This window comes from Salmo trutta, chromosome 26, assembly GCF_901001165.1.
Source record: "Salmo trutta chromosome 26, fSalTru1.1, whole genome shotgun sequence".
NCBI lineage: Eukaryota > Metazoa > Chordata > Actinopteri > Salmoniformes > Salmonidae > Salmo > Salmo trutta.
The window spans coordinates 12,975,855-13,260,977 of record NC_042982.1 but is presented as its reverse complement, the minus strand read 5'-3'; the positions used below and the strand labels follow the sequence as shown (position 1 = coordinate 13,260,977).

At 44.7% G+C, this 285,123-nt stretch overlaps 17 protein-coding genes, 2 long non-coding RNA genes and 1 pseudogene across 35 annotated transcripts; 12 read left to right on the top strand and 8 right to left on the bottom strand.

Annotated features, from left to right (window-relative positions):
- Positions 1-6,256: 6,256 nt before the first annotated feature.
- LOC115163159 (proteasome subunit alpha type-6) lies at positions 6,257-9,936 on the bottom strand. Its single transcript, XM_029714823.1, has 7 exons — positions 9,630-9,936; positions 9,118-9,212; positions 8,756-8,837; positions 8,443-8,598; positions 7,147-7,325; positions 6,947-7,041; positions 6,257-6,754 (listed from the first exon to the last, which is right to left on the bottom strand). Exons 1-7 carry the CDS (start codon positions 9,703-9,705, stop codon positions 6,697-6,699), a joined length of 741 nt encoding a protein of 246 aa, XP_029570683.1. The 5' UTR covers positions 9,706-9,936; the 3' UTR covers positions 6,257-6,696.
- A 1,676-nt stretch (positions 9,937-11,612) lies between these two features.
- LOC115162804 (inositol-tetrakisphosphate 1-kinase-like) lies at positions 11,613-14,898 on the top strand (the record flags this gene model as incomplete). The annotated part of the gene is made up of 9 exons (XM_029714227.1): positions 11,613-11,695; positions 11,855-11,879; positions 13,031-13,153; positions 13,240-13,357; positions 13,452-13,550; positions 13,867-13,907; positions 14,124-14,289; positions 14,432-14,499; positions 14,827-14,898. Coding segments are annotated over exons 1-9 (795 nt in total), but the record flags the coding sequence as incomplete, so codon positions are not given.
- On the top strand, positions 14,899-15,437 carry LOC115163960 (uncharacterized). Its single transcript, XR_003869846.1, has 2 exons — positions 14,899-14,989; positions 15,178-15,437. It is a non-coding gene; the product is annotated as an uncharacterized LOC115163960 (long non-coding RNA).
- Positions 15,438-18,386: 2,949 nt separating this feature from the next.
- Positions 18,387-29,016, bottom strand: LOC115163156 (golgin subfamily A member 6-like protein 22). Its single transcript, XM_029714821.1, has 6 exons — positions 28,678-29,016; positions 22,200-22,240; positions 21,921-21,996; positions 21,506-21,565; positions 20,049-21,055; positions 18,387-19,866 (listed from the first exon to the last, which is right to left on the bottom strand). The coding sequence occupies exons 1-6, from the start codon at positions 28,721-28,723 to the stop codon at positions 19,795-19,797; spliced, it is 1,302 nt and encodes a 433-aa protein (XP_029570681.1). The 5' UTR covers positions 28,724-29,016; the 3' UTR covers positions 18,387-19,794.
- Positions 29,017-29,080: 64 nt separating this feature from the next.
- LOC115163158 (serine--tRNA ligase, mitochondrial-like) lies at positions 29,081-34,170 on the bottom strand. Its single transcript, XM_029714822.1, has 10 exons — positions 33,953-34,170; positions 33,219-33,677; positions 32,871-32,916; positions 32,673-32,760; positions 32,444-32,553; positions 32,216-32,299; positions 31,954-32,054; positions 31,766-31,831; positions 31,584-31,634; positions 29,081-29,469 (listed from the first exon to the last, which is right to left on the bottom strand). Exons 3-10 carry the CDS (start codon positions 32,906-32,908, stop codon positions 29,408-29,410), a joined length of 600 nt encoding a protein of 199 aa, XP_029570682.1. The 5' UTR covers positions 32,909-32,916; positions 33,219-33,677; positions 33,953-34,170; the 3' UTR covers positions 29,081-29,407.
- Positions 34,171-34,245: 75 nt separating this feature from the next.
- LOC115163155 (kelch-like protein 12) lies at positions 34,246-38,247 on the top strand. The gene is made up of 5 exons (XM_029714820.1): positions 34,246-34,903; positions 35,241-35,394; positions 35,499-35,577; positions 35,773-36,000; positions 36,179-38,247. Exons 2-5 carry the CDS (start codon positions 35,241-35,243, stop codon positions 37,653-37,655), a joined length of 1,938 nt encoding a protein of 645 aa, XP_029570680.1. The 5' UTR covers positions 34,246-34,903; the 3' UTR covers positions 37,656-38,247.
- Positions 38,248-38,925: 678 nt separating this feature from the next.
- On the top strand, positions 38,926-47,099 carry slc5a2 (solute carrier family 5 member 2). The gene is made up of 15 exons (XM_029714819.1): positions 38,926-39,625; positions 39,840-39,911; positions 40,258-40,362; positions 40,485-40,544; positions 40,640-40,744; positions 41,130-41,235; positions 41,788-41,868; positions 44,183-44,412; positions 44,662-44,797; positions 44,988-45,095; positions 45,220-45,370; positions 45,521-45,689; positions 46,003-46,218; positions 46,423-46,558; positions 46,759-47,099. Exons 1-15 carry the CDS (start codon positions 39,515-39,517, stop codon positions 46,974-46,976), a joined length of 2,004 nt encoding a protein of 667 aa, XP_029570679.1. The 5' UTR covers positions 38,926-39,514; the 3' UTR covers positions 46,977-47,099.
- A 509-nt stretch (positions 47,100-47,608) lies between these two features.
- LOC115163153 (F-box only protein 46) lies at positions 47,609-61,039 on the bottom strand. 3 transcript variants are annotated; one of them, XM_029714816.1, is made up of 2 exons: positions 60,547-61,039; positions 47,609-51,084 (listed from the first exon to the last, which is right to left on the bottom strand). In XM_029714816.1, the coding sequence occupies exon 2, from the start codon at positions 50,966-50,968 to the stop codon at positions 48,911-48,913; it is 2,058 nt and encodes a 685-aa protein (XP_029570676.1). In that variant the 5' UTR covers positions 50,969-51,084; positions 60,547-61,039; the 3' UTR covers positions 47,609-48,910. The 3 variants fall into 3 exon arrangements, with proteins under 3 accessions (XP_029570676.1, XP_029570678.1, XP_029570677.1); XM_029714818.1 differs by lacking the exon at positions 60,547-61,039 and adding an exon at positions 52,710-52,750; XM_029714817.1 differs by lacking the exon at positions 60,547-61,039 and adding an exon at positions 52,686-52,727.
- A 14,213-nt stretch (positions 61,040-75,252) lies between these two features.
- LOC115163152 (atypical kinase COQ8B, mitochondrial) lies at positions 75,253-89,656 on the top strand. 4 transcript variants are annotated; one of them, XM_029714815.1, is made up of 15 exons: positions 75,253-75,287; positions 75,978-76,159; positions 76,374-76,700; positions 80,161-80,227; positions 80,591-80,662; positions 80,926-81,042; positions 82,893-82,978; positions 83,159-83,299; positions 83,763-83,844; positions 84,062-84,155; positions 84,499-84,640; positions 86,178-86,285; positions 86,647-86,712; positions 88,188-88,274; positions 88,543-89,656. In XM_029714815.1, exons 3-15 carry the CDS (start codon positions 76,494-76,496, stop codon positions 88,849-88,851), a joined length of 1,578 nt encoding a protein of 525 aa, XP_029570675.1. In that variant the 5' UTR covers positions 75,253-75,287; positions 75,978-76,159; positions 76,374-76,493; the 3' UTR covers positions 88,852-89,656. The 4 variants fall into 4 exon arrangements, with proteins under 4 accessions (XP_029570675.1, XP_029570671.1, XP_029570672.1 ...); XM_029714811.1 differs by lacking the exon at positions 75,253-75,287 and adding an exon at positions 75,704-75,790; XM_029714814.1 differs by lacking the exon at positions 75,253-75,287 and adding an exon at positions 75,711-75,779.
- A 3,135-nt stretch (positions 89,657-92,791) lies between these two features.
- numbl (NUMB like endocytic adaptor protein) lies at positions 92,792-157,434 on the top strand. Of its 2 annotated transcripts, none has more exons than XM_029714810.1 (9): positions 92,792-93,095; positions 135,880-136,030; positions 141,195-141,269; positions 145,523-145,597; positions 148,432-148,572; positions 148,993-149,200; positions 150,270-150,533; positions 152,444-152,623; positions 154,088-157,434. In XM_029714810.1, exons 2-9 carry the CDS (start codon positions 135,905-135,907, stop codon positions 154,978-154,980), a joined length of 1,962 nt encoding a protein of 653 aa, XP_029570670.1. In that variant the 5' UTR covers positions 92,792-93,095; positions 135,880-135,904; the 3' UTR covers positions 154,981-157,434. The 2 variants fall into 2 exon arrangements, with proteins under 2 accessions (XP_029570670.1, XP_029570669.1); XM_029714809.1 differs by lacking the exon at positions 92,792-93,095 and adding an exon at positions 119,463-119,722.
- Positions 157,435-164,865: 7,431 nt separating this feature from the next.
- Positions 164,866-178,160, bottom strand: LOC115163149 (zinc finger FYVE domain-containing protein 1). The gene is made up of 11 exons (XM_029714808.1): positions 177,950-178,160; positions 172,086-172,590; positions 171,535-171,755; positions 171,211-171,317; positions 170,422-170,530; positions 170,076-170,173; positions 169,731-169,848; positions 169,201-169,371; positions 168,689-168,878; positions 168,103-168,201; positions 164,866-167,830 (listed from the first exon to the last, which is right to left on the bottom strand). The coding sequence occupies exons 1-11, from the start codon at positions 178,136-178,138 to the stop codon at positions 167,598-167,600; spliced, it is 2,040 nt and encodes a 679-aa protein (XP_029570668.1). The 5' UTR covers positions 178,139-178,160; the 3' UTR covers positions 164,866-167,597.
- Positions 178,161-184,440: 6,280 nt separating this feature from the next.
- On the top strand, positions 184,441-228,240 carry dpf1 (double PHD fingers 1). The gene is made up of 12 exons (XM_029714807.1): positions 184,441-184,553; positions 197,724-197,753; positions 199,441-199,601; positions 201,152-201,259; positions 201,615-201,742; positions 206,164-206,259; positions 209,505-209,583; positions 210,235-210,366; positions 222,408-222,527; positions 222,705-222,817; positions 224,093-224,174; positions 224,601-228,240. The coding sequence occupies exons 1-12, from the start codon at positions 184,441-184,443 to the stop codon at positions 224,669-224,671; spliced, it is 1,233 nt and encodes a 410-aa protein (XP_029570667.1). The 3' UTR covers positions 224,672-228,240.
- Positions 228,241-233,519: 5,279 nt separating this feature from the next.
- On the top strand, positions 233,520-235,005 carry LOC115162803 (endonuclease domain-containing 1 protein-like; annotated as a pseudogene).
- Positions 235,006-235,157: 152 nt separating this feature from the next.
- Positions 235,158-243,926, bottom strand: LOC115163147 (TRPM8 channel-associated factor homolog). Of its 4 annotated transcripts, none has more exons than XM_029714803.1 (9): positions 243,844-243,926; positions 240,994-241,107; positions 240,128-240,780; positions 238,855-239,846; positions 238,496-238,590; positions 238,143-238,356; positions 236,944-237,180; positions 236,130-236,467; positions 235,158-235,921 (listed from the first exon to the last, which is right to left on the bottom strand). In XM_029714803.1, exons 3-9 carry the CDS (start codon positions 240,754-240,756, stop codon positions 235,679-235,681), a joined length of 2,748 nt encoding a protein of 915 aa, XP_029570663.1. In that variant the 5' UTR covers positions 240,757-240,780; positions 240,994-241,107; positions 243,844-243,926; the 3' UTR covers positions 235,158-235,678. The 4 variants fall into 4 exon arrangements, with proteins under 4 accessions (XP_029570663.1, XP_029570664.1, XP_029570665.1 ...); XM_029714804.1 differs by having other exon boundaries at positions 243,833-243,917; XM_029714805.1 differs by lacking the exon at positions 240,994-241,107 and having other exon boundaries at positions 243,844-243,916.
- Positions 243,927-248,718: 4,792 nt separating this feature from the next.
- On the top strand, positions 248,719-252,609 carry LOC115162802 (bifunctional polynucleotide phosphatase/kinase-like). Its single transcript, XM_029714226.1, is given in 13 exon segments — positions 248,719-248,903; positions 249,176-249,233; positions 250,033-250,094; positions 250,301-250,340; positions 250,826-250,874; positions 251,046-251,116; positions 251,414-251,506; positions 251,598-251,694; positions 251,765-251,784; positions 251,787-251,822; positions 251,905-252,014; positions 252,137-252,221; positions 252,491-252,609. Coding segments are annotated over 13 exon segments (978 nt in total). The 3' UTR covers positions 252,563-252,609.
- Positions 252,610-253,309: 700 nt separating this feature from the next.
- On the bottom strand, positions 253,310-264,966 carry si:ch1073-280e3.1 (complement C2). Its single transcript, XM_029714791.1, has 18 exons — positions 264,840-264,966; positions 263,560-263,808; positions 263,242-263,427; positions 261,509-261,682; positions 261,243-261,347; positions 260,976-261,109; positions 260,607-260,757; positions 260,307-260,438; positions 260,096-260,200; positions 259,611-259,748; positions 259,328-259,443; positions 259,078-259,207; positions 258,707-258,860; positions 258,394-258,470; positions 256,046-256,152; positions 255,643-255,775; positions 255,460-255,509; positions 253,310-253,651 (listed from the first exon to the last, which is right to left on the bottom strand). Exons 1-18 carry the CDS (start codon positions 264,958-264,960, stop codon positions 253,487-253,489), a joined length of 2,427 nt encoding a protein of 808 aa, XP_029570651.1. The 5' UTR covers positions 264,961-264,966; the 3' UTR covers positions 253,310-253,486.
- On the top strand, positions 264,366-265,368 carry LOC115163146 (uncharacterized). The gene is made up of 2 exons (XR_003869691.1): positions 264,366-264,449; positions 264,797-265,368. It is a non-coding gene; the product is annotated as an uncharacterized LOC115163146 (long non-coding RNA).
- Positions 265,369-265,467: 99 nt separating this feature from the next.
- Positions 265,468-272,585, top strand: LOC115163144 (membrane frizzled-related protein). The gene is made up of 13 exons (XM_029714796.1): positions 265,468-266,089; positions 266,214-266,331; positions 266,598-266,729; positions 267,046-267,210; positions 267,382-267,601; positions 267,959-268,089; positions 268,219-268,344; positions 268,592-268,668; positions 268,824-268,972; positions 269,281-269,411; positions 269,699-269,833; positions 271,410-271,537; positions 271,922-272,585. The coding sequence occupies exons 1-13, from the start codon at positions 266,036-266,038 to the stop codon at positions 272,144-272,146; spliced, it is 1,791 nt and encodes a 596-aa protein (XP_029570656.1). The 5' UTR covers positions 265,468-266,035; the 3' UTR covers positions 272,147-272,585.
- nudt8 (nudix hydrolase 8) lies at positions 272,548-275,813 on the bottom strand. 5 transcript variants are annotated; one of them, XM_029714797.1, is made up of 6 exons: positions 275,606-275,714; positions 274,984-275,196; positions 273,954-274,853; positions 273,633-273,765; positions 273,351-273,428; positions 272,548-273,227 (listed from the first exon to the last, which is right to left on the bottom strand). In XM_029714797.1, exons 2-6 carry the CDS (start codon positions 275,079-275,081, stop codon positions 273,042-273,044), a joined length of 1,395 nt encoding a protein of 464 aa, XP_029570657.1. In that variant the 5' UTR covers positions 275,082-275,196; positions 275,606-275,714; the 3' UTR covers positions 272,548-273,041. The 5 variants fall into 5 exon arrangements, with proteins under 5 accessions (XP_029570657.1, XP_029570662.1, XP_029570658.1 ...); XM_029714802.1 differs by lacking the exons at positions 274,984-275,196; positions 275,606-275,714 and adding an exon at positions 275,721-275,813; XM_029714798.1 differs by lacking the exon at positions 274,984-275,196 and having other exon boundaries at positions 275,606-275,727.
- On the top strand, positions 275,083-284,673 carry ftr86 (finTRIM family, member 86). 4 transcript variants are annotated; one of them, XM_029714793.1, is made up of 11 exons: positions 275,083-275,166; positions 280,761-281,290; positions 281,412-281,522; positions 281,718-281,951; positions 282,060-282,219; positions 282,335-282,433; positions 282,536-282,571; positions 283,080-283,148; positions 283,252-283,317; positions 283,476-283,678; positions 284,092-284,673. In XM_029714793.1, the coding sequence occupies exons 2-11, from the start codon at positions 280,781-280,783 to the stop codon at positions 284,425-284,427; spliced, it is 1,824 nt and encodes a 607-aa protein (XP_029570653.1). In that variant the 5' UTR covers positions 275,083-275,166; positions 280,761-280,780; the 3' UTR covers positions 284,428-284,673. The 4 variants fall into 4 exon arrangements, with proteins under 4 accessions (XP_029570653.1, XP_029570654.1, XP_029570652.1 ...); XM_029714794.1 differs by lacking the exon at positions 275,083-275,166 and having other exon boundaries at positions 280,703-281,290; positions 281,427-281,522; XM_029714792.1 differs by lacking the exon at positions 275,083-275,166 and having other exon boundaries at positions 280,703-281,290.
- The last annotated feature ends 450 nt before the right edge of the window (positions 284,674-285,123 follow it).

Below are 285,123 nucleotides of genomic sequence, written 5' to 3'. Positions count from 1 at the left end.
CCTGTATAGTGAACTACTTTTGACGAGAGCCCTATGGACACTGCTCAAAAGTAGTACACTATATAGGGAATAGGGTGCCGTTTGGACACGACCATGGTTGTTGTGGGGCCAGGTTGTGCTGTTGCTCGTGGCTGAACAAGGTTAATCTCCTGGCCCCCCTCCCCCTCTACCCCCCTCATCTCTTTGTGCACTACGCCGTACTAATCTCTCCATGCCTCCCTGCGCTGCTCTAATCTGCCCCCCTCCCTGCCCCCACAGTCTCTGGCACTGCTCTGATAATCTCGCTGTATCTCCTCCCCTCCTCTCTCTCCCTGGTCCCCCACTCCCCCAACCCGTTCTGCTGCTGGTGGAGGCAGTGCTCTGCTAATCTGGGGTCTGTCCGTCAGCACTTTGAGAGGCAGACAGACGGATGGGGCTGTAATCCCCAGAGTGGCACAGATGGAGCGGCACTATGCAGACCTTGGGGAAGGTGAACACAAACACACACACGCCGCGTCCTGTTTCAGATCCACTAGGTCGACAGAGACCAACACACTACTACCAGACACACACACACTCACACACACACACTCACACACACACACACACACACACACACACACACAGTGTGCACACACCTGCTGCGGATACTGGTGAACTCTGTTTGTCCCAGTGCCATCCAGATGTACAGGAGACATGCTGTTACCAACCTCTCTGGAATATCAAGAAAACATGCTATGGTTACTTACAGGAACTATGACCAGGCCTACATCCTGTAACAAACCTCCACAGGTAGTGGGTGGCAGGTAGCCTAGCGGTTAAGAGCGTTGGGCCAGTAGATGAGCGGTCACTGGTTCGAATCCATGAGCCGACGAGGTGAAAAACCTGCCGAGGTGCCCTAGAGCAAAGCACTGAACACTAATTACTCTGGATAAGATAAATTACTAAAATGTAAAAAGAAAAAAAGATACAGTCCCTAATCCTCCAGCTTGATTTCATAACTAAGTTATTATGAAGTTTGCTTTTCTTCTGTAAGAATAAAGTCGAGCGAATATTACAAGTTTACTGTAATCTGCCCCGTACAAAGTTTCACACAAGTGTTTTAATGAATGGAATACTACATGTACTCTACTTTAGACATAGGCTGTAGTGTGTCGGTGTACTGTTACTGTAGTAAGCTGAGTAAAGGCCTTAGATGTACTGTAGTGTAAATGATCTGGGTTTTGATGTGAGGGTGCTCAAGTGAGTTAGCCATGATGATCTGTGTAGATGTAATCTACTGTACTACAGCTGGCTGCAGTTACTACCTGTCTGTCTGGACATGCCCAGATAAATTCAGTGCAACACATGGCCTAGAGGTTAAGAGTGTTGTAACAGAAGGGTTGCTGGTTCAAATCCCTGAACAGGAAAGGTAGGGAAATGTGCTGTTCTGCCTTTGAGCAAGGCACTGCTCCCCAGGTTGTCGATAAAGACAGCCCCTGCACCTCTCTGATTCAGAGGGGTTGGGTTAAATGCGGAAGCCACATTTTGTTTGAACGCATTCTTTTTCCCAATGAATCCAAAACCTATTTTCACAGAAAAGCCCCATAACCTGTTGCATTTTCCCTTTGGATTACAGTAGCCTAATATAAACAGCGGCACCCTGCAGCCTTAAATGCCAACAAAACGTAATAAAGACCATCCCATGTCCTTTTTAGCACAACAATCCAATACAGTCCAGTCAGTTTGCATGGTACAATTGTTTCAGACTGTACAGGCCTTTACTTTCATTTAAATTCAGTTAATTCAGGAAGTAAACTGAAATTCCAATTCCAATTTTTATGTGCTCTATACAAATTAAGTTTACTTACTGAATTGCCTGAATTTAAATGGAATTGACCCTGGATACTAGGTTGACTGACTCATTGCACTCTTCCCCTTTAGTTTTGACAGTGTGTGTTTTCATAAATTAAATCTGGAGTGCCTGAGGGCGCTATTGAGTGTGCTCTGAGCGTTTGTAAATTCAGAGCTGTTGTCAGATTGTCGTTCGTAAATTCAGAGCGTTTTGCTCTCAGAGCGCTTAGAGCGCACACTGGACGCTCTGGCCTGTGAGTAGGGTTGATCCGAGCGTTCTGACCTAACATCAGCAGTCAAGCACCCAAGCTAACTGGCTAACGTTGGCTAGCTTGCGAGCTACTTCAATTCACAAATGAGAGAGCACCTCACTCTGACCATTTTACTCACCCTAGCAGAGCTGTTTAGGCTGTGGTCATGTTATCCAGAGCTTTGGTGACTGTAACTGTGCTTCTGGCAACAATTTAATGACGCTTTTTTTCCCGACGTTTACTGATACCCGGCCACATTCAACGGGTGTTGACCATATTCAACAGGCGTTGAGCGTTCATAAATTCTGTTATTATCTGTCATTCTGCGCTCTGGTAGACTCAGGCGAGAGTGCTCTGAAACCGGAGTAGATGGCCAGAGTGAATATACGAACGCGCCCAGTGTTGTGTCACGTGTTGTGACAGTGTTGTGGCGGTGAGACCCATTCAAAACAACAGGATTAGAATTGTCTTTGATTCGATGTTTGTTTGTGTCTGTATGTTTCACTGTAATGAATATGGCCGAGGCTGGCTTTATCCCAGGGTTTTACTCATCTACAATGGAGGATGGCAATTGCACTGTCAGAGTGGGGGAGATTGGTGATGACGTTTGGGTCTTTCAGAATATCGCAGTGCTATATTGTACGGAATAATCCTTTTTATCAGACAGGGTCTAAGTCTGAAATGCTACCCATATCTATCTATATGGTGCACTACTTTTGACCAGGTCCTATAGGGCTCTAGTCAAAAGTAGTGCACTACATAGGGAATCATATTCTACCATTAATAAACCTTATTTATAAAGCACACATAAATGTACCATGGCATTATCAACAGGCAAAAAAAACATCAACATGGCTGTATGAAGTACCAACGAGGCACATGTGCATGCCTTGTGCTGAAGTGGCAACAAGGCCGCAAGGGGGAGGATATCACAAGTTAAGCAACATCGCTGTCCACTGGTTATCTGGTGTACGTGAACTGGATTCCTCTTTCACTGATACCTGCTGAAACTCTGATCATTATCTCAATAGTACCATCTACTGGCCCAGTACGGAACTGTAGCCTCCTACAGTGGAATTCAGAGGGATTGCGTGTGGAAAAGGGAAGTGAGGTCATGGTCAGTGGGAGAATTGGAATAGAACGTGTGTGTCACAAATTTGTGCATGGATTATTATTTGATGTCTGGGCCCATATTCACAAAGTGTCCCAGAGTAGGAGTGCTGATCTGGGATCAGATCCCCCCTCTTTTTCATTACGATTTAAAAGGCCAAACCGATCCTAGATCAGGACATGTATCCTCAAAGCGTCTCCAAGTAGAAAATTGGTCGGAAGTGCTGAGAATAGAGACATTTTACACCTACTCTTATGGGTAAAAATAGAAGCTATGCATGAAGCCTCTTTCGTCATAAGAGTCCCTCCTAGTCGACAGATATTTAGGACACCTCATGATACCAGTTAAAAGTTACCAGCAGGTTTCTTGATTATAGAAAAATGCAGTGAGTCAGTGCTTCCGGCGCCACATGCAATTGCTTTGGAGTAGTTAGAATGTTTTGATATTTCTATATAATCAATCTATAAATAATCTAGACCTACGGATAAACGCAACTGTATCGCTTGCACTTTTGACAATGACTTCACATGAGGACTATTTCACATGATATGCCTATTGCCTAAATACTTATAACCACTAGGCTAATCAATAATCAAGTTTTTCTTTTGATTATTTAATTAACCTACATCATGTTATATCAAGTTATCCCCTTGAAGAGCAATATCACATTGTTTGAAAATATGCCTAAATTGGGCATGACTATAAGTTGGGCAACTGAAGCCATCTAGGGCCTACGTTAACTTTGATTGTGTTCGATGAAAATGAAAGACCTTTCAAAAGTTTTATGCAATATTATCGGCAAGTGACTTGATGCCTACTGTGCCAAAGCGATTAGGAGTTGTTAAACAGGAGTGATGAGTGTGTTGATATTGTCACGTCCTGACCAGTAAAGGGGTTATTTTTTATTGTAGTTTGGTCAGGACGTGGCAGGGGGGTGTTTGTTTTATGTGGTTCGGGGTTTGTTGGGATATGTGTTTATGTAGAAGGGTGTTTGTTTAGAGTTTGTTTTTGGTTATGTTCTATGTTTTGTATTTCTATGCTCTGTCTATATTGTGTATTTCTTTGTGTTGGCCTGGTATGGCTCTCAATCAGGAACAGCTGTACATCGTTGTTGCTGATTGGGAGTCATACTTAGGTAGCCCTGTTTTCACCTGTCCTTTGTGGGAAGTTGTTTTTGCACTGCTAGGGTTAGCCTGCAAAACTGTTTAGCTGTCATCCGTTTTCTTGTTTTGTTAAGTGTTCAAGTTTATTTAAATAAAACGTTTAAAATGAGCACTCAACCCGCTGCGCCTTGGTCAACTCCCTTTCACGGCCGTTACAGATATAATGGTAATATTATCAAAATTCCACTTTTTACAACCATCAGAATTTGTAAAAAAAAAAATATATATAAAAGGCTTAAAAGTCATAAACAGCGCAATGCTTGATGCACAGCGACGAGCTGCTGGCAAAACGCACGAAAGTGCTGTTTGAATGAATGCTTACGAGCCTGCTGCTGCCTACCACCACTCAGTCAGACTGCTCCATCAAATCATAGACTTAATTCTAATATAATAAACACACAGAAATACGAGCCTTAGGTCATTAATATGGTCGAATCCGGAAACTATCATCTCAAACAAAACGTTTTTCCTTTCAGTGAAATACGGAACTGTTCCGTATTTTATCTAACGGGTGGCATCCCTAAATCTAAATATTCCTGTTACATTGCACAACCTTCAATGTTATGTCATAATTACGTAAAATTCTGGAAAATTAGTTCGCAACGAGCCAGGCGGCCCAAACTGTTGCATATACCCTGACTGTGTGCAATGAACGCAAGAGAAGTGACACAATTTCACCTGGTTAATATTGCCTGCTAACCTGGATTTCTTTTAGCTAAATATGCAGGTTTAAAAATATATACTTCTGTGTATTGATTTTAGGAAAGGCATTGATGTTTATGGTTAGGTACAGTTGTGCAACGATTGTGCTTTTTTCGCAAATGCGCTTTTAAATCATCCCCCGTTTGGCGAAGTCGGCTGTCTTTGTTAGGAAGAAATAGTCTTCACACAGTTCGCAACAAGCCAGGCGGCCCAAACTGCTGCATATACCCTGACTCTGTTTGCAAGAGAAGTGACACATTTTCCCTAGTTAAAAGAAATTCATGTTAGCAGGCAATATTAACTAAATATGCAGGTTTAAAAATATATACTTGTGTATTGATTTTAAGAAAGGCATTGATGTTTATGGTTAGGTACACGTTGGAGCAACGTGTACCTAAGTGATTATATGCAACGCAGGACAGGCTAGATAAACTAGTTATATCATCAACCATGTGTAGTTAACTAGTGATTATGATTGATTGATTGTTTTTTATAAGATAAGTTTAATGCTAGCTAGCAACTTACCTTGGCTTCTTACTGCATTCGCGTAACAGGCAGGCTCCTTGTGGAGTGCAATGTAAAGCAGGTGGTTAGAGTGTTGGACTAGTTAACCGTAAGGTTGCAAGATTGAATCCCCGAGCTGACAAGGTAAAAATCTGTCGTTCTGCCCCTGAACAAGGCAGTTAACCCACCGTTCCTAGGCCGTCATTGAAAATAAGAATGTGTTCTTAACTGACTTGCCTTGTTAAATAAAGGTGTAAAAAAAAATCGGCCAAATCAGGGTCCAAAAATAACGATTTCCATTTGTTATGAAAACTTGAAATCGGCCCTAATTAATCGGCCATTCCGATTAATCGGTCGACCTCTACCTCAAACTGTTGCGATTACCAGCTGAGATAAACTTTTATGAACGGATTTTACTCCTGGCTCAGAGATTGTCTGAGCAGTGTCTTAATAACATCATCCTAAAACCTACTCTGAGCTGGGAGTTTTTTGTGTTAAAACACGGTTTAACAGCATTCCTAGGACCTTTACTGAGACGCTTTGCGGATACGGCCCCAGCACCCCTACTCTAAGACATGCTGTGAATATGGACCCAGGACTCCAGTTACATGTATCGAATCAAATAAACACAAAAAGTTAAGCACTACTGTGTCTTTTGTGATTCTACAGACAACATCTAAGCATATCAGAATAAAAAAGGGATAATAGTGTTCTTTTGTTTTACTTGATGTGTTTTATTCTGTTAGACAGTGTTTCTGTAGCAGGTGATAGATGACATGAGTAACGCTCTGGACACAGGTAGCTAAAACCCATTTGGTGGTCATAAACAATGAGGTTCAATGAGATACAGAAAATAAATAGGATGGATGAAACGATCCACACGATCAAACCATTCCAACAACAACCGAAGTCTAGTTACGGCCTGGCTGTATGTCCTAGGAGCTTAGATATGCAGACTGAAGGTGAAAATCAACCTGTGCAGATGTAAATAGCTGGAAAGTAGAAAAATATCCTAGTATTGTTTAAGATGGGCCCTTCTGCAACAGCAGTCTGAAGTAGATCTACTGCAGTAGTATTAATGTCCTATTACTGAACCACTAGGTTAGTCTGTTAGCTAGTCAGCCTGATCTACTGTATGTGGATGGCTGCACCTCTACTCCCGCTCAGCAATGGCCACCAGGTGGGTGTCGATCTCTGTCTCAGAGAGTGTCCTGTGAGGGGGAAGACGAGAAGATGAGAGTGGATGTTAGAAACAGGCTTGGGGAGAGAGAAAGAGAGAAGGATAGATGAATTGCATATTGATCACTTGGCTGTTGTTCCCTCGTCTAAAACCTTGATCATTACCATATGAGCATGTAAAAACACAGTGATGACGAAATGCAGTTACTGTGATAGTATAGTACCTGAACTTGGGGCTTTCCTTAGTCACCACACCCACTTCAATTTCACTGGGCTTGAAGTCCATGGACAGAATAGAAGAGAGACAGGAGATGGCCAACTACAGGAGAGTGAAAGCAACAGAGAGAGAGAGACTGAATACTGTACAGACTTTCACTTTTCGCCAGATGTTTCCATGAGTATCCAGGTACATCCATCCCCCTACCTCCACAGTCATCTCATATGACAGCTCCGGCCTCTTCTTCAGTTTCTTCTCCAGGTAGCTGTTAGCCTCTGTCTGCTTGGCCCCTACGCTAGTGGCCCTGAAGCCACAGAAGTAGCCTGCCGGGTCACACTTATACAGCACGGGACCCAGCTGGGGGTCTATGGCCACAAAGATCATACCTGGAGACATGGGGAGGAGATGGTTATGGTGTCCTCTGTGTGGGAGTTACGACTCACCTACTGCACTTACCATTTTTTCAATCACTTTGGTGCCATTTTCACGACTCTAGGCACAAAAATCTAAACAGATCATCAAAATGGCTCATGTTTCAAAACTCTAAGCACATTTTCAGTTAACTGAGTGCAGCAAACAAATTCACATTGTTTTGTTCACTGCACCAAATCAGTCTTTCAATTTGGATACATATTCGATCTACCGAACAAAAATATAAACGCAACAAGTGTTGGTCCCATGTTTCATGAGCTGAAACAAAAGATCCCAGAAATGTTCCAAAAAGCTTTTTTCTCTAAAATGTTGTGCACAAATTTGTTTACATCCCTGTTAGTGAGCATTTCTCCTTTGCCAAGATAATCCAACCACCTGACAGATGTGGCATATCAAGAAGCTGATTAAACAGTATGATCATTACATAGGTGTACCTTGGGCTGGGGACAATAAAAGGCCACTCTAAAATGTGCAGTTTTGTCACACAACACAATGCCACAGATGTCTCAAGTTATGAAGGAGTCTGCAATTGACTTGCTGAAATCCATAGATTAGGGCCTAATGAATTTATTTAAATTGACTGATATTCTTCATATGAACTGTAACTCAGTGAAATAGTACAAATTGTTGCATGTTGTGTTTATATTTTTGTTCAGTATAAGTATCTGCGTTTTAAAATGCAATATTCACTTTACTTTTGATAGGATTTTCTTGTCATTTGTTAATAATACAATTAACTACTACTTAATAAAACTGCTCAAAACAGATAACTACTGAACTAAAATTATGTAGTGCCTAGTTAATGTATATAGTTTGATAACTGCTGAACACTGTAGAATTCTATATTTTTTTAATATAAATGTATCAATTTGACATAAGGTAAAACTCATATCATATATGATGTAGCTGTAAATACTACGTCATCACTCTCCATCAGCCAGTGTGCCTTAATAGAACAACGTAGAAAGAGTCACTCTATGTGCTACCATTTGGAATTCTAGTGTAGTGAATCAATGGAGAAGAAGAGGAAAGAGAGACAGGGTGACAGGAGGACAAAACTACACCACTCACAGCATCCCAGAGGTCTCATCTCAGCGTTCTGTGTGTAGACCTGGGAGATGTCCGCCATTCTCCGACACAACATGTCTGCTGTGATGTCATAGCCAAACTTGTACTTCCACTCGGCGGCCTCCACTCGTGCCCTGTGGACCTGGGATCGACTGTCCGCTGAAGGGGAGACGAAGAGAGGGTAAAAGGATATGTGTGTGTGTGTGTGTGTGTGTGTGTGTGTGTGTGTGTGTGTGTGTGTGTGTGTGTGTGTGTGTGTGTGTGTGTGTGTGTGTGAGTGTGTGATGTGAGATGTCATCTGTGCCATTATACACACCATTGTGCCCTGTCATCACACATCCAATGCGTGGGGTAAGTGGGTACATGTTGGTCAGAGTGGCAGAATCCAGCAGCTTGTCCTGTGTTATAATGACAGGGTCACATATATACATACATATAGTAGATGACACCTCATTGCTGTTAGGAATATTGGGTTGGTTCCACAATATCAGCTTTCCTTGGACAAGCTTAACAAAACCATGTCAGCAGGAACACTCGAGACACCACTCTGTCATGCTTCACTGTTCATGACTGACTCTTTGTCTCAAGACAGATATCGGCGTTCTTTTTCTACTTTGGACGAAGACAAAGACAACTAAGAAAGCTCCTGGTACCATGGAGATGTAACTAATATCTTACCGGCACTTTCTTCTGTGTGACCACCACAGCACAGTCTGTCCCCCGCACGCCCAGTGATGTCAACCCACCCTGGGCGATGGCTTTGAAGGCATACTCTGAGAACATGAGATTATACTTCTTAAATATAGGCTAACTTTTAAAAGCTGCACGGGGTAAACAGGGGATTTGGAATACTATAGGTCTAAAGGTGCTCTTGGGAAAGTCTCAAACATTGGTAGATTGCTTTATTGACGAACATATTATTACCACAGACAAGAAAAGCACATTTAAAACATTCCTTTTTACCCCCGACATATTCTATGTGAAATACACAACCACTATATGTTTATAATCACAACATACTACACGTATGGCCTATGGAGGTGCTCATCGTCGGATACAGCTACAGGGCAACATATTCACAGCGCGAATATCTTACATTTTAGACGCTACAGAACGACAGCTATACAGAGGCTAGACGAGGTCATCCGCTGCATGAAACAAAACTGGACGAATGAAGCAAAATATCTCACCGACTTGATAGAGGCGGCCCTCAGGTGAAAAAATCGTGATGTGTCGGTCAAATCCAGCATTCGAACCACGGGACATTGCTTTGCTTCAAATGATGGTCACCAGAAGTGAACTTTCGGCGAGATACCTGTTACCGTTTCTGCAGTGGCCTAATAACCTTATAGGACTATATTCACCGTTTCTTTTATGTTGCGGTAAAAAAAGATCACTCTACAATAGAGAGCAGACGATGATAAAGATGTTTGTGGAGCTTCCCAGAGTTTTACTTTCTCTTTCTTTTTTCAATGAATCATGAGAAGGTTGGCACATGTGTGTTGTGAACAACATTAGCGTGAGCAACAATAGTGGACTCGGCGGGTTGCCTTCAAAATAAAAGTCCCGAAATGAAACTAAAGCAAACTGATAACAATTGCAGAATCATGCCACAATTGGACTATAATGCTAAACAAGGTTGGAATGTTGCTATACAAATTCAACAAAAGTTAATAATGAGTTATTTTGACAAAAATGTAACATTTGGTTGAAATCGCACTGTGGGTATATTAGACTTCAGAATTGCATTGGGGGCATACTTCCATTCCAATGTACAGCCTAACCTATGGATCTTATGTCCATGAAATGGGGCATCAGCCTACTCAGTGGCACTCACAGAACAGCTATGCTAGTCAATATGATGCAAAACGCAGAATCATAAGATGCACAATGCATCATACCGGCTGTGTTTCTGAATTTTGAAAGTGATATATCTTAAAAACTTGATTGCTGACATGGAAAACAGTTTGGGACTATATCAACAATAGACCAATGAAACAAATACCAAAATATAGGTTTTTGGTGGATTTTCCTTTAAATTCATTCAATAAGAGCTATGATGCTAATATTTGTGTATACTCTACATAGTTGTGTTCTGTGAGTGTCACTGAGTAGGCTGACACCCCATTTCATGGACCCAAGATCCTTAGGTAAGGCTGTACATTGCAATGTATGTATGCCCCCAATGCAATTCTGAAGTCTATTACATCCATATTGCGATTTCAACAGATTTCAACAAATTAACTCATTATTATCTTTTGTTGAATTTCTATAGTAACTTTTCAACTTTGTTTAGCATTATCTAGTCCAGTTGTGGCATGATTCCACAATTTGTACCCGTTTGCATGGTTCATTTGGGAACTTTTATTTTGAAGGCCAACCACCGATTGTACTATTGTTGCTCACGGTAATGTTGTTAACAGCACACTGGTAAGGCTGGTTATAATTTGATCGCAATAAGGAAGTTGTCTGTGGAAGGATATAGGCCTACTGGCAAAATAAATCATGAGAAAATATGTATATTAGGTCCCCCTTCCAGCATTGGGGAACCCCCCCCCCTCCACGTGCGCGCGTGTTCGCCAGGTCTATTGATATGTGCACAAGCACTGTTCATGACACAAACGGTTCACACCCCTCTTGTTGATGGAGAGAATCTTTTGCTTAAAAGTTTAAAGCTTATTTCTTGCCATTCTACATGTTTTGTCATGGGGTGCAGAGAACATTTTGAAGTTTTAAAGCAAATTTTCTTGCAATTCTATATATTTTGCCATGTGTAATGTGTATTCATGTGACTCAAACATTACAGCAAAATATATGGGCTAAAAAACGTTAGCTGACATGGGCTAGTTGATCTGGACATTACTTACAAGTTATAAATAGCTCTAAGGTCTGCGATGACTGACATGACAAGAGGAAAACTGATGATGCACAACCCAATTTAGAAATTGCACCTTGTGGATTCTACTATTACAACTTTCAAGAGTAAATTGAAGGCTGACTGAGTTCCTTAAAAGTTTGGGAACCACTGCCCTACAGTATATGAAAACCTGTGCCTACTCCCATTTCGTAAAGAAGAGGTCTCTCTCTCTCTCTCTCTCTCTCTCACACGCCCCCAAGTCATCAGTATTGCCTACCCTTTGCACAACCAGCAGAGGCATTGCTCCTCTGCCCAAATGTCTAGGCGCAGGGTAGGTTTCTGTCTGAGTGATAAGAAACGGAGACAAATTAATCTGGTTGCTTTTGCTGAGCTTTGTGCGTAAGTTTAAACTTTGAATTTATGATATTGCAAACATAATACTACTGTAGGCTAAAATGGAGCTTCTCCTGCAGCCTTACTCATATGCGTTCTCCTCGGTGTAACTGTCATAAATTGTCACCTAACATTTTCATTCAACATTGAATCCCCGCTGGTCAGGAGCCACAGTGTTGAGGTGGTTGAGGTAAGTCCATTTCCATTACATTGCATTATGTTCTCAGGTTTGTGATGGAAGACATGAGAACAGTGTCATTATAAGGTTGTAAAAATACAATCTGTAGGCATGTGAGTAATACATTAGTAATTGCTTTATAGTGTAGCTGGGTAACAAGTTATGCCAGTTGAACAATTTCTGGTTTTGTTTGTATGTTCATTTGTGTCACATAGACACACACATTCATACATCAAATAAAGTGTATTGGTTTGTCTAAGTCCCTTCTGTCATTCCTTTGTTTGTCTAAGTTCCTTCTGTAATTCCTTTGTTTGTCTAAGTTCCTTCTGTCATTCCTTTGTTTGTCTAAGTCCCTTCTGTCATTCCTTTGTTTGTCTAAGTTCCTTCTGTCATTCCTTTGTTTGTCTAAGTTCCTTCTGTCATTCCTTTGTTTGTCTAAGTTCCTTCTGTCATTCCTTTGTTTGTCTAAGTTCCTTCTGTAATTCCTTTGTTTGTCTAAGTTCCTTCTGTCATTCCTTTGTTTGTCTAAGTTCCTTCTGTCATTCCTTTGTTTGTCTAAGTTCCTTCTGTCATTTCTTGTTTGCACTTTTATTACTCCAACTATATCTCCAATTCCCATCATCATCTCTCTCACCCTCCCCCCCTCTCTCTCCCCCCCCCCCCTCTCTCTCTCTCTCTCTCTCTCTCTCTCTCTCTCTCTCTCTCACCCTACCCCCCTCTCTCGCTCTCTCTCTCACCCTACCCCCCTCTCTCTCTCACCCCCCCTCTCTCAGTCTCACCCCCCTCTATCTCTCTCTCACCCTACCCCTCTCTCTCTCTCACCCCCCCTCTCTCTCTCACCCTACCACCCCTCTCTTTCTCTCTCTCTCTCTCTCTCTCTCTCTCTCTCTCTCTCTCTCTCTCTTTCTAACACACTCACTTACTCCTCCTTCTCTCCCTGTCTGTTTCTGTCTCTGTCTTGTCAGTTTCAGATGTCTGACATGCCAGTCATTTCTGTCACTGCCACCTGCAGTCACCTGCTTGGAGCTCCTCTCAAACAGAGGGGAACTATAGCTTTTGCCTCACAAGTGCATGTCATAGCATTACATTTGAATGTCTACACATCAAGTTGTGCCTGAGGCAGAGGATATTTCATTCACACTTCCTTTTCTCTTCGGATACAGATAGATCTCAGTCAGCCATTGGAGTCTCAAGGACCTTTTGCGGTCATTGTACACAAGCTCTCTGATGTCATTGTCAAGGCCGAGTACGACAGCCAATCGCAACAGCTCCTTGACAACTTCCAGGTATGGTAAAATGGCACATTTAATTAGATACATCAGCGATAACAACATCATATTTTATCATACTAAAGTATATGTTTTTGTTTTAGGGTTATGTGTCCACCCATCCCCATACTGTTCTCCTGGACCCCCTTCCAGCAATGAGCCAGCTACTGGATCGCTTTGCCTCCTATCGGATTATGAGCCAGCTCCAGAACTCCCTGAGAGGTACAGTACAGTGACCTCACTGTCCTTCCTCTAGACATCTATCAAGCCAAGCGCTCTCTCTCCTTATGCTCTTCCTGATCCCGCCCCCCTGTAGACTGGCGAATCAGCAGCCCTCCCTACCTGGAGATCAGCACCAGTGACCTGTCAGTCATCCAGCAGGACGTGGAGAGCAAGGGCCTCAGCTTCCCTCTGAGTCAGTGAGGGACTGTCTACAACCAAACACATAAACATACGCCTAATTAATCTTATTGTATACAGAGGCTTCACACCAGGCAATGGTGATTCAGTTTTTGGCAAACTCCTTTTATCTAATTTATAAGACATTTACGTCCGATTCCCCGGACACAGATTCAGCCTAGTCTTGGAATAAGAAGCATGTTCAATGAAGATTGTCCGTTGAAAGTGACTTTTATTCTAGGACTAGGCTTAACCTGTGACCGTGAAACTGTCCCATAGGATCGCGTGTTGTATTGTGTCTCCTCACACCTCACTATTCCTCTTCCTCTTAGTCTGTAAAACCAGGGTGGCTCATGGATCCTGTTCCCATGACGTAAGAGACTGTCTTTCTATTGTCTTTTTGCATATTTTCCCATACATTCCATATATAAAAAATAAAAAAAATTCTGCCTTTTTGTGTGGATCAGTATGTTGCTGCTTTGTTGACACTGTGATCTCTCTCTATAGATGTCTATTGGTGTGTAGTGGCCCATGGCTCTCCCTCTAGTTCTTCAGACTTTAGTGTCCCTGTTCTCTCTCCATACCATAGATGTCTCTGATCTTCAGTATGGCTGGTCTGTCAGAGGCCCACCCTCCCTGTGTGCTGCAGAGCTTCGTCAACCACGGTGCCGTGCTGCACAAGGTGTTTGTGGTGGGAGAGGACCACTTCACTGTGGAGAGGCCCTCGCTGAAGAACTTCCCCCCTGGACCCTATGGTTAGTGTGAACACACCCTCACCTCTTTCTCCCTCTTCTTCTCCCTCTCTCGATCTTTCTCATTCTCATGCTTATACTGTTTTTAATCATCTGTTGCAATAAAACTTCTTCCTAATGTCTGTGGTGTGTTTTGTGACTCCAGAGAGGAAGACGATCTTCTTCAACAGTCACCAGGTGTCCAAGCCAGAGTCCTGCTCCCACCTCACTGCAGTTAGTACGACCTCCACTCTGACAATCAACTCTGTTCAATTTGATTCACTGGCACTGATTCCTGTACAATTGAATTCAATCTATTTTTCCCTGTTCTACTTGACCCACTGTCTGCAATAGGTCTTGTCCTATCTAGGGCCCGTATTCATGATGTGTCTCAAAGTAGTAGTACTGAGCTAAGATCTTTTATTTTTAAAGATCATAGTGAATAAGATCACATAAACAGGGGGACCTGATCCTAGATCAGCACTCCTACTCTGATACACTTTGTGAAAAGGGACCCTGAACAGATGAACTGATCATCTGTCCTGTGGTGTTGTGTCTCAGCTGGATGAGAAGGTGCCGAGGCTGCCTCCCCCCAGTGGTGAGGCCATGGTGGCCCTAGTAAGAGAGCTGAGGGCAGAGCTGGGCATGGCTCTGTTCGGGGTGGACGTCATCGTCAACATCAACACACACACCCTCACTATCATCGACATTAACATCTTCCCAGGTCACTGGGCCATCCTTCATTTCCATTTGTCATTAGCAGACACTCTTATCCAGAACGACTTACAGTCATCAACGTCACTTTATTCTGCTATATTTGCTTCCATGTTACACTTTCACTCTTACTCAATTTCGTGTTCTCTTTCTAGCTCTCTCTCTCATCAACCATATATTTCCGTCCCTCTCTTCCAGGCTATGAGGGAGTGCCTCAGTTCTTCTCCTCCCTCCTCAGTCACATTGAGTCAGTATTGGACCACCAGGAACTGGAAGTCCCCCAGGCAACATGTCCTCCTGCTCCCTCTGCCCCCGAGACTGACCTCTGAACTCTGACCTGGGTTCACCGTTGACTCTTGACCCTGACCTGGCTCATCTTTTCTGATACATACAGAAAGCCCCTGGAAGTAGGAGACCTAATTGATGACGGTTGCCTTTAAATAAATCTCATAATATGGGTCTGAGTCACCTCTCCTTGCAGACACATACAGTACCAGTCAAAAGTTTGGACACACCTACTCATTCAAGGGTTTTTCTTTCTTTCTTTTTTAGTGAAGACATCAAAACTATGAAATAACACATGGAATCATGTAGGAATCAAAAAAGTGTTAAACAAATCAAAATATATTTTATATTTGAGATTCTTCAAAGTAGCCACCCTTTGCCTTGATGACAGCTTTGCACGCTTTTGGCATTCTCTCAACTAGCTTCATAAGGTAGTTACCTGGAATGCATTTCAATTAACAGGTGTGCCTTGTCAAAAGTACATTTGTGGAATTTCTTTCCTTCTTAATGCGTTTGAGCCAATCAGTTGTGTTGTGACAAGGTACGGGTGGTACACATGTAACCGATGTGAAATGGCTAGTTAGTTAGCGGTGGTGCGCGCTAATAGCGTTTCAATCGGTGACGTCACTCGCTCTGAGACCTGAAGTGGTTGTTCCCCTTGCGTTGCAAGGGCCGCGGCTTTTGTGGCGCGATGGGTAACGATGCTTCGTGGGTGTCAGTTGTTGATGTGTGCAAGGGTCCCTGGTTCGAGCTCAGGTTGGGGCGAAGAGAGGGACGGAACCTACACTGTTACATTGGTGCCGTGACCCGGATCATTAGTTGCTGCGGAAAAGGAGGAGGTCAAAAGGGGGGTGAGTGTAACCGATGTGAAATGGCTAGTTAGTTAGCGGTGGTGCGCGCTAATAGCGTTTCAATCGGTGATGTCACTCGCTCTGAGACCTGAAGTGGTTGTTCCCCTTGCGTGGCAAGGGCCGTGGCTTTTGTGGCGCGATGGGTAACGATGCTTCGTGGGTGTCAGTTGTTGATATGTGCAAGGGTCCCTGGTTCGAGCCCAGGTTGGGGCGAAGAGAGGGACGGAACCTACACTGTTACACACAGAAGATGGCCCTATTTGGTAAAAGACCAAGTCCATATTATGGCAAGAACAGCTCAAATAAGCAAATAGAAAATGACAGTCCATCATTACTTTAAGACATGGCGGTCAGTCAATACGGACATTTTCAAGAACTTTGAAAGTTTCTTCAAGTGAAGTCGCAATAACCATCAAGCACTATGATGAAACTGGCTCTCATGAGGACCGCCACAGAAAAGTAAGATCCAGAGTTACCTCTGCTGCAGAGGATAAGTTCATTAGAGTTACCAGCCTCAGAAATTGCAGCCCAAATAAATTCTTCACAGAGTTCAAGTAAAAGAGACATCTCAACATCAACTGTTCAGAGGAGACTGGTGAATCAGGCCTTCATGGTCGAATTGCTGCAAAGAAACCAATACTAAAGGACACCAATAATAAGAAGAGACTTGCTTGGGCCAAGAAACACGAGCAATGGACATTAGACTAGTGGAAATTTGTCTTTTGGTCTGATGAGTCCAAATTTGAGATTTTTGGTTCTAACCGCTGTGTCTTTGTGAGACGCAGAGTAGGTGAACAGATGATCTCCGCATGTGTGGTTCCCACCGTGAAGCATGGAGGAGGAGGTGTGATGGTGCTTTACTGGTGACACTGTCAGTGATTTATTTAGAATTCAAGGCACACTTAACCAGCATGACTACCACAGCAAATGCTGGTTTACGCTTAGTGGGACTATCATTTCTTTTTCAACAGGACAATGACCCAACACACACCTCCAGGCTATATAAGGTCTATTTGACCAAGAAGGAGAGTGATGGAGTGCTGCATCAGATGACCTGGCCTCCACAATCATTCGACCTTAACCCATTTGAGATGGTTTGGGATGAGTGAAGGAAAAGCAGCCAACAATTGCTCATTAAATGTGGGAACTCCTTCAAGACTGTTGGAAAAGAATTCCAGGTGAAGCTGGTTGAAAGAATGCCAAGAGTGTGCAAAGCTGTCATCAAGGCAAAGGGTGGCTACTTTGAAGAATCTAAAATATAACACTTTTTTGGTTACTACATGATTCCATATGTGTTATTTCATAGTTTTGATGTCTTCAGTATTATTATACAATGTAGAGAATAGTAAGAATAAAGAAAAACGCTTGAATGAGTAGGTGTGTCCAAACATTTTACTGGTACTGTAGGTGTCAGAATTTTGTATGAATAGATAAGAGACTGTGATCAGTCAATGAAGACAACCAACCACTACTCTTATACAAGTAACAATGATTGAAAAATATCATACACTGTGATTTTATTGATTGACATTTAGCATATAAGACACAGCAGGCACAGATGCCGGACTCTGATTGGGCCAGTACAATTACAAATGTTGACCTCCATTAATTTGTCCTTTACATCCCACTTACAATCCACAACCCCTTTCTGATGAAATACATTTGGTAAATATATTTCTAAATGTTGAAATGGTATACATTCTTGAGTAAATCTCACAACATGTAGTGAGTAGCCTGTTTGATTCCTTACATGGTGTTGATGTGTTTTATATTAGTTTTATATGCGTCCCAACAGTTACCAGTGTTATATAATTAAGCAATAAGGCCAGAGGGGGTGTGGTATATGGCCATTATACCACGGCTAAGGGCTGTTCTTATGCACGACGCAACCCAAAGTGCCTGGATACAGCCCTTAGTATATTGGCCATACACCACAAACCCCCAAGGTGCCGTATTGCTATTATAAACTGGCTACCAACGTAATTTGAGCAGTAAAAATAAAAGTTTTGTCATACCCGTGGTATACGGTCTGATATACCACGGCTGTCAGCCAATCAGCATTCAGGGCTCGAACCACATATGACTTACATATAATTGTAAATCAATGTTCGATAGAAAAGGAGTGTTTATATTTAAAAGTCAATTTATGATGCATTTTAATTACATAATAAAGTACATTTACAGAAAATCATCATCATATATTTGGCTTTAATATGTACATTTTTATAACTTTATAGGTTTTAATAAGTTGTCTTAATATTCCTCTTCTTCTTGTATTGCAGTTGTTGTTATTACTCCACGTTATTAACCATGCAGCTTATATTGATTTAACATGCGGGGAACTATTTCCTAATATTTCTTATTCAAACATGGCTGCGTAACAGTGGAGATCACAAACTTATGAAAAAGGATGACGGTGAATATTAAATATCTTACCAACTTAAAAACAACGTTTTAGAACTGTCATTGTTTATTAGGATCACATACTAGAGATGTCTTAGTGATGTCGCTCCCCTCTCTGGTCTTCCTTGGCTGGTTAAGATAGGAGTGCAAAGTTGGGAGAAGAGCTGGGGTGCCACCCTGACCATAGAAATATCATTACTAGAACGGACATTCCCATTCATTCTATTTCTATGACTCTTGACCACCTTGGTGACCCAAACTGCAAAAATAAAAAAAGAAACTTCAGGAACAATCATGCTCATCTTTTTATAGAACATTATGTTGTGTTATGACACACCGTACATCAATACTAAAGAGGTTTCCGTGGTCACACGCCGTCTCTTTCTGAGGGAAGATCTCAATTGCATACTCCTCACGTCCTCATCACCTTCTCAAAACCCATTGGATGAGAAAGACAGACGTCCCGCCCCTCTGACCTTCTCCTCCAATGGGCTTTGAGAAGGAGGTGAGGAGAGAGTATGCGAGGAGTATGCAATGGAGATTGTCCCTGAGTGTCACCCCAGTTCTTAATTAACAGTCTGATATTAACAGTGCATTAGCCAGATAGCACAATCCTCACATTTTGTTGATATACACATGGAAATCAATCACAGAAATCAATATGTCAATATTATAAATAACAGTGATACATTGCTTACATTAACAGTCTCAATGACCATAACAAATCTCACACATAGATTTTAAATTATTGCACAAAATATATACACGAGACATACCGTAAATGAGATGTCTTTCCCACTTAAAGACCTTGTATCATGAGATGTAGACTAACGATAGCATTACATCAGCAAGGTTGTACATCTTGCCTACTAAACAATCTTTGATAATGGCAGCACACAGAAAGACACATCTAATGAGCTTGTAATCTCTGAATGCAGGGATGGGGAGAAGTGTACTTGTATGTTTGTACTAAAATGCAACTACTTACAGAAGTACATCCCATCAAAAGCATTATGATTATACCATGTTCCTAAGTATGTTAGTTGTGTGTGATAGCATGAGAGAGAGTGCTGCAATGTGTCGTTATCTGTCTGTCTGTCTGTCTGTCTGTCTGTCTGTCTGTCTGTCTGTCTGTCTGTCTGTCTGTCTGTCTGTCTGTCTGTCTGTCTGTCTGTCTGTCTGTCTGTCTGTCTTGTGTGTGTGTGTGTGTGTGTGTGTGTGTGTGTGTGTGTGTGTGTGTGTGTGTGTGTGTGTGTGTGTGTGTGTGATTTAGAACTTAATGACCCCTGTGAAGCTCCCGAAGCTCTGCAGCCACTTTTCTCAGCTCTGCCTCAATCTCCAGAAGCTCCTGTAGGCACACAGAACAGGTCGGACAGTGTGTTAGGTCCACACACACACACACACACACACACACACACACACACACACACACACACACACACACACACACACACATAGTCAATTAGCAATTACAGTATCAGCTTTAGCAAGCTCAGCTGTGCTAAATCCTGTTGACTCTCGCCCACTTACTTCTCCTTCATCCTGCTCAACATCCTCCTTTTTGTCCTCATCCTCCTCTTCCTCTTCCCAATCCTCATTGTTTTCAACCTCATCTGCTTCTTCATCATCGTCATCGTCCCTGTTCCTCTCCTTTTCAAACTGACGGGTCGACTCATCACTCGCTTTCTCCATCACTCTCTTCTGCTGAGGATCCTTAACCTCCTTCTCACTCTCTCCCGCTTTCACCTTCTCCAATTCCTTGCGAATCTCTCCCTCCTTCTCGCTCTCGTTGTCCACTTTCGCCTCATCCCCGGCAGTTTGTCTTTTCTCCTCCTCTTCTCTCTCCTCCTCCTCCTCCTCTTGCACACGTTTCATCTTTTTGAGGAGCTCCGCTAGTTCCTCCTGTTTTTCCTCCCTCTCTTTCTCCTTCTCCACGTTCTTCTTGCTGTCCTGTTCCTCCAGCAGCTCCTTGAGCTCCCGCTCCACCTTCTCTTTCTCCACCAGCAGCTCCACCTCGTTGTTGTTCCTCTCCTTGCTGCGTTTCCTCTCTTCAATCTCAAGAATTTCCAGCCGCTCCCTCTCTCCGTTTTTCGGCTCCTCCTCCTCCTTCCTCTCCTCCTCTGCTTCTGACCCTCTCTGGAGCTCTTTCTCCTTCACCGACTCGTACCTTTTCTTCTTCAGCTCCTTGAGCAGCTCCTCAAGCTCCCTGTCCTCTTTTTCCTCCTCTCCTATCTTCCTCAGCTCCTTTGAGAAGAGCTCCTCCAGCTCTTTCGTGTTCTCTTCCTCATCCCCCCTTTTCTCCTCCAGTCTGGGCTCTTCTCTCATCTCCCCAGTCGCTCTGTCCTTCATCTCCACCTTCTCCTCCTCCTCTACCCCTTCTGCCTTCATCTCTTTCTCTCTCAGTTCTTCTTTCTCAGTCTCCTTCTGGTCATCATTCTGCTCCTCCTCCTCCCTCCTCTCTCTGCCCCTCTCGCCCTCAGCCTGGTTCTCCTCATTTCGCTCTTTCTCCCTCCCATACTCTCTCTCTCTTTCCCTTTCTGTAAGAATAAAATAAATTTAGGTGGTTAGTTACTGTACAATTTAAAGCATATTACAGCAAGTTCAACAAAACATGTTTTGGAAGATTTTTATCTTGATTTCCATGTGATTTCCATGTATAATTACCTGACTCTGAAACCAACATAGCATAGCAAATATATTGCAGCAATTAGACTGTTTCTCTCAATAAGTCAGTATGTTTTGATATTCCATATTACTGTGATGATGACACCATTGGCAGGGCTACTTCCAGAGATGGAAGTACCCCAGAAGGGCCGATCCATTTGAAGCCCAATGGGCCTTTCTAATTTGGGGGTTTTGCGCCAAATTATAATTCAAAGAAAAAAATTGACAGGTGTGTTAGAAATACCCAGACTCATTTCTGATCCCAGTCTGTCCCTGGGTACTTCAGTAGTAAAGTATTAGCTAATAACTGTAGTCAGACTTACCCTCCTGGGCTAGCTCCTGCAGCTCCCTCAGGAGACCCTGGTGCCTGTGGACAGCATCATCTGCACAACACAACACTGGTTGCTCAACACTGACCACGTCCATCTTATCAGACTAGACATAATCATACCTATCTGCCTCAGTGACAGGTGTTGCCATGAATATTTGTAATGGAAGATTGATTAAATTGATTAAATAATGAACAGCATTATAGTCAAATGTAGCAAGATGAAATAAAGGGTATTCCTCAGGTACAGTAATCAGTGTCATGATTCCATTGTCATGATAAACAAAATCTCAATTTTTACGCATTACAATACATAGTGAATATAGTTGAATAAGTGCACTGTGTGGTCTAGTGAATTTGTGCAGCTGAAGGAGGTTATGTCAGATAAGAGATGAGATAGGAGTCGTCACCAGTTTTCTGTTTGTCACAGCCAGGATGTGGCACACCGCCATTACTATTCAGGGAGTCCTGAATACAGTCAGCAACCTGAGGGCACACACACACACACACACACACACACACACACACACACACACACACACACACACACACACACACACACACACACACACACACACACTCAAATGAACAATTACCATGTCAATATCAATTACACACAATATGTTAGCAGTGTTATAATACACTCAAAATAAACATCATAGAGATAACACAAATGCTTTGTCTCTGACCTTTCCAACCTGTAGAGAGGAGGATAGAGGCAGGCATCCCACTAGAGAGAGAGAGGGAGAGAGAGAGAGAGAGAGAGAGAGTAGAGGGAGATACAAATGCAGTCTTTCCAAATAATTGTATATTGTGTCTGCTGAATGTTAGTTTTTTTCTCTTGCTTTGTTTGCTCTTTTACATATTATGTGTATCTCTGATAAGCTACCCAGGAAAGGGCTGATATTAGCCCATATTTAGCCTTAGAAATAAGGTTCATGAGGCCTCCCAAGGGGCGCAGCGTTCTAAGGCACTGCATCGCAGTGCTTGAGGTGTCACTACAGATCCAGGTTCAATTCCAGGCTGTGTCACAGCTGGCTGCGACCGGGAAACCCATGAGGCGGCGCACAATTGGACCAGCGCCCACTGACACGGTCGCCAGTTGTACGGTGTTTCCTCTGACACATTGGTGCGGCTGGCTTCCATGTTAAATGAGCAGTGTGTCAAGAAGCAGTGCGGCTTGGCAGGGTTGTGTCTCGGGGGACGCATGGCTCTCGACCTTCGCCTCTCCCGAGTCAATACAGGAGTTGCAGCGAAGGCTATAACTACCAGTTGGGGAGAAAATGGGGTAATACGTTCAAAAAAATGAATCATTAAAAATAAATAAGGTTGGTTGGTTTTGAGTTCAAATCTCATCATCTACAACTTTAGCAATTTAGCTAATTAGCAAATACTCTACTACTTTTTAGCTACTTTGCAACTACTTAGCATTTTAGCTAACCCTTCCCCTAACCCTAACACTAATCTTAACCCTTTTAACTAACCCTTCCCCTAACCCTAACACTAATCTTAACCCTTTTAGCTAACCCTTCCCCGGCCTAACCCTAACACTAATCTTAACTCTTTTAGCTAACCCTTTCCCTAACCTTTCCCCTAACCCTTTAACCTAACTCTTAAACTTAACCCTAACCTGAACCCTAACCTAGCTAACATTAGCCAGCTAGATAACGTTAGCCACCTAGCTAGAATTCATAACATATCATATGTTTTGCAAAGTCGTAACATATTGTAAGTTTTGATAATTCATAACATATTGTACGTTTTGCGAATTCGTAACATATAATACAAATTGTAATTCATAACATATCATACGAAATGGGAGATGGACATACACAAATTAATACATAGCATACGAAATGTAACATATCATACTAAATGGAGTGTCACTGATTTACATACAGAATAATACGAAATGCTCTGAGACCAGGTTGTGCTGCCAGCTCTTAGCAAACTGTTGGAAGAAACTGTGCTTGGCCAAACACAATGCTATTTCTCTGTAAAGAAATTAACAACAGACATGTACTGCACTAACACAAATGACTGATGATTGGTTGAAATAAACTGATAATAACAAGCTTGTGGGAGGCGTAATGTTAGATTTCAGTGAAGCCTTTGAGTATGTGGACACCTGCTCGTCGAACAGCTCATTACAAAATCATGGGCATTAATATGGAGTTGGTACCCCCTTTGTTGCTATAACCGCCTCCACTCTTCTGGGAAGGCTTTCCACTAGATGTTGGAACATTGCTGCGGGGACTTGCTTCCATTCAGCCACAAGAGCATTAGTGAGGCTGGGCACTGATGTTGGGCAATTAGGCCTGGCTAGCAGTCGGTGTTCCAATTCATCCCAAAGTTGTTCGATGGCGTTGAGATCAGGGCTCTGTGCAGGCCAATCAAGTTCTTCCACACCGATCTCGACAAAGCATTTCTGGATGGACCTCGCTTTGTGCACAGGGGGAAAGGGCTTTCCCCAAACTGTTGCCACAAAGTTGGAATCACAGAATCGTCTAGAATGTCATTGTATGCTGTAGTGTTAAGATTTCCCTTCACAGGAACTAAGAGGCCTAGCCTGAACCATGAAATATTCCATTATTTCTCCTCCACCAAACTTTACAGTTGGCACTATGCATTGGGGCAGTTTGGAACTCAGTAGTGAGTGTTGCAATCGAGGACAGACAATTTTTACGGGCTGATCGCTTCAGCACTCGGCGGTCCCATTCTGTGAGCTTGTGGGGCTTACCACTTCGCGCCTGTGCCGTTGTGGCTCCTAGACATTCCCACTTCACAATAACAGCACTTACAGTTGACCGGGGCAGCTCTAGCACGGCATAAATCTGACTAACTGAATTGTTGGAAAGGTGGCATCCTATGACGGTGCCACGTCGAACGTCACTGAGTTCTTCAGTAAGGCCATTCTACTGACAATATTTGTCAATGGATATTGCATGGCTGTGTGTTCGATTTTAAACACCTGTCAGCAACAGGCGTGGCTGAAATAGCTGAATCCACTAATTTGAAGGGGTGTCCACATACTTTTGTATATATAGTGTATTATTGACGATAACCTGTTGTTGAAAAAATGTATGTGTTATGGCTTTTCCACCTCTGTCATACTGTGGATTCAGAGCTATCTATCTAATAGAACTCAAAGGGTTTTCTTTAATGGAAGCTTCTCTAATGTCAAACATGTAATGTATGGTGTACCGCAGGGCAGCACTGTAGGCCCTCACCTCTTTTCTATTTTTACCAATGACCTGCCACTGGCATTAAACAAAGCATGTGTGTCCATGTAGGCTGATGATTCAACCATATACATGTCAGCAACCACAGCTAATGAAGTCACTGAAACCATTAAAGGCTTGAAGTCAGATTTGGAATGGGTGGCCAGCAGGGGTAAAAGTAAGGCGGTGCGGTCCGGCATGGTAGTGGGGGTATGCCTACTGGTAAAACGTGAGCCTATCACAATTAATACAACACGCCCCCCAACAATATAGGCTATTACACCAATATTTAACATTACTGAATGTCAGCCGCATGAGAAAATGTGTGAATTGACTGGAAACCGGGTGGTATTTGCTCCAAATTGGGTTGGGGTTTAAGGAGAACACACATTTTTCAAGGCGGAGATGAGTAGCCGAGACAGAGATGCATGTGGACGACAGTGGATGCATCAGTTCAGGCTACAAGTATAGGCCTAATGACAATCACAGAATTTCATTACACTATATGTAGGTGTTTTGTAACAGTCTCTTTCCATCATCAAATTGCAGGTGCACAGTGCACTGTTGGGGTTTGGATGCTGAATGTGCGCGGGTAGCCTACAGGAGTGCCTTTGTTAAGTGATTGTTCGACAATCAGATGAAAAAATCATGACTGGTTGATTTTATGCCACATTAAAGCGCATAGACGGCGTGTCCATAAGGCTAGGGGAAGCTTTCCCTGAAGTAAATTGAATTAAATAGCCAAAATTATATATCCTAATCAGCAATGCAGAATTAAAAATCCTTTAAAATAGGCTACTACACTAGAAAACATGATTTGGCCACAGAGGATCATTAGCTTCTTAAATGAAAGCTGTGGATTGTTTTAAATTGCATAGCCCACAGTCTGAAGATCCTGCAATTTGGGCAGCGCGCCCAGCAAATATCAAATAGATGATTGTTGAGTTGCGACTGTCAGTGAAAAGCAGAGCGACACAGCCAGGCATATCGCAATATTGAAAAACACAATCGCGGAAAAACTGTTTGGAAAGCAAATGGCTACCGCTGTAAAGAGATGAGAATGAAAAGACTCCAATCTGTGTTTTAGTGCCACTTTTGTTTGTTTTTGGAGAAGAATTTCCTCCTCCAGGTTAGATGGATGTCATATTGTATTTATGTCTCCCCTTTTCGTAGGACGATGATATGGATCAGACAACGTGGTTTTTATTGATCTGTTTGTCAGTATCAGCAGAGTAGGCTGCCCTGTCATTTTTGTAGTATTAAAAAAAATGCATGCGCGCACTTGGGTGTCCCGTACCGTAAGAAATGTAATCTTCTTTGAACCCTGGTGGCCCGTAATAAACTGGTCCTGAACATCTCTAAAACTAAGAGCATTGTATTTGGTACAAGTCATTCCCTAAATTCTAGACCTCAGCTGAATCTGGTAATAAATGATGTGGCTTTTGAACAAGTTGAGGAGACTAAATTACTTGGCATTACCGTAGATTGTAAACTGTCATGGTCAAAACATATAGATTAAATGGTTGTAAAGATGAGGAGAGATCTGTCCGTAATAAAGAAATGTGCTGATTTTTTTGGACACCACACCCACAAAGCAAGTCCTGCAGGCTCTAGTTTGATCTTATCTTTATTATTGTCCAGTCATATGGTCCAGTGCTGCAAATAAAAACCTAGTTAAGCTGCAGCTGGTCCAGAACAGAGCGGCACGTCTTGCTCTTCACTGTAATACGAGGGCTGATATAAATAGTATGCATGACAGTCTCTCTTGGTTAAGAGTTGAGGAGAGACTGACTGCATCGCTTCTTGTTTTTAGAAGAAACATTCATGTGTTGGAAATTCCATATTGTTTGCATAGTCAACTTACACACAGCACTGACACACACGTACCCCACCAGACATGCCACCAGGGGTCTTTTCACTGTACCCAGGTTTCAGAACAAATTCAAGAAAACAGTATTATCTATTATCTATGCATAGTCACTTTACCCCTACCTACATGTACATATTACCTAAATTACCTCGACTAACCTGTACCCCCGCACATTGACTTGGTACCGGTACCCCCCTGTATATAGACTCTTTATAGTTATTTATTGTTGCTCTTTTATTTTTTACTTTAGTTTATTTTGTAAATATTTTTCTTAACTTTGATTTTTCTTAAAACTGCGTTGTTGGTTATGGGCTTGTAAGTAAGCGTTTTACGGTAAGGTTCACCTGTTGTATTCGGCGCATGTGACAAAAAACCTTTGATTTGATTAGATTTTTATTATACAGAGCCATGAGTGCATGGAGCTCCCTTCCATCTCAAAGCGCAAGTGGACAGCAAACCGGGTTTCAACAAACTATTAAAGCAACACCTCCCGGCACAACGCCTCTCCCCCATGTCACCTACTTGTTGTGTGTATGTACTGACATGTATATGGAACTTATAGATGCACACACACACTACATGTTCATGTTTTTAAATGTATGTAAATTGTAAAGTATTGTAATGTCTGTAATGTCTTTTTCGTTATGTGCCGGACCCCAGTAAGATGAACTGTCGCCAATGTTGGCTAATGGGGATCCTAATAAATCAAATTAAAAACACATACATAGTGAGGTGATTGAACTCTGCCAGGAAAGAAAAGGAAAGTAATTGAATTGTTAGGCCTAAAAGTAGCAGGGTCTATTTTTAAGGCCAAGACAGTCACATGCCAAGCAGCTAGCAGGACAGGATCTTATAACCCTCCCTCAACAAGGAAGTGGAAATGTCCATGTTATTAGTTTACAGCCTCACCGGGCATCCAATGAAGTTTACACAAGTGCTAAACGACTTCGAGTCATATCCCCTGACATATCACATTAAGGTTATTGATAATGGAGAATGGTAGGCCTTAATTCAAAGGCACGTGCGAACAACAGGGGCTGTAGGTTGCGTGGGAGAGAGAGTGTGTGTTATGCTTCCTCCTAAACTGGGACACAGGTCCTTTAAAGCTGCAATCCCATGTTGATTGGCTTGGCAGACCTCCCTTCACCCTCTTTATTCACAAGGCAATTGGCAAGGAGACTGGGGTCTGTATGTTCACACACACACACGCACATTGGTGATTGTAACGCCTCTAACCATTTCACTATACACAGACCATTACCCTTAAGCTCAGTTATATTTTTACACAACGCTGTTATATAATACATGTATAGCCTACCCTCCCTTTCTCACAACGGTACATCTTTACTCCCAAAACACTCCCTGAAAGGCCCTGACACCGATACAAAACCGCTCACGTCAAACCATGGTGATGGGGTCAATGTTTTCATATTCAAACAGGACATGGCGGTAACACAACGCGCATTATTAATAGGTTTATCAGTTACAGGAACGTACGTGCCCTGCTTTCATCACGTCTTGCACGACAACATCATTTCCTTTTAGGTTGGGTGATGTAGAAATACCCTTAATTTATGATGTAATTCTTACATAAGGCTATTTCCAATACACATGTATTCAATAACAATCAATATGTAGTCACAATACCAGGGGAAAATGTATAGCTAACGGACCGATTTTGTGACGGACTGGATAAGGTGCGCTCTAAACAAATTATGTAACAAGTCCATCTTTATCCTAAATCTTAAAAGCTAAGATATATTCTACCAATTGACCTTTTTGTACTTTTCTCCTCTTGGTTTAATTGTCGCACAATCCATTATCCCCTCCGTTTAATTTATAGGCTATATTATAAAAAATGGAAACATTCTCTAAATAACATAAACATTCCGCTTAACTGCAATCAATAGCCTGCAATCACACGTTTTGGCTAATGTCCCAAGCAAAGCTATAACTAAAAAGGCTGTTAGAACAGACAGGCTATGGATTCGGCTAACGTAAGGGTTATCTAACACTGGATACGCTCATACATTGATTGATCAGCAGCCTCACAAATGAAACCCTGATTTTCCTTACCTCCACTTAAGGTCCAAAACAACGCCGTGAAAATAAAAACTCCCATAGGATCTGAATATAAAGGCCTTAAAGAGAAGGAAATAACCTTGAAATAATAATACCGCGACCTTATTCTCAAGTCGAGCGAGCAAGGACCCGCTAAAGAGCTGATAGGCGCGTATGCTTGGCTCAAAGGGCCAGGTAATGCAGGAGAACAGGTCGGGAGAATGATGCCCCGTCAACGCGTAACAACTAACGCAGTGATAACGAGAGGATTGCTCGCTCCAAGCTGAGTTGACCACATCTGACCGGAGGTAACGCCAATTCCCTGCTGTTCAATCTCATGTCTCAGCAGCAGGTTTGTATTACAACACATAACCCGCCATGCTGCAGGCATGCATGCTTTATGTAAAGAGGGGGAAGGGAGATTACATTTTTTTTATTTGACAAGTAGTGTACATTTCCATTGTGTTATTATAGTAGTGTCTAGCACAATTAATTACACATTTAGAGTTGATGGCAAGTAATGCCCAGTCTAATGGCACAGCATTTTGTCCACATCTTTGCTCTGTGTTTTCTGGCTATTGGATGGGGCACATTATACATCTGGGCTTCATTACCAACTCTATTCTAATCCATTTCCCAGCATTAAGGATAGGAACGCAGTCATTCCAGCTGTTTGGTGCCTCTTCACCCAGTAATTCCAGTGTGCTAGTACTTCGAGGCAGTGGGGGTGAAGGACCCTGTGATCTCACTCCTGAATGATGAGCCTCTGACAGAGCAATCTGGTCAGCCACAGGCTCAGCACTGCACCTATGTGGGGCATAAACAGGGGCCCAATGAATAAAACCACTACATCTGAAATACTTATTTGCCGTAATATGTTGTTTCTGAGTATATAATAAGTCTAGATTTGTTAGAGCGGAACTGAGTTCTCTGAAGGTAGCCTACTGTGTGGTTGCAGATCTGGAATTCTTTAATGTAATGCAGTTTTAATCTTTTGCAGACCAAAACAGGACAGTTTATGATAGTGTCATCGTGACACACATTCACAAACAGTATGACATTAATATATTTACATGGCAGAGGCAGAGCTACACAGAATAAGTAAACTAGTAGATGCAAAGGCTTCAGTTGTTCTCTTTATGTACAGTTGAAGTCGGAAGTTTACATACACTTAAGTTGGAGTCAATATAACTCGTTTTTCAACCACTCCACAAATGTCTTGTTAGCAAACTATAGTTTTGGCAAGTCAGTTAGGACATCTACTTTGTGCATGACACAAGTAATTTTTCCAACAATTGTTTACAGACAGATTATTTCACTTATAATTTACTGTATCACAATTCCAGTGGGTCAGAAGTTTACATACACTGAGTTGACTGTGCCTTTAAACAGCTTGGAAAATTCCATAAAATGATGTCATGGCTTTAGAAGCTTCTGATAAATGATGTCAATTAGCCTGAGTCAATTGGAGGTGGACCTGTGGATGTATTTCAAGGCCTACCTTCAAACTCAGTGCCTCTTTGCTTGACACCATGGGAAAATCAAAAGATATCAGCCAAGACCTCAGAAAAAAAATTGTAGACCTGCACAAGTCTGGTTCATCCTTGGGAGCAATTTCCAAACGCCTGAAGTTACCACGTTCATCTGTACAAACAATAGTACGCAAGTATAAACACCATGGGACCACGCAGCCGTCATACCGCTCAGGAAGGAGACGTGTTCTGTCTCCTAGAGATGAACGTACTTTGGTGCGAAAAGTGCAAATCAATTCCAAAACAACAGCAAAGAACCTTGTGAAGATGCTGGAGGAAACCGGTACAAAAGTATCTATATCCACAGTAAAACGAGTCCTATATCGACATAACCTGAAAGGCCGCTCAGCAAGGAAGAAGCCACTGCTCCAAAACCGCCCTAAAAAAAGCCAGACTAGAGTTTGCAACTGCACATGGGGACAAAGATCATACTTTTTGGAGAAATGTCCTCTGGTCTGATGAAACGACAATAGAACTCATGGCCATAATGACCATCGTTATGTTTGGAGGAAAAAGGGGGAGGCTTTGCAAGCTGAAGAACACCATCCCAACCGTGAAGCATGGGGGTGGCAGCATCATGTTGTGGGGGTGCAGGAGGGACTGGTGCCCTTCACGAAATAGATGGCATCGTGAGGAAATAAATGTATGTGGATATATTGAAGCAACATCTCAAGACATCAGTCAGGAAGTTAAAGCTTGGTCGCAAATGGGTCTTCCAAATGGACAATGACCCCAAGCATACTTCCAAAGTTGTGGCAAAATGGCTTAAGGACAACAAAGTCAAGGTATTGGAGTGGCCATCACAAAGCCCTGACCTCAATGCTATAGAACATCTGTGGGCAGAACTGAAAAAGCATGTGCGAACAAGGAGGCCTACAAACCTGACTCAGTTACGCCAGCTCTGTCAGGAGGAAATGGGCCAAAATTCACCCAACTTATTGTAGGAAGCTTGTGGAAGGCAATCCGAAAATTTTTACCCAAGTTAAACAATTTAAAGGCAATGCAACCAAATACTAATTAAGCGTATGTAAACTTCTGACCCACTGGGAATGTGATGAAAGAAATAAAAGCTGAAATAAATCATTCTCTCTGCTATTATTCTGACATTTCACATTCTTAAAATAAAGTGGTGATCCTAACTGACCTAAAACAGGGAATCTTTACTAGGATTAAATGTCAGGAATTGTGAAAAACTGAGTTTAAATGTATTTGGCTAAGGTGTATGTAAACTTCCCACTTCAGCTGTAGATGGAAAGGCTTCAGTTGTTCTCTTGATGTAACTGTGTTGGTGCATGATGTCATCTGGGCTTTGGGACAGGGTGGGGAATGCGATTGGGCTGGTTCGGTCCGATGTATTTCAAAAGGAGTGTATTTTGGCTTTTCATTCACCTCCATCCCCAGGTAGGGCTGCGAGGCACAAGGCACACACACTGTCCCTTCCTGAAAATGGACATGTGAGTGAGATATAGAGAGTAACAAAGATACATTCCATGTTATCAGAGACACTTCTTTTCATAATGGGTGAATGTAACCACAAAAGTATTGGGAATACAGTAGGTGTTCTCTCTTACCTTGGTCTGATGAGTCTCCAGTATAGCAATGATAGTACGAGGAATAGCACACGCTGTGGCATTCACCTGGAGTAGGACGCAAATAATGGTGGTTATTATAACCTTCAAACGCTTAGAAAATGGTTCATCTCTTCTTGTGCAATCTATTACAGAAATACTGAATCTCATAACATAAAGAATGTACTGGCCCCTTCCTGGTCTCACTGTATGAGCGTAGTGTAGGCTACCATCCTCCCCCTTATATAGGATATTTAGGCATCTGCTTTGGTAGTCTGTACAGTTAGACCCGCTGGAAATCAAAGGCAAGCCAATGAAGAAACAAAAATGTCAAGACTGGACAACAAAACTGACACGAGTGCTTTGAGAGCAAAAATGGGAAATGATTTTCAAACAAAAACAACATCCATCCAGGATATGATTAACCAATCATAGTAGTACCATCATGCCCACCTCGCCATAGCTGTCCCTCCCTGGCATCCACGCCTCAATGTCGTACTTCCTTGTGTGCTGGGCGACCTAGCTCCAAACGCCAAACTTTTGAACAGTAGTGTATATGTAAATATATGGCTATGGTGTGTACAAATGTCAAAATACACTATACAGTGCAACTCAAAGCATTAGCTATGCATCTATCCAGCAAGATTGAGTGTATGCAGAGAGCCAGAGAGGAGCACTGACCTATAGTGGAGCTCCAGGGAGGAGATCTCCTTCTGCAGGGACAGGAACTCCTCCAGCATCTGAGAGCTCTCCTCCCCAGTCTCATCCGCAGTCACACCAAACATCTCCACCTGGACAGGCACACAAGCAGAGGATGAGAACACAAGGATACTTTAACACCACGCATCAAATATGGCAGACTACTTGGTCCTTGGTTGATTCTAAAAGATTTGGCTTTGTTTCCCATTACCTTGTTGAAGTGATGTACTCTGTAAAGGCCCCAAGTCTCTCTGCCTGTGTCCGTCTCAGCCCTGTAACATGTGCTACTGCACACAGACCTACAATGGAAAAAAAATCGGACCATTCATCTCTAATAAAAACACATATACACTTGTATGTTACACTGGGTTGTCAGCAAATGAAACCTATTACACAGAAAGTGCCTCACCTGACAGGAAGGTCCTTCCAGTTAACAGCATGGTCCATAAAATAACCTAGAAGAGAAAAGGAAACTTTGTTGATACAGCGACAACTGCACACTAGTATATCACTACTAGTCATTCTGGTTTCTCCATGGCCTGTCCATTCCCACCCACACAGGTGACCTTACCCCACAACCTCCCCATCGCAGCCTAACTCATGGCCTACGCCATCTGATCAGAATAAACAGAGAGAGGGGGTATGTTGTGTGTGTGTGTTTGTCTCCCTATAGTTAAAGGTCTATACGCATAGGTCTCTCTCAGAATGATTCTCTAATCATATATATTTCCTCACACGTGTGTGTGTGTATTCTCACCACATCGGGGTGTGTGGTGTTGGGCAGCCTCAGGGCTCAGCCATAGTGCTCTCGGGGGTAAAGCTGGCTCAGCCGGTGGCGGATCTCCTGACCGTCCTTCGTAGCCTCCTTGAACTAAGGAATCTGAAGAAGATTAGGGTTTACTTACCACAAGGGTATTCTTTCTATTCAGCCTTGATGTTAAGTGATAATACCATAAGGTCACAGCAGGCAAGACAGAACATACAGTACATTAGCTAGGGCTTTCTTGTCATTCTGGTCCTGTGAAGAGAAGGAAAATGTTGATCACAATAATCCCACAAAATAATATCTCATCATAACACGGAAACAATGTTTCGAAGCACAGTTATTGGTATCATTGTCAATATATCAACTGACCACAAGAGCCTGAACTCTGTGATTTATCACGTTCTTCTGCTCCTCCAGCTGTGAGATTTCCTCACTCACCACCTCAAGTTGCTGCCAAACACACACGTACATCAGAAACACACCACTGACGTATGCCTATGGAGACCAGGCAATGTGCTTGATACAAATGCAGTAGCCTACACTGCCACATTCAGGGAGGCTGTATTCATATGAATGTACTTCAAGGAAAATGACAGACAGAGCATATGAAAGGACATCAAAGACACTTCAATGACTTGATGGTCAAGAGAGCATGCAAAGCGCATGTAACTAGGCTACATCTACAATATTCAACATAGTGAGATGGGATATACAGAAACGCTTACAATCTCCCTGACATCTGCTCCCCGTAGATCTCCTTCCGAGTCTTCACATTGGCAATTACTTTGTCAGTCTCCTCGCGGACATGTTCGTACAGACTACTTCGCATCTCATGCGTGGAGCGGCTGGGGGTAAATACTTTCGTTCCCTGCCTTGTATTGTGTTCAATGTGCAAAGCCGGGTAACCATGCCAATGCAAGTCGCCATTTTTCAATGCGGAAGTAGGTTGGTAAATAGAGGCGGAACCAAATAAGACAACCAATGAAATGATGGGACCTGAACATTATATGAGCAAAATCTGTAACAAATGTAATGTTTAGAAAGTATAAAACAAAATATCGCTTAAATTTGCTTTAGTTATAAAATAAGGCGCACGAACGAGTCCAAAACAAACGTCACATCCGTGTACGGGTTCAAAGGCTAGCCAATGAGACTAGCGGAACTATTGCATTGCGATAATGCAGTTGGGACAGGGGGAAAAGTGAATCGTGCGGCCGACAATAGTCATGCAGGTCTTGGGGCAATACAACCAGTGTTTCATATTTTTAACAACTGTAATGCGTTTGAGATGTTTGTATTTCTTGTCATGATTTACTGATTCCCCGGATAAGACAGAAAGGGGTGCTTTGGCGGATGTTATTTTAGAGAGCTGCATTCAGCAGTTGCTAACTAACGTTAGCTAGCCGCCGCCGGGCGGTCTGTTGTTATAGCCTGCATGGTGGTTCTGAGAACCATGAGTCGTGCTGCACCCCACACTGGAGGCCGTACTCACTCAGACCAGGACAGGCTGATCGGAGGGTGGGACACACGGATGGCAACTGTCAGCTTCCCTTCTTGACTGACTACAGACAATCGGGCTTAAAGGTGAAACTACTAACTGTCTGGCCCCTGGTGACATCCACACAATCAGAGCCCAGGACAGGACCACCAAGTAGGCTAGTCTCCCTTTGATCAAGGTAAAGTCAACAACATTGTCATTTTGTGTCATTATTTCTGAATGTCCCCTGTTCATTTTCTCAATAAGAGAGAGGACTAGGGAATGCTGCCAGACATTCATTCATTCAGCCTGTAGCTTAGTGTTGGATACGATTCATAAAGGGCTTTGAAGTTGAGCTTGACCATGACCCTCTAATTACTCTTAAATAGATTACTAAGATCTATCTACATCAAATCATAATTATAACTGGCCACCATCGTGTGTATCTGGCTCCTTGAGACAGAAATAATGTTTTTTGTTGTTAAAGGTTCCTGATATTCCTGTGGTATATTATGTCAACGCTTGACTATCTTCAGATGAGTGCAGTCCGTGGAGGAACGATCACCTGGCGGCCACAGCCCTGGCAGGATGGGGATGGTGGGGGCGGGGAGCCCCTCTCGGACAGCGACTCCGAAGAAGAGGACTTTCCCGACGACAGCACCACTCCTTTAGGGGACTACGTCACACATGGTCCGGTGGAATGGGAACATCCAAATGAATGCATCACTCATGTGCTGCCTATATCATATAAGTCTCTTTCTATCTCCTCACTCTTTACTTCTTCTCTCCGTCAGGGTTGAAGCAGCTACTGGATGCTCAGCAGCTGTGTGACGTCACTCTGTTAGTGGAGGGGAAGAGGTTTATGTGTCACAGGTAGGGTCAATGATCTTCTCTCAATTCTAGTGTACTACAGACATCCAGACATTCCTTTGTGTGTAGCAACATGCACTATGTGACACATACTCCGATGCCTACTGCCGTTTCAGTGCTCCAGTGTCCTGCAGTTCATTGTAGTCACACCCTATCTCACCCTTATGTGAATGACGTCGTGCTTCTGCCTCTCTTCAGAGTCCTCTTGGCAGCAGTCAGTCCGTATTTCCGTGCCATGTTCACTAGCCCGTTGGTGGAGTCCCGTCTCACTGAGATCCGATTGGAGGAGGTGACGCCGTCAGTCATGGAGACTGTCATCCAGTTCGTCTACACTGGGGAGGCGGGGCTCTGCTTGGACACGGCCGAGGACCTGTTTGTGGCGGCCAATCGGCTTCAAGTGATGCCCCTGCAGGACCTGTGCTCCAGGTAACTATATAGTCAGTGCTGCCTGACACAGATACGTTGTCTTTTCCCCGGTCCAGAATGCTGCTGATACTCTTAAGCCTGTGCAGTTCAGTAACTGCCACATCGTTTTTATAGCATTTTTAAAAGCCATCTTTTATTGTCTGGGTTTCCATCCTCGAACATCTGTGTGTGTCCATAGGTTCCTGTTTGAACACCTGTCTGTGGACAACTGCCTGGGCATGTACTCTCTGGCCCGCTCCCACCACGACCAGCTGCTCCTGAGGGCCTCTCTGAGGCTGGTGGCACAGCACTTCCCACGCGTGGCCCGCCAGAAGGACTTCCTCCTGCTGGACCCAGGCACCCTGGGCAGCCTGCTGGGCTCCGACCGCCTGGGCGTAGACTCTGAGGCAGAAGTGTACGACGCGGCGCGCCGCTGGGCCGAGCACCAGCCCCTGGACCGTTACAGCCACATGCCGGCCCTGCTCCATCACCTCCGCCCCGGCCTGCTGTCCCTGGAGGAGAGCCGGCGGCTGAGCCAGGAGCTGGGCCCTGCAGCGGCTGGGGAGGGCCTGGGGGGCCCGCTGAGGCCCCGGGAAGGCATGTTCGAGAAGAAGATCGTGTGTGTGGACCTGAAGCCACGGGAGGACGAGTCGCTGAACGAGAGGGACTTCACTGTGGACTGCTTCGACCCGCGTACAGGGAAATGGGAGAAGCTGGCTGCCCTGGGCTCTCTGCTGTGCCCAGGTTGCACGGCCATCGGGGGGCGGCTGTTCGTAGCGGGGGGCATCCTGCGGGGGGGCACGGTGTCCACAGAGGTCCATGAGTATGACTCTGTGTTGGATCGCTGGCAGGAGCGGTCGCCCATGGTGCAGCCCCGGGCCATGCTGGGTCTGCTGGGCTGTGGGGAGTCACTCTACGCCCTGGGGGGCTGCAACAGAGGAGCCATGCTGGACTCCTGTGAGATCCTGGACCTGGCCTCTCTCCAGTGGGGCCCTGGGCCCCGTCTGCCCCTGCCGCTGCGCTCCTTTGCCTGTGCCGCCCTGCGCGGCCGCATTTACCTTCTGGGCGGCACCACGCTGGAGCAGAACCGGGCGGTGGTGCACGCTGGCGTGCTCATTTACCACACCCTGACTGACTCATGGACCCGTGTGGGACTGGACTCTGGCGCCACCTGCCTGGCCGGAGGGGTGGCGGTGCGGGGAGGGGTCTGTGCCATCGGAGGCTACATGAGGGACGCCACAAAGTTTATAGATGGGAACTACACCCACCTGGAACCTCTGGACGCCACGGGGCGAGTGCTGTTCTTCAGGGAGGGCCGGGGCTCAGGGGTGGAGCGGGAGGTGACGGGGGCGGTGGTGGCAGAGAGGAGCGGGGGGAGCGACCGAGCCCCTAGTCCGGTAGTTTTCCCAGGGCTGCCGAGGCGGATTGCTGCCGGGGGCGTGGCCAGGTGGAAACGCAGGATATACGTGCTGGGCGGGGAGAACGGCTCCCGTTTCTATGACAGTGTGTACTGTTGGAAGCCTGGCTGGCGCAGCTGGGTCCAGAGACGGGAGAAACTACCTGGAGACACTGGGGGAGTCAGCCAGTTTGGCTGTACCACCCTCAAGTTCCCCAAGAAACACATCCTGTCCCGACTGAGACTGGCTCGGGAGGACCGCAATCCTGATGATGACTAGCCACAGCAGGACTAATGAGCTGTGGCTAAGACCAGCATTCATGGGGTTTCAGTAATGAAATGTAATGTTATTAACTTTTAACACTTGAGACAGTGGGGGGAAAGGGACTCACATCTGAATGTAACCACCGTATGCCACAAAAACGCTCAAGTCCTTCTCAAACATGATTTGAATGCATTAAAATGGTTTGAAACTTGTCTGCCTGTTGAACACACATCCTCAGCCTTTGCCACTTTATAGGCCTATGCAGCCGTTAAATTCCTATGTTGTGAATGACTGGCTGTGAATGTTTGGCAGGGTTTACATTTTGTTTATTGAAATTTGATGAGGTGTTTTCATTTTTTATTTCCTTTTCTATCCCAAACTTTATGAAATTCACCAAAGGATCCCACTTTTATGTAACTTTAATCTTTCACTATCCAGTGATTCCAGGGCCATTGTTCATTAGGCACCAAACAGAAGAAAATTAACTGAAACAGGGAAGGACCACCTACCTGGACTTGTCCAATAAACTATACATTCATTTTTGGTTTGCGTTGCAACATGTTTTGTAACGTTTTTTTTTTCTCTAATAAACATGACCTAGATTTTAGTCTCTTGTTATTTTCGGTCAGTTTCTCTTCATCGCTATTCACCCTAACACTCCTCCAATCAGATCGTGTTATCATCAGACGGGATAGCGTGGTTTCGTAATCACTAATGCACCCAAGTCTCCACACTCAAACAACTGTAACCCATGCTAGGATTTTAAAGAATAAGGTCTCAAAACAATTCATTTCTGAAAATTCACTTTTATTTTGGTTCAGATTGCAGACCACAGAATTCGATTTAATTTCCAGATGCATGGGTTACTTACCACAAGACCAAGAGCAGGCAGATCCACCAGAATACCTGACATCTTTTTGGTTTTTAGACGGACATGTTTATTTTGGATTTTAGTTGAGCACGCCCCTTTGCACCATAGAGCTGTGTGAAGAGTGCAAATGTGTCTGTGTTGGGGAGTGAACGTTGGATTATGGTATGTAACAACAAGGGATCCCCCCCAATACCTCATACCCCTTAATAAGAGAAACATCACCTCACTGATGTAATCTGATTTGTGTTTTTGAACTGAAAGACAAATTGATAATTTGATGACAGTTATTCTATCAAATGATTAAAGGAAATGTTTAAGATTTTGGGGATTATTCTCCTGTTTTACAATGTTCCTCTCTGGGCTATGACAACAGGTCTATCGGTCCGTTTGTCATTCTGTTATTTTGTGTATGTTACTAAAAGAGAAGAAATCATTAACCGGAGTCACATTTAGAATGGACGGTCTCGTAGTCTCGCTCAACACATTTCCAGCAGGGTCTTTGTAGTGGTGGGGGTGAAGCCTTTGGTCAGAGACTGATATGACAGCGGATGTGGTCTTTGTTCTTGCTTTAGGCACATTTTGGGTCACGGTAAACCAAATGTTGACACCTGGAACAATTGAATTAAGTTACCAATATAACCATTTTCACATGGAAGAGAAAATCAAGTTTGTTTGACATGTTACGATAGAAGGTTGGACTGAACTAATGGATTTTTTTACTAGAACTCAGCCGTGTGTGTAAGTGAAGAGGCTAGGCGTTAATTATTACTGTCATTAATAAACACCTGAGTCAGTCTTTTTCTGGCGACCAAAGGTCTTACAGACCATCCACTCTGACCATTCTCTCCTTCACCTGGCCTTTCTCTTATCGGACGTTAGGAAGGGAGCCCTCTATTTAATAGACACTTGTATTATCATTATCCTTTCCTCCAAGTCCTGGACTGATACCCTTTGGTTTGACATTATTAGGGCCGTTGACGCCGTTCTTCATTTTTGTTGAGAAATGGAGAATCCCACGTCTGAGACCACACCGGCGACGAGGACCATTAATAATCTAGCTGATATCTTGGTCATAATCGGCTACTTCATTCTGGTCATTGGCGTGGGCGTCTGGGTTCGTAGTTACACCTATCTGTATATCTGTCTGTAGCCTACATAGTTTTAAGTTATACATGACTCTCCATGTATAATTGATCATAATGATGTTATGTCAAACTGGGTACTTGTATAGGTCATATTCCACTTATTGACATGTACAATACAGTAGAGTATGTCATGAGGTAAACCACTGTTTAGGGATTACATCCAGTGAATGTCCTGTCTTCCAGTCTATGTTCCGGACCAACCGTGGAACTGTGGGAGGCTACTTTTTGGCAGGACGGACCATGACATGGTGGCCAGTGAGTTCAACTTGACCTTTAACCCCTTTGACAACTCTTGTATTTTAACTAACCCTTTGGGTCTCTGCTTCCACTAGTTTTTGCTTCCAGTCACCTTTCCTGTTTTGCCCAGTCCCGTTGTATACATTACAGCCTGTATGTGTGTTCAAGGACAATTCCACTCAAAAGCTATCTTTTGGTATTTGTTTAATTAGTCCACTGTTGATACAGTCCCAATATGTTTTGCATGTCAACAGTCAAGTTTTCAAGATATAGGATATTCCAGAAGCAAAGCGTCACATGCCACATCATGATGATGTGTTTCTCCTTGAACAGTTCTCCCCCGTGTCTCTCTCTCTCTCTCTAGGTTGGAGCATCACTGTTTGCCAGTAATATTGGTAGTGGTCACTTTGTGGGCCTTGCTGGTACCGGAGCGGCCAGTGGAATTGCTGTGGGGGGGTTTGAGTGGAATGTAAGTATAATTTGCCCCCTTAAAATAAGTTATGACATGTTATTAGAGAGTTTTGTTTTGTAAAATGTGCTGATCAGGAAATTGAGATTCTTCTGACATTGGAGCCCTCTTTCTCTACCCAGGCCTTGTTTATCGTGCTCCTATTGGGCTGGCTGTTTGTCCCCGTCTACCTCACAGCGGGGGTAAGTTACACAAGACCATTATATGCCAGCTAACATGGCATACTGCAGAGAATTGTGCCCATTTGTCTGTAATTTCTGCATTTCCCATTGCTTAGGTAATTACAATGCCTCAGTACCTGAAGAAGAGGTTTGGGGGAACCAGGATCAGTCTGTACCTCTCCGTCATTTCTCTGTTCCTCTACATCTTCACCAAAATCTCTGTGAGTCTAGGACAGGGCTCCCCAACCTTGTTCGTGGAGAGCTACCGTCCTGTAGGTTTTCGCTCCAACCCTAATCTAGCACACCTGATTCTAATGATTAGCTGGTTGATAAACTGAATCAGGCTAGTTATATCTGGGGTTGGAGCGAAAACCCAAAGGAGGGTGGCTCTCCAGGAACAGGGTTGGAGAGCCCTGGTCTATGGACAGCACTATGGGGCACTGTTTGTAACATGCTAGAAACGTCCCCCACAGTCCTTCATCATGACATTTTCTTCAATATTGATTGTATCTGTGGTATTGCTAAGACTCCTGAGTTCTGTACGTTTTATTGCGGTATAAACATACCTGTGGACCAGTCTGTCTGTCTCCTCATCTCTCTCTCCAGGTGGACATGTTCTCTGGGGCTGTGTTCATCCAGCAGGCTCTAGGCTGGAACATCTATGTGGCTGTGATAGCCCTGCTCTCCATCACAGCTCTGTACACAGTCACAGGTCTGTTTGATCAAATTATGCACAAAATGCTTTCATTACTTGTTGAAGAAAAGGCTGTCCGCGATTAAAGAGAGGTCATGATTGGAAAAGATGACCCATAGGGAAAAAACAGAGCCTCGGGCATTTTGTCTGTTAACCTCAGCCCAAAGAGTGTGTAGGGTCATCTAGAGGTGAATAGATAATCATTGTATTGTGTGTGTGTGTATCCTAGAGGAATGTTCCCCAACTCCGAGTTTGGGAAACACTGTCCTAGATGACCTCAGTGGTTTGTTCATTAACTGGGTTATTGTTGCCTAGTCACCTTACCCCAATACATATCTACCTCTATCACTCCAGTATCCCTGCACATGTAAATATGCTATTGGAACTTATGCCTACTTATTTACTTTATTGTGCATTTCTTATTCTACTTTCTTGTGTTTTTTTTTCTAGTAATACATTGTTATTGATTATTGCATTGTTGTGTTTTGAGTTGTCAAGAAAGGCATTTCACTGTACTTGACACTGAAACTTGAAACGTATTCATCTGTGGTGATCTGTTTTGCTCACTAGGGGGCCTAGCTGCTCTGATGTACACAGACACCGTCCAGACATTTGTCATCATCGCTGGCGCCTTCAGCCTCACAGGTTTCGGTAAGTTCAGAGTCCTGTGTCCAGAGTGCCACACATTCCATCTTGTTGACTCCACTTGTTACTCAATGCATGACGGAGTAACAAGAAATGGAGACGTTTCTTAATCGGTGCTTAAATGTCCTTTTTGTTTATGCATTCATGTGTATATACGGTGCATTCGGAAAGTATTCAGACCCCTTGACTTTGTCCACATTTTGTAACTTTACAGTCTTTTTCTAAAATTGATTAAATAAATAGTTTCCCCCCCATTTACATAAGTATTCAGACCCTTTCCTCAGTACTTTGTTGAAGCACCTTTGGCAGCGATTACAGTCTTGAGTCTTCTTGGGTATGACGCTACAAGCTTGGCACACCTGTATTTGGGGAGTTTCTCCCATTCTTCTCTGCAGATCCTCTCAAGCTCTGTCAGGTTAGATGGGGAGCATCACCGCACAGCTATCTTCAGGTCTCTCCAGAGATGTTTGATCGGGTTCAAGTCCGGGCTCTGGCTGGGCCACTCAAGGACATTCAGAGACTTGTCCCGAAGCCACTTCTGCGTTGTCTTGGCTGTGTGCTTAGGGTCATTGTCCTGTTGGAAGGTGAACCTCCGCCCCAGTCTGAGGTCCTGAGAGCTCTGGAACAGGTTTTCATCAAGGATCTCTTTGTACTTTGCTTCGTTCATCTTTCCCTCGATCCTGACTAGTCTCCCAGTCCCTGCTGCTGAAAAACATCCCCACAGCATAATGCTGCTACCACCATGCTTCACCGTAGGGATGGTGCCAGGTTTACTCCAGGCATGATGCTTGACATTCAGGCCAAAGAGTTCAATCTTGGTTTTATCAGACCAGAGAATCTTGCTTCTCATGGTCTGAGAGTCCTTTAGGTGCCTTTTGGCAAACAGCGAGCTGTCATGTGCCTTTTACTGAGGATTGGCTTCCGTCTGGCCACTTTACCATAAAGGCCTGATTGGTGGAGTGCTGCAGAGATGGTTATACTTCTGGAACGTTTTCCCATCTCAGAGGAACTCTGGAGCTCTGTCCGAGTGACCATCGGGTTCTTGGTCACCTCCCTGACCAAGGCCCTTCTCCCACAATTGCTCAGTTTAGCCAGGCGGCCAGCTCTAGGATGAGTCTTGGTGGTTCCAAACTTCTTCCATTTAAGAATGATGGAGGCCACCGTGTTCTTGGGAACCTTCAATGCTGCAGAAATGTTTTAGTATAGTTCCCCAGATCTGTGCCTCAACACAATTCTGTCTCGGAACTCTACGGAAAATTCCTTCGACCTCATGGCTTGGTATTTGCTCTGACATGCACTGTCAACTGTCAACCTTATATAGACAGGTGTGTGCCTTTCCAAATCATGTCCAATCAATTCAATTTACCACAGGGGGACTCCAATGAAGTTGTAGACACATCTCAACGGTGATCAATTGAAACAGGATGCACCTGAGCTCAATTTCAAGTCTCGTAGCAAAGGGTCTGAATACTTATGTAAATGAGGTATTTCTGTTTTTTATTTAATGCATTTGCAAAAATGTCTAAAAACCTGTTTTTGCTTTGTCATTATGGGGAGTGATGAGGAAAATATTTTATTTAATTAATTTTAGAATAAGGCTGTAATGTAACAAAATGTGGAAAAGGGGAAGGTGTCTGAATACTTTCTGAAAGAACTGTATACTAACTGATACCAATGATGTAAAGATGATGTCATGTATTATGGATACTGTACCTCTAAATGAAATACTGTACCATGTTTTGATTATGACTGCATTTAGTGTCTCAAAACACTATTTCAGTGGTCCACAATGTGACTTTTAAAATGTGTATTTTGTATTGTCAACTATTGTATCATTGTGAAGTGACAACTGACTCAACTGGTCATGTTCAATTAGCTGCCGTGTCTAGTGAATCTGTTAGTGCACTCACTCACTCACTCAGTCACTCACTCCTTCATCCAACCTCCCTCTCTCATCCACCACCCACTCCTTCATCCAACCTCCCTCTCTCATCCACCACCCACTCCTTCATCCAACCTCCCTCTCTCATCCACCACCCACTCCTTCATCCAACCTCCCTCTCTCATCCACCACCCACTCCTTCATCCAACCTCCCTCTCTCATCCACCACCCACTCCTTCATCCAACCTCCCTCTCTCATCCACCACCCACTCCTTCATCCAACCTCCCTTTCTCATCCACCACCACCTTTAGTAAACCACTTCCTTGACCTATCCGCACTGTAGACCCACTATAGATCTCCCAGTCCACTCCTCCTGACCTCTGCTCCCTATGTGACATTATGTGTGTGTCCCTCTTCCTTTCTCATCCTGTCCTCAGCCTTCTTTGAGGTGGGGGGCTACAACGCTCTGCTGGAGAAGTACAGGTTAGCACTGCCCTCCAAGTACCAGTCCCTGGAGCCCCAGCGCTACAACATCTCCCCCCAGTGCTTCACCCCCCGCGACGACGCCTTCCAGCTGCTCAGGGACCCCGTGACCGGGGACCTGCCCTGGCCGGGGGTCCTCTTTGGCATCGCCATTGTGGGCGGCTGGTATTGGTGCACCGACCAGGTAAATAAGCTCATAGGAACACAGTGGATGGAATTCATATGTGGGTTTATTTCACAGTGCATTTAGTGTAGATGACCCATTCAAAACTGCACCTTGCTGACTGAATCTAATTTGACATAATGTTGATGTCTGCTCTGCTCATTCTGTTGCTATGGTGAGAGATACTTCAATTTGATGGATGTGAAACAACATGGATCAGATGGGAAGATTCAATCGTTGGTTGAGTTGATCTGGTATCTGTGTGTATAGGTGATCGTGCAGCGCTGCCTGGCGGCCCGCAGTCTGACCCATGTGAAGGCGGGCTGCATCATGTGTGGATACCTGAAACTGCTCCCCATGTTCCTTATGGTGTTCCCCGGAATGATCAGCCGCGTGCTCTTTCCAGGTGAGTTCCCAAAAATATGCCATCATAGGATTGACACAGAGTTGAGTGGAGAGTTTCATGAACAGGGAAACAAGCACGCAGCAAAAGACTCAGTAAAATACCTTTTTTACCCTGAATATGTGTGTGTGGTGTTCCCTCTCTTTTCCTCCTGTCATTATGGTAACAGAGCCTGTCTTCTCTCTGTTGACAGATGAGGTGGGTTGTGTGGTGCCAGAGGTGTGTAAGAAGGTGTGTGGGACGGAGGTGGGCTGCTCCAACATCGCCTACCCCAAACTGGTGGTCTCTGTCATGCCCAATGGTGAGAAGTCTCTTTCCTCTGCTGAACTTGTTGCTCAGATCTGGGTGACACTTTTACCGTGTTATATATATATTTTTTACACACACAATTTCTCTCTCCCCCGTCTCCTCTCCCTCTCCCCCAGGTCTGAGGGGCCTGATGCTGGCGGTCATGCTGGCGGCCCTGATGAGCTCCCTGGCTTCCATCTTCAACAGCAGCAGCACCCTGTTCACCATGGACATCTGGACCCGCTTCAGACCGCAGGCCAGAGAGAGCGAGCTCATGGTCGTTGGCAGGTCTGGGCCTTTTTTTCACTTGGTTTACATACAAAAACTTGGTTTAGGTAGAAAAGTTCAGCTGTCACAGACCATTTGCTGGAGTAGGTCAATATAATGTATGTTCCAATAAAATGTCTGCCTCTCACTGACTCCGTCTCTCCCTCTCAGAGTGTGGGTCCTCGTCATCGTAGCCGTCAGTATCTGCTGGATCCCTGTGGTCCAGGCGGCCCAGAGCGGTCAGCTGTTTGACTACATCCAATCAGTGACCAGCTACCTGGCCCCGCCTATCGCCTCAGTCTTCTTCCTGGCTGTGTTTGTGAAGAGGGTCAATGAGCAGGTGAGGTCAGAGGGTGTGTTGTGTTCTAGTTACATTGTTGTGAGAGGGACGACATAGGAAAAGCATTGGCAATGTAACCTATGAATGTGAGAGAGACATCTGGGCCCTTATTCACAAGGCATCTCAAGGTAGGACTGCCGATCTAGGATCAGGTCCCCCCCGTTCATATAACCTTATTCATTACGATCTAAAATGCCAAAGTTATTCTACATCAGCACTCTTAATTTGAGACTCTTTGTGAATACAGACCCAGACATATACCACTGGATGAACTTTTCCTTCCGTTTACTTTGGTATTACATTTTTATTTCAGGGGGCGTTTTGGGGCCTGATGGGGGGCCTAGCTATGGGGCTGTGCCGTATGGGGCCAGAGTTTTGGTTTGGCTCAGGCAGCTGCCTGTTCCCTTCAAACTGCCCCACTCTGGTGTGTGGGGTCCATTACCTCTACTTCGCTGTGCTGCTCTTCTTCTGCACCTCCATCCTGGTGCTGCTGGTCAGCTACTGTACACCGGCCATAGATGACAAACATGTGAGTGCTCGTAGGCAGAATAGACAGTGTGCCTCAACTGTTTTATCAAATGCCTGCATCCATTAGATATTATTAATGCAAGGGAATCTTACCCATTTTAATGAGAATTTACTATAAACTCAGAGATGAATAAACCGATGGTGGTATGCATCTACCCATGTAATGCTCTGTGAGTGATTTCTGATAGAACTGCTCTTCTCCTAGCTCCACCGTCTTGTGTTCAGCCTCCGCCACTCCAAGGAAGAGAGGGATGACCTTGACTGGAAGCAGGAAGTGAAGGGGAGGATAGCACGCAGGGAGGCAGAGGAGAAAAGCAGAGACAAGTCTGAGGACAGCCCAGGTATGAGAGAACATACTTCCACTTGTGTCAACGCCCCCCACCACTACAGTAGTGCAGATCAAATCCATGATGCGTTGTGGGTAAATTGGGACTGACTGATCTACGATTAGTTTTTTTATTATGCGAAAGGATTTGTAGATTGTCTTGACTCGCCTGCAATGTCTAACAAGCCCATAATCTTGTTTTATTTCCTTTGTTAGTGGATGCTGAAGAACCCAAATCAGGTATCTGTCGTCTCGTTGGCTGGTTCTGTGGCGTCAGCGGCACTCAGGTCCCAGAGCTAACAGAGGAGGAGGTTACTGAGGCATCCAAAGAGCTGCCTGACATCAGTGAGGAGCCCTTCTGGAAGCATATTGTTGATGCTAATGCCCTGGTTATGATGGCCGTGGCAGTCTTCCTGTGGGGTTACTATGCATGAGGGGGCTAGGGACCATTGATAAAGTGCACTTTCGGTCATTCTCACTAGATTTTGAATTAAACCAAAAGTGTATGTCATTCGATGGACACACATCTATTCATAAAAATAAAGTAGTTCTGTGTAGCCCCTTTCTTGAAATATTATCATCGTTATGAAATTGGGTATAACCAATAATCCACACTCCTGTGCTAAACCTGGACATTAGCACACATCTCTCCCCTCGTGGCCATTGCATATATCAAGCGTCACCGTCTTGCGTCAACTACAGTCATGTGGAGGACAAATGGTTTGCAAAGCATTCCTAATCTATAAATAAGCAAAAGTAAATCAATATATGTTCAATAACCCCTAGACCAGGGGTGGGAAATTCCAGTCCTCCGGGGCCTGATTAGTGTCACAGTTTTGCCCCAGCTAACACACCTGACTCCAATAATCACCTAATTATGATCGTCAGTTTAGAATGACATTTGATTAATCAGCTGTGTTTGCTAGGGATGGAGGAAAAGAGTGACAACAATCAGGCCCCGAGGACTGGAGATGCCCACCCCTGGCCTAGCCTGTAGCAACTTCTCTATCAAAATAAACATGTTACCACAGGTCATCATGCAGAAGGAAACATGTCAAGGGTCAAATTCCAGTTTTAATCATTTCTGTTTATTTGAGAAGCACATTCCCATTAGCATCGTACAACTGAAACCTACAGTGGTCTCCCCTACCCAGTCAGAGGGGTCAAGTGAACAAAGTTCTCTATACTGTATTTGTCAAGGTTTTGCAGATTTAGGGATTGTGAGCAGGACCAGTGGGGTTAAGGCTGGAAGCTGGTGTAGAGAGCTCTATGGTCCGTGTTTCTTTTCACCCGCATTGACGCAAACGACGGCTTTGGCAAAGACTGCCCTCTGCCGACTAGCAGGTTGGGTCTGGGGGTTAGTGGGGATCGGCTAAATTTAAAAAAAAAAACAAAAAATTAAAAAAAGAGGTGAAGGGAGAACAGTCAAAAAAAAAATAAAAAAAAATAAAAAACTGGAAATAACAGCAAACATTCGCTCACACCAAAAAACTAAAATAATTGATAACAAGCAGTCAAAACTTGTACAAAGTGACATCAAATTGCCTTCTCTTGCCCCACACTGTTAGTCTCATTCATTAAAAGGCCCAGTGCAGTCAAAAACGTGACTTGCCTGTGTTGTACATACATTTTCACACTATGCGGTTGGAATTATACTGTGCAATTGTGAAGATGCCCTTTTAGTGTAAGAGCCGTTTAAAAACAGTCTGACATTTTGGTGGGATGGATTTTTGGCCTGCCCGGTGACAACGGGTAGTACATTTGATAATAGACCAATAAGAAAGAGTTCCAAACCTCTCTGCCAATAACAGTTTTCCCCTCCCGAGCAGACCAGTCCCATACAGTCCTATCAAAAATTGTTGCTTGAGAATTTGCTCTTTACCAAGATGATATTTTTGTTTCATTTTGACCATTTTAATTGAAACAATTACAGTAAGGTACTTAATTGTTACCTAGAAATTATTTGATATTGAGATAAAAACAGCTGCATTGGACCTTTAAACTTCCACAGACTCCCTCTGTGAGCCAGCCAGTCAGTCCTCAGTGGCTGACCCTATGGTCAGTAAAGTTGGGGTCAGCTCTAGCATTGACAGCACGGCTAGGACGCGACTGTCAGTTGACCAATAGGCAGAAACGTTGAGCATCAGGCCCCATGCAGCACCATACCACCAGCATGGGCCCACTCATCATGAGTCCAGGTTTCACATGTACTAACATCCGAGTAGGGAGCTAGTCGACTGCTAAGAACAAGGTGATAACGATCAGAGAGAGCTGACAACACAGGAGAGAACCCCAACCCTGGTCTTTAGTTTAGCACCAGGGGCAGTGGGGTCTAGAGGGAGTAAGAGGGGTGCTGGGGATGGCCCCTTTACCTCCCGTCCTCCCTCTTAGCGCGGGTCTGCACCAGCTCGCAGGGCTGCAGTACCCAGTTGTTGTCGTGCAGCCCCACGCGGCAGCCCGGTGTGTCCTTGTCTGTGCGCCGGCAGCACATCCAATAGGAGCGTCCATAAGGCAGGTCGTGGTGGTAAGGTTTGGGGTGCCAGCGGCAGAGAGACACGTCGCCCCGTTCGTACTGCCGCTTGCACTGCTTGCAGGGGTCGTCGCGGTACAGCGGGTCCTGGTTCCAGCGCGAGTCGGTGGCGGGCACACCGTACATCTCAATCAGAACCTTGAAGTCGTAGCAGGTGCACTTGAGGGCGGCCAGCGAGCGGGTGGGCAGGTAGCTGAAGATGTTGACCATGATGTGGTCGGGCAGTAGCAGCATGTACTGACGAGGCTCCAGCAGCCGCTGGATCTGGAAGCGGATCTCCAGGAAGTCGTGAGAGACGTGGCGGTAGAGACGGCACAGGGAGGGGTCTGAGCAGTCCTCCACGCCGGCCAGGGGGGAGTCCGGCCGGTCAGCAGCATCCCCAGCAGGATTGTTGTTATTGGTGCAGTCCAAAGAGCACATTCCATTGCTGCTGCCGGTGCCACTGTCCTCGTCAAACCCTCTCTGGGGCTGCAGGAAGAACAGCTGGCCTGGAGGGGGGTCCTCTGAGCTGTCGGCCCCACTGGGCATGGCGAAACACACCGTCTCCTCTTGCACATTCTCTGTGCTGTCCTTGCCATAAAACACACACTGGTCTACAGCACCCGTGACCACCACCTCAACGTGGAAGCCAGTCACCCTCTCCCGGGCCACAGGCTTCTTCTCCCCAGAGCCGAGCTCCTGGCTGGGGTCCGGGCTGCTGGAGGCTGGCCGGTCCGTATGGCCCTCCCCATGGGGGTCAGCTTTTGGAGAGCCGGACAGCAGGAGGCTGGGGTCACGTGACGAGGGGCTGACCAGCTGGTAGAGATCACAGGTGATCTTCTCGTTGGCCCGGGCCCCCGCCTGGCCCCCTCCTCCCCCACAGCTCATGAACATGCAGCGGGGCCGGCCTGCGGGCTCTGACTGCGAGCCAGGATCTAGGCTGGACACCCGGAAGGCAATCCTCACTTCACCTCGGCCGTGGGTGGGCCCAGAGTCCCCGCTCCGCTCCCTCTCCCTGGGGGAGTCCAGGCCCGACACGGGCCTCAGTGTGTTCTCCAGGAGCTGATGTTGGGACTCAAAGTGGGCTATGGCCTTAGCCACACGCCGCGACTCCTGCTGCTGCTCCTCCTCCTCCTCCTCCTCCTCCTCCTCCTCCAGGACACCGTGTGGGGGGTGCGGGGGGTCAGGGCTCTCTGACAGGAACACCATGGGGCTGGGGTCGGAGACTGTGCCCTGCAGAAGCGTGTGTTCGGGGTGTTCTGTGGCGGTCTGTCCCTGGGTCACCATGCCCTGCAGGGCCATGGCTGTACGCTGCTCTACCAGGGCCACCATCTCAGCAACGGACAGCAGGTCAGTCTCGCACACTCCCGGGATGTCCTCTGGGGTGGAGGCTTCTGGGGGCGGGGTGGCGGGGATAATGTTGGTCTGGGCCCGGGCGGGGGGGTCATAGGAGGAGCAGCGCCGCCTGCGCTTGGCCTTAGTGCAGTCCGTGGCCCAGTTCCCTTTCACCTTTATGGCGCTGGGTCGAGGCAGGCCCACCCCACTGAACTGGTGGGCCACGAAGAAGGCAATCTTCTCCTTGGTGTTGCCCGGCTTGATGACATACCAGGTGTCCAGCAGCACCCTCCCATCCTCCATCTGAGTGGCGCCGGAAGGGGTGGAGAGAGCCTGCAGTGCCGAGGCCGGGTCGGCGTCTGGGGGACTGTTCTCAGAGCCGGCATCCTCCTCTTCCTTCTCCTCCTCCTCCTGGCCATCCACGCTTCCCCCGACCTCCAGCGACGTGCGCCCCGCAGTGTCAGCCTTGCAGAGGAACGGGGCTACCCCACTGCCCCCCGTACCGCGGGGCTTGTTCTGGGAGTAGGTGCCAAAGGGGCGTGGGCACCATAGTCGGATGTGGGAGAAGGTGTCTCGGTCCATCACGGGCCAGAGGGAAGCATATCGGCGGCGTCTAGGCTGGGCATCTGCTGTGCACCACACCACTCATTCTCTCTGTGCGAGCCAGCAGGCACCGTCACGGGAAGAGGGCATACAATCTGTAGGGAGAGAGAGGAATTTTATTACAGGAGCACTATTACAATATTCACCATCATAGGTCATCTAGCTGGGGGAGACAAACATGAGTAATGTCATTTCATCAAATTTAATTAATTTCTTCCCATGCATTCTAAGTGTTGCATTAGTATTAAGTCCCTAAAATGACCTCATCTAATTGTGTGACATGCCGATTCAGAAGCAACCACTATGGAAGGTTATCCTAGCCATTCAATACAATACAGCAAGAGCACAGAAAATGATAGGCAAATCAGCTCCTAGCCTCTTGGTGGTTCAGAAACAAAGGTCACAGTGCACAAGTCAGGAAAACTCATGCTTTCAGACAGCCTCAACAGCTAAACTCAATTAGTCATTACATACGCTCACTGTAATATAAATTCTCTCGCCTTGAAGGTTTTCAATCTATTTTAAAGGCTTCCATTTCAGGGACTTGTGTCTGGGGCAGATGAAGGGAGATATAAAGGAGGGGGATGAGGGAAGGAAAATGGATTCCCATCCTGACGCTTCAAAGAGGACCTGCCTAATAGGAGGCAAGGAAGGCATATGCCCAACCTATTTTTAGAAGGGGAGAGTAGTGGAGTTGATGTTGAGAGTCTAAAGGACCTTGGCTGCGGCCTGCAGGAAAACCGTTTACAAAGGGTGCCCGTGCCATTTCATGTTACCAGGCCAAAAATGTGGCACTGGGGGCTTAAGAGGTACAAGTGGCGCAAGACTGTTTCAACAAGACATTTAGACCTCTGATGAAGGTATCTGTTGTTCTTAATATGGTTTTGTAATTTCGTATATTTTATGTGTCTGATGTATGTAGGGCTCATCTGTAAAATACACCCTAGTCTCAGTATGACTTCCCTGTCAAAAAATAAATAAAATAGTATAAAAATGAAAAAAATATATTTGTGAGACATGCTGATTCAGAAGCAACCACTATGGAAGGGTGTGAGACTCTCACTGGATCAAATTTCACCTTCTAGCCGTTCATTACAGCAAGAGCACAGCAAATGATAGGCAAATCAGCGTCTAGGCGATTCAGAAACCAAGTCGCAGTGCACGTGATATATATCTATATCAGCAATGGGTGTGGCTGAAATGGCCAAATCCACTAATGTGAAGAGGCGTCTACACATACACAGGTGTATAAAATCGAGCACAACGCCATGCATTCTCCATAGACAAACATTGGCCTTCATGAAGAGCTCAGTGACTTTCAACATGGCACCGTCATAGGATGCCACCTTTTCAAAGAATATCTGCCTTGCTAGAGCTGCCCCGGTCAACTGTAAGTGCTGTTACTGGGAAGTGGAAACGTCTAGGAGCAACAACAGCTCAGCCGTGAAGTGGTAGGCCACACAAGCTCACAGAATGAGACCACCGAGTGTTGAAGCGCATAAAAATTGACTGGTACTGTTTATATACAGACTACCGGTCAAAAGTTTTATAACACCTACTCACTCAAGATTATTCTTTATTTTTACTATTTTCATCATTGTAGAATAATAGCAAAGACATCAAAACTATGAAATAACACATACGGGACCATGTAGTAACCAAAAGTAGTGTTAAACAAATCAAAAATATTATATACATTTGAGATTCTTCAAATAGCCACCCTTTGCCTTGATGACAGCTTTGCACACTCTTGGCATTCTCTCAACCAGCTCCAACAGGCTTGAAGGAGTTCCCACATATGCTGAGCACTTGGCTGCTTTTCTTCCCTCATCCCAAACCATCTCAATTTAGTTGAGGTCGAGGGGTTGTGGAGGCCAGGTCATCTGATGCTGCACTCCATCACTCTCCTTCATAAAATAGTCCTTACACAGCCTGGAGGTGTTGGGTCATTGTCCTGTTGAAAAACAAATGATAGTGGGACTAAGTGCAAACCAGATGGGATGGCAGAATGCTGTGGTAGCCATGCTGGTTAAGTGTGCCTTGAATTCTAAATAAATCCCCAACAGTTTCACCAGCAAAACACCTCCACACCATCACATACAGAGATCATCCATTCACCCACACCGCATCTCACAAAGACAGCGTTTGGAACAAAAAAACTCCAATTTGGACTCCAGACCAAAAGACACATTTCCATTGCTCGTGTTTCTTGGCCCAAGCAAGACTCTTCTTCTTAAATGGTGTCCTTTAGTAGTGATTTCTTTGCAGCAATTTGACCATGAAGGCCTGATTCACACAGTCTCCTCTGAACATTTGATGTTAAGATGTCTGTTACTTGAACTCTGAAACATTTATTACGGCTGCAATTTGTGAGGCTCGTAACTCTAATGAACGTATCCTCTGCAGCAGAAGTAACTCTGAATCTTCCTTTCTTGTGGTGGTCCTCATGAAAGCCAGTTGTATCATAGCACTTGATGGTTTATGCGACTGTACTTGAAGAAACTTTCAAAGTTCTTGAAATTTTCAGTATTGACTGACATTCATGTCTTAAAGTAATGGACTGTCATTTCTCTTTGCTTATTTTAACTGTTCTTGCCATAATATGGACTTTGTCTTGAAGCAAATAGGGTTATCTTCTACCTTGTCACAACACAACTGATTTGCTCAAATGCATTAAGGAAAGAAATTCCACAAATGAACTTAAGGCACACCTGTTAATTGAAATATATTCCAGGTGACTACCTCATGAAGCTGGTTGAGAGAATGCCAAGAGTGTGCAAAGCTGTCAAGGCAAATGGTGACTATTTGAAGAATCTCAAATATATTTTGATTTGTTTAACACTTATGGTTACCACATGATTCCATGAGTTATTTCCTAGTTTGTCTTCACTATCATTATTTCTACAATGTAGAAAACAGTAAAAAATGTAAATCCTTGAATGAGTAGGTGTCGTAAAACTTTTGACCGGTATTGTATTTATGTACACTACCGTTCAAAAAGGTTGGGGTCACTTAGAAATGTCCATGTTTTTGAAAGAAAATCTATTATTTTAGTCCATTTAAAATTACATCAAATTGATCTGAAATACAGTGTAGACATTGTTAATGTTGTAAATGACTATTGTAGCTGGTAACCGCTGATTTTTTATGGAATATCTACTTAGGCGTACGGAGGCCCATTATCAGCAACCATCATTCCTTTGTTCCAGTGGCACGTTGTGTTTACTAATCCAAGTTGATCATTTTAAAAAAGGCTAATTGAGCATTAGAAAACCCTTTTGCAATTATGTTAGCACAGCTGAAAACTGTTGTCCTGATTAAAGAAGCAATAAAACTGTCCTTTAAACTAGTTGAATATCTGGAGCACCAGCATTTGTGGGTTCAATTACAGACTCAAAATGGCCAGAAACAAAGAACTTTCTTCTGAAACTCAGTCCATTCTTGTTCTGAGAAATTAAGGCTATTCCATGCGAGAAATTGCCAAGAAACTGAAGATCTCGTACAATGCTGTGTACTACTCCCTTCACAGAACAGCGCAAACTGTCTCTAACCAGAATAGAAAGGAGTGGGAGGCCCCGGTGCACAACTGAGCAAGAGGACAAGTACATTAGTGTGTGTAGTTTGAGAAACAGACGCCTCACAAGTCCTCAACTGGCAGCTTCATTAAAGAGCACCTGCAAAACACCAATCTCAACGTCAACAGTGAAGAGGCGACTCCGGGATGCTTGTCCTCTTGCTCACTGCTCTTTTTAATTCTGGTTAGAGCCAGTTTGCGCTGTTCTGTGAAGGGAGTAGTACACAGCATGGTATGAGATCTTCAGTTTCTTGGCAATTTCTCACATGGAATAGGCTTTATTTCTCAGAACAAGAAAAGACTGATAACTTTCTTCTGAAACTCCTTTGTTTCTGGCCATTTTGAGCCTGTAATTGAACCCACAAATGCTGATGCTCCAGATACTCAACTAGTCTAAAGGCCAGTTTTATTGCTTCTATAAATCAGAACAACAGTTTTCAGCTGGGCTAACAAATGCAAAAGGGTTTTCTAATGATCAATTAGCCTTTTTAAAATGATAAACTTGGATTAGTTAACACAATGTGCCATTGGAACACAGGAATGATGGTTGCTGATAATGGGCCTCTGCTGAGTTTGCATAGGCGTACAAAAAAAAGAAACTTTGCTTTTTCAGGACCCTGTCTTTCAAAGATAATTCGTAAATATCCAAATAACTTCACAGATCTTCATTGTAAAGGGTTTAAACACTACTTCCCATGCTTGTTCAATGAGCCGTCATACCGCTCAGGAAGGAGACGCGTTCTGTCTCCTAGAGATGAACATACTTTGGTGCGAAAAGTGCAAATCAATCCCAGAACAAAAGCAAAGGACCTTGTGAAGATGCTGGAGGAAACAGGTACAAAAGTATCTATATCTACAGTAAAACGGGTCCAATATCGACATAACCTGAAAGGACGCTCAGCAATGAAGAAGCCACTGCTCCGAAACCGCCATAAAAAAAGCCAGACTACGGTTTGCAACTGCACATGGGGACAATGATAGTACTTTTTGGAAAAATGTCCTCTGGTCTGATGAAACAAAAATAGAACTGTTTGGCCATAATGACCATCTTTATGTTTTGAGGAAAAAGGGGGAGACTTGCAAGCCGAAGAACACCATCCCAACCGTGAAGCATGAGGGTGGCAGCATCATGTTGTGGGGGTGCGTCGCTGCAGGATGGACTGGTACCCTTCACAAAATAGATGGCATCATCAGGTAGGAAAATGATGTGGATATATTGAAGCAACATCTCAAGACATCAGTCAGGAAGTTAAAGCTTGGTCGCAAACGGGTCTTCCAAATGGACAATGACCCCAAGCATACTTCCAAAGTTGTGGCAAAAGAGCTTAAGGACAACAAAGTCAAGGTATTGGAGTGGCCATCACAAAGCCCTGACCTCAATCCTATAGAACATTTGTGTATTCAGAAATGAAAATGTGTGTATGAGCAAGGAGGCCTACAAACCTGACTCAGTTACACCAGCTCTGTCAGGAGGAATGGGCCAAAATTCACCCAGCTTATTTGATCCAAGTTAAACAATTTAAAGGAAATGCTACCAAACACTAATTGAGTGTATGTAAACTTCTGACCCACTGGGAATGTGATGAAAGAAATAAAAGCTGAAATAAATCTCTACACTATTATTCTGACATTTCATATTCTTAAAATAAAGTGGTGATCCTAACGGACCTAAGACAGGCAATTTTTACTCGGATTAAATGTCAAGAATTGTGAAAAACTGAGTTTAAAATGTATTTGGCTAAGGTGTATGTAAACTTCTGACTTCAACTGTACATACAAAACATAGTAAAAAGACTGAACAAGCCCCACTCTTTCCATCCTGTGATCCCAAACAGGTTGAGACAGACAGCACTATTATAACACTATAGTTTGGCAACTCTTACCAGGCAAACGTAGGTCGATATCTAGCCTATCTATACTTGTCGCCAGTTGAAAGCATGATAATGTGAAATGTGTACCTTCGGCTGAAGAGGAATGTCTGACTAGTCTGCTACCCAGGCTGTTTGTGTGTGTGTGTGCGTCAGAGGCCAGAACTACTCCTGGGCTGGTTAAGGGCTTTATAATCACACAGCTCCAGCTAAGAGCCTGCAGATTACTCTCTGTATGAAGTACATCCCAGGGCCACCACCCCACCGATAAAAAGATTGGATGGCGTAACAGGGACAGTGAGCGTCAGTCCATCTTTGTGACTAAAACAGGCACTTCCTGAAGCAGTGAGAGAGAGGCAGTGAGTGGCAGCCAGTGTGTGATTGAATGGCTCCAGTCAGATTTCCTCTCTATTGACCAGTATCTATTATTCAGAGCCAGCCAGCCAGCCAACAGTGCTTCAGAAGATGGAAAGATGGAAGGGGGGGGGGGGGCAGTCCACTACCAGTCATCCAGAGGCTGGAGTCAGTAGCTTTAATCCATGCTGTAGTCTTCGTTGTCAATTAATAGGCTATACGACCGTTTACCCTGCAATTTAATTAGGAAGTAAGGCGGCCGATGAACAGGTGGTAGTAAAATGCTATGATTGTAATAGATGGCATGCAGTTCTAATGACTGGCCTAGTAGCCTACAGGCTAGCTATTTTACACTTTTCTCCCTACCAGGTGTTAAACAAAGCTGAACTCTGCAGGGAGACACCATCATATACAAGATGTTTAAAGACATCTGTACTGGCTTAATATCAGGTAATGAGTAATAGCCTGAATTTATGAGAAAGTCCACATAAAATATGAGGACGAGACTAGAAGTCCCTTCATTGTATTCGAATGATATCCACGGGCCAAAACATGGCCCAGATGTTGCCGACAATCTGTATTCATGAAGACTTCATTCCCCGACAGATGATAAAACCTCTGCAATGATAATGCAGTTTTCGTTTCTCATTTGAAACAATTCCTGCAAATTAAGGCTGGTTTTAATCTTTTTGCATAATCCACCAAATCCTGTCCATGCCCAGCAGTACAGAAATCGCTGAGTGCTGCGCTAGAGGCTCGTCTCTCACTATCTCCCCAAGTTGTCCGACCTCTGAACTACACACACCAATGCAGGAGGATTCATTCCTCCATCATGACCTCGCTCAAACAATCCAGAGGCTTTCTGTTGGAGGAGATTCAGCAGGCTCAACATCATAACACAATGCTCCAGATTAACCAGGGAATGTATAGAAACAAAACAGTTGTCAATTGGCCACATGACAGCCACAGAATAAAATGTCAATTCTAAAACTTGCGTTTCTATCTGGAGCATTCGGAAACATTGCGCCCACTAAAATACCACTGTTAGAATAGTCTCAGGCATTGAAGGAATGTTCAGCACTACACCATTCCTATTCTATTACAGAGAAAATGTCATATTGAAAAAACTATTTAGGCACAGTAAGCAGGGAAGGACCTTTCAAACAAAAAAACACTTGTTATTTTTTTCTTCTTCTAATTCCAGGCTGTCCTCAGATAATTCAGACAGGCCCCTCATTCACCTCCAGGGCTATCCTCCCTCTCAGAGGCTATGGGAATGGTGGACAATGCAGGGAGGTGATAAATGGTGCTCGCCTTGGCTGCGCCTGCAGGGACAATACAGCAGTAGTCCTGCAGCAGGTGAGGCTGATGATGCTCGTCTACAAGAACAATGGACTCCCCCCATCCCCGATAAAATGAACCCAGGGTGCCTTCGTCATGAGAAGGTCAGGCAGACAAGCTGGCTATAGAAGTGTTTGGTCTGTCAGCTGTGCTTCTCTGGTAGTGAACAGAACTGCATTGAACTGCAATGGATATCTATGGACTCCTTTAAACTATAGCTCTTCATCAGGTTGTTTCTTTCCACCACTTGGCTTCAACTTTAAAAAAAATTTTTTTTTAAAAAGAGTTCATCAACCCCCTTACTCAAATAGTGTTGGTTGTAAGGGCCAGGACAGTGGTCGCCAAAATGGTGAATTGTTGTTTATCTGTAAACATTGAATACAAACCATGCCAGTACAAAACTGATATACAGGCTATTCTGAGAGGATTTTAGGCTGAACCAAGCAGGCGCATCAATGGATGTTCCCTGGAACTTAACTATTGAATATTTTTGGCGCCAAAGGCTTTACGTTTCAATGCCCCATTGCTCCACTATTCCCATACTTCTGATTCTAAAGTACCAAAGATAAAGATGTATAGGCCTAGTTCTCAGTTGAATAACAGATACCAGCTCACCAACAACAGAGGTGCTCACCCTGTAGTTTGATTACTTTTTCATCTTTGAGAAAAGATTAACGCCCACAGATGACTTACTTTCGGTCCAGTCCAGACCGGCCTTGATTTGGCACAAATAGACATCCATGATTGGTCCGGACTATGTTTCACAAGTTTTTCAGAGCACAACACAAAAAGTTGAGTACAGTATACTTCAGTACAGCAGAGTAGAATAGAGTTCAGCTGAGTACACAGTAAAGCACACTAGAGTACACTAATGTACTGTGCTGAACTACTAAAATATTTAAGAGCCTTTGAACGGGCTATGAAGTAGGTGCCAGGCGTACAGGTTTGTGTCAAGAACTGCAACGCTGCTGGGTTTTTCAAGCTCAACAGTTCCCTGTGTGCATCAAGAATGGTCCACCACCCAAAGAACATCAAGCCAACTGTGGGAAACATTGGCCAGCATCCATGTGGAACACTTGACACCTTGTAGAGTCCATGCCTGACAAATTGAGGCTGTTCTGAGGGCAAATGTGGAAACAGACATCAATGACTGGCTCAGATTTGGCCCGGTCCAACCAAATGTGGTCTCATTAAAATAGCCAGGGTTATATTGCATATTTCTACATTTGTGTGCCTATTTAGGATACAACACCTTAATATCCATAATGATGCAAGCATTTATGTGTAGTACAGATCAGGGACCTATGATGAAATTCTGTTATCACAATTCTAAATCCACTTCATACTGTAGTTTAATAACCAAAATACATTTTTAAATAACCAAAATATATCAAGGTGTCATAGCTGACACCCCATTGTTTCTGCAGACATGGTTGAATCTTAATTCAGAGTAGATATTTAACAGTGTTTGGAAAACGTGGGCACCTAGCCAATGCTAAATCAAGAAGCTGAAAACCAAATAGACAGAGAAACGTTACTGCACTGAGGAAGTACAGGTGACATTGACTCTAGCTATAAACAAAGCGCCTTCAGAATGGTAAGGCACATTTCCATTAGGTTGTAACATACAGGTGGTCAGCATGGGTAACCATGATTAGCCAAGGACTAATTATTGACATGCTCATAGGTGTTCATTCAGTTGTCTAACGCTGATCAAATGGTCAGTTGAAATGTGCAAAAATGTCATAATTTTACAAGAATTGCGCAATCTAGCTAGGAATAGGACGAAACAGAAATCCAGCCTGTGTGGTTTAACTATTCTTACAACTACAGTAACGTTAACTAAGTTAACCCCCGAGGTCCGTATTAATAAACCAAGTTGGTTAACTAGCTAACTAATGTGAGCTTACGTTAGGTTAGTTATATGAGAATCACTTTTGCTAACTAGCAACTATATGATGTGCAGGCCAAAGAAGTAACGTTAAACACTCATGTTAGCTAGGTAACGTTAGCTATCAAAGCTAGCTAGGTAACGTTAGCTAACCAACATAATTTCTTTGCTGCTAGTTTAGCTTAACGTTAAGTTAACGTTGGCTGGCTATCTAACTAGGCTAAGTTAGCTAGCGCGTTACAGCCCAAAGGCCAACAACAATCTCGTTGTTACATTGATGTTACAAACACTCGCCAAGGCGCGGCTAACTGATAGGCACCAACTGATCGTCTTTGACGAAAATAAAACGAGTTAGCCAACTACGTTAAGGGGTGTAACGTTGTGTGCCGACTAGGCTAACGTTGGTTAGCCAAACACAATTGCAGTGGAACCCATAGTGTGTTGCTGGCTAACGACGTTGACTAGCTTTTGAATTTAAATACAGCTAAGCTTCGCTAAAGTGAAGTAATTAATGTTTCCGTCATCTTACCTGTAGATCCGCAAGCACTTGACCTGCAACAGTGTTGATGACAGTAACGTTACTAGCAAGCCCCCCCCGGTCGTAATGCCTGTTTTCCTCTCAACAACCGACCGATGAATCAGATTGAGCAAGGATAGGGGTGCAGGTGACTCGGGTTATCTTTTACTTGTCCATTAGCTAGCTATCTGGCTGCAGAGTACTTTCCAATATCAACCCTTTGTTAATATTGAAGCCTACTGTCCGTTTTTCAATTCTACACAACCTATCTATACTGATCCTGTTTCACACTCTTCCTCGTTCATCGGGCTACCTTTTCAGAACTGACACAGGCTGACCTTTACGGTATGTTCTCTGAACAACCAAAATAATCGGAGTCAGAACATCCGTGGAGAGGAAGGCCATCTTGTTGACAGGCAGCTGCATAAGGCCCACAGCCAATAGCAAGGCAGAGTCGATGGTGTGCCCATATATGGCATATATGGCCCCACTCACCCCCCCTTCTTAGGTCTCACTCCTCCGCATCTCTCTCAATTCAATTCAATTCAATTTAAGGGGCTTTATTGGCATGGGAAACATATTGTAATGAAACCGGCAGGGAGCAGGCCTCGAACCCTCGACCTTCTAGCCCGAAGTCCAGCGTGCTATCGACTGTGCCCCAAAAGCATGCTCAAGCGGCAGAATCGATATCTGCGCTTATACATCAAGGGTCGTTACAATATGTTAACATTGCCAAAGCAAGTGAAGTAGATAATATACAAAAGTGAAATAAACAATACAAATGAACAGTAAACATTACACTCACATAAGTTCAAAAAGACAATAAAGACATTACAAATGTCATATTATGTATTTTTACAGTGTTGCAACGATGTGCAAATGGATAAAGTACAAAAGAGAAAATAAATAAGGATAAATATGGGTTTATGGTGTTTGTTCTTCACTGGTTGGCCTTTTCTTGTTGCAGCAGGTCACAAATCTTGCTACTGTGATGGCACATTGTGGTATTTCACCCAATAGATATGGGAGTTTATCAAAATTGGATTTGTTTTGGAATTCTTTGTGGATCTGTGTAATCTGAGGGAAATATGTGTCTCTAGTATGGTCATACATTTGGCAGGAGGTTAGGAAGTGCAGCTCAGTTTCCACCTCATTTTGTGGCCAGTGTGCACATAGCCTGTCTTCCTCTCTCAAATTCAAATTCAAATTCAAGCTGCTTTATTGGCATGAAAAACATTGCATCAATATTGCCAAAGCAACAATGTATACAATATACATTGTAATAAAATAATAAAGAATAACAAATAATGATATAAAATGGTAGTAAATAATCATAATAAGACAAAATAACAACAATAAAATGGTAACGGTCAATACTAGAAATATAATAAATATAAAAGGCTAAACATGGAAAATGAAACTATACCTAACTTATAACTAACTAACTGTCAGCCTCAGCATTACATCAGTACTACAACTCCCATCATCATTACCACTACTACTACCACCACCATCACTAAACTGCTATCACTACCATCACCCATACCACTACTATTTGGAATAAGAATCACAATAATATAATAATAATAGTAATAACAATAATAATAACTAAGTTACTGTTTACTATGCAGGTGTTATTATTCAATTTTTGTTTTTCCTCTGGGTTTAATAAGTTAAAATTTGGAATAAATTTAGTAATTTCTGTAAATAGTGAATCTCTTGGTGAGGATGATTTATCACAGTAAAGGAGAAAGTACATCTCTGTTTCTACCTCCCCTGATGTGAGGTGACCACATACACACTCCTCTTTGGGTAGCCATGTCTTTTTATGTCTGCTGGGTTTCTATTGCCAATTGGTGGTCACTCAGTCTGTACTTGGTAAGGAACTGTCTCTGCTTCGTATTTCTGACAGAGTAGAGATAATCAGACAATTCATATTCTCTGTTTAGGGCCAAATAGCAATTTATACGGCTTTGGGATTTTGTTTTGTTTTTCCAATGTTGTAAATATGAGTCCTTTGATTGGTTCATGATTTTGTTTATTTGAATTCTTTCTTTTTGGAGCAGTACTGGTGTCAGCTTGGTTGGTTAGGTCCAACACCAGCTGACTGAAAGGGCTTGTTTCTGGGCTTAGCTCTTGGGTTTGAAGTGCTTTAAATTGGAGACTTGAATTTGGACTTGAAATTAGATTTAGCCAAAATGTTTATGATCTTTTGTGTGTTTTCATTATCACTAGAAAACGGCCAAATTCTGCCCTGCTGTAAGGTTCTGTGTTTATTCTTAGTCATCCTTGTGTTCTGTTTCGTTGTGTTCTTGAATGTAGCCCTGTTTCATTGTGTTCTTGAACGTAGCCCTGTTTCTGTGTGTTCCTGAACGTAGCCCTGTCTTTCATTTTTGTTTATTGATTTCACCTGTGTTAGTTACTCACCTGGTCTCATCAGCTCCTTATTTAGTTCTGTTCATTCTGTTTGTGCCTTTGTGAGGTATTGTTTGTTTTGACTCTACTAAGCCGTGTCTGTTTGTGAGATCCAGTTATAGCCTTCAGTCCAAGTTTTGATTTACCTGCCTGTTTGCCTACCTGCGTGTGACCGATTCCTGCGAAGACTAAATAATCACCTGCTGCGCGTGAATCTACACATTTTTCTCCCTGAGTATTCATGACACCTACATGCATTGGTTGGTATTTCTTTGGAATTGTAGAATTTTTCTGACAGAATTCTGCATGTAGGGCTTAAATTGGATGTTTGTCCCACATTTTAAAGTCCAGTTTATTGAGTGGTCCCAACCTCACTTCCACAAAGAGCCTATTGGTAGGATTACGCTGTCAAATATTTTGGTCCAAATTCTAATTGGGATGTTGATTCTGAATAATTTCACTTTTATTGTATACAATGCTCTGCAGGGTTTTTCTTTGAGTGCATTCACTGCCATATTAAAGTTTCCTGATGCAGATATGGTCTGACCAAGGTGTGAGTATTTTTTTTGTGCGTGGGTGAATTCATGGGTGAATTCAGGGTGAATTTATATTTGTTTGACTTTTTTTCTTTCTGGAAAATCATCATTTGTTTTAAATTGTATTTACTATGAGGGCCCAATTATGGCAATATTGCTCTAGAATGTTAAGGTTCTGTTGAAGACCTTCTTTGGTTGGTGATAGAACAAAATCCTTAGCATATAGCAGGTATTTTACCTCTGTCAAATAGTATAGTGTGTCCTGGGGCTGGAGGATAGTCCAACATGTCTGCTAATTCACTTATATAAATGTTGAAAAGGTTTGGACTCAAACTGCAGCCTTGTCTCACACCTCGGGGTTGTGAATTTTTTTTCTTCTGTGTGCATACATTTCATTAAGTCATACACTTTACCAGATTTATAAATAAAAAAATTGGGTTGGGCTGGATGTGTTTATTAGTGTGATGATTGGGGGGAAAAAGCCAATTTGACATCTACTTATTATATTTTGTTTCTTGAAGAAATTCTTGAATTCAAAATGCTACAGAACCTTTCCCAAGTTGCTGTTTACCCAAATTGCCCTGTAATTATTGGGGTCTGATTTGTCTCCACTTTTGTAGATAGGGGAGATGAGCCCCTGGTTCCAGACATTAGGAAAGCAGCCAGAAGTTTTTACTATGTTGAACAATTTAAGCACAGCATTTTGCAACTAAGGTGTGCTGTTTTTCAGCATTTCATTTCTGATATCTAGACCACAAGCCTTTGGTTTTATAGCTTTTCATTTAGTTCTTATTGGGTAATCTAGTGGAGTTTGGTTGTTTTTTAATTATTAATTCAAGGATGCTAAATTTAACTTGAATTTCTAATTGGTTAAGTCTTTTTGTGGGATATTTATGTATAGATTATCAAGATAAGTTTTCCAAATTCCTTCATCTTGTATGGCTAATTCTTGTGGCTCTGTCGTGCTTAAATTGTTCTAAATGTCCCAGAACTGATTTTGGTCAATTGTGTTTGTCACGACTCCCGCCGAAGTCGACCCCTCTCCTTGTTCGGGCGGCGTTCGGCGGTCGACGTCACCGGCTTACTAGTTGCCACCGATCGATGTTTCACTGTTCGTTTGGTTTTGTCTTTATTGTGTACACCATTTGATTTTCACTAATTATGTTCATTATTTAAACCTCTGCATTTCCTGTTTGTCTTGTCGGTGATTGTTTGTCTGTTTTGTGTAGTTGGAGGTGTTTCTCCAAACAATGTATTTTTGATGAGAAGATTGATAATTTTAGTAAACACGTTTGTTTACCTTTATCCCTGTGTCCTGCGCCTGACTCCTCCACTTCTCTAAGAAAACCATTACAGAATCACCGACCACGCAATGGAGTCAGCAGGAGCAGCCAGTTCTCCTATTCATATAGAGGAGCGCGTTCAGCAGCAGGCGAATATGATCCAGAATCTTATGACTGCCATGGATTACGTGCTGCTGACCATGGAGAGAGTGGAGAGGAAAGGATGTCCCGTCGACCCAGCCACACCACCGCCCGGCACACCTCTGGATCCTATCCAACCGCCGCCTACATCCGGTGGGATTCGGCTCTCGCTCCCGGGAGCGTATGACGGAGCAGCTGCCGGGTGTCAGGAGTTCCTACTCCAGCTGGAGCTCTACCTGGCGGCTGTCCAGCCGCCGCCCTCGGGACGCGAGAGAGTGAGCGCCCTCATCTCCTGTTTGACTGGTAAAGCCCTAGAGTGGGCCAACGCCATCTGGGAGGTGGAAGACCCGACTCGGGATAACTACGAGGACTTCTCCCGCCGCTTTCGGGCAGTATTTGATCATCCACCAGAAGGAAAAGCGGCGGGAGAGCGCTTGTTCCATTTAAAGCAGGAGATGAGGAGCGCTTGGGAGTTTGCACTGGATTTTAGAACTCTGGCGGCTGGTGCAGGATGGAATGAGCGGGCCCTGATCGATCACTACAGGTGTGGTTTGCGAGAGGACGTTCATAGGGAGCTAGCCTGCAGGGACACCACCCTCCACCTGGACCAGCTGGTGGACTTATCTATCCAGCTGGATAACCTGCTGGCCTCCCGCGGACATCCGGATCGGGGTCCGTTGGTTCCATCCTCAAGTCCCTTAGACCCAACACCGATGGAGTTGGGCGGGGCTGGTACTAGGGAGACCGGAGGGGAAACCGTTCCATGCACCAGAGGTGACCGCAGAGGACACACTGCTGGTCGGTGCTGGGGAGGTTTTCCAGGTAGTCGAGGTGGTAGGCGGAACACTGGTGGTTCATCTCAGGTGAGTAGGCACACGACTCACCCAGACCCCCCTGTTGCTCACATGTGGTTATCTATAAGATTTCTGGGGTTTTCCCCGCATTCCCAGCATAAGGCGCTAGTAGATTCAGGCGCAGCTGGGAACTTTATAGATCTGTCTTTGGCCAATAGATTAGGGATTCCTATTGTTCCCGTGGATGTTCCCTTCCCTATACATGCCCTAGATAGTCGTCCTTTGGGGTCTGGGCTGATTAGGGAGGTCACAGTTCCCATTGCTATGGTGACGCAGGAGAGTCATGAAGAGAGTATTAGTCTCTTTCTGATTGACGCTCCTGTGTTTCCCGTTGTGTTGGGGCTTCCCTGGTTGGCTTCTCATGATCCTATTATTTCGTGGCAACAGAGGGTTCTCAAGGGATGGTCCTGTCAGTGTTCAGGGAGGTGTTTAGGTGTTTCCTTAGGTGCCACTACGGTGGAAAGTCCAAACCAGGTTTCCACCATACACATTCCTCCCGAATATGCCGATTTGGCAATCGCCTTCTGTAAAAGGAAGGCGACTCAATTACCACCCCATCGACCGGGGGATTGTGCGATAAATCTCCTGGAGGGTGCTGCACTTCCCAGGAGTCACGTGTATCCTCTGTCACAGGAGGAGACGGCGGCTATGGAAACATATGTCGCTGAATCTCTGGGACAGGGATACATTCGGCCCTCCATTTCACCTGTCTCCTCGAGCTTCTTTTTTGTGAAGAAGAAGGATGGAGGTTTACGCCCGTGCATTGACTATCGAGGTTTGAACCAGATTACTGTGAAATACAGTTACCCGCTACCTCTGATCGCCAGTATGACAGAGTCATTGCTCGGGGCGCGCTTCTTCACAAAATTGGACCTCAGGAGCGCGTACAACCTGGTGCGTATCAGGGGAGGGGATGAGTGGAAGACGGCATTTAGCACTACATCTGGGCACTATGAGTACCTCGTCATGCCGTATGGGTTAATGAATGCTCCATCCGTCTTCCAATCATTTGTGGATGAGATCTTCAGGGACCTGCACGGGCAGGGTGTAGTGGTGTATATAGATGATATTCTCATATACTCCACCACCCGCGCTGAGCATGTGTCCCTTGTGCGTACGGTACTTGGTCGACTGTTGGAGCATGACCTTTACGTCAAGGCGGAGAAATGTCTGTTCTTTCAACAGTCCGTCTCCTTCCTTGTGTACCGTTTGTCCGCATCAGGGGTGGAGATGGAGACTGACCGCATTTCAGCCGTGTGTAATTGGCCGACTCCAACCACGGTAAAGGAGGTGCAGCGGTTTTTAGGGTTTGCCAACTACTACCGGAGGTTTATCCGGGGATTTGGCCAGGTGGCGGCTCCCATTACCTCCTTACTGAAGGGGGGACCGTTGCGGTGGTCGGCTGAGGCGGACAGAGCTTTTGGTAACCTGAAGGCTCTGTTTACCACGGCTCCAGTGCTGGCGCATCCTGATCCCTCCTTTAGCGTTCATAGTTGAGGTGGATGCATCCGAGGCTGGAATAGGGGCTGGAATAGGGGCTGTGCTATCTCAGCGCTCGGGTAACCCACCAAAACTCCGCCCCTGTGCTTTCTTTTCAAAGAAGCTCAGCCCGGCGGAGCGAAACTATGACGTGGGGGATAGGGAGTTGTTAGCTGTTGTCGGGGCTCTGAAAGCGTGGAGACATTTGCTTGAGGGGGCTAGACACCCTTTCCTCATTTGGACTGACCACTGAAATCTGGAGTATATTCGGGCAGCGAGGAGACTGAACCCTCGCCAGGCTAGGTGGGCTATGTTTTTCACATGCTTTTCTTTCACTCTTTCCTATAAACCAGGTTCCCAGAACGTCAAGGCAGACGCACTGTCCCGGCTGTATGATACAGAGGAGCGGTCCACAGAGCCCACTCCCATAATTCCAGCCTCATGCCTGGTGGCACCGGTGGTATGGGAGGTGGACGCGGACATCGAACGGGCGTCACGTGCAGAACCCACTCCCTCCCAGTGTCCCGTTGGGCGCGTGTACGTGCTGTTTGATGTTCGCGATCGTTTGATCTGTTGGGCCCACACATCACCCTCCTCTGGTCATCCTGGTATAGGTCGGACGGTGCGCTGCCTTACGGGGAAGTACTGGTGGCCCACGTTAGCCAAGGACGTGAGGGTTTATGTCTCCTCCTGTTCGGTATGCGCACAGTGCAAGGCACCTAGACATCTGCCCAGAGGGAAATTACAACCCCTTCCCGTTCCGCAACGACCGTGGTCACACCTATCGGGGGATTTCGTGACGGATCTTCCCCTGTCACGGGGTAACACCACGATCTTGGTCGTTGTGGATCGGTTTTGTAAGTCCTGCCATCTCCTTCCTTTGCCCGGTCTCCCTACGGCCCTACAGACTGCGGAGGCCCTATTCACCCATGTATTCCGGCACTACGGGGTGCCTGAGGATATAGTCTCTGATCGGGGTCCCCAATTTACATCTAGAGTCTGGAGGGCGTTTATGGAATGCCTGGGGGTCTCGGTCAGTCTTACCTCAGGGTTCCACCCCGAGAGTAACGGGCAGGTGGAAAGAGTCAACCAAGAGGTGGGTAGGTTTCTGCGGTCCTATTGCCAGGACCGGCCGGGAGAGTGGGCATCATTTATCCCTTGGGCGGAGATGGCCCAAAATTCCCTACACCACTCTTCCACTAACCTTACCCTAGCACACACTGAAAAGGGGTATCAGCCGGTCCTGGCACCATGGCATCAGAGCCAGATCGAGGCTCCTGCGGTGGATGAATGGTTTCGGCACTCGGAGGAGACATGAAACGCTGCCCATGTATGTCTTCAACGAGCCATCAGGCGGCAAAAGGCGAGTGCCGACAGCCACCGCAGTGAGGCCCCGGTTTATGCACCGGGGGATCGGGTCTGGTTCTCGACCCGAAACCTGCCCCTTCACCTGCCCTGCCGGAAGCTGGGTCCGCGGTTTGTGGGGCCATTTAAAGTCCTGAGGAGATTGAACAAGGTTTGTTATAGGTTACAACTTCCCCCTGATTATCATATTAACCCCTCGTTCCATGTGTCTCTCCTCAGGCCGGTGGTGACTGGTCCGCTCCAGCAGTCGGAGGTACGGGAGGTTCCTCCGCCCCCTCTGGACATCGAGGGTGCCCCGAAATATACCGTACGAGCCATTATGAACTCCAGACGTCGGGCGAGGGGCCTTCAGTACCTCGTGGAGTGGGAGGGGTATGGCCCGGAGGAGCGAAGCTGGGTACCGGCAGAAGACATCCTGGATCCGTCGTTAATCCAGGATTTTCACTGCTTCCGTCCGGATCGCCCTGCTCCCCGTCCTCCGGGTCGTCCCCGAGGCCGGTGTACTGGGGGGGTACTGTCAGGGGGGGTACTGTCACGACTCCCGCCGAAGTCGACCCCTCTCCTTGTTCGGGCGGCGTTCGGCGGTCGACGTCACCGGCTTACTAGTTGCCACCGATCGATGTTTCACTGTTCGTTTGGTTTTGTCTTTATTGTGTACACCTGTTTTGATTTTCCCTAATTATGTTCATTATTTAAACCTCTGCATTTCCTGTTTGTCTTGTCGGTGATTGTTTGTCTGTTTTGTGTAGTTGGAGGTGTTTCTCCAAACAATGTATTTTTGATGAGAAGATTGATTGATCATTTTAGTAAACACGTTTGTTTACCTTTATCCCTGTGTCCTGCGCCTGACTCCTCCACTTCTCTAAGAAAACCATTACAGTGTTTTAAATTTCATCAAGTGTCTGACAATGGTGTCTGTGGTCTGACGGTGAATGCACTAATGGAGAAGGGGTTGACCTCGGTGATGGCATAATCAACTACACTTGTCCCAAGGCAAGTGGGACAGTAAGTAAACCGACCTAAAGAGTCCCATCTGACTCTACCATTAAGCATGTACAGGCCTAAGGCCCGACAGACGCTCTAACTCCTTCAAATTTTTATTCAGTATTTGGTCAGGACTGTTTCTATTATTTATAATAAGGCAACTCTACAAGGAGAGGTGTCCAAATATGCACCTCCTGGAGTCAACTTAAAGCAGCCAAAGCCTAACTGAACTTGGACTATATTTGGGAGATAAAAAAAAATGAAGTTTTATTTACTAAACAGAAATACCATGAGTATAGCAATAGGCCTAGTAGATTTCTTTCTTACCAATTAAAAAAAGAGCAGTCAGAGCGTACAATCATGGCTATCCGAACAGCAGAGGACGAGGTCACATATGACCCAAAAAAGATACATTTAACTTTTCATGATTTTTACTGCAAACTATCTACTTCTGAGAGAACATATGGAGGCAGAACTCCATTCCTTCCTAGAGGGAATCTCACTACCTAAACTATCAGAGACCGACCACAAAGATCTCAACTCCCCCTTCACTCCTGAGGAGGTCCTGGAGGCAATTACCTCCATGCCACCTTATAAGTCCCCAGGCCCAGATAGATTCCCCAGAGAGTTCTACAAAGCTTTTTGGCACTAGCTTAGCCCTACTTTCATGCCAATGCTGGGTGATTTTTGCAAAAACGGAGTTCTCCCAGACTCTATGCACACAGCTCGCATTACAGTGTTGCTCAAAAAAGACAAGGACCCTCTATCCTGCTCGTCCTTCCGGCCCATGTTGGATTTTGACTACAAAATAATTACCAAATTGCTCGCCAAAAGACTAAACACTCTTCTTCCAAAATAATAAAAGCGGACCAAACTGGATTTATTAGAGACCGGTACTCTTCTGATAACATTTGCCATCTTTTTGATATTTTTGATCAAGTAAACGCACAGAAGTCCCCTGTCCTGTTGGCTTCACTGGATGCTGAGAAGGCGTTCAACAGGATGGAGTGGAGCTTTCTGTTCTGTCTTAGAAAAGTTCAATATGGGCCCAAACTTTATTAAATGGATTAAGTCCCTATACTCATTCAAATGCCATGGTGACTACTAACGGACTGAACTCTGACAGATTCCCTTTGGGATGGGGCTGTCCCCCCCGCTCTACTTGTTGGGGGCGGAGCCTCTGGAAGAGTCGATAAGGAGCAATCCAAGTATTATGGGTGTTTCTGCAGGCGGCCTGCAGCACAAGATTTCGCTCTACGCGGAGGATGTCTTGCTCTACATATCCAACCCTGAGAAATCCCTCCCTTACATTTTAGACAACTTGCCATACTGAGCAATTCTTTCAAGATATAAGAAATTTTAACAAATCCACTGTTTGCTCTCTCAATCTTACACTCACCAGCTCTATGAAGACACTATGTCCGTTCCAATGGAAGATACAGGTGTTTCAATACCTTGGGATCTTCGTAACACCAGATCTGAATTGCCTTTTCAAGGAAAATGATCTTCCACTCCTGGATCGAATCAAGAATGATCTCCAAACCTGGATCTCCCTCCCAATTAGCTTAGTCGGAAGGATTAATGTAATCCGTATGAACATCCTCCCTAGATTGAACTATTTATTTCAGATGGTCCCATGCTATCCCCCAGTTTCCTTTTTCAAAACAACTAACCAAAGCATCACCAAATTTATATGGGGCAATAATAAACCTAGGATCAAGTTCTCCACTCTATCGAAACCTGAATCTAAGGGTGGTCTTGCCCTTCCCTCCCTTCAATTGTACTAATGGTCTGCCCAAATCCGCAACATGCTAACATGGATCACAAACAGAAAAGACTCAACGTGGATTCAGAAGCCCAATCCTGTGGTTCATTGCCCCTAAGCTCAATTATATTCATTAATAACTTTAGTGAAGTGGGCAACATAATCAAAGGTTTTGGCTAACAGCACCCTACTAGCGTGGAGGGACTGTAAGAAATACCTGGGCATTTCCTCCCAAATATGTTCTCATTCGCCTATAGTATGCAACCCAGACTTGCCAAAGCCCTGAGTGGTGCCAATTTTAATATTTGGCATACTCTAGGGATCAGGAACTTTTCAGACCTATTTCATCAGAAAACCACTACACTGAAATCCTTTCAAGAGCTCTGCAGTGAATTCAATGTGCCAAGATCCATTTAAAAAAAATATATATCTTCAAATTAGATATGACATTTCCTCATTTACTTCCAAGAGGAGGTTTAGAGCTCAGCTAAATGAAGTTGAAACCCTTCTTGCTACAGCACAATCCATTAAAGGCAAAATCTCCTATATCTATAGACTCCTTTCTGAGGAAATAATCTGGGAAAGGGACCTTGGTCTGACTATCAGTGATGAGTTATGGGCGGAGGTTTGCGACAGGGTATACTGCTCCTCTACTAATGTAAACATTTAAAGAATCTAATTCCAAATTTGTGTACAAATTTTATTACACTCCAATGAGATTCCATAGAATGAAAACAGACATTTCTCATAGCTGTAAAAGATGTACCTCTGAAAGTGGAACCTATATGCATGTATTTTGGAGCTGTAGAGAGATTGCCAAAATCTGGCAATCTATACATACTGCTGCACAGAAAATACTAGATGTACAGTTTGATATGACCCCGTGTATCTATCTATCTTAATGCCCAGCAGGACTTTGTTCTTGATCGTGACAGACAAAATTTGTTTATGACTATCGCATACTTTCCTAAGAAATGTATTCTTCTATTGTGGGCCTCTAATACCTCTCCTACATTTAAAATGTGGATTGACCAGATTGTTGACTTTCTCCCTCTTGAAAAGCTCACTTATGACCACCGCAAGAGACAGCCCAAGTTTGATAGACTCTGGTCTCCACTACTCAACTACACTGCTCAAAAAAATAAAGGGAACACTTAAACAACACAATGTAACTCCAAGTCAATCACACTTCTGTGAAATCAAACTGCCCACTTAGGAAGCAACACTGATTGACAATAAATTTCACATGCTGTTGTGCAAATGGAATAGACAACAGGTGGAAATTATAGGCAATTAGCAAGACGCCCCCAATAAAGGAGTGGTTCTGCAGGTGGTGACCACAGACCACTTCTCAGTTCCTATGCTTCCTGGCTGATGTTTTGGTCACTTTTGAATGCTGGTGGTGCTTTCACTCTAGTGGTAGCATGAGACGGAGTCTACAACCCACACAAGTGGCTCAGGTAGTGCAGCTCATCCAGGATTGCACATCAATGCGAGCTGTGGCAAGAAGGTTTGCTGTGTCTGTCAGCGTAGTGTCCAGAGCATGGAGGCGCTACCAGGAGACAGGCCAGTACATCAGGAGACGTGGAGGAGGCCGTAGGAGGGCAACAACCCAGCAGCAGGACCGCTACCTCCGCCTTTGTGCAAGGAGGAGCAGGAGGAGCACTGCCAGAGCCCTGCAAAATGACCTCCAGCAGGCCACAAATGTGCATGTGTCTGCTCAAACGGTCAGAAACAGACTCCATGAGGGTGGTATGAGGGCCCAACGTCCACAGGTGGGGCTTGTGCTTACAGCCCAACACCGTGCAGGACGTTTGGCATTTGCCAGAGAACACCAAGATTGGCAAATTCGCCACTGCTCTTCACAGATGAAAGCAGGTTCACACTGAGCACATGTGACAGACGTGACAGAGTCTGGAGACGCCGTGGAGAACGTTCTGCTGCCTGCAACATCCTCCAGCCTGACCGGTTTGGCGGTGGGCCAGTCATGGTGTGGGGTGGCATTTCTTTGGGGGGCCACACAGCCCTCCATGTGCTCGCCAAAGGTAGCCTGACTGCTATTAGGTACCGAGATGAGATCCTCAGACCCCTTGTGAGACCATATACTGGTGCGGTTGGCCCTGGGTTCCTCCTAATGCAAGACAATGCTAGACCTCATGTGGCTGGAGTGTGTCAGCAGTACCTGCAAGAGGAAGGCATTGATGCTATGGACTGGCCTGCCCGTTCCCCAGACCTGAATCCAATTGAGCACATCTGGGACATCATGTCTCGCTCCATCCCCCAACGCCACGTTGCACCACAGACTGTCCAGAAGTTGGCGGATGCTTTAGTCCAGGTCTGGGAGGAGATCCCTCAGGAGACCATCCGCCACCTCATCAGGAGCATGCCCAGGCATTGTAGGGAGGTCATACAGGCACGTGGAGGCCACACACACTACTGAGCCTCATTTTGACTTGTTTTAAGGACATTACATCAAAGTTGGATCAGCCTGTAGTGTGGTTTCCCACTTTAATTTTGAGTGTGACTCCAAATCCAGACCTCCATGGGTTGATAAATTGGATTTCCATTGATTATTTTTGTGTGATTTTGTTGTCAGCACATTCTACTATGTAAAGAAAAAAGTATTTAATAAGATTATTTCATTCATTCATATCTAGGATGTGTTATTTTAGTGTTCCCTTTATTTTTTTGAGCAGTGTATATTTCAAATTGGACAGAGTGAATGGGGTGATTAGGGAAATGAGCAGATACATGTTGTGTAAGGTGCTGTAAAAACTAATTATTTGCTCGCCGTCTCCGCTAAGGCTGGAAATAGCTAATAAGAACCTTGATAGTGCTGCTGCAAGTTTATTTTTTATATATTCTTTTATCCATATTTTTTAAAAATATTTCTTTTTAATTATGTTTATTTTTTTATTATTATTGTTAGTTATTATTATTTTTTCAATTTAAGTCTGTCACATCTGTGAATGTGGAATGTGTTTTGTTGGTTGATTGTAAACAAGAGAACTTAAAAAAAACATGCTCCCAGACCTTCCACATGTAGTTACAGTTGCACACAGTACTGTCAAAATATAAATTATTCTCATTAAAGCTGCAATATGTAACTTTTTGGGGTGACCTAAATTCACAGAAATGTGTGTTATAGATCTGTCATTCTCAGAGAAGTAGTACTGCTAGATTTGGGGTTCTACACAGTCAAATGTAACAGATAACTACATTTTTAGTAAAGAACTGTACAAATGATACATTTGTGACATCAATATTTAAAAAATATATAATACAGTAATATGAGATCTGTATGTAAAACATTTACATTTGACATTTTAGTCATTTAGAACATTCCATTCCAGCTAAACATACCATTCCAGTATTTACATCAAATACAGGTATAAAAATATATTTTGTAATTTCGACACAAAAAACATTTACAACTACATGCCTTCACAATAACAATATTCTCAGTAACAGTAACAACAATTGTTTAACTTGCTATGACTGTGATATGTAGTTGTTTATCTACCTTAGTTACGTGCTGCATATCATTTTGCCCCACTGTAGTATCATTGCGCAAAATAGTAAGCAGCATCATCTGGATATGTGTGCAACAAAAGTTCAACACTCACCTTCTGCTACCATTTCTGTCAAGCCGTCTACGCAGACAGTTTGACGCATACGTTCTATAAATCCAACGTATGCACCACACAGAACGCACAGCAAATGCAACGCTGCAAGGCAAACGCAGTGTTTCATTGGAAATTAACACAATTCTGGTGTACTAAAATGAATTTACACTGTCGGTGTGATCGAAGCGTACTCTTTTTGAGCAGACGGCTGGCGCTGGCTGGCTGCTGCAACAGAGCATCAGATATATGGGCTACACATACAGAGACAGAGGGACGCTGTATCGCTCGCTCGTATGCTTTTTCTGGTAAGATACTACATTCAGCCTCTTGCGAATTGAATAACTTATGAAACACAGAGATACGAAAGATACATTATTTTATATTTGTTCTTTTTTTAATTGGGCAAAAATTTCACCCATAAATACACGCCTTTAAGCATCAGCACCATCCTCATGATTTTGTAACTACATTCCAAACACTTGAATTTTGCTCCAACGTGATACGCCCTTTAAAAGTTATTGGCCATTGGGTTGCCGTAGCTTCTCCTGTTACTTCTCTGATTTGTTCAGTGGACATACTTTCATCCGTTAATCATACGTTAAATAATTTAAACGTGCCGTATGATTGGTCTAATTATATTATGCCCGCCTTCTCATATTTCGCGGGGCGCAGTTGGACCACAGGCACGTCTGTCAATTTAGTCAAACCTCTATTTCCGGGTTTGAAAGTTGTTGCGAAACAGCGTCAATCGTTAAACAAATATATATTTGTAAATTTTGCACCACCATCTTCACTCGGTAATCAAACGGTAACGTCTTTGGAAAGGATATAAGTCAATTAGCTAGTTAATGCCTTAGCTCATGAGTGCAGGTCTCAGTCACACGTGTCTGTATTACATGTCATGCTCACTGAATCATCTATAATGATAAGCGAAGCTTAGAATAAATGTATAGGTTGCTAGATTGTTTAAAGTGTGCGTGTGTTTGTCTTTCCAGTGATGCTAGCTGAGGTGTTTCAGGTGCTGCGGGGAGCAGGGAAGGTTGGCCAAGCATTTGCCAACACACAAGGGGAGATGCTGAGGCTAATGGCCTGTAACTCCACGCTGGGCACTGGGGTCAAAGCTGCCCAGGAGGTGGTCGAGGACGTGATGGGCACAGTCATGGGTGGTGCTGCCATGGTATGTTCAAACGGGAGAGAAGGGGGGGCTTTCTGCACACATCAAATAGATATACGGACACATTGGAGACATTATCACAGTTCAATGTCCTTTTCAGCTTTTAGGCTACATAAAGTGTTATAGTACTCTGCCAAATACAATTGAATGCACCATGGTGTATATTGCCTGGAGTGACATTGAATGAGGCACTGAATGTGACTTTTTCCATGTTCAGCAACAGTCCATCAAGGAGGATGTGTTCCCCGATGCTGAGGGATGGGAGGAAATGGATCTGGACGAGGCTGCTAAATGGGCGGTGGACTCCGAATTCCCACCAGGCCTAGAGGCCACATAGATGCCCAGCGGAGCGCCTCTCAGCCCAGCTGGGGGTCCAAGGGGAGCAGGCTGGCCTGGCCAAAGTGCTCGGTTCCTGCACATTGCCTTGACGCAATGGCACAGCAGGTTTTTCAATGACTCAGTAGTGGCCAGACTCACCCCAGAGGACATCAAGAAGGCCAGGGAGTCCAAGCAGGCATTTGCCAGGCCTATTGTTAAGCAGAAGGTCAGTGGCATAGGCTTACCTCCTGATTGTCTTTGTTCTCATGTGTGGGCTGTTCCACTGACTGGGTTTTTGGCTGATGTTGAGGTAGGTGTAAATCATGATGGGGCATTGGGGGTTAAGTTGGTCTGTGCTATATTAGGAAATAATTTCCCCATCTCTAAAGAAGTATGCAATGGCTGTCTTTATACGTAGGCCTACTGTATTGTGCTTCTCATGAATATTGTAAATCTAAAAATCTTTGGGATGAACCAATTTGATATACACACACTGCGTGCACAATTATTAAGCAAATTGTATTCCTCGGGATTCATTTTATTGTTGAACAAACAGTTTCTCTCAATCAATCCAAAATGTTATTGAACCTCAAACCTGAATGTTTAACAAAGGAAAAGTGAGTTTTCTTTCTCAGGGGAATGTAAGTGTGCACAATTATTAGGCAACTAAATTACAAAAAATAATTTTTCCCAACTCACTTGTTTATTCTCACTTTTTAGAGTAAGTGTAACAAATAAGTAACACAATGACAATTAAATAACATCTTTGGCCTTTAAAAAATATTCAGTGACCAGTATAGCCACCCTTCTTTTCAATAACTGCCATGAGCCTTCCATCCATGGAGTCTGTCAGTTTCTTGTTCTGTTCACGATCAACTTTCAATGAAGCAGCAACCACAGCCTCCCAAATGCTGTTCAAAGAGGTGTATTGCCTTCCCTCACTGTAAATCTCACGTTTGAGAAGGGCCCACAAGTTCTCAATAGGATTTAAGTCTGGTGAGGAAGGGGGGTCAGGTCATTATTCGGGCATCTTTGAGGCCCTTGCTGGCTAGCCAAGCAGTGGAGTACTTGGATGCATGTGGTGGAGCATTGTCCTCCATAAATATCCTGGCCTTCTTGAATGCTGAGGACTTCTTCTTCAAGCAGTGGTACAAGAAAGTCTCTTCAAGAAACTGGCAGTAGGTTTGGGAGTTAAGTTTCAGTCCACATCAAAGTTTATTTGTCACGTGCGCTGAATACAACAACTAAATACTTACATGCTCTAACCAATAGTGCACAAAAGGTATTAGGTGAACAATAGGTAAGTAAAGAAATAAAACAACAGTAAAAAGACAGGCTATATACAGTAGCGAGGCTATAAAAGTAGCGAGGCTTCATACAGACACAGGTTAGTCAGGCTGATTGAGGTAGTATGTACATATGGTTAAAGTAACTATGCATATATGATGAACAGAGTAGCAGTAGCGTAAAAGAGGGGTTGGCGGGTGGTGGGTGGCAGGACACAATGCAGATAGCCCGGTTAGCCAATGTGCGGGAGCACTGGTTGGTTGGCCCAATTGAGGTAGTATGTACATGAATGTATAGTTAAAGTGACTATGCATATATGATAAACAGAGAGTAGCAGCATTGTAAAAAGAGGGGTTGGGGGGGGCACACAATGCAAATAGTTCGGGTAACCATTTGGTTACCTGTTCAGGAGTCTTATGGCTTGGGGGTAAAAACTGTTGAGAAGCCTTTTTGTCCTAGACTTGGCACTCCGGTACCGCTTGCCATGCGGTAGCAGAGAGAACAGTCTGCGGCTGGGGTCTTTGACAATTTTTAGGGCCTTCCTCTGACACCGCCTGGTGTACAGGTCCTGGATGGCAGGCAGTTTAGCCCCAGTGATGTACTGGGCCGTACGCATTACCCTCTGTAGTGCCTCGCAGTCAGAGGCAGAGCAATTGCCGTACCAGGCTGTGATGTAACCAGTCAGGATGCTCTCGATGTTGCAGCTGTAGAACCTTTTGAGGATCTCAGGACCCATGCCAAATCTTTTTAGATTCCTGAGGGGGAATAGGCTTTGTCGTGCCCTCTTCACGACTGTCTTGGTGTGTTTGGACCATTCTAGTTTGTTGTTGATGTGGACACCAAGGAACTTGAAGCTCTCAACCTGCTCCACTACAGCCCCGTCGATGAGAATGCGGGCGTGCTCGGTCCTCCTTTTCCTGTAGTCCACAATAATCTCCTTAGTCTTGGTTACGTTGAGGGATAGGTTGTTATTCTGGCACCACCCGGCCAGGTCTGACTTCCTCCCTGTAGGCTGTCTCGTCATTGTCGGTGATCAGGTCTACCACTGTTGTGTCGTCTGCAAACTTAATGATGGTGTTGGAGTCGTGCCTGGCCATGCAATCGAGGGTGAACATGGAGTACAGGAGGGGACACGCACCCCTGGGGAGCTCCAGTGTTGAGGATCAGAGTGGCAGATGTGTTTCTGCCTACCCTCACCACCTGGGGGCGGCCCGTCAGGAAGTCCAGGATCCAGTTGCAGAGGGAGGTGTTTAGTCCCAGAATCCTTAGCTTAGTGATGAGCTTTGAGGGTACTATGGTGTTGAACGCTGAGCTGTAGTCAATGAATAGCATTCTCACGTAAGTGTTCCTTTTGTCCAGGTGGGAAAGGGCAGTGTGGAGTGCAATAGAGATTGCATCATCTGTGGATCTGTTTGGGTGGTATACAAATTGGAGTGGGTCTAGGGTTTCTGGGATAATGGTGTTGATGTGAGCAATGACCAACCTTTCAAAGCACTTCATGGCTACAGACGTGAGTGCTACGGGTCTGTAGTCATCTCCCCGAAAAGGTTCAACTACCTCATCCTTAATGATAGCAGCCTATACCAGTACCCCTCCTCCACCTTGCTGGCGCCTGACTCGAAGTGGTGCACTGTGTCCATTACTGAACCATCCATCTGGTCCATCAAAAGTCACTCTCATTTCATCTGTTCATAAATCCTTTGAAAAATCTGTCTTCAGAAATTTCTTTGCCCAATCTTGACGCCTCAACTTGTGAATCTTATTCAGTGGTAGTCGTGTTTCAGCCTTGTAGACCTTGACCATGTCTCTGAGCACTTGACACCTTGTACTTCTGGACACTCCAGGTAGGTTGCCGTTCTGGAATATGGTAGCACTGGAGGTCAATGGGTTCCTGGTAGCTTGAAGTCTTTTGCAGTTAATTTGCGCCCCAGTTGACTATTCGCAACAAAATGTTTGTCCGGTGGTCACGCCTCAATAGTTTAGCTATTTCAAGAGCGTTGCATCCGTTTGAAAGGCATTTTACAATTTTATTTTTTTAGTGTCAGTTAAATCTCTTTTTTGGCCCATTTTTACCTGAGGCAATGAAGCTGTCTAATAATTATGCACACCTTAATATAAGGTGTTAACTTTTCCCACACCCTCCCTCATTACACATACATATCACCTGAAAAATGATTAAATCCAATAAGCATTCAAGTTTATATGGTTTGGAGTTGAAAATGTGCATAGAAATAATGATAAGATCAGAATACTCACTTGCCTAATTGTGCACGCAGTGTATATATTTTTTAACATGTCTTAATGTGCAGTGTTGTCCTTTGGTATGAGACTTGTTCTTTTGGCAGTAGCTCAAATTAGCAAATTTGATCGTTAAAACAATAACATTCTCATTTTTACAGCTTAGTGATCGTGCAAGAGAGAGGAAGGTCCCTGCCACAAGAATCAGCAGGCTGGTTAACTTCGGGGGTAAGCGTTTCACTGCAATTAATGTAAATCACCCCCAGATATTGAAGTTGTATTAGGTACACCTATAGGATTCTATTGCTAGAATGCCATACAACAGATGTCTAAGGAAACATGACCCAGCCAGCATGCAGCTATATTACAAACAATATTTCTAATATTCTTAAATCAACTATTATAGTCATGACATCATTGCACAGCCCTGTCCCTATGACCTTGAGACAACTATACCTCTGTATAATCACTTACACCAAGCTCTCTGTGACTCATCTTAAATGGTACATGTTACTGTGTATGATCTCAGAAGTGAATGCGTATAATGGTAGGCACACTTACCATAGTTCCTTATGTCTGCCTCCTTGGCAGGTCTGGCTGTCGGGCTGGGACTAGGTGCCATTGCAGAGGTGGCGAAGCAATCTATTGGAGCCAAGCGTGCAGGTAGGTTCCTCCATGCATCTCTGAAACAGACATGAGATGAAGAAGCTGCATGATAGGTGGCACTGGAGGTTGTACGATTGGCTGCCAGGCTGGACTGACTGAAGTTCCTCTCAATATGGCTTGGTTCACCCTTTGTATGTTATGATATACAGTGTTTCTCAAGAGTGTAGTTACTTCGGTCTTGCTCATGAATTCAGACTTTACTTTGTTTCACTCGCTCATTCACTCTGATTCTGTAATAAACTCCACCATGTCTTTCTCAGAGGGTGCCCTGTTGGACTCACCTCTCTTGTCCGAGGCCAATGCTGAGAGGATAGTGAACACCTTGTGCAAAGTCAGAGGGGCAGCCCTCAAAATAGGACAGATGCTCAGTATGCAAGGTATAGTGATCTACCCTCCCCTCTGTCACCCACCACATTAACTTTGATTAAATTACTTGGAATACTTGTTAGATGCAGCATATCAGAGCAAAAACCAAGCCATGATGTTGAAGGAATTGTCCGTAGAGCTCCGAGACAGGATTGTGTCGAGGCACAAATCTGGGGAAGGTTACCCAAAAAATGTCTGCAGCATTGAAGTTCCACAAGAACACAGTGGACTCCATCATTCTTAAATGGAAGAAGTTTGGAACCACCAAGACCGTTCCTAGAGCTGGCCGCCCGGCCAAACTGAGCAATCAGGGGAGAAGGGCCTTGGTCAGGGACCAAGAACCCGATGGTCACGCTGACAGAACTCCTCTGTGGAGATGGGAAAACATTCCAGAAGGACAAACTTCTCTGCAGCAGTCCATCAATCTGGCCTTTATGGTAGAATGGCCAGATGGAAGCCATTTCTCAGTAAAAGGCACATGACAGCCCGCTTGGAGTTTGCCAAAAGGCATCTAAAGGGCTCTCAGACCATGAGAAATAAGATTCTCTGGTCTGATGAACCCAAGATTGAACTCTTTAGCCTGAATGTCAAGCATCACATCTGGAGGAAACCTGGCACCATCCCTACAGTGAATCACTTTCGTGTTTTTGACGTAAAATGTTTTTGTTGTACTGTATGAATGTTTCTAGTTGTGTTTTATGTTGTGTATGTAAGTTGTTTTGTCTGAAACGTTCCCCTGCTGCTGTTGGACCAGGTCTCTCTTGGAAAAGAGATGTTATCTCAATGAGAAAAACCTGTAGAAATAAAGGTTAAAAAATGGTGGTGGCAGCATCATGCTGTGGGGATGTTTTTCAGTGGCAGGGACTGGGAGACTAGTCAGGATTGAGGGAAAAGCTGAACGGAGCAAAGTACAGAGAGATCCTTGATGAAAACATGCTCCAGAGCGCTCAGGACCTAAGACTGGGGAAAAGGTTCATCTTCCAACAGGACAATGACCCTAAGCACACAGCCAAGACAATGCAGGAGTGGCTTTGGGGCAAGTTTCGAAATGTCCTTGAGTGGCCCAGCCAGAACCCAGACTTGAACCCGATCAAACATCTCTGGGAGAGACCTGAAAATAGCTGTGCAGCGACGCTCTCTATTCCAACCTGACAGAGCTTTAGAGGATCTGCAGAGAATGGGAGAAACTCCAAGCTTGCAGCGTCATACCCAAGAAGACTCAAGGCTGTAATCACAGCCAAAGGTTCTTCAACAAAGTACTGAGTAAAGGGTCTGATTACTTATGCAAATGTGATATTTCCATTTTTAATACATTTGCAAAAATGTCTAAACTTGTTTTTACATTGTCATTGTGTGTAGATTCAGGGAGAAAAAAGCCCCAATACATTATAGAATAAGGCAGCAACTTAACAAAATGTGGAAAAAGTCAAGGGGTCTGAATATTTAGATGGATGGTTCTGTCGACTGTGGGACCTTATATAGACAGGTGTGTGTGCCTTTTCAAATCATGTTCAATCAATTGAATTTACCACAGGTGGACTCCAAGTTATAGAAACATCTCAAGGATGATCGAAACAGGATGCACCTGAGCTCAATTTTAAGTCTCATAGCAAAGGGTCTGAATACTTAGGTCATTAAGGCATTTCTGTTTTTTATTTTGAATACATTTGTTAATTTAAAAAAGTTTTCACTTTGTCATTATAGTATTGTGTGTAGATTGATGAGGAACAAATCAATATTTAAGCAATTTCAGGATAAGGCTGTAACGTAACAAAATGTGGAAAAAGTCAAGGGGTCTGAATATTTTCTGAATGCGCTGTATACTAGGTCAATTTAACACTTGTTGTGTTCTTCCCGGTAGATAACTCCTTCATAAACCCCCAGCTACAGAAGATCTTTGAGCGGGTCCGACAGAGCGCGGACTTCATGCCCGCCTGGCAGATGAATGTGCGTCATGCGTACACTGAAATATCTTCTTAAACTTCAGTTATTGTATAGTACAGATAGACATTCCATATATTTGACTTTCCACTACTATGACTGTTTTACTGTGACTGTTTGCAAGTCATTTTGGAATTGAATTGGACTTCTAGACTGATGTCCCCTCTGCTGTGTATGTCACTGCAGAAAGTTCTGGAGGAGGAGCTAGGTGCAGGCTGGAGGAAGCAGCTGTCGTCGTTTGAGGACAAGCCTTTCGCCGCCGCCTCAATTGGCCAGGTGCATCACGGGATGCTGCAAGACGGCAGGGAGGTCGCCATGAAGATTCAGGTGAGGGATGCAATAAATATCCTTTGACATCCAAAGGGAACCAGCCTCCAATGCCGGGTTCAGTAGTATAGTAATGGCAGCAATAGTAATGGTAGCAATAGTATAGTAATGGTAGCAATAGTATAGTAATGGTAGCAATAGTAATGGTATCAGTCACTGACCCATGAATAGAGGAGGTTTAATTTGTCATTGTAAAATCTTTGGATGAAAAGAAAAACAACCTACTTAACATCCCAAACCCTAGTTAGTGGTTGGGTGCGTTTTTCTTTTAACACTAACTTGTAAAAAAAGGTTATTGTTCTGGTGAAGAGATTCTCGCTGTGTTTTGTCATGGGAGCTCTAAGATTAGATTCTTGATATTCTCAGACAGTCTTTGATCTTTACTCATGTAATTCTGTTCTCTCTCTCCTCTCTCGCTCTCGCTCTCGCTCTCGCTCTCGCTCTCGCTCTCGCTCTCTCGCAGTACCCAGGAGTAGCTGAGAGCATCCACAGTGACATCAACAACCTGATGTCTGTGCTGAAGATGAGCCTTGTTCTACCAGAGGGTAAGGGTTCAGAAATCTAAACCTATTGTAATAATGATGATGATAATAATAAGGAGAATGTATTCAACTTATATAGCGCTTTTCATTACAAAAATGATCTCAACGCTTAAATAATAATTGGTCCTCTGTATTGAATGCTTTGTAGTGAGAGTCCCAAGTGCTTGGGAAAATGCCCTGAGGAGGCTGCCTAACTTATATTGACATTATTTTCTCGCAGGCTTGTTTGCAGACAGTAGTCTAGAGGTCCTTCAAAGAGAGCTGGCGTGGGAGTGTGACTACAAGAGAGAGGCGGAGAGTGCCAAGCATTTTAAGTAAGCCCTACACCTCTGAGTCTGTCATAAAGCATGAAGTCTCTTCAGAAGGACTGATCATTAACTTGAATAGCCTGTAGTAGTCCTCTTAGTGTATCCAAATGTTACTATACAGTGACTATAAATTAAATACCACTTAAAATACCACTTTCCACAGTATTGGGGATGCTGGCCCTCATTTTATTTTCTAGATTTATTTAGTTTAGTTCCTATCAAGATGATACTCTCTCTAATGCACTGTGAATCTGATGGTAGTCCACTTTGTGTGCCTGTTGTATAGTGATTCATTGTAATGTACCAGTTTAGTCCTGTTGAGCAGATGATTGATTTCTGTCTGCCTCAGGTCACTTTTGGCAGATGACCCATTTTTCCACGTGCCATTTGTGGTGGACGAGCTCTCAGGAAGGAGGGTTCTGGCCATGGAGCTGGTGTCAGGGGTACCGCTGGACAGCTGTGTGGATCTGGATCAGGAGACAAGGAACCAGGTAAGAGCTGACCTCTGATCTCCAGCCAGGAGAATAAACATTGGGTGAATGGTCTTTTTCCTGGTAGCGCTGTGGGATGATGTTGTGGCCACATTAGTACCTACCCTTAGTCTAACTCGGTGACTGGTTGACTGACCGGAGACCTTTTTGTAGCTATGACTGCCCTTAACCTAGCTTTCCCAAGGCGTGCACGTTTTGGTTTTTGCCCTAACACTACACAGCTGATTCATATTATCCAATGTTGATGATTATTTGAATTAGCTGGGTAGTGCTAGGGCAAAAACCAAAACGGGCACGCTTTGGGGTCCTGAAGACTGGGTTTGTGAAACTCTGCCTTAATAGATAGGTTGCTATACTATGACTCTGCAGATCAGCTGTGTACTATGACTGCAGACCAGCTGTATAATGTGCTCTTCTCAGTTGTCATTGATTTGAAGAAATTAGGCATTTCCCCCAAAACCCTTTTGAAGCAATGAATCACATATGCCATTGTCTCTACAGTAGAGGAATCATGTATATTAGATGGCTCTAGTGATTTGTTGAATCTGGTTTAAAATGGCTCCAGGTTCTTACTTTGTAAACAGACCATGATTCAGCACCTGTGGCATTGGGATGAAATGGAAACCACAGAAAACTGAGAGGATTATTAAGGATCGGACCCTTTTTTTTTCAATTTTCCCCTAAAATGACTTACCCAAATCTAACTGCCTGTAGTTCAGGACCTGAAGCAAGGTTATGTATATTCTTGATACCATTTGAAAGGAAACATTTTGAAGTTTGTGGAAATGTGGAAATTAATGTAGGAGAATATAGCACATTAGATCTGGTAAAAGATAATACAAAGACAAAAAACATGCGGTTTTAATTTTTTCATATTTGAAATGCAAGGGAAAGGCCACAATGTATTATTCCAGCTTAGGCACAATTTTGATTTTGGCCCCTAGATGGCAGCAGTGTATGTGCAAAGTTTTAGACTGATCCAATGAACCATTGCGTTTCTGTTCAAAATGTTGTATCAAGTCTGCCCAAATGTGCCTGATAGGTTTATTAATACATTTTCTAGTTCATAACTGTGCACTCTCCTCAAACAATAGCATGGTATTCTTTCACTGTAATAGCTACTGTAAATTGGACAGTGCAGTTTGATTAAAAATAATTAAATCTTTCTTCCCATATCAGAGATGTCTATGTCCTGGGAAATGTTCTTGTTACTTACAACCTCATGCTAATCACATTAGCGCATGTTAGCTCAAATGTCCCGTGGGGGGGGGGGGGGGGGGGACACTGATCCTGTAGAGGTTAAAAGGATGCTCTAAAACCACATTTCTGATGCAACACTATGCACATGACCCATTTGACCAGCAGAGGGCCGTAACCCGAGTTGAGTGGTGACACTGATATCGCTCACTATGTAGGGTTGTGTCCAAAATGTCACCCTATTCCCTATTTGGTGGAATAGCTTGCCATTTGGGATGCAGACTAGGAGAGGTAAACTGACCCCTGTGGTCTCAAATTTCTTCTCCCCCCCCCCCCCCAGATCTGCTTCAACATCCTACAGCTGTGTCTGAGAGAGCTCTTTGAGTTCCGCTTCATGCAGACGGACCCCAACTGGGCCAACTTCTTTTACAACGTTGAACAGAACAAGGTGAGAGGATGAGTGAGCCTGTGACAAGATGCTGGGGACGTCCCATATGGCACCCTATTCTCTATATAGTGTGCTACTTTTGACCAGAGCCCACAGGGTGCACAGATTATGTAGGGAATAGGGTGCCATTTGGGATTCAGAGCTTTGTCGTTCATCAATACCATGACTCTGACCTTCAACCTAGTTTTTGTATGAATTAGCTTTATAACGAATTTATAACAGCATACATGTACAAAAAAAGTAACATTCATTTTCATGAGAACATACCACTTTATTCCCCGCATTTATGAACATGTACGGTGGCGATTGTTGTTTTGGTGGGGATGTGACGTAGTTTAACCTCTGCCCACTGTGTCTCCAGATTATTCTGTTGGATTTCGGTGCGTGCCGGGATTACCCTGAGGCCTTCACAGATGATTACGTACAGGTAAATGAACCTCAGTCGTGTGCATTAACACCAAACGGAGGAAAATGGCCTGAAACGGACAGACTACCTGGACACCTTTTTGCTACGGTGTGCCCTGACAATTACAGTGCATTCAGAAAGTATTTAGACCCCTTGACCTTTTCCAAATGTTGTTACGTTACAGGCTTATTCTAAAATAGATTAAAATAAAAATACTCATCAGTCTACACACAATACCCCATAATGACAAAGCAAAAACGGGGTTTTAGAAATGTTTTTCTAATGTATTAAAAATAAAAACTGGAAATATCCCATTTACAAAGACCCTTTACTCGGTACTTTGTTGAAGCAGTGATTACAGCCTCGAGTCTTCGTGGGTATGACGCTACAGTCTTTGCACACCTGTATTTGGGGAGTTTCTCCCATTCTTCTCTGCAGATCCTCTCAAGCTCTGTCAGGTTGGATGGGGAGCGTCGCTGCACGGCTATTTTCAGGTCTCTCCAGAGATGTTCGATCAGGTTCAAGTCCGGGCTCTGGCTGGGTAACTCATGGACATTCCAAGACGTGTCCCGAAGCCACTTTTGCTTTGTCTTGGCTGTGTGCTTAGGGTTGTTGTCCTGTTGGAAGGTGAACGTTTGCCCCAGTCTGAGGTCTTGAGCTCCCTGGAGCAGGTTTTCATCAAGGATCTCTCTCTACTTTGCTCTGTTCATCTTTGCCTCTGCTGACTAGTCTCTCAGTCCCTGCTGCTGAAAAACATTCCCACGGCATGATGCTGCCAACACCATGCTTCACCGTAGGGATGGTGTCAGGTTTCCTCCAGAAGTGACGCTTGGCATTCAGCCCAAAGAGTTCAATTTTGGTTTAATCAGACCAGAGAATCTTGTTTTTCATGGTCTGAGAGTCCTTTAGATGCCTTTTGGGCTCAATGCCAAGCGTCCAAGTGGGCTGTCATGTGCCTTTTACTGAGGAGTGACTTCCGTCTGGCCACTCTACCATGAAGGCCTGCAGAGATGGTTGTCCTTCTGGAAGGTTCTCTCATCTTCACAGAGGCCCTCTGGAGCTCTGTAAGAGTGACCATCGGGTTCTTGGTCACCTCCCTGACCAAGGTCCTTCTCCCCCGATTGCTCAGTTTGGCCGGGCGGCCAGCTCTAGGAAGAGTCTCTTGGTGGTTCCAAACTTCTTCCATTTAAGAATGATGGAGTCCACTGTGTTCTTGGGAACCTTCAATGCTGCATACATTCTTTTGGTACCCTTCCCCAGATCTGTGCCTCGACACAATCCTGTCTCGGAGCTCTATTGACAATTACTTCAACCTCATGGCTTGGTTTTTACTCTGACATGCACTGTCAACTGTGGGACCTTTATATAGACAGGTGTGTGTGCCTTTCCAAATCGTATACAATCAATTGAATTTACCACAGGTAGAATCTAATCATGGCTTTGAGTTTGTTCTCTGTAACCTTTTTGATATCGTAAGTTGGTCTGTCTGTGTCCAGGTGGTGCACGCAGCCTCCATCGGCGATAGGGAGACTGTACTGGAGAAATCCAAGGACCTTAAGTTCCTCACAGGGTTTGAGGCCAAGGTAAGAGGGTATTTTTGTGCAGTAGTAACTATGGTATCATGAAGCGCATACATTTTTGATGTGTGGTTTATTACATTTTCTCTCCCCCCCCCGGGTTGGGGTATATACATAGCCTTGTATTGTTCTATACTTTTGAGTTAGTAAACAAAGGAACATAAAGTAATATTATAAGCCATAAAGGTGCATGCATGGTTATAACACGTAATAAAGCGTTATACATGCTGAGTGTTACAGAGTTGTTGTGTTGAAATGCCCTCTCTCTCCCCAGGCGTTCCAGGACGCCCACGTGGAGGCGGTGATGATTCTGGGCGAGGCCTTCGCCAACTCTGACCCCTTTGACTTTGGCACCCAGAGCACCACGCAGCGGATCCAGAGTCTGATCCCCGTCATGCTGCGTCACCGCCTCACCCCGCCCCCGGAGGAGACCTACTCCCTGCACCGCAAGATGGCCGGCTCCTTCCTCATCTGCTCCAAGCTTGGCGCCAAAATCGCCTGCAAGGACATGTTCCTGGACATCTACAACTCCTACCAACAGCGGCGGCTGGAGAAGGAGAAGGCTGCCCAAATTCAGGGCTAGATAGGGTCAAAGGTCATTACTAGTGGTCACCCTCTCAGACTGCACCCTAGTGGGCAGAACTGACTGTCCAACTCCCATGGCTTTGTACTATGTTTATTTAAGATATAGTAACTGCACTACTTGGATGATCCACAGACTCCCAGCACTTTGACTCTGTCAGTGACTTGATGCCACTCCAAAACTTAGTGGGGTGGTCTGGCAGTAAGGAGTGGGAGGCAGAGCGTCTGCTTGTATATAAGAACACAGAAAGAAACTCTAGCATTTGTGTGATTTGAATCACTTGAGATTAGTGTTAATAATAATTGTGTAAAGGTATGGTCCAACTTGATGTACATATAATTGATTTGAGCTGTGTCTCTGTTAAGGGAAAAGGTAATATGTTTTGAGTGTTGGATTGTGTTTTTGATGTGCCCTGGTCCAATGGTTTCCATCGAACTGTCATTTTTAATGTAAATGCCACAAACATCGTATTTGTTTCTGAAAATGGCAGTGTTTGTCCTCAAAGCCATTTTTACACTGAAAGTGAAGTGGATGTTATTATATACAGTACAAAGATTGCTCTTTGCAATAATATTTGAATCTTCAACAGGTATATTTTTGGCTAAAAAACACAATGTGGGGAATATTTAATGGCGGAAAAAAACTTCTATACAAGGCTTATTTCACTGCCTTTGGTTGCAGTATTGAGCTGCCTTGTGCATGTATTTCCACGGCATGTTGATGAGCATTGTTCTATGTATTTTAAAGGACTGTTTGATGGAAACCCTAATGTCCTTAAACAGTATGATAAAATAGTCCAGCTAGATGACGTCGTCTGTAAAAAGCATCCGCATAAATGTGTGCGTTGATGTTCTGTTCCATGCACTTTGGGACTGTACTCCACCTCCGTAAGACATAATCAATGATTATTCTGTGGCTTTCCATCCTTGCAATTAACAGTTGACTAAAAGGGAGACCTATTGCCACGTGATAGCTGTTTAAATTGGGTTAAATTCAGAACAAAACGGGCTGAAATGTGAAGGATAACCTCCATTTCTCCAATAAGAAACGCTAATTCTTTTGCAAAATGTTTTGCTATGGTATGCACTAATGAATATACGCCTGTATTAGCAGGCGCCTGCTAGTAATGAGGTCATTTACCTGCTCAGATAACACAAAAACATACCTTAGACATGTTTACTCTGATGTTTAAGAGATGGGGCAGGGAATGGAACATCGACTAAATGGCCCGTCTTTACTGTATATTCTGCTAAACTCTCTGATGTACACAAGGTGAAGCACTGTAAGGTGCATACGGAGAAGATGGTTTACTGGTGTGAGCCCTAGCTGTTGGATTTCCTTCTTCACTCCCCGTGAGTCATTTACTGTTTATGTCTCTGGACTGAAATAGAGGAGACCTTCCAGGGCCCACATACAGAACATCATGATAATAGCTCTTTCCATTCTAATGCTATTTCCTCCACAATAATCTAATGGACAGTTAGCCATTATATTCCATCACCTCTGGCCCGTCTACCTTGTCCTTGTACCAGACATACAGTGGCAAGAAAAAGTATGTGAACCTTTTGGAATGATCTGGATTTCTGCTTAAATTGGTCATACAATTTTGATCTGATCTTCATCTAAGTCTCAACAATAGACAGTCTGCTTAAACTAATAACACACAAACAATTCTACATTTTCATGTCTTTATTGAACACACCATGTAAACATTCACAGTGCAGGGTGGGAAAAGTATGTGAACCCTTGGACGTAATAACTGGTTGACCCTCCTTTGGACGTAATAACCTCAACCAAACATGTTCTGTAGTTGCGGATCAGACCTGCACAACGGTCAGGAGGAATTTTGGACCGTTCCTCATTACAAAACTGTTTTCAGTTCTGCAATATTCTTGTGATGTCTGGTGTGAACTGCTCTCTTGAGGTCATGCCACTGCATCTCAATCGGGTTGAGGTTAGGACTCTGACTGGGCCACTCCAGAAGGTGTATTTTCTTCTGTTGAAGCCATTCTGTTGTTGATTTACTTCTGTTTTGGGTCGTTGTCCATTTATAGACAGTTTGTCTTACCGCGGACTGATGAACATCAAGGCTTTTAGAGATACTTTTGTAACCCTTTCCAGCTTTATGCAAGTCAACAATTCTTAATCTTAGGTCTTCTCAGATCTCTTTTGTTTAAGGCATGGTTCACATCAGACAATGCTTCTTGTGAATAGCAAACTCAAATTTTGTGTTTTGTATCGGGCAGGGCAACTCTAACCAACAACCCCAATCTCGTCTCATTGATTGGACTCAAGGTTAGTTGACTCCTAACTCCAATTAGCTTTTGGAGAAGTCATTAGCCTATGGGTTCACATACTTTTTCTAACCTACACTGTGAATGTTTAAATTATGTATTCAATATAGACAAGAAAAACACAATACTTTGCGTGTTATTAGTTTTAAGCACACTATGTTTGTCTATTGTTGTGACTTAGATGAAGATCAAATTTTATGACCAATTTATGCATCAATCCAGATAATTCCAAAGGGTTCACATACTTTTTCTTGCCACTGTACCTCTGATTGTCAAGGTAGAATATTGACTAAGTAGGCTATTACTGTCAAACCTAGAAGCTATCAATAATGAAAACCTTAACTATTATCTTTATGAGAAGAGGAGTGCTGCGCTGCAGTCCTGTAGTCACAAGCTTTAAGTTACACAATTATGCATGTAGGGCCAAACGAGTATGAATGTTAGTATTAATTGCCACTTCTAAGCAGTGGTGTAAAGTACTTAAGTAGTACTTTAAAGTATTTTTACTTATGTTGTTTTTGGGGGTGTCTGTACTTTACTATTTATATTTTTTACTACTTTTACTTCACTACATTCCTAAAGAAAATTATGTACTTTTTACTCCATACAGTTACAATTTGAATGCTTAGCAGTACAGGGAAAAAGGTCAAATTCACACACTTATCAAGAGAACGTCCCTGGTCATCCCTACTGCCTCTGATCTGATGGACTCACTAAACATAAATGCTTCCTTTGTAAATTGTGTCTGAGGGTTGGATTGTGCCCCTGGCTGTCAGAAAAGTAATAAAAAAGGAAATTGTCCAGTCTGGTTTGCTAAATATGAGGAATGTACTTAAGTACATTTAAAATTAGATACTTTTAGACTTTTACTCAAGTAGTATTTTACTGGGTTGCTTTCACTTTTACGTGAGTCATTTTATATTAAGATATCTTTACTTTTACTCAAGTATGACAATGTAGTACATTTTCCACCTCTGCTTCTAAGGACATTTATAAAATAAGATGTAATGACTGGCACATACACTGGGAAAGGAAAGGCTCAGTGATGTTGTAGTTTTGTGTAATGGAAAGTTGGATTGCAATGGTGCTAATAATGACCAGCTGGTTTTCGTTTATATCGGCATGAAAATTGACATTTTGGCCCTAAATCACACATTTTATTAGGCACCATTTTTCATTGTGTCTTGCTAAATGCTGCTGATGTCTACTGAAACCACAAAGTAATTTGTGGAAAAATGAAACATTTCTTATAGAAGCTAAATCTGGAGACTTTTAAGGATCTTCATTCAGAATGAATATCAGAAGGTTTTTAGAACACAGCCATTCAGTAGATTCTCATCCACGATCTTGAAGGCAGGACATCATGGCATCTTCTGCCTGACAAGAACACATTTGTCCGTTTAAAGTCAATTTATTGTAGTCTTCAACATCAATTTAGGTTTAATATAATCCAACTTGAAAGAAAGGTTCTGTCACCAGTGGCAATAGCGCAGTTACTTATTTTGAATTATACAATCACACGGTGGCGCTGTAGAGTGAAACATGGGTCCGTGGTGTTTTTGTAAAACATCAATGGGTAGAGTAAATTTGCATGTCCGGGCGTCTGTGCCAATAGGCTCGCTCAGAAGGCAGGGCCAACGATTGGAGTTGGGAGAGGAACCCAGTCTGTGCGACAGTAAGTGCACAGTGAACTAAAGCATAAAGATTACAAACAATTTATTGAAATCGTTCTTTAATGCTCGTCTTGTTTTTTTTGTTTTATTTTATTATAAGCGGATTGATTGACTTGTACAAGTATTTGCATCAATAAGACCACTTGGCCGCATCGTATCATCGCTCCATCCAATGTTCATGAAGACATTCTGAAATTACATGTTCTTCTATATTTCTTTGGGATTGGATTACACAAAAGGCGGCACGGACTCACACAATTATTCACTCTTCTCATTGGTGAGTTCACTCTATATTCCCTATACCGTTATTTATGGGGACTTGATGTTTTGTTGATTGTTAATGGTTAATAATGAATTAATCTCCGCGCGTGCATGTCTCAGAAGTCTTCTTCGTTTTCAAATCCAAGAAATGGGATCAATTAGTATGGACAAGATACGAAACAATTCAGATCTATTGAAAAATAACTGCAGCCAATATTTTGAAATAGGCTATTTATATGCATGTAATATATGAAATGAATTGCAGTGCCTGCAGTAACCTATGTTTCAATCAGGACCACCCTTACAAACCCCTCTGCATTGCTGAATCATTACGTTCTGAGTCAGATGTATACCATTGTATTCTGCTTGTGGTGTGGGAAATGATCTGGGTTTTATTTAAAGGTAAACTATGAAATATCTGTGTTCGGTGTAATAGAGCCGTATGCCCACCTTCTATCGTGTTCTGTGCGGCAGTAGTTTTTGCCTATTCATCTCTACAGTAATACATTTCAAAAACGCGCCCTGCATTTTTATACGACGCCTGCCTGCAATGAACCACCTTGTACTGTCATGTAGGCTAGCTGTCAGCATCCTTTGATATGGCAAAGTGAACAGTCAACTGGAATAGTATAGGTGCGGCTGAAAGGAAGTGTAGTTTGCCTACTGTATCCTATTGTAATGGATTGATATAAAGCACATCAGTTCTGTGGACCTTCCTTCTGGCCATATGGGAATGGGTCAAGAAAGACCTCAGGCCAGGGCTGGTATGGAGGGATCGACACTAACATTATGCAGAATATATGACTGGTTTGTAAGCCTAATACTATGGTAATACTATGGTAATACTATGACACAATGACTTGCGGGTTCTGATACTCTGGTAGGATGGCTGAGATATGTGTCCAGACCAGCGTCCAGATATTGATGTCCGCCACACTATACACTTATCCTCTTGTTAGAAACCAATGATTGTTGAGGCTGGGGATGATGATGAGGATGCATCCAGTTCCTTGTTATCCCATCATGGCCATACTTATGCGCCCTGACATCGGGGCCGTGTTGTCACCGTTAGGCAAAATATGTGACTCAGCAGCCCGTCTGAAAAGGAATCGATGAATGTAATACATTGACAGGTGGTGCGTATCTGCTGTATTGATCTGTTTCTCCGCCCTGAGATGAAGAACAGGGGTAGATCTCAATTGTGTTGTCCTCACGTCCTCTCTAATCTCTCCTCGTCTCCTTCTCAAACCTCATTGGATGAGAAACCCAGATGTCCCCCCCCTCCTTGAGGCCAAAGTGTTGACAACTCTAGACAAGTTTTACATCGAAGCCACCCACCCGTGAAATACTCCAACCATCAAATCACACCCGTCATCCCACCCGTGAAATACTCCAACCATCAAATCACACCCGTCATCACACCCGTGAAATACTCCAACCATCAAATGTGCAAAGCAACGCTAGGAATGATCTCTTGAGTACCCTATCTATTTGTAATTTAAAATAAAAAAAGCTGTTTAAATGCTTGAGTTGACATATAGGTATGCGTATCATGTATCGATAAACAACAGTGCGTGAACATTCTTTACGCGTGTCTTGATTGCATACCTTACATTCTTGAGCACAGCGAGTCATGTTATTTCAGGGGTCTGTTAGTGTGTTGGCCTCTGAGTGCTATAGTTTCCCCTCCTTGGTGTCACATTCCGAGTATTAACATGGGGACAGTGTGGCTTAGCCCAGGATCCAGGACCACCTGCCTGGATAGCTAGACAGCTGCATGGGCAGGAATCTCCAGGGCTGGGCTGGGTCTGACCTGGGTGCAGCACTGTGGTACAATGACTTTAAACTTAGGTCTATTGTCTTGGCTGGTATCAGACCATTTTAATGCAGTCAGTAAGAAATGGTTGAGGATTTGGGTGAGGAGCATGTACAGTTGAATAAGCAACTGATTGTCTGGCAACCTCTCATCTCCCCAAACTGTTTCCCCTTCCTTTTAGTTAGATTGCAGCATTTAAAGTTGGCACCCTTTTGTTAGCCAGACGGACACACGGAGGGACAGACCAGCTGGGCTCACAAAGGGAGGGGGTCAAAGGTAATCCAATCAGTGGCGAGCTGAGCGGCAGCCAGCAGTGGAGGGCGTTGCTCCCTTTGTGATAATCAGGGTGTGACTGCTGAACAACGGGCTGAACTTCCACCCCGCTCTGACCGGCAGTGTTTGAATATACTGTTTAGGGTTTTGGCCTTGTAACTTCCAGTCGAGAACATGGGAGGGGTCTTTTTTGTCTCTGACACCAGCCTAGTGATATATAGGTTACTAAAGGAAGTGACTTTGGTATGTGCTATTTTTGTCAGCCTCTTGACAATTCTCATGTTTGTACTCTGAGTGTGTGTGAAAGGGACTACGCTCTACTAGTAACCTAGCATTAATTATAGCAGTCTATTTTGGGTGGCTGAATTAATCACAGAAGAAAGAGGGGGAGAGAAAGAGAGAGATGGGAATTAGCCAACGGGGGAAAAAAAGCTATTTGTCTCCTGTTTTTCTCTATGCCCGACAGAAAAATCCTCAGGTCATTGGAAATGATTACATCAACGTGTGCATAGCTTTGAGCCAGAAGATTCTCTTGTCTTCCTCAATTTGTATTTCTGTCAGCTGCTGTGGCCCACAATTTTGTACACAGACATTCGTTCATCAGGACTTTCTGATCTTTTCTGTGCCTATATGCTAAGTTGAGTGATTGGTTTTCTTGCTAGGTAATTGCATTCAGCCTATTGTGTCATTTTCATTAGAGCACTCAATGGCTATGTACAGTGCATTCGGAAAATATTCAGACCCCTTGACTTTTTCCACATTTTGTTACGTGACAATCTTATTCTAAAATGGATTATATTGTTTTTTCCCTTCATCAATCTTTCATCAAGCATCTCTCTGTACTTTACTCTGTTCATCTTTCCCTCGATCCTGACTAGCCTCCCAGTGCCTGCCGCTGAAAAACATCCCACAGCATGATGCTGCCACCACCATGCTTCACCATAGGGATGGTGCCAGGTTTCTTCCAGAAGTGACGCTTGGCATTCAGGCCAAAGAGTTCAATCTTGGTTTCATCAGACCAGAGAATTTTGTTTCTTTTGGCAAACCCAAGCAGGCTGTCATATCATGCCTTTTATTGAGGAGTGGCTTCCGTCTGGCCGCTCTACCATGAAGTCTGATTGGTGGAGTGCTGCAGAGATGGTTGTCCTTCTTGAAGGTTCTCCCATCTCCTCAGAGGAACTCTGGAGCTCTGTCCAAGTGACCATCGGGTTCTTGGTCACCTCCCTGAGCAAGGCCCTTCTCCCCCGATTTCTCAGTTTGGTCAGGAGGCCAGCTCTAGGAAGAGACTTAGTGGTTCCAAACTTCTTCCATTTAAGAATGATGGAGGCCACTGTGTTCTTGGGGACCTTCAATGCTGCAGACATTTTTGGTACACTTCCCCAGATCTGTGCCTCGACACAAACCTGTCTCGGAGCACTACGGACAATTCCTTCGACCTCACGGCTTTGTTTTTGCTCTGACATGCACTGTCAACTGTGAGACCTTATATAGACAGGTGTGTGCCTTTCCAAATCATGTCCAATCAATTTAATTTACCACAGGGGGACTCCAATCAAGTTGTAGAATCATCTCAAGGATGATCAATGGAACAGGACGCACCTGAGCTCAATTTCGAGGCTCATATCAAAGGGTCTGAATACTTAACATTTTTAATAAATTAGCAAAAATGTCGAAACCTGTTTTCGCTTTGTCATGGGCTATTGTGTGTAGATTGATGAGGGAAAAAATTATTGTATACATTTTAGAATAAGGCTGTAACATAACAAAATGTGGAAAAAGTCAAGAGGTCTGAATACTTTCCGAATGAACTCTGTCCAACAGGCATATAAGAAATTTCTGAGTATGTGTTTGGGTATGTGTATGAGCGAAGTGATTGGTGCGTGAGAGCAATCATACAATTTTGTTTGCGTCTGCCGATTTCCCCTGGTAATCAGTGATTCTACTGCACTGTTGGTTAAGGGCTTGTAAGTAAGCATTTCACGGTAAAGTCTACACTTGTTGTATTCGGCGCATGTGACAAATAAAGTTTGATTTGATTCTTCCGCTTCAGTGACATTTTGGCTGCAGATAACAAGTGAATTGCTGTTTCTTAGCAAGGCCAAGTTGGATGTGGTCGGTGTGTGTATGAATGCTATGCCATCGGTGAAATAAAAAAATCGGTGTGACAAACAAGTGCAATCCCCAAAAGATGATTGGGGTCGTGATCTTGTGTGATACACAGGTTCACGGTTGAACAGGTCTGACTCTGTGCTGCATGGTGGGCTTAGTTTGAGGTAGAGCTCTCGGTCTTCTGACAGGAGAGAAGTGGAGCTTACCGGGACTTTCTGAACCACAATCTGCCAAGCACAGAGCACGCTATTCATCTTGCTCCGTCAAGAGTGGAGAGAAGGGAGACAGCAGGGGGGTGGGTAGGGCTGGTGAGGCTGGGTGCTTTTTCGATGGGGTGGGGGTTGAATTGGATGGCTTCATAGGCTGAATTATCCCAACACATCCAGGCAAGAAACTCTGAACAGAGAGGAAGGGATGGTAGCAGCCAGCAGGGAAGGACTTTTCTGGGGTTAACAGAAGCAGTAGGTCGCTGCTAGGTTGTGTGTGTATGTGTGTGTGTGTGTGTGTGTGTGTGTGTGTGTGTGTGTGTGTGTGTGTGTGTGTGTGTGTGTGTGTGTCTCAGAGCACGTCTCTGCTCTGTCAAGCGTCTAATTTAGGAACACGGTTGGTGGTTAACAAAATGTCCGATGAAATTCTCCATCTGAGATGGAAGTGAAGACCCCTGCTCCGTCATGTCCATCCCTCACCTGGGAGGAGCAGAGGACATTATCACAGTTCCTCGTTTGGTATTCCAGAGAAAACGACTCGAGCTATAACCCTAGCCATCAAGCTCAAGACGTGAGTAGTCACTGAGGTCTCAATCTTTCTTCATTTGGAACAATACAGTTCAGGCCACAGATGAGGCAGTTTTCCAAAATCACGACACCAGCACCGACTCAAAAGTTGTTTGGATGACACCAGTCAAACTTCCTTGCCTCATCTGAAGATACTTGACTGAAGATACTTGACTGAAGATACTTGTCTGAAAGGAACTCTCTATTGTTTAGTATATGCCTTTGTCTTTGTGTATTATGCCTTTGAAACAGTGCTTTAGAAGCAATGTTTTCTACCTTTCAAGGCAGACAGAGAGCAGAAATTGAAGAGACTGCTTTAGAAGAGACAGCTAATTGAGATCAAAAGCAGATGTGAGTGATCCCTCCAGCTGTGTAGAAAGTCAGAGACAATGACTCATGCCCTGAGAAAAGGTTACAACATCAAAGTTACGTCTGAGATGCACTCTGGCTGCACATCATCTCTTATCCGGTTTCCATCCGGTTTCCATCCATTTTAGGCTTGCTTAAATATTTTTGTTGGGAGAGTCTGCTGGCTTTGGATGACTTCTGGTTGTAAATTTGCAAACAAGGCATGCTCCTTTCTCTTTTTATGGCCATTACTTACCGGAGCCATGGCTGATGGTATCACAGCCAATTTGGCGCATCTGGTTCGACACGAGATCTTCGGCATGCTCTTGCTCCCACTTCACCTCGTACTCTCCGCCCCTCTCTGCCCTCCCCTGCCCCCCTCAGCCCTGCCTCCTGGTGTGCCTGTCTGAAAACCCCCAGCTTCTCCCCAGATGTGGCCGAGTCACCCAGCTGTTACGCAGAGTTCCACTGTGAAGGAGAAAGAAGGGGGTTGGGAGAGAAGGATGGGAGGAGGGATAGATTGGGAGGGAAAGATACATCTCTCTTATTTCACAATCGACACCAATCCTTCAGCTGCAGAAGAGGCCAGATCCTAGTTGTTTGCTCCTAGCGGGTCTAGAATGTGTTACTCTTGACCCCAAACCGCTGGGTTGTTTCCTTGTTAAGATGTCCGACCATGTTGTCCTCTACAGAGGGTGTGGGAACTGCATGGGAACCAAGTTGAAGTGGAAGGTTATTGCTGTGTGATGAAGAATCAGAAAGAAACCTGGTCACATTGCCTGGGAACTGCATACAATCGCTGTATGAAGATGTACAGTAGGCCTACAGGCATACATGGTCAGGTCCCATTATTGGTGTCTTATAGGAACAATCATGGTTGCTCATTGAAGATAGCCTACTACTTAGTCAAAAATTTGTCATAGAAACACATTATTCTGCCGATTCTGCAGATCGTTGCACTTTAAACTGAGGACCTGCTGTATCCCTAAGAAACCTCAGGGATTTGAATGGAGAAGTTGGCCTTTTCAGGACATTGACTACAGCTAACAAGCCTGCCTGCCTGCCTCCTAATGCCCCCCTCTGGCCGACCCTGCCCTGTGACTGTCTGTCACTCACATAGACCTAATGCCTCGGCATCTAGCATTATCGAACGGGTGGAAGTGGTCGTTCCAAGACAGGGAGTCTGCCCCTACAGACAAACAGACATGCCATTGTTTGTCGTGCTTGCATGATGAGCACTGGGGCCATCCAGGGTTTCAGTCAGTAGGCCAGTCCACAGAGAGAGGGAGAGAGAGAGGGAGAGAGCCAGAGAGCTCTGGCCAGACAGGGCTCCAGGGCTGCATTGCATCCATCACTGGGGATCAATTAACAGTAGCAGCAGCAGCAGAGAAGTGTCCTCTGCTCACACACCAGACCAGTGCACTCTCTCTGCCCATAGGCTGAGGAAGCACTGATACAGAAGGCTGAGATGGAGGGGGCATGGTGAGGGAATTGAAGAGGAAGAGAGGAGAGGGGATAGAAGGCTGGGGGAGCATTAGATTGTGTCTGCTGATATCTTCAGCATCCATCCTGAGTAATGAAAGCTTACAGGGACAAAGGAAAGGAGCACGAGTTGAGCTATGCTGGAAACGACATGGTAGATTTTGTAGAGAGGTGGGATGGTGGGAAGGAAGAGACAGACAGACAGACAGACAGACAGACAGACAGACAGACAGACAGACAGACAGACAGGCAGGCAGGCAGGCAGGCAGGCAGGCAGGCAGGCAGGCAGGCAGACAGACAGACAGACAGACAGACAGACAGACAGACAGGCAGGCAGGCAGGCAGGCAGGCAGGCAGGCAGGCAGGCAGGCAGGCAGGCAGGCAGGCAGGCAGGCAGACAGACAGACAGACAGACAGACAGACAGACAGACAGACAGACAGACAGACAGACAGACAGACAGACAGACAGACAGACAGCTAATACATAGTGCATATGGGCCATGGGAGATTTTCCCATTCTTCCCATTCCTCCTCTACATACTACATGTCTACCCATCATTCTAGTAGGTTATTCTAGTAGGAGTCTCACTCATAAAGCCAGCCCCCGTTGCTCTCTCTCCCTATAAATATGATCTCCTTCCACCTGCTTGTAGCCTATAGTAGTAATACACAATCTCACAATGCCTTCCACCAGCTAAGCCAAGTGAATAGCAGTCTCGTGTTACTGTACTCCCAGTCCCAAGTCTCATGCAGGAAGCCTGGAATCGAGGCTAAGTAGCTAAGTGAATATGAATAGCATACTGTATGTCGGTCAGTTCATGTTTCCAGTTCCTGTGCTGTTGTTGACATGGAGGGGCCTGTGTGTTACAGTTCCGGCTGCTCAACATGGGGAATTTGTTATTGCTCCAGCTTCGCGGCTTGGCATTCCAAGAAACCCAGAGGAAAATCATAACCCCAAACGGCACCCTCCCTCCTCCCGCTCCTCCCCCCGACTGCATGTCTTTGAACCCTCAATCCCCGCCACAACCACACTGGTCCTTTCATAATGGGTTCTGTTGACATCCTCACAACAGCCTCGCACAATGCTTCTCTCCACAGTCACAGAGGAAGCTGTTCAGGTCTGCCCGGTCCATGTCTCTGGTCCATGTCTGTGGTCCATGTCTGTGGTCCATGTCTCTGGTCCATGTCTCTGGTCCATGTCTCTGGTCCATGTCTGTGGTCCATGTCTCTGGTCCATGTCTCTGGTCCATGTCTGTGGTCCATGTCTCTGGTCCATGTCTCTGATCCATGTCTCTGGTCCATGTATCTGGTCCATGTATCTGATCCATGTCTCTGGTCCATGTCTCTGGTCCATGTCTCTGGTCCATGTCTCAGGTCCATGTCTCTGGTCCATGTCTCTGGTCCATGTCTCTGGTCCATGTCTCTGGTCCATGTCTCAGGTCCATGTCTCTGGTCCATGTCTCAGGTCCATGTCTCTGGTCCATGTCTCAGGTCCATGTCTCAGGTCCATGTCTCTGGTCCATGTCTCAGGTCCATGTCTCTGTGTGGCTGTGCTGCTGTCGTTGGACTGGACATTTGTCTTGGTGTGGTTAGCTGGCTAGCTGTTCTGTCTCGCTCTATGACTCTGTATGAGATCTGGTGGGTGGAGGAGATGCTTGACATGCTGCACTCTTTCCATCCACTGCCTGTGTCCATTTCCATAGAAACAGGGTTTGACAGACAGACAGCGCAGCACAGTTCCAATCCCGCAGCAGCAGAAGCCGCACAAACACCACACATGCTGTCGGTGGCATGAATGTAGCTGGCAGTTGGGAGATATGCCTATCGTGTCTCCTTGTCGTTTTTTTAGCCCACTACTACACTGTGTATATGTGTGTGTGTGTGTGTGTGTGTGTGTGTGTGTGTGTGTGTGTGTGTGTGTGTGTGTGTGTGTGTGTGTGTGTGTGTGTGTGTGCGTGTGTTACTGAACTCCTCTGTGGTTAGTATTGGCAGGAGATTGTTGCTGTTACAGTTCAGCTGATAAATCCGACTGATTCTGAGGAAAATCCCTGCTTGTGATTCATGGCAGCAGAGTGTTCTCCTCCCTCAGACAGATCTTGTGTGCTCCTCCCGTCTGGCTTCCCATTTACAATGCAGCTACATGAATAACAAGGTGTTTAAGTCACAATGTGATCTTCATGGTATATAGCTACACACATTTCATCGGGCAGAGAGGAATCTCACAGAACAGCTCAGATCCCAAGGCTGTAGCTAGTAGGCTAGACACCCTGTGCCCATATTCATAGAGCGCTACGGAGTAGGAGTGCTGATCTAGGATCAGTTTGGAATATGATTAGGCTATATGGACAGGGGGCACCTGATCCTAGATCAACAGATGTACTCGGAGCTTTATGCTTTATGAATACGGTCACTGATCTTTTTTGTTTTCGTTTTTTTCCATTTACTACGAGCTGCTGCTTTTTGGGAATCCCAATCCAACGGAGGGGAGTCTCATATTTCCAAACATATCCAAATATATAAGTAGTAAAGTGGTGCCCGAGGCACCTCCTTAAACTGGTGAATTAAAGTAATACATTATGAGTCTCTGGCTCTGTAGGAGACCTCATTTCCATCGCTAAGTGATTTATTTTGCTGTGTGCGCTTGATAATATTATTCACTAATAGAATAACACCATCGCTGCCATACCATGAGGCACTTAAGAGCCACTCTCTTCCATTCCGTCATGTGGAAATGGAACGTGGAGTGTATGCAATGTCGGTTGTCTTCCCATTCCTCAATACGATCTCTCTCAGAAGCATTGTGCATTTTTTTTAAAGTACAGGAATGTGTGATCTGATCAACGTACTGTTTGTCGCCATCTCTGTCTCTTTCTCTGGGCAGTCTCAATTTAACAAGCAGCTAGGAGTCGGACCAGACACGCCTGTTGTGTCTGTACTGTGTAGGTGTGTCTGTGGTTGTGTTCCAGCATCCTCCATTCCTCACTCTCCATGGTGGTGTGTGATCTTCCCTGAGTCATGCTACTCTGCCTGGCCCTGCTTCTATCTGGGTCCCGGGCCCTGATCTAATGCAATCTGTCTATCTAATATTCAGCCATGCTGCCCCCAGGGAGAGGAGATGGCCAGGATCGGATCGATGTGAGGGAGGGAGGCCCCTCACATCGATCCGATCCAAGAGGAGAGTGAAGGGGAGAGTGCATGCCTGGCAGTAAACTACAGACTCTCCGGGCCGTTGCATGGAAAGCCGACCAAGCTTAGATTAACAGGAGTAGGAGGCATACAGGGCTGCTCGTATAAACATATTTAGCTATGATGGTATTTAAGAGTTACTTTATTATAGAAAGCTCTATTAATTTCAGAGGAAGTAGATGGATAGAGAGGGGGGTAGTGTTGGCATACACCACCGGTCAAACGTTTTAGAACACCTACTCATTCAAGGGTTTTTGTTTATTTTTACTATTTTCTACATTGTAGAACAATCGTGAAGACATCAAAACTATGAAATAACACATATGGAATGATGTAGTAACCAAAAAAGCATTAAACAAATGAAAATATAGTTTATATTTTAGATTCTTCAAATAGCCACCCTTTGCCTTGGTGACAGCTTGGCATTCTTTCAACCAGCTTCACCTGGAATGCTTTTCCAACAGTCTTGTAGGACTTCCCACATATGCTGAGCACTTGTTGGCTGCTTATCCTTCACTCTGCGGTCCAACTCATCCCAAGCCATCTCAATTTGGTTGAGGTCAGGGGATTGTGGAGGCCAGGTCATCTGATGCAGCACTCCATCAATCTCCTTCTTGGTAAAATAGCCCTTACACAGCCTGGAGGTGTGTTGGGTCATTGTCCTGTTGAAAAACAAATGACAGTCCCACTAAGCCCAAACAGATGGGATGGTGTATCGCTGCAGAATGCTGTGGTAGTCATGCTGGTTAAGTGTACCTTGAATTCTAAATAAATCATAGACAGTGTCACCAGCAAAACACCCCCACACCATAACACCTCCTCCATTCTTTACGGTGGGAAATACACATGCAGAGATCATTCGTTCACCCACACCGCGTCTCACAAAGACACGGCGGTTGGAACAAAAAATCTCCAATTTGGACTTATCAGACCAAAGGACAGATTTCCACCGGTCTAATGTCCATTGCTCGTGTTTCTTGGCCCAAGCAAGTATCTTCTTCTTATTGGTGTCCTTTAGTAGTGGTTTCTTTGCAGCAATTCGACCATGAAGACCTGATTCACACAGTCTCCTCTGAACATTTGATGTTGAGATGTGTCTGTTACTTGAACTCTGGGAAGCATTTATTTGGGCTGCAATTTCTGAGGCTGGTGACTCTGCTGCAGAGGATAAGTTCATTAGAGGTAACTCTGGGTCTTCCATTCCTGTGTGAAATTTTCCGTATTGACCGAACTTCATGTCTTAAAGTAATGATGGATTGTCGTTTCTCCTTGCTTATTTGAGCTGTTCTTGCCATAATATGGACTTGGCCTTTTTCAAATAGGGCTATCTTCTGTATACCACCCCTACCTTGTCACAACACAACTGATTGGCCCAAATGCATTAAGAAGGAAAGAAATTCCATAAATTAACTTTTAAGAAGGCGTACCTGTTAATTGAAATGCATTCCAGGTGACTACCTCATGAAGCTGGTTGAGAGAATGCCAAGAGTGTGCAAAGCTGTCATCAAGGCAAAGTGTGGCTATTTGAAGAATCTCAAATATAAAATATATTTTGATTTGTTTAACACTTTATGGTTGCTACATGATTCCATATGTGTTATTTCATAGTTTTGATGTCTTCACTATTATTCTACAATGTAGAAAATAGTAAAAAATAGAGAAAAACCCTTGAATGAGTAGGTGTTCTAAAACTTTTGACCGGTAGTGTACATCGTGGTGGTTGGTTGGGGATTGGCCAGGTGGGAGTCTGTCTGATGTAGGTTGGGGTTTAAGGTGCTTTTGGAAAGAATATAGCCAGAAACTATAGGCCTAGCATGGATTAAGACTTCGAGTATGTTCAGGTAGCATTACACTATGCCCAAACATGGGCCTAAATGCCCGACTGCCCAACACTAAATCAGACTTCTACCACCCCCAGAATGTTACACATTATCAAGATATTTAATTATATTTCTATTCTAGTGTTATAAGGATGTTGTAATACTGCTGCAGCGGTCTAAGGCACTGCATCTCAGTGGTTTGAATCCAGGCTGTATCACGTCCGGCCGTAATTGGGAGTCCCATAGGGCGGCGCACAATTGGCCCAGCGTCGTCCGGGTTTGGCCGGGGTAGGTCGTCATTGTAAATAAGAATTTGTTCTTAACTGACTTGCTTAGTTAAATAAAGGTTAAATGAAAAATACAAATAAAATACTGATCCAAAGCCATGCTAATGCTACTTGCTAACACTGACTTCACTGACCCCGCCCTACTTGCATTCCCTTAACACTTACAGTAAGTTGCTCCTTTCTATCCCTCTGCAGACAGTGCAGTCTCTCTAACCACCCATTCACCATTGTACTCGTCTTCTGAGAGACTGGGCCAAGGCCTTGCGTAACAACTCCCCCATCCATACCCCGTCCCTGTTTATTCTCTGGCAGAGAAATTAGGTCTTTGGCCCACTTGTCTCCTCCTTCCTCCCTCTCTCGCTCGCCTCCCTCCCTTCTGCTTGCTCTCTCTCTTTCGCGCTCTCTCTCTCTCTCTCGCGCTCTCTGCCTTTCTGTGTTTCTGCTCCCTGTTACGAGTATCGTGTGAGAATAGTCAGATAGCCACTCGTTTTTCTTCCATAACTACACTTTTTCAAGCTGAAGTGGATGTGGACTGAGAGACAGGTATGATTATGACTAGTACAGAGTATGACTATGAAACAGATTCTCTGCTGTGTTGTTGTCTGTTTCTGCTGTCCGTGGTGTTTCTGGAGCCTGTAGGGCCACATAGGGACCTCTGGGCCTCACTAGGAGGAGGATGTGCTGGTGTCCAGGTGCTTTCCAGTTAGTCCATTCTAGAAGAGATTTCTGGGGGAAACTCTGGCTGTGGCTGGTTCAGTTGATCGTCTAATGGGACGTGGTGGAAGTTGCTGCAAAAATGTTGTCAGTGTTAGTATAGGAGGAAATCACATGACATGACAGACACGCTCTCCGACAGATGGTTGGTTGGCTTTTCTGCTTCCGGTGGCCTGTCATCCTCATCCTCGTCTTCATCCTCATCATCATTCTCCAGCGCTCCCTCTAAGCCATGTGCTAGTCCTGGAGTAAGCCAGGTGGGTTGTCAAGGGAGACTGCATGAGGCTCAGTGTTAACAACCGGGGATAGGTGACCACATGCCGTGGGTTTGAGGAAAACTCCTCTCCTCAAATCCCTGTTCGCCCCTCTCCCCAGCCTACAGCTGGCTGTGTTTATTTGGGGAGCAGTGGAGGGGAGGGTCAATGAAAACACAGCTGGTCTGACCCCCTCCAAAACCAGCTGCTGTCACAAAAGACCCCTGTCAAGCGTTTGGAGAGGTGGCCTAGCTGCCTGCCTGCATCTGCATCTCTTTCCCTCCCCTCTTCACTTCCTCCCCCTTTCTCTCTCTTCATTGTGTCCCCCCAGACCCCACCCAGCTGTTCCAGGGTTTTTACTTTCCTCTCCCCCGACTGAACAAACCTGACTACACACACACACACTTACGCACACACACACACACTTACACACACACACACACACTTACGCACACACACACACACTTACGCACACACACACACACTTACACACATACTTATGCATGCACACACACTTATGCATGCACACACACTTCCACACATACTCATTATCCCTGAGTGACAGATAAAAAAAAACAACTATGGAACAACAATGGGGACTGTGAAGCAACACAAACATAGGCACAGACACGTGCATACACACACACACACACACACACACACACACACACACACACACACACACACACACACACACACACACACACACACACACACACACACACACACACACACACACACACACACACACACACACACACACACACACACAGACAGACAGACAATAACATACGCACTATACACACGTACACATGGATTTAGTACTGTAGATATGTGGTAGTGGTGGAGCAGGGGTCTGAGGGCACACAAAGTGTTGTGAAATCTGTAAATGTATTGTAATGTTTTTAAAATTGTATAAACTGCCTTAATTTTGCTGGACCCCAGGAAGAGTAGCTGCAGCCTTGGCAGCAGCTAATGGGGATCCATAATAAATACAAATACACACCTATGCAATCCCCCTTGAGACAAATGCTTGATCAGTCACACCAAAGGCTGTGGCTTAGTATTGGCTGTGTGCCTCTGAGGCCTCCAGGACTGGTAGAAGCCTGGAGCTGTAGTTACAATCCAGTGGCTGGCTGTGAGGCCTCGAGGGTGGGCTGCTGCGTGCTGGACTGACGCCACACCCTCCCTCCCCTCCCCTATCCCATTGTTCCAATCCCTGACAAGTTGCAAGTGCCTCTCTATTCACGCTGACGGTGGGGGGTGGGCGGGCCTTGTGTGGCAGCCATTGCGTCGGACACACGCTCTCATTTGATAGACGCGTGCTGACAAAAGAGAAAAGGGGGACACTTGGGTTAATTATTTGCGGCGCTACTGTGAAAAGGGGAGAAGCGGCGGCCATCTGTGATTCGTGCTTCTAATCTGTGCTTTGCCCACACTGTGGACCCACACTCCTCCCATGATCCCCCCCTCCCTCTCTGTCCCAAAATCCCTGCTTTTGTCCTGGCACGCTTGTTTAGGGAGTATTGTCATTATTTTGGTTAGCCTGTCTTCTCACTGGGTTTTGGGAGTGGACAGATATGGTGTTGTAAGTATCCTGGGCTCTGAGTTATTCCTCTCTGCCGTGGCCATTCTGTAAGGCAGAGAAGGTCAACGTTCTCTCCTCTCACTTCCTCTCCTCCTCTCTCATCTCCTCTCCTCTCTTCTACTCTCTGCCTGAAGAGCTGAAAGTGTCTTTTGTTGATCCTGGGCCACTCTCCACTCTGACGCTTTGTTTCATAGCAACGAGACTAAACAACTGGTCTGATCTCTCTCTCTCTTTCTCTCTCACTGGATAAGTGCTTTGACTGGCACATGCTCCTCCTCTCTGCCCTGTTACAAGTGTACATTGACACATGGCAGTCCTGTTGTAGCCCACTAAATGCTTGAATCTCTGTTTATCTGCACCAATCAGGCCATTCGTTTGGGATCAATACTGTTTTTGTAGCCCGTCAAGGTCATTCAGGGAACAAGGCTCGAGTCTAAAACACCACCGACCAAACTGCAATCGATGTTGTTGAAGACAATTACCCCTCCTCTTATAGGGTGCAGTGAAAGTTCTGAACGAAAACACTTGGACTGGGCTTTTTTTAAGTCGGCCTGTCTTTGCGTGGCACCAGATGTTTGTTGACGAGTCTGGCCCCGCTTGGCACAGACGTCAATTCAATGTCTTTTCCACGTTGGTTCAATGTAATTTAATAGAAATGACTTGGAAACAACGTTGATTCAACCAGTGTTTGCCCAGTGGTACCTTTCTGCACGAACACTCTCCGTTAAATGTAGGATTGGCTAGGGGATGTGACTGGCTGCCTGTTTTTAGGCTGCTGCTGCCGGGATCCCCGCTGTTCTCATTGCCCTAGAAAATTCTGCAAGCTTTTCTCTCGGCTTCCAGTGAGAGCGCCCGCCTGTAGACAGACAGTGGAGGGAGACAGAGTCACAGAGACATGCCGACTTAAAAGCTTATCGATCTCTCAGAGCTAGCCTGACTCCACTCTCTCCAACTCCGCTGTCTGATCTCCCAGTGGGTCACTACAACAGACTGCCCACCCGTCTAGGGTGAAAGCATTCCTGGCTGCCTCGCATCGCATGTGTGGGTTCACTTGGGGCCAAAGGTCACAGGCGAAGAGGGACCTGGCTTTATGGTATTTTTTTGGCACGTGGGGGTGATTGTATGGGGCTCACTCAGCCTCCTTTGTGTGTCCCTCCTGTCTGGTCCCATACCCCACCTCCGCCCCCCACCACCCGGCAGCTGTCCCCCCTCCATTAACATGACAAAGTGGCGCGGTTCTGTTCCCCACCAGGGATGCTGCTAGCTTTCATGGTGGGGCCATTTGGGCCAGCCCAGCCCTGCTGTGGGCCATCTGTGTTTGGCCTCTACTCTTACTCTCCTCTCCTACTGTGAGTCACTCAGAGCAGGGCAGGGTGTGACAGACAGTCAGACCACTGGGGCCTCCTAGAATACCATGAGGTAATTCACATTATACCCAATCAGAGCGAGACAAAGTTAAACATGACATTGTCACTCCAACTACGGTCTTAGAGGGACGATGTAAGAATGTGAGTGTCGTTTTTAAACCAGAGCCGCATGAGGTAATGGTATGGCCCAGACAGACACAGAAATACCCAGTCACCACTGCCTCTCCATCTTTCCACATTGAAGAGGGGCGTGTGGATGAGAGAGGGGATGAGAGGGAGAGGGAGAGGGAGGGACAGGAAGTCAATCAAGTGATGTCATGCGTGAAACCTGTTGAGGAAGAAAGTGGAGGCTGTAGGGACTTGTCTTTTGGTAGCACTTTGTTTTCTTCTCACAAGTCTCTTGCGGTCGGTTAACTGCTTTAGGGGATGTTGTGAAATATATGTTCTGGATGTTTCCATACTGATGCATAGGAAATATCCTGGGGCTTGAAAGCCACACACCTTCCTCTCTGCTGAAATAGAATTTTGTCATATATTTCTACACTGTTATTGTTATGCACTCTTATTTCCCAGCACCATGTAGCAGGAAGTTCATCTGGTGACTAACTCGTATGCATCCCTAGTGATCTCACTATGTGCCTCTAGGATGGTTCAGCCTATCATATCCCAGGATTAGATTCACACACCCTCAGTAATACACACCTCAGGGCTTGACCCTGCGATGTTATTTCTCTGTGCTCAGTCCTGGATGTAAATGTGGTGCTCGGCCGGCAGTGGAAGCTTTAATTAAAAGTGAACGGTGTTCTCTGAGGAGACCCTAATCATGGAAAAAGGAATTCTAGGATTACTTCACTGATATTTTCCCTGACCCGGTCTGTAATACCAACTTGCCCCGTAGCACTCACATATATAGCCATTAAATGCTTTGAAAGGCTGGTCATGGCTCACATCAACACCATCATCCCAGACAGCCTGGACACACTCCAATTCGCTACCACCCCAACAGATGACACAATTGCCCTCACCCACCTGGACAAAAGGAATACCTATGTAAGAATGGTGTTCATTGACTACAGCTCAGCATTCAACACCATAGTCCCCTCAAAGCTCATCACCAATTTCAGGACCCTGGAACTGAACACCTCCCTCTGCAACTGGATCCTGGACTTCCTGACGGACCGCCTTCTGGCGGTGATTGTAGGCAACAACATATCCGCAACACTGACCCTCTACACGGGGGCCCCTCAGAGGTGTGTGCTTAGTCCCCTTCTGTACTCCCTGTTCACCCACGAATGCGTGGTCGCGCAAGACTCCAACACCATCATCAAGTTTGATGACGACACGAAAGTGGTGGGACTGATCACTGATGACGGTGAGACAGCCTATAGGTAGGAGGTCAGAGACCTGACAGTGTGGTGCCAGGACAACAACCTCTCCTTCAACGTCAGCAAGACAAATAAGCTGATCGTGGATTACCGGAAACGGAGGGACGAGCACATACCCATCCACATCAATGGGGCTGCAGTGGAACGGGTTGAGAGCTTCAAGTTCCTCTGTGTCCACATCACGAAGGAATTAACATGGTCCACACACACAGTTGTGAAGAGGGCACAACAGCGCTTCTTCCTCCTCAGGAGGCTGAAAAGCTTTGGCATGGGCACTCAGATCCTCAACATTCTACACCATTGCTGCACCATTGAGAGCATCTTAACTTTCTGGTAAGGCAACTGCAAGGCCCTCGACTCTACAATGGGTGGTGAGTACAGCCCTGTACATCACTGGGGCTGAGCTCGCTGCTATCCAGGACCTCTATACCAGGCGGTGTCAGAGGAAGGCCCCAAAAATGGTCAGACTCCAGTCTCCAAATCTATAGACTGTTCTCTCTGCTACCGCATGGCAAATAGTACCAGTGCACCAAGTCTGGAACCAACAGGACCCTGAACAGCTTCTATCCCCAAGCCACAAGACTGCTAAACAAGACTACTAAATAGCTGATAAAATGGCTACCCGGACGACCTGCATTGACCTTTTTTGCGCTAACTCTCTTGCACTGACTCTATGCACACACACTGGACTCTTACCGACACACTCACACATACTTACACTGACACCCCAACACACACATATATACACACACATATACACTATGGTTCTCAGAGTTGTGGCTGCACAAGGACATGGATAATATACATCTAGCTGTTTTTTCCATGCATCGTCAAGACCTTACGGCAGCGCCCTGTAAGGGTGTGTCTTTGTTAACATCAGCTGGTGCGCAATCTGTAATATTAAGGAAGTCTCAAGGTTCTGCAAGCCTGAGTTAAGCTGTAAACCATACCATTTACCAAATAGTTTTCATCTATATTTTGAAGGCTATCTGCATTGACCCTTTTTGCGCTAACTTGTTGTTTACAAAGCATGTGACGAATAACATTTTGATTTCACACACACACACACACACACCTACACACACCTACACACACACACACACACACACACACACACACACACACACACACACCCACACACACACACACACACACACACACACACACACACACACACACACACACACACACACACACACACACACACATACAGTCCCGTACCCCTTCATACATTCAACCTCCAGCTGTGTACTCCCTATAGCACCAGGGTCAGCGCACTCTCAAATGTTGCTTTTTGCCATCAATGTAAGTCTGCCACACACACACACACTATACGATACATTTATTAAACATAAGAATGAGTGTGAGTTTTTGTCACAACCTGGTTTGTGGGAAGTGATAAAGAGCTCTTATAGGACCAGGGCACAAATAATAATATAATAATAATCAACAATTTTGCTCTTTATTTAACCATCTTACGTATAAGACGTTATTTGTTCATCAAACATTGTGAATAACTCACCACAGGTTAATGAGAAGGGTGTGCTTGAAAGGATGCACATAACTCTGCACTGTTGGGTTGTATTGGAGAGAGTCTCAGTCTTAAATCATTTTCCACACACAGTCTGTGCCTGTACTTAGTTTTCATGCTAGTGAGGGCCGAGAATCCACTCTCACAAAGGTATGTGTTTGCAAAGGGCATCAGTGTCTTAACCGCGCAATTTGCCAAGGCAGGATACTCTGAGCGCAGCCCAATCCAGAAATCTGGCAGTGAATTCTGATTCAATTCAATTTTCACAGAACCACTTTTTGCAATTTCGATGAGGCTCTCTTGTTCAGATATCGGTAAGTGGACTGGAGGCAGGGAATGAAAGGGATAATGTATCCAGTTGTTTGTGTCGTCTGTTTCGGGAAAGTACCTGCGTAATTGCGCACCCAGCTCACTCAGGTACTTCGCTATATCACATTTGACATTGTCCGTAAGCTTGAGTTCATTTGCACACAAAAAATCATACAATGATGGAAAGACCTGTGTGTTGTCTTTGTTAATGCAGACAGAGAAGAGCTCCAACTTCTTAATCAGAGCCTCAATTTTGTCCCGCACATTGAATATAGTTGCAGAGAGTCCCTGTAATCCTAGATTCAGATCATTCAGGCGAGAAATAACATCACCCAGATAGGCCAGTCGTGTGAGAAACTCATCATCATGCAAGCGGTCAGACAAGTGAAAATTATGGTCAGCAAAGAAAACTTTAAGCTCGTCTCTCAATTCAAAAAAAAATGTGTCAATACTTTGCCCCTTGATAACCAGCACACTTCTGTATGTTATAAAAGAGTTACATGGTCGCTGCCCATATCATTGCATAGTGCAGAAAATGCATGAGAGTTCAGGGGCCTTGCTTTAACAAAGTTAACCATTTTCACTGTAGTGTTCAAAGCCTCTTTTAAGCTGTCAGGCATTCCCTTGGCAGGAAGAGCCTCTCGGTGGATGCTGCAGTGTTACCCAAGTGGCGTCGGGAGCAACTGCTTGCACACGTGTTACCACTCCACTATGTCTCCCTGTCATGGCTTTTGCGCCATCAGTACAGATACCAACACATATTGACCACCAAAGTCACAAAGCTGTCCAGTACTTTAAAAATATCCTCTCCTGTTGTCCTGGTTTGCAGTGGTTTGCAGAAGAGGATGTCTTCCTTATTTGACCCCCCATAAACGTAACGGACATATACCAGGAGATGTGCCAGGCCCGCCACATCTGTTGACTCATCCAGCTGTAATGCATATAATTCACTGTCTTGTAATGGAAAGCAGGTATTGTTTCAAAACATCTCCTGCCATGTCACTGATGCGTCGCGAAACAGTGTTGTTTGATGAAGTCATTGTCTGTATAGTTTTTTGGTCCTTTTCCCCCAGCATTGTCCCAGCCATATCCACGGCAGCAGGAAGAATTAAGTCCTCCACAATAGTATGGGGCTTGCCTATCCTAGCCACTCGGTAGCTCACCATATAAGAAGCTTCTAGCCCCTTCTTATTAATGGTGTCTGTTGCTTTTACTCGAAAGTCGTCTTTATTCTCGCTCAGAAAACTCCTGTGGCTTATTTCTCAAATTGTCACGTTTCGTTTCTAAATGTCTGCGCAAGAGTGAAGGTTTCCCACGAGAGAGTAACGGTTAATGTGATTGGATGTTAATTATTTGACTAGGCTACCTGTATTTGCCGTTGTGTTGTTATTTCTCTGAACACTAGATGGTTTAATTGTATTTTTGGCAGTGAAACGAGGCGTACCCCCAACGGCGTTGCCCCAGTTTGGGAATACCTGCTACACACAATATCCCATGATGACAAAGAAAAACGCAGATTTTTTGCAGATTGGTGACAATGTGTCTTTGTAGTGGGGAACAGAACAGGCTTTTGGTTGTAAAGGGAGAGAGAGAGTGAGAGAGGGGGAGAGAGAGGGAGAGAGGGAGAGAGAGAGAGAGAGAGAGAGAGAGAGAGAGAGAGGGAGAGGAGAGAGAGAGAGAGGGAGAGAGAGAGGGAGAGAGGGAGAGAGAGAGAGAGAGAGAGAGAGGGACAGAGAGGGAGAGAGAGGGAGAGAGGGGGAGAAGGGAGAGAGAGAGGGAGAGAGAGAGAGAGAGAGAGAGAGAGAGAGGGAGAGAGAGAGGGAGAGAGGGAGAGAGAGAGAGAGAGAGAGAGAGAGGAGAGAGAGAGAAGGGAGAGAGATGAGAGAGAGAGAGAGAGAGAGAGAGAGAGGGGAGAGAGAGGGAGAGAGAGAGGGAGAGAGGAGAGAGAGAGAGAGAGAGAGAGAGAGAGGGAGAGACATTGAACAAAGCCACACATCGATCCCAGTGTTTTTTAGATGAGTGTCTGGACTTGGCTCTGGCCAGCACTGGACCGGACAGTGGGGCTGTGTCCCGAAGCTCAGAAGATGATTGGACAGGAGGAGAGTCACGAGTTATTTACTTCTGTGGGCTTCGCTGATTGGTATCTGATTTGCGACAATCGTTTGGAAAGTTGAGCTGTATCTAATACAGTGTGGCTAACAGGAATTTCGGATCACACCATTCCCAGACAATTGATACACACACTTGACATGAGCCTGGCTGAAAGCACACGTACACTGGAGCTCATCCATGCACATAATGTTTGACTCATAGTAGCACAGCAACACAAGTCAACTGCATACATAGTTACTTTCAAACTGGCCCAGGGTATCTTTAGTGTACTCTGTTCGTATACTCCTAACAGTAGAGTGCATTTGAGTATGGATGTACTTTGTGTGCACACACACTTGCTGTTGAGGCTTGGGAAATGCCTGCGGCTTGTGGTATGTTTCAGGAAATGACATCATCCAGCAACAGTTGATGCAGGTTTCTAATTTCCATCCCAGACCCATGGAAATAGTCTGTCTGTTTGGGCTTGCCATAATATTGGAAGAATTGTGTGCAATAAAGATGAATACAAAAATAAAACACAGGGCTATATTGTTGTCATAGACTGTGTATAGAAAAAGAACCAAAGTTTGTCTAAAAGTTGGAACGAGAGTAGGAAAAAGAGGATGATACAAGGAGGGGGAGAGTTGTGAGAAGAGATGAGGAATCGCTGACATGGATAGAAAAAGGGAAAGAGAGGAAAAGAGATGCCTATAGGATTGAGAAAATGACAACTATGTACATACAATGAAAATAACTGACACTGAGTTTGAGAATGGAGAGATGAGATGAGCACTTTTGGAAAACCTTGTACTCAGATAATGTCTGATAATGTGAGTCTGACTTGAATTTGTACAAGTGTCACCGTCTACCTTGAGAATATGTAAGTTATTGAATTTGCAGTGAAGTTTCTGTCTAGCCTATATTGTGCCAGTGGGGGGGGTCGGGGGGGCACAACCAAATTCCAATAGAAAAACAATGTGACATTTTTGGTTTAGTTGTCATCTAATTGTGTTATAACTTTGCTTTCAACCGTTTAAAAGCACAGCAAAGTACACATGGGAATACAATGTTAGACATTTTGTATTTATGCAACGACAATGTGTTATCACTGTGCTTGATCTAATAGCACAACCAAATGACCTGGATTGCAGTTGAGATGACATAAAAAGTGCCACAGTGATCAACGCTGTTCAAGATTCTGTGCAGATTATTATAGACATATTGTGAAGACTTCCACTGACCTGCGACCTTTACATGATATTTTGAACCTACACACGTTCTAGGATTACAGATGAAGACATTTATAGTTACATAACCTTAAAATGTGGCCATGGATGTGTTTCTCATTTGAAGGTTGAGTAAATACTGTTCCATTAGTTTGTAATGATAGACAGGCTACTTAATGTATTGTAAAAGTGATATTGATTGTGTTTGGTTGTCAACGCAACGAAATATCAACATTTGAAGGAGATGTCTGTTTTGTGCCACGGAGTCTGGCTTTAATTCCATGTCTACAAATTAAAAATGGATATGTTGGATTCATGTCTCCATCTCAACCAAAAATCGAATGGCATTTAAAGTTTGATTTGATTTAGTCCTATTCTTTAACTTAGATTTTTGGTTGAGATGGAGACATGAATCCAGCATATTAATTAACAATTGAAGATTACATTTGAAATCAATCAAAGCTTGAAACCCTAGGCCTGTATTGTCTATTTTTAGTTGAACCCTGGGTTAAATTGAAACAATAGCTGTTGATGTTGGATTTGCTGATGCATGACGTAGAAAAGATGGTTCCATTTCATTTGCTCTGTTAAATCTACCTTTTAGATTCACTGTTGCCTTTGATAGCAACAGTGAATCTAGTTATAGTAAGAAATCTTTTGCTAATCATTCTCACGATAGCACATTGCTATTAGTCAGTGACAAATATGGAAGTCAAGTAGGACTGGACTTGGTTAAAACCCTGGATGGGAGATCAAACGGATAGCTGTACATAAATCAATTCTCCAGTAGGAGGTACTGCCCAGCTTATTTTTTTTATTTTTTTTATAATGTTGGAGATCTGACATTGTTTCAAAGGTACAAATTCAACAAATTTTATAAAATGTTTGTCTATGTTAAAAATTGGTTACCATGATAACATAATCCTGTGGTTAAAATTACACCCTCAAAACAACAGTTGATGATTTTTTTTCAAATCCAATGCATTTTCCATGCATTTTGACAAATTATGTTAAAACAACGTTGATTCAACATGTTTGTGCAGAGTGGGATGTGTATTGTGGGTTTGCATGGTAGTGCATGTGAGTCTGTAATATTTTTTTAACAAGCACAAATTATTTAGTATCGAGCGTTTGTACAGCACAGGGGGTTGGTGGTACCTTAATTGGGAAGGACGGGATCATGATAATGGATGGAGCGGACCGCGTGGAATTGTATCAAATCATCAAACAGACATTATTATGAGCCGTCCTCCCGACAGCAGCCTCCTGTGTTGTACAGGCAGGCTATTTGATCGTAATTGTTTCGACTGTTCGTGAGTGCGTGTTCGCGTGGGAGCGCTTGCGCGTGTGTGTTGGTTCATGGACATGAAAGAATATGTCTACCACCGCAGGTCCTGGCTTACTCTAGCATAGTTAAACATCAGTAAAACGTTAGAGTTTACACGTTGAGCCACCACACATAAACACGTAGCACTGAAGCCACTCAAAAGTGGAACATCAGAGTACACACACACAGCTTTGTTTTTGTGAATTTTTGGGGAGTAAAAATGTGTTTCCATTCAAAATCCAATTTTCCATAACCCTTAACCGAACCTTAACCCTAATCTAACCTCTAACGCTAAACCTAACTCCTAAACCTAACCCAAACCCTAAACCTTTCAAATTTGTATTGTTTTCCTACCTTGTCAGGATGTTCTGGTGGCTTGTCAGGACATTGTGGTCTTGATAATGTAGGAAAACATGTACACACACACACACACACACACACACACACACACACACACACACACACACACACACACACACACACACACACACACACACACACACACACACCAAGCCAGCTCTACTGGTGGGCCCTCATTTGGGTCATGAGAAATTCAATTAACAACACTGAGCAATCAATGTTCACAGTGCCTAGGGCTCAGCACAGCACAGCACACCACCCCACACCACCCCCACACACACCACCCCACACCACACCACACCACCCCACACCACCCCACACCACACCACACCACCCCACACCACCCCACACCACACCACACCACCCCACACCACACCACCCCACACCACCCCACACCACACCACCCCACACCACACCACACCACCCCACACCACACCACCCCACACCACACCACACCACCCCACACCACCCCACACCACCCCACACCACACCACCCCACACCACCCAACACCACACCACCCCACACCACACCACCCACACCACCCCACACCACACCACCCCACCCCACACCACACCACCCCACACCACCCCACAACACACCACACCACCCCACACCACACCACCCCACACCACCCCACACCACACCACCCCACACCACCCCACAACACAACACACCACCCCACACCACACCACCCCACACCACACCACACCACACCACCCCACACCACACCAGGCTGCATGGCTATTTCTGTTGGGGTAAAACCTCTACTCCAGCGGTAGACAACTAGATTCAGCCGCAAGACGATTTTTGTCGATGTGGATGGTCGGGGGGTCGGAACATAATTATAATATTTTTTATACTGCAAATTGACCACAACTAAGCCCAAAAATAGATTTATTTGAAAATAAGAATCATTATATACCTTGATTACATTGAGACACGATCACATATGTCTCTTTTTTATTTTTTATAATATAATATTTTTTTTAAATGATCACTCACAGGCCGGTTTTGGCACGCGGGCCGCCGGTTGCCTGCTTTTGTCTTCTCCATGATCCAATGGGAAAACCGAACAACAACACAGTTGGGAAACCATAAAGATCCTGTAATCTAAATCCTAATTTAAATGCAATCCACAGGGGAAGATTACTCATAGTTTCGTTTAGGTGTGCACTCTAGTTAGCTCCATAGAAAAATAATGACTATATTCTAATTCTATGTGTAATCAACAGCAAGAACAGGGCTCTGGTGAGTGGTGAACAGCAGAGCTAGCGTTACCATGGGAATGATTAGGGTGTGATGGTGATGGTAAAACACTGGTTGATTGAATTCTTTGGAAGCCATTTTTGTTACGTAAGGAGGAATCTGAGCAGTATGTGTTCCCATCCAGCCCGTGAGGTCATCGTGTTCAATAACTATACCATTAATAGGCTTATGGGAGAGCTCAGCCCACCGCTGTACGCTTTGCCCACAGTGAATTATCAAGCTAATCTCTCTATATTACACAACACAGATGGACACACTTTCTTTCTGGCTGTCTCCCATTTTGTGAAGCTATCTCTCTTTCTTTGTCCTCCTCTCACGCACTGTCTATTTTTATAGGTCTAGCTATCTCTCGCTCCCTCTTTCTCTCCCTTTATCTCTCTCTTCTCCAGCTGAGAGAGCGAGAGAGAGAGAGAGAGAGAGAGAGAGAGAGAGAGAGAGTTGCTTCCTTGTCTTTGGGGCTCCCAGGCAGAGGTGAACGTGTGGCCAGGCAGGCTGCAGGCACAGAAAACCCCCCATCCCAGATGGACGGATGAAACTGTATCACCGCTAGCCTAATCACCTCTCCGCTCCTCCCCCCTCTCACTCTTTCCTCTCTCATCCTCTCTCATTCTCATCCTCTCTGTGTCTCTCTGTCTGTCCTCTTCATCCTCCCATCCTCTCGGACAGGTTTTGGAGAGGCTGAAAATGAACCGTCCCTCTCACAGGCAATTCAGACAGGAGTGTGTGTGTGTGTGTTAGAGACACACGTACACTTTACACACACACAGCGACAGGGGTGTGTGTGAATGTGTCGGTTGCCTTCTCTCCAAGTTAATCTCTTAAGAAGAGGTGTGGTTCTCTCTCTCTCTCTCCCTCTCTCTCTCTCTCTCTCTCTCCCTCTCTCTCTCTCTCTCTCTCTCTCTGATCCCAAAGCAGATTTTCATCGCATGTTCTGTTAGTATAATTCTCCTCCGCTGCTGCTGCTGCCGCTGCGAGTCTCAGGGCGTTCTCTTTTTCGCATTTTTGAACACCCATCATCATCATCTTCATCATCTCTCCACTTCTTCTTCTACTGCTCTCTGCCTCTTCTTCTGCTTTCACTGGTCTGAGATGAGTTTGAGCGCTGAGATGGGGGAGGCCATCGAGCTAAGGTGAGTGTTTGTGGCTGGGGGGATTGGGGGCGGGGGGGGGGGTTAGAGTAGGATAGGCTGATGTGTTGCAGTAGCTGTGAACACAGGTCAATAGCCTAGCTCTAGCGTGTCTGTAGTTAGCGATAGCATTAGCCTCGGTTATTATTGGCCATAGCCATTTCAGCAGCTGTCAAAACTGATGGGGCGTCTACTGGCTTATTCCAAGAGCTCATAGTCTTAGCAGCTCTATTAGCCCCCGCGCCCATATGGAGCAGATTAGAGTCTCAGTTGATATGCCAAAAGACCTAACGTTTGTTTATGTGCCGCGTGTGCGACATTAAATGTTTAGGGATGTTTTCATAGCAGAAAAGGAGGAATCTTAGTCATCTTACCACCACAGAAGTAGAAGAAGAAGTAGCAGCAAAAGCCAAGTTAAGCAGACACAGGAGAAAAGTGGGACTGTTTTTGTCTTTTTGTTTGAGTGATTGGCAATGCAACACTTCTCTTATGTTGAGAAAAGGGAAATGTTTTTCACACGTTATTTCCTGCAGTGTGTGTTTGAGAAGGGCTGTCTGCACACTTGCTCTTGTCTGAATGACTCCTTGTGAATTAGAGAGCCTGTGGCTGACATCTAGCCTGGGCAGATAAGAGCATGTGAGAGGTCTTCACATGGCTGCTGTGTTTTTACAATAGTCCTGCTGTTTAGGGAGCCCCTACAAACACACTGGACCAGCTGGACCGCCCACGGCAGCCATGCCCACTCTCTCTCTTTGCCCACCTCCAAGGGCACAGGGGGATTTAGGTGTTTTGTTGTTAATCTCCATGTCTTGGAGCACACACACAGGCATGTGTATCTCATCTTCACTCAGAGGCCCTTGGCTGAGAGCTTAGCCTGTGAAGAAAGGGAGGGACAGAGGAGTGTGACTAAGCTGAGGGCACAGCTGTGTGTTTGGGAGGGACATTACATTTATCTTTATTTAACAAGTCAAGTCAGTTAAGAACAAATTCTTATTTACAATGTTGGCCAAGGAACAGTGGGTTAACTGCCTTGTTCAGGGGCAGCTCGGGGATTAGATCTAGCAACCTTTTGGTTACTGTCCCAACGCTCTAACCACTAGGCTACCTGCCGCCCCTAACATTTGGTAGGATTTATTCCACCACACAGATGATAAGTCAAAGTGTTCTGATTTTGTAGCAGGTCTATGAGATGAGAAAAGGTGACATGGCACATAGGCTCTACTTGCACCATATGTCTCTGTGTCCCTGGCATAGAACGTCTTACCTTCACATCACAAACATATACCGTATTACCGTTACCCTTTAGCTTGTTATTCCCAAACCTCAGTGCTCCTAACAGGTCTCACTGTGGGTGTATCCCAAATCAGCACCCTATTCCCTATGTCAGTGGTTCTCAATTTGGTCCCGGGGACCCAAAGGGGTACACATTTTTGTTTTTGCCCTAGCACTACACAGCTTGATTTGAATCAGTCAAAAGTAGTGCACTACACAGGGAATAGGGTGGCATTTGGGACATGTCCACGTGTCTCTCTCAGTGATCATATCCGAAAGGCAGATACAATACTGGATCATTGTTGGTCTCAAGTTTCTCCTGTCCTGTTTGATATTGATGTCCTTGATGAGTCATCATTTTCAGATCACTTGGCAGAGATGCAGGTTGGGAAAGCAGGTTGATTTGTTGCCAGAAAATGAAATTACACTACTTAGACACTGCTGCTGTATCTTTACTGTAAACACATGACACTCCTTAGACACTGCTGCTGTAGCTTTACTGTAAATACATGACACTCCTTAGACACTGTTGCTGTATCTTTACTGATAAAACATGACACTCCTCAGACACTGCTGCTGTATCTTTACTGTAAACACATGACACTCCTTAGACACTGCTGCTGTATCTTTACTGTAAATACATGACACTCCTTAGACAATGCTGCTGTAGCATTACTGTAAATACATGACACTCCTTAGACACTGCTGCTGTATCTTTACTGTAAATACATGACACTCCTTAGACACTATTGCTGTATCTTTACTGTAAACACATGACACTCCTTAGACACTGCTGCTGTAGCTTTACTGTAAATACATGACACTCCTTAGACACTGCTGCTGTACCTTTACTGATAACACATGACACTCTTCAGACACTGCTGCTGTATCTTTACTGTAAACACATGACACTCCTTAGACACTGCTGCTGTATCTTTACTGTAAATACATGACACTCCTTAGACAATGCCGCTGTAGCATTACTGTAAATACATGACACTCCTTAGACACTGCTGCTGTATCTTTACTGTAAACACATGACACTCCTTAGACAATGCTGCTGTAGCTTTACTGTAAACACATGACACTCCTTAGACAATGCTGCTGTAGCTTTACTGTAAATACATGACACTCCTTAGACACTGCTGCTGTATCTTTACTGTAAACACATGACACTCCTTAGACACTGCTGCTGTATCTTTACTGTAAACACATGACACTCCTTAGACAATGCTGCTGTATCTTTACTGTAAATACATGACACTCCTTAGACACTGCTGCTGTATCTTTACTGTAAATACATGACACTCCTTAGACAATGCTGCTGTATATTTACTGCAAATGCATTCTGATAGATGCTTTGATAAATTTGGTTGTCACTAAATAGTAATGACTGTAATAGGAAGTCAATGTGTTCTCTCCTCGTTAGCAGTATGTATGCTTGGTAGTACTGGTCTGGGTGAATGTATGTTTGAGAACTGGAAAGTCACTGCTATGGAATCACTATGGAAATTCCAACTCGGCCTTGGCAGTTGGCACACTCACTCAACCCCTTCTTCGATGATGTGTATATATAATGGAAACAGAGAGCAGAAGATCCCACGCACGCATGCACACATGTCCACACACACACACACACACACACACACACACACACACACACACACACTGAAGCTCGACCCCATCCACATACACATGCAGACGGTTATTTTGACCTGTAGCCTTACATGCTGACCAGACTGCACACGTTGATTTTGTCCACCCACACCAGATGCGATGATGACACGCAGGTTGAAATATCAAAACAAACTCTGAACCAATTATATTAATTTGGGGACAGGTCATGAAACATTTATGGAAATTAAGCTAGCTAGCTTGCTCTTGCTAGTTCATTTGTTGTTGGATATAAACATTGTTATTTTACCTGAAATGCACAAGGTCCTCTACTCCGACAATTAATCCACAGATAAAATGGTAAACCGAATATGTGTCTAGTCATCTCTCCTCCTTCCTTCAGGCTTCTTCTTCTTATTATTATTTTGGACTTTATATGGCGGTTGGTTAACAACTTTAGGTGCATTACCGCAACCGACTGGAGTGTGGACCTAAGTTAATCTTTCAATCCCCCGTGGGTATATGCTCCTAAAATCCAATGAGGAGATGGGAGAGGCAGGACTTGCAGCACGTCGAGCATCACAAATAGAACCAAGTTCTATTTTAGCGCCTGGCCACGCAGACACGTGCGAGCAGTGTGGGTGCAATGATAGAAATAACATGTACGTGTACATTTCTTTTTGCAACGTTCGCGCAGAATAGCAAGACATTGTTTACTGTGCCATACATTACAATAGGATTCAGGAAGAGTTCTGAGCTGTAAATGTTACTAATCTTCTGGAGAGAAAAATGCTGCCTCTGCAGAAACAAGACAAATACTGATAAGGCACATTTAATGCCTTTCAGCGTTATGACTTAATGCATTTAACATTTGTTTGTTTTTTTGCGCCCTCCCTTACGCTAGCTGTTTGCGCTTGAAATGTGTCTCCACGGCCATAAATAATAAATAACGTGACAACTTTAAAGGTATTCCCATGACTGCGTTGTTGTGTTCAGTACTATTAGTGGGTTTGTGGACCTACTTCCAGAGAGTCCCACCACCTCACCTGTTGTCATGGTGATGCATCTTATTCATGTACTTTATATGCTGAGGAATCCCAGAGACCAACAGAGCAGAGCAGTGTGAGTGACAGGCAGTCAGAGACCAAGGCAGGGCATCACTCTCATTATACTAACTGACTTACTCTCTGACCAGCCTGTGGTTCAGTCTAATTGAGTTTGGGCCTTGGACCTTCTCAGCAGTGGTCTTCCCAGAAGCCCCTCGGCCTGTGGCTTCTTCTTCCTAATTGCATTAGGGCCACAGGAGGGACTGATGGTGGGTTGTGTCGCAGCCTGTTTAAAGCTAATTATGTCTGTTGCCATGCCGAGGTACATCAACTATCTGACCACAATAACAGATGCCCTGTGTGTTCTGACCCACACACCCATCCGGGTCATCAGAGGTGTAAAGTAGTTAAGTAAAACATATTTTAAAGTACTACTTAAGTAGTTTTTCGTGGTACTTGACTTTACTACTTGACTTTTTTATATTTTTGACAACTTTTACTTTTACTTCACTACTTTCCTAAAGAAAATAATGTACTTTTTACTCCATACATTTTCCCTGACACCCAAAAGTACTCGTTACATTTTGCATGGCTAGCAGGACAGGAAAGTGGTCCAATTCAGGCACTTATCAAGAGAACATCCCTGGTCATCCCTACTGCCTCTGATATTGCGGACTCACTAAACACAAATGCTTCATTCGTAAATTATGTCTGAGTGTTGGAGTGTGCCCCTGGCTATCCGTACATTTAAAAAACAAGAAAATGGTGCCATCTTGATTGCTTAATATAGGGAATTTGAAATGATTTATACTTATATACATTTTAGCAATTACATTTACATTCAATACTTAAGTATATTTAAAACCAAATACTTTTAGACTTTTACTCAAGTAGTATTTTACTGGGTGACTTTTACTTGAGTCGTTTTCTATTAAGGTATCTTTACTTTTACCCAAGTATGACAATTGGGTACTTTTTCCACCACTGCGGGTCATCCGGGTCACCGCTGTTTGGAAGTGTGGGTGGGGGGTGGGGGGTAAGATTGTGTGTGTGTGTGTGTGTGTGTGTGTGTGTGTGTAGAGGGCAGATGTGTGTGTGTGTGTGTGTGTGTGTGTGTGTGTGTGTGTGTGTGTGTGTGTGTGTGTGTGTGTGTGTGTGTGTGTGTGTGTGCGCGTGTGATGTGTTTGTGTTGTATCAGAGGTTATGTATCAGTAAAATCTACCGTGCATCAGAGTCCACAGTCCTGGCTGTCGCCCACACTGCCATCACAGCCGACACAAAGCATGCATGCTCCACGTTACTGTGTTGGAGGGTGATTGAATTACGGCATGGCCTAAGTGACATGAATGTAGATGTGGAATGACAGAAACTGTCTGCTGAATGAACTATGAGAGGGAATGGGGAGAGAGACAGGGATGGAGAGAGAGACAGGGATGGAGAGAGAGACAGGGATGAGAGAGAGACAGGGATGGAGAGAGAGACAGGGATGGAGAGAGAGACAGGGAAAGAGAGAGACAGGGAAAGAGAGAGAGACAGGGAAAGAGAGAGAGACAGGGAAAGAGAGAGACCAGGAAAGAGAGAGACAGGGAAAGAGAGAGACAGGGAAAGAGAGAGGGCTGGAAAGGTCCTGTAGATAAGTGTGACGGTGGAATGATATATGGTCGGGATTGAGGAGAAACAATGTTTAGTTGCACAATGATGGGTGAGAGAGTGGTGCTATGTGATGGATGGTGGTGCTACAGGCAGTAGTTAGCATTAGAGGTCGACCGATTAATCGGAATGGCCGATTAATTATGGCCGATTTCAAGTTTTCATAACAATCGGAAATCGGTATTTTTGGACGCCGATTTGGCCGATTTTATTATTATTATTATTTATTTTTTATTTAACTCGGCAAGTCAGTTAAGAACACATTCTTATTTTCAATGACGGCCCAGGAACGGTGGGTTAACTGCCTTGTTCAGGGGCAGAATGACAGCTTTTTATCTTGTCAGCTCGGGGATTCAATATTGCAACCTTACGGTTAACTAGTCCAACTGTCACAGTTGTCGTAGTGATGAGACCAAAACGCAGCAGGGAAATGTATACTCATCTTCTTTATTATAAGGAAAGAAGGCAACCCCAAAATAAACACGTATACAAAAAGAAACACACCGACAATAAACAGTCCTGTAAGGCTTGACGCTATACACTGAACAATCTCCCACAAATGACAAACACACCGTAATATATAGGACTCTCAATCAAAGGCAAAGAGAAAACACCTGCCTTCAATTGAGAGTCCCAACCCCAATTAACCAACCATAGAAACACACTCACTAGACTACACATAGAAATACATAAACATAGACCATAAACCAAAAACCCGGAAATACTAAATCAAACGCCCTTCTACCAAAACACCACCCCGAACCACATAAAACAAATACCCACTGCCACATCCTGACCAAACTACAATAACAATTAACCCTTATACTGGCCAGGACGTGACACCAACGCTCTAACCACCTGCTTTACATTGCACTCCACGAGGAGCCTGCCTGTTACGCGAATGCAGTAACAAGCCAAGGTAAGTTGCTAGCTAGCATTAAACTTATCTTATAAAAAACAATCAATCAATCATAATCACTAGTTAACTACACATGACTGATGATATTACTAGTTTATCTAGCCTGTCCTGCGTTGCATATAATCGCTTAGGTACACGTTGCTCCAACCATAAACATCAATGCCTTTCTTAAAATCAATACACAAGTATATATTTTTAAACCTGCATATTTAGTTAATATTGCCTGCTAACATGTATTTCTTTTAACTAGGGAAAATGTGTCACTTCTCTTGCAAACAGAGTCAGGGTATATGCAGCAGTTTGGGCCGCCTGGCTCGTTGCGAACTGTGAAGACTATTTCTTCCTAACAAAGACAGCCGACTTCGCCAAACGGGGGATGATTTAACAAAAGCGCATTTGCGAAAAAAGCACAATCATTGCACGACTGTACCTAACCATAAACATCAATGCCTTTCTTAAAATCAATACACAGAAGTATATATTTTTAAACCTGCATATTTAGCTAAAAGAAATCCAGGTTAGCAGGCAATATTAACCAGGTGAAATTGTGTAATTTTGCGTTCATTGCACGCAGTCAGGGTATATGAATCAGTTTGGGCCGCCTGGCTCGTTGCGAACTAATTTGCCAGAATTTTACGTAATTATGACATAACATTGAAGGTTGTTCAATGTGACAGGAATATTTAGACTTAGGGATGCCACCAGTTAGATAAAATACGGAACGGTTCCGTATTGCACTGACAGGAAAAACGTTTTGTTTTCGAGATGATAGTTTCCGGATTCGACCTAAGGCTCGTATTTCTGTGTGTTATTATGTTATAATTAAGTCTATGATTTGATAGAGCAGTCTGACTGAGTGGTGGTAGGCACCAGCAGGCTCGTAAGCGTTCATTCAAACAGCACTTTTGTGCGTTTGCCAGCAGCCCTTCGCAATGCATTGCACTGTTTATGACTTCAAGCCTATCAACTCCCAAGATTAAGCTGGTGTAACCGATGTGAAATGGCTAGCTCGTTAGCCGGGTGCGCGCTAATAGCGTTTCAAACGTCACTCGCTCTGAGACTTGGAGTAGTTGTTTCCCTTGCTCTACATGGGTAACGCTGCTTCGAGGGTGGCTGTTGTCGATGTGTTCCTGGTTCGAGCCCAGGTAGGAGCGAGGAGAGGGACGGAAGCTATACTGTTACACTGGCAATACTAAAGTGCCTATAAGAACATCCAATAGTCAAAGGTATATGAAATACAAATCGTATAGAGAGAAAAAGTCCTATAATTCCTATAATAACTACAACCTAAAACTTCTTACCTGGGAATATTGAAGACTCATGTTAAAAGGAACCACCAGCTTTCATATGTTCTCATGTTCTGAGCAAGGAACTTAAACGTTAGCTTTTTTTACATGGCACATATTGCACTTTTACTTTCTTCTCCAACACTTTGTTTTTGCATTATTTAAACCAAATTGAACATGTTTCATTATTTATTTGAGGCTAAATTGATTTTATTGATGTATTATATTAAGTTAAAATAAGTGTATATTCACTATTGTTGTAATTGTCATTATTACAAATAAAAAAATGAACAAATCGGCTGGTTAATCGGCGTCGGGGTTTTTGGGCCTCCAATAATCGACATCGGTATCGGCGTTGAAAAATCATAATCGGTCAACATCTAGTTAGCATTGTGACAATGGTGGAGAGAGCTGGGTTATATTCATAACGACACACCCGCAAGCAATTATTTTTACGCAAAATGACAATTTGCATTTCATATTGGACAAGTTCAGGTATTCCCTCCCTGTTTCATCCTGTTTTCTTCCCTTTGGTGCCTAATGAATAAGACCCAGTGCTGGTGAACTGAGGATAAACAGGGTTGGTGGGGGGTAGAGAGGAGACCGTCCCAGGCAGACAGGAAGTCTGTGCTGGTTAGAGAGAGTGTCAGTCCGTCAGGCTGAAGACTGCCTTTACACATGACAGCCTCTGTTCCAGCTGTCTCTCCACATCAGCTTTCACACACACACACCCACCCACGCACCAGCACACAGCCCACACTCATTATAATATGCATAACCATCCCGTTCCAGTACACAGTATAGGCCTTCATACTGTACTGTAACCACCAGAGCGTCAATGTTGTATTTGTTCAGTGTTTCCAGTACAGACTACAGATGGTGATGTATTAGCAGTGTTCTGATACAGTTCTGGCCTGTCCTCTCCTCAGGGGTTTCTCTGTATCAAATGAACTATGGCTAATGTGACATCGACAGGAAGGACCGCTGACCCCAGAGTTGCGTATCCCTGGAATGAAGTGGGGCCGACCTCTTCTCCCAGGGTCAGAAAGCAGTCAAAACACTGCTGCCCCTGTTTATGTGGGCTTGGTTCCGCTCCCTCTTTCCACAACCACACACACACAGAGAGAGAAGGGGTGGAGGGAGGGGGGGGGTTGGATATGTGGAATGGAGAGAGGGGGGAGCGGAAACAGACGGTTGTCGTGGGGACAAGTCGACTCTTTTCTTGCTCTGGGTCGCTCAGTATTTACATTTAGTGTCCGAGAGGCCCCGGAAATTGGATCATCCTGAGGCAGCACAGTGTGTATGTGATCTATTAAAAAATTAAATAAATAAACACACAAAAAAAATAGAATGCAGGTAACATCATAAAGAAGGTTCCTGTTTTTACAGAATAGACGTTTTGTCCCTCACCAGTCCCTCAGTAAATCATTTTTGCCATGGCCGGGGGAACGTTCCTGCAACACTCCCTGATCTCCAGTAGAATCTAAGCATTAGCTGTCTCTCACAGTGTGGCGGCTGCTTACCCCTGACCACGGCTAGTTGGTCTATTTCTCATTTGCTTTGATAAACGTTTTCCCTGCTCCCTGCCCTGCCGTCAGGCTTTTCTAACTGTGGGAGACCATGATACTTTACTGAGATAATAACTATATTACCTCAGTAACGGTAATAAACTCAGTCAACTCTGTTGTTCGTCTACAGACTTACCATTACTGAATGAACTAGACTGATGTTCTACTAACCTAGTGTGCATGTGGAGTGTTTTTTTAAATGTTGTTTTATTTTTACCCCAATTTTGTGATTACAATCTTGTCACATCGCTGCAACTCCCCAACGGGCTTTGGAGAGGCGAAGGTTGAGTCATCGAAACCGCCCGAACCTTCTTAACACCTGCACCATTGTGTTGGGGGAAACACCATTCAGCTGACAACCGAAGTCAGCCTGCAGGCGCCCGGCTCGCCAGGAGGAGTTGCTAGAGAGCGATGAGCCAAGTAAAGCCTCCCCGGCCAAACCCTCCCCTAACCCGGACAATGCTGGGACAATTACGTGCCGCCCTATGGGACTCCCGTTCACGGCCGTTAATGACACAGCCTGGGATCGAACCCCAAGTTGTATTGACGTGACAACACTGCGGCGCAGTGCCTTAGACTGCTGCGTCACTCGAGAAGCCCTATGTGGAGTGCCCTATATGGAGTGGTTTTGTTTCAAACACTGTTTCCAAAGTCTTGAACAGGAATACGTATTTTCCATAGTCAAATTGAAATTCTGTCCCTCTCAAATTAATTTAGGATGGTTTATCTCTAAATTCACTATCTTTGTGTGTGTACTCTGATGTTCCACTGTGAATGGCCTCAATGCTGTGTGTTTATGTGTGGTGGCACAACTCTAATGTTTTACTGATGATTTACTATGCTAGAGTCCATCCTAGTTTTATTAGGCTGTTTCACCACTATCTGTCTCCCGTTTTTCCTGTTGCCTATCCTCCCACTCCTCCTCTCTCTCACAATTCAGTTTCAATTCAATTTCAATTTAAGGAGCTTTATTGGCATGGGAACATATGTTTACATTGCCAAAGCAAGTGAAATAGATAATAAACAATACAAATTGTCTTTCTCTCTTTCTCCATATGTTTGCCATCGTTTACCTCCAACCACTAATGCACACACAGACACACACACACACACACACACACGCAGACACACACACACACACACACACCTCTTTCTCATCTTTGTTTTGTCATTCTCCCGTTTGGTTTCTCTCATAACTGCATACTGGTCTTGTTTTTCTATCTTTTTACTTCACTTTCTCTGACACACACACACACACACACACACACACACACACACACACACACACACACACACACACACACACACACACACACACACACACACACACACACACACACAGACACACACTCCCTCCTGCCTGCTCTACTTCTCTGATTCCTGTTGTTAATATCGCAGAGGTTTATGTGCACCGTGACTGAGAGAGAAAAGAAAGCCCATGTAGCTGTAATCTAGTGCTCTGATTCCAGGCTTGTGTATCTGTGGCTGGAGCAAGGTGAACGAGGAGGAGGAGGAGGTGCTGGAGAGATGCAAAGGAGGGATATAGGTCAGACTGACAGAGATGGAAATAGGAAGAAGGTTGATTAAGTCACAGAGGAGAGAAAATCTTAGAAAAGGGTGTAAGAACAGAGGTATTCGACATGTCACAGTTTGTATAACAGATGCACAGAGAGATACAGGGAGAGAAAGGGAGACATTCAGATAGAGGGAGAGAGAGTGAGAGATGTAGAGAGAGAGAGAGAGACAGGTTGCTTATGCACACTGTCACACAATAATACCCAACCCCTAAGCCAGCCCAATCCCATGTTGCATGTGGAGACACTGCCATACGGGGTGGTATGTTTCCCCACTAGCTGTGTGTCTGGATGGCTTACGGTAATGCTGGCCAGGGACGCACAGTGGGAGAGGACTGTCGCTTTCCCAGCTCACGGCTGCAGCTTGTCTCTATCTCTCTCTCTCTCTCTCTCTCTCTCTCTCTCTCTCTCTCGTTCTCTCTCTCTCTCTCTCTCTCTCTCTCTCTCTCTCTCTCTCTCTCTCTCTCGTTCTCTCTCTGTCTCTCTCGCTCGTCGTTCTCCCTCCCACCCATGGAGCAGGTCCAACTCTCAGAGAGACACTCTTAAAGGGACAGGCCACTGCTGCAACTCCCTCCTGCAGCCTCAGACACAGACACACGAGAGAGGAGGAGGAGATCGATTGAGAGAGGAGAGAGAGAGATAGAGAAGATACCACTAATACACACACACACCTTTTAGATAGAGAGAGCGAGAGAGATGGGTATCTGAGGGGGAGAGAGGATAGAGTCCTTGCGGCTAGTCTACAGACATTTATAGTTGCTGTTTTGTGTTGATAAGGATAATGAATAAAGCTAATACTATTTATTGGATTTGAATGTATATCTGAAGCCCACAGTGCCTCACACTGTACAAGACAATACACCTTAAGATGCAGGGATGGTTGGACTTGGCATTGGATGCTGACAGATGCAGCTTTCTCCTCAGTACAGGTTTCTTGGCGCTTTACAATGCGTTTTCTAGCGCCGCTGTGTTTGTGTCTGCCAGCCAAACAGTGGGAGTGGGTTTTAGGGAGGAGTGTGTATGAAGGAGGAGTCTGTGAGTGAGGACTGGTATATGTGTTATTGGCCAGCTCTGAGGCGGCTCCTCCTGGTTGTTTTGATTGGCTGTGATTGGTGCCCTGACAGTTTGCCCTCAAGCTCGAGCTGTATGCTGTTCTAATGGTGCTGCTCTGGCTGAAGGGCGTACTCATCACATACACACACACACACACACACACACACACACACACACACACACTCCTGCCGCCAACATCAACATTGGGCTAACAAACATGACTCCCAAGCTATAACTCCTATATTGTCATTGTTTCATTCGAAGGTCTCCGTTGCCAAACATGGAGTGCTGTGCAGAATGTTTACATTAGTCTCTTAAACTGTGCTGTGCAATATTTTAGTAGTGTTTAAACAACGTGTTTCCTGCCTGATTAGTTGTGAATGTGAATCTCAGAGAGGCATAGAGAGAGAGAGGCAAAGAGAGAGAGAGACAGAGGCAAAGAGAGGCAGAAAGAGAGACATGAAGTAAGAAACGGGGTGAGGGAGGGAGCAAACCGGGAGGATGACTTCAGTCTACGGTAAACAAAAGAAAGACAAAAAGCCATAAGTTATTCCCCGACCAAACACACTTTCCCAGTACAATGTACTCCAGATGTCTCCAGATGTCTTCAAATGAAAATATTGGGCGAGGTGCAACTATTTGTTCGTAGTTGAAACTTGGCATAGACCTATACTGTGTGTGTGTGTGTGTGTGTGTGTGTGTGTTTTTTGGGTGGGTGTTTTTTTGGTGTTTTTCTATCCTCACAAGAAATATATTCGGGGGACATTTCGGCGGGCCCCACAATGAAAAAGGCTATTTTAGACTTAGGGGCTAGGGTTAGAAGTTAGGGTTAGGTTAGGGGTTTGGGGTTTGGGGTTTGGGGTTAAGTTTAGGGTTAGGTTAATGGTTAGGTTAAAGTTTATGGGTTAGGGAAAATAGGATTTTGAATGGGAATCAATTGTTTGGTCCCCACTAAGATAGTAAAACAAATATGTGTGTGTATGTATTTTTGTGCAATTAATATGCATGTGTGTCTTATTTATGTGAGTGATTTGTAGACTGGGATACTCACGCTCTCTTTTCTCCCTCTTCTTTACTTTTTGTTGTTGTGCTAAACTGTGAACTCCAGCTGGTTCTCATTGCAGGAAGGAGTTGTATGAGACTTGGGCCTGAGTGCATATCTGTGTCTGTGTCTGTGTCTGTGTGTCGGTCTGTCTGTACTCAGCCGTGGAGATGCATGTTTTGTAAAGCTACAGTGGTCTAGGATTATGAGAAGTTAGACGGTAAATGTGAGAGGTTGGGGTGTGAAAGTGGATGAAGTGTTGTCAAAGTTTCCTTCACTGCACTCTGGCTGTAGTTTGGTCTGGCATTGCAAGTGTGCCGCCCTCTGAATGCTGGGTCTGTACTGACTGGGGTGAGTGGCAGGGCGCTGGGTGCAGGGGGTTGATACCCTGGCAGAGAGAAGCAAGCACCAACACTGTGACCTCAATCAGATGAGATTGAGATTTCAAAGTCTCCTCCCTCCCTCCCTCCCTCCCTCCCTCCCTCCCTCCCTCCCTCTCTCCCTCCTCCCTCTGCCCCGTCTTCATCTTTTCTTCCACTTCTCTTCTCCTCTCCTTTTCTGACACTTTCGCTCCCACTCTCTCATTCCCCTCCTTCTCTGTTACCGTCTCTCCCTCTATCTATTTCTCTCTCTCTCCATACTTCTCGTTTCCCTCCCCTCTGTCCCTCTGCGGCCTCCTTGGCAGGAGCTCAGCCGTTAGGTCACATGATCTCATAGCAAGTTGATTAGATCAGCCCTGAAACTGGAGCACAACACTCAGAGCCCTGGCCCCTCCCTGGGCCCTCCCTGCCCTGCCTCCCCCAGCCCTGGCCCCTCCCTGAGCTGGGCTGGTCCCCCATGTCCCGGAGCCTGTGGCAGAGCGTTAAGCCCACTCCTCCTTCCTTGGGGGCCCATCTGACGCCAGCCGCCCCCGTGCACCTGCTCCAGAGGGGGCACCGGCCAGGTGCCACGCTGCCGGCATGCTGCCCAGAAACACCCCTCCCTCCCGGCCTCTGAGGGACATGCCACTCTTGGCAGAGGCCACATGCCAGCCATGCCAGCGATGAGTAAAGACACTTTGAGTGTACCCCGTAAACAGATCCCAATGTGTGTGTACACACACCCAACTTTACACACACTTTCACTTCAGCCATGCCTCACACCTGCTACCCATCCCGTAAGGTGACAGAGCTGTGTGTATGTGTGTGTCCCAGACTTATCTTATAGCAGTGTGTTTGAGACAGTATATAAACCTTGGCCTGTGTGTTTTAAGTGAGGAGAGTTCTACAGGGCTTACAGATTGCTTTGGAAGAGCTTTATCTAGATCAGCTGATTATACTTTCTGATCAAACTTTTGGGAACACTTCAACACACCAACTAGACAAATACTTAGTGAAAGCCAGGAGAAAGGAATGCCGAAGCTTGGGGCGTGACCGCTGAGATGCCCAAGATCTGAGATGCCCAAGATCTGAGATGCCCAAGATCTGAGATGCCCAAGATGGTAAGATAATTTGTCTGTTCCGCTTTAAACAGGGCCGTGCGATATTCTGAGATGTTTCTTTTTTTCTGGTTCAGTGTTCATACTTGTAGAGCGAGAAACTGACTCCCACAAAAAATGACTCATTAGCATTTTTAAACAGGACTTGTTTTGACAGTGTCATGTTTCATTATGAAGACGTTGAAATGACCAATGCAAAACAGGTATTCCGGCTGAATGACCTAATTGTGTGTGTGTGTGTGTGTGTGTGTGTGTGTGTGTGTGTGTGTGTGTGTGTGTGTGTGTGTGTGTGTGTGTGTGTGTGTGTGTGTGTGTGTGTGTGTGTGTGTGTGTGTGTGTGTGTGTTTTTTTACATCCTACAATAATTCCAATGTTCAAAGCCCACAGGATGAAAGGACCGTCTGGGGTATGGGGAATAATCTACCTGTAAGCCTTTTGACTCTAAACATTGATGGAAATGTGATTAGACACATCTAATTGAGAGAGCTCTGTATAGATATTTAATGATGCTAATATGGATTCAATTACTAGGTTGTGGTAGGTGTGTAAAACACTACTGTCATTCATTTCAAATCATCAAATCAAATAAAATTCTATTGGTCACATACACATTATGTGACATTAGCAGCGAAATGAGTGTAGTGAAATGCTTGTGCTTCTAGTTCCGACAGTGCAGTAATATCTAACAAGTAATCTAACAATTCCCCAACAACTACCTAATACACACAAATTTAAAGGGGTGAATGAGAATATGTACATATAAGTATATGGATGAGCGATGGCAGAGCGGCGTAGGCAAGGTGCAATAGATGGTATAAAATACAGTATAAACATGTGATATGAGTAATGTAAGGTATGTAAACATTATTAAGTGGCATCATTTAAAGTGGCTAGTGATCCATTTATTAAAGTGTCCAGTGATTGGGTCTCAATGTAGGCAGCAGCCTCTCTGAATTAGTGATTGCTGTTTAGCAGTCTGATGGCCTTGAGATAGAAGCTGTTTTTCAGTCTCTCGGTCCCAGCTTTGATGCACCTGTACTGACCTCGCCTTCTGGATGATAGCAGGGTGAACAGGTAGTGGCTTGGGTGGTTGTTGTCCTTGATGATCTTTTTGGCCTTTCTGTGACATCGGGTGCTGTAGGTGTCATGGAGGGCAGGTAGTTTGCCCCCGGTGATGCGTTGTGCAGACCGCACCCCCCTCCGGAGGGCCTTGCGGTTGTGGGCAGTGCAGTTGCCGTACCAGGCTGTAATACAGCCCGACAGGATGCTCTCGATTGTGCATCTGTAAAAGTTTGTCAATGTTTCGGGTGACAAGGCAAATTTCTTCAGCCTCCTGAGGTTGAAGAGGCGCTCTTGCACCTTCTTCGCCACACTGTCTGTGTGGGTGGACCATTTCAGTTTGTCTGTGATGTGTACGCCAAGGAACTTAAAACGTTCCACGTGTTACAGTGTTGTCTACAGGGGCAAACACTTTATTTCTTTAAAATAGGGTTTGCCCCTCTGGGCCACCATGTTGTCTCTCTCGCTTTCAGAGCAGAGGTGTCATTTCTTGTCATTGTCGTTTCACCTCTATGATAACACCCTCCCGCAACTTCGCTGTCACGAGTGCACCCTTAACACATACTGACCTCGCCCCCCTGTGTGTCTTTGTCTCCATAGCAACAGGGAGCCCCAGACCCCGGAGATGAATAAGCTGCGTCAGAGCCTGCGCAGGAAGAAGCCCACCTACGTGCCGGAGGCCAGCAGACCCCACCAGTGGCAGGCAGACGAGGAGGCCGTACGCAAGGGCAAATGCAACTTCCCTGTCAGGGTAAGACTGAGACCCCTGTCCTGGGACTTGGTCTTAAACTGACTCTTAACTAAACCTCAATCTAACTCTTAGCACTCTTAATCTTTTGGTTCAAAATATTCAGGTATAAGATTCAATTGGCACACTATCTGGGACGACAGGGAAGGAAGTTGTATTTCGTCTTACAAAATCCCACCTAACTCTAGCCTTAGCTCTAACTTAGTTCAGACTTTTACTCTTATCCTAACTCTTTCCAGACCATGAGAAACAAGATTCTCTGGTCGGATGAAACCAAGTTGAACCCTTTGGTCTGAATGCCAAGCGTCACATCTGGAGGAAAACTGGCACCATCCCTACGGTGGTGGCAGCATCATGCTGTGGGGATGTTTTTCAGCGGCAGGGACTGGGAGACTAGTCAGGATCGAGTGAAAGATGAACAGAGCAAAGTACAGAGAGATCCTCGATGAAAACCTGCTCCAGAGTGCTCAGGTCCTCAGACTGGGGTGAAGGTTCACCTTCCTATAGGGGAATGGCTCTAAGCACACAGCCAAGACAACTCAGGAGTGGCTTCGGGACAAGTCTTTGAATGTCCTTGAGTGGATCTGCAGAGAAGCATAGGAGAAACTCCCCAACTCTGCCAAGCTTGTATCGTCATACCCAAGAAGACTTGATGCTGTAATCGCTGCCAAAGGTGCTTCAACAAAGTACTGAGTAAAGGAAAAGGAACAAAATCTAAAAACCTGTTTTGCTTTGTCATTATGGGGTATTGTGTGTAGATTGATGAGGGGAAAAAACGATTTAATCCATTTTAGAATAAGGCTGGAACGTAACAAAATGTGGAAAAACTCAAGGGGTGTGAATACTTTCCGAAGCCCATTGGAGATATACCCTTCAGTTTGTCCAGGACCTGGGACTTTCTTTGGGACCTTCATCCATAGACAGGATTCAACGGATTTCACAGGTCTCTGAATCTGAGGTTAGGAAACATAGAAATTAGACCAGGACTTGTTTCATTATTCTCAAGTGATATAGCATTTGATATTTCGTTGCAATTGTGTTTTTGTGTTGTCATAGTTCTCTCTTTGGGACTGGAAATCTGTTCATTAGCTAACTAGCTTAGCTACTAGCTAGGTAGCTAATGTTGTTGTTTTTAGCAGATCAAGCTAACGTTTGTTTCATAAAAAAGATATATTGGATGTCTGTCTATCCTATTTATATGTAGCAAGCTAGCTAGCTAGCTGACGTTACCTGGAATAGATGGTTAACTTGATAAACAACTTGCCTGTGTGCTGCACATAATCCCAGCGCCACCACCTCCTGCTGCTAGCATTACTATCCATGCAGGAAATGCAGCTTCTTTGAGAAATCTATAAACATTCATTTTAAATAGATGAAAATAGATGAAACTCTGGTTGCCAGGACCATCCCACGTGCAAATACTATGGTCAAAATGCTAATTTTAACCTTGAGAAAACCACTAGACCAGGGGACTTTTTTCTAGCATGAGAGATACTTAAAACAAATTGCGAGCTACTAATTTCGTTATATCTATTAAATAGGCACATTCTTCTCTTCTACTCTACCCTGCAACTCATCCCTCTGTCCTTAGTGTACAAGATATGTCATTATAGCTGGTAAAATAGTTGTTAATAAACAGTATCAAAATGATATTTCTATTTTCCTGAATTCTGTTTTTGCTGGTTTATTTTTCCTGGTGTAGAATCTTTTTTTCGTTTTTTTACTCTCAATAGTACAATTATTAATAGAGAAACAATGATAATTGATCTTCTGAGTCCATGTCAATGCTTAAATCACATCAGATGACAATTTTTTAGGAAAACAAAGATTTTTGAGTGTAATTCCTTTTTAATTGTGCATCCAGCAAGAGAGGAATGAGAGTTTCTAAACCCAGAGGCGCAACTTCGTAAGACTTACAGGAACGCTTGTGAAATAGATCAAACAGACCAGGCCAAGGTTTGGGGTTTGAGAAGTAAATGAGAGAAGTGAAAAAATCTTCCTTAGTTGTTAATTTTCTCTAAATCTAAAGGCACAACCTAGATTAGAGACAATGTCTTAAGTAGTTGAACATATTATTACTCCAACCTCGTGATTGACAAACTGACACGTTTTCATTTTGGTCAATAAACTACTTTATATCAAATGAGTGCCTTCCATTTCACGGCCTGCACATGCGCAGTTCGGCGTGAGACGACCGTTTGACCCGATGACGTGTTTCCATGCAAGAGCTTAGCTAGCCATTGTCGCCATGACATCACCTACAAGTGTGATCAGGGAGTTCTATTGGAAAAGCAGTTTTAGCCTATCTTCATTCTGTACTCTCTCAACCAGGTGAAGCTGGTTGAGAGAATGCCAAGAGTGTGCAAAGCTGTCATCAAGGCAAAGGGGGGCTACTTTGAAGAATCTCAAATCTAAAATATATTTTGATTTGTTTAACACTTTTTTGGTTACTACATGATTCCATATGTGTTATTTCATAGTTTTGATGTCTTCGCTATTATTCTACAATGTAGAAAATATTAAAAATAAAGAAAAACCCTTGAATGAGTAGGTGTGTCCACACATTTGACTGGTGCTGTAGTTCCGGTAAGTCTACTTTGCAGTTAACATTTAATTGAGAAGGTTATTGGGGAGTCTTTCTGTCTACCCACAAGATGGTTATCATTAACATCGTTAACTGGCTACATGGAGTGATAAACAAACACGCACACAAAACAGACAGTTGGTAGATATTGCTGGAAATTAATTGGAAGATATTAGTTTACATTTTGCTTTTTAAGCCAATAGTGGCAAACCTGGGGTGGGAAAATGTAAATGTGGCTTTGATTGGATAGTAGCCGGGAGCTTTATGTTTATGACAGTTTGTAATGGAACAAATGAAAAAATGCAGGTACTTTCATAATTGCTTGGCGAGCTTCTGTTAGCTCGCGGTCTACCCCTGAATTATACTAAGTTCACGAGCTTAGCTAGCTAGCTGTTTACAGCCGCGACGGAAGTTCTTTGGGGTCCTCCTCAAAAAGCTGTTAAAAGGTCTATACAAATTCAAGTTTATTGGTCGCGTACGCAGCGAAATGTTTATAGATCTAGAAACAAGGCGACCATGTCTGTCGGTGCCATCTTGCTACAAGAGCATAGCAGCAGTTGTTTTGAGGCAGGCCAAAGTCTACACAAGGTGTCTTTCTCTGTTTCTCTCTCTTTCTCGCTCCCTTTATTTCTCTCTCTATCTCCCTCTCTCCAATGTTCCCTCTAAACTTTGCGTGGGTACGCAGCTCCCCGGGACTGCTGCACAGAAGAAATATCAGCACGTGCAGAGAAGCACAAGATTTAACTTCACTAAGCTTTCTAGAGTTTTCCCCGTTAGTTAACACTATCAACGGTTCCCTTTACTGTGGGAATTGTGATCGAATCAACAAAATATTAGCCCCTTTTAATGCAACATACCGAAACAAAACGAACTATGCAAGACTTAGTATGCAAAATTAACTATATAAGATATTTTGTGGTAGGCAGAACACATCGGAGTAGGATTCTATTGCACTGACACCACTACTCAGCCCATACTCTACACAGACCGGTGCGCCATAACCAATCAGAGCTGCAGTAGGCCTATATGCAAATAGACCATTGCCATATATGGATCTGTGCCATTCACTTTGAACTGGACTGTGTTTACAGCATCAGCGGTTGTGGGTAGATACGCTTGTTTTGAGATAAAAGTGAGAGCTACATGTAGTGACGTGTGTACATTTGTTCATATCCTTTGCTAGTTAGTGAGGTATTAACCCAGTTATAGATCATTTTTAGTCAGCAATGGGGGAGTGATTGCTTCCTACAAGAGCACAAAACGTGTATTTCTAGACATCTTTGAAAAGCGAGATGGGTAAAGAGCTTTTTTTGTCTAAAAGGGCAGTGTTGTATTTTGAGAGAGGCTTGAATAAGCTAAGTAGCCAATAGGCAGAGGGTAGCATAATTTGTCTAATTCTCTGTAATAATGTTATGGAAATAATGCTGCATTTATTTTGTAAAGTGGTTTCTTGCATCAAACAACACAACGACATTTTCAGTCACCTCCTTATCTGAAGGACAAGTGGATAAACAGGTTAATGTCAAGTCCTGCATGTTTTTTTCAGTCTCATGGAATGTCGGCCTACATTGGACACCACACATTGTCTGCTACTGTAGGCTGAACGATAGAACAGCTATTTCCATGTTAAAATATTATTGGATGTGTTTCCTCCATTGTTAGGCCTACATTATAATAGCCACAGAAGCCTACTTGACCACTGTTAAAACTAACTTAAAGTGGGTATAGCCTCAGTGTTCACAGCAAAAGCAAGTTGCACAAAGTTGCACAATGTTCAAGTTTGAGCTCAGCAGACCTGAAATTTGCTCAGTGATGAAACAATTTTGAGAGAACATTGCCTCTCTCTCTCTCTCTCTCTCTCTCTCTCTCTCTCTCTCTCTCTCTCTCCCCTCTCTCTCTCTCTCTTTCTCTCTCTCTCTCTCTCTCTCTCTCTCTCATTTTCTCTGTCCACCTTCAGTCAGCCACACAACTCTAAATGGGTTAAATAAAGTGACTCATGCTTTCAAAAGGCCTCTGCGGTTAGATAGTATTCAATCTACTGTATTTGAGGCAGCTTTTCTGTATGTTTTTCACTCTGCTGGCTTGGCTCAGAGGAATGGGTTTGTATTTTACAAAAAAAAGCTCTGGCAAACTAATTGTCTCTCCAAGGGCCTCCGATGCTCCACAGGGAACTCTGTGGGACAGGAAATCTAATCCCGTAAAAGGTCTCTTATCCTCCCTCATTCATCCTCATTATTAGCAACTAACACAGTCTGGTGGCTCACTTTGGAATGGAAGGACTTACACTATTTTGTGATAATGTGAATGCAGAGGATATGAACTAGATTGCATAGGTTACTTGGGCACAGTTGTGTGTTCATGCAGTTTGTATGAATCTTCATAATAGCCTTTGCATCTCCCTCTGAGTTTTAATGTATCTCACATTTTCTCTCTCTTTCTGTTGTTGTTTCTCTCTCCATCTCTCTCTTGTTGTTTCTATCTCTCTCTCGCTCTTTCTCTCTCTCTCTCTCTCTCTCTCTCTCTCTCTCTCTCGCCCTCTCTCTCTCTCTCTCTCTCTCTCTCTCTCTCCATCTCTATCTGTAGTACCTGGGTCTGGTGGAGGTGGAGGAATCCAGAGGGATGCATGTGTGTGAGGAGGCTGTCAAAAAGCTCAAAATTGTAAGTATCCCTCCACTCTAACCCCCTGCAGGTACCTCTGTTGTATTTCTGTTTACGTAAGCAGCCATGTTTTGTTGTATAGGCAGGTATTCTTATCCTGGTGGAGTTATCAACTCATTATAAGATATCCTGCACCGTGCACGTGTGCAGTAGTTCAACACACAAGCACGCAAGTACTCACACTCAATCACACGCGCACGCATGCGCACATACACGAGCACCGCAAAACTGCAGTTTCTTGCTCCCTCTCAAGATGTTTTCAGCTTTTTTCACCCGTTTCGATTTTTTTCTTCCAATTCTCTTTTTTTCTCCTTACTCACCTCTTACCTCTTATCCCCAGATCCATATCTCCTCTCCTCTTCTGCCCTCTACCTACCTCTATTTTGTCTTTAAGCTCAGCCCAATCCCACCCCAAGCATCTGCATTTAATTCCTAATCTAAGCCCCTTGCTCCTTCTCCTGGTGGGGCTGAGCCCTCCTTAGTCTCAGTAATGAGCTCAGCTACTCAGACCTGACCATCCCCGTACCACAGCTTTAGAACAGCCGCCCGCCACTCGGCCCTCTGGGAAGGCAGAGTCGCCCTGGCCGTGCGAACAGTGTGACACAGAACAGGCCGGGTCACACAAGCACAAGCTGAAAACAGCGAGAAAGCGACCATAGCATGCGCTGCTGAGAAGCCTGGTATACTAGACAGGGTCTTGGGGATAGGGTGGCATGCAGTCAGAGGGGGGTCAGGAAGGAGGAGACACACCCCTGTCAGCTCCCAGGCTCCCCTGACCTCGGGGCTCTGTCTATGGGGAAGGAGTTGGGAGAGCAGGCCTAGACCCATGGAGAAGCCTGGACGGCTCCGGTGTTTCACTGTCTTGTTTGTTTTCCCAGCCTGACCCTATTCTTCTCATCGTTTTTCATGGGCTTTGTCCACTGCTCAGCAGGGTAGTTGTGTGTGTGTGTGTGTGTGTGTGTGTGTGTGTGTGTGTGTGTGTGTGTGTGTGTGTGTGTGTGTGTGTGTGTGTGTGTGTGTGTGTGTGTGTGTGTGTGTGTGTGTGTGTGTGTGTATCTCTTCTATCCTTTAGCCTTCATCAGAAAGTCTGCTGCACCCCTGTCGTCTCCTTTGTCACTTTTCTTTTACCTATCCACACACTCAGTTCCCTCTCCCTCTCTTTCTCTTTCTCTCTCCATTCTGCAGTATAGTGATTGGCTGTAATTCTGTCTGGTAGTCAGGGAGCAACTCTTAGCTTCTCTCAGAGGCTCGCCTCCTCTTCCTCTCCGGCTACCTTCTCTCCATCGCTTTACCTTATTTTTCACGTGCTTTTCTATCTTTTACATCGTCCTCCTCCTCCTCCTCTCCTCTAGTTCATCTCTCTCGCTGCCTCAACTCTCTTCCTTCCCCTCTCCTTTACTCTCCCCTCGCGCTTTCTCTTTGGGATTATGCAAAATACTGACGCTTCATCGGTTTGCCACGCTTTTCAAAGTCATTTCCTGCAGCGCTCTCAGTCTCCCTCATCTCTCTCTCTCTCTCTCTCTCTCTCTTTCGCTCTCTCTCTCGCACGCACGCACACACACACACATCTCAGCCCCTCAGTAGGATTGCAGGAATACTGCTCTCCCAGCTACCCTCATATTTTGATGGTATTTTTAGCCTGGCCTTGTTCTGGTGCCCCCTGCTGAATAGATAGAGAGGCTTGTGAAGAGAGACAGCCAGCTGGCTCCCCTCTGTAGGATACCCGCCTCTATTTCTCTTTATCTACTGCCTCCTACAGAGAAACAGAACAACTGGGACATGCATTCCACTATTGCCACTTGAGGACAATGAAAACCCTTAGATCTACTATACAGCCATATGTTTTAGGCCTCTGGTGATCTGACTGCACCGGTCCTGCAGCATCAGTCACATAAGTGCACAATTGATGATGCCAGACCAGAGTGATTGAATGGCCCTGTGGTGTGAGTGTGTTGGATGAGAGTGGAAACACCTTGGTGCTCTCTCTCTCTCTCTCTCTCTCTCTCTCTCTCTCTCTCTCTCTCTCTCTCTCTCTCTCTCTCTCTCTCTCCCTCCCTCCCTCCCAATTCAATTAAATTGTAATTACTTTATTGTCATGATGTAACAATGTACATATTGCCAAAGCATACTTTGGAAATTAAGTGATTCATTCATTTATAATATTAACATAATCAAAATAATAATAATCAAGATTGTCAACGGGATAATCAGTAACAACAATAACAATAGCAATGGCATAGCGGACATGTGCAGGTTGGTTGGTCTGTCAGACACTGCCTCATGTTATGGCAGGCAGCAATGTAGTGCACTGTTAATAACCTGTTAACCACTGTTAACCCACAGCTCTCTTCATCCTCCCCCAACAGGACATATTTTCATCCGAGAGGTCTTTGAAACCTTTAATAAGCGTTTCAAATTTGGTTAAATGATACTCTAATTGTTTTATACTGTATTTTGTACATTTTGTCAGGAAATGCAGCTCCGTCTCAGGTTCTGCTGTTGTGCAGTGGTTGCACAGCCTTTCCTCTACAGGGAGCCAGGTTTTCCTGTGTCTACCCTTCTCAATGGCAAGGCAGGGCTTACTAAGCCTGTACTTTGTCAAGGTTTTTCTATGGTTTTGATCAGTAACCATGGTCAAATAGTTTGTCATGGTGTACTATTGATTTAGGGTCAGATAGCACTGCATTTTGCTTTGTGCTTGTGTTTCCCAATAGGTCATGTAGTCTTGTTTAGACTGTGTTGTAATTTGGTTTATTCTGATTGATTGGATGTTCTGGTCCTGAGGCTTCAGTGTGTTAGTAGAACAGGTTTGTGAACTCAGCCCCAGGACCAGCTGGATGAGGGTCCTGAGGCGTCAGTGTGTTAGTAGAACAGGTTTGTGAACTCAGCCCCAGGACCAGCTGGATGAGGGTCCTGAGGCGTCAGTGTGTTAGTAGAACAGGTTTGTGAACTCAGCCCCAGGACTCTTGGCATTGCAGAGCCTGGTAATGATATGAGAGGGGGTCACTGTATTTTAGATGTTTCCAAAACGTAATTGCTATTTTTTTTTTTTTTTATTAATAGTGGATATTGGTCTAATTCTGCCCTGCATTCGTTGTTTGTAGTTTTCCTCTGGACACGTAAGATAATCTTACAGAACTCTGCATGCAGTGTTTGTTCCATTGGGTGAAATCTTGTTTTGCAAGTTGACCCCACATCTCGCTGCCATTAAGTACAATGAGACATTCAATTTGTTTTAGACAAATTTGGAATCGGTATTTCAATTTCAATTTGTTTTTTTAATGGTGTAGAATGCCCTGTGTACTTTATCTCTCAGTTAATTTACTGTCTCATTTAGGTGTCCAGTTGAGCTTATTTTTAAACCTAAGTAATTGTAGTGTGTGTGCAGTACTCTGTATTTTGTACCAATTTTAAACTTTGGTCTAATTCCCTGAGATCTGGATCTTCTCTGGAAAATAATTATTTGTGCTTTTTGGGGTTTACTGCCAGGGCCCAGGTCTGGCAGTACTGCTCTAGCAGGTACAGGCTCTGCTGTAGGCCATGTGCTGTGGGGGTTTACTGCCAGGGCCCAGGTCTGGCAGTACTGCTCTAGCAGGTCCAGGCTCTGCTGTAGGTCATGTGCTGTGGGTGACAGGTCATCTGCGAATAGCAGGCATTTAACCTCTGAATTGTGGAGACTTAGACCAGAGGCTGAGGATTTTTCTAGAATATTGGCCAATTCTTTGATGTAAATATTGAGGAACGCGGGGCTGATATTGCAACCCTGTTGAAGGCCTTGTACCTGGTTAAAGAATTGTATTTTTTTCTTGCTCATTTTGCTAAAACTCGTATTGCCATTGAATTATGTTATATGTTACCCCCTACACCACCATCATTAACTTTTAGAACAGTCCTATATGCCAAAATGGAATCAAATGCTTTTTGGAAGTCAATAAAGCAAGCATACATTTTGGTCTTATTGTGGTGGACATGTTTATCTATCAGGGTGTGTAGGGTGGAAATATGATCAGTTGTGCAATGTTTTGGTATAAATCCAATTATTGAGGAAGTTTAAAACTCTTACATTTATAATACTGCAGAAAACCTATCTCTCTCTCTTTTCTCTCTCTCTCGCCCTATCTCTCTTTCCCTCTCTCTCTCTCACCCCTCCTCTCTCTCTCTTTCCCTCTCTCTCTCTCTCTCACCCCTCCTCTCTCTCTCTCTCTCTCTCCCTCACCCCTCCTCTCTCTCTCTCTCGCTCTCTCTCTCCACAGAGTGGCAAGAAGACAGTGAAAGCAGTGTTGTGGGTTTCAGCAGACGGTCTCAGAGTGGTGGATGACAAAACCAAGGTAAGAGTGTGCCTGCAGGGCTGTTAGCATAAAAGTGTGTGCTAAACATACATACAAACACACAAAGTCTGCTTCCAGATGTAAATAGTGACTAAACATGAAACAGCAGCCTGGGACCATAGTTACCCCTGCAGGTGGTCTCTATCTCAGTAAGTCCAGAGTTCGTATGACAGAGCAAGTGTACAGATGTAGGATCATCATTTGATCACTCTGGTGCAGGATAACTTTCCTGCAATGCTGGACATTTGAAATGTATAGTGTATTTGAAGTTTAAAAAGGCTTCTGAAGTTTGTAATTTCCACATGGAAATCTTTCAACCCCAACAAACATTTCCATAATTATAATCCACATAATAATTCCCATTTCTGATTGCTGCAGGATCATTTTTATGCTGTAGCAAACTGCCTCAAATGAAGATCCTACATCTGTAGTAGGGAAAGTGTGTTGGAAAGACAAAGAGAGAAAACTGCTCAGCAGGCGAGAAGCTGGCACTCCCCCTCTACCCTCCCCCTACTCCCCCGTTCGTCTTTTACTCTCCCCCTCTACCCTCCACCTTCTCCACCCTTCGGCTGCTACTCTCCCCCCTCTCCTTACCCACACTGCAGGTCTCTCTCTACCCCAGCACTTTCCCAGGTCACCTGCCATTCTCAGTCTGGGCTTAGATTGATGATGTAATCCTTCAGACTCAGAGCACAAGGACCGTACCTCGTGCCTGTCCCGATGACTGTGTTTATCCTCGCTGGCCAGAATAGACTTACTTTAGGCCGGACTGCTGAGTTTTCACACTTGACATGTGTTACTGATGGATGTCAAAGGGGGCTTTGGGTGGGGGAGGGAGACACAGTACACACACACACATAACATTTGATTTGACACACACACACAGAAACACACACGCACACCTCAGTACAGGACTGTCTGGCCGCCAGGGGCCCCTATTGCGAGTGCAATTACCCACGTTTCTTGTCAGGCCAGAGAAAAGAAAAGGGGGGAGAAACAGTCCCACTAAGCAGTCTTTTTTGTTTCCCCCCATCCCCCCTCAGCATCCCTCTACCTCCCCTCTTTATTGTAATCCCCTCCCTCACTGAGTCAGCACAGTCTCCTAAAGCTCCCTCCCCACCCTCCCCTCCCCTCCCTCCCTCTCCCGGTCCAGTCAGCGTCAAAGAACACCACCGCCACAGAGAAAGAAAGCCCCCTCTCCCTCCGTATCTGACCCATGTGACATGACTCAGCACTGTGCCCCCTTTCAGTTTTTCAGTGACATGCCTATGAGTGATCCCCCACAACCCCACACACACCCCTTGCTATCCCCCTCACCTCCACCCACCCAGAGGAAACCCAGTCCAGCGCGCACACACACACACACATAACCAGACGTTCACTTCCACCACCAGCCTTTCTTCATCTACTAATTGGCTCTGAATGAATAGACGGTTATTTATTCCTTGCCCGCTTCATTCATCCCCCTCTTCCTATTCCCAGATGAAGAGTGGAAGGAAGTCCCTAGATGAGTGTGAGCCCCATTTCCCTTTCACCGCTTGTTTCCCACTCATTCCACTCTGACTCAAAGGGTGTCAGGAACCATGGGGCCACAAAGTGGCATGGGGTGGGGGGGTGTAAGAGAGGGGGCCCCTTCCTCACCCGATAGTTCCCTATGGTCACCAGCCGAAACTCCTGAATGAGCCTGATACAGATTCTGGAACAAGAGAAAAACAATGTGTTTACATCATCATGTCTTACATCATGTTTACATCATGTTTTACATAATGTCTACATCATGTTTTACATCATGTTAACCTCATGTTTTACATCATGTCTTACATCATGTTTACATCATGTTTTACATCATGTTTACATCATGTTTTACATCATGTTAACATCATGTTTTACATCATGTTTACATCATGTTTTACATCATGTTTTACATCATGTTTACATCATTTTACATCATGTTTACATCATGTTTTACATCATGTTTTACATCATGTTTACATCATTTTACATCATGTTTACATCATGTTTTACATCATGTTAACCTCATGTTTTACATCATGTCTTACATCATGTTTACATCATGTTTTACATCATGTTTTACATAATGTTTACATCATGTTTTACATCATGTTAACATCATGTTTTACATCATGTTTACATCATGTTTTACATCATGTTTTACATCATGTTTACATCATTTTACATCATGTTTACATCATGTTTTACATCATGTTTACATCATGGTTTACATCATGTTTTACATCATGGTTTACATCATGTTTTACATCATGTTTTACATCATGGTTTACATCATGGTTTACATCGTTTTACATCATGTTTACATCATGTTTACATCATGGTTTACATCATGTTTACATCATGTTTTACATCATGGTTTACATCATGTTTTACATCATGTTTTACATCATGTTTACATCATGGTTTACATCATGGTTTACATCATGTTTTACATCGTTTTACATCATGTTTTACATAATGTTTTACATCATGTTTACATCATGTTTACATCATGTTTTACATCATGTTTTACATCATATTTACATCATGTTTTACATCATGTTTACATCATGTTTTACATCATGTTTACATCATGTTTTACATCATGTTTTGTAGAGCTGTGAACAAGATCTAGTGCTTGAGAGTAACAAAGGTTGATTCTTGGTAGATTATCTTTCCTCACCAAATAATTACATTTGATATGTTAGTATGTGTGTTTTAATCATATGCATTCTCTATAGGCTACCATGTTATGTGTGATATGTTTAATTTATGACGTGGCAAAATCAGCCTTCTTTAAAACGTAATGTCTTTGTCTTTAGGACCTCATCGTAGACCAGACCATTGAGAAGGTGTCCTTCTGCGCGCCCGACCGCAATTATGACAAGGCTTTCTCCTACATTTGCCGTGACGGCACCACACGCCGCTGGATCTGCCACTGCTTCATGGCCCTGAAGGACTCGGTGAGGGTGTGTGTGTGTGTGTGAGTGGGCCCAGGCCCAGCGACTAGTCCAATCCCCGCATCGCTCACCCAGGGATTAAGATTAGGATTACTCTAGGGTTATTTCCATCTGAATTGCTTCTTGGAGCGCTATCCACTGTGACCTTCTGGCACTCGGAGACATATTTCCTACAGGGTGATAACCACTTTTATAGTGCCAAGTCATTGCTCAAAGACATGGCTTTGGTTTGATAAAGCATTTTCCAGTATGGAAATTTACTGGCTTTAGGCTATATTCAGGTTTGTCAATGTGTATGTTTCAGTATTAGTGGCTATTCACACATAATAGAGTTTTACACACGCGAACATGCATGCGCCCACGTACGCACACACCAAAGGGGTGTTGAGGAGGGGTGTTGACCGGGTGTGTTGCGGTCACCAGGGCGAGCGTATGAGCCACGCCGTGGGCTGTGCCTTCGCCGCCTGCCTGGAGAGGAAGCAGCGGCGCGAGAAGGAGTGCGGCGTCACAGCCTCGTTCGATGCCAGCCGCACCTCCTTCGTGCGCGAGGGCTCGTTCCGCATGACGTCGTCCAGCCAGCAGGGGGGCGAGCGCGATGACATCACGAAGCAGCTGCAGGACAAGAAGAAAGGTATGACTCATCAGGAGATGGAGAGCAGCACAACCACACAGACAGACACACCTGTCTCTCACATTCTAACATATCACTGGAAAGTTACTGGAAAGTCAAATGTGGCCTGTGTTATGGAGCTAACAGGAACAGGAGGATTCACTCACTGTCGATGGTTGTTGTTCTCCTCAATCACTCTGAAGTGTAACAACACATCTACTGTATGTTGGCTAGCAGTAACCCTTATCAGTGTTATTGGTTACTGGTTGTAGTCCAACATTTACCCTGTTCATTGTAGTCCAACATTAACCCTGTTCATTGTAGTCCAACATTAACCCTGGTCATTGTAGTCCAACATTAACCCTGGTCATTATAGTCCAACATTTACCCTGGTCATTGTAGTCTAAACCTTAACCCTGGTCATTATAGTCCAACATATACCCTGGTCATTGTAGTTCAATATTTACCCTGGTCATTATATACCAACATTTACCCTGGTCATTGTAGTCCAACATTAACCCTGGTCATTGTAGTCCAACATTAACCCTGGTCATTGTAGTCCAACATTAACCCTGGTCATTATAGTCCAGCATTTACCCTGGTCATTGTAGTCTAAACCTTAACCCTGGTCATTATAGTCCAACATATACCCTGGTCATTGTAGTTCAATATTTACCCTGGTCATTATATACCAACATTTACCCTGGTCATTGTAGTCCAACATTAACCCTGGTCATTATAGTCCAGCATTTACCCTGGTCATTGTAGTCCAAACATTAACCCTGGTCATTATAGTCCAACATTAACCCTGGTCATTATATACCAACATTAACCCTGTTCATTGTAGTCCAACATTAACCCTGGTCATTGTAGTTCAACCTTAACCCTGGTCATTGTAGTTCAACATTAACCCTGGTCATTATAGTCCAACATTAACCCTGGTCATTATATACCAACATTAACCCTGTTCATTGTAGTCCAACATTAACCCTGGTCATTGTAGTTCAACCTTAACCCTGGTCATTGTAGTCCAACATTAACCCTGGTCATTGTAGTCCAACATTAACCATTGTACTCTGTCTGTCTCCAGAGCCCCCGTGTACCATACCAGCCATCCCCCCTGGCACCTCCTCACCCCCTGAGGGTGCGGCCTCACCTGTGGGGCAGGGGGTGGAGCACGCCATACCGCGGCGCCACGCGCCCATTGAGCAACTGGTGCGTCAGGGTTCCTTCCGGGGCTTCCCGGCCCTCAGCGGGAAGAACTCGCCGTTCAAGAGGCAGCTCTCGCTGCGCCTCAACGACCTGCCTTCCAACCTGCAGCGCAAGACCGCCGACTTCCAAAGCAAGAACCCAGGTTAGCCTCACCTCTTCATGTTAGCTTAGCTAAGTCTCTGCATTCTATGACCTAGGACAAAGAGTGGTTAGCCTCACCTCTTCATGTTAGCTTAGCTAAGTCTCTGCATTCTATGATCTAGGACAAAGAGTGGTTAGCCTCCCCAGTATAGGACAACATAGTGCTGCAGTTTTCCTGCCTGGAGTTTTCCTGCCTTCATGACATGACCAAGGCTAATTCCGGGCTATTTCCTGGTCAGATCATGGGTCAGGAAAAACTCTGGACCCTTATGACAACGTATGGTGGTGTTTATAATTACACCAAAGTAGTATTTGACCAGGAACAAGTGAAGCCAGAGATTGATTGAGGTCATAATAGCAGTGGAGTTGATCATCTGTCGTTCTGCCCCTGAACAAGGCAGTTAACCCACTGTTCCTAGGCCGTCACTGAAAATAAGAATTTGTTCTTAACTGACTTGCCTAGTTAAATAAAGGTCAAATAAAATAAATAAATGAGTGCGTTATTAAGGATGTTGTTAATTGCTGTGGCTGATTGCTGAGTCCATGTAATGGTTATAAGTATAATAATTAGGATTCCCAGCACGGCTTTGTTCCTGCTGTAGTGAGGTAGATTAAACCTCTCAGTTATGTTGATTATAGTTATTATGAGGCTTATGGTGGCAGACCGTGGCTTTTAATAATTAACAAACACACATTTCTGAAGGTTGCAGCACAATTGTGCCTGACATCTATTTACATTCATGTATGCAGCAGTAGCAGTAGTAGCATAGTGTACAGATATTCTCTCTTTCGTATAGGATCTGTACCTATTTGAATCCCACGCATGCATAGAAGACACCCACACACGCACTTAGCTAGCAATAGAAGCCACACGAGCATGAACACACAGGACACATGTACACACACCCACACACACAGTAGCAGCTAATTTCACTGGTCTCTCAGTGAACAATGTGTCTATGAGCAGTCTCCACTAGACCAGTCTCTCCACTAGACCAGTCCCTCCACATCCCCTTAAAGCTGTCATGTCCACAGAGACAGCCCCCAGCCAGCCCCTCTCACAGCCATAGACCCAGAAATTGACGCACACACACATGCATGCATGCACACTAACACTACTACACAGAGAAACCCCACAGCTGCTCTCGTCCTCTCTGAACCCTATGGGCCAATGAAATGTTCAGAAAGAGAGACATTACAAGGCAGTCTTGAACAAAGCAGCAGGGCTCTCCAGACAGAAAGACACTCTACATCTGCACCTGGAGTAGTTCTTCTAAGCAAGGTCATATTCATTAGGCACCAAACAGAAGAAAACAGACTGAAACAGGGTGTGACTACTTAAACTTGTCCAATAAGAAATGCCCATTTTTGTTTTCGTTGCAAAAGGTTTTGCTACGGTGTGCCCTAATTAATAGGACCCAACAGAGGGACGGTGCAGCAGCAGCTCCATAGGGATTACATCCACCACTGACCCCTCTGGTTCTGATTGGCCCCACAGCTCTCTCTGCTCTCCACAGGCTTTGCTCTCTCTCTGTCAGGGACAGGTCCCTGATAGGGGAATTACACAAATTCTGAGCTATTTATATCTACTGGCTATAGGTTGAGAGGTTCCCTCTGTTTTCTACACTAAGGATTTAGGCTATAGAGAATCTCATGCATGAAAAACAGACTGGTCAGGTGTGTTACAGAGGAACTTTTATTTTCTTACTTTGAAGTACAAACGATTATGTGGACCTCATAGGACCATGGGAACAGATTACATTTCAATAAAAGGCTTAGAAATGTTTACATCCAGTGTCATGTACTTTAATCTTATATCATTTTATAAGTGTATGTTTGGCCCAAGACTTTAATCTTGCCATCAAATCATTCAAAGGACAGCCAATCCTCAACCCTTCTCCCCCCCTGTAGTCCCAGAGATGGATCTGTCTGTGTGTGGCGAGGCAGACAGCAGCATCAACGCTCTCTGCAGCCAGATCAACCATTCCTTCACCAGGCCCTCTGAGGAACTCTTCTCCAACCCCACCCCCAACGGCCTGCCAGCCTGCACTGTGCCCCCAGCCATCCCCCCTCCCCCCGCCCCCCTGCAAGGTAACTCACTGACTACCTTATCATTCTCTCTCTATGAGCTCTAGTCTGGCTTAACATGTAGTGTACAGCTCAACTCCAACTTTGTATTTGGAATGAGTTTGTATTGAGTTTGTATTGCGTTTGTAATGCGTTTGTATTGCGTTTGTAATGTGTTTGTAATGTGTTTGTAATGTGTTTGTATTGCATTTGTAATGCGGTTGTATTGCGTTTGTAATGTGTTTGTAATGTGTTTGTATTGCGTTTGTAATGCGTTTGTTATGTTTTTGTAATGCGTTTGTAATGTGTTTGTGTTGCGTTTGTATTGTGTTTGTAATGCGTTTGTATTGCGTTTGTAATGCATTTGTATTGTGTTTGTATTTGTAATGTTTCTAATGCTGTATTGCTTCTAATGCTTGTAAGGCTGATTTGCCTGCGAAGTGTCAGTTATCGCTAGGCCGGGATTCAGTCTGTGATGTGTTTCTATTGTGTTTGTAATGTGTTTGTATTGTGTTTGTATTGCGTTTGTAATGCGTTTGTATTGCGTTTGTAATGTGTTTGTAATGTGTTTGTATTGCGTTTTTAATGCGTTTGTATTTGCCTTTGTATTGTGTTTGTAATGTGTTTGTATTGCGTTTGTAATGTGTTTGTATTGCGTTTGTAATGCGTTTGTATTGCGTTTGTAATGCGTTTGTAATGCGTTTGTAATGCGTTTGTATTGTGTTTGTATTTGTAATGTTTCTAATTCTGTATTGCTTCTAATGCTTGTAAGGCTGATTTGCCTGTGAAGTGTCAGTTATCGCTAGGCCGGGATTCAGTCTGTGATGTGTTTGTATTGCGTTTGTATTGCGTTTGTAATGTGTTTGTATTGCGTTTGTAATGTGTTTGTATTACGTTTGTATTGTGTTTGTATTGTGTTTGTAATGTGTTTGTATTGCGTTTGTAATGCGTTTGTAATGTGTTTGTAATGTGTTTGTATTGCGTTTGTATTGCGTTTGTAATGCGTTTGTAATGCGTTTGTAATGCGTTTGTAATGTGTTTGTAATGCGTTTGTAATGCCTTTGTATTGCGTTTGTAATGCGTTTGTATTGTGTTTGTATTGTGTTTGTATTTGTAATGTATTGCTTTTAATGCTTGTAAGGCTGATTTGCCTGCGAAGTGTCAGTTATCTCTAGGCCGGGATTCAGTCTGTGATGTGCTATAGTGCAGGTCACTATACAGCCGTCAATGCAGCTTTTTAAAGGCCTTTTACCCAATGTTTGTGGAGGTCATATTCATGGTAAATGCTGTGCATGTCGGCTCAACCCTTAAAAAGTTTGTTATATATATGGCACGCCTTGCATTGAATCCCGGCCCTAATCAGAAAAGGCTGCCGAATAGGGTGTGTGTGTGTCCTCTGTACTTGACATGGTAAAGCGGTAGAGAGATCCAGCAGCAGGGTTGATGTAACATGTGATTGACGTGTGGTTCTCTGCTTCTCTTCCACAGCCACGTCCTCCTGGGTGCAGGCGGAGCCCCCGGTCCAGTCCCCTCCGCCGGTGGTCCACAGTGGGCACAGGAGGACGCCCTCCGAAGCTGAGCGCTGGCTGGAGGAGGTGGCCCAGGCCGTCAAGGCCCAGCAACAGACCCCCAACCTGCCCCCACCACCCATCCAGCCCACCCCTGCCATTCCAGGGCCACCCATGTCAAGCGCACCTATGTCATGTGTGCCCCTAATGGGGGCATCCATGCCAGGGGTACCTGGCTCCCTGCCCACTTCCATGCAGCCCTTTCCCTTGGCATTTGATGCCACTCCCGCGCCCGTGGGCATGTATACCCAGCCACCCCTGCAGCCAGCGTTTGTACCCATGCAGGCCTACATGCCCGCACTGGCCAACAGCATGACGTACTCCAACGCCAGTGTGCCTGTGGTGGGCATCACACCTTCCCAGATGGTGGCTAATGTCTTCTGCACGGCAGGCGGCTCTACCGGCGGGCCTTCCATGGGCATGGGCTCAGGGCCTAAAATGGGCACGCTCAGCGGTGGGCATCGCCACTCTTTCTCCGGCCTGCCGGGCGGGTTCCCTATGCCACCCTTCGGAGCTCATCCCACCGTCAACGGCCTCCCCCACAACATTCCCACCTCCTCCCTCGCCACCATCACGCAGAACGGCACCAGCAGCAACGGTGGCAGTAGCAGCAGCTGGCCACCAGAGAGCGCACAGCTGGCCAACCCGCCCCCAGCCAATGCCCAGGAGGTTGATCGCTTCGAGGCAAAGTGGGCTGCGCTGGAGACCAAATCGCAACCCAAGGCGGCGCCCAACCCCTTCTCCAATGACTTGCAAAAGACCTTTGAGATCGAGCTTAAACTCGGTATTAACCCAGGTCAGGCCACTGCATAGACTATGATGATGCAGACCCCCAACCAGACTGAACCACTCCACTCCCCCCCAGCCCCCTGCCCTAAATGCTTTCGCTACCCCCCTCTTAATTTTCTCCTCTTCTGTTGAGACCCCAGGGTGTAAATTGTGTCTGAATGCAGGGGGGACATGATGACTGTGTATGGGGCTCCTCGCGATGCATTCCATGGGATTTCTAGCAATCATGTTCTGCGTGGGGATCTGTGGATGAGCCAGAGAATATGGACACATCACAGGACACTGAGATGAGACACAGAGAGGTTACGTTGATGTTACCCAAGCACAGCAAAGGCCCTGGTTGACTAGCCAATGACACGACTTGACGGTAGAGACCCCAAAGGAGGCGTCGACCAATAAGAGTGACAGTTTGACGGACAACATTTTTTTATTTATTATTTTTACTTTGATTTGAACCGTTATAGTTTTACATCATTTTTTTTTTCTTCATCAGTGTTCAAAGGTTGTTTCTTCCTGTATTTATTTTTGTGGAACTGGAGAGAGGAGGGAAATAACTAGCAACTGTAACTGGCAGCGGAGGGAGCAAAGAGAGGGAATGAGTCATGAAACCAGAGGCTGGAAACGAGTGTAAATAGCATGCTTTTTTCACCCTCTATTTATTACCAATCCATGTATAACCGTCAATTTGCTATTCAACCCAAATGAGTCACTGTTAGCTAATCACCATGGTGACCTAACACTCCTCTCTGTCCCAGTGCCACTCCACCTGCACAGCAGACACACTAGAACCCTAGAACATTCTGGAAAGGGTTCAAATGGTTCAAATAGTACAGCACACTCCAACGTGGTTGGCTGACTCGCGTTATATTCTGAAACAGGGTAGTAGTCATCCCCAGTACGAGTTTAGTCAGTCAACACTACGAGGGTCTATTTGGGAATGTTGAGCCTGATGTTCAAGAGAGGAGGGAGGGAAGAGCTTGAGCACTTCGTAAGATAAAGATGGGGAGTTTGGGGCGAGGATGGCTTTATTTGAGAGGAAGTTATGTTGTTGTTTTGTCACTGGGACTGGGTTTGAAATAGCACCCTATTCCTACATAGGGCCTTGGTCAAAAGTAGTGCCTCCCACTGGGCACAGCCGTCAATTCAACGATGGTTCAACTTCATTTAATTGAAATGACATGGATACAACGTTGATTCAACCAGTGTGTGCCCAGTGGGCTTGGTCAAGCTGCACTTCTGACATAGTGGGACTACAGTCAGTTTGTAGAGGCTTCTGGATCCAGGCTCTTGTCCTGAGGCCATTGTGACAGGAAGACGTTATGGCACCTGCTGTGTGTGTTCTACCAGGCTGAGTAAAGATGCCTAGAGGAAGTGATGAGTCATTTACCACTTTAAACAGACAGAGGAAAGCATCCATCTTTGTAGAGGGAAAACAAAGACATGAAAGTGATATGATATGGATAGTCGGGGGAGAGGGAAAGAAAACGGGAAGGTGAAAGGTAGACGGAGAGATCGAGGGCATACTTACGAGAATGAGATGAGGAAGTGGACTATTGAAGGGCTGTGGTGAACTGAGAAAAGATGAAAGAAGAAAAACGTTACGTTAAACAGACTGGTTGTTTCATTCCTTTGAACTCCTTTCACTGCTCCCAAACAAAGGTACTTCTTTTAGAATGATACTCACCATGCATTTAGAGCTCCATAGAAACAATACTTTACTTTTTGATCATATTCTCAAAAGAGGCAAGCATTTCCTTCCGTGACTTTAGTTTAAACACACAAAGACAATAAATGTGCAGTATACTATAGCTACAACCCCATATCGGAATTGTAGCCCATTTGGCAAGACTTCCAATGGCAGGTCAAGGCGGGGCAAACGCATGTGCTTAGATGGGATGCTTTATGCTATTTGCCATTATAATGCTTTATGTACGATCCTGCCCCAAACAACAGGAGTGTCTGGGAGTGAGACGGAGTGGGACCCAGGGGACCAGTGTTATTGAATGGACATCACAACTAGATAAACAGGCTTCATCCATCCCGCTCTCCTGGTCATTAGCTCATTAGGACTCGGCCAATCAGGCGTTTGCCATTTTCACGTGGCACAATACTGACTGACATCCATTTGCTTTCCCAAAGATATAAAGCAGTAGTGAGGAGCCATGCTTTTGCTCGGTTAGACAAATAGATTTTCTAAATTAATTCTCTCCCCGTCTTTTAAGAGAAAAGACATAGTCATTCATGAAATTGCTGTTTTTATTTCGTTAAATTACCCTTGTTTGCAGCCCTTTAAATTAAAATGTAGGTTAATTATGTTCAAAATAAGAACTAAATTACCTCTTAAACTCGATTGTAAACCAGTGTAGTGATAACAAACTAGTGGAGTTTATTTGTATTCTTTATTTACAGAATTTTGTATTTAAACCTACATATTTGTATTGTAATTACATTGTACAAAGATAAATAAATAATATAATATTAAACTTGTGTTGGTGTCTGTGTTTTTGCATTCTGTATCATGCTCGCCCTCCCTTTCTCCCAATGCAGGTCATGTACCTGTCTTATCCTTATCCTCATAAGATCTTTATCTTCACCAGTACTAGTAGATCAAATGTATCTGCACCCTGTGCCAACGGGGATGTATATAGTCTGCTTTTAAAGATGGTCAATAGTTGAACAGCACCAGTCATTAAATTCTGTGAATTCTCTCCATAGCTGTATTTTATATCTCAAACCTACTGTATGCCCTGAAAGTCATGGAGTAAAGCGTTGAAGAATTCTCTCTCATTGAACGCATTGACTACGCTTGCCAACTCTACCACTGTTCACAGTACTCGTAGAGCAGCCTTTCTCTAGTGTCTTGACAAAAGCTCAGGCCCCTAATGCGACCAGACAAGGCCCCTTTTCTTCCCCAAGGGCCATGAAAAAGAGGACAGCCACAGAACACTTGAGTCATTTTAGTAGTAACTCTCTCGTCAGTGTCTTTCCGCTACTGCTTACTGCAGCGCTGAGGAAGAATCGGGACAACAAGAAACACAACAAAGACAGAGTTAGAATGAGGACAGGCCCCACTACTACAGAACAGTGCAAGGGAAATGGGTTGCCATGGACACAGCAGTGAAAGGGTAATTTATAAACATCCCAACACTGCCAGAGTAGGCAGAAAAAGCTCAATACGTATATAAATTAAACTGCCATAAGGAAAGAATGTTGTTGGAAATAAAAAAGCAGACTAATGTGCTCACGTAGGCCAAATCCTAGTGGTGTCTGTCTGGCCTGAGGAGAAGCTGTCATCTAAGACTTCTAACTGTTTCTATTATGGACATGCTGAACTGCAGGGCCCATATTCATAAAGCATATCAGAGTACCATTTTATTGTTTATTACTGCTGCTACTTTACCCCAATTCAATTTATGAGCTGGGTGCATAATCCCCTAAAGTCATTCTTTAAAACAACCCCATAAAAAACAACACAAATTTTTATCTGCTTTCAATCTGGTGCGTCACACAGTGCTGGTAAGTGTATGACGGCAGCAAGTGATATCAGAATCGGAATCAGTAATTGTGTAATAGCGCTTACCCAGATAATGGAATGGGCAGATAATACATTCACTGCTATTTGTTTCTAGTGTTTTAGGATTGGTGTATGGCTACCGTGGCACATCTGTTTCCAGTTCACGTCTGTTAAACGTTGCTTTACCACCGTTAGAATAACATTGGGAATTGCTATGGATGTGAAATGTAAGCGCTCGCACGTGACCTTAAAAGTCCTTGAGGTGAGGGAGGTGATTAAGTAGATTGATTTCATACGTTTAGACATTGATCATTGCAGAGTCCATTGTTCTCTTCCCTGTGGCAGGCTGCTAATCACACATGCAGTCATTCAACGAGGTCATTTGAACAGATGAAAGGTGTATTTGAATATTTATTGTGTTTCTTAAAGAATCTTTTATCTTCAGTATAAAAATTGTGGTTTGAAGCCTGATGGCTCCAAGCAACCTCAAAATGTCAAAACACACAGACACACACACTCGGAAGGTATTCAGACCCCTTGACCTTTTCCACATTTTGTTACGTTACAGCCTTATTCTAAAATTGATTAAATAGTTCCCCCCCCCCATCATCAATCTACACACAATACCCAATAATGACAAAGCAAAAACAGGTTTTTAGAAATTTTAGCAAATATACACATACTACCGTTCAAAAGTTTGGGGTTACTTTGAAATGTCCTTGTTTTTGAAAAAAAAAGCAAATTTTTTGTCCATTAAAATAACATCAAATTGATCAGAAATACAGTGTAGACATTGTTAATGTTGTAAATGACTATTGTAGCTGGAAACAGCAGATTTTTAATGGAATATCTACATAGGTGTACAGAGGCCAATTATCAGCAACCATCACTCCTGTGTTCCAATGGCACGTCGGGGAGTTTCACCATCTAGCAGTTCGACAGACGAATCTGGGTTTGGCGGATGCCAAGAGAACTCTACCTGCCCGAATGCATAGTGCCAACTGTAAAGTTTGGTGGAGGAGGAAAAATGGTCTGGGGCTGTTTTCATGGTTCGGGCTAGGCCCCTTAGTTCCAGTGAAGGGAAATCTGAATGCTACAGCATACAATGACATTCTAGACGATTCTGTGCTTCCAACTTGTGGTAACAGTTTGGGGAAGGCCCTTTCATGTTTCAGCAGGACAATGCCCCCGTGCACAAAGTGAGGTTCATACAGAAATGGTTTGTTGAGATCGGTGTGGAAGAACTTGACTGGCCTGCACAGAACCGTGACCTTAACCCCATCAAACACCTTTGGGATGAATTGGAACGCCGACTGCGAGCCAGGCCTTAATCGACCAACATCAGTGCCCAACCTCACTAATGCTCCTGTGGCTGAATGGAGGCAAGTTCTTTCAGCAATGTTCCAACCTCTACTGGAAAACCTTTCCAGAAGAGTAGAGGCTTTTATAGCACCAAATGGGGACCAACTCCATATTAATATACATGATTTTGGAATGAGATATTCGATGAGTAGGTGTCCACATACTTTTGGTTATGTAGTGTATCTAAACGCACACATGCTTGCACATGCATGCATATGCACACACAACCACGCAAAGGCATGCTTTCATGTGCACGCACCCACCCGCCCACACACACAAAGCCTCCACCATTCTAGAAGGTTGGTTGATATTGTTGCCTGTGAGGCCTGACTGGTTGCCTGACTGGTTGGATACTCAGTGCTTTTTCCTCACCCCTCCCACTCTTTTCCCTACCACTGTGTCCAGACCTGGAGCTCTGACTGGCGCCTTGGCACTGCCCAACTGCACTGGCGCCACTTCATCCCCTGCCAGCTCCTACCGACCCCTGCCAGCAGCTGTCATTCATAAATAACAAGCCTGATAGCTGCCAGGGTGTCCCAGGGAGGGCATGATGCCCACATAGACTACCCATAGACCAATATGGGTAGTCTACAGTATGTGGACATGACAATATGCATACAATTAACCTATATGTACCTGTTCCAATAGGGGACTATCGATTACGACCATAATTGGGAATAAGATAGAGACGTACAGTACCAGTCAAAAGTTTGGACACACCTACTCATTCAAGCCTTTTTCATAATTTTTTACTATTTTCTACATTGTAGAATAATAGTGAAGACATCAAAACTATGAAATAACACATATGGAATCATGTAGTAACCAAAAAAGTGTTAAACAAATCCAAATACATTTTATAACCAGCATGGCTACCACAGCATTCTGCAGCGATACGCCATCCCATCTGGTTTGCGCTTAGTGGGACTATCATCTGTTTTACAACAGGACAATGACCCAACACACTTCCAGGCTGTGTAAGGGCTATTTGACCAAGAAGGAGAGCGATGGAGTGCTGCATCAGATGACCTGGCCTCCACAATCACCCAACGTAAACCCAATTGCGATGGTTTGGGATGAGTTGGACCGCAGAGTGAAGAAAAGCAGCCAAGTGCTCAGCATATGTGGGAACTCCTTCAAGACTGTTGGAAAAGCATTCCAGGTGAAGCTGGTTGAGAGAATGCCAAAGTGTGCAAAGCTGTCATCAAGGCAAATGGTGGCTACTTTGAAGAATCTCAAATATAAAATATATTTTGATTTGTTTACCACTTTTTTGGTTACTACATGATTCCATGTGTTATTTCATAGTTGTAATGTCTTCACTATTATTCTACAATGTAGAAAATAGTAAAAATAAACAAAAACCCTTGAATGAGTAGGTATGTGCAAACTTTTGACTGGTACTGTACATAGTTGGAACAGTTGCCTATTACCTTCGAAACGTAATACTTTGATTTTTCACCATCTTCATTGCAGTCCGAATCTGTGTACACAACAGATGCAATATATTATGCAATTGTTCAAATCTCCTGTACAGTATGTGATGCAGTAAGGGTCATCACTAGTGTGTTTAATCTGCAGTCTGCCATCCTGATCTCCTGTTGCTTGCTTCTACATGTGATTCATGTATTACAGTAAGCCAACATGGATAAATGTTGGTATGTACATCATCAAACGGTCATCATTCAAAACAGACAAGATTAAATTGAATTAACCATTTCTGTCAAAACCTACCATGGTTCAATGATATCAGTAATTATGTAGGCCATAGTGGCTAGGCTGCCTACTTCAAGAAATCCCTGTCCAATCACTGTCACTTTGTCAGCCACTGCGTTTTGATGCTGCAGGCAGAGAACGACATTGCTATTGATGTACCTCCACCTAGTGGCAAGAAAGGATTATTGCGCATTACACAACTGATCCATTTTACATTAGTCATTGTAGGAGCATCATCTAACATAGGAATCTTTTGTCCCATATACTTCAGCAGGTTGACTCTGTCTTAGAGTCTGTCTCAAGTCAACACATAGTCCCATTGATAAAAATGAAGTAGTTGGAGAAGGAATTGTAGCAGTGTGTGTGTTTTTGTGTGCATGTCTACACTACGCATTTAATTTCTCTCCTGTAATTATATAATATAGGCCCCATAACCTCTCCATTATGCTCCAGAACTCACAAATCACAGTGGACTGTGCCTTCGGTGTGCTATGTCATGAATGTAATGGTTGGGTGGTGTTCTGGGGGCAGTTCACTGTGGCTGCGTTCACACAGGCAGCCCAATTCTGATCTTTTTTTTTTACTAATTGATATTTTGACCAGTCAGATCAGTGTTGAAAAAGATCTGTAAGAAGTTCTGATGTGATTGGTCAAAATATGAATTAGTGGAAAGAAATATCAGAATTGAGCTGCCTGTGTAAACGTAGCCTTAGATCCCTGCAATCCTGCTCACTGAACCCTCCTACTATTCACAATGCCACAAATGGATTAGTAGAACAGAACCATACATCAAGATAAAGTTCAACCTTTATGCTGGTTCAGGTTAATTTAATCCAGTATTTTATCTTAATCCAGACCATAATGGATATACAGTAGGTGATCAGGTGCTGTACTTTTGACTTTCCTCTGTTTACAGTGTGCTCCAATTCAGGGGTCAATTCGAATTAAAGTCAGTGAACGTTCTCAGGAAGTGATTTTAATTAATGTAAAAAAACTTTTGATATACAGAAGGTTCTCCATTTTAGTTTATCGAGAAGTCATTGGAAATATAAGGCCATTTTTCAATTATTGAATTGGAGTTTCAGTTTACTTTCTGAATTGACTGACTTCAATTCCAATTGACCCCAACCCTGCTACAATGCTAAACCTATGAGACAGTTTTTCCACATTTTGTTACGCTACAACCTTATTCTAAAATGTATTAAATAGTTTTTTCCCCCTCATCAATCTCCACACAATACCCCATAATGACAAATGAAATATCACATTTACATAAGTATTCAAATCTTCTACTCAGTACTTTGTTGAAGCACCTTTGGCAGAGATTACAGCATCGAGTCTTCTTGGGTATGACACTACAAGCTTGGCAAACCTGTATTTGGGGAGTTTCTCCCATTCTTCTCTGCAGATCCTCTCAAGCTCTGTCAGGTTGGATGGGGAGTGTTGCTGCACAGCTATTTTCAGGTCTCTCCAGAGATGTTAGATCAGGTTCAAGTCTGGGTTCTGGCTGGGCCACTCAAGGACATGCAGAGACTTGTCCCGAAGCCACTCCTGCGTTGTCTTGGCTGTGCGCTTAGGGTCACTGTCCTGTTGGAAAGTGAACCTTCGCCCCAGTCTTACATCCTGAGCGCTCTGGAGCAGGTTTTCATCAAGGATCTCTCTGTACTTTGCGCCGTTCATCTTTGCCTTTATCCTGACTAGTCTCCCAGTCCCTGCCACTGAAAAACATCCCCACAGCATGATGCTGCCACCACACTTCACTGTATGGATGGTGCCAGGTTTCCTCCAGACGTGACGCTTGCCATTCAGTAGGGGCCTTTTGGCAAACTCCGAAGCGGGCTGTCGTGTATCTTTTACTGAGGAGAGACTCCCGTCTGGCCACTCTACCATAAACGCCTGATTGGTGGAGTGCTGCAGAGATGGTTGTCCTTCTGGAAGGTTCTCCTATCTCCACAGAGGAACTCTGGAGCTCCGTCAGAGTGACCATCGGGTTCTTGGTCACCTCCCTGACCAAGGCTCTTCACCCCCGATTGCTCAGTTTGGCCGGGCGGCGAGCTCTAGGAAGAGTCTTGGTGGTTCCAAATTTCTTCCATTTAAGAATGATGGAGGCCACTGTGTTCTTGAGGACCTTAAATGCTGCAGAGATTTTTTGGTACCCTTCTCCAGATCTGTCCCTCGACACAATCCTGTCTCGGCACTCTACAGACAATTTCTTCGACTTCATGGCTTGGTTTTTGCTCTGACGCACTGTCAACTGTTGGACATTTATATAGACAGGTGTGAGCCTTTCCAACTCATGTCCAATCAATTGAATTTACCACAGGTGGACTCCAATCAAGTTGTAGAACCGTCTCAAGGATGATCAATGGAAACAGGATGCACCTGAACTCAATTTCGAATCTCATAGAAAAGGGTCTGAATACTTATGTAAATATGGTATTTCTGTTGTATATTTTTAATACATTTGCTAAAAAATGTAAAAGCCTGTTTTTGCTTTGTCATTATAGGGTATTATGTGTAGATTGATGAGGGGAAATAATTATTGAACCAATTTTAGAATAAGGCTGTAACATAACAACATTTGGAAAAAGTCGAGGGGTCTGAATACTTTCTGAAGGCACTGTATACCTATCTGTAAGCTACTTTATATTCATAATCAATCTATAGCTCGTTTCCTGTTTATGTCTCAGCATTACATGGGAATTGTGGGTAATAATGTGTTCCTTCCGTGAAGGAGGCATGTTTTCCACGAGGGGCATGAAACTCCTCATGGCATGGGCCAAATGCATTTATATACTGTAATTGGTATGATTCAAGGAAATGGTTGTCATTTCATGGCTCTAAGTCTGATTACCACCCTGTTTTCTCTGAGAAACCTACACAGAAAAACAGACCAATCACCTTCACATGACCTTGGTCTTTCAGGAACTAGCCAATCTGTGGAATAAAATAGAGTGATGGTCCAGGGCGCTCCGTCAACAGAACCTCCACCTATGTTCCCAGGTCAGTACTTATACCTTCGCTCCACTGTGGCTGGTTTTATACGTCACATCAGTTCTTATGCAACTCAGTTCTTTCTAGCTTGACCTGACATTTCTGAAGAAGGTTGAGGGTGGATAAATCCAGGAGGTTAGAGAAATTGCAGGGCTAATGGCCTATATGTACACAATGGAGACAACCTCTCTGCCAGACTGCTTTCTCGAGCCAGTACTGTTGGTGTCTGCCTGCCTATCCTCCTACTTACTGGCTGTGCTACTTGTGGTGTCGTCTGAATGTACATTAGTAGTGCCCTTAGAGAAAGGTGCAGGAAAAACTAATGATGTAGCTATATGTATTATTCACATATTCTGTTTACAGTATGAGATTACATTTACTTAATTGGGAGAGAAAAAAAACCATCCCACTGGTCACACACTGTTTGAATTGTATTTTAATATACCTCTTTATTTAGGTTGTTGGCATGACATTGACACAATGACGTTGATTCAAACATACCATTTTAGTATCAACATTGAAACAAGGTCAAATAAAATGTCATATGAATCATATGAAATTCAACAATTTCAACCACCCCAGTATACTGTATATTGAATATAGGACGTGGAATTTTCAACGCAATTTCAACATATACATAGTTCTGATGATTATGTTGAAATTAGATTGATGTAACAACCTGTTAGTCGGGTTAAGTCATTGTATTTAAGTTGAAGTTTTACCCTCATTTCAATGTTTACAACGCTGGATAAAATTAGATGAAAACAGTACTGGTTGACTTTTTGCAAATCCAAATGTGTTTTCCACATCAAAATAGGTTGACAAATTAAGTTGAAACAACGTTGATTCAACCAGTGTGTGCCCAGTGGGATAGCTTAAGTTATGAAAAATTCTGACAAGTCTGATTTAAAAAACAAAATGAAGATTGTCATATACACAGAACCTGATAGCACACACACATCGAATAAAAGAACAATTGGTTATAACTATATAGAAGGCCAGTATTATAGGATCCAGTACTTTGTAAAGATAATATCTGATGGAGAAATGAAAATCCCACATCAATGGACACTGGATAGATGATATTACAAATAATCTGTGCTTTTCATCAGCAAGCGAATCAATTAGATTTCTTCCAAAAATAACACTATCATAAAACTGGTCGTTTGGATCCAGGACCCCTGCTAACAATTCCATCATGACATGTTGCTGTCCGAATCATCTCGTCTTTATCTCAACTCGAACATTATTTCCCCTTGCTTCCAGACTACAATTTATTTAGGTATAGCATGGGTTTATATTAACCTTGATGTCTGCCTGACCGACCTTGGAAACAATGTTGAACTCTTAAATTTCCATCTCTGTAGTACCATACATGGTGAACGGTGCCCAGACGAGATCACTTTTTCTGACCAATGCAAAAATCACACATCAATGTCATTACCATGGACAAATCCAAGTAAATGCCAAGAGAAAACAGCTCAAACAAAGGAAAATGAAGCTAGTGTACTGTCATTCCAGGTTCAATGTTTGACGTGACTGAGCTGAAGTTGGCTTGCCAGGGACACGAACGTTATCCAGCCTGCATAGCAACCATTTTGTTTAGCAGAACAGACGAACGTCCCTTTGCATAGCAACTACGCAAAAATCATTAACGACTGGTTCGCACCTGTAGCAACACGACTGAAAGAACCAACAACCAGATCTCTGTCCGCACTATATCTTCTGGTGGAAGAATGACATTTTATATACTCACTTATCAAAATAAAGTTAATGTAAATATGTAAGTCATTGTTATTTCAATATGTTGGTAACAGATTTCTAAAAGCAATAAGGCATGCAAGGCAGTGCTGCATCATGAATAGTCACAGGGAAATGGGTTGACTCTGCTGTAGCCTTGGGCCGAATGCCATTTACCTGCGACTGTATTCATGATACACCACTGCCTCTGGTGCCTGATCACTAACTAAACCCTCAGTACTCATTCAAAATGATGTGCTTGTTTCAAACGTCAATGGATCCCAAAGGTGCCCACCTTTTAAGATAAGCAGAGGCTAAATTAACATACTATACCGCTTTCACACTAGTGAGTCGAGCCCAGCAGTACTGCACTGACCTGGTTAACAATCCACCCTAGTTGCTGGAGCCATGCTGGAAAGGACAATGTCAAAGGAAAATACATGAGCCAGGAGAGTATGGATGGGGTCAGCACGACACTGTGAAAAAGGGTACTAATGTAAACTGGAATGTCTGTATGTGACATCTTTATTAATTTTCCTGTCTTGTGCATCGACTCAAACCATGGCGCACTGCCTGAGATCGCATCAAGGAGGAAGATCAGGTTGCGATGTCACTTCCTGTCTCCTCCTTGTCGGGTTACCATGGTTACAGGGCTGTTACTCCTTGGCGTTGTCTGAGGCAAAGGCTTGGCTGGCCACTACAGCCCACACCTGAATTAAAATCGAACCTAACTCATGAATGTTCAGCCATTCCCAACAGATAAGAATGATATTAAGACTGCCTCTGGTGCCTTATCACTAACTAAACCCTCAGTATTCATTCAAAATGATGTGCTTGTTTCAAACATCAATGGATCCCTAAGGTGCCCACCTTTTAAGATAAGCAGAGCCTAAATTAACATACTAAAGACTGCCTCTTGCGCCTTATCACTAACAGAAAAGTTGTTGGGCTAATATCTTTCAGTGCCGGCAGTGGGTCATATGGGTTGGGGGGGGGGGGGGGGGGTTCTCTCAGTCCTCTACACTCAGTCATTTACAACTGTCTCGGCATTCCAGTTTTCAGAAGTCCAGTTCTTGTCCAATTCTTGTTCCCGGTTTTAGGCAGTCGATATCAGACGAGGCAGTGTTTAGAGTGCTACTCCAGGACATCAGTCGAGTGCCTTCGCCATAGGACAGGGCTCACCTGGATTTTTCTCTTAAAGGTCAGTGGCTCATAGTGCACAGGGAGACAAAGATAAGCAACATGTAGTGTGCCGTGGCGTCTGACTAGATTTCAGATGCCCGGCAGAATAGTGTCCCTGGTCTCTGCCCTGACCTCACAGGCTGCCCTTGCGAATGGCGCAGCCGTCACAGACGCGGACAGGGTGGTCCCAGCCACGGGAGGGCACAGGGCGGCTCTTGGAGGAGCAACCGCTGCAGACACCCTGGCCACACGCCCGGCAGTGGTGCTTGGACATACTGGGGGTGAAGGCTTTGCTGCACCTGTGGCACTGCACGATCTGGGGGTCGGGGACCCAGTAGTCAGGCCGGGCCACTCCTTTCACAAAGCCTGGAACATGGAGGACAGAGAGAGAGAAATAAATAGCTCTCTTTATGAAGTAGATGCCATTGAGTCAGAGCAGAGGATAAAGACTGTGTAATCTTTGAGAATATAATATTAAAATGCTGTATCTTGTGGATTACTGTCTGCATATACTGTAAAATGTCTATGGTCTCCAAGTGTTTTTGTGAATACACAGAGACATGTATACTAGCTAGCTTTATTTGTGATGCATTTCTCAAACACGACGCTGGCTCCAACACGACGCTAGCCGTACTCACACAGAGGGTAGTCCACTGCAGTGGTGACCATGTCTAGAGTAGACTGGGCCACCTCTGTCACCCTGCGGGCCATCAGCCCCCGCGGCTCCACCACAGCCACTACAGGACACAGAGAGGGACCAACAGAGCCATCAGGACCACATTTTCCTTTAGCCTCTATTCAACCAGGAAGTCCCTTGAGATGAGTCGTCTCTTTCTCGAGGGAGACATGAATGGACACTTACTATTCACATCAAACACCTCGGTTGTCTCCCAAATGAAACCCTATTCCCTTTGTTAGTACTACTTTTGTCCAGAGTCCAAGTAAGTAAAGTAAGTAAAGTAAGTAGGTAAGTCTTTGGCAAGTAAGCGTTGTCCGACCCAGAACATCCCACCTTGGTCAAATGTAGTGCAGTATAAAAGGAACTGGGTGCCATTTGGGATGCAACCCTCATTCATTCATTACAAAAAAATAATACATTTGACTGAAAACTGATCCTGAATCAGACTAAGGAGGAGGTAACATCAGCTTGTACATTAACATCCATGACCAAACACTTATCCTAAATCAGACTTTGGGGGAGGTAACATTAGCTGGCATCCTGACCCTGGTTGGTGGTGTCGGTCCCTCCCTGGCGGTGGCAGGCGTCACAGACCCGGACGGGGGTGCTTCCCCAGCCCCTCTCGGGTACGGGCATCCTGCGGGTGGAGCAGGCCTGGCAGAAGCCCTCGCCACACGAACGACAGTGGTGCTTCCTCTCTGCCTCCTCAAAGGGCTTCTTACAGCAGTGACACGCCTGGGGGACAGAGCACAATAACGATTAGAATGTCAAGAGCCAGTAGTCAAAACTATACAATACACTCACAACCATACCAAACAACTCTGTTCAGTACAACATTTGAGAATTACAACAGCCGAGTACTGATTTCATTCAATATAGTGATATATTGGGTTTAGAATTAATGCGGCATCCTTTTGGTATTTGGGCACTGGGTCTATCGCCTCAATAAAAACAGCTATTCTTAGGGCTCTGCTATCTGTTCAAAAAGCCTGTGAGTGTGTTGCTGGTCTAGATGCCGTGTTGCTGGTTCGGCGATGCTGTGAGAGTGATGACTCACGGTGATGTCCGTGTTGGGTCTCCAATAGAGCGGGGCCACCTGGTCAGTGAGCCAGGACGTGACAGCCTTGGTGGGGCCCGTGCTGTACTCCGACACAGACTGGATCACAAAGTTCATCCCATCCAGCATCCTCTGGGCCGCATTCTGGTGGTCTGTCAGGAAGGCCTCAGACTGGACACACAAAGACAGGGAGAGCAAAGGTCAGAGGGAGGCCATCTTTTAATGTATTTGATATCCATGTCGGCAGTGTGTGTTCACCCATTCATAATTGATGATGACCGTGACACATTGAAGTAAAACGTGTAGAGTTGACGTTGCCAGTGCAAGTAACGTTATCTTTATTAACCTTTGACAGGTGACATACTTTGAAAGTTAAATATATTCCAGAGACTTTGCGCACATATTACAACCTGCTGTCACAAATGCCTCTAAATATTCTCACTGATACTTCAATTGAGCTTGAGTGACTGTTTGCATGTTGTGCCAGTCAGTACAACGAGGAGTGTGTTGGACTAGGAAGCTCTGCTCACCCCGTCCCAGACGTGTTTGACCTCGGGCCGCACCACGCCGCTCTCTGGGTCCTGGTTGCCCAGCCAGTACTGCCGGCTGCGGTAGATGATGCCACAGCTGCCACATTCCAGGACATACCTGGCAGGACAGGGGCACCGTGGTAGGGGAAAGGATGAGAGGGGGAGGAAATATATAGTGAATTGGGTTCGATGGCAGAGTGGATTCTATGTTTGGACGTGTGTACTTCATTGAATGGATTCGAGAGCCCTGGTTGAAAGGGACATCTTTAATGCTATCATAAAAGTTAATGTGTGTGTGTGTGTCTCTCAGTGTCTGCAAGAGTCCAGATTACGTCAGTAACTCACCCAGACCAGGCGTACTTCGCCAGCCCAAACCAGGGGTTGTCTGTGGAGGCTGAGGTTTTAGGAATGACAATAACCTCCCTGCCCCCCTCATAGCACCTCTGTGTGGGTAGGGCCAGATCAGGGAGAGAGCACACAACATATGATTACGGCTAGGTTCATGCATTTCACTAGTACTACAAACCGTTCAACACCATCTCCACAGGATTCAATTCTATATCGTATAAATAGAAGAACACTACTGTCAACTTTCTTTTCAGATCACATGAATAAGTCTTTATTGCCTTCAACTGAACTTCATTTCTCTCTTATGTCCCATCACAGACAGAGCATATGTGAAATGGCTTACCTTGCAGATGAGGACCTTGTTGTTGTACTGGTGAGCATACTGACACAGTCCGTCTGCCAGGTGAGGGACCCTGTCTCTGAGATGGTTCATCCCGTTCTTACAGCGGATACTGAGGGGAAAGAAAACAAGGAAAACCCATATACAAAAATCAGAAGGACGGTTGAATAGATCTATCGCAAACCTAACATCCAAGTTACTTGTGTAAAACGTGAAGGTACACAGAAAATACTTGGCTGAACGTCTGTGAATAACACTCCATGTTGGTGGATGGCCAAAAGGCGTTTCTCCTTCGCTCCTAGCGGCTTAAAACGTTAGATGTGCATCATAACACATTTATAACAGGGACAAACAAGGCTTTATACTCAAGCAGTGAGAGCCTGTTAAACCAATACCTATTTCTGGATATGAACACCAATCAGTGTTTTTAGGGAAAATATTTGGTTTCTGATCTAGCTCAAATTTCCCACGTGAAAGAAGACACTGTACTGTACAGAATGAATACCCATAGAGAGGTATGATATCCATATGACAAACCGACTTTTATGCTTCCTTTGTGGCAACCCATCTGGGAGGGACACATATCCTAGCAATATTTGCTCGCGTGCAGCATGTGAATACACCATTCATTAGTGCACACTGTAGCAAAACATTCTGCAACGGAAAATGGTTTGCAACGAAAACGAGAGCTTCTATTGGACAATTTCAGGTTAGTCCCTCCCCATTTAGTTTTGATTCATGTGATAGTTACTCTGAGCAGATATATGCAGCAGATGCAGGTAAGTCACTTACTTGCAGCTGAGGCAGACTGAAGAGCAGGTGAAGTATTCGTCAGGGAAGAAGGAGTAGAGGGGTATCTTGTCGTCAAAGATCTCCCCACAGAACCTGTCACTCAGGGCCTGGAGAGGAGGGGAGAAGGAGCGAGATGAGGAAACCAAGGGGTGGAAAGGGAGGAGCCAAGCAGGATCATGAGGTCAAAAACAAACAATCAATGGGTTTTGGAAAGGCCTATAGACAAGCACCCAATTCCCATTAACATTCACTAGCACTGGCATTACCTGTCTATCAAACAAATGAATTATGCGACAATGCAAAGAGGTACCAACACACACAGACCTGCAAGGCACTGAAGACGATGGCAGGTTGACGGGGCGATCGGGTGGCAGTGTTCCTGACTTGCTGGCGTACAGCCTCCAGGAGCAGAGAGTAGTTGGTCGGTGGAGTGATGGTCTGTGTGCCCACGTACTGCACTGAGCTGAAGGCCTCTGTACCCAGGCCCAGGTCATGGAAGCGCCTCTGGAGCTGAGTGTCTGCATAGCCAGGGACATCTGTTCGCTCTGTGGGGACAAAGTAGGACATCGTCATGGGTTGAGTTCACACACCCACCTGACTGTTGTGTAAATGGTGTAGTATGTGTGGGTGTGACTGAAGTAGCTGGGGAACCTGTATCTGTGGGTGTGTCTCAGCCAGTGTGACGGTATGGATGTTATTTATCCCTAAGGGGCAATTACTTTGGGCAGATGAGTCTGCAACAACATGACAGCATACCCCAACCATACCACAATGTGTTGCCTAACATCTCAGGAGCAAAATGTTGTGTAATGCATGCATAGAAACAGATGATTGCATGTGTTGCATGTTAGGGACTGGGCCTCTCCTGTACATACCATGGCCCAGTAGCTGGGTGTGGGTGGTCTCCTGGAACACGATGACCGCCGGCCCCAGAGAGGAGAGGGGAACGTCCATGCCACAGCGGCTGGAGAGGGCGCGCAGCTCGGGGGTGAAGTGCTTCAGGTAGGCCCCTGAGGCGCTGCTTAGAAACTGGAACATGTCGTTGTGCAGCCTCTCGGCCCGCGTGCGGTACACCACCACGTCCGATACGGCCAGCACCTTCAGCAGCAGACGCATGCGCTGGTTCTGGTTGGCCGCCGCCCCCAGCAGGCCCTCCGTGTCCAGAGCCACCAGGCCCAGCCCGGAGTCAAAGGCGGCCCACACGCCCACCGTGCAGGAGCTGGGGGACTTGGAGGTGTAGAACACGGTATCCCCGCCAAACAGGATGTGGTTGAGGGTGTGGGACTTGCCGTCGCCCGTGTTGCCGAAGATGGAGAGGACCTTGACGCCCTGCATGTCACCGCAGCCCAGCCTCTCCAGGAACTGAGCCTCATCGTGGACCTGGGTTAATGTTGGAGAGGATGGGAGATCAAACTATGTTATAGGCAGCTGTAAGATGTTATGTTGTCAGATACATGTCAAATTACTTTACCTGTAGAAGCAATTTTGTCTTACTTATGTGGTTGTTGTGTATATAGTTTGTCTATATTTATTCAATTTAATGTGAACACTAAAGGGCACTACATCGACTTGGGTCATGGGTCAAATGTATAGGCACACAGGTGACCAGGAAATATGGATGCACAGAGGTATGGAGAGAAGACATGCAGATGTAATTACCGTAGGTGCATATTTTTAGTTCCAATGTGTTAATGGTGAGCAGGGTAAGAACAACCACATAAACAGGACAAGATGGCTCCTGCATTACCATTTGGCCTAACAATGATGTTACGAAAGAAGGTAACTTTACACTGACTACAGTGATTAGTAGTCACAAGGCTCAACCTTACCCTTATTCGTGACTCAAATTGCATTTCATTACATTGAGCCAGTGGATGTCCCCTTTAGCCTTGTGAAGAAAATGTCCCGACGATACCCAAATCATCTGTTTAAACGCAAATACGCCTCACACGCGTTCCAGTTTTTGAAACATTTGGAACTGGAACTTAACATTCATATAAGCGAGTTTTTCTTTATTCTAATACACAAGATACTTACTGTATGACATTTTAGGAAAGTTGCAAAAACTATCAAAGAAATGCATACAAACATAACCCCAACCCATTCCACCTCTCAGTCAGCCTCCACAACCAGAAACCATGCCTCCCACACCAGCAGTAATCTTCTATGATTTATAGAGAGATTCAAGGGGCTATCATCATTAAGTAAAATAATGTTTTGTTGTTGTTGTTGTTTTTTTTACTTTGCCCTAGAAGCACAAGGCACTCCAACATCAATGTGCTTACCTGCTGTCGGGGGACACAGTGAACAGTTGGGGCCAATTTCAACGTTAAACGTTTCCTTGGTGTTAAAAACAGTCTGTGAACAAACTTAAAATGTATAAGTTGATGGTTCGGTTTACAGGATAATTTTCCATATTCTGTTCCAGTTAAAGGGTTGTTCAGATTCAATTAGATCTGTGGGCCATACCTTTTAATGGCTAGCTCAGAATATGAGCTTTCCAAAAGTTGTTTATATATTATAGCGATCAGTCCTTTCGGGAGCCCAGATCATTTATTTATAAATCCCATCATTGGATGGTTTGGTAATTGGATTTCCTAAGAGACTCCATAGGCCAGCATGGCTGAGCTAAGTTGTAAATACAGAAAAAAAACGTGTTTCCTGGTAATGTGTACGCATCTTTCAAATCTTGGAATGTTCTCAAACCATTGCTGTCCATGATATCGGTAAGGGTATGGATTCCACATTTGGACCATTGGGGGGGATGCAAAAGGCCGCCCTCCAGATCACAAGGCATTACTGTGAAATATTGGCGTATAGGCATGCCATTATGATTCCCAGTTACATTGCTTTTCAATTTTGCACCAAACAGAAATTGTGTGAGCAATAATAAGCCCAAAGCATAGTTTACATTATTTAAGGGATACTGTATATTAGTGAAGACCACCTCTTCCAGGGCAATAGGCAACACCATATTTCTCTATACTCAGCCGGGGGAGCAGAAGAATCACGTCTAAACCAGTTTAGGATGGGACGTAAATACAATGTAAAGTTTGGTACGGATAGTCCTCCTATGTCTTTTCCTCTTTGTAAATGTGTTAATTTGATCCTGAATCGTTTCCTCGCCAGATACATTTTTAAACCACACTATGAATTTCATCCCAACAGACAGAACGGGGAACAATGGGAAGCATTGAACTACAGAAACTCAGCGGTGGCTTTTTATTTATTTTGACAATAGATATTCTGCCGGTTAAAGCAAAGTGTTATTATTTCATCTACCAACTTTTTCTCTCTCTCAATTCATATTGAATTGATTTGAGCGAGCGTTGTTTCTGTCATTGGTTTTATCTAAGGAAGGAAATATATCTACTCCCAAATACTTAAGATGACAAATGATTGGTAGATGGAGTCCTGAGATGGTAGACCTCAGAAGGAATACAGTCCTATCCAGGTGATTTGCCTTTATTCATGCTATCCAAAAGCTTTTGAGTTCATTGAGAGATTTGGGCTCCCAGCAAGGTGGCTTCTTCTGTTGAGCGAAGAGGAGTTGTTCATTCTTCTAGAAAGGACTTAGTCTGGCTTGGTGTGGATTTACAATCAGAGGTGTACACAGTTCTTTATAGAAGCGGGAGAATCTGATATTGAATCTGAATCAGGGGATTTACTAGATGCTATATCAGCTAATTGATCATTACTGCGTAGCTTGTTGGCTAGTAAATGACTGGGACGATTACCATGGATGTAATGGTTGAGTCTTACTCGACGGATGGCACATTCTGCTCTCGGTCTTATCATTAAACCAAGTTGTGTCTTGACTTTGGAAGAGTAATAGCTACCTGGCCTGAAAAAAGTGTTTGTTAACAACGCTCCAACACGGTTAACAACATTTCAAAATGTGACATTTTCTTTCGTTGTGATTTATTAAACTCTGTTGCATTATTATCTGTAATAAAACCTTTGCTGAATTTTTATTGACTATTATGAATTAATTTAGTTCGCAGTAGTAATAAGTGTGTCGGTCAGACAAGCGCATGTCGAATTTCTATTTTCTTAATTAAAGAAACTAGAGGTGTAGATGGTAGTATGACATCGATTAGTGAAAATTATTCCTGCCTGTTTGAATAGAAAGTGTACTCTTTTGCTTAAGGATTATGTGCTCGCCAGGCATCAATGAGGTTGTAATCAGAGAGTGTATGCTGGAGAGCCTTGGTTGCCTGTGGATTGTAGTTGTTCTTATTAGATATTTCCCACATGTCCAAAATGGCAGTCATGTCTGTCCCAATAACCAGATGGAATTCAGTTAACTCTAACAATACGCTGTTCAGACAATCAAAACATGTAGGATCATATGCATTTGGAGTGTACACATTAATAAAAGGTCATTTTCTTTCCATTATGGATACATTTTAGGAAAGTGATTCTGCCTTCTTGGTCTTCCCCTTAACCCAGGATGGTGATTTTGAGTTTCTTATGTGTCATTATGATTCTGCATTCTATGAGTCCTTTTGGAGCAGGTGTGTTTCTAGGAGCATTGCTATATCTACATGGCTTCTTGATAGGATATCAAGACAGCTGGAACGTTTAAGAGGACAGTTTAGGCTTTTCAAATTCATCCCTCCCTGGACTCTACAAGGGTTCAAAAGTGTTCCACACGGATGCTGGTCCATGTTGACCCCAATGCTTCCCACAGTTGCGTCAAGTTGTCTGGATGTCCTTTGGGTGGTGGATCATTCTTGATACACACGGGAAACCGTTGAGGGTGAGAAACAGCTGCGTTGCAGTTCTTCACACACTCAACCCGGTGCGCCTGGCACCTACTACCATACCCTGTTCAAAAGCACTTCAATATTTAATACAAATAAAATGTGATTTGATTCACACTGAATTGCACACATACGCAACCCATGTCGCAATTGTCTCGAGGCTTAAAAATCCTTCTTTAACCAGTGAATTTAATAAGGGACATCAATAAGGGATCATAGCGTTCAACTGGATTCACCTGGTTAGTCTGTAATGGAAAGAGCAGGTGTTCCTAACATTTTGAACACTCAGTGTGTGTGCTCTATACTATGTACAAAAACATGAAGATGTATTTGTGAGAACACTGCTGCCAACCGAGACTACACTTCCTCCCCTCCAAATTCAGCTTCAAACAACCCCAATGGAGCATAACTGGGACGGAAGTTTAGCACCTCGACTGGTGGCTGACGGCTGTGCTTTTGATAATTGTGTCGAGTGCAAACAGGATGCAACATTGCTAAACTGCATACAGTATGTGTATATTTTGTATTTGGAAGATTCTTTCTCCTTGATGCGAAAGTTCCAACGATTTCCAAAACTATATCGCAAGCAAGGATTATTCATGTTTCTAAATGTTAAAACAAGAGCGTCGGAATTGTAGTTCATTGATCAGGATGTTCAATTGTGAACTCAAGGGCTGGGTAGCTAGCCACAGCCTCTTGGGCTCTAGAGAGCTAGGCTCAATCCTACAAGACAGTTAATTAGCTTCAGTCTAGACTTGAGTGTGGCTAGCTGCTTCTAGCAACACGGGTCTATTTACATACACTAGTGTTGCGCAAAAACAGAAGTTATATCCAATTCCATTTCAACGGTGCTGGTGGGCAGGATGGTTTGTGATTATGATGGTGGGAATTTGAGACAGAATATCTAGGGGATTGTATTATTCAACAGGCTTTACAAATGTGGGTCTGTTGATGACCCACTTCCTCTCTGCATACCTCTAGTCAAAACCATCATTTTGATATTTTGTCTCAAATACCCCCCCCCCAGTCGTAATGACCAACCATCCTAACCACCGGTGCAGTAAGTCAAAATTGAATCGTATTTAACTTCCGGAATTCCTGCGGACTGTTTTTGTGCAACCCAATATAACTGGGATCAACATGTATGTAAATACACAATCATTGCTAGGGAGTTTTTCCTAGCCACCGTGCTTCTACACCAGCATTGCTTGCTGTTTGGGGTTTTAGGCTGGGTTTCTGTACAGCACTTTGATATATCAGCTGATGTAAGAAGGGCTATATAAAACAAATTGATTTGATTGCTAAAAGCAGCTAGAGTGTGGTGTGTTTGCACAGCCTGATTCATTGGGGACTTTCCTGAAAGGAAACAAACAATACCAGTCATGCTGACAGACCCTAGACCTAGATAGAGGACTAATGTTTATATATGTGCCATTATAGTGTCTGTGACAGTATGGGCAGCGCCATTGTGGCTACAACCAATAGGAATCCCCACCCAGTTGACTACTTTAAAATGGCGGAATCCCACAATGGCGCTGCCCATGTTAAAACGGCCCTTTGGCCACTGTTATCTATGTAACAGACATCAAGGTATAATACTCCTGGCCTTTTGAAAACGAACCATCTTTAACTAGCTAGTCATACTTACATGGCTAAAGTTCCTTTCAAGTTAACTGCGCGTCGACCATTTCGACGAAATCGCTACAAAACAAGAATAGCCTGCTGGTACTGTTCAATGGCTAAGTAACGTTAGCTTAGGTTAGACGAGGCCCGTGTCAAAATAATGAGTAATGATAGCTAATTAACACCGTAGTTGGCTGTTAGTTGTGCAAGACGGGATAGGAACATGATATTTAATTTTATTAACACAAACATGACAACTGGCTAATGTTACCCTTTGGCCAACCAGATGGGCTTTGTTTTCATTCTAGCCAGTTAACGTTAGTTGCGTGCTAGAAAATCGACGTCGTTACCTGTAGATTTTCTTGTTCGTCAACCAAAAGAAAACTCCGACCATTTTCCGAGTGTTCTTCTGTTTTTATGTGACAAAGCGATACCTCCTCCATTTCTTTCATTAGTACTTCGGACATTGTTATTAAACCATCCCTGGCCTGACCGTAGCAGAAACTTCCCCCACTCCCGACAACAACAAGACAACGCATGGATTGGTGAGGGAGGAGCCATCAGCCACAGAGCACGGAAAAGACGACGTAGTTACGTGAGGAGCATTCTGTCGTGTGCCCAGCAGCAGCACCATCTTGTGGTGAATATGCAAGTTGACACGATTAGTGAAAACCACTGAATGCGAGGGAAGAGAGCACACAATTTAAATGCTGGACCGTTTAGAGTCGAAATAGCATAATACAAAATCCCCATACAAATCCGTCTGTTTAATCTAGAGATGTCTGTTTTTTTTTGCATGGGCTGCGTCTCAATTTACTGCGTCCGCTAATGTCAGCCTTCCTTATCTGTGGTGAAAGGTGGCAGAGCTACAGCAGTGTTTGTCAGACCATGAGACTTCCCGAAAATCGGTCTTCTCACGAAAACATCTGTAGCGTTCAAACGGTTATAACCCCTAACTATTATGACCCCTTTGTGGAAAGTAGAGAATCTCACGAACAAGTAGCCTACATGTCGGGTTTGCTCTAGGACCCCCACAAGCCTCAAAAGACCCACCTGAAGGTAGCCCGGTACCAGTTTTAAAAAAGGAATGGTAGTATTGTATACATTAAATGTATGTCAATATATATTTTTTTACAAATCATTTCTTGATCTTTCTTATATCTCTGAGATATAGGAAAGAGACTTCAAAACAAACATATTTGTTTCCTCAAATATTTTTTAAACCTATTTTTTGATAACTAAAGGGGTCCTAAAATTCTAAATCAAATAGCTAAATGTTCCTTGTTATAACAATCTTAAAACAAATCCATGTTAGCTCACCTGCTTCAGGTGATAGAAATCTGAACAAACTACCAATGCTTTGAAAAGGAGATTTAATTATAGTTTTTTGTGGATATATTGTCTCACGTTCCTACCGCCAAAAGGACCAACCGCACAGACAATCGGCAAAGTACATTAAAATATTTTATTCAACATTCTGGCTTGTTGAGGTTGTGAGAGGAAACTTTCCTGTTTCAAACGCTCATTTCTGCCCGATGTAGAATTCAATGCAATTCAACATTGGGTTTCCAGGCAATGCCCTACCAAGCAAAAGAGCAGTAACTGCTAATTGAGTGGAACTGAGAAAAATGGCATTAACATTTTTTAATTGTCCAACCAAATGAGTTGTAGGCAGATCACTGGAAATGTGGTTATCTGTTATCTTACTAACAGGTAATTCTTTATTCATATTGACCCTGACTTCTGACATGACCTTTGACCCAAAATGGCAGTTACTGCCTTGTTGCTTAGTACACCCACTGGAGTATGTTTCCATACAAAAGTATGTGGACACCCCCCTGGCTATTTCAGCCAGACCCGTTGCTGACAGGTGTATACATTTTTTCATGTATATATTTGTTTTATTTAACCTTTATTTAACTAGGCAAGTCAGTTAAGAACAAATTCCTATTTACAATGACGGCCTACCAAAATGCAAAAGGCCTCCTACGGGGACAGGGGCTGGGATTAAAATACAAATAAATACAATTAAATTATAGAACAAAACACATATTACGACGAGAGACAACACACCACTACATAAAGAGAGACCAAAGACGACAACAGAGTGGCAGCAACACAACATGACAACAACATGGTAGCAACACAACATGGTAGCAGCACAAAACATGGTACAAACATTATTGGGCACAGACAACAGCACAAAGGACAAGAAGGTAGAGACAACAATACATCACGCAAAGCAGCCACAACTGTCATTAAGAGTGTCCATGATTGAGTCTTTGAATGAAGAGATTGAGATAAAACGGTCCAGTTTGAGTGTTTGTTGCAGCTCGTTCCAGTCGCTAGCTGCAGCGAACTGAAAAGAGGAGCGACCCAGGGATGTGTGTGCTTTGGGGACATTTAACAGAATGTGACTGGCAGAATGGGTGTTGTATGTGGAGGATGAGGGCTGCAGTAGATATCTCAGATAGGCCTCACTCCCCCCTAAGAGGGTTTTATAAATAAGCGTCAACCAGTGGGTCTTGCGACGGGTATACAGAGATGACCAGTTTACAGAGGAGTATAGAGTGCAGTGATGTGTCCTATAAGGAGCATTGGTGGAAAATCTGATGGCCGAATGGAAAAGAACATCTAGCCGCTCGAAAGCACCCTTACCTGACGATCTATAAATTATGTCTCCGTAATCTAGCATGGGTAGGATGGTCATCTGAATCAGGGTTAGCTTGGCAGCTTGGGTGAAAGAGGAGTGATTACGATAGAGGAAACCAAGTCTAGATTTAAACTTTAGCCTGCAGTTTTGATATGTGCTGAGAGAAGGACAGTGTACCGTCTAGCCATACTCCCAAGTACTTGTATGAGGTGACTACCTCAAGCTCTAAACCCTCAGAGGTAGTAATCACACCTGTGGGGAGAGGGGCATTCTTCTCACCAAACCACATGACCTTTGATTTGGAGGTGTTCAGAAGTTAAGTTTAACACAAGTTGAGCACGCAGCCATGCAATCTCCATAGACAAACATTGGCAGTAGAATGGCCTTACTGAAGAGCACAGTGACTTTCAACATGGCCCAGTCATAGGATGCCACCTTTCCAACAACTCAGTCCATCAGACCTGCTAGGGCTGCCCCCGGGCAACTGTAAGTGCTGTTATTGTGAAGTGGAAACGTTTAGGAGCAACAACGGATCTGCAAAGTGGGAGGCTACACAAGCTAAAAGAACGTGACCGCCGAATGCTGAAGCCCGTACAAATCGCCTGTCTTCGGTTGCAACACTCACGACCGAGTTCCAAACTGCCTCTGGAAGCAACGTCAGCACAAGAACTGTTGGTCGGGAGCTTCATCAAATGGGTTTCCATGGCCGCACACAAGCAGCCGCACACAAGCCTAACATCAACATGCGCAAAGCCAAGCGACGGTTGGAGTGGTGTAAAGCTCACCGCCATTGGACACTGGAGCAGTGGAAACACGTTCTCTGGAGTGATGAATCACGCTTCACCCTCTGGCAGTCTGATGGATGAATCTGAGCTGAGCGGATGCCAGGAGAACGCTACCTGCCCAAATGCATAGTACAACTGTAAAGTTTGGTGGAAGAGGAATAATGGTCTTTCATGGTTCTGGCTAGGCCCCTTAGTTCCAGTGAAGGGAAATCTTAATGCTACAGCATACAATAACATTCTAGACGATTCTGTGCTTCCAACTTGTGGTAACAGTTTGGGGAAGGCCCTTTCATGTTTCAGCATTCCAATGCCCCTGTGCACAAAGCGAGTTCCATACAGAAATGGTTTGTCTAAATCAGTGTGGAAGAACTTGACTGGCCTGCACAGAACCGTGAAATCAACCCCATCGAACACCTTTGGGATGAATTGGAATGCTGACTGCAAGCCAGGCCTAATCGCGAACATCAGTGCCTGACCTCAATAATGCTCTTGCGCCTGAATGGAAGCAAATCACTGCAGCAATGTTCCAACATCTAGTGAAAAACCTTCCCAGAAGAGTGGATGCTGATAAAGCAGCGAAGGGGGGACCAACTCCATATTAATGCCCATGATGTTAGAATGAGATGTTCGACGAGCAGGTGTCCACATATTTTTGGTCATGTAGTGTAGTTTGATACTTGTATCAGCAAAGAACAATCAATAAAACCAAGGTAAACCGTAGACACTGTAGCCCAAAGCTTGGTGAAACCAAGGTAAAAGGCAGTGACTGATGTTAGTGATTGCAGTTACTGCCTTTTTCCTTGGTTTCACTGTAACTTTTTTTGCAGTTACTGCAAAAATGACCCCCCATTTTCTCCATAACACAACACAATGAGGGCAAGACATTTTTCCACATGATAAAGCATGTATTGAATGTATCAAAAATGTCAGTAACACATTTTTGACCAGTTAATGCTCTTTTGCTTGATATGACATGCACTCCACAGTAAATTCTGAACATTTTCTGCCTGGGTATATTTTATTGGAATAGTCCTTCCATAGACTGAACTTGCTAATGTTCATTAAATATTTGTTAACAGAGATGTACAGTTGAAGTCAGAAGTTTACATATACCTTAGCCAAGTACATTTAAACTGAGTTTTTCACAATTCCTGATATTTAATCCTAGTAAAAAATTCCCTGTCTTATGTCAGTTAGGATCACCACTTTATTTTAAGAATGTGAAATGTCAGAATAATAGAGAATGATTTATTTCAGATTTTATTTCTTTCATCACATTCCCAGTGGGTCAGAAGTTTACATACACTCAATTAGTATTTGGTAGCATTCCCTTTAAATTGTTTAACTTGGGTCAAACGTTTCGGATAGCCTTCCACAAGCTTCCCACAATAAGTTGGGTGAATTTTGGCCCATTCCTCCTGACAGAGCTGGTATAACTGAGTCAGTTTGTAGGTCTTCTTGCTCGCACACGCTTTTTCAGTTCTGCCCACAAATTTTCTATAGGATTGAGGTCAGGGCTTTGTGATGGCCACTCCAATACCTTGACTTTGTTGTCCTTAAGCCATTTTGCCACAACTTTGGAAGTATGATTGGGGTCATTGTCCATTTGGAAGACCCATTTGCGACCAAGCTTTAACTTCCTGACTGATGTCTTGAGATGTTGCTTCAATATATCCACATAATTTTCCTACCTCATGATGCCATCTATTTTGTGAAGTGCACCAGTCCCTCCTGCAGCAATGCACCCCTACAACATGATGCTACCACCCCCGTGCTTCACGGTTGGGATGGTGTTCTTCGGCTTGCAAGCCTTCCCCTTTTTCCTCCGAACATAACAATGGTCATTATGGGCAAACAGTTCTATTTTTGTTTCATCAGACCAGAGGACATTTCTCCAAAAAGTATGATCTTTGTCACCATGTGCAGTTACTATTGTTTGTACAGATGAACGTGGTACCTTCAGGCATTTGAAAATTGCTCCCAAGGATGAACCAGACTTGTGGAGGTCTTGGCTGATTTCTTTTGATTTTCCCATGATGTCAGGCAAAGAGGCACTGAGTTTGAAGGTAGGCCTTCAAATGCATCCACAGGTACACCTCCAATTGACCCAAATGATGTCAATTAGCCTATCAGGAGCTTCTAAAACCATGACATAATTTTCTGGAATTTTCCAAGCTGTTTAAAGGCACAGTCAACTTAGTGAATGTAATCTTCTGACCCACTGGAATTGTGATACAGTATATTATAAGTGAAATAATCTGTCTGTAAACAATTGTTGGAAAAATTACTTGTGTCATGCACAAAGTGGATGTCCTAACTGACTTGCCAAAACTATAGTTTGTTAACAAGAAATTTGTGGCGTGGTGGAAAAACAAGTTTTAATGACTCCAACCTAAGTGTATTTCAACTTCTGACTTGAACTGTATAAATATCACATCACAGAGTGGCTTCAGTGGCGCCACTGCTGCTCAACTGAAATGGAGAGAAATTCCATCACTGCTGTGCCCACTGTCTTGGTTCAACAGATGAGAGGCAACTCCTAAAATAATCAATTATCTTTCCTACTCCACTGTCCCCCAAAACGATCAATTATTAAACCTCTTCAGCATCGGCTCACCTGGAATATCATTATCAATTGGCCTATCAACACATCTTAGTTATCCCTCTTCCAGAACACCCTCCCCCCTTTCTCTCTCTAACAGGATGAAGTAAAGGACCCTTTAGTGTATTCGAAAGTCATCCACAAGTAAATGTCAAAATGATATTGGATTCAAATTTTTGGAACATTTGGGGTGTGAAGATTATCACTGATGTTATTGTGGGAAATGAGCCCAGCACCAACAGTAAACTCTATGTAGTCGAATCTTGCACAATTGATTTATGACATAAAAATGACAAAATAAAATGAATACACAAATATGTAATTCACCTTACATTCCAACCTGGGCACTGTCCAAGACAGGATGCAATTCTGATGTTGGTGAAACATAAATCTACAATTTAGCATCCTATATTTGAAACATTGTTTCAAAAAGTTGCTATTGTCACGTTGAAACTGAACAGAACTCCTTGTAGCATCCTCTCTGAGAGATGGTGCGCATACAGCCTCGCCCTTAAAATGTATTTCTATATCTGGAAACAATGCATCAATTAGAATGGCAGCTACAGACTGACAGTCCAGTAGCACACCAACCTTGACATTACAGTAGACGGTTTGGCTTACCCATAGAAGTCCAAGGCGGGACCGTTATACAGTTGACCGCGATACATACTGGTAGTTGTAGTGCATTGACTCTCAGCATGTTACATAGTGACATGTGCAAAAACTACATTTCCCCAGACCTGTCACTGAGCGTTCCCGCTCCTATTGGCTGGCAGCTCCAGCCGCAGCCCCAGAGAATGAATGAAATTGAAATTGCTGGTATATTACATGTGCAATACCGGGATCTGCAGTGTTACATTGTATCTATCATACTATATCAAAATGGCCACAGTGGTACAGAACCCCCTGAAATCGTAAGTGCATACATTTTATATTTTACATTTTTAGGGATACATTTGTGGATGCTGTCAGTCCATGTAACCTAGGTAATCGTTGACATTTTTATGCATCGTAAAGAAGTATCCAGCCTAAAGGCTACATCGCTATTAAATAGCAAGCTACATATATTTATATGGTAGTGTAATAGCGATGGGAAGGTATATTTGAAACAGCTTTATTATAAGGCCGGGTTATGTAGAGCTGCCTATGCATGCCTAGAAACAATTACACTGAGCCAGTAATTACATGAGGACGCTATGGTGGAATGTTGAGGTACAATTTAGGACCCGGTGTCCCTAGTCAATAGACAAGATCGCAGCCAACTTGCATGGCTGGTCAGGTAACGCTTACAATAGCGAATAATAGCGAGTGGCAGCGGTTTTTTGAAAAGGTTGTGCTTGATACCTGTTCACATTATTGCGTTAGGCTGTAAACAGGTAGATAAAACCAAGCTGGTGGTAGCCTATGTCGGCTGAAACCTAATACCCTTTGGACATCGTTTTCTTGGAGACAGACCTCTTGGCAAAATAGCCTACGTGCTTGCGATTATAATGGCAGCAGTGTTTACAGGCAGCGCATCTTCGCTCCAATAAGACACGCGTTCCTACCTGCAAACACCTGAAACAATATTGTGTAAGCCTGCATCATATAAAATGGTTAACTTATGTGCCGGGAGTGGTTGCTTTTATTAGACTAGTGTCATCTCTACCAGTCGCGTTGAGCGGTGAACATTCCATCAAGTTTCCATTCGATTCCTTTGTGCAGAATTGACACAATAACATTTCAACGTGCGGAATGCAGCCTGGGCTCGTGTCCAAAAGGTGGCTGTGCGTCTGTCCGCTTGGCAAGATGCAGTTGAGACCTTTTCGATTAGAAATAATTGAAAACATGATAAATCGGCTCTCGGATATGTATTTTTGGAGTGTTGCTTGGTTAAATGTAGGCATTTGCAGCCTGTCTAACAAAGGTGGTAGCCCAGTGTAGCGCGACACACAACGGATGGTACCTGAGCGGGAATGTAGTTGCGATGCAGTCGATGCTGTGCTGTCAGCGCTATCTGAAATCCAGACAGGCGACATTTCATAGAATTCATGACAACACATTACCTTAAGTATACGAATAGCCTGTTACAAGCAACAGTGAACTGCTTTAATTAATGTTTTTGTCTACAACATCATTTATTTGATTCCGTCGATGCGCGACAGTGATGGCATTCTACTTATTGGGGAAACTAACACAAGTTAGGCTATTTGTTGCCATAGGATATGGCCAACTAGTCTAAAATGTTGGGTCATTGATATATGCATAAATAAAAGGGTAAATTCGTGTGTAGGTTTTAGTAAGGCAAAACTGCACCTCTTAAAATGTATTAAATCAGCCTATTGCCTACCGATATTGATCGTAAACAGCACAGGGACCCGAGGTGAAAGGTGGTGCTGGAGGCATGAGCTATGCCGCTCATTTTCCCATTATAATATTCTCCGTTTAGGCTGCCCCATTGTTATAGGAGAGTAACTAGAACATTTTTATAGGAATTTGTTGCTTATGTGTTGCTGTTTTTAAATACATTTTATTAAGATGACTAGTTGCATCTCGTTCTGAAAGCAGATAGAATGAACACAGTCGCACACTGTTTAGGCGAACCAACAGTATCCTACCACCCATTTTGTCATTTATCAGTTATTAGTAATGTGATTTCCATGTCATGGCAGTGTTTTAGCGACCCTACGCATATCTGCGCTCCCAGTGATGCGCGCGCGGCTGAGTTCCTTGCTGCTGTGAGCCTGGTCTCTGGTTGCTCAATTACTGGGAACAAGTGGGGACATAGACACTCCCAGAAGCCTTTGCAAGACCATGTCAAGGGGATTCGTTTGACTTATTTGCATAAAAAATACGAATGCGGGGAGCAAAGGGAATGGCATGGGATAGGAGCCATCAATGGACTAGAAACTGATTCATTCTGACTTGAATGTTTCTCAGTAAGGGTCTAGTCTAGTTAATACCCTCTACCACTGCTTCCTCTGCTTACATAATGGTATCTAGCCTACTGAATGCACTAGTTGTTGAGGACAACACTGATTTAGAGTATTCGGAGCTCACTACTCAAATGTTGTCCAGTGCATCTCAGAGGTTCAAAGAGCTCAGTGTGTGTAAGCACATCCTCAGGGAACCATCAGTCTACTGGGCATTCCCCTAACCTCTCCAATAGTCCTCCTTTAATCTCTCTGTTACTCTTCCTCTCTCTCTCTCTTTCTCTCGCTCATTTTCTCTGCTGCTCTCATATTGCCATCCCTGACTCACAACTCAGTTCTCAGTTCTTTAGGGGTCCCTCTCTCCGTTCGTTCTCTTTCCATCCACCCTCAAACCTACCCCTACCCCTTGCCCACATCATGTCTCTTTGTTTTGAACTCTTTCTCTCTTCCTCCGTTGACTCCCTTTCCCCCATCCTTCTTCCTCCCGTCCTTTCATTCTGTCACTCTACTTGGAGAAAGAGGCCATATGCTGACTGACTGTTGTGGTGGTTATTCTGCCGTGCCTGACTGATCTGAGGGAAATTAATTCAACATAATTCTGTGCTCAGGCACTGTTTAAAGGAACAGCCAGGCCTGCTGAGTTCACTGGAGCCTGAGCATCTCCCCTCTCTCCCTCTCTCTCTCTCTCTCTCTCTCTCTCTCACTCCTCTTGCTCTCTATCTCTCTTTTTGTTAGGGAATTTCTTTTCTGGTTTATTGCCATCAGTCCCCCTTTTTTCCACGTAGACTTTCTTGTCTTTGTCTTCATGGGAAGACTAGAGAGAGACACAGATCCGTATTTTTAGCTCTATGACCTATTTCTCCATTGCTACCTAACCGACTGTGCTTTGGGATCCAATATGGTCACCGGCTGTAGTCAAGTTGTAGTTCAGGACAGGGAGAATAGGAACTACAACAGCCCTTTACAGTAGTGGCCAAGGAGGCTATTAGAATATTTCTCTTAGGAAACCTCCATTGGATGGGCAAGAAAGACACAGGAAGTAGTTCCAGTATGCATGCGCAGCAATGAGAGGGCTATGATTCATCAGCCATGTTGGCCAACATAGTTTGACTGGTGCTGGAATAGTAGGGTCATTTGGATCGGGCATTCGACTGTGGGGGACGGTCGGGACATGGATCTAGCCGTGTGACTGGGAACATTCAGAAGAGCCACTAAAATAGTCCGATTCAGACTGACTGAAAGGAAAACAGACGTGTAGTAATGAGGGTAATGAAAGGGTTGAATGAAGAAGAGAGGAGAACGAGGACGTAATTCCAAACATGCATGTATTTGGATGGATGCCTATTGTCAGGTTTTGTTTTGGGTGCAGAAAATGCTTTGGGGTTATAAACATGGTACCGTTGCTTTATTGTTATTGCCTGTGACTGTGACTGTGACAATGACAGGTAGGGATGGAACGAACAGGGCGATGCAAGGTGTCCACTGACAGAAGACGGGCTTGGTGCAGTGCATGCAATGCAACTGACTGCACAGAATAGGCCGCATTGAATTGCATTGCACATTTGTATGGCACAGAGAGAAGGTCCCAGCTCGCGTTCATTATAAATCACGGGGAAAGAAAATCCATTGGAAGAAATAATGTCACAATGGTTTGTAGACATTTTAATCAGTGGTAAAGCGAGTGTCGTGGACATCCACCAGTGGAGGCTGCTGAGGGGAGGACGGCTCATAATAATGTCTGGAACGGCGCAAATGGAATGGCATCAAACACATAGAAACCATGTGTTTAATGTATTTGATACCATTCCACTGATTCCGCTCCAGTCATTACCACAAGCCCGTCCTCCGCAATTAAGGTACCAGCAACATCCTGTGACATCCACATGGCATCATCTACTTCTACTGGCATCCTTAACATAATCTACTTCTACTGGCATCCTTAACATAATCTACTTCTACTGGCATCCTTAACATCATCTACTTCTACTGGCATCCTTAACATAATCTACTTCCACTGGCATCCTTAACATAATCTACTTCTACTGGCATCCTTAACATCATCTACTTCTACTGGCATCCTTAACATTATCTACTTCTACTGGCATCCTTAACATAATCTACTTCTACTGGCATCCTTAACATAATCTACTTCTACTGGCATCCTTAACATAATCTACTTCTACTGTCATCCTTAACATAATCTACTTCTACTGGCATCCTTAACATAATCTACTTCTACTGGCATCCTTAACATCATCTACTTCTTCTGGCATCCTTAACATAATCTACTTCTACTGGCATCCTTAACATAATCTACTTCTACTGGCATCCTTAACATAATCTACTTCTACTAGCATCCTTAACAGTCCTACTCAGTCCTATAATAATCTCAAAGTATTCCTGCTTGTCCTCTCCCAAAACATTCCTCTAATCCCAGTCTCTGGTCATTACTGCACTCTTATTCTCTGACACACACACACACACACACACACACACACACACACACACACACACACACACACACACACACACACACACACACACACACACACACACACACACACACACACACACACACACAATTCTATACATTCTGCAGTAGTCCCATTCTACAGAACACTCTTTCCTCTGAGGTAATTCTTTTAGTTCCATTGTCTCTGGCCACTGGTATGGATCTCTGCTAGAAACTGGTGGGTGGAGTCTTGTGAAGCAAATTAGTATTTCCTCATGCAGCACGTTAATAACGTTGGAGAGAGAGAGAACGAGAGGGGGAGGAGAGAGAGCGAGAAGGGAGGAAGGATCCATCCATGTAATAACAGCAAAAGTGCAGAGTCAATAAATCTCACCTGAAGGACCAGTTTTCAGCCACGGTGGTTGGATTGCCATGCCCTGATGTACTGCCTGAAATGCACACTCAGACTCACAGTACAAATACACAGAATATACAAACACATACAAACACATATACACAGAATATACAGACATATACACAGAATATACAGACATATACACAGAATATACAAACACAAATACACAGAATATACAAACACATATACACAGAATATACAGACATATACACAGAATATACAAACACACACACGGAATATACAAACACACACACACAGAATATACAAACACACACACACAGAATATACAAACACAAACACACAGAATATACAAACACATACACACAGAATATACAAACACAAACACACAGAATATACAAACACATACACACAGAATATACAAACACATACTGTACATACACAAGCTCCAGACTCAAACACACAGACACACAATATACAGGCACACAATATACAGAAACACAATATATAGACCCACAATATACAGACACACAATATATAGACACGCAATATATAGACACACAGTATACAGACACACAAGGAATATGTATTGTGCATAAACAGACTCACAGCAGCAACACCCAGCTGTAGCAGTGTTGTCCGACTCCAGTCCTTGACTACCCCCAACAGCAAACGTCTTTGTTGCAGATCTTGTCTAGCCATCTTGTTACAAGAGGACCACAATGGAAATAAGTCCCAGACTTTAGTGTGTGTTATCCCATGGCTTTTTCAAGTTTTATATGTGCTTGTTTTAAAAAATGGTCAAATGAATAAACAAAACTAAGCCCTGGACTAACAAACTTGATTCAACTCATCGAGGGCTTGATGGTTAGTTGACAAGTTGAATCAGCTGTGCTTGTTCAGGGCTACAATACAAATGTGTACTGTTGTGGGTACTGGGGGACTGGAGTTGGGAAACACTGTCCTCTAGAATACAGTCACGTAGACAGACACACAGATATGAAACTTTATGCAAAACCAGAGGCCTGTAACATGGCAACAAGGTAGTTACGGTAACATGCAGATGAATACATACCAAACACAGACCTATGGATACATACACACACCTACTGTACAGATTCATTCTCTCTCTCTCCACACACACACACACACACACACACACACACACACACACACACACACACACACACACACACACACACACACACACACACACACACACACACACACACACACACACACACACAGTGATGGGCGGAAAAATCGATACAGTTACATTTCACAATATTATTTTTGCGCTGGTTGGCTGCACCTGCACCAAAACTCATAGCTTGTTCTCCATCTTCTTTTTAAATAGGGAGACAATTTGTTTTCAGCACCTTTATTAACATGACTGATCAAAAGTTGTTTTCTCATGCCTCTCTCTCGTCCCTCTGCAGAAGACAGGTGAATAACATGTTTAGAACATCGAATCGCAATAAAATCACAGCATCGAATCACAATACATATAGAATCGTGAGAATTGCAATACATATGGTATTGGCACCTAAGTATGGTGATAATATTGTATGGTGAGGTCTCTGGTGATTCCCAGCTCTACACACACGCCATGCCAAGCTGTATTTGTCTCAAGGACGTGGTACTTTAACAGATGAGATGTGTGCTAGTCCTACAGTGGTGCAGCTGTCTGTGTTGCTGTCTATGTGTCAGCATCAGCTTAACATCAGCACTGTGTGTGTGTGTGTGTGCGTGCGTGTGTGTGTGTGTGTGTGTGGTAGTGCGTGCAGGCCTGGGTGTGTGTGTGTATGGTAGTGCGTGCAGGCCTGGGTGTGTGTGTATGGTAGCGCGTGCAGGCCTGGGTGTGTGTGTGTGTATGGTAGTGCGTGCAGGGCCTGGGTGTGTGTGTGTGTATGGTAGTGCGTCCAGGCCTGGGTGTGTGTGTGTGTGGTAGTGCGTGCAGGCCTGGGTGTGTGTGTGTGTATGGTAGTGCGTGCAGGCCTGGGTGTGTGTGTGTATGGTAGTGCGTGCAGGCCTGGGTGTGTGTGTGTGTATGGTAGTGCGTGCAGGCCTGGGTGTGTGTGTGTGTATGGTAGTGCGTGCAGGCCTGGGTGTGTGTGTGTATGGTAGTGCGTGCAGGCCTGGGTGTGTGTGTGTGTGTGGTAGTGCGTGCAGGCCTGGGTGTGTGTGTGTAAGGTAGTGCGTGCAGGCCTGGGTGTGTGTGTGTAAGGTAGTGCGTGCAGGCCTGGGTGTGTGTGTGTATGGTAGTGCGTGCAGGCCTGGGTGTGTGTGTGTGTATGGTAGTGCGTGCAGGCCTGGGTGTGTGTGTGTGTGTATGGTAGTGCGTGCAGGCCTGGGTGTGTGTGTGTGTATGGTAGTGCGTGCAGGCCTGGGTGTGTGTGTGTAAGGTAGTGCGTGCAGGCCTGGGTGTGTGTGTGTATGGTAGTGCGTGCAGGCCTGGGTGTGTGTGTGTGTGTATGGTAGTGCGTGCAGGCCTGGGTGTGTGTGTATGGTAGTGCGTGCAGGCCTGGGTGTGTGTGTGTATGGTAGTGCGTGCAGGCCTGGGTGTGTGTGTGTGTGGTAGTGCGTGCAGGCCTGGGTGTGTGTGTGTGTGGTAGTGCGTGCAGGCCTGGGTGTGTGTGTGTGTGTATGGTAGTGCGTGCAGGCCTGGGTGTGTGTGTGTGTGGTAGTGCGTGCAGGCCTGGGTGTGTGTGTGTGTATGGTAGTGCGTGCAGGCCTGGGTGTGTGTGTGTAAGGTAGTGCGTGCAGGCCTGGGTGTGTGTGTATGGTAGTGCGTGCAGGCCTGGGTGTGTGTGTGTGTGGTAGTGCGTGCAGGCCTGGGTGTGTGTGTGTGTGTGTGGTAGTGCGTGCAGGCAGGCCTGGGTGTGTGTGTGTGTGGTAGTGCGTGCAGGCCTGGGTGTGTGTGTGTGTGTATGGTAGTGCGTGCAGGCCTCGGTGTGTGTGTGTGTATGGTAGTGCGTGCAGGCCTGGGTGTGTGTGTGTGTGGTAGTGCGTGCAGGCCTGGGTGTGTGTGTGTGTATGGTAGTGCGTGCAGGCCTGGGTGTGTGTGTGTATGGTAGTGCGTGCAGGCCTGGGTGTGTGTGTGTGTATGGTAGTGCGTGCAGGCCTGGGTGTGTGTGTATGGTAGTGCGTGCAGGCCTGGGTGTGTGTGTGTGTGTGTGGTAGTGCGTGCAGGCCTGGGTGTGTGTGTGTGTGGTAGTGCGTGCAGGCCTGGGTGTGTGTGTGTGTGTATGGTAGTGCGTGCAGGCAGGCCTGGGTGTGTGTGTGTGTGGTAGTGCGTGCAGGCCTGGGTGTGTGTGTGTGTGTATGGTAGTGCGTGCAGGCCTCGGTGTGTGTGTGTGTATGGTAGTGCGTGCAGGCCTGGGTGTGTGTGTGTGTGGTAGTGCGTGCAGGCCTGGGTGTGTGTGTGTGTATGGTAGTGCGTGCAGGCCTGGGTGTGTGTGTGTATGGTAGTGCGTGCAGGCCTGGGTGTGTGTGTGTATGGTAGTGGGTAGTGCGTGCAGGCCTGGGTGTGTGTGTGTGTATGGTAGTGCGTGCAGGCCTGGGTGTGTGTGTGTGTGTGGTAGTGCGTGCAGGCCTGGGTGTGTGTGTGTGTGTATGGTAGTGCGTGCAGGCCTGGGTGTGTGTGTGTGTGTGTGTATGGTAGTGCGTGCAGGCCTGGGTGTGTGTGTGTGTATGGTAGTGCGTGCAGGCCTGGGTGTGTGTGTGTATGGTAGTGCGTGCAGGCCTGGGTGTGTGTGTATGGTAGTGCGTGCAGGCCTGGGTGTGTGTGTGTGTATGGTAGTGCGTGCAGGCCTGGGTGTGTGTGTGTGTATGGTAGTGCATGCAGGCCTGGGTGTGTGTGTGTGTGTGTGTGTGTGTATGGTAGTGCGTGCAGGCCTGTGTGTGTGTGTTTGTGTGACAGCTCCTGGTGAACAACGCCACAGCCCCCTCAACAGACCAATGTGTTCCAGCTGTTAGACTGGCAGATGCTAGCTGACACACTTACTTTATATACACACACACACACACACACACACACACACACACACACACACACACACACACACACACACACACACACACACACACACACACACACACACACACACACACACACACACACACACACACACACACACACCCAGGCCTCCACACACACACACACACACACACACACACACACACACACACACACACACACACACACACACACACACACACACACACACACACACACACATACATACATACATACATACATACATACATACATACATACATACATACATACATACATACATACATACATACATACATACATACATACACATGTCATCACAGCCAAGTCACTGACGGGCATCCTAGCCATGGAAAAGGCCTAGGTTTCATGCTACATGGCTTCGTTAAAGCCGTCTCCCAAAGTGACAAGAAGTCGATGTGCTTGTCTGTGTACGTTTTTTTATTATGCACAAAGTATATTCACTGTCAAAAGTTGGAGAGGGAGTTTGGGTGGACGCAATACATACAGGCTACAGTTGATTATGTTTGGATGGAATTAATCTCTTTCCTGTAACATGCATTCAACTTTTTTGCCCTCACATGGTTTGATAATACTGCTAAGTATGTATTTTCCAGAGCGCATACATGTCTGCCCTTATTTTTAGGGTCTGGTTGGGCGTGTGAGGCAGAGGCTGTTCAGTTCTGGGCTGTTCTGCTCACTACACCAGGCCTATAGCTTTACATCTCCTAGTCTTCAGCAGCACAGCAATCTGCTGAGAGCACTGAAAGACCAAGAAAAGGCAGTCACATCTGTAGAGGGGGAGAAACAGAGATACATCATTTCTCTGGGTACGGTGAAAGAGAGGGGGGAGGAGGAAGAGAGATGGAGGAGGTGGAATGGTAAGGGTGATATTGCCTAGTGTAATCTGCAGACTGGGTGTGGGGGGATGGGCGCACAGATTGCCTTTCCTCCACCAGGCAAGGCAGAGCCTGCCTCACACTGCTGTGCTGTGTGGACCAGAGCAGTAAAGCATCAGTACTGAAGGCCTATGACCGTGGTCCGAAGGCTAGTCCACACAGGCTGTTCACCACACCGCTGCCTTCACACACACACAGGTCTACACACCTGGCCATCTGCGCAGACACACACACACACACACACACACACACACACACACACACACACACACACACACACACACACACACACACACACACACACACACACACATACATGACCATCCACACAACCCACTCCCCCATATGTGTGTGTTGAACATATTGGCTTCAAACCTTATGATAGAGAGATTGCTTTTGTGGAGATATGATTTAGTGTACGTAGCTGTCTCCTGAAGGCCTTCGTGATGTGAAATCCTCCTTCCTTGATAATCCATCAGCTAAACGCCATGCCATTGCTCTTGCAGCGTCATTATGCGTACATCACCAAGTTAGAAATCACCATTAGAATGTCATCCCTTTTCCTAATTGCCATTTTGTAATTGTAGCTTGGTTTTTATGACTGGTTCACATTTTACATGGTGAGGTTTCATTTTCCAATGACCTGACTTTCCCTCTAGGTGGAGCCCTCTGTTTCTCTTTCATTCAAGCCACTGCTAATTGAGGCTAATTGGAGAGTGGTCAGGGGTTGGAGTTTTGGGTATTGTAGTTTGTAAATTGCGGTCGTAGCGTGTACTGTGTGTAGATGTGTTATTCTGTGGACTGCAGTTTATTGCTCTTGCTTCCAATGCCTTAGAAAGTGGCTTATAGAGGGCGTTATGGTGGGGGGGTTGTGCTATCTTGGAGGGTTGTATGTTTGCCTGTCTGTGTGTGTGTGTGTGTGTGTGTGTGTGTGTGTGTGTGTGTGTGTGTGTGTGTGTGTAGGCCTGGGTGTGTGTGTGTGTGTGTGTGTGTGTGTGTATGTGTGTGTGTGTGTGTGTGTGTGTGTGTGTGTGTGTGTGTGTGTGTGTGTGTGTGTGTGTGTGTGTGTGTGTTTTAGTGGGTGCGCTCCCAGCCATATGCTCCATTCTCTGCTCTGCTTTTTGTTTGGACCAATCGCTCCCCTCTGTAAGCCTGGTGTCGAGATGCTCTGTGGGTTTAAGATTGTTGAAAAAGGCACTCGATGCTCCAGGCTTTTCCTCGTTTCTCCTTCTTTGTGTGTTTTTGTGTCTGTGTCAGTGACTGGTCTGAAACCTGCTAACGTGCCTATCCTTGTGTACTATCTGTGTGGTTTTGTACGGCTTTGTTTCTGGCTGTATCTAGAGTTCTGATTGTGTAGGGCTGCTGGTGGATGGTCATCTCACACTGTCCACCTTATCTAGCAGAGCTGTACTCCGCTTGTTATGCTGCTGAAATAGGTTCCCTCTCCATGCTGGTGGCCATAGAGTTGATAAATTATTTCCCCCCCTCGGTGAAACGGAGCCTTTCCTGTCCTCCTCAGACAGCCTCACAGAGTCCCTGCTAAGCCCCCGGAGCTGAAAGCAGGCCAGACCACCAGTAGAGGCCCTCAGGCCCTCCAGGTTGTAGTAGGCCGCTAGTAGAAGGACGCTCATGGATGCTGACGCTGGACAGAATAGAGAAGCTTGGTCATGTCTTTTTCTGCCTGGTTTCCCTGGTGATGTGGTATATATTCAGCTCTCCCAGCCTAGCTTCCACTAACCCCAAATAGATATTTTTTTAAACCTTCAAGGGCAAACAGCCGCGGCGTAATGTAATGAGATTGCAGGCAGAGGCGACCAAACTGAAAGCAGCCATTTTCTACAGCTGTCAAACTTCTTGTTGAAAGGGCCGACTTATTCCGATAGCTCGAATGGCAGCACCAGGGTGACGGGGTGGGGGAGGGGCTGAATTGGGGAGTGTGTGTGTGTGTGTGTGTGTGTGGGGGGGGGGTGCAGAGAAGAGAGGGGCGCAGGGAGAGGAGGAGGGAGAGGGTGGAACCTCCAGCGTTATAGCTGCTTTGCATTTTGAATGTTTTCTCTCCTCTTACCCCGTTGCAACCCATCCCTGTGCTAGGGCAGCCTTAATATTTGAAAAGATGTGTGTATAGGTTTGCGTGTGTATGTGTGCACGTGGCGTGCCTGTGTGTCCTTCTGCCTCTTTGCATTTAGGAGTATTTATTTGCGTGGACATGTGCGTTCTCCCCAGCCAGCGTATCCATGAGGTTTGTCTAAAAAGGAAGATTGATGGGAAACGTTATGTCTGTGTTGTCATCTTGAAGAATGACACATATCTAGGGATTACACCGATATTACACCACGTGTCTAGTGATTACACCGTCATCAAAGCTCTGCTGTGAAATGCCAACAGTACAGTAGAACAGTACGTCAAGACTTCCATACCACATTTGAACATCATCCACTACCCCCATCCAACACCACTCATCCTCAGTTGAACTGATTTCCCTGCTACCACCATGGCTGAGCTTCATCCCAAATGGCAGACTATTCCCCATATAGTGCCCTGGTCAAAAGCAGTGCACTATTAGGCAAAAGGGTGCGAATTGGGACATAGTCTAAGTCCCTTAGTCTTATTCCAGTTCCTCCCTGCTGTGGTATCCAGGCCTCCTCTCATCCCATAGAAAGCACTAGTGAGTGACCATAGGTTGGACTGCCAGGGAGGGAAGGGGGTCACAACATATCCCTTTTAATGCCCAGCCAGAACATCTCTCATCCCCAGTGCAGAGGTTGGATCTGATGGTATAGTATGGAGTGTGAGGTGTAGCCAGTCCCAATATTCTGTCTTGTCTGTTACACTGGAATTTGTGCTATATTTCCTTGTATGGTTGTGATCCTATATACTGTATGTTGTATGGTTGTGATCCTATATACTGTATGTTGTATGGTTGTGATCCTATATACTGTATGTTGTATGGTTGTGATCCTATATACTGTATGTTGTATGGTTGTGATCCTATATACTGTATGTTGTATGGTTACGATCCTATATACTGTATGTTGTATGGTTACAATCCTATATACTGTATGTTGTATGGTTGTGATCCTATATACTGTATGTTGTATGGTTGTGATCCTATATACTGTATGTTGTATGGTTGTGATCCTATATACTGTATGTTGTATGGTTGTGATCCTAAATACTGTATGTTGTATGGTTGTGATCCTATATACTGTATGTTGTATGGTTACGATCCTATATACTGTATGTTGTATGGTTGTGATCCTATATACTGTGCACTGTATGAACAATATACTGTATGTCTGCCATGGCTGGCAACCTTGGTGTTGTGACTGTGTTAGAGAAGCACATAGGTGATGAACAGGAGGGAAGGAGAGGAGGGAAGGAGAGGAGGAAGGCAGTGACTCACAGTGCCTCTCTATCTTTGTGTTCACAGGCAATCTGGAGGAACAGTCATTAAGAACAGGTAAGGGAGGAGGGAGGAGGAGGGAGGAAGGGGGGAGGGGACTTGCATTCACTTACAGTACAAATACACACACCTATTACTCTACCATCAAGTGCCCACATGTATAACACACACACACACACCACTGACATTATGTTGTCTAGCAGTGAGCAGTCTATTCTACCTCATCCGGCGACGCTGATAGCCTCACTCTGTTCACACATTCAGAGCACTGTATCTCACCTTTCATGTGTCACTACATGCACTGTTTGTGCGTTTCACTTCTGATGAGTCTCTACATGCCCTGGCACCACACAGCCCAGGTCCTTCTGATGAGTCTCTACATGCCCTGGCACCACACAGCCCAGGTCCTTCTGATGAGTCTCTACATGCCCTGGCACCACACAGCCCAGGTCCTTCTGATGAGCCTCTACATGCCCTGGCACCACACAGCCCAGGTCCTTCTGATGAGCCTCTACATGCCCTGGCACCACACGGCCCAGGTCCTTCTGATGAGCCTCTACATGCCCTGGCACCACACGGCCCAGGTCCTTCTGATGAGCCTCTACATGCCCTGGCACCACACGGCCCAGGTCCTTCTGATGAGCCTCTACATGCCCTGGCACCACACGGCCCAGGTCCTTCTGATGAGTCTCTACATGCCCTGGCACCACACAGCCCAGGTCCTTCTGATGAGCCTCTACATGCCCTGGCACCACACGGCCCAGGTCCTTCTGATGAGCCTCTACATGCCCTGGCACCACACAGCCCAGGTCCTTCTGATGAGCCTCTACATGCCCTGGCACCACACAGCCCAGGTCCTTCTGATGAGCCTCTACATACCCTGGCACCACACAGCCCAGGTCCTTCTGATGAGTCTCTACATGCCCTGGCACCACACGGCCCAGGTCCTTCTGATGAGTCTCTACATGCCCTGGCACCACACAGCCCAGGTCCTTCTGATGAGTCTCTACATGCCCTGGCACCACACAGCCCAGGTCCTTCTGATGAGTATCTACATGCCCTGGCACCACACATCCCAGGTCCTTCTGATGAGTCTCTACATGCCCTGGCACCACACAGCCCAGGTCCTTCTGATGAGTCTCTACATGCCCTGGCACCACACAGCCCAAGTCCTTCTGATGAGTCTCTACATGCCCTGGCACCACACATCCCAGGTCCTTCTGATGAGTCTCTACATGCCCTGGCACCACACAGCCCAGGTCCTTCTGATGAGTCTCTACATGCCCTGGCACCACACAGCCCAGGTCCTTCTGATGAGCCTCTACATGCCCTGGCACCACACAGCCCAGGTCCTTCTGATGAGTCTCTACATGCCCTGGCACCACACAGCCCAGGTCCTTCTGATGAGCCTCTACATGCCCTGGCACCACACAGCCCAGGTCCTTCTGATGAGTCTCTACATGCCCTGGCACCACACAGCCCAGGTCCTTCTGATGAGTCTCTACATGCCCTGGCACCACACAGCCCAGGTCCTCTGAGAAACCCACGGCCAGACACAGAGAGAGACAGAGGAATGATACTGTACTTTGGAACAACAGATGCTCCATCTTCATGTTGTCACTGTAGAGTGTGGATAATGCAATGTCCATGTGTGGGTCCTGAAGTGAAATGACCTAGGTTAACAGGGCTCTGTGTCTCTCTCTTGCCTCCCTGTGCCCGTTGTGTGCCACCCTGTCTGTGCCAGTCTGGGCGAGGAGTTCTATAGAGAGGCCATCGAGCACTGCCGCAGCTACAATGCCCGCCTGTGTGCTGAGCGCTCCATGCGCCTGCCCTTCCTGGACTCCCAGACCGGCGTGGCACAGAGCAACTGCTACATCTGGATGGAGAAGAACCACCGTGGCCCAGGTGTGTGTGTGTGTGTGTGTGTGTGTGTGTCTGTGTGTGTGTGTGTCCTTGTGCGTGTGTAAGGTCTAGGCTGCGTGCATGTGCGTGTGTGTGTTCGTGGACAACATGTCAGTGTGTGTTCCAATGCATGCAGCCCAGTAACAAAACACAGAGTAAGAGGCAGCATAAAGAGGTATGAGGCCTGGGGTAGGGATGTCTGGAACACAGCCTCCAGACCTTCCTAGTTCATATCTTCGGTTCTCCTCTGCTCTCAGCAACCCTTTGTCCTCTGTGTTGTTCTCCCATCTTCTCCCTCTCTCTATCCTTCTCTCTCCCCTCTCCTCCCTCTCTCTTTCTCTCTCCCCCCTCCTCCCTCTATAGCCTTCTCTCTCCCCTCTCCTACCTCTCTCTTTCTCTCTCCCCTCTCCTACCTCTCTCTTTCTCTCTCCCCTCTCCTCCCTCTATATCCTTCTCTCTCCCCTCTCCTCCCTCTATATCCTTCTCTCTCCCCTCTCCTCCCTCTCTATCCTTCTCTCTCCCCTCTCCTACCTCTCTCTCTCTTTCTCTCTCCCCTCTCCTCCCTCTATATCCTTCTCTCTCCCCTCTCCTCCCTCTATATCCTTCTCTCTCCCCTCTCCTCCCTCTCTATCCTTCTCTCTCCCCTCTCCTACCTCTCTCTTTCTCTCTCCCCTCTCCTCCCTCTCTATCCTTCTCTCTCCCCTCTCCTACCTCTCTATCCTTCTCTCTCCCCTCCTACCTCTCTATCCTTCTCTCTCCCCTCTCCTACCTCTCTCTTTCTCTCTCCCCCTCTCTCACGCCTATGTGTAGTATCAGTGTACAGTATTTAGAGTTTGTTGTGTGTGTGTGTGTGTGTGTGTGCTTGTGTGTGTGTGTGTGTGTGTGTGTTTTGAGTGTGTATGAGTGACACAGTGTTGTTTTTACTAACATAAACGACCGATGCAGATATAGGTTTGTCAAGCACAGAGACTGATGGAGGTATAGGTTTGTCAAGCACAGAGACTGATGGAGGTATATGTTTGTCAAGCACAGAGACTGATGGAGGTATAGGTTTGTCAAGCACAGAGACCAATGGAGGTATAGGTTTGTCAAGCACAGAGACTGATGGAGGTATAGGTTTGTCAAGCACAGAGACCGATGGAGGTATAGGTTTGTCAAGCGCAGAGACCGATGGAGGTATAGGTTTGTCAAGCACAGAGACTGATGGAGGTATAGGTTTGTCAATCACAGAGACTGATGGAGGTATAGGTTTGTCAAGCACAGAGACTGATGGAGGTATAGGTTTGTCAAGCACAGAGACCGATGGAGGTATAGGTTTGTCAAGCACAGAGACTGATGGAGGTATAGGTTTGTCAAGCACAGAGACCGATGGAGGTATAGGTTTGTCAAGCACAGAGACCGATGGAGGTATAGGTTTGTCAAGCACAGAGATCATAAAAGCTTAGAATTTCTGTTTGCACAAATAACATCATCACCTTAACCCCGTCATTATAGTTTAGTCTGCATTAGTAGTTTTTCACGACTTGTTGCATTGCCCTTTGTTTGGCCCCCAGGTTTGGCCCCAGGACAGTTGTATACTTACCCTGCCCGCTGCTGGCGCAAGAAGAGACGGCTAAACATTCTGGAGGACCCGCGCCTTGGACCCATCGAGTTTAAGATCGGTAAGAGACAAGAAAACTGGAAAGGAGGATGAGGAGGCCGTAGAATGACAGAGAAAAACCACAGGAGGCTGGTGGCTTTTTAATTGGGGAGAACGGGCTCCTGGTAATGGCTTCAGTGGAATCAGTGGAATGGTACCCAATACATCAGAAACATGGTTTCCAGTCGCTCCGTTCCAGACATTATTATGAGCTGCCCTCCCCTCAGCAGCCTCCTGTGGTGTACTGTAACTGTACTTGTATTGTTGTGTTAGTCTGTCAGGGCAAAGTGATAGCTGGGAATGAATTGTAACATGTATTAGCAGGGGAGGGTTACTGTAACGTACGGTATGGTGTGTGTGTGTGTGTGTGTGTTCAGACTATGAGGCGTCTCTGAAGAAGGAGGGGGGCTTGCCGGAGGGGCCGGTGTTGGAATCACTGCTCAGTGGAGAGACTCTGGACAAGAAGGTGGAGACCAAGGAAGAGGAACCTATGAGCGAGTGCCAGGTAAGAGGAGCTTAGAATCACTCATGGTGGCCCGCGCACGCAAACACACACACACACACGCATGTTCTAGTTTCCCTTTGTCATGCTCTCTTAGAGCCCTCTGACCCATTCCTCTACTTCTTCATCTTGGAGATGCTGTGTAGTTTCTTTATTCTCCTCTCTCGGCCTATCTCTGGTTCTCTCTCTCCCTCTCTGGTTCTCTCTCTCCCTCTCTGGTTCTCTCTCTCCCTCTCTGGTTCTGTCTGTCTGGTTCTGTCTCTCCCTCTCTGGTTCTCTCTCTCCCTCTCTGGTTCTCTCTCTCCCTCTCTGGTTCTCTCTCTCCCTCTCTAGTTCTCTCTCTCCCTCTCTGGTTCTCTCTCTCCATCTCTGGTTCTCTCTCTCCCTCTCTGGTTCTCTCTCTCCCTCTCTGGTTCTCTCTCTCCCTCTCTAGTTCTCTGTCTCTCCCTCTCTGGTTCTCTCTCTCCCTCTCTGGTTCTCTCTCTCCCTCTCTGGTTCTCTCTCTCCCTCTCTGGTTCTCTCTCTCCCTCTCTGGTTCTGTCTCTCCCTCTCTGGTTCTCTCTCTCCCTCTCTGGTTCTCTGTCTCCCTCTCTGGTTCTCTCTCTCCCTCTCTGGTTTTCTCTCTCTCGCTCTCTGGTTCTCTCTCTCCCTCTCTGGTTCTCTCTCTCCCTCTCTGGTTCTCTTTCTCTCCCTCTCTGGTTCTCTCTCTCCCTCTCTGGTTCTCTGTCTCTCCCTCTCTGGTTCTCTGTCTCTCCCTCTCTGGTTCTCTCTCTCCCTCTCTGGTTTTCTCTCTCCCTCTCTGGTTCTCTCTCTCGCTCTCTGGCTCTCTCTCTCGCTCTCTGGTTCTCTGTCTCTCCCCCTCTGGTTCTATCTCTCCCTCTCTGGTTCTCTCTCTCGCTCTCTGGTTCTCTCTCTTGCTCTCTGGTTCTCTGTCTCTCCCCCTCTGGTTCTATCTCTCCCTCTCTGGTTCTCTCTCTCCCTCTCTGGTTCTCTGTCTCTCCCTCTCTGGTTCTCTGTCTCTCCCTCTCTGGTTCTCTCTCTCCCTCTCTGGTTCTCTCTCTCCCTCTCTGGTTCTCTGTCTCTCCCTCTCTGGCTCTCTGTCTCTCCCTCTCTGGTTCTCTCTCTCCCTCTCTGGTTCTCTGTCTCTCCCTCTCTGGTTCTCTGTCTCTCCCTCTCTAGTTCTCTGTCTCTCCCTCTCTGGTTCTCTCTCTCCCTCTCTGGTTCTCTGTCTCTCCCTCTCTGGCTCTCTGTCTCTCCCTCTCTGGCTCTCTGTCTCTCCCTCTCTTGTTCTCTGTCTCCCCCTCTCTGGTTCTCTCTCTCCTTCTCTGGTTCTCTCTCTCCCTCTCTGGTTCTCTCTCTCCCTCTCTGGTTCTCTCTCCCTCTCTGGTTCTCTCTCTCCCTCTCTAGTTCTCTCTCTCCCTCTTTGGTTCTCTCCCTCTCTGGTTTTCTGTGTCTCCAGTTCTCTCTCTCCCTCTCTGGTTTTCTGTCTCTCCCTCTCTGGTTCTCGCTCTCCCTCTCTGGTTCTGTCTCTCCCTCTCTGGTTCTCTGTCTCTCCCTCTCTGGTTCTCTGTCTCTCGCTCTCTGGTTCTCTCTCTCCCTCTCTGGTTCTCTCTCTCCCTCTCTGGTTTTCTCTCTCCCTCTGGTTTTCTCTCTCCTTCTCTGGTTCTCTCTCTCCCTTTCTGGTTCTCTCTCTCCCTCTCTGGTTCTCTCTCTCCCTCTCTGGTTCTCTCTCTCCCTCTCTGGTTCTCTTTCTCTCCCTCTCTGGTTCTCTCTCTCCCTCTCTGGTTCTCTGTCTCTCCCTCTCTGGTTCTCTGTCTCTCCCTCTCTGGTTCTCTCTCTCCCTTTCTGGTTCTCTCTCTCCCTCTCTAGTTCTCTTTCCCTCTCTGGTTCGCTCTCTCCCTCTCTGGTTCTCTCTCTCCCACTATGGTTCTCTCTCTCCCACTATGGTTCTCTCTCTCTCTCTCTCTCTCTCCCTCCCTCCCTCTTTGGTTCTCTCTCCCCTCACTCTCTACCCTTCTTTCTCCTTCCCTAGTTGTCTCTCCCTCTCTGGTTCACTCTCTCTCTCCCTCTGTCTCTCTCGCTCTCTCTGGTTCTCTCTCTCCATCTCTCTCTCCCTCTCTGGTTCTCTCTCCATCTCTGGTTCTCTCTCTCCCATACTCTCTCCCTCTCTCTCTCTCTCTCTGCCTCCCTCTCATGGCCCTGTCTGTAGTATCAGGGACTCTGGTTGGCAGTGACACATCCCCTGCAGCCATGACACACCCCCACTGGCCCAGTTCCTCTCCTCCTCCCCAGAGAAAGTGTGTGTTTTGGAGGGAGGGAGAGAGAGAGCATTGATGTGTGTGTGTGTGTGTGTGTGTGTGTCCGTGTATTTGAGCGAGCATCAGTGTCTGTTGGTGTGTGTACTGTATGTGTGAATGTCTTTGTGTGTGTGTGTGTGTATGTATTGTATGTGTGTTTCTGAATCTCTCTCTGTGTGTGTGTGTGTGTGTGTGTGTGTGTATGTATTGTATGTGTGTTTCTGAATCTCTCTCTGTGTGTGTGTGTGTGTATGTGTGTGTGTGTGTGTGTGTGTGTGTGTGTGTGTGTGTGTGTGTGTGTGTGTGTGTGTGTGTGTGTGCGTGTGTGTGTGCCTGCTTCCTCTTCCGGATGAGCTGTCATCTCCTCTCTGTGAGCTCTGTCTCCAGTCCCTACCCCACCTGCTCCAGACGTGACAGTCTTCCTTCCCTAAGGTCGACAATTAGCCAATTAGCACTTCAATAAATGGCCCACGCAGCAGGCCCAGGGCTCCACTGTGGGTAGGCCTCTGACCCTGGGCCTCGCCTAGCTGCCGTACCCAGCAGGAAGCTAACACAGGAGGGCTTTGGCTTCCTCTTCCATTACAGCTTCTCTCCATATGCTCCCTTTAGAGTTTGTTCTTTTGTGACACTTGTTTTTTTGTCACCTCTCTTTCACAGACCCATGTGTTGTACTTTTTATTTTGCGGAATATGTTGCTACTAGTTTTGCCGATGAGAGGAAGTGTTTCTTTCACTCCTACATTTTAGGAGTGATTGAATAACAGCACAGTGTTCTCCTGGTCACTAGCAGTTGTAACATGGGGGATGTTTGTGTTAAAAGGAAGGAAGGCCACCCTTACTGGTCTAATGGAATGATTGTCCTTTGGGCTTACTTTATCTCTCTCTCTGTCTCTTTGTCTCTGTCAATTCAATTCAATTCAAAGGGTTTTATTGGCATGGGAAACATATGTTTACATTGCCAATGCAAGTGAAATAAATAATAAACCAAATTTAAATAAACAATCCAAAATTAACAGTAAACATTACACTCACAAAAGTTTCAAAGGAATAGACACATTTAAAATGTCATATTATGGCTATGTACAGTGTTATAATGATGTGCAAATAGTTAAAGTACAAAAGGGAAAATAAATAAACATAAATATGGGTTGTATTTACATTGGTGCTTGTTCTTCACTGGTTGCCCTTTTCTTGTGGCAACAGGTCACAAATCTTGCTGCTGTGATGGCACACTGTGGTGTTTCACCCAATAGGTATGGGAATTTATCTAAATTGGATTCTTTGTGGGTCTGTGTAATCTGAGGGAAATATGTGTCTCTAATATGGTCATACATTTGGCAGGAGGTTAGGAAGTGCAGCTCAGTTTCCACCTCATTTTGTGGGCAGTGTGCACATAGCCTGTCTTCTCTTGAGAGCCAGGTCTGCCTACGGCGGCCTTTCTCAATAGCAAGGCTATGCTCACTGAGTCTGTACATAGTGAAAGCTTTCCTTAATTTTGGGTCAGTCACAGTGGTCAGGTACTCTGCCACTGTGTACTCTCTGTTTAGGGCCAAATAGCATTCCAGTTTGCTCTGTTTTTTTGTTAATTCTTTCCAATTTGTCTTTGTTGATTTGGTTGGGTCTAACTGTGTTGCTGTTGCTGTCCTGGGGCTCTGTGGGGTGTGTTTGTGTTTGTGAACAGAGCCCCAGGACCAGCTTTCTTAGGGGACTCTTCTCCAGGTTCATCTCTCTGTAGGTGATGCCTTTGTTAGGGAAGGTTTTGGAATCACTTCCTTTTAGGTGGTTGTAGAATTTAACGGCTCTTTTCTGGATTTTGATAATTAGCGGGAATCGGCCTGATTGTGCTCTGCATGCTTTATTTGGTGTTTTACGTTATACAGGGAGGATGTTTTTGCAGAATTCTGCATGTCTCTCTCTCTCTCTCTCTGTATCTCTCTATTTGTTTGTATCCCATGTATGACCTAGTCCCTGTTATATTGTACTGTTATCCAGTTGCAGCAGCAGGAATTCACTGGGGTAGCATTCTTTATTGTGGGTGCTAGGCTTATTCTGGAGAGGGCTTCAGCACTCCCTGGAGCTCCTCCTTGCTGATATCTCCTCTGATGTTCTGGTGTGTTTGCTGCTCCAGAAGCTGCTGGTCGGTGATTTCCCCCATGAACTGGAAGCGGAGGAGATGGAAGAAGACGTTCCCAAACGCAAGAACCGCAAGAACCGCGAAGGACGGGTAAGACAAGGGAAACGCTCAGGAACGTACAGCCACTTACTGTCCCTGTATTGTTGGCACTGCAAAGGGCAACTTTGTCCTCTCGCAAATACACAAGTGCTATGAGTTAAGATCTGATACTTCAGCTTGCAGTTTCATTGCATGTACAGGGTGTATCCTCAAGGATACCAAAACTGGTCCAACTAAACTTCCTTCTCACGTTTCACTCATATTATAATTTCACTCATCCTGTCTATTTGAAATGTTACTGTGTTTGAAATGTTACTTTAATTTCACACATCCTCTCTTTTCTGTTTCAACTTCTCGTTAACGAAGTGTTATCTATCAAGATAAGTAAGTTATAGAAATACCGTTAAGGATTGTTTTAAGGTGGAGATGTGGGTATTCTGTTGTAGTCATGCTCAATGCTGTTGGTTGGTCATCAATCAACAAGATCATTTAAATAAACATGCTTATTTTATTTCATAATATACACCATTTAAAACAGCCAAACTCTATTCACAACAGTATTCAGTTGGTAATAGACAGACATTCAGTAAATACTAGGAATAGATTGTCCACCATCTACAATTGAAGTCGGAAGTTTACATACACTTAGGCTGGATTCAATAAAACATTGTTTCTCAACAACTCCACAAATTTCTTGTTAACAAACTATAGTTTTGGCAAGTCAGTTAGGACATCTACTTTGTGCATGACACAAGTAATTTTTCCAACAATTGTTTACAGACAGATTATTTCAATTATAATTCACTGTATCACAATTCCAGTGGGTCAGAAGTTTACATACACTAAGTTGACTGTGCCTTTAAACAGCTTGGTATATTCCAGAAAATGATGTCATGGCTTTAGAAGCTTCTGATAGGCTAATTGACATCATTTGACGTGCACCTGTGGATGTATTTCAAGGCCTACCTTCAAACTCACTGCCTCTTTGCTTGACATCATGGGAAAATCAAAAGAAATCAGCCAAGACCTCAGAAAATAAACTGTAGACCTCCACAAGTCTGGTTCATCCTTGGGAGCAATTTCCAAATGCCTGAAGATACCACGTTCATCTGTACAAACAATAGTACGCAAGTATAAACACCATGGGACCACGCAGCTGGCATACCGCTCAGGAAGGAGACGCGTTCTGTCTCCTAGAGATGAATGTACTTTGGTGCGAAAAGTGCAAATCAATCCCAGAACAACAGCAAAGGACCTTGTGGAGATGCTGGAGGAAACAGGTACAAAAATATCTATATCCACAGTAAAACGAGTCCTATATCGACATAACCTGAAAGGAAGAAGCAAAGAAGAAGCCAGTGCTCCAAAACCGCCATAAAAAAGCCAGACTACGGTTTGTAACTGCACATGGGGACAAAGATTGTACTTTTTTGGAGAAATGTCCTTTGGTCTGATGAAACAAAAATATAATTGTTTGGCCATAATGACCATCGTTATGTTTGGAGGAAAAAGGGGGAGGCTTGCAAGCCGAAGAACACCATCCCAACCGGGAAGCATAGGGGTGGCAGCATCATGTTGTGGTGGTGCTTTGCTACAGGAGGGACTGGTCCACTTCACAAAATAGATGGCATCACGAGGTAGGAAAATTATGTGGATATATTGAAGCAACATCTCAAGACATCAGTCAGGAAGTTAAAAGCTTGGTCGCAAATGGGTCTTCCAAATGGACAATGACCCCAAGCACACTTCCAATGTTGTGGCAAAATGGCTTAAGAACAACAAAATCAAGGTATTGGAGTGGCCATCACAAAGCCCTGACCTCAAGCCTATAGAGAATTTGTGGGCAGAACTGAAAAAGTGTGTGCGAGCAAGGAGGCCTACAAACCTGACTCCGTTACACCAGCTCTGTCAGGAGGAATGGGCCAAAATTCACCCAGCTTATTGTGGGAAGCTTGTGGAAGGCTACCCGAAATGTTTGACCCAAGTTAAACAATTTAAAGGGAATGCTACCAAATACTAATTGAGTGTATGTAAACTTCTGACCCACTGGGAATGTGATGAAAGAAATAAAAGCTGAAATAAATCATTCTCTCTACTATTTGACATTTCACATTCTTAAAATAAAGTGGTGATCCTTACTGACCTAAGCCAGGGTATTTTTTACTAGGATTAAATGTCAGGAATTGTGAAAAACTGAGTTTAAATGTATTTGGCTAAGGTGTATGTAAACTTCCGACTTCAACTGTATGTGAAAATGTGATCATATTATAAATGTGTATTTTAATGTTTCAGGACTCTTGGAAGATTAGTCCAAATGATGACTAAAATAGATATTAATCAAATCAAATCAAATGGAGATAAAACAGCCTGTGAACTTATCCATCTCCCTGAATGAGACAGTCACAGGCTCCCTCCCTCCCTCCCTCCAGTTCCCTTTCCATCTCAGAGAGCTAGCTGACTCTCTTGTCTAGTACATAGGACCCACTGCAAGTTATGCAAACTCAAGCCTCTCAAGTAATACTATCAATTCCTCATGGAAGCCCTCTCTCTCTCCTCCTGCTGTACTGAGAGGGTGAGGGGAAGCATCGGCAGCTCCTTAATCCATTCTAGCTCCTCTCCTCTGCTCTGGCTGGCTCTCCTCTCTTCTCCTTTGGGCTCCCCTCTCCTCTCTCCTGCCCGCTCCTCTTCTCTCAGGCTGTCAGTGGTACAGTAGCAGCTGTGCTCTGAGTACTAAGGAGCCATATTTTTTTCCCTCTCAGCTTTAAAGATAAAACAGATACCAATTCGTATCTCAGTTCACTATACTCAATTCATACACTTTGGGATGGAGGGTGGAAACAAGTCATTTTTGTAAGTGTGTTAGTAGTGTATGAATTGTGTGGGAATTAGATACAGTACAATCATGTGGGCATTAGATGCAGTACACAGTATTTCGACATGCAGTGAGTTATCAGATTGTATACATGGATGCATTCTAAATAACTCTTATTAGACCAGAAAGGCGTCTCTCTCTCTCTCTGTCCTGTGTGAAGCCTCGCTGCAGGCTGTAACGCTGTATCTGTCATCCAAACAGCCATGTTGTTCACTGGAGCTTGAAGTTCTCTGTTAGGTGTCATCAACCCCGCCTGTCTGAGGAAAGGGTGATTAGAGAGAGGGGGGCACCTGTTAAAGTAGCAGATGATTATGGTGTGTAGGAGTGTGGTGTGTGTGTGTGTGTGTGTGTGTGTGTGTGTGTGTGTGTGTGTGTGTGTGTGTGGAGTGTGAACTCCGTTCACCCGTCTGTGTTCTCGCTGCAGGCCTGTGGTGTAGGGGGTATGAGGAAGAGACAAGAACCCAGCACCATTGAGGACAGGGACAAGCCGTACGTCTGTGACAGTGAGTAACACACACACACACGTGCACACACACCGTCACACACACACACACACACCGTCACACACACACACGTGCACACACACCGTCACACACTCACACACACACACACACACACCGTCACACACACACACACACACACACACACACACACACACACACACACACACACACACACACACACACACACACACACACACACACACAAACAATTAGGTCATTCAGCCGGAATACCTGTTTTGCATTGGTAATTTCAACGTCTTCACACACACACACACCATGTCTAAGAGCCATAGACAACATTCTTACTGCAGTCTAAACTACGCTGGCAAGCATATGGCTGCTGTCTCCACTCTGCACAAAGCAAGCAATTCTCTCACTGCCAATGTTATGGGGACAACTCCTCTAGTGGAAATGAGTCTGTTAGAGCAACAGGCGCTAACAGAACACTATAGAACAACCTATAGAGCAATATTCCAACCAAAACACTGACATGGCATTAGCTAGTGATGGATTCAGCATTCATTCATTGTGAGTGTATCTATTTTCAGTGGAGCACATATTTACTGATGTATAGATATGTTATGATGATAGGGCTACATTTAGTTCTGTCTCTTGATTTTGTGTGTGTGTGTGTGTGTGGTTGTGTTCCAGTCTGTGGGAAACGCTATAAAAACCGCCCGGGCCTGAGCTACCACTACACTCACACACACCTAGCGGACGAGGAGGGAGAGGAGGACTCTGAGCGACACACCCTGCCCTTCCAGCGCAAGAACAACCACAAGCGTGAGTCCATGTGTTACAGTGTGTTCTACGTTCTACCCTGAGGCTGGATGCTGCACTATGCCATGTGTTACAGTGTGTTCTACGCTCTACCCTGAGGCTGGATGCTGCACTATGCTATGTGTTACAGTGTGCTCTACCCTGAGGCTGGCTGCTGCACTATGCCATGTGTTACAGCGTGCTCTACCCTGAGGCTGGCTGCTGCACTATGCCATGTGTTACAGTGTGCTCTACCCTGAGGCTGGATGCTGCACTATGCCATGTGTTACAGTGTGTTCTACGCTCTACCCTGAGGCTGGATGCTGCACTATGCCATGTGTTACAGTGTGTTCTACGCTCTACCCTGAGGCTGGATGCTGCACTATGCCATGTGTTACAGTGTGTTCTACCCTGAGGCTGGATGCTGCACTATGCTATGTGTTACAGTGTGCTCTACGCTCTACCCTGAGGCTGGATGCTGCACTATGCCATGTGTTACAGTGTGTTCTACGCTCTACCCTGAGGCTGGATGCTGCACTATGCCATGTGTTACAGTGTGTTCTACGCTCTACCCTGAGGCTGGATGCTGCACTATGCCATGTGTTACAGTGTGCTCTACGCTCTACCCTGAGGCTGGATGCTGCACTATGCCATGTGTTACAGTGTGCTCTACGCTCTACCCTGAGGCTGGATGCTGCACTATGCCATGTGTTACAGTGTGTTCTACCCTGAGGCTGGATGCTGCACTATGCTATGTGTTACAGTGTGCTCTACGCTCTACCCTGAGGCTGGATGCTGCACTATGCCATGTGTTACAGTGTGCTCTACGCTCTACCCTGAGGCTGGATGCTGCACTATGCCATGTGTTACAGTGTGCTCTACGCTCTACCCTGAGGCTGGATGCTGCACTATGCCATGTGTTACAGTGTGTTCTACGCTCTACCCTGAGGCTGGATGCTGCACTATGCCATGTGTTACAGTGTGTTCTACGCTCTACCCTGAGGCTGGATGCTGCACTATGCCATGTGTTACAGTGTGCTCTACGCTCTACCCTGAGGCTGGATGCTGCACTATGCCATGTGTTACAGTGTGTTCTACGCTCTACCCTGAGGCTGGATGCTGCACTATGCCATGTGTTACAGTGTGCTCTACGCTCTACCCTGAGGCTGGATGCTGCACTATGCTATGTGTTACAGTGTGCTCTACGCTCTACCCTGAGGCTGGATGCTGCACTATGCCATGTGTTACAGTGTGCTCGACGCTCTACCCTGAGGCTGGATGCTGCACTATGCCATGTGTTACAGTGTGTTCTACGCTCTACCCTGAGGCTGGATGCTACACTATGCCATGTGTTACAGTGTGTTCTACGCTCTACCCTGAGGCTGGATGCTGCACTATACCATGTGTTACAGTGTGTTCTACCCTGAGGCTGGATGCTGCACTATGCTATGTGTTACAGTGTGTTCTACGCTCTACCCTGAGGCTGGATGCTGCACTATGCCATGTGTTACAGCGTGTTCTACGCTCTACCCTGAGGCTGGATGCTGCACTATGCCATGTGTTACAGTGTGTTCTACCCTGAGGCTGGATGCTGCACTATGCTATGTGTTACAGTGTGTTCTACGCTCTACCCTGAGGCTGGATGCTGCACTATGCCATGTGTTACAGTGTGCTCTACGCTCTACCCTGAGGCTGGATGCTGCACTATGCTATGTGTTACAGTGTGTTCTACGCTCTACCCTGAGGCTGGATGCTGCACTATGCCATGTGTTACAGTGTGTTCTACCCTGAGGCTGGATGCTGCACTATGCTATGTGTTACAGTGTGTTCTACGCTCCACCCTGAGGCTGGATGCTGCACTATGCCATGTGTTACAGTGTGCTCTACGCTCTACCCTGAGGCTGGATGCTGCACTATGCTATGTGTTACAATGTGTTCTACGCTCTACCCTGAGGCTGGATGCTGCACTATGCCATGTGTTACAGTGTGCTCTACGCTCTACCCTGAGGCTGGATGCTGCACTATGCTATGTGTTACAGTGTGTTCTACGCTCTACCCTGAGGCTGGATGCTGCACTATGCCATGTGTTACAGTGTGTTCTACCCTGAGGCTGGCTGCTGCACTATGCCATGTACCCTCTGCTCGCATGTCACGTCAGAGCAACCCACGCTAGACGCAGTATCCTGCAGAATGTTACTACACAGCAACTTGCACATGTCCTTTGCGGCACACAGTGTGCGAAGTACACGCTGATGCACAATGTAGTAGTGTTTATGTTTGTCTGCCTGCATGGCTTTCTGTAATGCTGTTTGATTAGCCTGGCCCTGAGTTGGACGGTGTTAATTGGCTGAGCAGGGACACTGAGAGGAAGGGTTGCGGGAGGGGGAATCTTTTTTTGTCCCCCTCTCTCCTCTAGCACATTCCATGTCCAAGCTGGTAATTTACACTGAGGTTGCATCCCAATTGGCACTTTGTTGGGAATAGGGTGTCATTTGGGACGCAGACAGAAACACAGCTCTAGTCGTCCCCACATCAATGTCCTTGTAGAAAAATACCCATTTACCTCCTAGACTTAATTGGCTGAGCTCTTTTTTAAATTGGCCTGTCTTAGTGGATTGTCCGTCACTGGGTCCTGGTGCTGATGCCTCTGTGTGTGTGTGTGTGTGTGTGTGTGTGTGTGTGTGTGTGTGTGTGTGTGTGTGTGTGTGTGTGTGTGTGTGTGTGTGTGCGCGCTGCAGTTTTAGGACTCTGCAGGGTGAAAGAGAAGAGAATGACTGCATTTGAGAGGTTTAATATCCTCCTCTCTTCTCCTCCTGCTACACACACACACACACACACACACACACACACACACACACACACACACACACACACACACACACATCAATACATACATGCACAAAACTAAATTCTCTTGTGAAATGCAAATAGAAGCCTATTGTGTGCGTGTGTGTGTGCGTGTGTGTGTGTGTGTGTCCATGGTTCTATCTGTTGGTTGCAGATGCACCCCCTCCTTTATATTACACCATATATAATAATGATATTAATATGAACGGTTATAATGAAACTGGTCCATACATTATTCATGTAATATTCTTCCTAAAATATGTCTAGACTAGAGTCTGTAAGCCTGGTCCACTCCACAAGGCAAATTTAAAGGAAAACTCCATCCAAAAACTATCTTTTGGCATTTGTTTCATTAGTCCATTGTTGACATAGTCCCAAAATGTTTTGCAGGTCAGCAATCAAGTTTAAGACATATAAGTTTCAAAATGCAGAAACCGAGAGTGGAAGATCGCTGAAATCCAAAGTCTCCCCTATCATTCTCTCTCTTTCTCCCTTTTCCATCAGTTTGATAAATGACAGATTATTCCACTAGGAGATGAGATTCTCACACACACATTCCCCCTCTCATTCTCTACCTATTCGCTCCCTCACTCTTCATCGCCAGTTTACCCTGCTTTCTTTCTTTCCTTTTCCGCTTCTCTCCGAATCTCCCTCTCTCTGTTTCTTTCTCTCCTTATCTCCCTCTCTCTGTTTCTTTCTCTCCTTATCTCCCTCTCTCTGCTTTTGTCTTATGACTTATCCATCGCTTAGAATTTTCCTCATTTTTTCTGTATTTATTTCCATTGCAGGAGTGGAAGCCGATTGTTAAAATGAACTGCAACATTAAAATTCATGGCTGCCTCTCAGTTTTTTTTTTCTTCATAAAGTGAGAGATGCAGGGGTGGTGGGGGCTGGTTTTGGGCATTGATGAGATGGAGAGGAGGGAGGGGTGTTTACTTTAGAGGGCGGCCCTCTGGTGTGCACCTGAAAATTGGTTTTGTGAGCAGAAAGAGTCGAGCCAGTTCTTGTTACGTCCTCTCCCCAAATCAGAATTGAGATTCCGAGTCTGGTTTATCTGGACGGACAGACGGTTGGAGGAGTGAGAGCAGGAGGGGGGATGGAGGGATGGAGGGGGGTAACATGTAATTGAGCCGTTTGAAGGTCAGCGTCCTTTCGTTCCTGTTGTTCTTTTTCTATATTTATTTATTTAAAAAAAATAATAATCTCCCCAGTTTCACCTCACTCAAATGGCTTCACTCGCCTTGGTCAGCCAGTGTGAGAAGGAATCCTTGTAATCAGCTATAAGGACAAAATGTATTACGTATCAAACCTAAAATGGCGTCCTGGCTGTCTCTGTTCCCTCTTTCTCTCTCTGTCTGTGGGGTAGGACACTATATGTGGAATGATATCTGTGGAGTGCTGGTTGGTTCCGTTCCAGCAGGTTCACATGTGATGAAAGTCCTGCAGTAAGAGAGAGAGGGTGGTCTTTTAATGAGGGTCTGGTGACAGTGGAGGGCCTGTGTCAATGTAGGGACTGGGAACATTCAGACAGATGCACTGACACTATAGAGGCTCTAGTCTACAGCGCCCAGTTCAATTGTATGTAATTGTTGAAATATTTTGTGAGTGGGCAACATATACTATCATCCAAAATTGACTTGTTGAATTATTTTTGAAATAGAAAATTATTTTATAATACGCTAATGTGGACAGTTTGTGTTACTTCCTTACACAAGCTCGCATTTTCACCTCATACAATTTAGTGATTTTTTTTTAACCTCAGATTGGTGATGTTAATGTACAAGTTTATAGTCATCAAGATGAACCTAAATTGATTGCTTTAAACAGATGAATATCTTTGGTTTGGTCCGGTTGATTTGATCCTACTCACCTGTCTGTCGCAGGGTTTAGAACGCAGTGGTGAAATTCACAAGGAGAGGAGTTGATAAATACAGGTTCTCATCTATCGACAGGTATATCTAGTGTACCCAAGTTCGTTGTGGTTTGTATTTTAGTAGAGCACAAATGGCAGTGAATTGTCCCAGTTCCATTGATTTCCATACAATATTGACGTGAGTGATTCATCTGTGCACGCTATTGATTACAGTAGAACAAGCTAATCAATTTCAATCTGGAATGACTGCTTGGTAAATTTGATGCGTGAGCAGCTTTTAAGGTACTAATTTAGCAAAATACAAGTAATCTGAACACAAGTGTGACACGTGTGTATAGGGAGTAATTGTATCTATTAGTCTTCAACATATCACAACTTATTTCAGAATATTGATTATGAATTTATTTGGACATTTAAAAACGGTGTTTTGACACTCGGCTATATAAAAAAATAGGAAGCAGCAGTATAATTTTCAATTTATGTTTTAGGAATATAAATTGCACTTTCAACGTTATTTTTTCGACATGAATCAACTGAATCAGGTAAAAACTACTGAATGAACCCCTAAAACATGCTATGATTTATTTGATTTATTTGATTTTGATGGTATTAGTGAAATGGTGAAAAGGAGTTTGTCCTGGCTAGTCATTCTGTCCGTACTGTAGCAGACAGGTACAGAGCAGAGTAGCCTATAGAGGAGACTGAGTAGAGATACAGGCTGGGTTCAGAGAGAGAGAGGACCGGGATGGTGGGGGCGAGGCAGTACAGTCACAACCCACGGACCCTGAACATGCAACACACACCACCTGAACACACTACATGATCAGCACACTACACCATTACAAGTACAGAACATGTATACTGTACCTAACCATATAAAATAAAAGTAAACATGGTCCAAATAACAACCAGTTTATGGGGTGGTTTCCCCCACACAGATTAAACCTAATCCTGACTAAAAAAGCATTTTCAATATCGATTCACTATTGAGTTTGCCTTTTAGTCCAGGACAAGGCTTAATCTGTGTCTGGGATTTTGCCCCTATGACTTTACTTGACTATAGATTCTATAGTCTAGCTCAAACGGTGATCTATTTATGTGTAGTCAGTCCCAGTTGCTCAGTCCCTTGCTTGCTGTAACCAGGGCTGGGACTTGGTCTGCCAGTTTGCCCCACCACGGTAAGGAAGTAGAGTGACTACTATTAGAGTGGAGACCTTTCTGGACTTACCAAGATAATTATTCAACCCCGACCATCACCTTTAGCTGTTATTTTGGTCTGGTTTCTTCCTGAACTTTCCGCATGCCTGTGCTGCTGGTGCCAGTGCCGGTACACTAGCTTCCTCCATAGCCAGACCAGCTCACGCTGCCTGCCGCCCCGCCACTCCACTGCCTCCTCTACCACAACAAAGCAGGAAGAGAAACGGCTGTTGCCTAGCAATCCGGTTGCTATAGTGACAGGCTGGGCTCCCTCCTAAAGAGTATGTTGTTATGTACATTGAGGAGGGAGGGGGGGGGGGTGTGGAGTTTGGCATTGGCGGGGTTGAAACGGAGGGGGCAGAGGAGTTCATTAAAGGCAACAAAAAGAAGAGAGATAGTGAAGGAAGGAGAGTAAAAGTAAAGAATTCTCTTTCTGATTTATCATATATATTACCCCAGACAGGGAGAAGGCAGGCTGATATTGCACTGCTTCATTTGGTATTCTGTATTAACAGAGGAGAGGCTTGCCGGGTTAGGATTGGATCCTCAGTCATTTGGCCATCTTAGTATAACCCCCCCCTCCCCCACCCCCATCCTGCTCATGAAAACCTATCTGTCTGTCTGTCGGAGCTTAGACACACACACACACACACACACACACACACACACACACACACACACACACACACAATCTTACTAGGATGTATTTTATGTACTGTACTGTATACCTGTGTTGCTGTCTAAATTCCAGCGTTTCCTCAGTATTTATTTGGCGGGTCAGACAATGGGACCTAACCGCAGCTAAGAGTCTGAGTTGAGGGGCTTTTTAAACAGGATTACAGAGTCACATGGGGGAGTGTATAGAACAGTAATCTGTTCTCCCTTCAAAGATTATTCATGTTTGCATTTTTCTGAGCATCAAACAGACATTCCAGTTGGCACAGGTGTGTATGTGAAGTGTGTATGTATGATTTGTGTTTGTGTGTGTATTATGCAGGTGTGTGTGTGTGTGTGTGTGTATGAATATATGTGTGTGTATATGCATATGTGTGTATGTGTATATATACAAATAAGTGTGTATGTACTGTTTATGTATGTGTATCTGCTACAGAGAGAGGTAGCCTCTTATGCTGCCATAGAGGCTGACATAGCGTGTGCAGGTCAGTGTGATTACACTGCAGCCATAGATCAAGTTTTATTATGCACCAAAATCTCCACCGTCCTCTCGCTTTGCAATGTCATTCTGTTTCAGACCCACAATGCACTGGGACTTACGCAACCTGCTGACTGGACAGGGAAGAGAAACGAGCATGTTATTGCATTGCGTCTTGCTGGTGTGCGTGCGTGTGCGTGCGTGCATGTGTGTTTAAAAGAGAGATAAAGAGGGAGAGATAGAGAATTGAAGAAGGAGGTGGAGACAGATGGTGTAGGTATTTGTGTGACAATAGACGGATTGCAGAAGAAAAATCAAATTTCCTCTGTGAAAGAGAGAAGCACAGCCAGGATGAGAGAAGAAAGGTACCTCATGAGATATCTCATCTGTGACTGACACTTTTCGTCTGACTGACTCACACTCACTCTCCCTGCATAATACTGAATCCATTGTCTCTCTGTGCATTTGTGCTGTGTGTGTGTGTGTGTGTTAGCGCCACGGTTATGGATGAAGATCGTCATGAAAATGAAATAACCGTCATAACATTTTTTGGGGGGGGTGTAACGAACAGCTGACTGAAGACTGGACAGCCGGGCGTTCATGAGGTTGTCTGTTTCTGCGGTAACATGGACTACAACGTGATGAAACTTTGTTGCTCCTTGCTGAAATAAGCAACGTGTTGTAGCAAACAAGTCTTCAGTTGCCTAGGCAATACCTTCCTCCCCCATTTATATCATAAGATTCATGAAAACGTGGTCATTCAAGCTTGTAGCGTCATACCCAAGAAGACTCAAGGCTGTAATCGCTGCCAAAGGTGCTTCAACAAAGTACTGAGTAAAGGGTCTGAATTTTATGTGAATGTGATATTTCAGGATTTTCTTTTTTATATAAATTTGCAAACATTTCTAAAAAACAGTTTTTGCTTTGTCATTTTGGTGTGTAGATTGATGAATAAACAAACAATTTCATCCATTTTAGAATAAGGCTGTACCGTAACAAAATGTGTAAAAAGAGAAGAGGTCTGAATACTTCCCGAATGCACCGTACAATTATATTCTTATTCGTGGATTAATTCACTTTTACCTGATGCCTTTCATGAAGGTTTTCGATTGCTTTTACATTTTTTTTTACCTTTATCCATGAATACAAATATATCTTAAATGACCCCATTTTCATGAATTTGATGATATATAAGCCCAATCAAAAACAGTCCGGGACTTGCACCAGTAAGTAGGTGGGACATTCATAGGGTATAGCAGAGGAGAGGAGAAAATGTGTGAAAAAACAATAACTGTCATCCAAAATGTCACCTAAAATTCCATGACCGTCACAGCCCTAGTGTGTGTATGCATTGGAGGAAAGCTGATACTGAAGGCTGGATTGGGGGCAGAGGGACTCTCATTCGTCACGTTAAAGAGAGAGGGTGGGGGTTGGGAGTGGAACGAGCCTTTAAAAGTTATTATGCAAAGATCTGCTGGCTATAAATCTGTGTGTGTGTGTGTGCGCGTGTGTGTGCGCGTGTGTGCGTGCGTGCGTTTGTCTCAGTGTGTACTTGCACATGTTCCGGTGTGTGCTTGTGCACGTGTTTGCGCCTGTGTGCGTGTATTGTCTGTGAATGTGAGTGTATGTATACATTATATTAGTGTGTATCTGTATGTGTGTGTGTGTCTAGGTGTGGTGCTCCCATCATTAAGCAGCCTGGCGACAGGAGTGCAGAGTGTGTGTTTTCACACTGACGCTCTGACACAGCAGCAGCCACTTCTTCACTTCCCTCTCCTCTTTGTGTTCTGCTCTTCCTCTCTTCCTCTCTCCTCTTCTGTTCTAGTTGCTCCCCTGCCATGCTGCAATGTGTTTTGTGTTGTGGGGAAGGCAGTGTGTTGGTGTGTAGGTGAGACTAGGAGCTGATCTCTGTCTCTGTTGGTATGGTTTGTTCACAGTAACATCATAGACAGCATCATCACTGGTTAACCCTAGACTAGTAGGATTGCTTTAGTGAAACCCTGTTTTATTGTCAGGTGCAAAACCATAATAACTAAGCTAAGCTTTCTAATCGTTGGCCCTGTGTATGAGTTTAAGCTCATTGTACTGTATGCTGGGACCTGTGTGAATAGGTTTGTGCTCAGAAAACAGAGTGAAGAGACATGGGTGAGAGAGCAAAAGGAGGAATGAAAGTGTGGAGGAGAGTGAGACGCATAGAGAAAGTGAGACCAGGCAACAGGTGCTTGTGGGTATTCCTGCGGAAGTGCTAATTCGATAATGCTGTGGCCACTTTATTGACCAGCCAGTGCGGTATGGATCTTAGGCCAGGGATTGTGCTAGAATGAGACTGTGGAAACTCCAGGCGCAGGCTGTATTGAGAATGAAGGAGTGAGAAATGGAGAGTGAGTTGGAGAGAAAAAGGAGAGCGCGGAGAGAGAGAGGGTTGTAGAGAGATCGGGAGAGTGAGAGATCGGAAAAGAGGAAGAGAGAGGGGGATGGAGAGAGGCGGAGGGGAGAGGAAGAGAGGTAGAGAGGCTTATACTGAGAGAGCGAGAGAGAGGTAGACGAAGAGAGGGGAGAGAGTTAGGGGGAGAGAAAGCGAGAGAAGGGAACGGAAGGGAGTGGGGAGATATGAAGGGGGTATTTGAGGATTCATCTCTCTCCCCTAATTCCCAGTGGGTTCCCGAGACACACTTAAAAGCTGTGAAGTGTGCTGTTCTGCCTGTATTCTCCCAGTAATTGGAGGGGTGTTACAGGAAAGGTGGTGCTGGAGTTGAGATGGAGGGAGGGAGGGAGGTGAGCATCACCCTTGACAACCTCAGGAACGTGCTACTTGTGATCATTTTTATCTACCTCTCTCACGTATGTTCTTTGTCTCTGTCTGCCTGTCTGACAGTTTTCTGTGTCTCTGTCTGGTTTGGTCTGTATGTCTCTATGTCTCTCTCTTCCATTCGCTTTGCTGTCTCCCTCTCCCTCCCACCCTCTCTTTCTCCTTCTCCCCCCTCCTCTCTTTTTCACTCCCTATCTCTCTTTCTCTCTGTCTGTCTTAAGGATATACTACCTCAGGTTAGCGTCTCAGACTTTAAGCATGGCCACAGGCATTTAATCATTGATGGGCTTTCCTTTCTGAGCAGGCAGGCCAGCAGGCAGCCCTCTCACACACAGATGTGTCAGGGCCTGCTGATTCACTCTCAGGGGTCCTCGCAGCCTCACGGTCCACAGAGCCCCAGAGCAACACTGTTTGTAGTATGTGCCGTTTGGCATATAGTTTTATGTAATTGTGTGTGCATATACAGTTTTGCTCCCCAGGGACTGTGGTAAAGCACAGTCAGCAGTAGTCTGTTGAAATAAAATACATACAAAGAAGGGGTGTGTGTTTTCTTCACAAGGCCAGAGGCTTAAAAAAAAAACGTTACTCAAAGTGACGTATTTCATTAATAAACCTATTTTGCCTTGCTTTTAATGCTTGCACTGTACATGCATAATACATGTACCTGTTGTATATAGTCCATACATAGTTCAGTGCCCAAGTGGCAAGTGTTGTAGACGAAGGTGGGGATAGTGGTATGTTTGCCACAGTCCCCTGAATGTACGTAATGTACCACTTCACTGTACATTACTGCTCCTCATTATACAATAAAGTACAGAGCTGCCTGGCTGGCTGCTGCGCATGTACCACGGACAGCTCCTCTGCTCTTTTCTCCTCCCCCCTCTCCTCTCATCCTGATCAGACTTGTTTTTTTTCTCTCTGGGGTTTATTGACCAACCCTGTGGAGTAGAAAACCCAATCTCCCCCTCCACACCCTCCGCCCCCCCCCAGCCCCCTGCCACAATCCACCCAGGTCTGGATTAATGACCTCGCTGGGGAGGGCCCTGGCTCTCCAAATCACACACCAGACAGCCACTGATTACTCCACCATGCCGACTGCTGCTGAATTCTCTGTGTGTGTGTGTGTGTGTGTGTGTGTGTGTGTGTGTGTGTGTGTGTGTGTGTGTGTGTGTGTGTGTGTGTGTGTGTGTGTGTGTGTGTGTGTGTGTGTGTGTGTGTGTGTGTGTGTGTGTGTGTGTGTTTGTGCGTGTGTGTGTGTGTGTGTGTTTACGTATTCGGGATGAATTCCTGTGTGTACTTGTCTAGTCTACTGTATACTGTTGTCTGTTTGTCTTCTTCTGTCTTACATGGCACGATGATGAGTCATTGTGATGTTCCTGTCCATTGCATTGCATCTTAATACAGGAAAAAAGGACACATACAAATACACTGTCCTGGTTACGTGATCAGAGCTATTAAAGTTATTATGCAATCGACTGCAGTCAGTGAGACAGAGAGGATGCATGCAGGGGGACGTTGTTCTCCATTAATGGTTATTCTAAAATGGCTTCCCGCCGCGCACCTGCCGCTTGATGCACAGCAAGTCTGTCCCAACCCCCCACCGCTTCTTTGACAATATTTAACAGACCCCTGGGCCTCCCAGTGGAGTTCCCTTCCCGTCTTACTCATCCCTTCCCTTGCTGAGCACGAGCTGGCGAGTCCCAGGCTTCAGCGGGCCTGCTGCTTGCTTTACCAAAACCAACATATGGAAGAGGGTGAGTTTTATCCAGCTGGGACGCTCTGCAGTCTGGTTGGCTGGAAGTCTCATATTCTCTCACTCTATGTTTCCTGTCTCTGCCGCTTTCACTCATTTCTGCTTACTCTCTCTCTCTCTCGCTCTGTCTCTCGCTCTCTCTCTTCCTCTTTCTCTCTCCAAACCTGCGATGTTCCTCCTACGTCAGTCTAGTTCTAAGACTGTTGAGTCCTCAGCTCTACACCAGCCTCAGTAGCAGGTCATCAGTAACCACAGACCACAGCTATAGACTCTGTGCTCTAGGTCTGTGCTCAATGGAGCTTCATACAAATGCTGGATTACTCTTATATTCTAGAGCATAGAACATAAGAGTAATATGCAGCTTTTCTGTAAGAGAGTGTTTGTTATGGAAAGAGCTCTATCGTATTTAACCTTTCCACCTGTGTGATTTCAGCTAAGAAAGCTGCAGACGGGTCAGTCATCCCTAACGGCTACTGTGACTTCTGCCTGGGCGGCTCCAAGAAGACCGGCTGTCCCGAGGACCTCATCTCCTGTGCCGACTGTGGACGCTCAGGTACGGACAGACAGACACTCCTATGGACACCGGTTTCAGTTGGTTTTAAATGTGTCATTATGACACAGATGTTACTTTGTGTTGGTGTAGTGGAAACAAGCCCAACTTGATGACGACGACAACGATGGCGATGAAGTGGAACATGAAGAGTGTGTATGTCCCTCTCTATGTCCCCAGGTCACCCGTCCTGCTTGCAGTTCACAGTCAACATGACGGCAGCAGTACGGACCTACCGCTGGCAGTGTATCGAGTGCAAGTCCTGCAGCTTGTGTGGCACCTCCGAGAATGACGTGAGCACCACACGCACACACACACACACACACACACACACACACACTCCTTCCTACTCCCAAAACATCTATACTGAAAAAAATATATAAATGCAACAATTTCAAAGATTTTACTGAGTTACAGTTCATATAAGGAAATCAGTCAGTTGAAATACATTCATTAGACCCTAATCTATGGATTTCACATGACTGGGAAGACAGATATGCATCTGTTGGTCACAGATACTTAAAAAAAAAAAAAGTTGGGGTGTGGATCAGAAAATCACCATTTGCCTCACGCGACGCGACACATCTCCTTCGCATAGAGTTGATCAGGCTGTTGATTGCGGCCTGTGGAATGTTGTCCCACTCCTCTTCAATGGCTGTGCGAAGTTGCTGGATATTGGCGGGAACTGGAACATGCTGTCGTGCAGGTCGATCCAGAGCATCCCAAACATGCTCAATGAGTGACATGTGTGGTGAGAATGCAGGCCATGGAAGAACTGGGACATTTTCAGCTTCCAGGTTTCAGCTTTCAGCTTCCATTCGGATGAATGGCACGACAATGGGCCTCAGAACCTCATCACGGTATCTCTGTGCATTCAAATTGCCATCAATAAAATGCAATTGTGTTCGTAGCATATGCCTGCCCATACCATAACCCCACCGCCACCATGGGGCACTCTGTTCACAACGTTGACACCAGCAAACCGCTCACCAACATGACACCATGCACGTGGTCTGCGGTTGTGAGGCCGGTTGGACGTACTAACAAATTCTCCAAAACAACATTGGAGGCGGCTTATGGTAGGGAAATAAAACATTTCTGGCAACAGCTCTGGTGGACATTCCTGCAGTCAGTATGCCAATTGCACGCTCCCTCAAAACTTTAGACATCTGTGGCATTGTGTTGTCGAACAACTGCACATTTTTTTGTGGCCTTTTATTGTCCCCAGCACAAGGTGCACCTGTGTAATGATCATGCTGTTTAATCAGCTTCTTGGCAAAGGAGAAATGCTCACTAACAGGGATGATAATGATATTTCAGCTCATGAAACACGGGACCAACACTTTACTTGTTGCGTTCATATCCCACTCTCCATTTACCCCAACACACACTCGCCTGGACTCTCCTCCTCCTTAGTAAAGGTTAATAACGCACAAGAAAATGGGTGCAATCTTTGCACCGGGTGTGAACGTGTAGCAAATCTGGGCCTGTGTGTTATGTGTAGTATGTGCTATATTTGATTGATGATGTCATAACATTATTTGTGTTTGTGTGTTTCCTTGTTCCAGGATCAGTTACTATTCTGTGATGACTGTGACAGAGGTTACCATATGTACTGCCTGAGTCCCCCTATGGCGGAGCCCCCAGAGGGTAGGTACACTACAGGATATGTGGAGGATATAGGCCTAGTGTAGTCCTATAGGATACTGTATAGTATACCTAGGCCTGCATATTGTCGGTAATTGATGACCATGCAATGTCTGGGTTCATAATGTCACTTATACAGTAGATGCATTTACATTTACGTCATTTAGCAGACGCTCTTATCCAGAGCGACTTACAAATTGGTGCATTCATTATAAGGGGAAAGGCCATGTGCATAATGCTTGTGTCATCTGCAAGTCAAGTTGACATGGTTAAGAGATTGCAAATCTATCACACTACCTGACCACAGTATGTGGTGATGCACTTTGCAACAGTCAATCAGTAGTCTATTTACAGTGTTCATTTATTCTGCTAGGGTTAATCCCTAGGCTTTCCAATAACCAGTAAACTTGTGAACTGTTGATCTTCCAGGGAGCTGGAGTTGCCATCTGTGTCTGCGACAGCTGAAAGAGAAGGCCTCGGCCTACATCACCCTGACCTAATCAACCACGCTACCCACCACCCCCCCTAAACATAACAACTGGACCAACTCCAATCTGAGAAGACACCCTCAACGCCCTGCAGTTTTTCCTCCTCTACAAAACGACAACAGACGTCTGTCCACCTCTCCAGTCATCAGGTTTCCCAGCCCCAGCTGTTTTAATGTCAATGGAAGTACCTACATCCCAGGGTGCACCATGCTCCATCCAGGTCTCCCCCAGTCTGCCCCTGCTGAGGCCCAGCCACCTGCCCCTGGAGTCCCCTCCACCTCTGGCACCTCTGGCCCAGGAGGAACCACCTTCTATCCCAGCAGCCTCAGTGGGGAGCATCTGATCATCAATAGCCTAACTGGGCTGCCCCCCGGGGCTTGCCGGCCCTCCACCGTCTGCCTCCAAAGAGCCATTTATCAGTAGCCCAGAAGGGCACTCAAGAGGCACGCTCTCCCCTGTGAAGGGTCCTTAGAGGAGCCCTAACGAGCATCAGCTGCCACTGTGGCCCTATACTCCCATACATTTGGGCCCTGTATTTGGGCCGCTCGGCTGTGGCCCTGGCAGCAGAGTACACAGAGAGAGGGAGAAGCAGGCCGTAGTGACGACCAGACTCCTCCTTAGGTTTAAAGCAGCTGCAGCCCCGCCCCCTTCCTCCCACATGGAGCCGCCACTCAAAGCCTTTGAAAGTGAAGTACTCTGGGATTGATACCATCGCGCAGAGCTATTGTGGCTTTATGACATTTACAGAGGAGAGAGAGTGGAGAGGTTGTCACTCTGCCATCAGCCACTTAGATCAAATTGTGTGTCCAAAAAAATAATGAATTAGAGCAAAGGTTTTCCTCAACTAATAACTTCTGGTTACCTTCATTTCCTTCAAAACAACAACTGAAAAAGCCAACATCAGACTGCTATGACTTTGGCCGAGCTTGGTGTATTTTGTCTTGTGTTTAGCAAGAATGTAGGTATGTTTTAAGTGTGGACAATGCAGGTTTTATTGTCTGGCCTTGTCAAAAATGCAGGGCCCAAATGTTTTTTTTACATTTTATTTGGTACTTTATTTGCATGGTGTTAACATTATAGTTTTTAAAGATATTTTAAGGATAAAATGTATTTAAGAAAGCACACTTAATTCGCAATAATGTGTTTGTGACCCATTTGGGTAAAGTTGTGTGTGTGTGTGTGTATGTGTGTCCATCTGTATATGTGCGTGTGTATGCGTGTGTGAGTGAGGGCAAATGTGCCCTCCTAAAACTGCGTGGAAATGAGAGCCAACCGTAGCCAACCAGGTGCTAGGCAGGACCTATGGCAGGGTCGGGGAGCAGGAAGGGGAGGGGCTTCTGATGATTCTGATTCCTAGAAACACCACCATGACTTACTGTATTACATTTTCTGTTGGACCAAACGAATTCAAGCCAGCTTGCGCCGTTTCTCTCTTCCGAGCCCTGTTTTTTCTCAAAGAATAACTCATTTTTGTGAAAAGTCATCAAAACTAGTAGAATGAGCTCTTTACTATCTGCAAGACTGCTTTGTGTGCTAGGAACTTGTAATATAATGTGCTTTCAAAGAGTAAGCTAAAAGCAAGGACTTCTACTAACTGGGACGCCAGCATGTGAGTTTGTGCGCTTGCACTGAGACGAGTCTTTTTTCAACCCAAAGTCCCCTCCCCCAGTGGCCTATCTGACTGGACTATTGTATGAGGCTGCAACTTTGATTGGTCCAATGATCCCTCCTACTCTTCCTAGAGCTTTAGGTTGGGAGACATTTTGCTGTAAATAGATTGTCACTCTCTCTGTTTATCAAAAAGACTAATTGCCATTTCATAATTCACTGTCTCAGTGCATATCGAAATATGAACTCAAAAATACAATTTCTGTCTATTTAAATGCACTTAAAATTGGTTGTCCTATTAGCCTCCATATTTGGAACGTCTCTCACTCTTCAAATGTATGTGTTTATATTCTACTATGGTATGATCCAACACACACAGCCATGTTGGGGAAAAGGTTACTACCTGCGCTACCCAAAATGTATGTACCATCATTTAGGCATGTGATACCAGAAAGTCTCTCAATTTCATATTTTGATATCTACTTTATTTATTTTTCTTGAATAACTAGGGATGTTTTCACCTCTTCTCTCTCAGTATTGTTCTCTTATTTGTTTATGTCTGTGTTTTTCTACTTCAAACATTTTGCACAGTGTGTTTGTTTGTTTGGCATGTGTGTGTGTACGTGTGTGTGTCTATGTGTGTGAGAGAGAGGGAGAGACACTCAGACTGACTTGAAGGCGCTGTCTGTCAGTGGTTCCATTCCAAATGACACCCTTTCCTCTTTATAGTGCACTACTTTTGAACAGTGGCCATAGGGCGCTGGTGAAAAGTAGTGCCTCACATAGGGAATAGGGTCCCATTTGGGATACACACAGTCTCTTTAAACTCATAATGAGGTCCTCGAAAAACAAACAAAGACAGTGAAAAGATGGTTATTATTTTTCAAACTTCCTCTCCATGACACAGGCTGCATTCCGATACATCCAACAATACAGCCAACACTAGTGTACTACACTAGAATGGGTACTGCTGAAGCCTCAGTCCTCGCTACTGTAGTTGGTCCCGAGTGACAGTAGCCTGATCCCAGACCTGTTTGTGCTGTCGCATGACAATGACCCTTGGAGAACAGATGTGGTATCGGGCCAGACTGACAGGATGTCATTCTACTGAATTTGATTGATTGTGATAAGTGCAGTGTGTCATGATAGATTGTGTCCTAGCGGTGAATCCTTCAATAATTCAACTCTTCACCTTTTAATGGACGGACTCCTCAAAAGACAATGTGAAAACCTTCACCACATTAATGTTCCATCTTTTTAAGTTTCCCACCAATACCCAATCAGAGTTGTGTTCAGAGCCAGTACTGAGGGAATAGCCAGATGATGACTTGTGATTCTGTGTGAGTGAGGTGAGCTGATCTCAAAGTGTTTACTGATAAGCCTTTACTTCTGAATTTATTCCTGGCACTTATGAGGATGTGGTGGTCAAACTACATTGATTGTACTATCTGAGAAGATGCAGTTGCAGAAAGAGGGGTGACTCAAGCTCAGATATGACCTTTGACCCCTCCCCCCCATCTTTAGACTGGGGGTGGGATCAGAAGGGAAAGAAGATTATTGGCCAGTCCTCAAACGAAGCAGGATTTTGGCCCTCTTGTAAATTGTCGTGCTGTGATCTTGCTTGCACTTTTTATTCCCCAAATAATAAATTCCTGTGTGAGTGTGTGCACATTTTCCTTTCTTGTAACTGTCTGTTGGAAAAAAAAGAAACACTGGATAAAATGAATTTGTTAGTATTTACCCTGATGGAGATCAAATGTTCCTGGACACGTGGGTTGTTTTTTCCTTCTCTGCTGTCTCCTACCTACCTGGGGACGCTTTGAAATATTGACTGCAACTGCATAGCTGTCATTCATTCATTCACTGTAAATTCATCTTGTCTTTCTCGAGGCACCCAATTTTCCCACATTTTTCTGTCCTGACTCCTTTTTTCATTTACAAACAATCATTAATAAAAGTTGTAACTCCTGAAACTGTCTGCTGTGGTGTGTGTCTGTGTGGAGCCTCTGAACACCCACCAGTTTAGCAATGGTTGTGTATTTCTGAAGAAAATGTGAAAAGCTGAAAATTCATCCATTATGTTTTAAGTGTCATAAATACGCTATTTACAATAGATGGTTTGGAGCTTGGATCCATAAACCCACGCAAGCACTTTTCTCCCAAAAATATAATGATCTACCACAGTATGATTGCATTACTTGAACCTCTTATGGCTTGAAAGTAAACAGGTTCTCTTTGAGCTATAATGTTTGTATGGGATAGATTGGAGAATAGGCATCTATCATACTGTAGTCCTGGAGAGACCTGGCTCAAGCAAATCCTGAATTCCATTCTTCACCTTCCAGAAGCCAGAATCATCACTAGTGCACACCTTTTTTTCTTGGGGAAAATTTTTATTTTAAAATATATATATTCTTCCATCCATTTCTTGGCAAATTCCCACTTCCACCTTATCCCAAATTCTGTATATCCATCCAACCCCCCCGCCCATCCAGCAAACAAGAGACTACTACTAGCCTACTCCCACCTCTCTTCCTGCCCACGTTATTCTGACCCCTTGTCTCCCTCTTCCATTTCCAAGGATGTCTGTGAAGCTTATGTGGATTGTGTTTGTGTGTTTATAGTACTGTATGCGTGTTTTGTGTTTGTGTGTATCTGTATGTGAAGTGGATGGGGGGGGGGGGGGGGGGGGGGGGGTTGAGACTCCCAGCCAATTACCACATCTACCAGACAGGTTCAGACTGCCTCTGTGCCAGCCAATCAGGGAAGAGCTGCGCCTAGCTGGGCCCATGGTGGTTGCCATGGTAACTATGGGGCTGTTTGCATGGTGGATGATGGAACAGTGATGGATTACAGTAACAGGGTGTGGGGAGGGAGGGAGGGAGGGGGGACTCATACATAAATATATTGGAAACGTATGAATACATCTTAAATGAATTGATGTTGGGAAAGAAGAGGGAAATGAAGGGAGTGATTGGGTGATGGGGGGTGCTTAAAATGTAGGCTACCTACCTACCTGTCTGTCTGTCTGGTCTAAGGCTGATAAGGCTTAAAGAATAGCCTGGGATGCAGTCTGACCTTTTGTCTCCTCAAGTCATTGGGCCATTAGGACCTTAGACTGTGCTCTGAATGATTTCCTCAGTCCAGCTATAGTCCACTGTCGGTCCAGCAGTAGCCTACCAGAAATGTAGATAGATGACAATTTGTGGAAAGGGCTCAAGATTTGGAACACTAAGCACAGTTCAGGTACAGTCAGTGGCCCAGTACTGTATCACTCACATGCTACACACTTATAACTAAACACACATTTTACTACACAGTATGCACAACAATGGCTTGCAACTAACTAGGAAAGCAGCACTTCTGAACAAACCATTGGCGTCCAGACAGACAACTATTAAAGTAACAATCTGTCTGATCCATAAGCATTATTTACCCATAATCCATGTGATTAGTAACACGCAATTAAAAAGGAATGGGCCAATCAATTGAGTGACCAGGATCAATGTCAATGTAGGCACATGTGCCTGTAAGTCAAGGAAAGTCTATTCACATTCAGTAATGCAGCCTTGACAAATTAATGACCGGGTCATTAGAAACAGTTGTCATTATTTAGCTTAAGTGTTCACTTGTCACTCATGTTTAATAGCCACAAATGAATGTCTGCCAAAAATCAGCCTGTGTGTGCCGTGTTCTAGCCTTCCCGGAAAACCAATCCTCAAGACAATAATTCTACATTTTGAGATGTAGCACATTTCAATTTTACAACAATGTCTACTGGATAAATGTATACTGGGTAAAAATTGGTACTGCTACTGCCTGCATTCTGGAATGTTATACCATGAGGACCATGGGACATGTACAGTAGCCAGGCCTCCCTTTTACATCCCAAACATCTGATACAAACCTGACATCTAGTGGCAGACTTTAAGAGCAGCACCAACCCCCATTACAATGTACTGTCTGTGTGAATAGGGAAACCAGACACAATTTGACAGCCAGTTACCACTTTGAATGCAACATGGTGTGAATGATTGATATGAAAGATGAGAGTGCATGGCCAAGGCAAAGTACTTACTATACATGAGAAATCTAAGACTGTACTGTATACTGTAGATCTGAATTAACAAGGTTATAGTCAAATTATTTACTTGATGTAAGTGTCCTCATAAGCCTACTGTTGTGGAAAAACCATGCCTGGTTAAATCCCTTGTTTCACACTTTTGATATCTCTAATCTGATCTGCAGTATTTTCCCCTCGTGCCTCGTAGGGTTCCTGGGCGAGCGCGTGTGCCAAGAGGGTGAGACCAGACCAGGAATCTAGCTAGGTTTACCCTTGCCTGGGAAGCCAACACGAGACTACTGTTATACAACCAAGACTTAGCCATTGACTTTGACTACACCAGCAATACTTCATAGAAGCTCTACCATAAGATTGACATGTGAAGGAGAAATGTGTGTGTCATTTAGAAGTTTGAACATAACAATGTACAGTACCGGTCAAAAGTTTTAGAACACCTACTCATTCAAGGGTTTTCCTTTATTTTTACTATTTTCTACATTGTAGAATAATAGTCAAGACATCAAAACTTTGAAATAACACATACAGAATCATGTAGTAACCAAAATTCTAAATATTTTTCATATTTGAGATTCTTCAAAGTAGCCACCCTTTGCCTTGATGACAGCTTTGCACACTCTTGGCATTCTTTCAACCAGCTTCATGAGGTAGTCACCTGGAATGCATTTCAATTAACAGGTATGCCAGTCAGTTTTGTTGTGACAAGGTAGGTGTGGTATACAGAAGATAACTCTATTTGGTAAAAGACCAAGTCAATATTATGGCAAGAACAGCTTGAATAAGCAAAGAGAAACGACAGTCCATCATTACTTTAAGACATGACGGTCAGTCAATCCGGAAAATGTCAAGAACCTTTAAAGTTTCTTCAAGTGCAGTCGCAAAAACCATCCAGCGCTTTGATGAAACTGGCTCTCATGAGGAACGCCACAGGAAAGGAAGACCCAGAGTAACCTCTGCTGCAGAGGATAAGTTCATTAGAGTTACCAGTCTCAGAAATTGCAGCCCAAATAAATGCTTCACAGAGTTCAAGTAACAGACACATCTCAACGTCTTGTGGGGTTTCCGAGTGGCGCAGCGATCTAAGGCACTGCATCTCAGTGCTAGAGACGTCACTACAGACACTCTGTTTCGATTCCAGGCTGTATCACAACCGACTGTGATTGGGAGTCCCATAGGGTGGCGTACAATTGGCCCAGCATTATCTGGGTTTGGCCGGTGTAGGCCGTCATTGTAAATAAGAATTTGTTCTTAACTGACTTGCTAAATGTATGGCCTTCATGGTCGAATTGCTGCAAAGAAACCACTACTAAAGGACACCAATAATAAGAAGAGAATTGCTTGGGCCAAGAAACACGAGCAATGGACATTAGACCGGTGGAAATCTGTCCTTTGGTCTGATGAGTCCAAATGTGAGATTTTTGGTACCAACCGCTGTGTCTTTGCAAGACGCAGAGTAGGTGAACGTATGCTCTTCGCATGTGTGGTTCCCACCGTGAAGCATGGAGGAGGAGGTGTGATGGTGTTTTGCTGGTGACACTGTGATTTATTTAGAATTCAAGGTACACTTAAGCAGCATGGCTACCTGAGCATTCTGTGGCGATACGCCATCCCATCTGGTTTGCACTTAGTGGGACTATCATTTGTTTTTCAGGACAATGATCCAACAAACCTCCAGGCTGTGTAAGGGCTATTTGACCAAGAAGGAGAGTGATGGAGTGCTGCATCAGATTACCTTGCCTCCACAATCACTCGACCACAACCCAATTGAGATGGTTCGGGATGAGTTGGAATTCAGAGTGAAGGAAAAGTTGCCAACAAGTGCTCAGCATATGTGGGAACTCCTTCAAGACTGTTGGAAAAGCTGGTTGAGAGAATGCCACGAGTGTGCAAAGCTGTCATCAAGGCTACTTTGAAGAATCTCAAATATAATGTATATTTTTATTTGTTTAACACTATTTTGGTTACTACATGATACCATATGTTTCTTCACTATTATTCTACAATGAAGAAAATAGTAAAAGAATAAGTAGGTGTTTGCAAACTTTTCACTGGTACTGCACATTGCTCTATCGTCTTTCTGATTAAACTAAAAGGTCATCACCTAAAATGTAAATTAATGTTACCAGAACTATCTGCACTGACCCTACACACACACTTACTAGACTTTACATACAGTGCATTCGGAAAGTATTCAGACCCCTTGACTTTTTCCACATTGTTACGTTACAGCCTTATTCTAAAATGGATTAAATTTGATTTTTTCCTCATCAATCTACACACAATACCCCATAACGACAAAGCGAAAACTGGTTTTTCAAAATGTTTGCAAATGTATACAAAGAAAAACGGAAATATCACATTTACATACAGGTAGGTATTCAGACCCTTTACACAGTACTTTGTTAAAGCACCTTTGGCAGTGATTATAGGCTCGAGTTTTCGTCGGCATGATGCTGCAAGCTTGGCAAATCTGTATTTGGGGAGTTTCTCCCATTCCTCTTTGCAGATCCTCTCAAGCTCTGTCAGGTTGGATGGGGAGCACTGCTGCACAGCTATTTTCAGATCTCTCCAGAGATGTTAGATCAGGTTCAAGTCCAGGCTCTTGCTGGGCCACTCAAGGACATTCAGAGACTTGTCCCGAAGCCACTCCTGCGTTGTCTTGGCTGTGTGCTTAGAGTTGTTGTCCTGTTGGAAGGTGAACCTTCGCCCCATTCTGAGGTCCTGAGTGCTTTGGAGCAGGTTTTCATCAAGGATCTCTCTGTACTTTGCTCCATTCATATTTGCCTCGATCCTGACTATTCTTCAGTCCCTGCCACTGTAAAACATCCCCACAGCATGATGCTGCCACCACCATGCTTCACCGTAGGGATGGTGCCAGGTTTCCTCCAGACGTGACGCTTGGCATTCAGGCCAAAGAGTTCAATCTTGGTTTCATCAAAAGCAGAACAGCTGGTCTATGTAATGTACACACCACCTGAGAGAACCATGTACATTTGGATCTACCCAGACACTGACCTGCTGGTTAAACAGGCTATACGGGTTCAACCATTGTGCTCTGCTTCAGAGGCATAGCTTGGTGCAGGACAGGTGAGTGGGCAGACACAGCTAGTCGTGACCAGAGAACACGAGACGAAAGCAATCAACTAGGAGGTAGGAACGTCCCATCCAATGATGCCGATCCCAATAGCCCTGTCTGTATTCCTGGCTGGAACCCTGTCCCTTGTTGAGGGGGATGTGATGGCCAACTTCGAGGACATCCCAGAGTATGTGAAGTATTTTTACCAGGGAAGGTACTCTGCTGGGGCGCTGACACCCCCGGTGCTGCCCGCCTGTGCCAGCGCTTCTACAACAGGTACCAGTTTGCCACGCTGTACAACACCAACCACCGCATTGCTGTGTATTCAGCCTACCGCTTCCAGCCCAGCAACGGAGGAGGCAGGGAGAAGCGCTGGGTTGTGGAGCCCCAGGTGGGTCATGAGAACAGGACAGATGTGTCTGTGGCTAGAAACAGACTTGCCATAGGACGGTCTCCTCAACAACTCACATCAATAACTCTATGCTGGTGACACAAATTCAAAAAGGCTCTAGATCATCATATTTGTTGTGTCCTGTGTTGTACGATATGGAGGCAGATTGTTGTCTAAATAAATTGGGGGAAAAAACATTGAAATAAAGTGAGATGCCTACATTTTTTAAAGACAAATGATCTTTTCTGTTTGAATTGATCTACAACTTTGGGTTGTAACAGCAGTTTATTTTCCCTCCCAGCTTGTGGGGTGCAGAGATGAAGGATGGGTACTGGCTGGGGAAAGATCACCCTGGGGTTTACCTGGGCGAGAGACAGGCGCTCAACGAGGACTACACCCACTCTGGACTCGACCGCGGTCATCTCAACCCCAATGGACACCATGCAAGTAGTCTACTCCACAATACCGACTCTGCTTTGAACAGATATCATGCAATTCCAATTCCAATGTTGTTAGGATGGTTAGAATTGTTTCTTAGTTCACTGTGGATTACAGTAATGATGGTAGACTATTGAGCTAAAAGTTAAGTAAAAGGTAAAGTACAAGTATTAATGCAACCCAACAAACACACAACGTTGCCTCAAAGTTGACTCCAAGTGGGACTCAATATGCCATTGCTACTTTGTAACACTTACTAATTAATCTCATGACAAATTGCTTAAACCTAAAATATATCTCTCCTTTTTCTCTCTTCTTAATCTCACACGGTCACCCACTTCCTTTTCCCCCCCAGGCGTAACGCCACCTTCACCCTGACCAAAGTGGTGCCCCAGAACCCCAAGCTCAACCAGAACGTCTGGGTCCGCCACGAGTCCCAGCTCACCGACCTGTTCAAGGCCCAGTGCGCCCAGGCCTGCATGCTGGTGGGCGCCATCCCCTCCACAGACAACTGGATTGTCAAGAACAACGTCCGATGCGTCAACATCCCCGAGTACATCTGGAACGCCTACTGCTGTGTGGACAACAACGGTAAGCCTGTCCATAGCGGCGGCGCCACCACCCTCAACGCTGAGCAGAACTGAGTGGACCAGCACTCACTGCTGGAGCTGAACGGTTTCCTGCAGCAGTTCTCTAAAGCACCAACAGGGGACTTGTTTCACAACAACTGCCAAGCAGTGACCGAGAAGTAGTATCCCACTCATGCGTTTCTATTCATGATTTGACAGTGGCAAAGTGAGCTAAAACTTCAGTTCACATACCAGTACTAGTCCTTCAGCCCAGTCCTGTGCTTCCTACTGTGAAAATGTAATTATGAACTACAGTGAATGAATAAAGAACTATGTTTGGAGAAATACATATTTTATTATTCTTTATATGTGCTTTCTAGGAATAGGTGAGAATAATATAATAATAATAATACAAATTAAATGACAAGAGGTACATTTCTATAGCTTTGTATACAGTATCAAAAACATACGACTTCAGAATAAGGGGCTTCACTGGGCACATAACTACATTTGGAATGAAATAGACCCTGTAAAACATCCGACTTATGATGAATAAGGCACTTGCGCGGACTCTTCTGAAGTGCACTAGAATATACAATTGCATTTATAGCCAACAATAGACCCAATCTCCTCAGCCAGCCCATTGTGATGACTTCAAAAACCGATATAATTATTTATTTCTTTGCACAACAGACGCAACCATAATTGTTGCAGTAGCATTTCTACACCAGGCCAGCAAAGTCCTAATCACCACTCCTTTACCTTAACCCGTCACCAAACGGTACCTACCCTTCACCAGCAATCCCTGACCTGTGACCTCTGACCCCCAATATAAGGGGGTGACATCCCCTATAGGTCAGCCATACTGGGCCATAGGGTGGTCGCTCCACACCGGCATGTTAGAGAGCTTTTCCTCTGTAGCGGACTCAATGGGCCATCCCCAGGCCTTGAAGAAAGGAGCCAGGTTCCTCTCGACCGTCAGGGAGAAGGTCTCAGCATACAGGTTCATCTTTCCCTGGTTGTCCTTGGGCACGTTCTGCATGGTGTGGTAGGCAGCAAACACCTTCTTGAAGGCGTCCCAGCCAAACTGGTCCTGGAGCTGGTGGGAAGGAAGACAACGAAGAAACAGTTTACACAAACTCAACCCTTGATAAAGTCATTTTTTTTGTAGATATTTTACTGTTGCATCTATACTTTCCTGTCTATCTACACATGCCTTTTCACAAGCACTAACTGTTGGGTTTGTACACAACATACTCTGCAGCATGGCGTACTATACAGTATACATCACTACAATCTCATGTCACCTGCATGTAGGTCTCCAGTGCCACCCACATGTCCCAGCTGGCCAGATTCCTGCCCCCTTTAGCGTACCCCTCGGCACGGCTCTGTCGGTTGGCCAGCGCCATGTTGGGGTGGGCCTGATCCCTATTCACCCCCAACACCTCCTCGTGCACGTACACAGACCACAGGTTACACGTGCACTCAGTGGTGTGCGAGGGGAACTCCCAGACTCCTCTCTGCTGGTTGTGACCCAGCTCGTGGATGGCTCCCCACAGGCCCGAGCTGCGGGCTGCCACAGGGTTCACCAGGTTTGGGGCGGAGGAGGATTGTATCATGATAGGGTAGCCTGCATGCATGAAGCCTGTAGGGGGGAAGGGAGAGAGGAAGAAGATGGTCTGATCAATGTCTGGATTCTGGCAGGGCAGAGGTTGTGCAGCCCACTGCTATACACTCTTTAAAAAAAGGGTTCCAAACGGGTTCTGTGTCTGTCCCCATGGGAGAATACTTTTTGGTTCCACGTAGCTCTGTGGAAAGGGTTCTACATGGAAGCAAAAAGGGTTCTACCTGGAACCAAAAGGGGTTCTCCTATGGGGACAGCCGAAGAGGTTACTTGCGTACAACACATTTTCTACAGCACAACAACTTACTCACTTAGAAACTGTATCGGTACTGTCCTACCTGACTCAAAATACATATACATTTTTTGGGGGACAATTTTCAGATAATCTCTTTTTCCTGTTCATATCCAGCAATTACACAATCCCTAGTCCCCTACCATAGTCAATTCCAGTCATGACAGTTTGTCCATGCTAAGAAATAAGAGGAACAGACGCTGACCATGGGAAATCTGGACGTCGGCCACAAAGCGCTCCTTGCGTGGGAACTTTGCGGGGACGGCAGCCAGGTCAGCTATTCCCCTCATGATGTCATCCCAGAGCGCTGCCACCAGGTCAGGCCGATCCAGACCTCGGACCACATCAGAGTGGACGGTCAGGATGATGTTCTCAAACTCCATCTCTGCCCAGGGGGAAGGGGCGGTCCGCAGAACTGCCCAGTCTGCAGGTGTGGTCACCCCTAGAGACAGGAGAGAGGCAAGGGTTGGAGAAAAATCTTGGATAATCTGACAGAATTGATCATTTTAATGAGGTGTTATGACCGGGCTGTGTGTCTTCATGATCAATCAATCTCATCTCAGCTTGGTATGCCAATTAGAGGTAACAGATAACCCTAGCATAGGTGAACAATATACATTAAATGGCCTTCATGATGACTATTACCAGACAAATCTTTGGTACAGTGCGATTTCCTACCACAATGATGAGTAGCACATTGCAAATCCATTCTCATAACAGCAGGGATTCAGCTTCAGTTTTAGTAACACAGCTGCAATGACACAGTCTATCTGAGAGCATAGCTGTTCTCAGCTTAGTTCATCTCTGTATTCTACAGATGTTTCATACAGAACAAAGGCTGTGTCATTTCCCCTTTTAATCTGTGGCAGCCTTCATCATTGTACATTCTAAATGGCAACAGCGAGCAGGAAGCAACTCAATTATGTTTTAGGAATACATGAATAGCAGATCAGAATACATGAATACAACTCCGAGGAAATGAATAAAGATTTGATTAATTTACAAGAAATTGGGTATAAAAAGAGGTTAAAAGATATGAAATATTCTGCCTGGATGAAGTCAAAAGGGTCCCAGACACATATATTGTAAATGAGTAAATGAGGGGGCTGGATGGAATAATGTATTTTGTTCTCTTTATGGTGTATGTACTTTGTGTTATCTTTTATTCACCTGGTATTTATCCAGGTTAGTCTCATTGAAATACCCTCTGTGAAACTTTCTGAGGCACACACATATAATAATGGCACACGTATAGTGCATTATAACACTTGCTACAAGTGGTCATAACAACTCATGAGTTATAGCAACTCATAGTTGTAACACCTTTATAATACATCCCTTGGATGCATTATAAGACCAAAGTGTAAAATGCATCATAGGCTCCCACCTCTCCCACCCACTTACCAGTCTTGTAGTAGGGGGCCGGCACAGCCCCCTGAATAATGACCTCCACCCCCTCCACCTGGGTCTTAGGAGGGGCGATGAGATAGAGAAGACCGCCCCACAGGTTCCACACCTGCATCATCTCGGAGTCTATGGGGAAGCGCTCATGAACCACTGGCGCTCGCTTCAGCTCGTTCGAATTCCCAATGTTGTCAGTCTGACAGCCTATCTGGACCTGATGGTAACAGGGGCATCAGTCAATCAATCAATCAATTCACAAAGTTCTTGAGGGCTTGATCTCAAAACAAATAAAACATTTGTTTATTCAATAGAATTTATAATTATAAGACAAAACAAAAAGCAGTATTGGATACCTTCCAGCCCTGGTTGACGATTTGTGGTGGCATGGCCATGTACGTCCTCATCCCAGGGGAAAGGAACAGACCAGTGCTGAGCCACTCCTCTCCTCCTAAGACAACGTTCAGTAGTGGTTATATTCAAAAACAGAATATAATAGTGAGAGTAAGGTTAGAAACACGTATTACCACGCTAACCATTGAACTTGCATATAAGCAGAGTAGCTATTGAGAAAAGTATTTTTTCGACCCCGTTTTAGCTAAGCCATTACTCCTAGTGTTTCATATTGGTTCCCAAGACTAAACCATCTCCATTAGACCCATGATCCTCCATTTTAGAGCTCATGTCCAATAAGAGAGAATGAGACACTACTAACCTGCTGTATTACAGTTGATCCTAACCCTGGCATTGGACAAGGCAGGCATCATGGGCTGGTCCTTGATCAGGTAAGGCAGTAGGGCGTCTGGGTCCTGGCACACCTTGTACACCTCTGCGCCTACACTGAGCAGCAGGTGGTCCTTGGCGCTTATCACCGGACTGCTGTGGCACACCTGGGGGATGCCTGCCTCCTTCAGCACGTCAGTGAGCATGGCCACCACCGAGGTGTACGAGGCACAGTCGTGCGCCCGCATGTGCAGGTAATTGGCACAGTCGCCGCCAAGCTTCTTCAGACCGGCCTCCTCATGGTCCGTCAGCGCCTCACCCTGGGTCACGTGACCAGCAAAGCGGCGCAGCAGGTGGCGGAAGTGGAAGCCCTCAGAGCAGGTCTGACCCGGGACTGGGGCCTTGTAGCAGCCTGCAACCAGAGTGTTCCCCAAAAGGCTGAGGCCCATCTTGTTGAGGATACGGTTGCCTGCGTACCCTGTCATGGCGCTGTGGCCCGGGTTTGCCTGGGCCCAGTACCAGGCGTGGCCCCCGATCAGTAGGCCCCCACCCTCGGCGACAAAGTCCTGGATTTCGTCGGCCTGGGCATCACTGTAGGAGGTGCAGACGTAGACGCTGAGCTCCTTCCTGAAGCCACTCTTCTCACAGCGCAGGCCAGACTTGCTCAGCAGGGTGTGGGCGGCACCGAGCTGGGGAAGGACGCCTACCAAGCCGTTACGACCCTCGTCCAACCAGCGCACGGCATTGAGCATGAAGGGGGACAGCTGCTCTCGGCCCAAGTATCCCTCGTGGGTGACCACGATGACTCGGCCCTGGCCGTAGTATGCCCCGGCCAAAAAGGCCCTGCCGTCCTGTGTGGTGCCAATGGGGAATGCCAGAGGGCCGTGTACCAGCACCTCTGAGCAAATAGTCCCGCCCTGGATATCAAACTCAGTCACGCCCTCCAGCAGGAACTCCAGGTCATCTTTGAAGTCCTTGCCTATCCTAGGGAAAGAAGAGAGTGAAAGTGTAGGTATGATTTGACGAGAACTTAAGACACATAAAAATAGCTAAAATAAACAATTGATTAAACCTTTATTAAACTAGGTGATTTCTGGAGTTAAATAAACTCTGCTTTCTTGTTTTGTTTTTTACACCTGGTTATAGGAGGTGGTGATATGAGGCAGAAAATACCACCATGTATACATTTCCGTTTTACTACAGTATCTCTACATTAATATGCCACCGCCTTTTTCTCTTCTCTCTATGAAGTGCCCAATACTTACGCCACAGCCAGCCAGCTGGAAGGGATCTGTGGAGGCACAGGGAGAGTACCCAGCTCCCCAAGTTGGTCCGAGAAGTAGATGCCAGCCACACTGGACACCTTGTTCCCAGGGAAACCCAGCAGGGTGTTCTGTTTGGGTCCCTCGGCCCAGCTACAAGCCTGGCCAGCCATCAGCAGCCCGCCTCCCGCCTTCAGGAACCCCACCAGCTCCTTCACCTCTGGACCCACGCAGTACGCATCCGTCACATACACTCCCATGCCCTCGCAGAAGCCCCCTACTTTGGGTTGGAGGCTGGAGTAGCTCAGATTGTCGGCCACGGCCTTACAGCTCGGGTGGACGCCCACGGTAGTGCTGTCACAGGACGAGCCTGTCAGCCAGGTCAGTGCATTCTCCACCAGGGCAGGAAAGGCAGTGAGGTAACCCTCGTGACCCAGCACCACCACCCGGCCTCGGCCGTAGAATGAGGCAGCCATCAGGACCTGGCCACGGGCGTTCATGGCCAGTGGGAAGGCTTGGTCGCCGATCAGTATTAAGTCGCTGGGTATGTTTGGCCCGTTGAAGTCCAGCTCCTTGACCCCCCTCATCAGGGCAGTGTAGGCCTCCTCACGGGACATGCTGCTTTGGGTCATGGCTTAGGCTGTGGGCTGACGATCCTATTGGTGATGGAGAAAAAAAAGGATTTTAAATGACAGATATGTTTAAAACAGTATAAGTACTGGAGGTTGACAGTCCATGTACATGCATTTAACTCTTTAAAACTGTTGTTAGGAAATAAAACAAGTTTCTGAATTTTGCTTTGCGGTAATCTCTACAACAGAAGCATCATACATAGATCAGAACAAACAAAGGCATCTGTAAAAACCTACCTAGATACAAAGGAAAAGCAACAGCGGAAGATCAGTGTCAAGCCAAAAATGGAGTTCAGAGCAAGCAGAGCAGCAAGCTGTGTTACATTCTACTGAGCATACCTGGTGCACAGTCTGAATGAAGGGAAGAAAGAGATCATCACATCAGCAAAACAAATAAAAGGAGCAGGGAGGGACGTGTGTGTGGCCAATGACTGGCCACTGTGACCTGAGCAGATAGGGCAGGGCAGGGGGCAGGGGAAAGGGAGGCATCTGTCAACAGTGAATCTGTAGGAATACGGTGTGCTCAAATGGGTGGAGTCAGCCAATTACCAGAAGGGTTGCCTAATGCATCAGACAAACGAAGTCGCCCTAAAAAAGAAGCCAGAATGATGAATACAATCATATTTAAACTGACTCTACCAGTTGTCCGTGGTGTTGGTCATTTTGATGATAGGAAGTGAAGATAAGATGTCCACAGGAAAGTATTATTAACCAGACTTTTTGAGGCACCAGTCTGGCTCTGTCGGCTTGTATTTCCGGTATGTATTTTTAATCTCTGATGCATTGCCCTCACTAACTTTAAGCATCAGCTCTCAGAGCAGCTCACAGATCACTGCACCTGTACATAGCCCATCTGTAAATAGCCCATCCAACTACCTCATCCCCATATTGTTATTTATTTTTGCTCCTTTGCACCCAAGTATTTCTACTTGCACATTCATCCCCTGCCCATCTATCACTCCAGTGTTTAATGGCCATTACACCTGCATTTTGAGCTGAAAGTCAATTTGTAAGTCATTTTTAGCTGAAGGTCAATTTGCTTACTGTTTCATACACATCCATAATATGGAAGCCCATTTCCGCCACAAATGTACTTTTAAAACATCAATACTATCTCAACATTTCTAGATACTAAGTCAACATTTTTAGGATACCAACTCGAAGTACTAACTTTACATTTCGAGATAGTAGAACATACATATAGGCATAGCCGCGGGAAGTAGGGGTGCTACAGCACCACCTGAAAAATCAGAATAAGGTAAAAATAAATGTAAAAAATATAATTATAATTATTATTCTGTTTTTGTATTACTAAAGTAGTGCACTGGGCCTTTAATAGTGCTGTATTAGCAGATGATATCGCATCTGTAGTGCCGGGAAAAACATATTTTTTCAGCACCCCTCCCCCAAACTACTTCTCACGGCTATGCATATAAGATATGTTTCTTCATTTGTAGCACTATGTGGCAATTTCCAGAGATCAGCACAGCAGGGCAAACGTGTGGCGAACTGGCATATGCCCAAACACATTTGATTTGGTTTAATAAAAAAATATTGACACAAAAGTGTTGAAAAGAGGGACAAAGCACTGTTTAGACTGATTTGCCTCATGATTGTCAACTTGTGCACAATTAATCTGTGCTTCAGTTTAAATCAACTGTAGCCTACTGATAACCACAGCTGCAGGTAGCCTAGAGAAGTCTATGCTCTCTGATCCTCTTTGCCTGGGGAAATGAAGTGGTAACCTCCTGTATTTATAGCCTAAGCTATGTATTTACAGCATAAAATAGGCCCATTTATTTGCTTTAAAAGAAAATGTGATTTATATTCAAATTTCAGTCGAAATTATTGACTGGAATTAATCAATCAACACAATATTGATGAGATAATGTGTGTGTGTAACATTTTAATTACAGATGCAAAGGCCTACATGCATGATGCAACCCTGCACAAAGCAAACTCAGCTCAGTAGATGTCCTAACCGACTTGCCAAAACTTTAGTTTGTTAACAAGAAATTTGAGGAGTGGTTGAAAAACGAGTTTTAATGACTCCAACCTAAGTGTATGTAAACTTCCGACTTCAACTGTATACAAATACAATCAGTGGGAATAGGGGCCAGGTGTGCGCAATGAAAGTTCCAGAGGGATCCGTGACAGTAACCCCTGACGTGCTGCACCAGCAGCTCAACGACATCGGTCTCGAGGACGATCACAGGAACGCAGTGCGGGTCGATCAGGACCCGATGCAGCTGCCGAAGTTGCGTCATCATCGGACGGGCCAGTTGCCGCTGCCGAAGTTGTGGCGGCGTTGGACGGATCAGTAGCAGTGGCGTCGGACGGGCCTGTTGTGGCTGCTGAAGTTGCGTCGTCAGACAGACCCGTTGTGACGACGTCTGGATGACCCAGTTGCAGCTACCGAAGTTGTGGCGGCGCCGGATGGACAAGTCGCAGCGTTGTCGATGGTCGATTATTCTGTCACGCTGCTATGAAGAGATTCGGGAGATATTACGCATTCCTGCGTCTGTTTTTTTAATTAAACTCAAATAACGACGTGCCTTGTAAGGGCACGGGGACGAAGACCAAACAAACACGTAACAAAAACACAGGGTTGAAACCCGTAATCATCTGTGCAATCCACAATGGCACGAAAGCCAAAACACACAGCACAGGTACTCACACGCACCAATGGACATTGTAACAATAATCGACAGCACCATGGTGAACAAAGGGCACATATATACAAATACAATCAGTGGGAATAGGGGCCAGGTGTTCCAGAGGGATCCGTGACAGCAGGATGTTAAAGCAATTCACAACACACACATAGAACAAGCCAGCGGGCAAGTTGTGTAAGGTAAATTACAGTTTGTGACAGCAAGAGCCACCATACTAATGGATGCACATGGAGTCATAGTGTAACGCTAGCAAAACACAAGTATGACAAACCACGGCGGAAGATACAGATCAACCGCGCGCAGCGAGTGGAGCACTCACGAGGAGGGGCTGGCCATGTGGCCAGCTGGTCCAGGCTGCAAACAGCCAATGAGTATACTTCCACGCAAGATATTACACTTACCAGTGACTTACCAAGTGAACTTCAGAAAGTTTGTATCTCAGACCTTGCGGACGTCCGTCGAGAAAATGAAAGAGAACGTGTGTCGCGGCCATGGGGTCTATATATAGGGGCGGACCCCAGCCGTGACACAGGTGTACACGGGAGTAAATCTGTAAATCCTCACCTCGGATGTATCCCTCCTGCGCAGAGTGATACCAATATATTGGAGTGATCCAATATAGTGAAACATAGCAGTTGTCCTGATTAAAGAAGCAATAAAACTGGCCTTCTTTAGACTAGTTGAGTATTTGGAGAATCAGCATTTGTGGGTTCGATTACAGGCTCAAAATGGCAAGAAACAAAGACCTTTATTCTGAAACTCGTCAGTCTATTCTTGTTCTGAGAAATGAAAGCTATTCCATGTGAAAAATTGCCAAGAAACTGAAGATCTCATACAATGCTGTGTACTACTCCCTTCACAGAACAGCGCAAACTGGCTCTAACCAGAATAGAAAGAGGAGTGGGAGGCCCCGGTGCACAACTGAGCAAGAGGACAAGTATATTAGAGTGCCTAGTTTGAGAAACAGATGCCTCCTCAACTGACAGCTTCATTAAATAATACCCGCAAAACACCAGTCTCAACGTCAACAGTGAAGAGGTGACTCCGGGATGCTGACCTTCTAGGCAGAATTGCAAAGAAAAAGCCATATCTCAGACTGGCCAATAAAAAGAAAAGATGAATATGGGCAAAAGAACACAGACACTGGACAGAGGAAGATTGGAAAAAAGTGTTATGGACAGACGAATCTAAGTTTGAGGAGTTCGGATCACAAAGAAGAACATTTGTGAGACTCAGAAAAAATGAAAAGATGCTGGAGGAGTGCTTGATGCCATCTGTTAAGCATGGTGGAGGCAATGTGATGATCTGTGGGTGCTTTGGTGGTGGTAAAGTGGGAGATTTGTGTAAAAGATTTGGGTAAAAGGGATCTTGAAGGAGGAAGGCAATCACTCCATTTTGCAACGGCATGTCATACCCTGTGGACGGTGCTTAATTGGAGCCAATTTCCTCCTACAACAGGACAATGACCCAAAGCACAGCTCCAAACTACGCAAGAACTATTTAGGGAAGAAGCAGTCCGCTGGTATTCTGTCTATAATGGAGTGGCCAGCACAGTCACCGGATCTCAACCTTATTGAGCTGTTGTGGGAGCAGCTTGACCGTATGGTACATAAGAAGTACCCATCAAGCCAATCCAACTTGTGGGAGGTGATTCAGGATGCATGGGGTGAAATCTCTTCAGGTTACCTCAACAAATTGACAACTAGAATGCCAAAAGTCTGCAAGGCTGTAATTGCTGCAAATGGAAGATTCTTTGACGAAAGCAAAGTTTGAAGGACACAATTATTATTTCAATTAAAAATCATTATTTATAACATTGTCAACATCTGGACTATATTTCCTATTAATTTTGCAACTAATTTAATCTGTTTTCATGGAAAACAAGGGCATTTCCAAGTGACCCCAAACTTTTGAATGGTTGTGTATGTGCTTTTAAGAAATAAAAACATGTAGGTTATGAGGATTATACATCTATAGTTGTAGCTAAATCCATTTGAACAAGAAATAGATGACAATGGTGGTGTCAACTCGTATGTCAACTCGTATTTGTTTCCCAACGTCTATGACTGGTGGTGTAGTCTGCTAAAACAATTGGCTCATAGTTCAATGATTGGGAGTTCTAATCCCACAAGTATAAGGGCACAAGGTGAGACCCAGATGCAGACACAGGAGGCAGATGTTTAGAGTCTTAGTTGTTTATTTATATCCAAAAGGAGTAGGCGAGAGAATGGTCGTGGACAGGAAAACGGTTAAAACCAGATTCTGAGTCCAAGAAGTACAGAGTGGCAGACAGACTCGATGTTAGGGCAGGCAGAAAGGTCAGGCAGGCGGGTACGGAGTCAAGAAAAAACAGGCAAGGGTCAAAACCGGAAAGACTAGGAAAAAAGAATAGAAAACAGGAGCACAGGAAAAACACGCTGGTTGACTTGAAAACATACAAGATGAATTGGCACATAGAGACAGGGATAAATACACTGGGGGTAATAAGTGACACCTGGAAGAGGTGGAGACAATCACAAGAACAGGTGAAACAAATCGGGGCGTGACAACACGGGACAGATTTTTTATGTTTAAAAAAAATCCTTTATTTACTATATTAATGCCGTACCCACACAGTTCTAATTCTATCAAGTGAAATCATACCTGTGAGAGGGTCGCCCTGGTAGTAGTTGTAGGTTTTTATACAGTACCCAAGACCAATATGTGAGTTCATTTGACCCTGGGAAAAAGAGCTACTGCGTGAATACTGCAATACAGGTTGGATTGAACTGAGCTCTTAATCTTCATTTTCTAGGTGATGATTGTACTTTTCTTCCCAACACAATCAAACTCGCCACTTTTAGTCCTAAACCCGGGAAATACCTCAGGTTGGTTCAGCCATCCTTATGGGAAAAACGAATGGGGAAAGAATAGGGTTTCGGAATAAATGCTGAAAGTAAGGTCTGAGGTTAACACAGGTTTAGGAGATCTTATACATTTTGTTCTATGCGATATTAGCAGTCAATTAACATGAGCCTTTATGTGCTTTAAAACACAATTCTTCCAAAATGGTCCAACGAACCATGCCTACAAAAAGACTCCATCACTATTTCTCTAACACAGTACCGCAATAAATGAGAGTTCACATATCAAAGATTTTATTTGCACCCATGGGGGATTCAAAATTAAACTGGAAGTGGCAATACACACAGATCAGCTTTCTGTTTAAAGTGGTAACAGGGGAAATTGTTCTCCTTGCAAAGCAGGTAAATGTTTTAATCAAATTATTATATTAATCTGACAATCCACAATAATCGCAAGTAATCGTACTCATTGGGGTTGAGTAAGCTTTAACAAAACATAGAACTCTATGCACAATGACTACTTTTAACAATAAACAAAAAAAATAATACATTTACTGGAAAAACTGCAGATGTAAACTTTATCTGCACATTTCTTCCTGTAAATTAGTTTTTTTGTCATATTTGGTGGAATTTGTTGAAAGTACTCACTGTGCATATAATTGTGTGGTTTGTTAAACGTTTTTTTTAATACATAAAGTGAAAATCGGAGTATCAGTTTAATTCCAGTACTATGGAATTGCCAAACGAACCACATTAACCTGAGCTATCTCTTGAAAACCCTTCTCCGTATGTAACGTTAGGGTTTTCAGCAGTTAATGGGGAAAAAAAGAGAAACTGCTACAGTAAATGTTGCTACAGATCCGCGAGCTGATTGTGTGCCTCTAATTGTCCGAACTACACTTCCTCCCAAGTTTCGCTTGGCTTATGCACAGGTGTTCGGACCGAGCTAGATAGCTAATTAGCACAGATGGCAGCCTATGTCTTCTGTAAACATGCGATGTAACATGGAGATATGGCCTTGTGGGAACACTAACCATATAAAGGAGTGTAGTATCTTCTGTTGAACAAAGGGTACATTAAATTACTATGTCAATATGTGCTAAAGCAGTCCCGATTAGAAGATACTATGTCAATATGTGCTAAAGCAGTTGGCGTCTATGAATTGGGTAAACTTCGGCTAGTCAGATGTCTATTTTGACAAACCGTTTTTTCGGCAGACAGGTATTCTAATAGCACTTCTGAGACTGACTCCACCCATGTGAGCAGTCCTATTGTGGAAAACGAATAGAGGGTATGATGACAGAGTGATAAAACATGGGAAAAACAAGCCCACTAGGTTCGGAATCATATTTGAGATGGATGTTTCTAAACAAAAGTGTTTTTGTGACGAACCAATTAAAGTTGGCAAGTGCCACCTTTAAAGTGTTCTGCTTATTTCTCTGCAATATTCCATTCTTCCTCTTGTGTAGTTGTGAACTGAAAATGATGAGTACACTTTTGAATGACCGATGTGGGTGTATTCACCATGCAAAGCTTGGCTTTGGCCCGTGCATGACTACATGTATACATGGCTAGCCAGTAGCTAGCGTTGAACTTATAACGCTACAGTAGTTCTAATGGCTCTTGACTTCAGTCAAATTTGGCATGGTTAATTCACGTTACACCCATTTTAAAATGACATGTTATGTTATTTGTTGTTCACTACTGTCTCTTGTCTTTGCAGATGCAGCAGTGCACAGTAGTCAGTGCATCCGGAGTTTGTGTCCCACTAGCCGATAGCCGAGCCGTGATCCTAGGTCGTGGTCCAGAGACTGGAGTTGTTGACAAGAAGTGCTCCCGAAACCAGGGTAAGAGTACTAGCGGCGTTGTCTACCAGGGTAAGAGGACTTGGTCCAAACCCCTCTTCCTTGGGCAGCGAGAGTCTTGGTAGAGGCCAGTCTGGCCGACTGACCCATGACAGCACCCTCTACCTGGTCAACCAGAGCCACCCCTTCAGAGTGCAGTTCTCTGCTTCCAACCAAACCTCCTCATCCTATGCCCAGAAGGGGAAGGCTGTAGAAAGGTTGTAAGCATTGGATAAGACAAAAGGAGGAATGAACAACAGAGGGAGGGCGGTTCAGAGCACAGGTCTCAAACGCAGTATCCAATACTTTTTTGCTTCCCCTCCCGAGAAGGTATGAGAACACGTTTATCTTTAAAGGAGAAAATGGCATGCATTTTAATTTGTCTAGCAATATTTTGAGTAACCAAGAGGATTGAACCTATCACTTCAACTGTTCAAAATACACCATCTTTTCACAATGCCAACCTCAATTTACTTGAAGTTTTATTTGACCATACCATGATTGCATTTTTCATGCAGGCATCCAAAAGACCACACAGTTCCTAGGAGGACCCGCAGGAGAAGCGTCGGAGGACTGAGGGCTCAGACATTGGGGGCGAGGATGAGGCTGAGAAGCTTGCTGAGGAGAAGCTCTGACAGCTCCAAGAGAGATCAGAGAGGGCTTCAGGGGCCATCAGAGATGGTTTCCAGCAGCAGGCATCAGCCTCAACATGTTCTCAAAGCCACTGGCAACAGATTGGAAACCTCATGCTCTACACTGCTGCTGGTGTCACTGGAAGCACCAAGGTTAGAGGTAACTCTGTACAACTAAATATTTGATTCAAGCCAATTAATCACTTTGGACCAACCAAGCAGTACAAACACAATTACTTTTAGTAACGTAATTTATTTTTAAAGCCGACCCATCTTTCTTCCTGGCCCAGACCTTCTGTTCTGCCAAGTTCTGGCTTTGCATACGACCTCCTCTCGCTTTGCTTGCTCTATCGCTCTCTCCTCATCCCTCTTCTTCGTCTCTTGACTTTTCCTTCCCTTTATTTGTTCTCTTATCTCCTTCACAGGATTCTCTTTCCTGAGATCCAGCCCAGGCTGGCCAGCTTATTAAAGAAAGGCTACAAGGTAGTGGCAAACATAAATGTATTGTCAAGCATGAACACTGCAAAGCTGTTTTATGAAACCTGCTTCTTATATGCTGACCACACCGCTCGCGTTTCAAAATAAATGTACACATACGTTATTCAATCATTGCACCCACACTGCTCGTGCGCGCCAACAAGCATCTGCGTTGCCAAGCGCTAAAATAGAAGTCAGTTCTATTTGTGACGCTGAACTTGGTGCAAGTCCTGCCTCTCCTATATCCTCATTGGTTTATAGAAGCAGATACCCACGTGCCGTCTCCTCATTGGTTATATCCACTTGGGTGATTGAAAGATGAACTGAGGTCGGTCAGTTGTGGTAATACACCTTATTATGAAGGTTAGATGCCAATCTCCATATAAAGTCCAAAGAAGAAGAAGCCTGGAAGGAGGAGAGATGACTAGAAATGATTTGGTTGACCGTTTTATGTGTGGATTAATTGTCGGAGTTGAGGACCTTGTGCATTTCAGGTAAAATAACAACTCAACGTTTATATCCCAGGACAAATTAGCTAGCAACTGCAAGCTAGCTAGCTAAATTGCCATCAATGTTTAATGCTTTTCGACCTGTCCCCAAATTAATATAATTGGTTCAGAGTTTGTTTTGATATTTCAACCTGCGTGTCGTGATCGCGTTTGGTGTCGGGGGACAAAATCAATTTGCGCACGTTGGTGCACACGGACGTACACGCGTGTCCGGTTCGGGCATGGTGTTATGCATCCTTTTAATGGTCATTTGTGTCTAGATGAATAGCTAACGATGTCCCTGTTGCCCCTCCCAGGTTGTGTTCGTCACCATTCAGATGGGTATCTCTAGGGGGAAACTGAAATCTGAGGGTTTCAAGTCTAAAGTGGAAAACATTCTGAAGACATTACAGCTCCCCGTACAGGTTAGTCAAGAAACATTTACACACAAAGATGGAGCTTGGAAATAGATACACTGTGTTGTATTATGTGTTTGTCAGTGTTTTATCGTATGTAATTCAGATGTTGACACCTCAAACTGTGTGTGTCTCATGTCTTTGTGGCGTCTGATTCTGGGATCTACAGGAAGCCAGCGATGGGGATGTGGGAGCACCTTTGTGAGAAGGTGAGACCAGAAGACATGCCTCATATCAGACATTGCGAATAGGGATTAAAGGGAGACTATGATTGTATCCTTCTACAAAAGACCACAACACAGGTGTGTCGCAAAAGGTTCACAAAACCAACTCCCTTTGGCGTTGTCTAGTTGTGCTTGTCATCCGCTCAGACCACGTTACCCTGGTGAGTCATGACATAGACCAGTCACTGCTTCAACATTTGCTTTACATTTTAGTCATTTATCAGACACTCTTATCCAGAGCAACTTACAGTAGTGAGTGCGTACATTTTCATAGTTCAACAAGCGCATGGTGCGGGAAATAAATGGAATAGAATATAAATATCAGATTAGAATACAATAGAAATATTAGGATAGGATAGAAAAGTACTTTCATTTGTCCATATGCTTCCAGCTTGAAATGTATTTTTCCCAACGCCCCCAAACAACAAACAAACATGGTACACCATGTGTCTGTGCTTTTCCTCTCTCAGGCAAATGGCGGTGTGGCTGTAGCTAAGAGCCAGAGTCTCTATGTGGGTGGTGAGTCAACAACAACAGAACACCTCATAGCAACATAACGTCTTCCTTTTACATAGCCTATTCTTATCTTGACTCTTGTAAGTGATGTGCTGCTTATGGTCTCGTTTGATGAACGTGTACTCGCCCTCCAGAAACTGAGAGCCTGAGACCTTTCTCTCTCCTCTGCCACAGATGCAGCGGGACGGCCTGTTAATTGGGCTCCTGGCAAAAAGAGGAATGACTTCTCCTGCAGTGACCGACTGGTGAGAGGACCTGCACTAACCTCTAGACCAGTCTGTTCAACTGTCCACCAGTCTGTCCTGACCTCTAGTTCCAGCGCATCTTCATACTCACCAAACAGAAAAGTGTCCCAAATAGTGGGTTGAAATAAGGAATTTGAATATGATAAAATCAATGGAGACAAATCAGCAGAGAGTGTTCTGTGTCCACTGACTGTATGAAAGGTGATTCTTGCTATGTTGTAGATACACTTTATGACCAGGTGTTGTACAGGCATGCATTGCACGTCTTAATAGTGCCTGATTGTCTCTCTCGACTAGTTTGCTCTGAACCTTGAGCTGCAGTTCCAAACTCCAGAGGAGTTCTTCCTGGGCTGGAAGAGCGCCCCCTTCAGTCTTCCTCCATTTGATCCTGTGAGTAACCTGGTGAATTTCAGTGGTATTCTGTCTGCACAGAATACGTATCTGAAACTTTTTAAGCCTCTGTATGTGTCTCTCTCTCCAGAGGAAACGTGACTCCAACGCCCGTCTGTATGACCCGCCCAGTGCCTCCCTCGCCTCCACCAAGCAGGAAGTCATCATTGCCGTGGGTTTCCCTGTTTGTAAGTGGACGTGTATTCCTTTCTCTTCTTCACTTTTTACTGACAACTATCTGCCTTCTTTTTTATCTAGCCGGGAAATCAACCTTTTTCCACACACACACATCATCCCCAAAGGTTACGTGAACAGAGTGAGTGGATCAGTGCGCTGTTGGATCTCTTAACATCCACACACACACATATACACACACTGACCTGACCTGTGTTTGTCAGGACACCGTGGGCTCGTGGCAGAGCTGTGTATCGGTCTGTGAGCGGGCTCTGATGGAGGGCCGCAGCGTGGTGGTGGATAACACCAACCCAGATCCTGAGTCTCGCAAATGGTACCCGTCTCTGTGCTCCTACTGGTGTGTGGCGCACTTTTGGTTTGTAATTCATGAACAACCTAAACCACATACATAGCAGATAGTGTTAATCTGCTACATGCATGAACCTAACCCTCCAGGTATGTTGCTGTCAGCCAGAGTTTGGGCGTGTCCTGTCGCTGCTTCAACTTCTCTGCCTCCCTGGAGCAGGCCAAGCACAACAGAGTAGGTCTCCTCTCTCCATCTACTGAACTGCATATACCAGACTACACATGATTCATTCTAGTAGAGTAGAAGGTGATGTGAACTTGGGACCTGATCGCCCACACAGTATAGCCCAATCTGGGACTTAAACTACAACCATCTGGTTCAATGTCCACTTCTTAAACCTTATAAGGTACAGGCCATGGGAGACACCCAGTTCAATATAGGCTCTGAGGTGCTGCCCTGATGCATAGTGTTGTTCACTATTGGGCTCTTCCTGTGCTGTACAGTTCCGTGAGATGGCCCCCTCCACCACTAAGCACCTCAAAGTCAATGACATGATCTTCCGCAGTTACAACTAAGTGACATTGGATATTATCAAGGGACTTCACAGCATCACATTCTCAAAGTAGGGATTCACTGGCCTCTATTGGGTTGAAAGGATCAGAGCACACTAATATAACAAATATGGCTTTTATGGTTTACACAGCCAGCCCAATTCCGATCTTTTGCCCAATAATTAGCAAAAGTGCTGATCTGATTGGTCAAAAGACCAATTAGTAGAAAAATTTCAGAATTTGGTTGCCTGTATAAACACAGCATATACATATGTCATGCAAAATAAATGCATGTCAGAAGGTATTTGCCCACTCTGAACAGACTTTTTGTCTCCACACAGGAAGAAGTTTGTGGCGCCCAGTATATTGGAAGGTTTTTCAGAAATCCTGCAAGTTAATTTTGTCCCAACCTTTACAGACAGCCAATCAGAGGCCCTCTTCAGGCAGTTCTCTGAAGGCTGATTGGATGGCGGGCATTCTAACGGTATTCTAACCTAAGATTTGTCAGAATGTTATTGGTGCAGAGTAATTTCAGGAAAATAATCTAGTAGTTGTACCCTGTGGCTGTATGTAGACAAACTATTTAGTTTCCTGCTGCTAATCAACAAATCAGTTATTGCACTGCATACATTTGAAGGTACAGATGGTTTAACTAAATGTAACCACAGCAGACAGCATTTTTATTTGATTTGCTTGAGTTTCATATTATGTTTTCTTGTCAGATATACAGTACTTGTTTCCAGAAAGCCTAAAAAGTAAAAAACCATGAGCAATGTTTATTCATTTTATATTTTAATAAATTGTTATTAATTTGATTCATTTTAGAATGGGTCCTATTCTGTAAAGTAGGGAAACGGGAAGGCATTTTTTTCTGCTAGTAAGCCACCGTCCTAAAATGGCGCTACTAAATCAATATTTTAAGCTTTATGTGAGAATCCAAGTTGAAACTCAGTCGTCCATAGGTAGAAACTCCAGGTCCGTCCCCAGGTGCTGTTTTAACCATGGCAGCAAGTGGAAGACACTAATGTGGAAGTCCCTTGCATCAGGAGGGGGCCTGTCACTCCTGTCTTGTGGCTCACACACGTTCTTGGTGCCCCAGCTCACTACTCCCACCTGAAGGATAGATGGAATAGAACCGCGGGTGTGGATTCATTCCTACAGTTGAAGTCGGAAGTTTACGTACACCTTAGCCAAATACTTTTAAACTCAGTTTTTCACAATTCCAACATTTAATTATATTAAAAAAGTTCCTGTCTTAGGTCAGTTAGGATCACCACTTTATTTGAAGAATGTGAAATGTCAGAATAATAGTAGAGAGATTTATTTAAGCTTTTATTTCTTTCATCACATTCCCAGTGGGTCAGAAGATTACATACACTCAATTAGTATTTGGTAGCATTGCCTTTAAATTGTTGGACTTGGGTCAAACGTTTCAGGTAGCCTTCCACAAGCTTCCCACAATAAGTTGGGTGAAGTTTGGCCCATTCCTACTGACAGAGCTGGTGTAACTGAGTCAGGTTTGTAGGCCTTCTTGCTCACACACGCTTTTTCAATTTTGCCCGCACATTTTCTATATGAGGTCAGGGCTTTGTGATGGCCACTCCAATACATTGACATTGTTGTCCTTAAGCCATTTTTTGCCACAACTTTGGAAGTATGCTTGGGGTCATTGTCCATTTGGAAGACCCATTTGCGACCAAGCTTTAACTTCCTGACTGATGTCTTGAGATGTTGCTTCAATATATCCACATAATTTTCCTGCCTCATGATGCCATCTCTTTTGTGAAGTGCACCAGTCCCTCCTGCAGCAAAGCACCCCCACAACATGATGCTGCCACCCCGTGCTTCCCGGTTGCGATGGTGTTCTTCAGCTTGCTAACCTCCCCCTTTTCCCTCCAAACATAACGATGGTCATTATGGCCAAACAGTTCCATTTTTGTTTCATCAGACCAGAGGACATTTCTCCAAAAAGTACGATCTTTGTCCCCATGTGCAGTTGCAAACCACAGTCTGGCTTTTTTATGGCGGTTTTGGAGCACTGGCTTCTTCCTTGCTGAGAGGCCTTTCAGGTAATGTTGATATAGGACTTGTGTTACTGTGGATATAGATACTTTTGTACCTGTTTCCTCCAGCATCTTCACAAGGTCCATCGCTGTTGTTCTGGGATTGATTTGCACTTTTCGCACCAAAGTACGTTCATCTCTAGGAGACAGAACGCGTCTCCTTCCTGAGCGGTATGACGGCTGCATGGTCCCATGGTGTTTATACTTGCGTACAATTGTTTGTACAGATGAACGTGGTATCTTCAGGCATTTGGAAATTGCTCCCAAGGATGAACCAGACTTGTGGAGGTCTACAATTTTTTTTCTGAGGTCTTGGCTGATTTTCTTTTGCTTTTTCCCATGATGTCAAGCAAAGAGACACTGAGTTTGAAGGTAGGCCTTGAAATACATCCACAGGTACAAATGATGTCAATTAGCCTATCAGAAGCTTCTAAAGCCATGACATAATTTTCTGGAATATACCAAGCTGTTTAAAGGCACAGTCAACTTAGTGTATGTAAACTTCTGACCCACTGGAATTGTGATACAATTAATTATAAGTGAAATAATCGGTCTGTAAACAATTGTTGGAGAACTGACTTGTCATGTACAAAGTAGATGTCCTAACCGACTTCCCAAACTATAGTTTGTTAACAAGAAATTTGTAGAGTGGTTGAAAAATGAGTTAATGACTCTAACCTAAGTGTATGTCAACTTCCAAATTCAACTGTATATGTCTGGTCATTGAATAGAGTCATACAAAAAGTACACTTAGCTTGGCCTAATGAACCCAAACACCAGATACTGGTACATAGTTCTATATGCTAGAATGAAGTATGCTTATCATGGAGAAGATTTAGCAGAAGGGGAGTTTCTCACTTGAAAATACCGCAGTCTGTTAAGAAGGAACAGAGCACCTCCAGAATCACCTGTTAGGAAAAGTTGGATCATATCACGCATGAGAATAACAAAGGTTTATCCTATTATTTGTATATGAATTAATGTATGTGTTCCCGAGTTGTATAATGTGGCTTCCCATGCTGTGTATTCCTACAAACATACCTTTGCAAGTTACTGCATCTATATGATCGGCAGATCCGCCCGAACACAGAAACCTGTCTGGCACGTATTCATTCAGAGTTGCATCGTGAGGAGTTAGAAGTGTGTTCTCAGCCTGTTTAATACAGTCAAGCCTCTGCAAATAGGAACATCAAACAATGGTGCTACCAATTAACACCGTGCCCTTCACACGACACCCTTCACAAACATGCACATCAATTACACATAATTTGCAGGCATACATGAAGACAGACTCAGTCTTATTCAAAAAGTACATTTGTAGAACTTCACTCCTCATACACAAATGGTAGTAAATGCAGAGCCAACAATAGATTATCCTGTAGAAGGCCTGTGGATGTGACCTATGACCTTTATGAATGTGTGTTGGTTGTTGAGTACCACTAACCTTACTCCCTGTATGAATGTGTGTTTGCTTGCGTTTTGCAACCTTGACTGTAGCCCCCTTGTTGATGAAGTAGGCTCTGGTCTCCTCCATGGGTAGCAGGGCTTTCTCTGCAGACACACACTCCATTAACCGGTTATTATACACTCACCAATGTATTATTTATTCCACCTCTCTTATCAACGAGCTGTTTTCACCCACAGGACTGCCACCGACTGGATGGTTTTGTTTGGTACCAGATCTGGCTCACCAGGGGCGGCAGGTAGCCTAGTGGTTAGAGAGCTGGGCCAGTAACCGAAAGGTTGCTGGATCCGAATCCCCGAGCTGACGAGGTAAAAATCTGTCATTTTACCCCTCAACAAGGCAGTTAACCCACTGTTCCCCGGTAGGCCGTCATTATAAATAAGAATATGTTCTTAACTGACTTGCCTAGTTAAATAAAAATAAAGGCACCGACAATCATACCACGCTCAAAGTCGCTTAGGTCCCTTGTTTTTCCCATTCTAATGTTAATTCGAACAGTAACTGGATGCCTGTCTGCCTCGTGACTCACTGTCTGAGTGATCCATGTTCATGAACGGGGTGGTGTACGTAGTAAACTGGCCGGTGAGTGTGTATATACACTGCTCCAAAAAATAAAGGGAACACTTAAACAACACAATGTAACTCCAAGTTAATCACACTTCTGTGAAATCAAACTGTCCACTTAGGAAGCAACACTGATTGACAATAAATTTCACATGCTGTTGTGCAAATGGAATAGACAACAGGTGGAAATTATAGGCAATTAGCAAGACACCCCCAATAAAGGAGTGGTTCTGCAGGTGGTGACCACAGACCACTTCTCAGTTCCTATGCTTCCTGGCTGATGTTTTGGTCACTTTTGAATGCTGGCGGTGCTTTCACTCTAGTGGTAGCATGAGACGGAGTCTACAACCCACACAAGTGGCTCAGGTAGTGCAGCTCATCCAGGATTGCACATCAATGTGAGCTGTGGCAAGAAGGTTTGCTGTGTCTGTCAGCGTAGTGTCCAGAGCATGGAGGTGCTACCATGAGACAGGCCAGTACATCAGGAGACGTGGAGGAGGCCGTAGGAGGGCAACATCCCAGCAGCAGGACCGCTACCTCCGCCTTTGTGCAAGGAGGAGCACTGCCAGAGCCCTGCAAAATGACCTCCAGCAGGCCACAAATGTGCATATGTCTGCTCAAACAGTCAGAAACAGACTCCATGAGGGTGGTATGAGGGCCCGACGTCCACAGGTGGGGGTTGTGCTTACAGCCCATCACCGTGCAGGACGTTTGGCATTTGCCAGAGAACACCAAGATTGGCAAATTCGCCACTGGCGCCCTGTGCTCTTCACAGATGAAAGCAGGTTCACACTGAGCACATGTGACAGACGTGACAGAGTCTGGAGACGCCGTGGAGAACGTTCTGCTGCCTCCTCCAGCATGACCGGTTTGGCGGTGGGTCAGTCATGGTGTGGGGTGGCATTTCTTTGGGGGGCACAGCCCTCCATGTGCTCGCCTGAGGTAGCCTGACTGCCATTAGGTACCGAGATGAGATCCTCAGACCCCTTGTGAGACCATATGCTGGTGCGGTTGACCCTGGGTTCCTCCTAATGCAAGACAATGCTAGACCTCATGTGGCTGGAGTGTCAGCAGTTCCTGCAAGAGGAAGGCATTGATGCTATGGACTGGCCCGCCCGTTCCCCAGACCTGAATCCAATTGAGTACATCTGGGACATCATGTCTTGCTCCATCTACCAACGCCATGTTGCACCACAGACTGTCCAGGAGTTGGCGGATGCTTTAGTCCAGGTCTGGGAGGAGATCCCTCAGGAGACCATCCGCCACCTCATCAGGAGCATGCCCAGGCGTTGTAGGGAGGTCATACAGGCACGTGGAGGCCACACACACTACTGAGCCTCATTTTGACTTGTTTTAAGGACATTACATCAAAGTTGGATCAGCCTGTAGTGTGGTTTTCCACTTTAATTTTGAGTGTGACTCCAAATCCAGACCTCCATGGGTTGATAAATTGGATTTCCATTGATTATTTTTGTGTGATTTTGTTGTCAGCACATTCAACTATGTAAAGAAAAAAGTATTTAATAAGATTCTTTCATTCATTCAGATCTAGGATGTGTTATTTTAGTGTTCCCTTTATTTTTTTGAGCAGTGTATATTACAAATAGAACTCGAGTCAAGCCAAGACATGATCTGATTCATGGGTGGATGACACCAGTCATGGCCAGCAGTACCAAGTTCAACGAGTTGAGTTGGGCTTGTCAAGCTAATAAAAAAGGATTGCACTCCGTCTGCTTGTTCAGGAGGAGTAGTAATCATCTTACCATGTTGTTCACAGGTGGAGTTGGGACCCATCTTCATGGCTCGGTTGGCGGGCTTGGTACACGGTAAGCAGATGGGCCTGTAGAGAACACATACCAGATAAACAACACAGGGAGGTACAGGAAGTCTTGTAGCTAGTCATGTAGTTACACAAGATTAGAGTGCAATAAAGTACTCATGTTAATATTGTAACAATGAGTAACAATGTCATTGCTGGTGAATGATTTGACCAAGTAGATGGAATCGTGATGGTTTGGAATGAGAACGATTTACAAGGGAATTATTTCATGAGCTAGTGTTGCTGCTCGAACTCACCTCGCCGTCCATGACGGCTTGATTTCTTCAACCTTGACCAGAGCAATGTCGTAGTCATAGAACTCTTTCACGTTCTTGTGGCGGAGTCCATCAATGTTGTACTGTGGGTGTGGGATCACAAGCAGCACCTTTGCTACCTCCTTTCCTTCAAAACCTGGGGGGACATTGGCTTGAGGTTGATACTTACTAGTAAGCATTACTTGGGGATGAAAGGCAGAATAGACATCACCTATTTAATAATCAGTATTCTGTGTTATCTATCATCCGTGTTATAGATTGGTATTTCTAAATGGGCAGACACACTGCCAAATGACCCATGAACATTTTGAGGTCAATGCAGAGACCTATGTGCAATTAGGTGGGCTACTGACCAATCTTCACAGTCACTTTGTCTTGGTTCACTTTTCCCCCAGATCTGATGGTAGAAAAGCAGTGAGCTGCGGTCAGGATCCAGTTCTGGGTCACGATGGATCCCTGGCAGGTCTCAGACTTAGCGCTAGTCTGTAGAGGGATGAATAGAGTAGATTTTGTTTGCTGTACATTCCTTGGTACTGTATTTAGTTATGTCTTTGATAGTGTTTCTTGTGTACAGTCTTCTATGTTCTGTTAAATAAGGCTTACTGTGATGACATTGACATGCCACGGCCTGGTATAGGCTGTCTTGGTGGGCCCAAACTCCTCCTGATTCTCTGACACGTCTTCCTGTGCCACCCCACACATGATCACACTTTTATCACCTAGAAATAAATGCATAATCAATATTACATTTAACTTCATTCTGCGTGGTTCAGCCATTCTATTGCTAAATATACTACATACAAAGACTTTGATACAGAATTTGTACCAAGAAATGATCAAATGCACTTGTTACAGTAAATGTAATGATGACACTAAGACAACCCACTGATCATGCTGTTGAACACTTCTCCCAGCTGTTTGTAGTCCTTCAGAATGAAAAGGTGCTTCTCATGTCTCTTCCTAGAGGCAATCAGATTCAGCTCGTTCTTATTCACGTTGTCCCCAACACCAAACACGTAGACATCTGCATAAAATACACACACACACACAATCTGATTAGATATTTATACAGTCTTGAGTGAAGCATCATAGAGCTGTACGGTTGTCAGTGTGGCTCCCTGTGTAACTGACCTAGCAGCTTGTCTTCAGTGTGGCTCCCTGTGTAACTGACCTAGCAGCTTGTCTTCAGTGTGGCTCCCTGTGTAACTGACCTAGCAGCTTGTCTTCAGTGTGGCTCCCTGTGTAACTGACCTAGCAGCTTGTCTTCAGTGTGGCTCCCTGTGTAACTGACCTAGCAGCTTGTCTTCAGTGTGGCTCCCTGTGTAACTGACCTAGCAGCTTGTCTTCAGTGTGGCTCCCTGTGTAACTGACCTAGCAGCTTGTCGTCAGTGTGGTCGAGAGCCGAGGTGCTGTACCCAAGCAGGGAGCGGATCTTAGCCAGGACAGCCAGGGGACTACCCCCTGTGTTGGAGTACCCTAAGGGGCAGAGAGAATACACATGGATGCCTCTCTCCTCTCCATACACAATGAACATTATATTGAAAAAAAGTCCTTGAGTAGGTTGAACCCTCCTACAATGTACCATCTGTTTCAATGAGGATGACGTTCTGCGTTTCACTGAATCGGGTCTCGTTCCTCTCTCTCAGGATGGCCATGCGTTCATACACACGATACAGAGCAGCGTACAGGTTGGTGCCAGTCTGGTTCCCGTGGCCTGTAGGTGACAGGTACTGTATCAAACCACACCAGGCACTGTACTCTAATCAGTAATGTATGCGAATCAGTCACGCACACCTCAACCATTGTCAACTGCTAAAGTATATATTTTCCTGTACAGTGTCATGGCTTCATAAAGTGCAGAAAGGGAGAGGTGCTGGCATACTTTGGTGATCAAACGCTGCCAGCCTCTTTAGGACACTTTTTACGTTGCTCCTGACATGCTCATCGTTTCTGGACACAATGTCCACAATATCTTTAGCCTGGCTGGCGTAGGAGATCACCTGGAATTTCAGCTCAACCTCATAGCTGTCAAGCTGAGAGAGAATCCTGTTAGTTAGACGTTAGTGTCTTTTAGAGGCTTATCATAGAATAGTGTGTTGTTTATTATCTGTGAGAAGTTTATAAGTTCTGAGGATTCTCAGGGCTGATTTCGCAGGCACAGAAATGAAACTCCATTGAAAGTGCTATTCAGTCTAGGACTAGGCTTAATCTGCGTCCTCAATGTTTGTGGGGACATAAATGAAAGTAAGACCTTGCGTATGAGGGCAGCAATGGCGTCCCTGGCCAGGTTAAAGTGGGTCTTGGAGATGCTGCCTGAGGTATCCATCAGGATGAACACGTTCATACGACCATCAGACACCCGCAGGGTCCTACCAAAGGTTCTTCCTAGAACGCAGGGACAAGATAGGGGGTGTAATGATCTCAGCTTAAAGTAACACATACGACACACCGAGTATACACAGGTACAGAGATACAGCATACTCACAAATGCAAGCACGTACACACTATAATGGATCACCTTTGTTTTTCTTTATGAACTCAGGTGACAGAACATCCATGACTCCAGACAGAGAGCCTCCCATAGCGTCTGCCACTGCACTGGGGGAGTCAAAGGCATACTGGGCTGTTTTGAGACAGATAATAGCATATTAGCATGTGCAGAACTTTGACTCTGTAAATAACATTGGATTGAAGATTACATATAAAAAGGTAGCATGTAGGTATGGCCATAATGTTGCAGTAATGTATTAGTCTAGCGTAGCCTGATCCAGTCAAGGCACTGACTCTGGCAGCGTGTCTCTGAGCCGCTCCACTCCCTGGACTCCAGACAGACCCTCTCGGCTGAGCCCAACAGGTCCAGACCCATCTGACAGCGGTACTGGACCTTCTCCCCTTTCCGGAAGCGGCCCTCGGACCTCAGGGCACCCGGGGGCACACCTGGGTTCTTACAGTCATCAGCTGAAATGAGAAGATTTTGTATGAGCCATGACACATGCACTAATCAAGATTAACTTAAATAATAAGATCCAAAGGCCTTTATTTGACTGATGCTGTGGTAAAGCATGGAACAAGAAACGCCAAGGTTGTGGGATCAAGTCCCGCAGGGGTCAAGTGTTGGTGTACTAAAATGCATGTCCTCACTGTAATGTAAGTTGCTTTCCATAAAAGTCTGCTAAATGGCATATATTATTATATAGTACTGCAAAAAGCATACGCAGAGACGTCGTACAAGCTTTGCTCATTGACCTGCTTTGGGGTTATAATGCACAATATGAAAAGCGCCATTCATCTCTGTGCCTGTCAATGTGTTTCTAAGATTCAAAAAGCTTCTTATACCTAAGTATTATACCGAAGTAAGTGGGGCTCTATGCACGCCTGTATGCACTTGAACACAATTGGTGCAGCCAACTCTCAACTAATAAATGCCGTCTTAACCAACCAGACATCTGTAAGAGTGGGCATTTGCCTGGATGCATAGAATATCAATATCAACGGTAGTTACAACTTTACGACTATGACAGTAACCAAAATGGCAGCCTATTCCCTAAATAGTGCACTGGGCTCTGGTCAAAAGTAGTGCACTATAAAGGGAATAAGGTGGCATTTGGGACGCACCCTATGTCTTCAGTGTAAAGGATGTGTTTATGTAAATAGAGAGGTAGTGCTTAGTTAGGATCGCTTACGTCCGGCCACAAGGTATATAGTGATTAATACATCAAGTCCAGCAGGTTCATACAGGAAATTTGAGTGTTGAATCAGCTCATAGCCTCGGCTGATATTGAACCAATTAGATAAATCACACTACCTTAATATGGTGGTCTATTTAGTAAACCAGGTTTCTGTTTTTGGTGACATGCAATTTTTTTTATTTTATTCATTTAACCTTTATTTAACTGGTCAAGTCAGTTAAGAACAAATTCTTATTCACAATAACGGCCTAGGAACAGTGGGTTAACTGCCTTGTTCAAGAGCAGAACGCCAGATTTTTACCTTGTCAGCTCTTGGATTCGATCTAGCATGCTATAACATGCTGTAATGCTGTAACATGCACTACTCGCCACTCGTGTGCTTTCTGCTTTCACACCCCAGCCTCCACCTGTTGGGGCTCTGCTTTTGTTTCAGTCAGGGGGATCGGTATAGCGTACATTGTTCACTGCCTGTTATTAATATATCTTACATGATTTATGCTCTGGCAGTGAGCTACCCAGAAGGAGCAGGGCCTAATGCCAAGACTATTGTACATGTATTGTAATCTTCTAATAAATGGTTAAACGAATACGTGGCGTTTCCTGTCTGAACTTAGCTAAGGTAAAGTCCACTCTCTTTGGCACAGATTTATTAATCAATACTGAGATTTTTTTGCACAAGTTCTTTGCACCAAATATTACCTCTACCTTAATGTTTTACTTCTGATTTGAATCCTCATTCTACCACTTAATATATTGTGCACTATACAGAGAAAAACATTCTAAAGCTTACTTTATCTGGCATGTTGTACAAGGGTGAGGGCTTCTCACCTTGGCTATCACACACTGGGATGGTGCCTGTCCAGTCTCCTAGAGAGGTGCAGTTCCTCTGAGCTGACCCAGACAGGCTGAAGCCACTGTGGCAGGAGAAACTCTGGCTCTCCCCTGGCTTCAACCACTGTTCCCTGGGCCAGAACTCACCATGGTCCAATTGGAGCTGGCCTGGACACATTATCGCTGTTTGAGAGAAAGAGAGAGCGAGAGAGAGGGAGAAACACATTTTGAGACGGAGAGAGAGGAGAATACAGCAGTAGTTTATCAGATACTAACTCATCACCTGCCTCCTTCTGTATCCACCAGAAACACTACCTTTACAGGAGGCTCGCGACACTCGTCTGCCATTGGTCAGTCTCATGGTGGACCACTCCCCATCGGCGCTGCACTCCCGTTGGCTGACGGGGTACGGGTAGTGTCCTGCCTTACAGTGATAGGTCAGCACGCTGCCCTCAGTACCTGCCTGAGAGTAGGACACGTTGCCGCCGCCGATCTTCTCAGCGATGGAACAGTTCTGGGGCTGTTCATCCTCATAGTCCCCATAGTCTTCCCCCTGCATCCACACTGAAATACAGGCATACGTATGACTGAAATGCAGACATATTCCTGAAATGCAGACATATTCCTGAAATGCAGACAAAATACTGAAATACAGACATGTAACTGAAATCCAGTCACAAATTACTGAAATACAGTCACTTTGATGTTTTAAGTAGAAATTGTGCACCAATATTGAACTTTAAAAGCCTGTTATATTAAATGAAGTGTCCTTTAATATAGACCACATGGAGAATTCAATAAGTCAGATTTATTATATGAATAAAGACTTGCTAATATGCCAAAATTCAGCATTTTGACATGTCCCTCTGTGAATCAATTACATCTGTCTTTCATTTTAAGGTCAACAATGTGACGTGAACTGAACTCTTGTTTTAATATGGTAAAACCTTCATTTTTTCAATATTTGATATACTGGATATACTCTTTTTTTTACATTTTCTGGTGTTTTGTGGTGGAAAACTGAGCGGATCGAGCATAACACGTCTACCCTGTTACCCATAGAGAGGCTAGAAAGTGTTGAACCATTTACAAAAAAAATTGTGAAGCTTGCATTCAATTGCCTCTCCCTGTTGCGTACAACAAGCTTCCTTTTGTCACAAGGGGATTCAGGACTGATTCATGATGAAATCGTCAACCCTGTTACGGTAAACTTTATTTGTTACTTAATAGGCACTTACTATTGTCATTTTATTAATTTAACATCTTCAGATGGGATTTTTTTTATGAAGTTGAACATGTGCTCTTTATGACAGAATGTTAAAAATAGTTGTAATCAAACGTGTTTTTTTTACCAAGTTACACTTCTAAAATAGGCTCCTTGTTGGTGGAACGACCCACACACATTTCTGAAATACAGATGTACATATGACTGAAATACAGACACATTACTGAAATACAGACATGACTGACATAAATGTCTGACTGAAATTCAACATTTTACTGAGATACAAACACATTACTGGGAGATCATGAATGGTGTTGTTTGTTACAGTAACTTCTGACTCGTGCATCTCCCTGACCATCTCAGTACTCACCCTCTTTGACAGAGTTGAAGGAGAAGGCCGCACACAACAACAGAGTGACAGCATACATGACAAGTATGTGCTTATTCCTTTCCGTCTCTGTTGGTGTCTGACTTAAAAGATATGTCTGCATGCTACTATGTAGTTATCTTATTTGATGAGTGACTATCCATTAACGAACCACAGCAAACACAAAAGCATGGATTGAGTAATGTTTTCCCAGAACTGGGTGATTTAACTTTACATTTAGGATTCTTAAACATTATTATCCATGTGTTGGTATCTTTATTTTAACTGTAATATTTTACTTTGAGACTCAAATAGCCTCTAATATTTAGAAATTGTTGCATCATCTACTGAGTCAGTAATAAAGGGGGCAACTATGAATGAGAATCAGAAATGTGGTTGTAAAACAAAAACTTAAATCTGAGATCAAATCTTTTTAACCCAGTTCCACTACAGGGTCCCGACTTCACTCGAGGTTAGGGCCATGTTGCCAATACATTGTATGATTTGTAAATTACACAGTTTGTGCTTGCCATTGTTTGTGTGTGTGTTAGTGTGTGAGAAACGCTTTAGGAGATTAGATGATCATTATGCGTATTATAGAGAATTTACTCTGAGCGCCCCCCACACCCCACTACACCCCACCCCCCTCCTGCCCCAGAGCTCAGTCCTCTCAGCTGACTCGGCTTTGTGGAACACTGTGAAGGGAGTTCTAGGCATATTTTCTAACAAATTACTCACCCTCAACAAACAAGAACAGACTGCACATCTACCTACCTCACACACACAGACACACCATGACTTAATGAAGTGATGAAAGGAGAACCGGACTATAAACACCTGGGGCACTTTCACTGGATTTTAAACCTCAAATTGGTGGACTAAATATTTTGTTCTTGTGGGATTTTTTACATTGTGGATTTTTATAGATATATAAATATATTTTGGGGGTATTCGTAACAAAATGATGAATCAATCACTCTGGAAAGATACAGGCCTCTTTTATCTGTCACATTGAGATTTCCTACTGAAACGTTACCTTTTCACTTTTCACATTCCAACAAACATGTTGTTGATGTGCTCTTAACAACAACAACACACAACTACATTGTGGGTAGAGTGGGTATTAGGATGTGGAGTGGGTATTAGGATGTGGATTTTCAATGTTTCCCTGGAAGACTGAAACTGAACTTTAACCGAAGATGACGGACCTCACTGAAGTATCTGTTTACTCAGAATCCTCTGACATTTACAAGGTGAGGACAGCGACAGCTTGTGTGGGCCTGGAATTCTGGTTTCAATTTTTATGTCAACCTTGTATTTCATGGTGGGAAGTTACTTGGCGTTCCATGTTATACCAATTGTCTTTTCCTTTCCCAGAATGTTTTCTGCAACCCCACGTTTGAGCTTGAGGGTGAGCGTGAGGAGAAAGTGGAAGGATTCAGTTCTGCCAGTACTGTCATGTCCCCAGAGCCAGTAAAGAACCCAGCAGCAAACAGTGAGTCTGACAACCTAGTTTCTCCGTTCCATAACATCATATAACACCGGAGTTGGATATGCAATAGGATTGGTTGTTTCCAGATGCCAAGACCTATTCAATTTGACCTAGTTGTTGTCTACCACAATAGGAAAGTGGAAACAAGAATTCTCTGAGGGACAGGAATGTTACAGCAACTTAAAGTTTCCTCAACCACCAATGTTTTCCTCCCATCTTCCTCCCTGTGCGTGTGTGCTTGTGTTGGTTTGCGTGTGTGTGTGTCCCAGGCCGAGGTGTGTTCAGTGTGTGTGTGATGCGTCTGCGAGGTTTGTGGTGTAGCTGGGGGGCCCTGGTGGTCTCTGTTGCTGCTGTGCTCCTGGTAGCAGCCCTGGGCCTGGCACTGGTGCTCATCTTCACACGTGAGTGATGGGACGGGACGGGGACTGGGACAGTGGGAGGAGTGGGACCACACAGATACTGTAAATCGATGTCATTCTATGGGTGGAACAGTGGGACCTCTGATCCTCAAAAGGAACTGATTACAGAGCATGGTGTACATACATTTCACTCATCTCTCAAACAAAATCTCAACGTCATAGAGACCTACGTAATTATGGACCCAATGTCCTTATTTAAACAAACATTGCCAATTCATACACTATATGCACATCACAAACTTGTGTCGTTCACTAATGTCCTCTTACTCTATCTCTCACTGGGTTCTTCACCCCACAGAACTAAAGGGGCAAAGTGTGGATGGGGAAGTGGTGTCGACCAATCCCCTGGACTTGTTGACTGGAGATGGACTGCCTCGTGGTCTACCCACAACCCCCACCAACCACAGTCAGAGGGACAGTACAGTGGGCCCACAGCCAGCCAGATACCCTACCCCTGAAACTAGTGGGTATTTTTCTACTACAGTTGTATCCATAGGAAAATACTAAGTAATTATATTCCAATGATTGTACCTTACAGATGCATACTTACCTACAAATAGTGTACGTACAACACAGTAATAATACTGTGATACACTACCCTGTACTTTTCTCACTGTCTGTCTGTCTGTCTCAGGATGTGGGGGCGTATTGACAGACTCAGAGGGTAGCTTTAGCTCCCCCAACCACCCTGGGTCGTATCCCCCAGACTCTCTCTGTGTCTGGGTGATCCGGGCGCATCCCCCATCCCTGGTCCAGATCCATGTGTCCTCTCTGACCATAGAAGGACCGTCCCCCTGCCTCTTTGACTGGCTGGAGCTTCAGGAGGAGACGGAGCAACCTTCTGTTGTCACCAGGTGGGTCAAACGCACTGTATCTAAACCTGTTTCGAGGTAGAAGATGCCTCTAATCACAGATCTAGGATCAGATGAACCTATACTGAAGGGGATGTAACATATAGTGACTATGGACACGTTTTACATACTTCTGAACCTAGTGCGTGGCAGCCTCTTGAAAAAGCATCCTCTTTATGATACACTGTGGCAGCTAGGTGGCATACAAGTTCTGTATAGGTAGCAACGCTTTCTACTTTATGTCCCATACGTTTTGTTTTGCAGTTCTGCTGTTCAGGGTTTTTAGGTGAAGAATAACGACACATTATGGTTGCCTTTTGGGGCTGACATTTTAAAAGTTAACGTTTCTCTCCACCCTAGGTTCTGTGGCAACGTGGCACCCCCTACTGTGAACACCAACAGCAGCACTGTGTGGGTGACCTTTCGTTCTGATGGGAGCATTGGAGGCAGTGGCTTCACCGCCCAGTACCACGCCATCCCACCTGAACAGAGTGAGTACTGGGCCAGAGGTAGAATCAACAGGTACACTGAACTGATCTTTGCCTTAGGAAACGGATATGTTCACAGTACATTAACACGTAACATCAGAAACGCGTGTGTGTGTGTGCATCTGTTCTCAGAGAGCTGCTCCAGGGAGGAGTTTATGTGTGACCACGGGCGCTGCATCCTGCCCGTGTCAGTGTGTGATGGTCAGCCCCACTGTCATGACCTCTCTGATGAGGCCAACTGCAGCCACAAGCACAAAGGTAAGAACAGGGTGTGCAGCACAGTACACACTCAGCGTCAGAGTGACTTATCTGCATACACACAGCAGCAACAAGCAAAATAAGGCTGATATGTAAAATGGTAGACTCGCACTGTCATTCGTCTAAGTCCCGTTCATCATGTGGACAAAGTTGTGAGGAAGCCAGGTAATCAATTATAGTAAAAGGGCAATTGTTTGCTTATCTATGCAAAACAAATTATCATCATTTTTGCTATGTTGTTGAACAGAGTGTGGGGGCCAAAAGACTGGACCCTACGGCTACCTGGCGACTCCAAACCACCCAAAGCCTTACCCGCATCAACAGGTACTGTACCTACCTACACCTGGTCTAGCAAACCATCACCAAAATCACCAACATGCATCATATCTAATTGACATACCCAGCCATATAGCCAGAATAGACTTCATGAAATCCTACCATGGTAAATTATGTTTAATTTACTCTTATCTCTCCGTCAGTTGTGCACATGGCGGATCTCTGTCGAGGAGGGTCATGTGATCAGGCTGAGTTTCCTCAACTTCAGTCTGGAGACCCAGGACGTGTGTGAGTTTGACTATGTGGAGGTGCATGATAGTGCTGACAGCGGGACCGGCAGAGTACTCGGACGGTAAAATCTATTATGTCAGCTTCACAATGTGTTCTTTCATACACCAAATCAAGCATAGGTGTTGCATGACACTATACGACACTATATGTGTACCATAAAACATTCCAAACAGTAACAGCACTCTTAATTGAAAAGACGGTGTACTGTAGTAGCCTGTGGTGGGGACTCCGATGGTTGCTAAACTGAGGATGATCACAAACAGATCTGGAATCAGGCTAATTGTACCCTACCGTGCCACAGCCTGTAACACAGTACTACTGTTACTGTACCACAGCCAGCTCTAGCGTTCCTTCTCTATCCTGTCCCAGGTACTGTGGCACTAGCCTGCCTCCTGAGCTGATCTCCTCTGGGCCCCAGATAACCGTGGTGTTTGTGGCTGACGAGGGTGTAGCAGACAGTGGCTTCAACGCTTCCTACCAGGCCATCTCCCTTTCCGAGAGTGAGTCCCCCCCATACACAGAGGGGTAGTGTTCAGTAGGAAAGACTGTAGCGAAAAGTTTAGCAACAATAAACAAGGTTCCATTCAGGTAGTACCTCCCCGTTTCACTCTGTTTCAAAACGTTTCCTTCTTAATGAACACGACCCAGATCGGTCTCCCTGTATCTAGTCTATTATGGCTCTTCTAACGTAGAAAATAAGCCAATTTTTTAAAACATCTAACAGTGGTTTAAGGGATTTGCACTGGAAATATGAGGAGTGGATCACCCGTTTCCTTGTTTGTGACAGGAACATGCAGTCCTCCTCAGTTTGCCTGCAGCAGTGGGGAGTGCCTGCACCAGGAGTGGCTGTGTGATGGCTGGACTGACTGTGCAGATGGGACAGATGAGCACGACTGTGACAACTCAACCTATCCCCCTTTCAGTGAGCCAACAATACACAACACACACATCATATAAACTCAGCAAAAAAAGAAACGGCCCTTTTTCAGGACACTGTCTTTCAAAGATAATTCAGAAAAAAGTCAAATAACTTCACAGATCTTCATTGTAAAGGGTGTAAACACTGTTTCCCATGCTTGTGCAATGAACCATGAACAATTAATGAACATGCAATTAATGAACAGCTTACAGATGGTAGGCAATTAAGGTCACAGTTATGAAAACTTAGGACACTAAAGAAGCCTTTCTACTGACTCTGAAAAACACCTAAAGAAAGATGCCCAGGGTCCCTGCTCATCTGCGTGAACGTGCCTTAGGCATGCTGCAAGGAGGCATGAGGACTGCAGAGGTGGCCAGGGCAATACATTGTGATGTCTGTACTGTGAGACGCCTAAGACAGCGCTACAGGGAGACAGGACGGACAGCTGATCGTCCTCGCAGTGGCAGACCACGTGTAACAACACCTGCACAGGATCGGTACATCTGGACATCACACCTGCGGGACAGGTACGCGATGGCAACAACAATTGCCAGAGTTACACCAGGAACGCACAATCCCTCCATCAGTACTCAGACTGTCCACAATAGGCTGAGAGAGGCTGGACTGAGGGCTTGTAGGTCTGTTGTAAGGCAGGTCCTCACCAGACATCACTGGCAACGTCGCCTTTGGGCACAAACCCACCGTCGCTGGACCAGACAGGACTGTCAAAAAGTGCTCCTCACTGACGAGTAGCAGTTTTGTCTCACCAGGGGTGATGGTCAGATTCACGTTTATCGTCAAAGGAATGAGCGTTACACCGAGGCCTGTACTCTGGAGCAGGATTGATTTGGAGGTGGAGGGTCTGTCATGGTCTGGGGCGGTGTGTCACAGCATCATCGGACTGAGCTTGTTGTCATTGCAGGCAATCTCAACGCTGTGCGTTACAGGGAAGACATCCTCCTCCCTCATGTGTTACCCTTCCTGCAGGCTCATCCTGACATGACCCTCCAGCATGACAATGCCACCAGCCATACTGCTTGTTCTGTGCATGATTTCCTGCAAGACAGGAATGTCAGTGTTCTGCCATGGCCAGCGAAGAGCCCGGATCTCAATCCCATTGAGCATGTCTGTGACCTGTTGGATCGGAGGGTGAGGGCTAGGGCCATTCCCCCCAGAAATGTCCGGGAATTTATAGGTCCCTTGGTGGAAGAGTGGGGTAACATCTCACAGTAAGAACTGGCAAATCTGGCGCAGTCCACGAGGAGGAAATGCACTGCAGTACTTAATGCAGCTGGTGGCCACACCAGATACTGAATGTTACTTTTGATTTTGACTTTGTTCAGGGACACATTATTCCATTTCTGTTAGTCACATGGTTCAGTTTGTGTCAGTTGTTGAATCTTATGTACAAATATTTACACATGTTAAGTTTGCTGAAAATAAACAGTTGACAGTGAGAGGACGTTTCTTTTTTTGCTGAGTTTATTTGTAACACAATTGCTAAGCCTTCAGTAGAATGACTCCATTATGACAGACTAGTAGCCTTTTCTGGATCCGTCTTTCCATGCCTCTCCCCCAGGCTCGTCCTGTGAGCCCATCGAGGTGGAAATGTGCCAGGGCCTGAGCTACAACCTCACCTCCTTCCCCAACATCTGGCTGTCCATTGCTGACCAGAGAGAGGCAGCCACGATGCTCCGCCAGTACATGGTGAGACCGCACACCTGGCCTGTCAACACACAACCACACCGAACAATAGCAATTTCACATGAAATGTATATTTTATTTAATGGGTTTTCAGTTAACTTGAACATTATTTGTAACATAATATAGGTGCATAGCGGTAGAGGCTGCTGAGGGGAGGACGACTCATAGTAATGTCCGTAATGGAATGGTATCAAACACATGGTTTTCATGTATTTGATACCATTCACTACATTCCAGCCATTACACTCGTTTCTACCACGATAAACCAACTACACACTGAAAAATACCATAAATGGGATGTGCAGGACCTCCCTTAAGTGTTTGATTCTGATGGAGCTAGATACTGTATAGCCGCTCTCTAACTCTCTCCTCTGTGGTTATTACTAGGTGCTGACGGAGCTGGCGTGTTTCCAGCCCCTGCGCCGGCTGGTGTGTGGGATGTTCATGCCACACTGCAGCCCTCAGGGTGGGGTGCTGCAGCCCTGCCGGTTAGTGTGCTCCTGGGCAGAGCAGCAGTGTAGTCAGGCCCTGGACGTATTCACCTTCAGCTGGCCCTTCAACTGCCACCTGCTGCCTGACTCCCAAGACCCTATGGAGTGCTCCAGTCCCTGATGCCTCTGTAGCTTAGCACTTGCCCCCTGAATGTGCTACAGTACAACCATAGTAATGAGAGGAAGCCAACACAGGACTGACTAGAAGAACTCTTAAGAATACCATCAAAGCTCCAATCTTTTCAAGGAACCTTGGAGACATGCAATAAAGAATCACAATGTTGCACTCTGCACTCAATATGGTGCTAGCTTTGTACAGCATAATACAGATGTATGGAACAGAACTGGTTGGAGTTTACGTGGGAATAGAAAATAAATGTACATATTAACAAAAGCATTATGTAATTTGACATAGTGTAGCTTGATGTTTTGCAAATGTGTGTGATTGGACCATGCATTTTCTGTATAATGAATTTGACTGAATTATGTTTTCCTTTTCAACAACCAGAGACAATACCTGTATGTTGTACAGTAAATGCACATTTGTTGCACTATATTTATTTCTGCCTGCATGTCATAAAATAATGATTGATCTTGTCCAGAATCCTATGGAAATAACATTTAAAAAAAGGATAGAATCGGAAAACATTTTCTGACACACCCAAAACATTGTGCGTTGCTTTCATAAGGTTAGTGAATGAATGAACTGTTGAGATTTGACCTTTCTAGGGAGTACTGCAGGTTATTATGTCAGCATTATAAAATACAGTGACATTACAATCCAGTGGCTTTGACATGGAAGGTAATTGTTCCTTACATGACCCTACCTGATATCTCATATATTCAATATATCACTTCTGACATTATAAGGGATACATTGACTATAAGAAGTCATCAATTGATCTATAACCCCCAATGATTGATTTCACATATGAAACAAATAATCAATTATTCTATAATCACAAATACACTATACTTTACAAAAAAACAGTATTGATGGCTGGCATGATTGGTTGTCATGGTGGCATGATGAGTTTGAGCGTGTGTTCGAGGGCTACGGCAGTGAGGCCCCACACGCGGTGCTTCCCGTTGCGGATCACGGGCAAGGTGTATCCATATCGCTCACCGGTACGGAAGTTGGTGTATCCCCGATTCTGTGGGCTGCATACGTGGGAGAGCGACAGGGTGAAGATCTCTTCTACCTGAGAGACAAAGGTAAATGTAATTTTAACTCCACATTAGGCGGTAATAGTGTTATTTGAGCCCAAAGGGAAAAAAAAGAGAGTGATTGTAACATTTGAAAAAAATTGTTCTTGTAACTGTACCTCGGCAGGATTTGGCTTGAAAGACAGCGCCTCCAGGGGGCCGAGGTTGGCCAGTACAGGGGCTATCATCATTCCAGACTGAGAGAAAATGTGCCATGATTAGAAAAAGCAGCAGATTAACAATTTACATAGTGAAGACATACTCATATTAAGAAATGTTTCACTGAAAGAATACTACCCATCTCAAATGGTGTAGAGCAGAGGGGAGCTACTAACTGTCAGTGCGTCACACAGAAAGGGATGGGGATCATGAAGGATTATGGGTAGGGTTAAGGTCCTCACCATATCCCTGAGTGGTTTCAGCACGCCCCACACTTGGTTTGTTGCCACAGTGACGCCCAGTTCCTCACCAGCTTCTCGCAGGGCGGTGTCCACAACGTCCTTGTCCGAGGGGTCACGCTTGCCCCCTGCAAAACTGGACATTCACACAGCACTGTCAATTTCCAGCCTTATGTATTACGTCATACATTCATTTACATGACAATATTGTCAAAACACACTAATAAAGTTGTCAATTTCAGAGTAATTAAGTTCTGTCATATGACATATGTCAAACATGAAATACCCCAAAGCAGTGGGAATGGTGCAGGAGTCTGTGGTTACCTGACATCACCCTTGTGTCTGCCCTTCAGTGCTGTGGATCTGAGGGTAAAGAGGAAGGCGGGCTCTCCCTCCACGGAGCAAAGAGAGACCAGCACGGACGCCCACTTCCCCTGGGCCTCACTGGACCCCCTCTTCCCCTGGACGTCCTTCTCATAAAGAGCCACGTTAGGCCCCAGGCTCTGCCGGCAACGCACCTCATTCACCAGTGAAAGGCACTCCCTCAGAGGACCCACTGGGCAGGAGGCAGCAGCCTGGCGCAGGCCGCGGCTCTGGAGTGAAAGGCATCTCTGGGGATCCACAGTCCACAGTTTGGGTGTGGACGCAAGCAGTCTGTGAAAAATGTCCTTGCCACTTTGAACAGGACTGTAACTATTACTTTTAACACTGAATGTGACATTCACCTTCTCCTCAGAAGATAAACGTTGGCTACCATTGTCAGTTTGCCTTCTTTGTAGAAGGCACTTGAGGTCACTAAAACATTCAGGGACTTTAGAATTGTCCAAATGTTCCAATAAAGTGGTTTTCCAAGGGTCACATGCTACAAGCACCGGCAGTCGTGGTGTACGTTTCAAAGAAACAAAGCTAGAGTCCTGAGACAATTGAGGGCGGTTGGGAGGGGTGGCTTTTAGTAAGGGGTGTTGAGGTGCAGCGTTTAGGAGACAACTCCCACAACAGGAGGTGCCTCTGCTAACAAGTTGTGAAGAAATGGCTGAAGAGAGGGATACTGCCTCCTCCCCTCCATCCCCCTGACAGAGATGTCTCCCTGTTTTGGGTCCAGTCCACCTCTGACAGGCGTGCTCAGGTAGGGCAGGCACGTTGGGGTCTCTGCCAGACAGCTGCAGGGGTCTGTGTGTCCTGACAGGGTATGTCAAGGCCAGAATCTGTGGACTCCTGAACATTCTAGAAAACAGAGATGAGACAAAATAATAATTTCCATTGCTCCACTAAACAAGGCTCAATGGTTATGTTAATTTTTAAAAGTAAGCCTATTTTGACATGAGTACAGTACAAAGAAATAGGTTTTCCTCACTCTTCACTGCAGCGGTTCTCAAACCGCTCCTCGGGGATCTCCCGCAGCTCATGAATTTCCACTGCTAGCACATCTGATTCAAGTTGCCAATTAATCATGCCCTTTACTAACTTAAGGGAATCAGGTGTGCTAACGTTACTTCGGGGCTACAATATAATTGTGACACGTCTGGTGGTCCCCGAGGTGAGCTTTGAGAACAGTTATTCAAGACTACTGCAATACAAAGAAAACAAAAAGCATAACATTGTGCAATCTTAAATGACCTTTCTGTTGCTAACATTGTGCAACTACGCTGAAAGTTCAAGCTGCTGTCTGCTAATGTTAGCTGCTAGCACAATGCAAACTCGATCTGGCAAATGGCTAGCTAACGTTAGTTTTATAACCAACGCTATTCAAGGTTACGTTAGTTAGCTAGTTAAGTTTCTTACCTGTCAGCTACTTTCAAAATGGTTTAAAGTTAACGTTAGTTATTATCAAAGTTGTCAAACAAATCCAATTCGGGTCTAGCTGTCTATAGCTAACGTTGCCGTTCTAGCTAGTGAGGCAATGTTCCCAAGCTGTCAAAAACATTTTGCTAGCAAGTTTTCGCATGCAACTAGTACGAACAAATAAAGTTAATCACATCTCACAAGGATCCCAATCTTATTCCAGGTCCGGTAAGAAACGGAGGTTAATGAAACCCCCGGTGCACATCCCTAAACAACTAAAATGTATATTACATAGCGCTGACAACTGACCTTGAATATCGACAGCTAGCTACTGCGCCAGTACCCAATATGTCGCTGAAAAAGCTTCATGCCAATCACTTGCCCTTACAAGGTGAAACGTTATCACCATTTAGAGTTGCCATACCACAAATAATATAAGGCCTGTCAAACCATTAACTACATATAAACGTGTATGACGTTAAGATTTACAAAAGAAAATAGCTAGGACAATACTAATTTCTTATTTGAAGCAGGGCAATTCCACGGTGACAGAATTTCTAGGAGACTCAGATTTTTCACTTAATGTATGCCATTCAAAAACCATTGCCTTTAAAAGTTTAACAAACCATACAACTCACAGGAGTGAGAATGACTACTTTGAACAATTTACACTAATATTTTACAAAACATTTACTGGAAGAACTGGGCAGATGCAAAGTTTGGTAACAGAATTTCTGTAAAATCTCCTTTTATCAACAAAAAAATTATTGACCATGTTTTCCAAGAACTCTGTTAACCCATTTGTTCTCAAATCTTCCCCAACCTTGCCACAATGCAAATGTTATGCCATAACCTTGGCATGTAATAATTTTTGTTTTGATATATATATATATAAGTCCCTTTTTCAGGACCCTGTTTTCCAAAGATAACTTGTAAAAATCCAAATAACTAAACAGATCTACAGGTCTGTGTGTGATTTCCTGCAAGACAGGAATGTCAGTGTTCTGCCATGGCCAGCGAAGAGCCCGGATCTCATTGAGCATGTCTGGGACCTGTTGGATCGGAGGGGGAGGGCTAGGGCCATTCCCCCCCCCCCCCCCCCCCCCAGAAATGTCCCGGAACTTTCAGGTCCCTTGGTGGAAGAGTGGGGTAACATCTCACAGCATCTCATGCCCAAGAACGCAAAGGCAACCTGCCTAAATGACTACAGACCTGTAGCACTCAAGTCTGTAGCCATGAAGTGCTTTGGAAGGTTGGTAATGGCTCACATCAACACCATTATCCCAGAAAGCCTAGACCCACTCCAATTTGCATACCGCCCAAATGGATCCACAGATGATGCAATCTCTATTGCACCCCACACTGCCCTTTCAAACCTGGACAAAAGGAACACTTACGTGAGAATGCTATTCATTGACTACAGCTCAGCGTTCAACACCGTATTACCCTCAAAGCTCATCACTAAGCTAAGGATCCTGGGACTAAACACCTCCCTCTGCAACTGGATCCTGGACTTCCTGACGGGCCGCCCCCCAGGTGGTGAGGGTAGGCAGCAACACATCTGCCACGCTGATCCTCAACACTGGAGCTTCCCAGGGGTGCGTGCTCAGTCCCCTCCTGTACTCCCTGTTCACCCACGACTGCATGACCAGGCACGACTCCAACACCATCATTAAGTTTGCAGATGACACAACAGTGGTCACCGACAATGACGAGACAGCCTAAAGGGAGGAAGTCAGAGACCTGGCCGGGTGGTGCCAGAATAACAACCTATCCCTCAACGTAACCAAGACTAAGGAGATGATTGTGGACTACAGGAAAAGGAGGACCGAGCACGCCCCCATTCTCATCTACGGAGCTGTCGTGGAGCAGGTTGAGAGCTTCAAGTTCCTTGGTGTCCACATCAACAACAAACTAGAACGGTTCAAACACACCAAGACAGTCGTGAAGAGGGCACCACAAAGCCTATCCCCCCTCAGGAAACTAAAAAGATTTGGCATGGGTCCTGAGATCCTCAAAAGGTTCTACAGCTGCAACATCGAGAGCATCCTGACCGGTTGCATCACTGCCTGTTACCGCAATTGCTCGGCCTCTGACCGCAAGGCACTTCAGAGGGTAGTGCGTAGGGCTCAGTTCTCTCTACTACCGTTTTACATTTACATTTACATTTTAGTCATTTAGCAGACGCTCTTATCCAGAGCGACTTACAGTAGTGAATGCATACATTTCATTTTTTTTTTGTACTAACACATGGCAAGCGGTACCGGAGTGCCAAGTCTAGGACAAAAAGGCTTCTCAACAGTTTTTACCCCCAAGTCGTAAGACTCCTGAACAGGTAATCAAATAGCTACCCAGACTATTTGCATTGTGTGCCCCCCCACCCCAACCCCTCCTTTTACGCTGCTGCTACTCTCTGTTTATCATATATGCATAGTCACTTCAACTATACATTCATGTACATACTAGCTCAATTTGGCCGACCAACCAGTGCTCCAGCACAGTGGCTAACCGGGCTATCTGCATTGTGTCCCACCCGACAACCCCTCTTTCACTCTACTGCTACTCTCTGTTCATCATATATGCATAGTCACTTTAACCATATCTACATGTACATACTACCTCAACCAGCCTGACTAACCGGTGTCTGTATGTAGCCTCGCTACTTTTATAGCCTCACTACTGTATATAGCCTGTCTTTTTACTGTTTTATTTCTTTACCTACCTATTGTTCACCTAATACCTTTTTTGCACTATTGGTTAGAGCCAGTAAGTAAGCATTTCACTGTAAGGTCTACACCTGTTGTATTCAGCGCACGTGACAAATAAACTTAGATTTTATTTGATTTGAAGATGTGTCGAAGCCTTTGAGCCCAACAAATGGCAGGCTACCCCACCCAAATCCAGAGGCCTTGAAGCCACCTCCTGCTGTTCAGGGCCATCCACTGGAATTTTATACAAGTCATCTGCTGCACTGCTGCTTGGAGTCGTCCCCCCCCGAGCTTTCGCACTCCTGCACACAGGGCGAGTGGCTCTGAACGAACTTACAAAGGCTAGCCCCAAGTCGTTATATATACTGCTCAAAAAAATAAAGGGAACACTTAAACAACACAATGTAACTCCAAGTCAATCACACTTCTATGAAATCAAACTGTCCACTTAGGAAGCAACACTGATTGACAATAAATGTCACATGCTGTTGTGCAAATGGAATAGACAACAGGTGGAAGTTATAGGCAATTAGCAAGACACCCCCAATAAAGGAGTGGTTCTGCAGGTGGTGACCACAACAGACCACTTCTCAGTTCCTATGCTTCCTGGCTGATGTTTTGGTAACTTTTGAATGCTGGCGGTGCTTTCACTCTAGTGGTAGCATGAGACGGAGTCTACAACCCACACAAGTGGCTCAGGTAGTGCAGCTCATCCAGGATGGCACATCAATGCGAGCTGTGGCAAGAAGGTTTGCTGTGTCTGTCAGCGTAGTGTCCAGAGCATGGAGGCGCTACCAGGAGACAGGCCAGTACATCAGGAGACATGGAGGAGGCCGTAGGAGGGCAACAACCCAGCAGCAGAACCGCTACCTCCGCCTTTGTGCAAAGAGGAGCAGGAAGAGCACTGCCAGAGCCCTGCAAAATGACCTCCAGCAGGCCACAAATGTGCATGTGTCTGCTCAAACGGTCAGAAACAGACTCCATGAGGGTGGTATGAGGGCCCGACGTCCACAGGTGGGGGTTGTGTTTACAGCCCAACACCGTGCAGGACATTTGGCATTTGCCAGAGAACACCAAGATTGGCAAATTCGCCACTGGCGCCCTGTGCTCTTCACAGATGAAAGCAGGTTCACACTGAGCACATGTGACAGAGTCTGGAGACGCCGTGGAGAACGTTCTGCTGCCTGCAACATCCTCCAGCATGACCGGTTTGGCGGTGGGTCAGTCATGGTGTGGGGTGGCATTTCTTTGGGGGGCCGCACAGCCCTCCATGTGCTCGCCAGAGGTAGCCTGACTGCCATTAGGTACCGAGATGAGATCCTCAGACCCCTTGTGAGACCATATGCTGGTGCGGTTGGCCCTGGGTTCCTCCTAATGCAAGACAATACTAGACCTCATGTGGCTGGAGTGTGTCAGCAGTTCCTGCAAGAGGAAGGCATTGATGCTATGGACTGGCCCGCCCGTTCCCCAGACCTGAATCCAATTGAGCACATCTGGGACATCATGTCTCGCTCCATCCACCAATGCCACGTTGCACCACAGACTGTCCAGGAGTTGGTGGATGCTTTAGTCCAGGTCTGGGAGGGGTTCCCTCAGGAGACCATCCGCCACCTCATCAGGAGCATGCCCAGGCGTTGTAGGGAGGTCATACAGGCACGTGGAGGCCACACACACTACTGAGCCTCATTTTGACTTGTTTTAAGGACATTACATCAAAGTTGGATCAGCCTGTAGTGTGGTTTTCCACTTTAATTTTGAGTGTGACTCCAAATCCAGACCTCCATGGGTTGATAAATTGGATTTCCATTGATTATTTTTGTGTGATTTTGTTGTCAGCACATTCAACTATGTAAAGAAAAAAGTATTTAATAAGATTATTTCTTTCATTCAGATCTAGGATGTGTTAAGTGTTCCCTTTATTTTTTTGAGCAGTGTAGTTCCTGTAGTGTTTGTAAACACCCTGGTAGGTTGATTAATAACCTGAACCAGATTACAGGCACTGGTTACAGTGAGAAGCTTCCTCTTGAGCGGACTTTCCTCTAGGATCAGATTATACAAATATTGACAGAAAACCAGTCAATATTAAGGTCCCCAAGAAAGTAGACCTCTGTTAACATCACATACACTATCAAGCATTTCACACATATTATTTAGATACTGACTGTTAGCACTTGGTGGCCTATAGAAATACCCCAAAAGAAAAGGCAGTGTATTTTTTTAAACAAGAACTAGGCTATTTATATCCACAGAGAAGGTGAAAATGTGGTTCCTTCTTGTAGAAGATGAAAAACCTGTTGGTCTACCTCCTTGATATTATTTAAAAAATGTAGACAACTGAGGCAGGCCTGCAACTACAGTGTTTCTGCTTCATCAATGTGACTGTGCCATTTTTTACATTCATTTTTATTTAACCTTTATTTAACTTGGCAAGTCAATTAAGAACAAATTCTTATTTACAATGACAGCCTACCCCGGCCAAACCCTCACATCAGATAGAATGTTTTGGAAACTCCTTACCGGTCTTACCTGTTTTTCCTGCCTTGACCAAGCCCAGCCCTTTTTGGTTTTAACCAGCATGCTGTGTCATTTGGGAAGCATTGGCAGTCTTACTTAGAATGACTGTGGTCCACTCTATCTCCAGGACCTACATTTCCCACCACCATGGCCGCTGCCGCATGGCCTGAGGAGGAGTTTGTGTGCTCTGTCTGTCTGGAGACGCTACGTGACCCTGCCACGCTGCCCTGTGGTCACACCTACTGCCTGTCCTGCATCCAGGGGCACTGGGACCGGAATGAGGCCAAGGGTCAGTGTAACTGCCCCCAGTGTAGACAGGTCTTCACCCCACGACCCTCTCTGGCCAAGAGCACAGTGCTAGTGGAGGCCATGGAGAAACTGAGAAGAAAGGGTATCCAGGAGCATCCCTACCTCTCCATCTCGTCTGCCCCACCATCCATGCCTGTCTACCTGGAGGTGTGTGTGGACACAGGCCTTCGCCAAGGGGGGATGTACCCCCAGCTGCCAGTCATCAGCCACAGGCTTTGCCCTCAACACCAGCGGCCCCTAGAGCTCTACTGCCATGACGATAAGGAATGTGTGTGTGACGAGTGTTGTCGTCATGGACACAAGGGCCACCGTGTGGTTAAGCCAGATGAGGAGAGGAAGGAGAGACAGGTAAAGAACCATGACTGTGTGTTTTTTCTGTTGCCACAACTATTTTATTTGAATATAACGATATCATTTGAATTTGATAAAATACTGGGTGCTTGAGAGAATCCTGTGTTTCTGTATACTGTGTCCCTATGTGCAGAGGGAGCTAGTTCCGATGCAGGCCGAGACACAGAGGAGGATCCAAGAGATGGAGAAGGAACTCAAGGAGTTCCCACAAGCTGCCCAGCTCCACAAAGTAAGGAAACCCCTCATCAATGGCAGTATGAGTAAAATATGTTGTGGTTACATCATTTGTTGTCAGAGCCTAGTAGTTAGTCACAGTTTCATAACACACTGTCCCCTCTTTCACTTCCTCCTCGTCTCTCCCCTTCTATCCATCCCTCCATTTTTGCTTTGCTTCTCTCAATGTCTGTGTCCTCTCTCTTCTCAGTGCTCAGTCCAGGCCCTACAGAAGGAGGGTGTGGAGCTCTTCTCTGAGCTGGTGAAGAGTGTGGAGCTGATGGGTACCCAGGTCAGGGAGCTGCTTTGTACCCATGAGGCCTCCATGGGCAGCCGGTCTGAGGGCCACATCCATAAACTGGAGCAGGAGCTGGCCCAGCTCCGCAGGAAAGACCAGGAACTCAGCAGACTGGCCAGCATGCAGGATCACATCTGCTTCTTAAAGGTACAAGGGGACAAGATAATGGGATTGAGATGACAGTTTAATTCAGACAAGTGCCAATGACCATCCTCACCACCAGGTGTTATTGTCTTAATCTATCGTCTTTCACAGAATTTCTTCACCCTGGAGCCCCTCACACAGAATGGGGGCAGAGAGGGGGTAGGGCTGGGTGAGCAGGCCCTTGTGTCTGAGATTCAAACCGTGATGGGAGAGCTAAGAGATGGACTACAGGATCTCTGTAAATCCAGCATGGCCAAGATCTTCCGAACTGGTGAGTCCATGGGCGTTTTCAATGGCCTGAAACATATACAGGGAAATTAGGACCTGTTTTACTATTTTCCAGTATATGCTTCTTAATATTACTGAAACTGTTTTCTTGCTTGTAGTGAATGATGCCACTCTTAGTCCGTCTCAGTTGTACAGTGGTCAAGCTGCAGGGAACGGAGCATCTACTGACAACAATCAGGTGGCTACACAAAACACAGGTAAGCATCTACAAGTCATGTAAAAAGAAAACAAAGAAAGGTGCAGTTGCCATTTCCTATCAGAATGTTAGTCTTTTTATATTTGTATTAATCTCCCTGCAGCTTCCGAGGTGCCATCAAACCCTCGACTGAACACAGGTAAATGTTTCATTCAGTCTTTGAGAAGTATGAGAAGATTATCAAGTACATAACCTTTAATAACAGACTAAAGATGCGTTCCCCTTGTTGCATGTTAGTATGTGAAATAACATCAAACCCTTCACCTCTACCTCCACCTAGCCGATTAAACTCAACTCCACGGAGTTGAGCGGCGACTAGTGTCGGCGGACTGGAGCTCCGACGTCACATATAGACGTTTTTATTTAAAAAAGACTGATTTCAGCTCCCAGAGAATAGCCCGCAATTACACACATTGTGCGCTATTCTTTGGGTGCTGAAATCAGTCGTTTTTGATAAAAACGTCATTTTATGTGACATTGGAGCTCCAGTCCACCCATACTCAACTCGATCATAAATCGTTGAGTTTAGTCGGCTACCTCCACCTAGACCTCAAGGTAAATGCATTATGAGTATTCTGAAAAAAGTTAAAGTTTCAGAATAACCGTAAAAACAGCCTTATTTTCTCACCTCTATTGCTTTTCTTTAGTGAATGAGGTGACATCAACAAACTTTCTACGTCAACCTCCATTACCTCCAACTGGATCTCAAGATGAATGTATAAACAGCAGTCTGAGGATGTTTCAGTGTAGTTCCAAAGTTTGCATTAAAATGCAAATAAAATGTTGACATTAGACATTTTTATTTTCTCTCACTTTTAGTGAACCAGGTGACCACTGTTGGTTTGGCAAACCCAGAGCCGAAAACCAGAGAACAAATGCTCAAATGTGAGTACCCTTTTTACTGCTTTCCACCCTTTAAATAGTAATAGAAATGTAGCCAAATTCACCATTGAAGCGTCTTCAGATCTTCAGACAACAAAAGTGAGTGTGGACTACAAAGGAAGACAATAGCATCACCAGTCTTCCTGTATTTCTCCATGTAGTTTGCTTAAATCCGACATTCGACCCCAACACTGCGTACCGCCACCTGAAACTGGGTGATGGGGATCGTAAAGCCACTCTGAAAGCAGAGAAGCAGAACCAGCCGGAGCACCCCGACCGTTTCATCTACTGGAGACAGATACTGTGCAGGGAGCCCCTGGCTGGAAGCCCTTACTACTGGGAGACAGAGTGGACGGGCCAGAAGGTGTGTTATTACTGGCATAGAAATATAATTACTGGAAGGGACCCAGTGTCCCAGGCTACGACCACGCTTGACTCGAACACTCATGCGTACACACCAGTGGAGGCTGCTGAGGGGAGGACGGCTCATAATAATGGCTGGAATGGAGTCGATGGAATGTTATCAACCACATGTGTTTGATACCATTCCATTTGCCTCATTCCAGACATTATTATGAGCCGTCCTCCCCTCAGCAGCCTCTACTGGTACACACTCAATCTAATTATATTTCTATGGTTGCTCCCTCGTCATTAAGATCACATCAACTTATGTTATGTTCTTGAGAGGTGCCCTTGATTTGAATCTATCATCAATTGACTAGTTTTCACTATTTTGGCTATGAGTATTTTACTTCGTTTTTATTGTTTGTCACTCAGATCACTATCGGCGTGGCCTACAGAGACTTGAGCAGGAAGGAGGCTGACGACAGCAGCAGGCTGGGCTACAACGAGCAGTCTTGGAGCCTGAACTGGTCTGGGACGGGCTTCTCCATGTGGCACGCTGGGAAGGAGACCCAGCTAAGTTCAACCAAGGCTCGCAGGCTGGGGGTGTACCTGGACCAACATGAAGGAGTACTGGCCTTCTACAGGATCTCCAACAACCAGGCCCATCTCATCCATTCCCTCCAGACAGATTTTACTGGCCCCCTCTATCCCGGGTTCCGCTTCTGGTCAGGGGTTGGGGCGTCTGTGACTCTATGTCAACTGGACTAGGCTGGCATCTGGTCGTTCAGATCCATTCTGGAAGCCATGAGAAGGAAGTCAGCAATGACAATACAGTGCTCAGTGCTTAACAACAGTTTATAGAACTGATAGGAAAGTTCCAGTATTAGATGCTGATTTGCTGATAGCTTGTTCCAGCCATATCTCAGCTGCTGTCCTATTGTCATGTGCCCTTTTGGATTGTGAGAATTATATTCAAATGCATGATAAAAAATAAGCATAAACAAAGTTGATTCAGCTGAATTTGAATTGTTTTCAAAATGCCAGTAGTAGCTTTCCACATAGGAAGAGCAACACTGGAATACCTGTCACTCATTTGCCCACTGTTCTTATTTTCTCCTGGTTTGAGATAAGATTTGGCCCACCAGCCCACAATGCACTGTCATGACAATGATCTTTTGAGCTTACAGTGCATTCTGAAACTATTCAGACCCATTGACTTTTTCCACATTTTGTTACGTTACAGCCTTATTCTAAAATTGATTAAGTTTTTTCCTCAATCTACACACAATACCCCATAATGACTAAGCAAAAACAGGTTAAGACATTTTTTGCTAATTTATTAAAAATAAAAATATCATATTAACTGTACCGATTTGGACGCACCTACTCATTCAAGGGTTTTTCTTCATTTTTACTATTTTCTACATTTTAGAATAATAGTGAAGACATCAAAACTATGAAATA

Coding starts and splice junctions, on each gene's coding strand:
- slc5a2 (XM_029714819.1), top strand. CDS start 39,515: ATGGAGAATCCCACGTCTGAGACCACACCGGCGACGAGGACCATTAAT. Junction 39,912..40,257: donor GGACCATGACATGGTGGCCA/GTGAGTTCAACT, acceptor CTCTCTCTCTAG/GTTGGAGCATCACTGTTTGC. Junction 45,371..45,520: donor GAGCTCATGGTCGTTGGCAG/GTCTGGGCCTTT, acceptor TCTCCCTCTCAG/AGTGTGGGTCCTCGTCATCG.
- LOC115163149 (XM_029714808.1), bottom strand. CDS start 178,138: ATGCGTTGTCTTGTTGTTGTCGGGAGTGGGGGAAGTTTCTGCTACGGT. Junction 170,174..170,421: donor ACAAGGTCCTCATCTGCAAG/GTAAGCCATTTC, acceptor CTACCCACACAG/AGGTGCTATGAGGGGGGCAG. Junction 168,202..168,688: donor GACCGACACCACCAACCAGG/GTCAGGATGCCA, acceptor TGTGTCCTGTAG/TGGCTGTGGTGGAGCCGCGG.
- LOC115163147 (XM_029714803.1), bottom strand. CDS start 240,756: ATGACCCAAAGCAGCATGTCCCGTGAGGAGGCCTACACTGCCCTGATG. Junction 236,468..236,943: donor CGACGTCCAGATTTCCCATG/GTCAGCGTCTGT, acceptor TCCCCCCTACAG/GCTTCATGCATGCAGGCTAC. Junction 235,922..236,129: donor CACTGGAGACCTACATGCAG/GTGACATGAGAT, acceptor CCTTCCCACCAG/CTCCAGGACCAGTTTGGCTG.
- LOC115163158 (XM_029714822.1), bottom strand. CDS start 32,908: ATGGACCATGCTGTTAACTGGAAGGACCTTCCTGTCAG. Junction 32,761..32,870: donor TGGAAGGACCTTCCTGTCAG/GTGAGGCACTTT, acceptor TTTCCATTGTAG/GTCTGTGTGCAGTAGCACAT. Junction 32,055..32,215: donor GGAGGGACAGCTATGGCGAG/GTGGGCATGATG, acceptor TTTGATTTCCAG/CGGGTCTAACTGTACAGACT.
- LOC115163156 (XM_029714821.1), bottom strand. CDS start 28,723: ATGGGAGTTTTTATTTTCACGGCGTTGTTTTGGACCTTAAGTGGAG. Junction 22,241..28,677: donor GTTTTGGACCTTAAGTGGAG/GTAAGGAAAATC, acceptor CTCTCTCTCTAG/TGGGATGCCTGCCTCTATCC. Junction 21,566..21,920: donor CTGTGACAAACAGAAAACTG/GTGACGACTCCT, acceptor TGTGTTGTGCAG/ATGATGCTGTCCACAGGCAC.
- LOC115163153 (XM_029714816.1), bottom strand. CDS start 50,968: ATGGACCGAGACACCTTCTCCCACATCCGACTATGGTGCCCACGCCCC.
- LOC115163144 (XM_029714796.1), top strand. CDS start 266,036: ATGACGGACCTCACTGAAGTATCTGTTTACTCAGAATCCTCTGACATT. Junction 267,602..267,958: donor CAACCTTCTGTTGTCACCAG/GTGGGTCAAACG, acceptor TCTCCACCCTAG/GTTCTGTGGCAACGTGGCAC. Junction 268,090..268,218: donor CGCCATCCCACCTGAACAGA/GTGAGTACTGGG, acceptor ATCTGTTCTCAG/AGAGCTGCTCCAGGGAGGAG.
- LOC115163159 (XM_029714823.1), bottom strand. CDS start 9,705: ATGTCCCGTGGTTCGAATGCTGGATTTGACCGACACATCACGATTTTT. Junction 9,213..9,629: donor GGGCCGCCTCTATCAAGTCG/GTGAGATATTTT, acceptor TCATGTTCTCAG/AGTATGCCTTCAAAGCCATC. Junction 7,326..8,442: donor GATGAGACCTCTGGGATGCT/GTGAGTGGTGTA, acceptor CCATGTCTCCAG/GTATGATCTTTGTGGCCATA.
- LOC115163152 (XM_029714815.1), top strand. CDS start 76,494: ATGCCCAGCGGAGCGCCTCTCAGCCCAGCTGGGGGTCCAAGGGGAGCA. Junction 82,979..83,158: donor TGCCCGCCTGGCAGATGAAT/GTGCGTCATGCG, acceptor ATGTCACTGCAG/AAAGTTCTGGAGGAGGAGCT. Junction 83,845..84,061: donor GAGCCTTGTTCTACCAGAGG/GTAAGGGTTCAG, acceptor ATTTTCTCGCAG/GCTTGTTTGCAGACAGTAGT.
- si:ch1073-280e3.1 (XM_029714791.1), bottom strand. CDS start 264,960: ATGCAGACATATCTTTTAAGTCAGACACCAACAGAGACGGAAAGGAAT. Junction 261,683..263,241: donor CCCAGTGTGTGATAGCCAAG/GTGAGAAGCCCT, acceptor TTCTCATTTCAG/CTGATGACTGTAAGAACCCA. Junction 259,208..259,327: donor GGCATGTCAATGTCATCACA/GTAAGCCTTATT, acceptor ATCCCTCTACAG/ACTAGCGCTAAGTCTGAGAC.
- dpf1 (XM_029714807.1), top strand. CDS start 184,441: ATGAAATTGAAATTGCTGGTATATTACATGTGCAATACCGGGATCTGC. Junction 197,754..199,440: donor GGAACAGTCATTAAGAACAG/GTAAGGGAGGAG, acceptor TGTCTGTGCCAG/TCTGGGCGAGGAGTTCTATA. Junction 210,367..222,407: donor GCGCAAGAACAACCACAAGC/GTGAGTCCATGT, acceptor GTGTGATTTCAG/CTAAGAAAGCTGCAGACGGG.
- numbl (XM_029714809.1), top strand. CDS start 119,682: ATGAGTTTGAGCGCTGAGATGGGGGAGGCCATCGAGCTAAG. Junction 145,598..148,431: donor TGGTGGATGACAAAACCAAG/GTAAGAGTGTGC, acceptor CTTTGTCTTTAG/GACCTCATCGTAGACCAGAC. Junction 149,201..150,269: donor GCTGCAGGACAAGAAGAAAG/GTATGACTCATC, acceptor GTCTGTCTCCAG/AGCCCCCGTGTACCATACCA.
- ftr86 (XM_029714793.1), top strand. CDS start 280,781: ATGGCCGCTGCCGCATGGCCTGAGGAGGAGTTTGTGTGCTCTGTCTGT. Junction 283,149..283,251: donor AACTGGATCTCAAGATGAAT/GTATAAACAGCA, acceptor TCTCACTTTTAG/TGAACCAGGTGACCACTGTT. Junction 283,318..283,475: donor CAGAGAACAAATGCTCAAAT/GTGAGTACCCTT, acceptor TTCTCCATGTAG/TTTGCTTAAATCCGACATTC.
- nudt8 (XM_029714797.1), bottom strand. CDS start 275,081: ATGATTAATTGGCAACTTGAATCAGATGTGCTAGCAGTGGAAATTCAT. Junction 274,854..274,983: donor GAGAACCGCTGCAGTGAAGA/GTGAGGAAAACC, acceptor TCTGTTTTCTAG/AATGTTCAGGAGTCCACAGA. Junction 273,429..273,632: donor TGAAACCACTCAGGGATATG/GTGAGGACCTTA, acceptor ATTTTCTCTCAG/TCTGGAATGATGATAGCCCC.
- LOC115163155 (XM_029714820.1), top strand. CDS start 35,241: ATGAGTGCAGTCCGTGGAGGAACGATCACCTGGCGGCCACAGCCCTGG. Junction 35,395..35,498: donor AGGGGACTACGTCACACATG/GTCCGGTGGAAT, acceptor TCTCTCCGTCAG/GGTTGAAGCAGCTACTGGAT. Junction 35,578..35,772: donor AAGAGGTTTATGTGTCACAG/GTAGGGTCAATG, acceptor GCCTCTCTTCAG/AGTCCTCTTGGCAGCAGTCA.